Source organism: Gopherus evgoodei, chromosome 6, assembly GCF_007399415.2.
Source record: "Gopherus evgoodei ecotype Sinaloan lineage chromosome 6, rGopEvg1_v1.p, whole genome shotgun sequence".
In the NCBI taxonomy this organism is placed as follows: Eukaryota; Metazoa; Chordata; order Testudines; family Testudinidae; genus Gopherus; species Gopherus evgoodei.
Genome location: NC_044327.1, coordinates 61579892 through 61868249, shown reverse-complemented (window position 1 = coordinate 61868249; position 288358 = coordinate 61579892). Strand labels below are relative to the sequence as shown.

At 42.4% G+C, this 288358-nt stretch overlaps 1 protein-coding gene and 1 long non-coding RNA gene across 2 annotated transcripts; one reads left to right on the top strand and one right to left on the bottom strand.

Moving 5' to 3' along the window:
- Positions 1 to 93531: 93531 nt before the first annotated feature.
- LOC115653554 lies at positions 93532 to 106008 on the top strand. Its single transcript, XR_004000946.1, has 3 exons — positions 93532 to 93542; positions 95691 to 95699; positions 105913 to 106008. It is a non-coding gene; the product is annotated as an uncharacterized LOC115653554 (long non-coding RNA).
- A 1941-nt stretch (positions 106009 to 107949) lies between these two features.
- DTWD2 (DTW domain containing 2) lies at positions 107950 to 278277 on the bottom strand. Its single transcript, XM_030566858.1, has 6 exons — positions 278050 to 278277; positions 212197 to 212287; positions 208608 to 208702; positions 182266 to 182455; positions 115763 to 115891; positions 107950 to 111863 (listed from the first exon to the last, which is right to left on the bottom strand). The coding sequence occupies exons 1-6, from the start codon at positions 278196 to 278198 to the stop codon at positions 111693 to 111695; spliced, it is 825 nt and encodes a 274-aa protein (XP_030422718.1). The 5' UTR covers positions 278199 to 278277; the 3' UTR covers positions 107950 to 111692.
- Positions 278278 to 288358: the final 10081 nt, after the last annotated feature.

The following is a 288358-nucleotide window of genomic DNA, read 5'->3' as shown; positions in this document are numbered from 1 at the left end:
ATGTTTTGTTTCAGAGAATGCTTCGGTTCATTTTCTTGCTGCCTATGTATACTGCAAATGAGAAAGTACCCAGCTGGCAACTTTGCTTCTGATTTATAGAAAAGGTCAGTTAATCCCAAAGAGGCATTTTGCTAAATATCAAGATATCGCCCCATGTGGAAACTGAAGCATTAGCAAGGCTAATCACTATCACTCAAAGTAATTTTGGTTCACAAAGTTGAATACTGTACTTTGTGGATTGTAATTAAGAATATAAATTTACATTGTTTCCCTATTTGTCTCAGTACCCCACAGCTTGACAGAATGAGCATGCAATCTTTATTTACAGTGTGACTGCTACACTCCCAGGCAGATGACATTAGGACAGGTGAAGTACATTACAATACCAATCCTATAGCTCCTATTCACACAAAACTCCAATTGAAGTCAATGGGAGAGTTGTGTGAGTAAGGACCCCATGTGGGAAATGCAGGTCCTTTTCAGTTATGTTTACTACTGCTAAAATAGCATAGCTTTTGTTCAATTCCTCATCTTTGGGCTTTAGAAACTTCAAACAAGATGATTTTAAATTCAAGCAACAGGCACAGTTTCTTCCATGACTATTCAGATACTTAAAGGAGACAAGGTAGGCAAGGTAATATCTTATATTGGTCCAGTTTATGTTGGTAAAAGGGACAAGCTTTCAAGCTTCACAGAGCTCTTCTTCAGGTCTGGGGAAGGTAACCAGAGTGTCTGAACTAAATACAAGTTGAAAAGGTTGTTGAGTATAAGGTGTTCACAAATGCTGTAGGCCATAATGAGCTCCCAAAATGCTAAGAACCAGTTCCCTACCGGGGCCTCGGCAGCACTTCGGCGGTGGGAGGGGTCTTCACTCTCTCTGGGTTTTTCGCAGCATTTCGGCAGCTGGTCCTTCACCCAGAGCAAGTGAAGACACCCACCCACCCACCTCCACTGCCAAAGTGCTGCCGAAGACCTGGTAGGGAACCACACGGTGAGTACAGTACAAGCCCCACGTGCCTGTCTCCCTCCCCAACCATCCAACCCCAACCCACATCCTGCCCCCCTCAGAACCCGTAAGTTTCTCCTCCCTCCCTCCCCCACTGGGGTAGCAGCAGCAGCCCTGGGCTCTGGGGACTATTTAAAGGGCCCGCGGCTCCCCTGATTCTACCACCCCAGCCCTTCAAATAGCCGCCAGAGCCTTGGGGAAGCAGCGGGGCTCCCACGGCTATTTAAAGGACCTGGGCAGCAAAGACAGTTGGAGCCCCGGCCCTTTAAATAGCCCCTGGAGTCCCTCACTACCCCTGGGCTCTGGGGGCTATTTAAAGGGCCCGCTTCACCCATGCTTCCACTGCCCCGGCCCTTTAAATAGCCACCGGAGCCCTGGAGTAGTAGCAGGGCTCTGGCAGCTATTTAAAGGGCTGGGGTGGTAGACGCAGCGGGAGCCCCGGACTTTTTAAATAGCCCCCAGATCCCCGCAGCCCTACCCAGGGCTCCAGCAGTGGGGCTCTGGTGGCAATTTAAAGGGTCTGGGGCTCCAATCCCTGCTGGGATCCCTAGGCCCTTTAAATTGCCCCCTGGGGAAGCTGGGCCACCCCTTTAGCAACCAGTTCTATATCGGCTTCTGAATTTAACAACCGGTTCTTGCAAACTGGCGTGAACCAGCTCCAGCTCACCACTGGCTGTAGGAGACCACTTCAAATGAAGTGGGCAGTTAAGGGATAGCAGGCCATAGGGGTGTGTGACAATTGTTGTAATGAGCTGTAAAACTATGGTCTCTATTTAGTGCACAGTTTTTAGTGTCTAGCAGAATCATGAATTTAAGTTCCCAAGCTTGTCTTTTGAAGGTGTTGTGCAGGTTTCCTTTGAGAGTGAGGACTTGGAAGTTAGATATAGAGTGATCACTTTGTGAAAAGTGTTCACCCACAGTTGACAGAGTGTTTTTGTCTTATCTTTTTTCTGTGTAAGTTCATTCAAGAGCATAGTGATTATCTATGGAGCTTGTATGCTTGTCCCTTCTACCAATGGATTATGGTCCAATAAATTATATTACCTCACATACCACGTCTTTCTTATATCCTGGGACCAATACAGCTACAACAACCCTGCAAAAAAATATTTAAAACCACAACCTGAAATCACAGGCTGCACGCAAAAGAGGCAATTAACTAAATTAACATCAGCACATGAGGAAACCTGCATGTAACCTCCAATGCTGTTCAATAAATGGACCAGAAGTATCACATTTACATTTGCTTAAGTAAATATGTTTCAATAGGAAGGCAGAGTATTAATAAAATCAGATAAAAGCTTTGTAGAAAAAGCTTTGAAAAAACTGCTGAAGTGTCCAGAACCTAACACTCCATAATGCTTCCTATATTAAAATAGTATATCACCCCTAGCAAGAGACCAAACTGAAAGAGACAAGGTCACCAAAGATCTTTATAATTTTGTTTGATTTTCTGCCAGAGAGAAAAATTACCTGTGACATTTGGGTAACTCTTCCTGCAGAAAATTGGATTCTGAAAGGTGTATAGTGGTGAAGTGAGGTTCAACGTGCAATGCTGAATTCTGGGGGACAGTTGAGGATATTATGAATATTCATATTATAAAACTGCAATGACTTATGCCAGATATACCATGTAAGATATCTGCAAAAATGTTATAATTTGCCAGATATGATAATCTCATTTATGTGTTTGTATCACCTTTGTATTTTGGGTTATATATATATATATGTCTGTCTGTATTTCAAACATAGGCTATGCTTCTGAGTGACACTCCCAAACAGTTTGGCATCAGCACTACCTAGACTGCTCAATAACCTATTAAGGACCATCAGCTATACAAATGAGCCATTGAGAGAAGGCAGATACGCCTTATGACTCAACAAGGTATGACTATGGACAGAACTCTAAGGGCATGGCTACATTTGAAACTTCAAAGTGTTGCCAGGGCAGCGCTTTGAAGTGCGAGTGTGGTCGCAGTACCAGCACTGGGAGAGAGCTCTCCCAGCCCTGCACGTACTCCACATCCTCATGGGGTTTAGCTTGCAGCGCTGGGAGCCGCGCTCCCAGTGCCGCAGCACTGTTTACACTGGCGCTTTACAGCACTGTATCTTGCAGCGCTCAGGGGGGTGTTTTTTTCACACCCCTGAGCCAGAAAGTTGCAACACTGTAAAGCGCCAGTGTAGCCCAGGCCTAAGGCTTTCAAGCCATGTACTGGGCAGCTTGATTTGAAACAAAGGAAGCACAGGCTGCATGGCAAAAGGCTATAAACAGCAGCTGCATCTTCTCCATTTTGTCTTCAGTCCTGCTTCTTACCTCTGGAGGAACTTTGCTACAAACTGAAGCTCTGAACAAAGGACTGAATGACCTATCCAAGCTGTGGATGTACTCCAGAGGGACTTTCAAGCCAGCAAACTCACCAATACTGCTAGAAATCTGATATAGGGACTTTGGAGTCTTTGAATGTATGTGACTGCTTTACCATTTAACATCTCTCTTCTTGTTTTTTTCTTGTTTCTTTACAATAAACCTTTAATTTTAGATACTAGAGCAGAGGTTCCCAAACTGTGATCCATGGACCACCAGTGGTCTGCGAGCTCCATTCAGGTGGTCCACAGATAGTTCCCGCTAAGGTGCGTGCCTGGACAGCCACACACCAAAAGAATGAAAGGCCACTCACCTAATTAGTGGAGTCGCGCAGGGATGGCTCCACTAATTAGGTGCCTGGACCCTGGAGAAGACACACATGGTAAGATAGGTGGGAGGGAGCAGTGGGGTGAGAAGAGAGAGTGGGGGGAATTTGGGATGTGTAGGGCTGCGGAGAAAGAGGCGACTTTCCTCAGCTGCCGGGAAGAGATGGCCCTCCTTCCCAGCCTCAGCTCTGTGTCTGCTGTGGTGGGGGAGAGACCCCTCTCCTTCCCAGCACCAGTGCAGGGGCTGCTGCAGTGGGTGAAGAGAGGGCACATCCATCGCATTAGAAAGGTAAGACTACTGATATTAAAATACAAGTGGTGTGCTTTTATTTGTAGAACAAAAAAAATGTTAATTATTGGGCTTTTTTATATAGCTAAGCACTTTGGATAAAAGTGCTAATGATTGTAAATGTACAAACAACATTTGGAAAGATCATTAAGTGGTCCACCAAGACCCTCAGCAATTTTCAAGTGGCCCATGAAAAAAAAAAAGTTTGAGAACCACTTACTAGAGGATTGGCTGGCAGCATGGTATTTTGGGTACGATCCAACCTATACTGACCTGGTAATGTGACTGACCCTTTGGGTTCAGAAGATTTTGTATATGTGAGCAGAGTTTAAAATAACTTCTCACTGTACTGAACCTAGGTGCTGGCTAGGAGCCAGAGAAGTGGTATGCAATAAAGGGGCTGTGTGATTTCTTTTTCAACTTCTTGATAACCAGTGTGGGGGATCAGAAGCACAGTTTGTGACTGGTTGGGGAGTTTAACTTCAGTGTTATCCACCAGTCTTGGGAGTATCTGCTCTCCCTTTTGCAGCCTGTCCTGACCTTAACATTTCCAGTGAGGGCTGCCCCAGGCACATCGGGTCACACAAGGGAACCAGGTATTTCTCGCAAAAGCCATATATGGAAAATAAAATCTTACAGCTTTGGAGCCTAGCTAATCTTTCCACAGGACTTCTTTTTAAACTTAAAAGCTAGAAGTCTATCTCAGAGCTCTAGTAACAGTATAACTGTCATAACACACACTGCCATGTGATTGGCCAGAGCTTGTATCCTAAGTTCACAGGACAGCAGGCACTAGGGATATTTGTAAGCAGTTTGTTCAGTATCTCCCCATCACATCTTAGGCTAAATGGCATTGACTCATTGCAAACAGCCACAGACAGCTCTACTCTGTTGAAGAGAGGGTAACAGCAACATAGGGTACACAAGGAGGGAAGGAGACTTAAGATGGGCTAGGTGGATCCTGAGATAGAGGGTGGGCAGAGGAATGGAAAATAGAAAGAAAAGCAAAGGGGCCAGATCTTGACTGCACCCACAGAGAGGCTAAAAGGAAGCCTATCTCCCAATGTGGTAGAATCCCTGGATAACTATGGTACACCCTCTCAGAGCCTCTGGCATAGGAGTGTGTATTAGGCATAACTAGGGGCAGAAGGCATGGCTAGAGAGGCATGGCATGTAGTCTGGTGATCCCCAGCTGGTGTAACGGCACCTAGCAAACCATTACCAGCCAGCATAGTTTAGAGCATGCTGAGGCTTCTCTAATCCAGGGGTCTAACTGGCCACCAGCTGCCTCCAGGATTAGAGTAGTGTAATGTGGCTTAAAGCCACTTTTGCTTCCATCTCTGGGACCCTGCACTAAGCATTATTGTTATTCCAGCTACTTGCTTACACAATTACTTACTAGTCTGTATTGAAAATGTACATCAGCATAGCTATCTCAGTCAGGGATATGAAAAAACCGCACCCCCTAGTGACATAGCTATGATGACAAAAACTCCAGTGTCAACACAGCTATGTTGTCATTTGGGAAGGTGGTCTTCCGAGATTAGCAGAAAGAATCCCTCTCTCAAAGTATACTGTGTCCACATGAAGGGCACAGGTGCCAACTTTCATGTGGTAAATAAGCACCCGGTCTTTCACAATAAGCAAAACAATCAAGCTAATCCCATTTCAGAACAAGGCCAAAACAAGCCAATCCCTAAGAATCCCAACACTCTGTGTGACTAGATCCCCCCGGCGTGCGGTCTGGGGCTGTGGTGGGCCCACTGTGCACTCCTGACTCTCTCCCCCCCTTGCCCCTGCTTGCTGGGAGCCAATAAAAAAAAGGAACAACAAGTTACAACAAGCAGCAAGCTACAAGCCAAACAAGCTTGTAAAAAAACTAGCCAATAAGCAACTCACAAGCCAATTAAGCCCAAAACAAGCCCAATTTCTGCATTGTTTTTCTTCCTCCCATGGGTTTGGCATGTCTGACAAGGGGGCTCTGCCAGCATAGGCTCTGTAGTGTAAATGTAGCCTTGGTGAGAACACTACATAACTTTAACCTCATCTAATAAAATCTCAATAGTTTTACTCATTTCTAGGTATTATCTTGAGTGTTTAGACAGATGGAGACTAAATAAAACTTGGAGGCAAAGAAATTCTAAGTACAATACAACAGATATATATTAAAGTTTCCTTTCTGTTTTTCCTCTTTAAAGGAAAATCCAAAAAGAAATGCCTCTAAAGCTGCTATGTCTAAAAATGATATGACCATGTCATCCAGTCAGTTCCAAAACTGAGATCACAAAAAAATGCTCATCCTAAGTTACACAAGTAAGCAAACATCCATCTTATGTATATGTGGATAGATCTCTCCATGTTCTGAACTATCCAATGTTTTCTACACAGGGTAAACAAAACTCTGTTCAGTATCCTTCGGTCTATGCTTTTGTTATCAAGTCAGTGGACATTTTGTATTTTGAAGCCTGGTAAAACATTCAAAAATTATTTAACCAAAAAACTTTGCATCTCCCTATTACTGGGCACATTTAGTATCAGCATATTGGGTCTAAAAAGATTCTTGCTCTCCTGCTTTTATTAAAATCTCTTCCCCTGAATCCTCACTCCAGACACAGCCATGGAATGTGGCTCATTGAGAGCCAATTTCCTTCTCTTAATGCCACTCCCCTCCCTCAAAAAAGAAACTATTTCACTAAATTTGATAAGTAGCAGAATTCTTACTATCCTCTACTTGAATTGTAACAAAATCAGATGACAAATCCAAAAAAACAAAAAGGTCTCAAAAATGCAGCAAAGATATTATTTCATTTGCAAGTGGCTTTTCTTTTGCATCTTGAGATATCAGGACTGGCTCCCCATCTGAGATATGATGGCCGTTACTGTCATAGGTGGCAAAGCATCCAGGCAAAGCATCCAAAGCATCTGAACTGTATGCCCATGCCCCTTCCCACTTTCCCACCTTTATTTTTCTGCTATCCAAATTAACAGCAGGTACTCATGATGAGACACCTCTGACCAGAAATCTGCAGTCATAAAAATCACCATGTCATGCATTTAAGAACAAATGTCACTTGTCCCCTAACTGAGTTATGAGACCTGGCAGAGTTGCATTTTACAGTGTTTGATGGTTTCCATAATCTTCAAGCATCAGACTCTTTTTAAGTTAATTCAAACTGGCCAGCTGTAAATTTGCCGTGAGTAACTTTTAGCATTATGTAGTTGTCAGGGAGAAAAAGATGAAGAGAAAGGTTCAGTTTGAGGTAACCCTTAGAGCATATTTCAGTTGAGGGTCTGAACAACTATGAGAGATTCCAGCACAAAACTATTCTCAGGCCCTGATTTTTTCACAGCTCCTTCAAAAAGTTTGAGGCACGTCAACCCAGGCCGCTCTAAATCCCCGCTTATTTAAAACAACAGTTCATACAGTGGACGAAGAAGAGCATTCTAAAAATGTGCATCTCTGCTTAGCCTCTACTATGATTACACCCAATACTAATTAAGTAAAAAATTTGGGTCAGTAGTTCACTGCCCAAGTTAATTGACTCACTGACAAAAGGTCTTATTCATGAATCAAATAATTGTTGCCATGAATAAATGAAAAAGTCTAGAACAGAGATGTTTGCAATAATGTTTCCCAGCAGTTTCATCAACCCTTTCCCTCACTGACACCCAGTACTTTTCACTCCCAGGCTCACACACAGAGTAACATATTACTTCTCATCTATAGCTTTTACAGCACAGTGGAGCAAAACTCCATGGGGGAAAGGAACAGATGAGACAAGTTATACACTAAAAGTTGTATGCATCCCTATGTCTGAACTAAAAAAACCCCAAATTACAAAACATTCTGGTCCAAAGTAAGGGGATTTAACTTTAAAAGCAATAAGCCAGCAAAAGAAAGCAAGCTGCATGGAACAGGAAGGCTAATAATGGGCCCCAAAGATTCATTATTCCTTTGGGAAACTGGTCTCCCTTCATGGAATGTGATGATATTGTGACGATTATTCCGTGCCAAGGACCTGTCTCTTTGTTTTCTGAAGGCAACAGATCACTAGATTTGAAAGTTTGCTACAGCACCTTTTGGTAAAATCCATTGGTTGAGTTATGAGACCTAGCAGAGTTAGATTTTTCTCAACTGTATTCCCTGTGCAAGACATGGAAGACAGAAATGATGTGCCCAGCATCAGCAGGAGTCCGCCTAGCAGAGTAGGAATTAACAAAAGCAGAAACCTTAGCAGAGTGAAGAGGGAGAAATGAGGGTGTGTTTTAACACAGGATCAACTTACTTGGAGTTAACATAGTTACAAACTTCCTAAACAGCATCCCAGCTTTATAAAATATTCCTCACTTACTGCCCAAAAAACTGACCATCATGCAAAAATGTGGAATTTAGCAGTTGCTAATGTTATAGCCTGTCAGCAGTTAGGTGTTGAGAACCATAAAATTGTACCACAGTCTCTCTCTCTCGGGAAATATGTAGGTAAAAAGTACATGTATGGATCCCTACCAACTTGGGTATCCACACAGTACACATGACATTTTTAGCATACATGCAGTAGGATCACACTCAGATGTGGGATGCTTACAGAGTGTCATAGTACCCACAAAGTAGCTTTTCCAGTGTCACGATGCCATTGCCAGTAGTACCATCTTCCAGAGATGATGCTTCTGAGAATGATGGTGGGGAACACGGGACCAGACAGGTAAATCAAAGGTTGTCACAAAGCCATATTCTTTGTGTCAGAGAATGGCTAGTCCCCTGTTTGGGGAATTACTCAAAACTTGTTTATAGTCCCAAACAGCTTTGTTAAGATTCATTTTAAGGGAGACGATGGGATTGATATGTCTATCATTGGATTGATTTTTCAGACCATGGTAAAGCTACTATAGCACAAAATATATTGTTCAAGGAAAATATGACGCTTGATGGTGATATGGGAAAGAAATAGCAAATTTCACAAATGGCTGTCATTCAGTTCCAAGGTTAAAAGATCCGTCCCTTTTCATACAGATTTACAATAAAGCGTACAAGACATTAGCCAACTCCAATCTTTGTTTAATTCCTTAAAAAAAAATAACTTCTTTGCACTTCCACAAATTACACTAGCTCTTGCTCAGTAAGGTGAGGTCTACACTTGGAGCTCAAGATGTAACTCCTGGCTCAAGAAGACATACTCATGGTGGTAGTTCTCATCAAGTTAGCACTAAAAATAGTTGGGTAGCCACAGTAGCAATGGCAGCAAGTGGAGATTCAAGTTGCTCGCTCCAAGTACATGTTTGTATTCAGTGCAGCTAGCCCATGCTGCTGCTCACCCCTGCCCATGCTACCATGGCTGCACTATTATTTTGAGCTCACTTGTTCGATGACAGCTAGTACAAGCATGTCTAGCCAAGATGGAAATCATACCCCTAGCTTCAATCATAGACATAGCCTAACTCTGTAATTTTATTGACGTTACCCTGTCCTACCTCTCCCAATCCCTCCTACTGTGTTTTTATCTGCTACTTATATCACATCTGATATTTCCAGTAGCTTGATCTTTTCCTTTTATTTGTATTGCTGTGACCTAGCACATTTATGGAAGCTGTGAGACATACATTAATAAGTCTAATGCTTCTACGTAGGAACTCCACCCACTTGCCTCTGGCCAAGGACCCTGTCTTCTCGGTGGTTGTGGTCAGGCTTCCAACAAGAGACCTTTGTTTATTGGTATTCTGTGTGGGTCGTCCGAAGAAAAGGCCAGTTCCAGATTAAAGAAAGTGTGATGTTTCCACACCCCAAATGAGGTCGTTGGTCACCCCAGCAATGTTTATGGACTAAAGGAATCAATGAACACGTGGCAATTCATCAACAAAAAAACTTCAAAAACAGACTCCAACAAGAAACTGCAGAACTGGAATTAATTTGCAAACTGGACACCATCAAATTAGGCCAGAATAAAGACTGGGAATGGATGAGTCACTACAAAAAACTAAATTTCCCCCTACTGTTACTCACACCTTCTTGTCAACGTTTTGAAATGGGCCACCCTGATTACATTGGCCTCATTACCACTACAAAAGTGATTTTTCTCCCTTGGTATTCTACTGTTGAGAATAGCCCACTTCTACCTTAATTGAATTGTCTCGTTAGCACTGAGCCCCACACACACTTGGTAAGGCAACTCCCATCTTTTCATGTACTGTGTATTTATACTTGCCTACTGTATTTTTCACTCCATGCATCTGATGAAGTGGGCTCTAGCCCATGAAAGCTTATGCCCAAATAAATTTATTAGTCTCTAAGGTGCTGCAAGGACTCCTCATTGTTTTTGCTGATATAGACTAACACAGCTACCACTCAACATACACCAGTGGTTCTCAACCTATTTACCATTGTGGGACGCATGGGCAGCTCTCTATGTGTTATGTGGGCAGCATCCACACAATACATATACTATCTGTATGGCCCTGAGGATGTCTCATGGGCCACTGCTGGGTGCTGATTGGGCCGCAAGTGGCTGAGAACCATTGATGAACACAATGGACAGAAGGAGGGCAGGTGACCTGAGTGTCTTTATTTAAACTAAGAAGGGGATAGAAAAGTGAAAAAGAATTGCAAGTAGACTAGTACAATATAAAAAAAAACAAATAAATCCATATATTTTCTCCTCTCTGTTCCCCCAAATGGATCCCACTTTTGCAAGGTCCAATTTCTAACACACACTAAGGGTACTCAGAAGTCATTGAAACATGTCTAAAGTGCATAACTGTTGGCCAATATAAAGACAGTTGGAGCCATTCCCAAAAATAAGGAGTTCAAGTGATGGGGCATGCCAATATGCAGAGATGGAGGGCATGAAAAATTGGTAGAGCAGAGCCATTACAACCACTGTGTCTACGTGCACATGTGCGGTTGTGGACCTTGATTTAGTTAAATTGTTATCAACCCTTAACTAGTTCACTCAGTGTTTCCTAGTTGTAATGAAGGTGCAGTGCCAGGCAGTCCCTCACTTCTGAGAAGGGTCTCTCCTCTCTTGCTTCAGGTTGTGCATCTGGATCAGGGAGATGCTCTGCCCTGGAGTTTTGCCTGTGGTCCTTACTGGCACCACCAGATAGGATTTGGCCCTTAATTTCTTGAGCAACTTATGAAGCACAATTGTCAATCATGGGTGCTTAAAGTCAGGCACCTAAAGCCCCATTTAGGCACCAAAGTGCAAAGTGTTTTGATCTAAGGTGCTGATACCCACTGCTCCCATAGGCTGCAAAAGCAGGGCATGTTCTTACCAGAGATGCCTAAAAATCTGGATTTAATTGCCTGATCTCAGGCACCCAATTCAACAATTTTGGTGAAAACATCAAACCAAACATCTGGAGTGGCCAGTGGAGGGAAGTCTATCCCTTGCTTTAAGGAACCATTATTTTAAGGAACTTTACTTTTTTTCCATATCTGATCTTTGGCTCAGATAAAGGTTGATATGCAAATATTTACTGCCCTTCTCCTCATTCCCACCAAATCCCTGATAGCTTTGTCTTTCTCCTCACTACTACCTCTAGTTTATCTGTGGTTTAGAAAATAAAAGATACCATTTCTCTATTCTTGTGTCAGCTTCTTCCTTGTACTTCTCCCACGGGCAATCACACCAAGGTTTCCCTTGAAACTGAGGACAGAGGTACAGAGGGACAAAGGAGCCAATGGAGGCTGCCTCCTCCTCCTGCAACAGCAATGGGTTGTTGTAGGCCTTAAGCAGCACTAAGGGGGACGTATAAAACCCGTTCTTGTAAAATCAACTTTTTATAAACATGTTTCTGAAAATGCAATGGGGAGTGAGTTTCCATAGTGATGTTGTGTGAGATAGCAAAGGGAATAAGGGAGCTGCCTGCAGGAGACTTGAAGCCTGGAGCAGGCTTGGTAAATGAGATAACTAGACACTCCTGGCATAAGAAGGGAACCTCAAGCAGCTAGAGTCTTATATGACAGCTAAAGCAATTGTTGGACAGGGCTGATTCTGAGAAGTCTACAAAGGAGTCATATCTAAGCAGGACAGCTGCAAGCCAAACCTGAGGCCAGCCCCCTAAGAACTGAACAAAAAGGACTCTGAAGGAACCCTTTCACTCACCCAGGCTCTGAGGTAAAAGCCAGGCCTTGGGACAGATTTTTGGGACCAAATTTTATTTTTCAGTTATTTGTCTAAATAAACCCAGACCCCAATAATGGTGGTTGGTGACTGGATGAACAAGTATGTGCAGTTTCTGTAAAAGGGCCTGGAAGAGAAAGAATAAAGGGCAGGGCAGTGCAGAGGTACCCCAACTCCAAGATAGCACATGGGGGCAGCCAACTTGTTTACATGTTGTCATGAGGTCAATGGGTTCTCTCCTGTATCTGGGGAAAACAAGGGAAACGAATAGGAAAGCAAACACACAAACTCTATTCCAGCTTATTTGATCCTACCTGGAACACAGCAGACACTGCAAGGACTAGCCTACTATTTTCTTATTGGCACAACCCAAGACATTCTTCCAACCTGCATCTGTCAATGCTATGCATGCCTCAAACATTCCCTGTAGGCGCAGCACACATTTCCAATGTCCATCCACCTGTAAAACAAAGTCTGTTCAGAGCCTCAAGGCACAAGTGCACTTAGAAGGATAGAGCTATCACTTGCCTTCAAGGAAAAAGAGAGAGGAGCATCCAGAGGGAATCTTTTTTTTTTCCCAGCCTGATTTGAAAAGAGAGGATTAGAAGAGATATCTAGGTCCAGGAGTGACATTAGCATTCCTGCTATCCATGCTGGTGGAGTTCCAGTGAACTACAGAAACAATATTTTTAGGACACAATTCTACAATGTGTTGAGGGATTCACATGACAGCTCCCAATGACTCCCATTAGCTAGTGTTAAGAGGATCTTACTGGTATCATTCTTGCCAATGCAAAAATATGATCAGGACTACTCAGAGTTTCCCATCCACCTCAATTTTCACTTTGCTAGATCAGGCTCTTATGTCCCAACTGCATTAATTCACCCCCTGAGTGACTACCCCATCAACCACTCAGCACTCACAAACATTTCAGAGCAGGACCTAGGCCACAAAGGTTAAAGAAGAAAGATGACATCCATTATGAAAAGAGGTTCCAGATAAGGAGCTACAAATGGAATAAAGGGTGGTCATATAATAAATAGACAAAAGCCATACTCAGATTCTAGGGTGGATGTGAATCTGCCAGAAGAAAAAAAAATGACCTGGGGGGGAAAAAATCTAAAAGGGGACACTAACATAAAGTGAAATGAGCAATTAACATCTCATCTTCATTCTGAGACATGTCATCTAGTCTGACAGGAAATTCTGAGTTAGCTTAATCACTTTTTTTGCATACGTAAAAATTATATTTGCACAATTCCTTTGTCCTTTCCTCTTACACTTATGGAACTAGAGGTGGCTACAGCCAACTGACTTGCAAAGATGTGCTTGTAAATTTGATATGGTGTTGTGTCAGTGTTACTTTACATGACTGAGCATCATATTGTGAAGGTTGATTAAGGTGGAACAGAGACAAATTGATCACAATTATGTTGGGCAGCAAGCAAAGCTCTACTGACATTAATGAAAAACAATTACTTTGATATCATTTTTTTAAATAATAGTGTACTGAAGCATACAAATCCCTACTGATTTCTTTACTAAGCTTCTCACTGTGATGGAAGCAAAATTGTCCCAATAGGGGAACTGAACACAGAAATTAAAAAATTAATGTACAGATTAAAAGAGAGAGTTATGCAACCTGTTTTAAAAGTGAGTAAATTAAGACTGACATTCCTTTGAATGAAAAAAACATTTTACAATAGTCTTTCCTTGAATCACAAGCTTGTTACAACATTGTGTCATGATCATGGAGTCCATGATATAGATTCACATGTTCATAGATTATAAACCATAAAATTTCCCTAAATTAATTCTTGTTCAAACTAAAGCATATTTTTTACTAAAATGCCCAATCTTGATTTTAAAATTGCCAGTGATGAAGAATCCACTTTGTCCCTTTGCAAATTGTTCCAATGGTTAATTACCTCCACTGTTAAAAATTTACACTTTATTTCCAGTCTGAATTTATCTAGCTTCAATCTCCAGCCATTAGATCTTGTTATACCCTTTCCTCCTAGATTATCAATTTTTTCTTCCCCATGTTGGTAGTAACAGATTGTTTCCACGTCACCCCTCAACCTCCCTTTGTTAAGCTAAATAGACTGAGCTCTTTGAGTCTCTCATAAGGCACGTTTTTGGGTCATTTAATCATTCTCATGTCTCTTCTGTGAAGGCTCTCCAATTTATCAATATCCTTCTTGAATTGTGGGCACCAGAACTGAACACAATATTCCAGCAATGGTCACACCAGTACCAAATACAAAGGTAATATAACTTCGCTACTCCTACTCTAGATTCCCATTTATACATCCAAAGATTGCTTTTGGCCACAGCATCACATTGAGAGTTTGAAAAAGATGTGGGGTTAATTGGGGGTAATCAGCTGAATACAGCGTCACTACTTCCCAGGACAGAATCCCTCATCCTGTATGGCCTATATTCTTTGTTCATTGATATATAATTTTACATTTGGATGTATTAAAACACACATTGTTTGCTTGCTCCCTGCTTACCAAGAGATCCAGATGATTCTGCATCAGTGACATAGGTGAACAATTTTTATAGATTATGGGGTTGAAAACAGTTATTGGCTGCAGTGGCAACAAAATTAGGCACAAAGAGTAACATTTTCTAAATTATGTAAGTGATTTAGAAGCATTAACCCTATTTTCAAGAGTGACTTAAAAGTCTAATGGGATCCCATTGATGTTCAGTCGTATTGAACCTGGGCTTACCTAAATCATTTAGGTACTTTGAAACCTGTACCATATATGAATTACTTAATTCATGTTGGATTTAAAATTGTACAGTAAGCTAATTTGGATAGTATTGTAGTAATTTTAACATTTGCATACATTCACCATGTTCTTGGGTCTTTTACTGATAATACACCAACTCAGAGGTAGTGGACACAGCTCCATTAGGGTATTAAGAGTTTCTGATATGCAGGTAATGCTCAATAATATAATTTCACTCTATTTGTCCTTTGAGTGACAGGTCTACCAATAGAGCAATTCATAACAAATATTGTATTTCATGAATTTAACTTTTTTCTGTTTGCAGATTGTCCTCTAGCAATGTATTCTTTATTCAATTAAATGTTTAGCATATTTCATTTACTCTCTGACTTGCTCTTTGAAAACTGAAATGTAAATTGTGCTGTTTCACTGTAATGGGCATTACTCAAATGATACAGTTTCTGATTCCTGATCAAATCAATGAAACACTTATAAAAAAATTCTGGTGTAAATATTCACAGAGAGCAAATTTAAATTTCACATTTTGCAAGTATTCAAACACATAAGCTTAAAATTCACTTTGCACAAGCTTTTGTGGTAGTAAAATGCAATCACATGAACATTCAGACAGCAAACAATAAAAGGGCATATACACAGTTACTATGGTGATGAGAGCCATTATAAGAACCTGAATTAACTAGAACACAGCTAAACTGAACTCATTTTAAAATTCACATGAATGTTCACATAATATTTTTTGCAGTGTTCACTCAGCATCCTCAGCTGATGTATCTTGGCATAGCTTCATTGACTTCAGTGGAGCTGTGCCAATTTACACCGGGTGAGGGGCTGACCCATCAAGTTTTTTAAAAAGTAACTGAATTTCCATCTAATTATTTCAAACTCCAGAATAACTTTATTTTCATGACCATCCACTCATTTTACTAGATTGCACCCATTGAACATTGGGGACAACAGAAAACTGCTGACTGTTAACCAAAACTGTTGTGAACAAATGTCCAGGACAAAAGAGTGAGGACAAACACCTGCTCACATCTAGGTCCTTTAAACTGCCTGCTAACCAAACATAAAAGGGCTAAAATGGGATCTTATCTGCTTGGTTATCATTTACATCCAAAAAATAGCAGAGTTTGCATTATAATAATGTCCTGTCTCAATGGAAAAGAACGTGCCTACTTCTCTGAACAACATACACATAGTATTCTTCTAATCAAGATACTCAGTTGTAGAGTAATGAGATTCAGAGTCAGAAGTTCTCCAAAGCAAGAAAGCAGTGCTAGCCTGAGCAGTTTTTCATAATCCAAGACAAAAAATGTGATATAGTTACAGAAATCATAAACCCAAACCCATCCCGAAGTGAAAAAATGTCTTCACTTCTTCGGACTATATTTTCCTTTGCACAGATTAAAGCAATTCAGGAGAGTTTGGTTCATCCAATCAAACTTTTTCACATTTTCAGAAGAAAATAAAGTGCCATTTATATAAGGCCAAAAAATTAATCATAATTTGCACAATGCCTATTGACTACAGATAGACAGATATGCAACCAAATGACAGTCTGCCACCCAATTACATTTATGATGAGAAAAATATTGATTTAAATATGAACACTTGACATTAGAAGCACTAATAGGTTCTTAAAATGGATTAATTTTTGCTCTTCTATAATCTAACCACTGTAAAAAACATCAATCATCATTAATATTTGATTCATGTCTCCAAACTATCCTATTACAGTTACATGTGTGCATGCCACCTACTCCTCAAATCCTCCAGCAGTATTTGATATAAAGTGCAAGGCAGTCACTAAATTCACTATAATCAAGGAAAAGATAGAGTTTATTTACCACTCTCCACTCAGAGCTTTCCTGTGGTTTGTAAACAGCAGCCCAGATATGGGGAATCAAAAGTGAACCACCACAGGAGAAGCTTCTGGAGGCCAATCAGTAGGATTGGTCAAAACTTTTTTTAAAATAGAAAATAGGGTTTTTGGAAAAAAATGAAATTTTTCTATGAGAAAAGTATCTGCTTTCCATGGAAAATTTTGACTTTTAATGCAATAAATGAAAATTAAAACTGTCAATTCAGAAATGTTGTAACATTTAGTTTTGACTATTTTTGTCTGAAACAAAATATTTTGCTATTCCCGAATATGGGAGAGGTCTTGACCTGTACTTGCAAAACTTGTACTTGCATATGTTCACCCACATTTGTTCATGTAAATCTGTTAATTATGAAAACAGGGTATTTAGTGATGCAAATATCATGGGAGACAAACAATTACCAAATTATATATATTTATGTATTTTTATATATAGTATATTTTTGCAGGCACCAGAAGCCATCTTCTGACATACTGACCATAAAGACAGCACACTGATTTTCAGAATGTAAAGACCAAGTTCTATGCAGACCTACATTACTGAAAATGCACAAGTCAGCTGATTGCATATAAAAAGGGTTCTTGCTGCCTAAATATCCATATGCTCGTGATGTGACATATAGCTGCCTAATTTGCATGCATAATCATTGCATACACAATTGCACAGTATATTTGTATGTGTGGACTTTGACCTTCAAATTTTAAAATGTGGCCCTGTATGTGCACTATCATCTGTGCTGTCTTCATAAACCAGTTTAATTAAGATGAAACAAATAAGTATGATTTTGAAGGAGTGCATGTTCCAAGCAAAGTATTTTTGAAATAAATAGTTTATGAAGCCTATATATTGTGCATAGCATACAGTTTGACCGTTATCAGTTAGAACTCTGGCAGCACTGAAAATTTTTCACTGTTCCATTCTATTCTTTATTAGTTTCTTATACTACTCTCATCCATCATCAGATTATCTTCCAGAAGTGCATTAAGTCATATGACTAGGATTTGTCCCACGTGGAACTCTTTGTTCCTTTTCTCCCTTGGCTTTTCTGGGGGAAAACTGTGATTTTTAAAATTTGTTTGGATTTTTTAACGTTACTTTTCTATATTGTTCTATGTGTGTGAATGTATTAAAGGTGAGGTCACAGAAATGCATGAAATGGTGAGTGATGCCTGTTGAGGTGATTCTTGTACGCTATGGGATTTTGTTCCACGGCCTCAGCTGAACCCCTGAGAAAGCTCAGATTCTTGAAGTCGCATGTTACCTTTGTAGCTCCATTGTGTCTGAGGTGCAGAGTAGCCAGTCATGGCCCTCATCCTGGAGCGCAGGGCAGTGGGCATTTGGAAGAACAGAGATGCTGAATATGTCTGGATATTGTATAGGAAGTTAGTGTAGAGAGTGGACGACAGGTCTGATGAATTTACAGTGAATCTATGTTGCTGAATAGACTTGCTCATTGGCTTTCAGTGGTCAAATATGCTTTACCCATGTCCATAATCCACAGGCATGACTCTTTTTCCTCCTTTTGTTCATTCCCATTTTGTAATAGCAATAACTTGCTGCCTGTAACACTCATTTCTGGATTATTGTCCTTCTTGGTTTCATGCCTCAGCCCAAACCCAAAGCATGCAATAATCCTTTAGAAATGCACTGTTGGTTGTGTTTTATAGTCTGAAAGGAGCATCTTCATTCTCACATTTACAATCCCCCATGTAAATTTCATGCATGCCTAAATTCCACACACAACCTGTTACAACTCTCTTAAATATGCATTTTTCTTTTCAAGACACAGATGAAATGTGCATCCCAATTTTCACAATTTACTGTTTTTATTGATAGAGTTATTACCACTCATCTGTAAAGTTACTCAGAAAAGTAATGATCCTTAATGTAAGTGTGTGTGTCTGTGTAATTTGGGATAAACATGTATTAGGGAAAAATTTTATCTGCCCACCATATATCTTTCCAAGTCTATTAATTGTAACATTTTTAAAGAATACTGTACTATGATTTTATAGACTTCATGTACTAGTACAATAGCTAAACACTTCCTGAACAGATAGCATTTTTAGCCTCTCCCATTATAATTTCTCAGTCTTTAGTCTAAGGTTAAGTGCAGTCAGTTTAACGTCCGTCTACTATGTATGATCTATATCCTGCAAACAAGGGGTATGGACAAAGCAATCTAATATGCTTTTACCTCTAATGTCTACATTTTAAAGTGGTCTGGGGGGAAAGCGAGGGGGAAAAGGGGGTTGCTACATTTTGAACTTTTAATGATAAGCCAGCAGTCAATTACCTGACACATATTGATGTCCAATATATGTATGGGAAGCTAGCCAAAGAGCCAGTCAATCAAAAAAATCAGCATTTCTGAGCCAGCCTTATCATTTATTGAAATATAGGAACAGTACATTCTTAAATAAGGTATTCACAAAAATAGTATAATTCCCAATGAACCTAAATAAGATAGCAACTGGGTAACCTCAAAAGATTTGAAAGTTTGTCTCAGATTCACATGAGTGCAGATGGTCTTAATCTCTTTAGAGCCTAAAGCTAATATTAGTTTTAGTAAAATCCATACCTTCGCCTTTAGGGCCTGCTCCTAACCCCAGTCAATGGGCACCTAGCCCATAGCCGACTGACTTCAATGGAAAGACTCTCATTGACTTCACTGGGCTTTGGAGCAGGTCCAAAATGCAGACATGTGGAACTATTTGGCCCCATTGAAGGCAATGGGAGTGTCGTTACAGACTTCAGTGGAGTTGAGATTTCACACTTTAAAAACAAACTGCACATGGATTGCTTTGGAAACTGCAAAGGTTCTAATTTCAGTTCTGGCCACAAGTGTAGATTGCGTAGTATTCTAGGGGAAGAAGGGGTCAGAACCAGCACTACGTGAAATAACAGCTTGAACAATGGACTAAATATCCCCATATTGAGACAGAGAAAGCATGGCCTAAACAATAGCTCAGGGTAGTGCACAACCAGTCTGGGGATTAATAATTTATAAGAAACTCTTCCAGTTTGTTTGGAATATAAATGAACATAGCCTTGTCATATTTAAGGCAATTTCTCTCACTTGCAATAAAATAATGGGAGTCCGTCTTTCTTGTTTATGCTACTACCTATGGTAATAGAGTCATGCAGAGTTCTTGGTGAGTCAATCCCTTTTCAGCTATCCATCATCCAAAATAATTTTCTATCATATTAAATCAAAGGGCTAGAGCAGATTCCTTCTATTTGAGAGATAGCATCAGTCAATAAAGGAGTCCACTCTGCATATGAGATTTATAGCTGTCAGGCTTTTCATACCATCTACTTCAAGTTTCCAAATGCAATATTCATGTTGGTATCAAGCATTCAACAGCCACCTGTAGCAACATCTAATGGGATTTGCTGATCATAACAAAGGTCTGAATCCTGTCCAGCTGTCTGTTAATTGACCTAGAGAGGAAGCATTTCATTGTGTGCAGCCAGCTGGCCTTCTTTAGATAAATTAATGCAGAAGAGTGAGTTTGGGGGGTTCAAGCAGAGATCAGGGTTAATCTGCAAATGTGTTTTAGTCTTTGAAGGATTTATATTAATCCAGTTTTGTCTCTGATGCCATTGATTTGAAGCAATCATTATGACAAAGCTTTTTGTGTATGCAATACAGTTCAAGCCATTTAACAGCATATTATTTATGATCAATAAAACTGTGGGAATATTTCCAAATTCAAATAATGCCAAACATCTTTTAACAACAGAGTGGTTTTGTTGCAGGGAGTTGATGAAGAAGGTGACATTTAATAATATAACCCTATTTCCTTTTCAGTTTTTTAATTTCTGCTTGTAATCTTGCTTAGTACGCCCCAGAAGAAAAAAAAGTGAAAGATGCATTGATAGAAGGATATAGACAGGGAACACCATCCACAAAAGAAATTCAAAACCACCTTCAAATCTTCAAGATTAAGACAAAAATTAGGTTTACCTTCAAAATCTCAGACATAATGGAGATGATGGGATTATAGTTTCAAGGTAAACTCTACAAAGAATGCCATTTTATGAAACTTTAGGGACAAACTCACACAAGTCCACCTACCCCAAAAGTTAGATTCAAAGGACCAATATTCTGGAGAAAACTCAGAGATTTTGGCTTCTGATCCTTGGCTGTGCTAATACACTTTTGCAGTCTCCCAGTGACATTGTCCATCCTAAACCAGTGTAGGCAGACACAGCAGGTGTAGTCTGTTCCAAAATAGAACTACCCTCATTATAAAGAAACATCATCTAGAGAGGCTGGACCTTTCTGAGTTTCAGTTCATGCTTTCTTGTTGTTGAGATTCACACACTCTCAAGCAAACAATTTTAATGCAGCCATGCATATCTTCAGTTATCTCCCTTCATATTGTAAACCTCTTTTCAAAAAAAGCCAGGTATTTTAAACTCCTGAAATCCTTTATCGTTCCCCTTGGCCCTTTCGTACTTCATCCATTATATTATATTGTAGCGCTCAATCAGGATTGGGGCTGAATTGTACTGCACTCTGCACAAACACAGATGAGGAGATGGTCCCTGCCCCTGACAGCTTAGACGTTTACTATTTCCTTCAGTAGCCTTCCTGCAGCATAGCTTCCAAAATTAGGCATGGTACTCCAAATGCCATCTTATCAATAGCACTGGGCAACATTTTTGTTTTTCACTGTGGATGTTTTTCACAGTGAAACAGTTTGAGATATTTTCCATCACCCATTTTTTTGGGGCCATTTTAGGATCAATTCTGAGCTCTGATTCTCCAACTGGATCTCTACAGGTGGATCCTCCTCCTGCCTGAAGCCCTATGCAGATCATCTTGCAAGATCAGGGTCAAAGTTTGAGCTCTGTTCCCACACTAATACATTTGTTCTTTTATGATAACCAGTTTGGGGGCGGGGGGAATATGACATTCCTGCTAGCAGCTTTCACAATCTGTTCAATTAGAGCTACCTACAGCATATTACCCAGAGAAAGAGGAGTCTCTCATAATGCTATTGCACTAATGAAGCATTTGCTGGCAAACACCAGTGTGCTCTCCGGAAACATGACACTGCAAGATAAGACTTACACACGCCGAGAGACATAAACACAGCCCACTTGTATTAATCCTGTAAAAGCACATTTTTATAACAGCAGCATGCTGTGTTATGGCATGCTGCAGTCTATATTTCTCTGCTTCAGTCTCTCATGCTCAAAGTGATGATAACATGAATGCAGGTCTGTCTTCCTTTCCTAATCTCCATCCTCTGTATGAGGTATCACTTCTTTGTTTATTAACATTCATACTAATTAGGTTGTGTAAGACTCACTTTCAGTGTATACAGAAAACAACATATCCATTATGTTAGCAATCAAAGCTATACAAGATTGGAGACTGTTCCAGAGATCAAAGATGATCTGTCAGATTTCATTATAAGGGAGGAGGGGAAGGAGCTCTAACTTCAAAAGATACTGTATTGTCCTTTGTTTCCTCTTGAAAAAATAATTTCTGAAGGTGGTGAGCCACCTCAGAGGAATCTAAATGAATAAACCTTTTGACAGTATCTTCTAGCTTTGACTGCAGATTGACCTTCTCTCCTGTTCATCATTTCTTCCTTCTCTTTTTCTTCTACCATAAGTGAAAGTTAAATTGTGTCACTTGCCAGCTTGGTCTCAAGGGATGTGAAGAAATAAATGCTTAAGTGGTTCTTCAATCAGCAAATTATCTAATGCCCCTCTTCCTTTCCTTTGGTCACTGCAGGATCAAGAGCATCTGCAAGAAGGCCAGCTGACAATCTCCTGTTGGATTTCATATTGCTCTTACTGAACTGGTATTTTAAGTCATACCTTCATACAACAGAATTACACAAATATAAGCATAGAATTTTTACTCTGATCAATCTTACATTATATTTATTTTGTTTGTGCAAAGCAACTGCAACATTCAAAGACTTTGATCTTACGTTTGTTTCTCTAATTCAAGAGTCCTGGGCCAAAATTTCACCCCTATGGAAGAGCTCAAATTGCCTTGACTGCAGTTTAAATTATTTAAAACCATTAGTCAATGAAACTGGTATATATGCTAAGCACAATGGCCCAAAATCTGAGTCTGTTTACAAGGCCTGTGAGGACCAGAAACAGTACAAATACATTTCTACTTTAAGGGAGGCCTAAGCTACTCTTAACCCATGGAGTGGGGTGCTGTATTGCCCCATGAGCCTCAAGGAGATCTCAACAGAAAGGCAGTCACACAGTTTAAGGCCATAAGGGACCATTAGATCATCTAGTCTGACCTGAATATCAGAAGGCACTAACATCATCCGGCACCCGCACACTAAGTCCAACAACCAAAATGAAACTAAGTGTCACAGCCCGTAGGAGAGTACAGTATTATGTGCCACAGGCAGAGAATAGTAAGAACTGAGGTGCACCAGGGCTCGAGGCCTCTACAATGGCATGGAAATGATTAATCAGACAATGTTGACAAGTGACCCGCATCCACACACTACTGGGGCATAGCTAGCAAGCTAATACGCAGCATGGACCTGCCTGGCCCCAGTTCAACACTGAAGGAAGCAGTGGGCTTCATCCACTCTGTTTGTCTGTCTCTGACCAACAGCATAGAGACACCATTAATGTGCACTGGGCCTTATTTTCATTTGGAACTTAAGTTTCCACCTCCCAGTAACTTCAGAGCTGCACATAAGCATACTCTTGCACAGTTAGATGTTGTGTTTTGGATAAGGCATTGCAGCATGTTCTCTTTGCACCTTCACAGTGGCTGTTGGTGATTCAGTTTCATTTTTCCGAAAGAAATAGGGGATCATCCACTGTCCTGAGCAACATACCCACTGTCAGTATTACAGGGTTAATGTCCCATGCTTTCTCTGAACTATAAACTATAGATACACAACTACTTCTCAGTCTGCCTACACATACAGGGCATTGTAAAGTATCAAAGTCATCACTCTGAAAGTACTTTCAATTAAATACCTGGAATATAAAGGTGATATATAAATCTAAATTCTATTGTAGTTGAGAACCTGCATGCTACAAAGGATGCTAAAAATATAAAACAAGAAAGTACACCCAATGTGAAGTGTGTCACAAATACAGGCTGTAAATGGACACCTCATAAGCACCCATGACCAATGTAAGAAACTGGATTAGAATGCAGTAAAGAGGCATCTACTAATAAAGCAATAAATTAAGGGTCATCAAACTGGGGGTTGGGACCCCCCAGGGGGTCACAAGATTATTACATGGTGGGGTCACTAGCTGCCAGCCTCCACTCCAAACCCTGCTTTGCCTACAGCATTTATAATGGTGTTAAATATATTTAAAAGTGTTTTTAATCTATAAGGGAGGTTGCACTCAGAGGCTTGCTATGTGAAAGGGGCCACCAGTGTAAAAGTTTGAGAACCACTGCAATAAACCAACAAATCTGCCGTATCTATACTGCACATTAGGAGAACATTCAGCCAGGCTGCTTTGAGCTGCTTCTTTCTGCCCTTCTTCCCTAATGTTGCCTTTGCATTCTGCGCTTAAAACACATGTTCTTGCAAAGAAATATAAACTGATTTCTCCTTAAATCATAAAAGTAAACACCCTTCTTAATGAGAATATTTTGTTGCATGCTACTGCAGCCCACACAGGTCAGATTTAAATCTGGTTCACAGACAGTGATTCTACACTCTGTTCTTTAACTGTTTCTCCACCACGAGGAACTGAGGCAGCATTTGGAACTTAACAGCAAAGCCAATAATAAAGAGGCAAAATGGAAAAAAAACACACACGCTGAACATGGAGCTTTGGACTTTGGCTGATTCTTGCTTCCTTGCCTCCCCTCAGGTCTGCTCTGTCTCAAATGTTTAAACAGAGATATAAAACAAATCTGCACCCTTAAACTTTTTTTTTTTAATCCTTTCTGTCTTAAAAATGCATCTCTTGTTCGCACTCCAGGATGGCTGGATCTTTTCCAAAGTTCTGGACTGTTGATTGTATGCCATGTTAAAAAAAATACTCACAATTTCTCCCCCAATCCATCTGAAGTACTCATTGAGACTAGAAAATTTATTAGCTAGAAATGTGCCCTTGGAGCCCTCATGCATGCTGGAAAGGACATGACGTGGCAGAGCCGCAGCTTGTGTCCTTGGGTGGAATTCTGGGTCACTCAGCTAGAATTCCTCCTTGGCCCAGATTCACAAAGGGGATTTAGACATTGCAGCACCTAACTTTTAGGCACCATGCTGCCTAGTGAAAATTCAAAGGCTTGACTTATGTGCCCAGTTTCCCCATACAATGAATGGGGAGAGTTAGGCACCTAAACAAGGGATTCACAGAAGCCAGCACATTGAGCAGGAAGCTGCCTAAGCTAGCCAGTAGGAATGGCCAAAGAGAAGAGGGAGGAATAATGCTGACCCCCATTTATACTCATTAGCCCAGTAGTCAGAGCACTTACATGGAATGTGGGAGACCTAGTTCAAATCCCTCCTCTGCCTCCGTCTCCCATATCTCAAGAGAGTGCCCTAACCACTGGGCTATGAGGTTTTTGGGGACGAGGGGTCTCTCTCAACCTCTCTTATTGGAGCTATTCTAATTTGTATAAGTCGGGGGTTCTCAAACTTCATTGCAACATGACCCCTTTCTGACAACAAAAATTACTACATGACCCTAGGACAGGGGACCAAAGCCTGAGCCCGCCTAAGCCTCACTGCCCCAGGCTGGGGGTGAAAACCCAAGGGCTTTAGCCCCACGTGGGGAGCCTGTAACCTGAGTCCCGGCACCCAAGGCTGAAGCCCTCAGGCTTTGTCCCAAGCTGGTGGGGCTTGTGCTTTGGCATCAGTCCTAGGTCCCAGCAAGTCTAATGCCAGCCCTGGCGAACCCACTAAAACGGGGTGGCGACTCACTTTGGCATCCTTTCTTACAGTCTGAGAACCGCTGGTATAAATAATTAAATATTCATTGGAGGGACTGGAATCTGCATCTTGCCCCTTCCAAGTGAGTGACCTAACCACCAGGCTCCAGAGTCAGTCTCACTCCCTCCACCCCAAATGAATATTTAAGGATTAATGCAAAATGGAACAGTTTCTCCTCCTCCTCTTTCTCCCACCCAATTTTTTTTGTAAGAGTTTAGAGCATTTGAGCATACTTACAGGATCAGACCCTGAAGGCAAGAAAGGCAAGGGAATGTGGAGTTTGTGAATCCTGAAGTCTTTATCCACTTTTTGCCCAATCTTTACTTATGCATTCCCAATGAAGTCATTTGCAGAATAAGTAAGAACCATTCAAAAAGAGGGTAAGGATTTCAGAATGTGGTCCACTATTTGTAAACGTTTATTCTGTATGATATTTATTTGATTTAACTCTTTGCTAGCAGGATGCTAAACAAGGATATAATCATTTACTTCCATGTGCAACTACAATCAATCTTATTATTTAGCCTTGAAAATAAGTAACAATGTTTTTTCTGTCTCAAAACAGACACCACCCAGTTCGTGTCACCCACACTAGAGTTGTCTCACTTTATATATTTGTTCAGACAACAGCAGAGAAGCAGCACCCTCTCTTATGAGGCTGATATTAAGTTATTTGATGTCAGTGGCCATTCAAATCTGGAGCTTAGCATCCAGAAATTCTCACTGGCACCAAAACCATCAAGGTGTAGCAAAGTTTTGTGAAATGTGAAACATTTGAGACTTTTTGCTATTTTTCAAAAAGCAAAAGGCAGATTGCTTTCTTACGAGTGGAACTAGCTTTGCGTCTTGCCTTGGGCATAATTCTGGCATTTTCACTGAAAATGATGAAAAAGCAAACTAAAAAATTGTCACCATTTTGTTGCACAACTAGGGCCAAGCCCCTATTTAGGAAAGCAGTTATATACATGCTTAATGACATACCCATTCCAGACACCAGTTAAGCTTACTTACTTACTTAATTTACTTACTTAAGCTTACTTACTTAACTTTAAGCAGGTGCTTAAATCTCATTGAAGTTTTTAAGCAGGTGCTTAAGTGGTATCCTGATTAGGATGTTTTCCTCTTTTGGGACCTAGTTTTTGCCATTGGCTGCACTGCATATTATATTCACATGGTCTACAGGTGGTTCACAAAATTATTCCTGCCTTAAAAGAAAGCAGCTAGTTTGTCCTGGCTTCTCTTCATGCTTCTGCTCATTCTCCCTTCCATGCAGCCTGCTCTTGAGCTAGTCTTACTGTTAAGAAATTAATTATGGAATTTATCTCCAGATTTCAAAACTGTTCTTTATGTCAACAGTACTCAATTCCTAAATAATTGCAACATTCCTGAGAAATGAAGGCAGTTTGTATTCATCAACACAGAGCCATGAGCAGAATCCAAGCCAAATGGCTAGCTTGTTCCTTAGGCACAAGCTGGTTGAATGGAACATCCTCTTGAGAACAAACCTGATTTTGCTGCCTGTTAGATAATACACTAACACATGATTCTGGTTACTATAGGACATCCTGGTACCACACCATGAATATCCAACAGCTGGACCTGTTCAATGGGCTCCAAAAAGACAGAGCTTCCAGATTTTTTTAAAAACTCTGCTGAATCGAGACAATTAACAACAATGAAGGCTGAAGCTTTAGTGAAAGTGCTTTTCTGTGGGAATCCTTATGAGTTCTAGAGCAGAACTTTAGCTCTAATGCAGTTACAGCCCCATGGATCCTTGGTGGGGCCTAGCAGACATTTTGTTACTTCAGTCTTCATGCCAGAAAAGCAAAAGGTGTTTTCCCTCCATTATCCATTTCCCAACATGGCTCAGATCTATCTCCTCCTAGCAAACAATAATACTGGAAAACTCTTCAATCCTTCTTGGCTTTTGGGCATGGAAAAAAAGAGAGCCACTTGCCTCCAGAAATATCTTGAAAACACCAGATGTTTGAATAGGGAATTTCATAAACAAGGAGCCCTGTCTATGTAGAGAGGCTATTTGTAGGCAGCTCATCACAGATGCGTTTTGTACAGCAAACAACAGAGTTACTGCTCTTTGCAAAACGCCTTTTTAAAGTATTCTAATGAGTCTTTGACTGGAACTCGTAATCAGTAGAACAATTTTTTTCTTTTCATATAAGTAAACACTATTCTCTCATGTAATGAGCATGAATTGTTTGACACTTTTTAAAAATATGAACTTTGAAATGAAAAGGATGTTGAAAATATTTTTAGAGGGAAGACAGCTGGAACTACACAATCATCAAAAACTCGTGAATATCTGCAAATACTTCTGTGATTGCTCTGGGAAAGATGTCTCGTTACTAGCCAGTCGCTGCTGCTGCACTGTCATTCCTGTTTGTGACTGAAACCAAAACAGTGGGGCTCACTAAATCCTGAGAGATGATACAAAAAGAGCAACCTGGGAACAAATTCCAGGGGTGGCTATAGACATTTCACCGCCCCAAGCACGGCGGCATGCTGCAGGGGGTGCTCTGCTGGTCGCTGGTCCCGCGGCTCCAGTGGACCTCCCTCAGGGGTGCCTGCGGAGGGTCCGCTGGTCCCACGGCTCCACTGAGGCCACGGGACCAGTGGACCCTCCGCAGGCAAGCCACCGAAGGCTGCCTGCCTGCCGCCTTCCCGGTGACTGGCAGAGCGCCCCCGCAGCATGCCACCCCAAGCACACACGTGGCGTACTGGGGCTGGAGCTGCCCCTGACAAATTCCCACACCATTCACCAGTCCTGTCTGCAACTTCAACTTGAGGGTCAGTCCTAAAATAATATATCAGCAGAAAACATGCAATAGATAAAGGACTTCAGTTCCTAAGGGACATAGAAACTTTTAAAATTTGTACCCACTATCTTGTTTCAATTGCCCTTTTAAAAGGTAACCCATAATGTTCTCAGTGTAGGTTTTACATACTTCAGATATGCTGAAAGTTAAAGTTACCTTTTCCTCAAAGAGCGTGTTTAATTAATGCTCCTTTTCACTTTAAAACCTAGCTGAAGGTCAGCACATTCTGGTTCCTTGATTCAAAGTCAAGGGCTTTCCATTGGGAATTGTTTGTCTTTTGTCCCTAAGGTATGTAGATACTCAGATGATACAGTGATGGATGCTGTAGAAGTACCTGGAGATACATATATATACACACGAGTCTCAGTGTATGAGCAAGACAATCCCAATTGGTTTCAACTAGAGAGACAATCTTTCATTTCTCAGGGAATTCTGCACCAAAAAATTAAAAATTCTGCACACAATATTTTACAATTCTGCAAAATTCTACAAATTTTATTTGTCAAAATTACAGTACATGATCATGCCAACTTCAATTATTTTGCTAATTTATTTCAAAATATCCATCAGCAAGTATGTCTGTAACAATACAGACATAAAAAAAAAATTCCTCCATGAGTAGAGAGTTAAAAAAAACCCTATGGCAACTCAGTTCCTGTTTCTCTGCCCCCTCCCTCTCCTAGAGCCCAGACGGCAGGGGCAGATACCCACACTGCCTCCCCTCCCAGAGCTCAGCAACGGGGACTGCCTACCCTACACCTCCTCCCCAGCCCAGACACCTGCCCCGCTACTCCTCAGAGCCCAGGGATCAAGAGAGAGAGAAACAGCCTGATGCTGGGTCCCAGGTTTTTGTGGAGTTTCACGCACACCGTTGTTTCCTTCCCTCAGGGTGTGCAGGGAACTGCAGCTGCCGGGAACTCTCTAGCTCCCTCCCCCGGCAGTGTCTTCTATGTGTGAGTTGCACTCTGCCGGGTCCAGCAGCCCCCAGTGGTGGCCAGCATCACTGCAGCCAATTTCTGTGGAGGAAAGGAAATTCTGCACACACATTAATTTCTGCAAAATTCTGCATTGTGCAGTAGCGCAGAATTCCCCCAGGAGTAATCTTTAACATAGTCAAGATTCAAACCATAACGGGCTTTATAGATGAAAACCAGTACCATGAACTTCACACAAACCAAGGCAGTCTATTGAACACAGATGTAACATGCTTCCGGTTATACATGGTGGCATACAATAGGTGAACTGGGGCAAATAAGTAGTAAGTCCTTGCACCAAAAAACTTACAGTTTCAAGGTAAGAAATAGTGTACACAAGATAATACAGGACAACCAGTGAATCCACATGGGGTGAAATCTTGGTGCCAATGAAGTTAATGGAAATGGTATTTTCCCTGAAGAGCTGCATGGAAAAGGCAGGTTTTAAAGGAAAACTCTAATGTTTGAGGACTGAAGATGGAAAGCAGCACCAACATCAGAAGCGAGCTCCTATTGGCTTTGTAATGGTAACCACTATTTACACAGAGTTCCACATTCATTCCCATTTTAAATATAAGGAAATGCTGTGATATTTCAGATACTGTTTGCAAATGCTGACTTTTAAAACTGTGGCTGCTGTAGTTGTCCTGATTTTAGTTTTAACATTTTTTCTATATTGTAATAAACAAATAATCCAGTGGAAACATAAGAGAGCATCACTACAGGAATATCCATATAGGGTCTAAACCAGCAGAGGTTGGCATCACTCTGGACTTTGTTGTAGGCAGGCATTATAGGCAGGGCTTCTAGTATAGTCTATTATTATGGGTTCTCAACATTTTCCACTATATGACCCTGTTCTCAGTTTCTTATAACTTTGCCAAATTTTAACCAGAATTTCCCATGACGAATGTCTTCCTCAGGCTTTCGGGGCACGGGGGCAAGGGGAAGAGATGCTATAATGCTCAGCCACTTCTGAGAAGGAAATTAGAGAGAAATACATTGTTTTACTCATATCAAAAACATTCTTAGGCTTTTTTCTTTGAGAAGTTCTAGCACTCCCATGCTTTGGAGCAGGGATTTGAAATTTGGCAGCAGGCTGGCCTTTGTTTCAGTGTGGAAAAAATAGTGTGTGATCCCATAACTAAAGCCTGTAGCATAATCTGTATGCACAAGGCTGCCACATTAAGGATGCACAGGCAACTTTAATTCTGGCATTTCCTAACTTTTGAAACCTTTTTGAGATTTTTGCTTGAATTTGAAACCTTACTCTGTGCGTGTGTGTGTGTGTGTGCGTAAAAGTGTAAAATACAATATATATGCCACATCATACACTATTTTCACTTTCCTTGGAGCAATGTTTATTATTATGGTTACTGGGGGTATGTGGATGAGTCCTTTTATGAACTCATTGCTAAATGTCTCTAACTGCATATGAACACTTAATATCTGTACTGTATGCAATGCAGGTATGCAGAGACCATTTGAAATTAATAGCTACAGACTTGCCTGGGAAGGTGGCATGTACTGCTTCAGGAATGGGGGAAGGAGCAACTTCTCCCCCGGGCTTTTTCTCCCACGGGGGAAAATGGAAGATATTCACATACCCCAGAACTCAAAGTCATTTCCTTCTTCCAGAATTTGTACAAGGTTTTTGTTAGTTAGTTTTGAGGATAATAATATTAGATATTAAATTAAATGAGCAAGAAACAGCTCTTAAAATTATTTTGAATATTAAGGTGGGGAAAGAGCTTAACAAGTAGAAAAAGAAGGTTGGTTCAGGGCCGGTGCTACCATTAAGGCAAACTAGGCGGTTGCCTAGGGTGCCAAGATTTGGGGGCGCCAAAAAGCTGTGCCCCCAATTTTTTTTTTTTTTACAGTGTTCCTCCCCGAGCGCGCAGTCGCTGCGCCACTTCCCCCGCCTCCCAGGCTTGCAGTACCAATCAGCTGTTTGGTGCCACAAGCCTGGGAGGAGAATTAGAGCAAGGGCGGCATGCTCGGGGAGGAGGCGGAGCAGAGGTGAGCTGGTGTGGGGAGGTGCCGCATGGCTCCGGGAGTGGGGGGAAGCTGCTGCAGGGGGGTGCTTCAGGGCAGGGGGGGAGCTGCCACGGGTGGGCGCCTCAGGAGGGGGAGACGGGGAGCTGCCGCAGGGCTGGGGCGGGGGGCAGGGTGGAAGTTTTGCCTAGGGCGCGAAACTTCCTTGCACTGGCCCTGGGTTGGTTACACCAGCATTTGACTTGTTCTCAGAAAATGGCACAAAAGAAAACTGAACACAAGAAAACCCAGGGTCACTCCCCTTGTAGAGAGAAGTGTGTGACTTCACAACACTTCACCACTTATTAGATTTGATTGAAAGGAAGTCAGAGACAGACAGAAAAAGGTAAAAAGAAACAAAACCTTTGATCTGAAACTTTAATTAAGTAAGCTTCCCCTGGCAAGTAAACATGACAGAGTTCTTTCCTGATCACATTGCTTTTATTTACTATATGGACGGTTCAATTTAAGAAAGCCCTTAGCCATCAGTTATATGATCTGTCCAATTGCTCACACAAAGAGGGGAAAGGGAGTCTTTATCTTTAAATTATAACACCACATTACTTCTGGAGAAAGCCTGAGCTGACCTTGAGAATCCTTCTTACAAACATGAGCCACTGTGGAGGGGGATGGCTGTCAAGCACCATCACCATTTGGCAGCACAGGTGCTGTTTACAGCACTGAGACTTTGGCAGCTCTTTGGCATGCTCTTCACACTACAAGTCTGTGCATGTGCGCTGGGCTACATTTACAATCGGAGCAAGATGCTAAATCTGTCATTGTCTGTCTCTAACACGACTGCAACTGCTGTCTGCTGGCAAATGCTGATACCCAATGCCTGAATGGGGTCCCTGTAAAGTGGGCACTTGTTACTGCCTGCTCCGCCCCGCTCATATTTCACGCACTGATGAGATGTGGAACAGTCTTTCAGGAGCTATCAGCATTATATTAGAGGTGGCAGGCCTCACCAAGTGCAGCTGGGCAGGCTCCATTTAAGGATCCATAGACAAATGATCAGCCAGCAACTCTTCAGAATTTCCTGTAAACACAGTGTACCCAGTCCATCCCCACCACACACACACTGAATCCATGGACATGTGCATACATATCCCACTACCTCTACTCGTCTCCTAAAAATATCCCAAAAATACAAGGAAGGGGAAAGCTTTTACAATAGATTCATTGTTACTGATGTGCTACTAAAACCATAGCAGACTGAAACTGCATGGCATGTTGTGCCATTATGTTTGTGTCTGGATTATTCTCACTTTCAGTACCTATCAAATATGGTTTTATCTTTTTTAAAGTGTTTTTTGCTGAGTAGAAGTAATGCAGTCCCTTTGAGGCTTCTGAGGCTTATAAAAAGGTATTTTATTTTTTCATCTGTGTACACGCTCAGGGTTCCTAGATGATGTGCTCAACAAGTAAAATTGAATGGGAATAAAAATGAAAAAGGGAAAATGTAAAGCTAGCAGATTTACTTTTGTCTTGAGAATCTTCATGTAGTAAGATATTTCAGCTTCTAATCTTAATGATACAGCAGTCAGGAGGAGTGATTATCTCTCTGAGTCTGATACGTTAATCCAGATGCACTGTATATTCTTGGTATGAAGTATACTCCTTGGGACTGGTGCCCGTGAATGCTTCCTTCAGAAAATAAAAATCCTAGTTACAAAAGCAGGCTCCCATTAAACAAGCAAATGAGAAAAGGCTGCAACGCATTAGCACAGCTGATTTTACAATGGATTCAAGCACAAAATCTATTACAGAAAATGCCTGATCAATATATATTTAAGGCCATGGGGCCTTTATTTCACCCAGATTCATGTGGCAACACAGCTTTGGGAGAAACCCTGAGAGCCCATTTTCATCATCTCTCTCTAGGTGTCCCTCTGACTTGGCAGGTTTTCCTCTGGGAAAGGATCCAGCTAGCTTTTACTACCCATCTTACCCATGAGCAGCAGTAGGAGTTGGGCCCAAGAACTCCAGTAACCTAGCAACCTGGACCACCCGCCTGCTGAATATAAATGCCATATAGTTTGTATCTATATTCTCCAGAACACACTGCATATTTCAGAACATGAGCAATGTATATTTAAGAGCAGTCAGAGCTCAGTAGAGAGACAGAGAAAGGAAGGAGATGGGCTTTCTTAACCACACTTTTCAAATCTTACAGAATACTTCACTTGAACAATAAGCAAAAGGTTCAGCCATCTCTAGTGCAATTTATTAAAGTGCACAACAAGGAAATGGTTACAAATGCAATCCTAGCTGCTCTAGGTTTTAGGGACACCAGTGGAAGGGGAAATGGGGCTTCTTTATTATTTCTACAATTTTTAAGTTTCTGCCATATCTTCAACCCAGCAATTCCATTAAGAACATTTTCAGCTGGATATCCTGCAAGAAGAGATGAATCCAAAATGTCACATTTGATGTAACTCCAACAAAATGGGGCACCTTACATAGCTACAAACTAGCATGTTTAACCACCAGTGAAGAACATGTTACTGAAGTACAACACACACCATTGGTTAGCCATTCTTATGTGATACAGAGAATTATCTTTACAACTGCAATGGGCTGTGATTGATCTAAAGGACCTTTTCAGTCTGTCAGTCCCATATAATCACAACCGGCTCACAACATTTTGGCACCTGAGGCGGCGAGCTCAAATGACGCCCCCATGCCTCCTCTCTTGGGCCAAAACATTGTAAGATCTCAATTCTGCCTTCTTCCTGTTCTACTTCTCTCATGGTACTGCTTTGCTACCTACCCCAATAAAGGAGAACTAACAATTTAAAATGCTTTGTTCAAAAATTTTAAGTAACACTTAACTTTCAACCACCTGAACAGCAAATGTAACTTTTCTTGTCTGCATAGAAAACACTGGCATTTTTATCTGTTTCAATAATCAAAGTGGTGCTTTCCGTGCCTTCTTGGTTGCAAAGATTTGAACTGCTTCCTGCTGAAGGTCCACAGTCTGGGCCAGCTCATGCTCTATTGAGATGGTTGCAAGGCTGACCAGCTTCTCCTGTGTCATTGTGGAGCGTAGATGTGTTTTTATTAACTTCAGCTTGGAGAAGCTGCATTCTTCTCCAAGCTGAAGAATGTTAGAAGTATGCACAAAGCAACAAAAGCATTTGGAAAGAGGGTGGTCATCTTATTTGTGCGCATATATTCCAGAACAGCCTTTGGAGTTGATCCTGCTGAAATGTATCTTGAAAGGGCTTTCAGTTCACCACCTAAATCACTCACATCAATATCACGCATGTCATCATGTGTCAACAATGTCTCTAATGCCCTGCATTGCTTTTGTAGGTCTTCTTCAGGTATAGTGAGGAGTTTTGGAATATCATACAACACCAAAATATACTGTTGTGTTCCTTGAGCTTCATGAAACGTTCTTCAACTGACTGTATTGCACAATCTAGCACCTGGTTAAAGAATTCAACTTTGAATTGTTGTTTGGGGTCTCTTATGGGATTATCCCATGCCTCATAATCAAAATGTCTTCTTCTTCGGTGACTCTTGTATTCTTGAATGGGTGGGAAAATAGCTTCAGTGTGAAGTTCCTTTGACAACTTCTGTGCACTCTTCACAACATTTTGAAATCCCTCATCTGATGGGTAAAACTGTAGGTATGACTTTGCTTTGTCCAGTTGTTCCATTGCTCCAGATATATCAAGGTCAACACCTTGGAGTCTCTTGTTTACAACATTTATTTCAAACAACCACAACACTAAGCCATACAGAAATTTGAAGTTATGTATGTTTCTGGTGATTCCATTTCCCTTTGCCACTGTTCTCTCACAAACAGTTCCTGTCATAGCATTATCCTCCATAAGGGCAACTATGGCATCATCTATCTTCCCAATTTGGTATTTGATAGGCTTTATCACCTCCACTCAATCTTCCCATCATGTGGCACTCAGTGATTTTAGTGTTAGAGAGGATGTTCTCAGATGTTGATTCAAAATTTGCCATCAATGAGTTGATGCAGAGAAAAACACATAGATGCTTTGAATTACATTTAAAAATTCAACAGTCTCACTAGAAGCTGATGCTGCATCACTGACCACCCAGTTCAATGAATGAAAATTGTATGGGACAAAAAAAGTTTAAGGGTTTAACTCTCGGATACGTGTCTACACTCCTCTGTTCTTTCCTCTCATGTTGGCACCATTATCGTTGCTCTGACCTCTCATGTCAGCTATCACAATTTCCCATATCTTCCAGCTTTTTAAGAAGCATATTTGTCATACCAGCTCCTGTAGTATCATCAATATCAATAAGTTCTAGAAAATGCTCTCTGACAGTCATCATTGCGGGAACATTTTCACTAGGTTCTGTTGTTGTTACAAAAAAGACAGTTACTCACCTTTGTAACTGTTGTTTTTCGAGATATGTTGCTCATATCCATTCCAGGTAGGTGTACGCACCGCGCGTGCACGTCTGCCAGAAACTTTTTTACCCTAGCAACTCCAGTGGGCCGGCAGGTCGCCCCCTAGAGTGGCGCCACTATGGCACTTGATATATACCCCTGCCGGCCAGCCCGCTCCTCAGTTCCTTCTTGCTGGCTACTCCGACAGTGGGGAAGGAGGGCGGGTGTGGAATGGATATGAGCAACACATCTCGAAGAACAACAGTTACAAAGGTGAGTAACCGTCTTTTCTTCTTCGAGTGATTGCTCATATCCATTCCAGGTAGGTGATTCCCAAGCCTTACCTAGGCGGTGGGTTCGGAATGAGAGGTCGTGGCCTGGAGTACTGCAGAGCCAAAGGCCGCATCATCTCTGGACTGCTGTACCAGGGCATAATGGGAAGAGAATGTATGGATTGATGACCAGGTCGCCGCCCTACAAATCTCTTGTATTGGCACGCGGGCGAGGAAAGCCAGCGATGACGCCTGCGCTCTGGTGGAGTGAGCAGTCACACGGCCCGTCGGAACTTGGGCCAGGTCGTAGCAGGTCCTGATACAGGACGTAACCCATGAAGATAACCTCTGGGAGGAAATCGGTAGCCCCCTGACCCGGTCTGCAACTGCCACAAATAACTGAGGGGACTTGCGGAAGGGTTTGGTTCTATCCACATAAAATGCTAGAGCCCGTCGGACATCTAGCGAATGTAGCTGCTGCTCCCTGCGGGACGAATGGGGCTTGGCGAAGAAGACTGGGAGGAAAATCTCTTGGTTGACATGGAAAGCTGAGACCACCTTGGGAAGAAAGGCAGGGTGAGGCCTCAGCTGTACCTTGTCTCTGTGGAAGACGGTATACGGTGGGTCCACCGTGAGGGCCCTCAGCTCTGACACTCGTCTAGCTGAGGTAATGGCCACCAGGAAGGCGGTCTTCCACGAGAGGTAGAGCAGGGAGCAGGAAGCTAATGGCTCGAATGGAGGACCCATGAGTCGAGTTAGGACCAGGTTGAGGTCCCATGAAGGGGCCGGAGGGCGAATTTGTGGATAAAGCCACTCCAGCCCCTTCAGGAATCTCGCCACCATAGGGTGAGAGAAGACGGAACATCCGTCTACTCCGGGATGAAACGCGGAGATGGCGGCTAGGTGGACTCGGAGGGATGACAATGCCAGACCCTGGGCCTTAAGGGACCAGATATAGTCCAAGAGAGTGGTGACGGAAGTCTCCATAGGGCGAAAAGCTTTCTCTGAACACCAGCAGCAGAAACGCTTCCACTTGGCTGTGTAAGTCGCTCTGGTGGAAGGCTTTCTGCTGCCCAAGAGAACCTCGCGAACCGGGGCGGAACATCACAACTCGACGTCTGTCAACCACGCAGGAGCCATGCTGTAAGGTGCAGAGACTGAAGGTCCGGGTGACAGAGCCTGCCGTGGTCCTGAGTGATCAGGTCCCGATGCAGGGGCAGGGTAACTGGGTTGGTCACCGAGAGGTCCAGCAGCATGGGGTACCAGTGCTGCCTGGCCCATGCTGGAGCTATGAGAATCACCCGGGCTCTGTCCCTGCGGACCTTGATGAGAACTCTGTGAATCAGTGGAATGGGAGGGAAAGCATAACACAGGTGGGCTGTCCATGGGATCAGGAATGCATCCGCTAGAGACCCCGGCTCCCGACCCTGGAAGGAGCAGAATGTTCGACACTTCCTGTTCACCCTGGACGCAAAGAGGTCCATCCGGGGATGACTCCACCTCTGGAAGAGTGAGAGGGCGACGTCCGGACGGAGGGACCACTCGTGTGAACGGAAGGATCTGCTCAGCCGATCCGCTAGGGTGTTCCGCACTCTCGGGAGATAGGAGGCGGAAAGGTGAATAGAATGGGCTATGCAAAACTCCCAGAGACGTATTGCCTCGAGACAGAGGGGAGAGGACCTGGTGCCGCCCTGCTTGTTGATGTAAAACATAGTCGTTGTGTTGTCAGTGAACACCGCGACACAACGACCTTGAAGGAGGTGGACGAATGCTTGACAAGCAAGGCGGACCTCTCTCAGCTCTCGCACATTGATGTGGAGTTTGATCTCCTCTGGAGTCCATAAGCCCTGAGTTCTCTGGGTGCCGCAGTGAGCCCCCCAGCCCAGATCGGAGGCGTCCGAGGTCAGGGATGCCGAAGGTTGGGGCGGATGGAACGGGAGCCCCGCACAGACTACGGATTGGTCCAGCCACCAGCGAAGAGAGTCTAGTACCCTCTGAGGGACGGTGACGACTGTGTCCAACGACTGTCTGGCCGGCCGATACTGTGCAAGGAGCCAGGATTGAAGAGGCCTCATGCGGAGTCGGGCATGTGCCGTTACAAACGTGCAGGCTGCCATGTGGCCTAGGAGGGCCAGACATGTCCGTATTGAGGTCAGCGGGGCCGCTCGCAACCATAGAATGATGCCCGACAACGACTGGAACCTGGGCAAGGGCAACAAGGCCCTGGCTAGGGCAGAGTCTAGAACGGCCCCGATAAACTCTATCCGCTGCGTGGGGAGTAGAGTAGACTTGTCCATGTTGATTACGAGGCCCAAGGCCGCAAAGAGGGTGCTGATCCTGTCTACATGGTCGTGGACCTGCAAGTCCGACGTGCCTCGGATCAGCCAGTCGTCCAAGTAGGGGAAGACGTGAATGCGGCAACGCCGAAGGTGTGCGACGACGACTGCCATGCATTTTGTAAATACTCTTGGGGCCATGGAGAGGCCAAACGGAAGGACCGTGAATTGGAAATGTCGGCGGTCGGCTACAAAGCGGAGGAAACGCCTGTGTTGGGGGGCAATAGAGATGTGAAAGTAGGCGTCCTGCATATCGAGGGCGGCGTACCAGTCTCCGGGATCCAGAGATAGGATAATGGTTCCAAGGGATACCATGCGGAACTTCAACTTCACGATATACTTGTTGAGTTCCCGCAGGTCGAGGATGGGCCTGAGGCCACCCTTGGATTTGGGGATTAGAAAGTAGCGGGAATAAAACCCCTTGCCCTTCTCGTTGTCCGGCACCGCCTCTATGGCTCCCTTGGCAAGGAGCTCGTGCACTTCCTGACGGAGGAATTGCTCGTGAGAGGGGTCCCTGAAGAGGGACGGGGATGGTGGATGGGAAGGAGGGGACGAAGAAAACTGCAGGCGATAACCAGCCTGCACCGTACGCAAGACCCAACGGTCCGACGTTATACGGGTCCACGCCAGGAGGAAAAAGGAAAGGCGGTTGGAAAACTGCGGGGAGGGATCCGGAGGGGAAACTGGTACTGCACCCTCGGGCGCACCTTCAAAATGAAGGCTTAGGCCCTGGAGGGGCCTTGGTGGAGCCTTGGTTCTGCCCCGTTTGTCCACCGGACTGTCTGCGGCGGTTGTTCCTGCCACGGCGCCTCAAAGGGTCCTGTCTCGGGCGGAACGGAGGATATGGCCGCCGTTGCTGCTGATGATTTTGCTGCCTGAATGGCCTGCGTTGCGTCGCCGGCGTATGCATGCCCAGCGACCTTATGATGACTCTATTATCCTTCAGATTTTTGAGTCTAGGGTCTGTTTTATCTGAGAACAGCCCCTGGCCTTCGAAGGGGAGGTCCTGGATCATGTGCTGGAGCTCCGACGAAAATTCCTGGCGTGCCTCCTGGGGCAAGAGCTCCGTAAACTTTTCAGCCGCTACCCAGGTATTGAAGGAGTATCGGCTGAGGAGGGCCTGCTGGTTGGATACCCGGAGCTGCAGCGCCCCAGCTGAATAGACTTTTCTGCCCAGGAGGTCTATCCGCCTCGCCTCCTTTGACTTGGGCGCTGGGGCCTCTTGCCCGTGGCGCTCCCTATCATTCACTGACTGGACCACCAACGATCAGGGGGTCGGGTGAACGTACAAGTATTCGTATCCCTTAGAGGGGGCCATGTACTTACGCTCCACCCCTCGAGCGGTCGGAGGGATGGAGGCCGGTGACTGCCAGATGTTAGTGGCATTAGTCTGGATGGTTTTAATGAAAGGTAGGGCCACTCTGGTGGGTGCATCTGCTGAAAGGATGCTCACCACCGGGTCCTCAACTTCCGACATCTCCTCCACCTGTAAGTTTAGGTTCTGTGCCACTCGGCGGAGGAGGTCTTGGTGCGCCCTCAAATCCAGTGGAGGGGGACTGGAGGACGAGGTACCCACCACTGCCTCATCCGGAGACGAGGACGAGGACACCCCTGGCACCAAAGCGTCCACGGGGGGATCCATGAGGGGCTGCTCCTCTACCTCCGGAGGGAGCTCTGGGTCCCGGTGAGTCCCCTCTGTTTCCGGGGAGGGAGGAGGTCGAGACACCGTCGCCTCCGGAGGTCTGCGCTCCGCTACAGGGCGGGGGTAACATATTGCGGACCTTGGGTCTGGGAGTATGCCCATGGGGTCCAGAACCCCCACTGTGGAGGCCCTCGTTCTTGTGATGGATCTTGGAACAGGGCCTCGTGTCTGCCCTGTGCCAGGGCATAGACACTATCCGCGTGGGACGAGACTGACGGCTCCCTAGAAGGCCAGGGAGGCGCTGAGCTTGGATAGTATACAGCTCCATGCGCTGTGACTGACGTTCCCCTTGGTGCCGAGGCTCGGTGCCGTGACTGACCTCGGTACCGGGATCGGGACCGAGAACGGCGTGATGCTCTGTGCCTCGAGTCCGACCGGGATTGGGAGCGATGTCGGTGCCGGAAGCGGGACCGTGATCTTCGTAGAGTACGGTGCCGGGACGGCAGCGGAGACCGGGACCTACCACCAGCGCGGTGCCGGGAGGTCGACCGGGTTCGGGACCTGCCACCAGTTCGGTGCCGGGAGGTCGACCGTGGAGCCGAACGCCGAGGCGATCGGCTCCTGGAATCTCGGTGCCGGTGGTGAGATGAGCCCGACCGGGACCGTGCGGATGGTGATTCGTGCCGCGAGTACGACCGGTACTGTCTGGGCGACAGGTGCCGGGACTCCGAGCGGCGCACCGAGCGAGAGCGTTCACGTCTCCGGGGTGATCGGTGCCGGGACTCGGGAGACGGCGCTCGGAGCATCGGCTTGCCCCTGGAAGTTAAGCGTCCCAGGGGTGCCGGCTGAGGCTGAGCTGGCTCCGTCAGCGCGATTAAGTCCCGAGCCGAAGCGAAAGTCTCCAGCGTCGATGGGACCCAGAGCTCAACCACCGATCTCATGGGGGAGCTAGGTGGGGCTGGACTCGACGGACCTTCCGGGCCCGGAGTCGACAGCGGTCCTGCAGGCGGTGCCGCGGCTAAGGTAGGAGCCGGGCGGTCCCCTTGGGCCTGCCTTGATGGTGTCACAGACGCCGAGGGACATAGATCTGCTCCCGGTGCCGGAGATGGTCGGTGCCGGGGAGTCTTGCTGGTGCCGGCGCGGTCCGGTGCCGGTGTAGAGCCGGCCGACTGCGCCGCCGGTGCTGGAGACAAAGTCGCTTCCATCAGGAGAGCGAGGAGTCTTTGGTCTCTCTCCTTTTTAGTGCGAGGTTTAAAGGCCTTGCAAATGCGGCACTTGTCGCTAATATGCGATTCCCCTAGGCATTTGAGGCACGCGTTGTGGGGATCGCTCGTGGGCATCGGCTTCTTGCACGCCAAGCACTGCTTGAAACCCGGCGAGCCAGGCATGGGCCCAGCCGGGTGCCGGGGAGGGCAACGGCCCACCCGCCAGACTACCTACACTTAACTATTAACTATTAACAACACTTAACTAAGAACTATCTACAAGTTAAACGACGATCAGGAGAGCTAGGGATGTGGAGGTCAGCAAGCCTCACTCCACAGTTCCAGCAACCAACACGGCGGTAAGAAGGAACTGAGGAGCGGGCGGGCCGGCAGGGGTATATATCAAGTGCCATAGTGGCGCCACTCTAGGGGGCGACCTGCCGGCCCACTGGAGTTGCTAGGGTAAAAAAGTTTCCGGCAGACGTGCACACGCGGCACGTACACTTACCTGGAATGGATATGAGCAATCACTCGAAGAAGAACTCACCATTAAAGTAATTTGTTCTGTATGGCTGATGTCAGGTGTACAATCCAGAATAACAGAGTAATATCTTGCTGACTTCAGATCAGCCACAATCTTCTGTTTGACTTTTGTTGCCAGTAACTGTATGATCTCATTTTGAATTGTTTTTCCAAGGGAGTGGTGTGTATACATTTCTTGGGTGGTGACTCTTCTTAGATGCTCCTGGAGTACAGCATCTAACTCAGCTATCAGCTCCACAATTTTAAGGAAGTTTCCATTGTTTGGCACATACAGCTGATCTAAAGTGCCACACAGTGCTAGGTTTTGGGTAGCAAGCATTCTCACAATGGCAGTGAGCCTTTTCAGAACATTTTGCCAATAAAGAGACTCTGATGCAATCTTCTCTTGATGCTGATCATCTATGGTGGCCTTTAACCTTAGTCTCATCTCAAGCTCTTTCCACCTATGGAATGCTCTCTGATTATTTGCTGCCTTCTCATGGCATGCCAGATTTCTAGCCAGATAATTCCAGTCCTTTGTTCCTGTAGAGCCCAAGGTGGCTGGAACATTAGACTGAAAGAGTTTGCAACAAAAACAGTATGCAGCATTCTGGGTTTCTGAGTACATAAGCCATGGCCTCTCCATTTTGTCACCATTGGGGATTTCACACCAATAATGTGTTGGATGGAAACTTCTGTTTTCATTGTCTTTAGGGAACATGAAGTTTTTCATTTGCTGTGGCTCATGCAGTACAAGGAAGTCCCTCAGGTTACTGCTCAAGTGGATCATCTAGACTTAAGAAACTAAACTCAGCAGCAGCTGTTTCTATCTCCTCCGCCACACTCTTCTCTGATCTACACTTTTCTTCAGGAATGTGCATGGTTACATCCATCTGAGATGGAGATATGGATGCTGCAGTAGCTGCCAGGTCACCTGCACTCTAATCAACTGGAAGATCAGGCATCTCCTCACCACTCCCATCCTCACTGGGACCAGAAGGCTCACGGTGAACATTTGTGTCTATGTATCTCAGGAGAGCTCCTTCCTGCTTAGATAGAAAAGCTTCCTTTGCTTTCTTTCTTTTTCTGAATGCTGCCCCAGAGGGGCCTTTTCTTCTTTCACTCATGACTGCAGTTCTGTGCCAGCTATAGTGGCTCTTAACACTCAGTTGAAGGGTAGCAGGGCCTGAGTGAGGGAAGATATCAGATAAGGGCCTAACTGGCTCCTACTACTTCAGTTGACGGTCTGTTCTCCCCAAGTGGGTTCAGGGAAGCAGCAGGAACAGGAAGCTCCCTGAGAAGCAGGAGTTAATCAGTTCAGGCTCCTGGGGGTGCTAGAGAGGTACATAAGAGCCTCCTCCTGCTCTCTCTTCCTGCTGCTTTTTATTATTCCCTCTCATATTTTCTCCTGCCTGCCTATTATGTCTCTTGTGCCCTCCTTCTTCCAGCACAGCACTACACCATCTCTGTGCATCTAGAACAGAGAGAATATATATACATCAGCAGCACACACAATTTTCTACACTCTGGGTCCTAGTGGTCCCTCTCTGCCCAGTCTGGGACCTGAGGCAGCCGCCTCAGTTCGCCTCATGGTAAGGCCAGCCCTGGCTCTTGGCTTCTCAGAAGTGACCTAAACTGATAAGTGAGGCATGAAATACTGACTCAGCCAAACAGAAAGGAAGTCAAAGTAATAACAAAATGCCCAGAGTACTCTCCGTGATTTGACTGCTTTCTGATCAGTTCCAGAGCCCTTCAGAGACATTTCTTCCCACCACCATCACCCACTTTCTTTTCGGTTCCCACTGACTACGTACCCATATTGTACTGATGTCAGACTGAGTTTAGAAATAGGCCAATTATCTTTTTCCCATCCCACCCGCAACCATGGACAGTCTTTTACCATACCCCTGACCAGAACACTTTCCTTAGTCAAATCCTCCCAGGCCTCTTTTGCCAGGATGCCTAAAGAAGTGAGCCAAATATAATTATTTATTTAATTTAAAAAAATATTGAACTAACAAGACATCAGCCAATTGTCCCTCTGATCACTTTGCTTCTATAGCATACCCCTCTCTCACACTCTGTTTTCTTGGGTTTTGTTTGGGGTGGTTTTGGAGGGGAGGGACGATGGGACGGACACATTTAAAATGTATACGTTCTTTGGGCAGGGACAGTGTCTTCCTATATGTTTAGTACAGCGCATCGCCCATTTTGAGGATGTCATAATATAAGTCATAGATAATAATAAATGTGTTAATTCTTCTCCCACTTTAAAACCAGTGTAACTGTATCAACTTTGCTAAGTTATTCCTGATTTTCACCAGCGTAGGAGTCAAACTCAATATCTGCTTTTAACTTTAGTATTTAGCAAAGATGGGCACTCACAAGTTCCTGAGTATTTTACCACACACATATCTCTGCTAGCCCATAGAAAGTCGCAAAATCTTTTCATTACTTTTGCAAATTGATTGGGGAAACAGGTCAGTCTTACAAGAAAGAGGAAAATATTTCTCATTAACTCTAGGTAGTTTGAATTGGCAGATGTTTTTCTACATTCTTGTCTCCAGTTAAAATACATCCAAATTCTATCACTGCCCTATCATGCTCTGAATTTCCACACTCTTATTATTACATGAAATATTTCATTTTCCTGTCTTCCACAGATGATATTGTACATTCTGTATCTGGTAGAGGATTAAGATAATTCAAGGAATATTATAACCATTACTTCTTCCTCCTGCTACATGGAACAATAAATATAATGTGAACCAAGTTCTTATTTCTTTTTATTATTTTAATCAGGGCAGATATGCAATTTTCTTTTCTCTTCTTTTTCAATGGGAGACAAGAAAACTATTTTGAAAGTTCTGGTTTTACCTTCTGGTTAAAATGTAACATCTTTACATTTTAGACATTGCCAATCAAGTTAACACAGGCTAAAATTGGAGTGTCTTACTGTTTTAGAATGCTTTGTGTTCATGTTGTTTTGCTACAAGCAGAATATAAGGAAGAAATCATCTCAAATACATTTAGCACTTATTATGTGTAAGACATTAAACTACAATCAAGCAGAAGGAAGTGACAGGAAGGAAGGAAGAAATCACCCCAAATATATTTAGCACTTATTATGTGTAAGACATTAAACTACGATCAAGCAGAAGGAAGTGACAGCCATACTCAGAAAAAAGTATGTGCATTTAATAGTGGACTCTCAAGCTGGCTTGTGACCTGTATAATGCTGACGATAGCACACAAGCTTCAGAAACCACTGGTAATGATGACAGAGGATTATATTTAGTGGGAGTTCAATAAAATGAGTGATGCTCAGCCTCTTCTCAACTAGCTATTTTCAATGATCCATGCAGAGCCATATCTAGTGTACTTAGAAACAGACCAGAATGTGAGTACGGTGTAGCGTTCCTCCTTAACAGAAACAGTACAAACTGACAAAGAGTCCTGTGGCACCTTATAGACTAACAGACGTTTTGGAGCATGAGCTTTTGTGGGTGAATACCCACTTCGTCAGATGCAACACAGCTACCCCTCTGATACAGTACAAACTGATTAGTGCTAGAATCATTACACTATTGCTTATATACTGTATATATAAATGAGCTCCATGCATTTGACCATCATTATATTGACATAGCAGAAGTTAACAGCAGTGAAGGTTTTAGTCAACAGTCTCAGAAAGTGTCTTGAAAAAACAAGATCTACTTATGGGATTGTATAAGGCAGGATCCTTCTGTCATTAGTATCTGGGATGCCTGGTCAGTGATGAACGTTGCCAGCTAGTTTTCTGGGGTGAATTTTGACTGCCTCACTTTGGTGGATGATCAAGAACTCAAGGCAGGAAACAAGAAGTTAGAGAATGTAGAGATGAAGAGGTCTAGTGGATATTCTAGTCCATCTTCCTGCGATTGCACTCCTTGCTTTGGAGGAAAAGAATGGTGGGCTGGGAGTAACAATCTGTCTGGGAGAAGAAAGGAAGACTCAGCTAGGGTGAAGAGAGTCCAGTTTTGGTGTCTCATTTAGACAAACTCTGGGGGCTTGAATATAAAAGTTGATGCTGGCTGAAAGAAAAATAAATATTGACATCTATGGAATATAGGCTAGAAGAATTACATATGCTTATTTCTATCATTTGTTTCAGAGAAGCAATATTTAGGGATATTTTTCCCCACTACCAAACATTAATCAAAATATTGACTCTCCCTTGAAGGATTTTCAGAAGATCAGATGGCTATCTGCTAGCAAAACAAATGTCAAGAGCTAATAGGAACCTTAATTGAAGAACCAATATGAAATATCAAGTGACATTTCACATTATTCCAGTCATGAAGAAATAACCATAAAAATATCCACTAATTGAGGGACAGACTAAACTTGCAGTGAACAAAAGAGAAAGAAAAAGAAAGAAAGAAAACTAACTTCAGGTCCATTGTCCTTGGAGTGGCTGAGCCTCGACTCCAATTAACTGAGTCACCATTTCATTCCTTCTCTGCTCTGGGACAGTGTAGCTACGCACTGTCCCTTCCTCAGGCCAGATTAGAAAGTGCCAGTCCACCACGAAGAGAAGAGGGCCTGATTTTGATCTTTCACTAGCATATATCAGGAGTAACTTTTCTGTTGTCAGTGAAGTTTCACTGGTTATATACCAGTCTGTGACCTGAATTGGGCTTATTACCTTCGCAATGCTTCTACCTAGCCCTAGCCCAGGAAATTAGAATAGCAAGTTCACTGTCAATCTCATGTAATAACTACCTGTGCTACTAGCTGAGTATCTGAACTGAGACTGGCCATTTTCTAAATGGGATCATGCTAGTGGATTTGACCTTTTTCCCAACATTTGTCACCTTTCTAGAGTTTTATAGAATTATTCCTTGTTACATACTTTCTATTTTTTAAGGTTTCTATGTACATGTTTGGAAAAGTCTGTTAAGCAAACAGAACGTGCCTAACATACTTTGTATTTTTGCAATTAACTGTAAAATATTGATGATAATTTCCTGTGTGGAAACACATGCTTAAAGACATGCCATTAAATGAAATAAAACCATGCACATTGGGCTTGTTTGCCACTGCCTTAGCACCTTGCTTAAGCATGGATGTAATGAAATGGATGTAAAATGTTATCAATTCTCAAATGGTAGCTATTACACAAGGTAAAGACAGTTAAGACAAGGTTTTGGAAATGGCACCTTGCATATCATCTGGAGTTCTACAAGGGAATGCAATTTCCCATTCCTTTTAAACTCCTTCTGAAGAGTTATATAATCAAGATCATTCTGATGTCTCTACTGATCAATGTCACTCCCTTTGATGACTTCAGCATGTCACCAATGGTTACATTCATTTCCTTTCCATAAAAACATTAAAGAGGATAAACTTCCCTATTGCTATAGACACACCAACACACATTTCCCTAACATTTTTACTGTTGCTTCTCCCCTCCCCCACATCCCATCTTTTCTCCCTTCCTCTTCACATCTCAGCAGTTTTCAGCAAATGTGAAATGCATTTGTCTCCTTGTAAGAGGTTTTCCCTTCTTCCATGGCAGAAGCAAGTTTTAACCTGGGAAAAATGTTAAATAAAGATTCATTTTATTACCCTTTGTTGTTAGAGGAATGAAAGCTGACATGCCTAAGGGACTATGCAGTGTAGTCATGTTATGTCAGTCCCAGGATATTAGACAGACAAGGTGGGTGAGGTAATATCTTTTATTGGACCAGCTTCTGTTGGTCAGAGAGATAAGCTTTCGAGCCACACAGAGTTCTTACCCAAACCTGAAGAAGAGCTGTGTGTGGCTTGAAATCTTGTTTCTTTCTCCAGCAGAAATCCAATAAAAGATATTACCTCACCCACCTTGTCTCTTTAATGTCTAAGGTATAGCTTTTTCTGACACATTTTAACGGTACACAATACTACTATGAAATGTGTGAGTCTTAGGGAAGATGTCCCACCTTCAGTAGAAAAGCAAAACCCAAAGATTTGCCAGGTGTCAAGTGTGAAGTAGGTAATCTATGTTTCTTTATGTAGGAAAATTCTGAAAAAGTTGAACTTCAAATTGACACAAAAATAGTTCTGGATTATAAGAAGGAACTGACGGGTTATTAGCCACAGAACACTTTGGCCTGCAGATTCATATTTTTTTATTTCTTGTGTTTTATATGTGCATCCGTCTCTCTCAAATCAAATTCAATTGTGTAAGAGTTTCCCTCCATGTATACTTAGATAATGAATTCTTCCTGTTACAAAGTGACCTCTAGAGTCTGAGAAGTACTTTCATTTCAATTTGTGTCAATGAAATACTTGACAAATTGCTCTTTTCAGGGCCACATATAACTCTGGATTTCAGTACTGAGCATTGTTACCATTTTGACAAAGATAAATCATGCTGGAGGGTTTGTTCTGTATCTTCACGTCATGACTACAATTACAGATATAAGCCTGTAGTGCCGTCTGTGTGCGATCAAAGTAGGATGCCTCATAGGGGCATAATTTACTTTCAGAACTATTTTAGGTGTCATGCAACATCTAGAGTGTGAAAAGTGCTTAAAAGTTGAACAGAGCATGAGCCTTCATTTAAAAAAATGTAAACACACTAAATAGTTAAATACATACCTGTTTAAACAACAGAAAAAAAGAATTTGTATCAGTAACTGACAGCAGTAAGTCAGCTAGCAACTAGTCTATTGCTATAGCTCTATAAGGATTATTATTGGAGTGAAGCCACATCTTGGCTTCTTTTGCAACTCCCTGGGATTCTCCTGGTGAAGCATTAACCTAATGTTCTTCATTAACCAAAACAGTAACAAAATTTGTGTGCTGCTCATCTGAAAGCAAACCCTTTATCACAGAGATGATGCAATCATGTGCACATGAATTGCCCTTCCAAATGTTGCATTGATACAAGCCAATGTTTCTTGGAGCAGCTGCCACTTGTTCTTTTTCTCCTTGATCCTAAATTATGTGAGCTTCACCTGTTCACATCTCAAATTAGTCTAAAATTGTTTTTCATTTCTAGGCTTATGCCAGCAGCAGCAACTGTACCAACTGGTACCCAGTTTTCAGGGGCCAAAGATCAGCTAATCACTCATTTCTGACAGCATGCTCTAAACTCTGTTGAATGGAGTCTAAGGTCAGAGAGTTAGCTAAGGGATTTCTTCTTTGTTCTAGATGTGATTTCCCAGCCAGGTAACTCACACACACATTAAAAAATATGAGTAATGATCATCAGAGTATAGAGTTCCACTTCTGGGAATTACAACAGTTATCGTTGGTTTTTAAAAACAAAAAACATTTTCTTCAAAATAGAGTGGGAACTGAACAGATCTCTTTTTAGAAACTCAAGAATCCTAACTAGAGCTACTCACAACTTTTAATAGTTTCAGAATCCACAGACATTCCTCTATTATGTACAGCCAGTTGGAACCTGACACAGTATAAAGCAGAGCTTTTGCAAGCACCTTAAGCAGCGAGTGATCACTGAACACCACCCCTGGCTCTAATTCTAAAGTCTTTAGTGATAGAAAGCGCTCACTGTCTCTAAAGCTGGCAATAAATTTTCTTAGGCCTTGCTGGAAAGATCGACTTATCGTCACACTGTTATTAAGCTTTTACAGTCAGAATTGAATTTATAATTTAAAATGATAGCCTTTTTCTTCCATTGAGATAAAGGTTTCAATACATGTAGAAATTTGCACACACATGGTTTCATGTATAAAGAATACATGTATGTAGTAGAATTAGAATCAGAATCACAGATACATTTGTTTTCCTATTTGAGAAGATGAACGCATGTAAAATCGGTAATGTAATGAGAACTAGTCCAGCTATACTGTTATATCTTCCGGTATATTTACAATGTATCGGTTAATTAATAAATAGAAGTGTTAAGGAAGCATAGCATTTATTTTCTTTAAATAACACTGGTTTCTCCCTATAAAACTGAACTCCTCTCTGCCCCAATCTGAAGAATGTCAGATGTAGGCTTCTAGTGTTGTACAATAAGGAGCCCCGATGCAAATAATTAAAAGAATGGAAAAACTCCCATTGAGTTTAATGGGAGTTGGATGAGCTGCTAGTCCCTGAAGTAAATCTTGTAGCTTAAAGGCTGGGGGAAAAAAACCCACCACCACTCCACACCCTGTCTCTATCATTTAAGACCCAGCATACTTATAATACCATCAGCCTAGATTCAGGCTCCCTATGATATCTTCACCCATATCATCAAGCAGACACTCTATTTGGCCCTAGAAATAATCCTTAACTGGCTAGGGGGATAAGACTGTGCTGTATATATATGGTTAAGTATTTTAGTAGTAAGGTGCTATTAGCAGAGCCTTGTGTGTGTTTAATTTTAGGCCGTGGCATACAGTTAATAATTAAAAAAAGATCTCTACTAGCTTTTCCCTTAGGAACTGTGAAATCCATGTCTTATTCATTTTAAAGACTGCATGCAAGAATACATAGCAAAACTTCAATATATTTCAAACCACTGCCCATATGGACTTACTGGAAAACACAAGATTCATTATAAGCAGTGCTGCTAGTATTATTGTAAAGAGGGAAAGAACAGAAACCAACCTTACAGAAAACATGGCTCTGTAAATGTCCAGCTTTTAACCATATGGCCATGTTAAATCAAAGCTCACTGGGTAATCTTTAGAAAGGAAAAGATTGAGCTTTTTAATAAATTTGTGAATGCTGTTAAGAATTCAGCTCTTACAGTTGATATTTGTTTTATTTATTTATTTGGGGTTCACATTAAGGAGTTTTAAAATTATATTAAAGTAAAAATTGAGCAAAGGGCCAGATGCTGTAAGCAGGATCACTAATCAAACACAGCTTGGGTAATGTGTTCCATGCCTTGGTCGATGGAAAGTAATTACTATAACATTAGATTTACAGTGTTTAAACAACCATTTCATTATATTTTTTCTACACTGATTAAATTTTCCCAGCGTTTATAATGCATCATTACATCTGCTTTGTGCACAGATAACATACAGCATAATGACTCATTAAAAATTCCCTGTTCTCTTTCATCATTTTTAATAAATCTAATTTGACTGTATTTGCATAAAGTTTTATAAAGAGTGATTAGTTCTTTTATTACCACCATCCTCAGGTATGAAGCTACTAAGTTACTTCCTGCCAAAAGAAGTAGTTTGTTGTGTCAAGACTAGACTTAAATGCTTAGGGAATCTTATGCCCTGGAGATAATTAAGAGTACAAAATTCCAAATTAAGACAATTGACCATTTGCTAATTTTAACCATAACAAATATGATCACATGATTCAAGCCACCTTACTTCCTGTTCCTATAATATATTATATAATATAATATGAGTACAAGCATATCATGCCTTCTGCTTTAATACTAACATTTAGCTTCACAGAGGCGAAGGACATTTTAGAGTTTATCAAAGTAACTAGACTGTTAAGTAATCTCAGAAAGAGTCTGGATTAACTAAAATGAACACAACACTAGGACTATCAGATTAATACTGTGCCAGGAAATGTGTCTCACGAGCTGACAACGCATACAGCTCTCCTTAACTCTACAGCTAAATGGATTATTTCCTAGAAACACAGCAAGTTGATTCCTTATTCTTAATTGTTGGTTTGGGTAAGTGAAATTCACCCTCATTAGACAAGTGTCTTTCGGGTTAAACCATAGAGCTGAGAGTGTGGTGCAAAAATCGTCCTGGGTAATGTTAGTTTGAACCCAGACTACTACATTATGGATTTAAAGATACTGATACTGAAGATGGCATGAGATATTCTTTTCTTATCTTATTTACCACTAAAAGTAAAAAATAAACATTCACAAATAGGATATCAGTTAAGCACCTGTTGATGGACAACAACATATTGTATATGAAAATGGAGGGTATATAAAATGGCCTATAGATAAATATTGTATTGAAAACCTTGAATTAGAAATGACCTCTAAATGACTCCTCTTTACCAATGGCCTTACCCAACTCACATTAATGTCAATGGGAGCATCACAGTGTGGCTGACCCTTTATGGGAAGTTGTGACTAATCAGCAGCATCCCAGATGATGCTATGAAGCCAAGGATCAGGTGATAGCTTGAATATCACCTGGTCTTCCATAAAAACCAGCAAGCATGCAGGCAGGAGTCACTGGGTTATGAGAAAGAACCCAGTTTTTATCTGACACTCAGGTGAACGACCTACAGAGTGTAATTCTTCAGGAAGCAGGCTAGGAAAGAGAAGGGGGCACAAAGGTTTGCACTGATTCCAGGCAAACCTGTGGAGTTTAAGAGCTGCCGTGAGTAGGTAGGCTCCTGCAAAAGACCCTGGGTCCGGTGAAAAGGACATGACAGAAGCTAAACTTCTGTTAAATAGCTTTATTATGAAGAAATAGGGATGAAATCCAGTGGCTGGAGATTGTTCTTTGGTACAGGAGCTGATGAGTTAGCCCATAAGGTTAAAGTGCGTCTTCTCATTGACCTTGATGGACTTTGTATCAGGTACTAAATGCATTATGGGAAAAATTATAGGAATTGCTCTACCAAAGCAGACCTTTTGTCTACATTCATTGGCAGTATCTCCTCAAGGAAGACAAGAAATGGTTAACAGATGAGGTAAAGAGTCACTTGCCCACTCTAAGGCAGATGAATAAACAAACATGTCATGTAGCTCAGTCAGATCTATTACTAGGATTGTAAAAATAGGAAAGTTGAAAAGTGACAGCAACTTAAGAACAATTTTTCATAAATATGAGTTAAAAGATGGCTAATTATGATAAACAATCATATACTACTATATCTGTAAGTTCAGAGATATCCTAATTATCAGTAGGTACTGCCACAAAACTTCACGTTATAAAAGCATTTGTTCGACTGAAGCTAGCACCTTCTAAAAAGTCTCTTATCCCAACCTGTTTTCTTCTGACAGATTGTGAGTAAACTAAAATGTGCTAAAATTGCTCTGCTACTGTCGAGGCAATTTACAGTAATAAAAAAAAAAGCTTGTCCTGGTCCTGTTAGTCTCTGCATCTTTTCTCTTAGCTCTGAATTCTCCTTGTATCCACCCAATAAATTATATCCTGTCCCTCTGTGCACACTGATCTGAGATTTCTCTCCTTTGATGGGAATTAAAAGAAAAACAAATATTGCATTAGACATACTTGATCTATACTAACTAGATAGCAGTGGAGTTTTAGACCCAGATATTAAGGCCTAACATCAGTTTCAGCCTTTATGGGCATGCTGCCAATAATTACTCCTCAGCAATCTTTGTCTCAAGAAAGATCAGTCTTCCATCCTCCCTCGTCTCTGGAAGCCAAAGTTCCTGCAGACCTTTAGTGTATTTATACAACACTATCATTTCAGAAGAAAGTGCTGGCCTGCGATCAAAGAGAATAAATACCCCCACTCCTTGAAAGGCCCACAATATTTGAAGTTTCCTAAATAAGAATCAAAGATTGTAATGAGGGAACTGTGTTCAATGACAGGATACAGTAAATGTGAAAAAGTGGGAGGAGATGGGAAACACACTGGTGAATAGCATCTAAGTGACTGTCTTAAACATCAGAGGGGTAGCTGTGTTAGTCTGGATCTGTAAAAAGTGACAAAGAGTCCTGTGGCCCCTTATAGACTAACAGAAGTATTGGAGCATAAGCTTTCATGGGTGAATACCCACTTTGTCAGACGCATGTCTTAAACATGGAACAGCTATTCAGTCCTGCACAGAAATAAAATTTTCAAATGTTTTCATTGGCTACAATTGTAAGTTTACTTTTTAATGCCAGAAGACCTTGCTTCTTCAGAAATATTTTATTCCTTCTAATCTCAGACACCAGAAAATAATCTGAGACAGGAAGCAAGTAAAGGATTTAAGAGCTCCCAAGTAATATCAAATCAAGGCCAGATCCTCAGCTGGCATAAATCACACCTTCTTATCAGAAACTATGCATGCTCAAGTAATTAGAACTCTATTTGGAACTCAGAAGGGAAGTAGTTCCTCAGTCTCACATGAACCCCAACAAAGCCAGTCTGCCAGCTGTATTTTTCTTTTCAGTTTGTGTGTGAATTTTCCGACCTGGCACCAAACCACTGTCCTAAACAGATAATGGACATTATTTCCACACCATAGGTGTGCTGATATATTCCTAGAGTTCACTATGTAATACACATTCCTATAAAGAAGTAAAATCAGTGTGATGGGTGTGTATTTTTGTTCTTCTTTTCTTTCTCTCACTCTCTTTTTGCAAAAACCAATGAATAAGAATCAAGACTACTACTCCTCCACTGCCCTGACACATACCCAGAGTTTGCTGGTTGAAGCTATGAGGATATTTGTATATGGATGTTCTGATGCTATCAGTACTGGTAAACCAGCCTCTGATACTCACTCAGTCAGACGCCTGTAAATCTAAAAAGTGAATGTCAGAGTCTCTCTGGTTTTCACTTTTAGCAGAGCAAATTACTTTTGTGTTTAATTCTTTGTTTAGTCTTTACAAGCAAATGCATGTGGACCAATTATCTTGTCCTCTTACAAAAGTTACAGAAACAAAAGAGAACGAAAGCCATCCAACCCTGAAATAAAGAATGGGAAGACATGGTCAGCTAACAAAGAAAATGGCTCATTAAAATCAATAAACGTGCTAGATCATGGGTAGGCAACCTATGGCACGCGTGCTGAAGGCGGCACGTGAGCTGATTTTCAGTGGCACTCACACTGCCCGGGTCCTGGCCACTGGTTGGGGGGCTCTGCATTTTAATTTAATTTTAAATGAAGCTTCTTAACATTTCAAAAATCTTATTTACTTTATATACAACAATAGTTTAGTTGTATATATAGACTTATAGAAAGAGACCTTCTAAAACGTTAAAATGTATTACTGGCAAGCAAAACCTTAAATTAGAGAGAATAAATGAAGACTCGGCCCACCACTTCTGAAAGGTTGCCGACCCCTGTGCTAGATAGTACAATGAACCACTAGGAGCCTTGCTGTTTAAACCTAGGGTGCTAGAATTTTTTTCTATTATGTTTTTTTCCAGTGGGGCTTCTTTCTTTTTCCATATCTGATGTTTTACTGGAAGGGTGATTAAGCTCAGCACTGGTAGTCAGGTGACTGGTATCCTGGATGCAACTCTGCCACAGATTTGATGTGTGACCTCAGGCAAGACACAAACTGTCTGGGCATCACTTTACCCATTTGTAAAATGGAAATAATAGCTGGCTTCTCTACAGAGGTATAGAAAGGCTTCATTCATTCATATTTCTAAGATACTTTGAGATCCTTGATTGATGGGGCAACAAATTATCATTCTGCAACTTTGCAGAAATCCTGTTGCAATGACATTGATATGGAGAATGGAACAAAATAATAGATTCAAGTGTAGCTATATCAGTGAATGTAAACCGCTAAAATTTCAAAGCAGATAAGGCAAATGGGACCAATAATGGCGATAACTTGGAGTTCAGTGATACTTCTTCACTCTGCAAAACCAACACAAACATTAACACTATCTAGTGAAGATTAGTCAAGAGATCAGATACCTAGTCAAATGTAGAATGTCCCCCAGCTTATTATGGCAGCATTGATTCCAGCTTAGCCCTAAGTGTTCCCACATGAACAAATATATTATCTTCAGAATAGAATTATCCTATCAATTCTATATGTCCTTACTGAATTCACATCCTCAGCTCATTAAATACCTGACCCAACTGGATGCTTTATTGTTTCCAAAAATATATCTGTTCTGTCCTGGTTTGCACTATTACACACAGAGCCATTATTCATCACATATCAACTGTGGAAGTGTGACCTCTTCTCTTCCTGCCCTTCCCCACTTAAGCTGCACCCTCTGCATTCCCCAATGCTGGGTTCAAAGTATTTTCATGATAAGAGACACCAGTACAACCTAACTAGTACAACTAACTAGGCATCTTGCAGGCAACACTACAAATACAGTTAAAGATGACTTTTTGCAATACTTACTATCAAGAGTTCATGAAACACTTACCAGAATTTAACAAGATAACCTTTCCAGTGTAACATCTCATTCTGGACATACAAACCAGAGAGAAGTCTATGACTGAGCATATTCTTGATCAGAAAGTGTCCATAATGAAACACATCATTTACAATGACAGCAGGGAGGACATTTTTCTACAGTAGTATATTCCTTTCTGATCCTGAAACGCTGGGATTACCACCATCAACTTTGACAAAGTATTCTGATGCCAAGTTATGCCACTTATCCAACTGTTGAAAAAACTAGAAAAAAGATGTAAAAACATTAGACATCTGCCAACATATATCTGCAGAAATGTCAATTCCTCTTCACCTGGTCCTAGACAGATACTGAATTGTTGATTTCTTTATGTCAACATATTAACTTTCAGTTGTATTCTGGCCTCTTTAATGCATGTAAGCCCAAAAGGTTTGGATACTTTGCATGAGTATCTGAACTTGATGTCTTTTAGCTGAGCAGAACCATCAGAGTTGGCCTATCGCTACACGACACACTCTTTTTATGGGACTGGATGCAGGTTTGGAGAGAGCCCACAATTAGACGGATAAAAGAATACCTTTACTGTTAACAACTCCGGCTTTGTTTAAAGGAACAGATTTCATAGTGTGTTACTGTTTAGAACATTCAAACTAAACAAAAGAGCTTACAAAAGAAAAGCTTCCCACAGTCCATTTTCTTCCCCTGACATGCAAGCAGCACTGGGTTGCCATGATTCAAATCCAACTGCAAATATATCACCCTTTTGTTATTGCCAGGATTTTGTGTCATTCTGTAGAAGGCTGCACAGACAGATCCAGGAGGCTCAGGCTGACATGAGATTGTCTTTAGCAGATCAGAGGCTGCTATTCTCTGAAGAACTCATCTTTCCTTTTTGGTCTGGTTTAGCAGCCGTGGTATTTGATCAGGTTGGAAAGTTGCTAATATGTTTTATTATTGTTCTGTTCCCTTTGCAGAACAGAACAGAAGAAAAATAGAATTGGGGGCAGGGATAACAGTACTCGCTAGCAGCAAGGACACTAATTTCTTTTTGAAGGATAATAGTAATCTGTCAAGATCTTCCCACAAGGGCCTGGAGCTTCATGTATTCCTGTTCCTCTTCCCCACATTTAAGTGGAAAGGATCAGAGATTTTTATAGGACTGAGCTAAAAATGTGCTCTCTATCCTGGTTTTTTTGAGAATGAAAAAGGGGAACAAACCTAACAAGACAAAAAGAGGAGATAAAGAGTAAAGGAGAAACAGGAGAACAGTCCACAGTGCAGACTCAGGGTATGGTTACACTTATAATGCTGTGCTGCTGCAGCTGTGCCACTGTAGCACTTTAGTGCAGCACTGCAGTGGAGATTCTCCCATCAGCGTAGGTAATCCCTCTTCGAGAGGCAGCAGCTAGGTCAATGGAAAAATTCTTCTTCAAGGGGACTTAGCTCAGTTTCTGAGGGCGTGTGGAATTTTCACACCCCTGAGCAACGTAGTCATGCCGACATAATTTTCCAGTGTAGAGCAGGCCTCGGGGTACCTTACTGAAGGACCTCTGCAGGCAGGAAGGAAGGCAGGCTAGTATAACAAGCTGAGTTTATTACAGTTCCTCTATGTGTATGTCAGGAAAAGCAACAAAATGCAGAGCAAAAGGTAGCTACTGTGATTACACCATTTTAAATTATTACAATTTTAAAAGCAAGTCTGTATTAAAAAATCCAAACTGATCTTAGGTGTTGCTAGTAAAAAGCAAAGCTATCCAGAGGGAGAGCTCTTACCAAGAGCAGTAAATCACTCTGTCAATTAGTTCTTTTATTCCTCAAACCACTCCACATCTCTGCAGTAGAATGCTGCATTCACTAGAGTTTGTTAAGCTGCACCTCCGGAACAGCAGTATATGCTTTGTTTTAGCTTATAGGTGTGTGTGGGAATTACATAGCAAACATTGACTGCAGATTGACAAAGTGAGGAAGGATCATCTTGTGGTTAAGACCATCAAATGGGGCTTCTAGGGACTACCACAATACAAATCAACATGAAACCTGAGTATTGTGTCAAAGACTTGTTATGAGACCTTGGCCCAATCACTTAAATTCTCTGCCTCCATCTTCTCAGCTGTAAAATGGGGATGTTTATTTATTTACAATTATTACACATTTATAGGGAACTCACCTTTGCTGAAGTCTGTGTGACTTTGGCTGCAGGACTAAGATATAAATATGTATTTCTTTGCTGTAAGTGTATTTGCAGTTTCAGTCATCTGCCAAGGCTTCTCTACGTTAGAGTCATGTGAGATCCTTTCCATCAGCCAAAGGTTTCCAGCACCAGCACAAACAAAGACCTGGTCTCTAACTCAATCTCTGAGCTAAAAACTGTCCACCTTTCCCCAAACACTTTCCCAGCTCCCCCACCCCTCTCTGCATCTCTCCAATGGCTCTTCTGTCTTCCTTCTACATCAGTATATGCTAGATCTGCTGGATCACCGAGGATAATGAAAGGTTGGGGAGAGAAGGCAGAATAGGAGTGTTAAGGAGAGCAGAGAAATGATGCTAAAAAAATGCAAATGTTAAATAACTATAGAAATTAATTATTTATATGAGAGACAATCACAGGCTTGCAAATCTCGCCACTTTTCCATAACCTCAAGTAACACAGCACATCCTTGCATGTCCCTGTAGAAATTATTTGCTTCTTGTGGAGGCAGCTCTCTTTATGAGCCACAAAATGTTTTGGATCAGATGTTTACTGCTCAAATCTGTTACTTTGGGCAAAATTTTTCAGTGATACCTAAGGGGGCAGTTTTAGACAAGGAAAAGAAAAAAAAATTACAAGGGGTCATTCTTTTCACATAGCCTATGTGACACTTTATCATTTTGTACATTTTCACAAATACAGGACTCCCGCTCTATTGGCCTCGTGCAGCCAAAACTCTGTCAGGTCTCTATGCTACACTGCCATTTTTTAGTTGATCAACCCTGGTAAATTTGGTGCTGTGAGCATCAGGTGTTATGGACATCAGAATGGGAAACCCTTTGGGGGTTTGAATCTCTTTTCCCACTCTGGCTCCTTGACACCATTCTGAAACGTAGAGATGCCTTTCTGTTGGTGTAGATTACATTTATGCGCACTTTAAGGTCCCTTTACACTGCAAGACTAATATAAAAGGGACTAAGAGTAACTGGGAATTAAATCCCATAAGTAGACGGTTACTCGGATTCTATTAATGTGGGAAATGAGCTAGGTCAGTTGACTACAGAATTAGTGAAGTGTCCAAGCAATCAGAGAAGTCATGGTTTTCTATCTATACATTTCTAATGTGCCCATCTGCTTTTCAAATCCTAGATTCTCTATCTTTTCCAAACAGGAATCTTCAGGAGGAAGTAAGAAGAATCATTATGGTACTCAACTGAGACATCTTGACACTGAGCAGTCACCTTCATTGAACTTTCAGAGAATGCAATGATATTAAGCACGTAGATAGGGAGGAGGATTTTATACACGGGGAAAAAATTAAAGCTTTATGAAGGCTCAAGTTTAATCTGAATTCCCTCACTGCTCACATCCTGGATTTCACAACCACATGACGTATTACATCCTTTGAGACAAGCTCCTGCCCTGGAAAGGCTCCAGGCTCTAAAACAGGTGTTCATGTAGTGACTGAGTCACAGTGGAAAACTAAGTGCTGCAGGGTAGCCAGAAAACAGAATCAGAAAAAACAAGTTATAGAGTAAAAACAATGGCCTTACAATATCAGAAATAACTGTGTGACAAGGAGCCTTAAAAACAAAACACTTTACAAATCTCATTATATTAGAAATTACCACCCATTATAATGAAAGGAATTTATGAAGTATGATATTTTTCTTTCTTACTACTTTATATACAGTCAATGAATTCTGACATATTCTTGTCATTTTCATATGCCTTCAGGGTGTAATTTTGCGTTCTTTGCATATTCAGGTCTCCCGGTGACTTTGCCGAAAGTTTTGAAAGTATAAGCAGTACCAGGATGGTGTCAGGATTGCAATATATGAATTTATACGTGTAAGAGTTCTGGTTGGTTTGTATAGTAAGAATTACATTTGCAGAAATACTTTAAGGGTTACACAGTACACAGATGTGATACAACGCCCTACATTTCAGAAGCATAAGAATTTTCGTGCTCGATCAGAGAAGTGGCCCATCTTGGCCCTCAATCAATGGGATTTTTGCCACTGACTTCAATGGATGCAGGGTTAACTCTTCAGTTCATTATTTTGCCTGTGACAATGGCTAGCACCAAATGCTTCAGAAATGCGAAGAAACCCCATAGTGGAGTATTACAGAATAATTTTAATAACAAGTAGATCAATATATCTTTGCAGTGTAATGCGCTACGTGAATATCAAATACACACACTCTTTGCTTGAGCTCTACAAAGAAAATTCTCATTGCCAGTGCAATTGTGTAAAGACCACAGCATTGTAGAAAAAAAGCTAAACAATTTTTCCACAAAACCAAAAGACAATTTTTATTGGTATAAAACAGATCATCATCAAAATATATTATAACCTCCAAAATGGAAGGTTTCCCCCAAAGTCAAAAATCATAATGTTACCTGAAAGCTAACATTTTTCCTCTAATTTCACAAGTTTTCCCTGGGCAACATACTCAAGAATATACATTTTTTTCTACAAACACTTGCACAGCAAAGTTCTGTTCTGCACCCTTATACTGAAACTTTCTTCTAGCACTGTTGCCTTATCAAATTTCTTGTTTTGACATTCAATTTGGGTTTAAATCTTTTAATTAGTCTTATTATGACAAGTGACTTATGCATTACACTTAGAAGGCAAAGCTCCAAAACCTGAAGTCTTAATACATGAGAGTTTCTGCTTTAAAGATAAATTGAAACTGTTTCAAAACTACACTGATCAAAACCTGCTTCTGAAATAGTCTTACTGCAATCAGACAGTCCTCCCAACGTCTGTTTTTCTATCTCTGTATCATTATTTTCCCATAGGCTTGTGCTGTTTCATATGCTGAGAAGGTGAGATCATGGAGCAGTAGCTAACAGAATACTACAAAGACCAGAAGTAATAATTCATGCAAGAAAAATTTACTTGCTAGATTTTAGGAATCTTACAATCCTTCCTTTGCAGAAAGGCACAAATTGTGTGCTGGAACACAGAATGCTTCTTTAAGGCTAATACTTGCAGTACCTTCCTTAGTACTGCCTACTCCTGAAATGTACAGTTGGGATGTGGTATTTTTATCCCTTCATTGGTAAGTTTGGGCTCTTGTAAATACAGAAAAAGATAATTTGCATAAGTTGTTCATGCAGGTCCATTTCAACATGATAATTCCTTGGCTTTTCCAAGCACAAAATATGCGTGAAGGTTTCAAAATGTAAGTCTGTCACTAATTTCCAGTGACTCTGACAACCTTCTCAGCATAAGGGATATCACAAATAATATGACTTTTGTTCTGTCAACAGATTTAAATCATTCATTTAGTATTCCATTGCAAACTTTTTACAGAACATGCAATGCTACAAGCAAGACTGAAGCAGCCTATTTTTCTACATTTTTCTTCTGTTCAGTTGCTAAAAACTAAAACAGATAAACAGAGGGAAACCAGTCTGGGACAGAAATTAATTCCAAAAATGAGTTCAAGAAATACACTTAGAGCATTTGTTGTCCCTTGCAGCAAGAGGGGAGCATTGGAAACTCCACCGTTAATATGGACAGTCTCTCTGCTATGGAAAGCATTTCTAGAGAACGAAATAGATGGTGTGACGAACTGGGAAAGTTCTTAATGTTTTCTCTAAGTACTGTGTTGGTGCCTCAGTGTCCCCATGGCAGTTCTTAAGTATCTGGCAGAGCAAAGGGCCAGTGCACCTAAATGCCTGGCACTCTGTCTCCTAGCAACTGATGGCCTGGGCCCCTCCTCTGCAAAGGTGCCAGCTGAAGGTGTTGGAGACAAAGGGATCAGGTGACCTCCTGGCCCGGGAAAGGAGCGGAGGAGAGAGGAGGGGCTGGGAGGGGTTGTTAGTCTGGAGCTGGCTGGAGTCAAAGGGTGGAGGGCAGACCTGGGGGTCTGGCTCACTGCCCCCCAGAATGGACGCAGCCGAGGGGTCTGGTTCGCTGTATCTACAAGCTCTGTTTTAGACCCTGTTCCTGTCATCGAATAAACCTCTGTTTTACTGGCTGGCTGAGAGTCACGTCTGACTGCAAAGTGGGGGTGCAGAACCCGGTGGCTTCCCCAGGACCCCGCTGGGGTGGACTCGCTGTGGGAAGCGCACGGAGGGGCAGAGGATGCTGAATGCTCTAAGGAGAGACCCAGGAGGTGAAGCTGTGTGAGCTTCTTGCCCTGAACAAGTCTGCTCCAAGGGAGGGGAGGCTCCCCAAAGTCCTGACTGGCTTGGTGGGGAGCAGTTCCAGAGCATCGCCCGGTGACTCTGTGACAGATGGAACATCAACTTAAGTCACACGATAAAGTGATGGGAATATTTGTTTTGGCAGAATTTATAGGAAAATTATTACTGTTTTGTAGGAAATTTAGATAGATTAAAAAAAGAGAATTAGCTCATAAATAAAGTAAACTTTTAACAGGAAGCGACCCAGGAAGGTAAGCTTCCTTTATTAGCCATTTTTTGGTGTTGGTTTTCCACTCAGTGGTACTGATCTTTTAAAACTGATAAGCAATAGCTTAGGAAAACAGAAAAGCTCCTGATAAACAGCAGTACAGGAGGGCAGGACATTTTATCAGAAATTGATTCTGATATTATAAATCTTTAAATGCAAATGTTACTAAGTTTGAATATATGTCTACAATAGTGCTCCAAAATGATATAGGGGGTTTAATATTGTGACATAAATGAACACAAATATTACTGATGCTATTATTTTGTTTGCTAATATTACAGCAGCATTTAAAAAGAAGTTAGATTTTTGGTGTCTAAGGCTCACACTCCTGATGGTTTGCATCTGCAAATCATCCTCTACAAAATCTCCAATCTGCACATATGAACATCAATGCTCAATCTTACTTAAGCACTTGATAAGGAAAGAGTGGGTGGTCAGGGAAAGATACTAAAGAACAATTTCCATTTGTGTTTTTGATAAACAGTCCAAAGCTCCTATGTAAGAAGAAATCTGTTTAGTATACTGCATAAGGCAGATTTATTAAACTTCATACAGGGGCCTAATCCTGCCAATGCTAACAGTGCAGGTTTAATAGTTTGGCAATACTGGAGTTCGTTTATTTTTATCCTTGACAAAGCAAGAGTGCTTAACCAGTAGAGTGGATGAAAGGAGGGAAGAAAACATTAGGAAATATTTATTTGAATGTTTTCATGAATTTGCTACAATCCAGCATGTGTACCTTTTCGTGTTCACTTTCAACAAATAGTCTAGTAAATGAGTTTACACTGGTTGAATATTTGCCAAAAGGGAAAATATTAACCAAGTATTGCAAAAAAAAAAATTTTCCCTGTGACTATTTGTGACAGAAACCCGACCTGAAGAGTTCTGTTCATTCAGTCAGACAACAGAAACGTACCAGCCCTGGTTCTCAGTTCCTCTATTCCTACACTTGGAGCATGGACTCAGTGGAGACTCAGAGGTCTGCTCAACTCCAGAGGAAACCTCAGGGCTGGTCTGATTTATGTTTTGCTTCCCATGGCTACTAGGAAGCAGGGAACAGCCATAATCCAATGCACTTCAGCCACTCCTCCCTGCACTGGCCTGCCAGCTCTGACATGACTTCATATCTTGGGGTCCTGGAAACTAGGTTAGTCTAGAGCTCTTATAGCAGCTCTACACTGCAGGGGGCCACACGTGATCACCGAGAGCAATTTATTCTGCAAAAGTGGCATGAAGGGGTCTATGCGTGAGAATCAGGGTCACCTTGTACTCCTTGCGAAGAAGTGCAAGATAATGTAATAGGGATTAATCCAAAAAAGTTCTACTGAAGATGAAGAAAGATTTACAGAAATTACACTAAATCTTCAAAATGTAATGAAAATTATATTCTTTTTATAGCTAACCCACAGAATGCTATAAGTAGGGATATCATTCTCTACTAAACTCTATAGGGCTTTCTGTGAATCTATGTAAATAACAAATGAAGTAAAAAAAAAGATGGTCTGCTTACGATTGGTTCAGAAACACAAAAAATTCTTGATTAACATATTTGTTATGAATTATTCATCCTTCTCTGCATAGCAAGCAGTGAATGGAATCCTAACAGTAACAACATTATTACTTAGCAGTTACATTGCACTTCAAGGGCCTGATCCACCAGTGCATAACTCCAGCTTTATGTACGCGTAATCTCATTGGTTTCAGTGGCCTCACAATGGCATAAAACATCAGCAACACAGAGGTTAATCAGTCCCTGCATTTTCAGAGTGCTGTACAAATATTCTAATAAGGATCAATCCTGCAAGGTGCTGGGAGCATGCTGGTCTTGAACCAACAAAGTACTTAAAGACATAAAATCACAGAAATGTAGGACTGGAAGGTACCTCAATAGGTCATCTAATCCAATCCCCTGAATTGAGGCAGGACAACGTATTATCTAGAGCAGTGGTTCTCAAACTTTTGTCCTGGTGACCCCTTTCACATAGCATGCATCTGAGTGTGATCCCCCTTTATAAATTAAAAACACTTTTTTGTATATTTAACACTATTATAAAGCAGGGTTTAGGGTGGAGGTTGGTAGCTTGTGACCCCATGAGGGGCCCCAACCCGCAGTTTGAGAACCCAAAATCTAGACCACCCCTAACAGGTGTTTGTCTAACCTGTTCTTAAAAATCTCCACAGATGGAGATTCCACAGCCTCCTTAGATTTGTTCCGGTGATTAACTACCCTTACTGTTAGGAAGCTTTTTCCTAATGTCAAATCTAAATCTCCCTTGCTGCAATTTAAGCCCATTACTTCTTGTCCTGTCCTCCATCGTTAAGAACAATTTACCACCTTCCTATTTATAAGAACCCCTTATGTGCTTGAAAACTATTATGTCTCCTTTCAATCGTCTCTTCTCCAGACTAGACAACCCAATTTTTTTAATTTTTCTTTGTAGGTCATGTTTTCTAGAACTTATATCATTTTTGTTTCTCTTCTCTGGACTTTCTTCAGTTTGTTCACATCTTTCCTGAAATGTGGTACCCAGAACTGGACACAATATTCTACCTGAGGCCTTATCAGCATGGAGTATAGTGGAAGAATTAATTACTTTTCATGTCTTGCTAACAATACTCCTGCTATTCCCAGAGAGATGTTCACTTTTTTTGCAACAGTATTACATTATTGATTCATATTTAGTTTGTGATACACTGTAACCCCTAGATCCTTTTCTATGGTACTCCTTCCTAGGCAGTCATTTCCTATTTTTGTATTTGTGCAATTGATTACTCCTTTCTAAGTGTAGTACTTGGCATTTGTCCTTATTGAATTTCATCCTGTTTATTTCAGATCATTTCATTAGCTTGTCAAAACCATTTTGAATTCTAATCCAGTGGGTCCCCGGTATATGTCAGGGTTGTGTGCTTGAAAAGAGCGACACATACCAAAACGACGTATACCAGGGATCTGCTGGAACAGCAGTGGCACAGGCAGGAAGGGACACTCGGAGGGGCCCCGGGGGGTGGGCAGTGATGGGGAGCAAAGGGTAGGGGCAATCCTGCTGCCTCTTCCCCTCTCCAGCTGGCCTTGCAGGGTAGGGGGGAAGTGCTAGATGGTCTGGCCAAGCGCTCCCAGAAAAATGGGAGGCCCCAGAAAAATTTGCACACACACACCTCCATCTGCTCTGCCCCCCTGCCCAGCAATCAGGGCTTGTCCCGCTCCACCCATCCAGTGCTCCTGTCGGGGAGCAGAATCAGGGCGTGGGGCCTTGACCCACTCTGCCCAGCAGGGAAGCGGGGGCTTGGAATCCCCCCCTCATCTCAACCCCATTCCCCAGCAGGAGGGCCAAGCCCTCAATCCTGCTCCCCAGCTGGAGTGCCAGGCAGGTGGTGTGGGGTAGCCAAGGGGGCAGAAGTAGAGCCAGGACTGGGGGGGTGCGCCTGGATGTTAAGTGGCAATGTTGACAGTTAATTATCACTTTACTATCTTCTAGGTGCTTACAAATTGATTGCTCTATTATCTTTCCAGGTACCAAAGTTAAGCTGACTGCTCTACAATTCCCTGCATAGTCCTTATTCCCTTTTTTATAGATTGCCAAATATAGTACCTTTTTCCAGTCCTTGGGTATATCTCCCATCCTCCACAAGTTCTCAAAGGTAATCACTAATGGCTCAGAGATTTCTTCAGCCAGTTCCCTAAGTATTCTAGGATGTATTTCATCAGACCCTGCCAACTTGAAGACATCTAACTTGCCCAACTAATTTTTAACTTGTTCTTTCCCTATTTTAGCATCAGATCCCATTCAATTACATTAATGTTCACTATGTTAGTCTTTCAATCACTGCTAACCTTTCTCGTGAAAACTGAGACACTTTTCAGTTGTTGTCTCTCTCTTGTCATTGAGTAATAGACCTATCCTGTCCTTGGTATTTCTCCTGCTTCTAATGTATTTGTAAAATGTTTTCTTGTTACACTTTATGTCCCTAGCTAACTTAATCTCATTTTGTGCCTTGGTCTTTCTAATTGTTTTCCTTCATTCTTGTTTTTTTTCATCTTTGACCTAGTTGAGTTTCAGGTTGTTGAAGATCTCCTGGTTAAGCTAAGGTGGTCTCCTACCACACTTCCTAACTTTCTTACGTACTGTAATAGTTTGCTCTTGTGCCCTTAATATCCCTTTAAATAACTGCCAATTCTCATGCACTTTTTCCTTCTTCAATTTGTTCCCATGCGATCTTACTTGCCAATTCTATGAGTTTGCTAAAGTCTGCCTTCTTGAAGTCAATTGTCTTTATTCTGCTGTTTCCCTCTCCCCACACACTATTCCTTAGAATCATGAACTCTATCATTCCATGATCACTTTCACCCAAACTTTCTTCCACCTTCAACTTCTCAACCAGTTTGTCCCCATTTGTCAGACTCAAATCTAGAACAGCCTCTCCCCTACTTGCTTTCTCCACCTTCTGTAACAAAAAAATTGTTTCCTACACATTCCAATAACTTGTTGGATAATCTGTGCCTTACTGTATTATTTTCCCATCAGATATCTGGGTAGCTAAATTCCCTATCATCAAGTCCTGTGCTTTGGATGATTTTGTGTTAGTTGTTTAAAAAAGCCCCATCCGCCCTTTTTCCAGGTTAAGTAGTCTACCATGACATCACCCTTTTTTGTTTTGGGGTTTTTTTTTAACCCGTTAACCGTACCTAGAAACTTTCAACTGGTCTGCCTCCTGCTTCTATCTCAATTTCATTGAAAGCGTATACATCTTTGATACAGAAAACAACAGTGTTTTCCTTTTTGACTCTGTCTATTCAGGAAGGACAAGCTGTACCCGTCTATAGCAATATTCCAGTCATGTGTATTATTCCACCAAATCTCTGTGATGACAATTATGTAATAGCCACTAGTATTTCTAGTTGTTCTGTTTATTCCCCATACTTCTTGCATTAGTATACAGGCATCTAAGATGTTCAATTTCCCCTCATATCTCCTTTACCCCTGCTACAATTGCCCATGTTCCCCTCAGATTCTGACCCTTCACCAACATCTCCATGTTTTGGACTTATCTGGGGGCTTTTGTCCCCTGTCCCCACTGAACCTAGTTTAAAGCCCACCTCACTAGGTTAGCCAGTCTGTATCCCAATATACACTTCCCTATCCTGGATAGGTATACCCCATCTCTGTTCAGCAGTCCTTCTCAGAACAGCATCCCATAGTCAAGGAAACCGAATCCTTCTGCTGACACTATCCACACAGCCATGCAGTCACTTCCAGGATGTGAATGTCTCTATGGTGAACAGATGTCCTGATTTTATAGGGACAGTCCTGATATTTGGGATTTTTTCTTATATAGATGCCAGTTACCCCCGACCCTCTGTCCCGATTTTCACACTTGCTATCTAATCACCCTAAATGTCTCTGCCTATGCCACTAACCCTGACCAGAAGGATTGATGATTAACAATAAGCACATGGGCTGTCCCATTGGTTTCAGGTGCTTAGCATTTTACAGGATTGAGCCCATATTTCTTCCATTGACTCATTCTGGGATCTGCATTGCATAACATGTGAATCCAAGTATGGGGAGCTGTGGGTACAATTTCATGAAGGAGAATTTTATATATATATAAACTTGCAAACAAAAAAATTAAGACTTTTTTACCCACTGCAAGAGGAAGGAAAATTTACAAAAGTCATTTTTTAAAGATTTGAAAGATTAGCCGCTTAAAGTAATTTTTCATGACCTAAGATTAGGTCTTATATTTTATCTTATAAAAGGCTAAAAAAAAAAAATAATTATTTAATTATTTAAAAACATACTTATATTGGGGGGGGGCGGGAGGCATATATTATTCTGGTTCATTATAAGACAGGTCAGACTGCCTGGCTATAGCTTCTTGTTCTCAAACAGCTAAATGCGTGTGAGTGAAACAGCAGGTTTCTGTGTGGGCATTAACAGAATTGCTGACTGTCTTTCTGCTGAGCTTTTTACTCAGTAAAAGAAAATCTCAGTTAGAGGCTACAAACAGAGTTCTGATCAATTTTTCATTCCTACTGACACTGGTTCACACCAAAAAAAAACAACCAAAAAAAACAGTCAGATCTATTTACAGATCAGATTGTTAGTCAGGTGGAAGCTGTGTTGACACCATTTAAACCAACCTGTTAGTCACATTTTAAAAGAGCTATCAAGACAAAAAGTATGATTGCTTGATAGCATCATCAGAACTCCCAGAATGATAGGTCAATGCTCAAGTCTGGGAAAAAATACAGAAGGGAGGTAAAATTTTTGCAAAAGCATGCCCAGGATATCTTCTTTTCCAGCAAGTTTTAAACACTATTCTTCAAAACCTCAAAGAAAAGATGGTACCCATGATAGGCATCAAATCTCAAAAAAATGAGAGCTTGCAACCTTTGAATTCATTCTGGTTAACACTGCAGTATTAGAGTAATGGGTGCTTCACGTGGTTTGGGCAAAAGCACACAGCCAATAAGACTTTTCCTTTTAGCACAGTGTTAACAATGTACAGCTGTCTCATTTCTATAACAAGTTCCAGGGAGGCAAAGCTGTATTATTTACCTAATGTTTCCTGCTATCATCACAGTGGAAATACTTCAAGTGCCACCTTCTGGATATTTGAATCTATTGCAGTACACAGGCTCTATTTCAAGTCTTACTTCCAAAATCTTGTAAATATGTATTATGGAACTAAATTATGTTTTGCCCGAACAGTATTTTTATTCTATAGCTAGAATATTTCATTTAAGTTTTAAAAAGAATCCAGTGAGATGGCCTAGCTCTTCATTACAAACATGAGGGTTACAGCTGAGTAGTTTGATTCCTGGGTACCCCAAGCCTGGAGCCAGAAAGGGCAGGAAGCAATACAGAAGCAGTATGCTTAGGCTGGGTGAGGATGGGTGCAGAACCCTGAATCAGTCAGTAGTGACTCATCCAAAGAACTTGGAAACTATCAAAAGTGCATCCCTAATGCACACAGGTAGAGAAGTAGGGTCTGCAGAAAAGCAGATGGAGCCTCGATCCCCAAATGTGGGAGGGTACCTAGGATAAAGTGGGCCTACCTAAATCTTTGGGGAAAATGCTAAGCCTCAAGTAAGACAATATGCATATAAGCCTTTTGTTGTTTTGATCCTTTTCTCTCTAATTACTATCTTCCTGTGGATAAATAAATGCATTGTTTTGAACAAGTTGTTCTAAGTCACCACTGATCACAGTGCCCTAAGGAAAAGCAATAGCTGGGGACAAATGCAGCTGGATCTGCTGAAAAACAGGGGTTCTGTAACCTGTAAAGCCAGTCTAAAAGTGGGGAGAAGTACTGAGCCTGTCATTTGAAAGCTGTAGCACTAAGTGAGGGGTCACAGATACAGCTAACCCTACAATCATGACAAATGATTCAACTTAATTTCCCTTTCACACACACACAGCTGATGTTCCAGTTTTGAGATTCAATCTCTTTATTCAGAATTAGTGTTATTGCTAAGGTAACCAGATGTCCCAATTTTATTGGGACAGTCCCAATATTTGGGGTTTTGCCTTATATAGGCACCTGTTACTCCCCACCCTCTTTTCCAATTTTTCACACTTGCTATTTGGGCACTCTAGTTATTGCTTGGAGGCTCTTTGTCTCTCCATAAGAGTAATCCAAATTTTTGGATACCCTGGCATTAAGGAGGGAGTGCAGGCTCCCAGGAAATCTGAATTCTTTAGGCAAGCCATGCCAGGATGCACTACTCAAAACTCCACATTCCTGGACCACAAGGACAGATAAGCAGAGCAGTTGACTCAGTTTTAGGGCTGACATAGAAGCACTAATGTTTGATTGCATTACAACGTATTGCATTTACTTGCACTCAAGCAAGACAACAGTTTCTGACATTAAAAAGTGCTAATGTAACAAAGTAAACTATGATAAAAATTGCTCATCCACTAGCAAGTTGTTTTCAGCCCTTTTGACATACCCTTTTCTGTATGTTATCAATAACTTCATCTTCCTTTCCAAGCATGGAGAGGATTGAGTCAGCCAGGGGGAAGGCTACTGGCTGAACAATCTTAGTGTACAAAGGAGAATGATTCTTGGCCATGGGAGTATAAAGTGATGAGGATCCTCCACAAAAGCCAATCCACACCCCTTAACCCCCTGCCAGGTGTTATCAAAAATATTTCATGAACTAGATAAGCACATAAGAGGCATGGGGTAGGAAGTGGTCAATAAAAGTGATAATAATCAGAAAGGTAAGATTAGAAGGATAGTTTATTGTTACAGATTCAACAAGAATTTGCATCTAGCTGCTATTATACGGTGAGTATTTTCCCTTCTATTTAGGTTGCTTAACATTTTCATCATAAAAGATTCTTGCAACTTCTTTTTAAGAGGTCCAACACGTCCACTACTGAGTTTCAAAGGCCTGCTACAAACAGAGAGAGCTCTAGGGCCAGGGAGGTGCCTTTTAGTGACCCCATGTAAATTCTTCAGATTTGGCAGCGTTTAGCCACACCGCACCTTTAAGCGGGGGGTGGGGATTTCGTCTATCTCACAGAATGAAAGGAACAGTTTTTTATGGCTGGAGAGAGGTCAAAATGCTGCAAAAGGGGACAAACACTGATTCGTCCCTGGAATCCAGATAGGTGAGAGGGCTTAAAAGGGTCAGCCTGTGCGACGAAGCCCCATTTCACATGGAGCAGGCTGAGGCAGCAGCACGGAATAGAGGAATTCGGCATATCTCAGCATGGCTCCGTGTGGACAAAGGACAGTGAGAACAGGGCAGGACGGGGGAAATGGTTGATTCCCCGCTTCCCCTGGTCTGGGTAGGGCAAAGCAGGCAGAGGAAAGTAGTTCCAGAAAGGAGGGGGAGTGGAAAGGCAGCCCCAAGTCAGATTCTGTCCTCAAATATAGAGACAAGGAGGGGAAGGAGAGGGAGTGTGGCCCCTCTTGTAGAAGCTATGCTGTGGGTACAGATGTAGGGAATCAGGTTTCAGGTTTTCCTGCTGTGGGCAGAAGACACTGGGGGGTGGGGGAGATTTTGCTTCTCCCTCCAGGTTGGTCTCGCTGGGACAGGGAGGGGGGCAATCAAACCCTGCTCAGGGCAGACAGAGTGGAGTTGTGGGGCCAGTGGGGAGCCAGGGGCAGGATCCTCACAACAAGGGTGAGGGACTGGTGGAGCCCAGGGTAATGTGTTTAATTACCAAGGGCAGCCTCCCAGGTTTATGGAAGTGGGGGTGGGGCTCCAGATGAAGCCGAGACCCATGCAAGTGAACTGGCTGCATTTGCTGAGGATTTGATACAAGTTGTCAGGGCAACTGCATCTGAGGTCAATTCCTCACCATTACAGGGCGTACAGAGTATAAAGGGTCAGCCAGAACCGAGATGTTCAACTCAGACAATTGCAGGAGACTGAGGGCTGAGGTGAGTTGAATCAATAACAGATAAAGGTTCCTGATTGCAGGGGTACTTGGATCTGCATCAGGCAGAGGCTGCAAGGACAGGTGGGCCCCTACCACACGATGTGGCAATAGTTGCAGACTGAGGTACAGAGTCCATGCACTATTGGTTCCTCTGAGGCTTTACATGAGGGAAATGTGGATGGACCAGATGGAGTACTGAATGGACCACCGGGGCAAGGATTGGGAGTCTTAGAAGCTGTATCAGCTCATCTGGGGAACACACCCCTGTAAGGAGGCTCATAGTATTACACAGCTGCTACAAGCTAACTTGAAATAGTTGCAATGCTTTGGGACACTCACAGGAGAGGTACCTTGCCAGGGTGGTGACGAAGGCATAGGGAGGGCACGAGTTGTGGAAACAGACAATAGGCAGGTGGGGCAGACTCCCTGCACTGGTGTGGGAGCCCTAGCAGGGGTGGGGAAGAGCACCGGGAAGCTTTCTGCTCTTCCACTACCAAGGACTTTAACTTCATGGGATAGAGTTGCTGTTCTGGGCATAGCCAAGGGGTAACAGGACAATGAGGGTGCCACAACGCTCAGTCCTGAATATGGTTATGTCAGGGTCACTGACCCTATGGGAGTTCATCTTCTCAATACTACTAGGGATAAAATCCCAAGAGGTGAATACATTGCTATATTATCACTGTTGCAGGGAGATGATGGTGGTCAGTAATTAGGGATTGAGTAAACAGAAGAGAGAAATGCCCAAGCAGCCAAGGGTCTATAGAATGAGGGAAAATTGCGAGGCTACTGTCCTTATCAATGCAGGTGTTATAGCTGAAGCTTACTCACAGAGATGTTCAGCCTAGTTTAGATATATGAATATAATCAGGCAGGCATGCAATACATTAAAGGCATGTCTTGGTCCCATTACGATGAGTAATTTAGATTGAGAGAGACAAAAACTGGGATGCAGTGGGACATACCAGATCATATGTCATGGTTGGAATGGCTGACTCCACAGTGAGCTGGTGCCCACATGGATAGTGGTCTGTTTATTCTACAGCAAGCCCGGCATGGGTCTGGGTTCCATATTTGCTGAGCATTTGATGATAGTGGTTGTTTTTGCAGCATCTGTAAGTTCAGGTATGCTTGCGAAATATGTGTTGGAAGCTCATAAAGCACATTCATGCCAGAATGGTGAGGGGAGGTCCCAAGGGGGAAACAGGATGAAGGTTTGGCTTGGCAGGAATGGGGCGTGGGGACAGAACGCAAGCGGGCACAGGAGGTGAGTTGAAAACAGTGGGATAGGCAAGGGCACAGAGGTGTTTAGGGTGCTCTTGTGGGACTACTCCAGCTAAGCCAATGAGGCAGATTTGTGGAGCACGGTTTAATGGAAGTTTCTGATCCATTTTATGTTTAAACTAAAAAATAAATAAATAAAATAATAATTGAAGTCAGGGGCTGGGTTTGGTTATATTGTCAGGACAATGATTCCACAGGAATGAATTGAGGGTAGAATGACAGGGCCATTCAAGCAGTTGCCTGTGGAAAACTTGTGGGTTCCCCCCCTGTCATAAACAGATAGCTAAGGGTTAATGTCTCTTTCACCTGAAGCACCTGACCAGAGGACCAATCAGGAAACCGGATTTTTTCAACTTTGGGTGGAGGGAATTTTGTGTCCGAGGTCTTTGTTTTCTGTCTGCCTGCTTTCTCTGAGCTTTGGAGAAGTAGTTTTTACTTTTTAATTTTTTGTTTCTAAGTGTAAGGACAAAGAGATCAGATAGTAAGTTATATGGTTTCTTTTCTTTGGTAGTTGCATGAATATAAGTGCTGGAGTGCTTTGATTTGTATTCTTTTTGAATAAGGCTGTTTATTCAATATTCTTTTAAGCAATTGACCCTGTATTTCGTCACCTTAATACAGAGAGACCATTTGTATGTATTTTTTCTTTCTTTTTTATATAAAGCTTTCTTTTAAGACCTGTTGGAGTTTTTCTTTACTTCAGGGAAATTGAGTCTATACTCACCAGGGAATTGGTGGGAGGAAGAAATCAGGGGGAAATCTGTGTGTGTGTTGAATTTGCTAGCCTGATTTTGCATTTCCTCTGGGTGAAGAGGAAAGTGCTTTTTGTTTCCAGGACTGGGAACGGAGAGGGGGAGTCACTCTGTTTGGATTCACAGAGCTTGTGTCTGTGTATCTCTCCAGGAGCACCTGGAGGGGGGAAGGGGAAAAGGATTATTTCCCTTTGTTGTGAGACTCAAGGGATTTGGGTCTTGGGGTCCCCAGGGAAGGCTTTTCAGGGGGACCAGAGTGCCCCAAAACACTCTAATTTTTTGGGTGGTGGCAGCAAGTACCAGGTCCAAGCTGGTAGCTAAGCTTGGAGGTTTTCATGCTAACCCCCATATTTTGGACGCTAAGGTCCAAATCTGGGACTAAGGTTATGATATGGTGGCAGCGGTTGGGATATAGACAGAATCCAGAAGCCAGTAGGAATATTATATTTTTCTTTTCTCTGCTAAGGGCTTTTTAGCAGAGAGTAACAGTTGGTTTTAAAAGGGAACCAGAGAGAATTTTTTTTTCTGCTCTCTCTGGCAGTTTGTAGCTTGCATCTTAAGCAAGAAACCATTAAGGTGCTATTAAGAGTCTTTTGTCACACAATAGCACTCCCATTGAGAGTCATACCAGCACTATATACATGCAAAAAAGTGGTTTTTCAGGTTTACTTAACATTGAAGATTAGCTAAAGGCACTGTTGCTAGGCAGACTTCAGGAGGCAACAGAGAACCTGCAGTTCAGAGGATAAACACCGGAGGGCACCCCAACACAAGAAAACAGGAATCATGACTTCTAAGGCAAAAATTAAGGCCGAAGAGCAATTCAAAGAAGCTGAACACAGGCGACAAATGGAGATGAAAGAAAGAGAAGAACAAATCAAAGAGGCAGCACACAAAAGGAAACTAGAAGAAGAAGAGGCAGCCCACAGAAGACAGATAGAACTCCAGAGGGAAGCCCACCAACAGGCCATGGAATTAGAAAAGGCTAAGCAACAGACTCCAACCAACCCTAACAACCCGGCGCCAATTATTGCTCCACAGCACAGGAAATTTCCCACTTACAAGGCAGGGGATGACACCGAGGCCTTCTTGGAAAATTTTGAAAGAGCCTGTCTTGGGTACAACATCCCCGAAGACCAGTACATGGTAGAATTAAGGTCACAGCTCAGTGGACCTTTAGCAGAGGTGGCAGCTGAAATGCCTAAGCAGCAAATGAATGACTATAAACTTTTTCAAACTAAGGCCAGATACAGAATGGGGATAACCCCAGATCATGCCCGTCGGCACTTCAGAACCCAAAGGTGGAAACCAGAGGTGTCATTTCCCAAAAACGCCTACTACATTGCAAAAAACTATGAGGCCTGGATAACAGGAAACAACGTTCAAACCTTGGAAGAACTGCACCTCCTCATACAAATGGAGCAGTTCTTGGATGGTGTTCCTGAAGACATCACACGGTACATACAAGATGGAAAACCCAAAGATCTCGCTGAGGCGGGGGAGATTGGAGCCAAATGGATGGAATTGGCAGAAAGCAAGAAAGCTACTGTCAAGGGGAACGATTACCCCAGGGGGCACACAGACCATAAACCCTACAACCGAGGACAGCCAAAGACCCCACATACCACCCAAGTAAAGCCACAGACACCCTACCCTTCCACCTCACCAGTCTCTAGTAACTCACCTCGGCACCGTGACCCATCAGATGGAAGATGCTTTAAGTGTAATAAACTGGGACATATCAAGGCCAACTGTCCAAAGAACACCATGCGAGTGCAATTCATTACACCACCATCACACCAAAGATCCCCGGGCCCAGATGCCTCTCAAATACCCTTGGAGCGAAGGGAAAATTTGAGAGTGGGCAGAAAGAAGGTTACTGCGTGGAGAGACACGGGGGCACAAGTGTCAGCTATCCACCAATCCTTCGTTGACCCCAAATTCATCAACCCAAAGGCCAAAGTTACAATTTACCCCTTCATGTCACAAGCTGTAGACTTGCCTACAGCTCAACTGCCTGTCCAGTACAAAGGCTGGTCAGGAATGTGGACTTTTGCAGTCTATGACAATTATCCTATCCCCATGCTACTGGGGGAAGACTTGGCCAAAAAGGTGAGGCGGGCCAAGAGAGTGGGAATGGTTACACATAGCCAAACCAGGCAAGCTTCCAGACCCATTCCTGTTCCTGAGCCATCCACAGAGGCCCCGTCTGTGTTACCAGAGACCCAGACAGAGGTAGTGGATCCAGATTCCATGCCTACCACTGAAACAGCCACAGCATCTCCAGTCCCAGGCCCGGAACTGGAACAGCACCCAGCACCAGCGATTGCAACCCCATCTTCAAACTCAACGCCAGTGGGCGCCAGCGAGCCACAACTGGCAGAAACAACAGACAGCCATACCCAAAAGGCTCAGCCAGAGCCTGAAATACCCTCAGGTGCACCAGCGGAGAGCGGTTCACCAGCAACGGAAACAACCCCATCACCTACATCGCTTCCAGAGGGACCAAGCCCAAGTTCACAGTCTGAGGAAGAACTGGTGACCCCCGCCTCAAGGGAACAGTTCCAGACTGAGCAGGAAGCAGATGACAGCCTTCAGAAAGCGTGGGCGGCGGCACGGAGCACCTCACCGCCTCTCAGCTCTTCTAATCGATCCCGGTTTGTTATAGACCAAGGACTTTTATACAAGAAAATTCTTTCTGGTGGACACCGGGAAGAATGGCAGCCGCAAAAACAGTTGGTGGTTCCAACTAAGTACCGGGGGAAGCTCTTAAGCTTAGCCCATGATCATCCCAGTGGCCATGCTGGGGTGAACAGAACCAAGGACCGGTTGGGGAAGTCCTTCCACTGGGAGGGGATGGGCAAGGATGTTGCCAAGTATGTCCGGTCTTGTGAGGTATGCCAAAGAGTGGAAAAGCCTCAAGACCAGGTCAAGGCCCCTCTCCAGCCACTCCCCATAATTAAGGTCCCATTTCAGCAAGTAGCTGTGGATATTCTGGGCCCTTTCCCAAAAAAGACGCCCAGAGGAAAGCAGTACGTACTTACTTTAGTGGACTTTGCTACCCGATGGCCGGAAGCAGTAGCTCTAGGCAACACCAGGGCTAACACTGTGTGCCTGGCCCTAACAGACATCTTTGCCAGGGTAGGTTGGCCCTCCGACATCCTTACAGATTCAGGGTCTAATTTCCTGGCAGGGACCATGGAAAAACTGTGGGAAACTCATGGGGTGAATCACTTAGTTGCCACCCCGTACCACCATCAAACCAATGGCCTGGTGGAAAGGTTCAATGGAACTTTGGGGGCCATGATACGAAAATTCATCAACGAATTCTCCAATAATTGGGACCTAGTGTTGCAGCAGTTGCTGTTTGCCTACAGGGCTGTACCACATCCCAGTTTAGGGTTTTCACCATTTGAACTTGTGTATGGTCACGAGGTTAAGGGGCCATTACAGTTGGTGAAGCAGCAATGGGAGGGGTTTACGCCTTCTCCAGGAACTAACATTCTGGACTTTGTAAGCAACCTACAAAGCACCCTCCGACACTCTTTAGCCCTTGCTAGAGAGAACCTAAAGGATGCTCAAAAAGAGCAAAAGGCCTGGTATAACAGACATGCCAGAGAACGTTCCTTCAAGGTAGGAGACCAGGTTATGGTCTTGAAGGCGCGACAGGCCCATAAGATGGAAGCATCATGGGAAGGGCCATTCACGGTCCAAGAGCGCCTGGCAACTGTAAACTACCTCATAGCATTTCCCAATTCCTCACTAAAGCCTAAAGTGTACCATGTTAATTCTCTCAAGCCTTTCTATTCCAGCGATTTACAGGTTTGTCAGTTTACAGTCCAGGGAGATGATGCTGAGTGGCCTGACGGTGTCTACTACGACGGGAAAAAAGACGATGGCGTGGAAGAGGTCAACCTCTCAACCACCCTGGAACGTCTGCAGCGGCAACAAATCAAGGAGCTGTGCACTAGCTTCGCCCCATTGTTCTCAGCCATCCCAGGACGGACTAAACGGGCATACCACTCCATTGATACAGGTAATGCTCACCCAATCAGAACCCCACCCTACCGGGTGTCTCCTCATGCCCAAGCTGCTATAGAACGGGAGATCCAGAACATGCTACAGATGGGTATAATCCGCTCATCTACCAGTGCATGGGCATCTCCAGTGGTTCTGGTACCCAAACCAGATGGGGAAATACGCTTTTGCGTGGACTACCGTAAGCTAAATGCGGTAACTCGTCCGGACAACTATCCAATGCCACGCACCGATGAGCTATTGGAGAAGTTGGGACGTGCCCAGTTCATCTCTACAATAGACTTAACCAAGGGGTACTGGCAAGTACCACTAGATGAACCTGCCAAGGAAAGGTCAGCATTCGTCACCCATGCGGGGGTGTATGAATTCAATGTCCTTCCTTTCGGCCTTCGAAATGCACCCGCCACCTTCCAGAGGCTGGTAGATGGTCTACTAGCTGGACTGGGAGAATTTGCAGTTGCCTACCTCGATGATGTGGCCATTTTTTCAGACTCCTGGCCCGAACACCTACTACACCTGGAAAAGATCTTTGAGCGCATCAGGCAGGCAGGACTAACTGTTAAGGCCAAAAAGTGTCAAATAGGCCAAAACAGAGTGACTTACCTGGGGCACCAGGTGGGTCGAGGAACCATAAACCCCCTACAGGCCAAGGTGGATGCTATCCAAAAGTGGCCTGTCCCAAGGTCAAAGAAACAGGTCCAATCCTTCTTAGGCTTGGCCGGATACTACAGGCGATTTGTACCACACTACAGCCAAATCGCTGCCCCATTGACCGACCTGACCAAAAAGACCCAGCCAAATGCAGTTAAGTGGACTGATATGTGTCAAAAGGCCTTTACCCAACTTAAGGCAACGCTCATGTCTGACCCTGTGCTCAGGGCCCCGGATTTTGACAAACCATTCCTAGTAACCACAGATGCATCTGAGCGTGGTATAGGAGCAGTGCTCATGCAGGAAGCAACAGATCACAACTTCCATCCTGTCGTGTTTCTCAGCAAAAAACTGTCTGAGAGGGAAAGTCACTGGTCAGTCAGTGAAAAGGAATGCTATGCCATTGTGTACGCCCTGGAAAAGCTACACCCATATGTTTGGGGACGGCGGTTCCAAATACAAACTGACCGTGCTGCACTAAAGTGACTTCATACTGCCAAGGGGAACAACAAGAAACTTCTTCGTTGGAGTTTAGCTCTCCAAGATTTTGATTTTGAAATTCAACACATCACAGGAGCTTCTAACCAAGTTGCTGATGCACTCTCCCGTGAAAGTTTCCCAGAATTCAGTAGTTAAAAAGTGTTCTTAAAATGCAGAAGTCTGTTAGTTATATATTTAGTAGTATATGTAAAGGTGCATGTGTTGTAGTAATCTGTTTATTTTAAAGTTCTAGAAGGAAATCGCCGCCAGTGAGCTTCCCCACTGTCTGCAATTTGGGGGGCGTGTCATAAACAGATAGCTAAGGGTTAATGTCTCTTTCACCTGAAGCACCTGACCAGAGGACCAATCAGGAAACCGGATTTTTTCAACTTTGGGTGGAGGGAATTTTGTGTCCGAGGTCTTTGTTTTCTGTCTGCCTGCTTTCTCTGAGCTTTGGAGAAGTAGTTTCTACTTTTTAATCTTCTGTTTCTAAGTGTAAGGACAAAGAGATCAGATAGTAAGTTATATGGTTTCTTTTCTTTGGTAGTTGCATGAATATAAGTGCTGGAGTGCTTTGATTTGTATTCTTTTTGAATAAGGCTGTTTATTCAATATTCTTTTAAGCAATTGACCCTGTATTTCGTCACCTTAATACAGAGAGACCATTTGTATGTATTTTTTCTTTCTTTTTTATATAAAGCTTTCTTTTAAGACCTGTTGGAGTTTTTCTTTACTTCAGGGAAATTGAGTCTATACTCACCAGGGAATTGGTGGGAGGAAGAAATCAGGGGGAAATCTGTGTGTGTGTTGAATTTGCTAGCCTGATTTTGCATTTCCTCTGGGTGAAGAGGAAAGTGCTTTTTGTTTCCAGGACTGGGAACGGAGAGGGGGAGTCACTCTGTTTGGATTCACAGAGCTTGTGTCTGTGTATCTCTCCAGGAGCACCTGGAGGGGGGAAGGGAAAAAGGATTATTTCCCTTTGTTGTGAGACTCAAGGGATTTGGGTCTTGGGGTCCCCAGGGAAGGCTTTTCAGGGGGACCAGAGTGCCCCAAAACACTCTAATTTTTTGGGTGGTAGCAGCAAGTACCAGGTCCAAGCTGGTAGCTAAGCTTAGAGGTTTTCATGCTAACCCCCATATTTTGGACGCTAAGGTCCAAATCTGGGACTAAGGTTATGATACCCCCCACCAAGGCTTGGCCCCCAAGAAGGCTCCAGAAAATACAGATTACTTCATCACCTCATTGGAGTTGATAAGGGCATAGCTTATGTCTGGTCTCATGTTCAGATGTACAGATTTATGGAGCTGGCACCAGGAGCCAGCCAGGAACCCAGGCAGATGCCGCTAGCACTATGAATGGCTGTAGAATAGCTGTCAGTGTAGTGCAGAGATCAGTTGCTCCACGCATGTAGCAGAGCTATGAGAGAAGTTTTAATGATTTCATGGAATTTCAGAATCGGGAAGGCCAGACAAAACTATGATTTATTACAGAGGAATAGGTGTTGTGGTACATGGTGTCATTGGCAACCCATCACCTGACATCCTCACCAATCTCGAATCATCTTTCTGCCATTACGCTCATCATTAGGCTTAATGGTTATCCAGATCCTTGTGGTGGTTTTTAGCTTGAATGTTGTTGGTGGGGTGGTGCATCCCGGTGGCCCCACGGAAGATTCACATCATCCTATCATAGTTTACACTCTCAGTGATGTTGTGCAGATCACTGGCGTCGTATGTCATGGTGGACAAGAGGCAGCCTTGTTCAGGGCAGCGTTCTTGATATCATTGTTTGGTGCTTTCAGGATCAGCAAGCTAGTACCTGGGTCTGGTAGGGACTGGATGGAAAGAGCTTTGGAACTGCGTGATGTACAATGACACGAGCATTCAGTGATATTACACTTGTGAAGGTCAAAGGAGGATCAAGTAGGCTGGAGTGAATCTGTTACCCTATGGGAGGTCACTGAGCCTAGAGTCCGCCCCAAGCAGGCTTTGAAGGCCTATATGGAGATACGGTTGGGGGCCAGGGAAGGGCCCCTTTTTATCCATGGTGATGGGAGTCCCCTCACAACATATCATTCATTACACTATTGAGACAGGGACTGACAAGTCTGAGGCTGTTAGCCCACAAATTTGGTTCCCACTCATTCAGAATTGGGGTAGCAACAGCCGCAGCACAGCTAGATATAGGAGCAGAGGCAATTCAGGCAACCAGGCATTGGCATTAGTAAGTGTACCGAACATATGTGAAACCTCAGGTGGTAAGTCACATTAAATTTGTTGTAACCTCATTCCAGATGTTGAATGATCAGCCATGCAGACAGTGGTGTGGATCTGCAGGCACAGTATTGTGTTTTGGGTGCATAGGAGTGCGTCCAAGTTGTCTGAGGGTTTGCAGTTGGGGTTCAGCGGTGAAGCAATACTGAGTTGGCATGGAAAGAGAGGCATGTTATGGGATCAGCTGATACCATTGCCGAATGCTATGGGGGACCCATCAGCAGCCACCAGATATAACTGTGGTACATCTTGGGGAAAACGATTTAGGAATGTGTAAAGGGGTGGAACAAGGAGGGACTTGATGCTGATCCTTGAATTTTTCCCATGAGTTAAAATTGTATGGTCAGAGATACTTCAGCGCAGGGTTTGGCATGGAGCCATGAGGCCCTCCCTCCCACGGTGGACAAGGCAAGGAGGTATGTGAATGTAGAGGTGACCAGATTTCTTGGGACCATAGGAAAGTCAGTAATTTCACATCTTGGCATAGTATATGGGGCACCAGAGTTATTTCGGGAGGATGAGGTTCACCTCTCAGACATGTTTTTGGCTGATATAAAAGAGGGCATTGGCAGATGTCTGGGAACCCAATTGGGTTTGTGGAGGAGGCAGCTAAGCTAATGGCTGGCGCCTCCTTGTGGCAGATGTACAGTGCAGGTACTCCAGAGGAAAGGTATATAGTGACCGGATAAATGGCTTGGAAAAGGACTTAAAAAGGAGATGTTAGTTAAAGGAACGAAACTGGGGGGGGAGATGATTGGGGCTCTTATGATTAGTACAGTAGGGTGTCAACCCCCCTTTCTTATTGCTCACCTTAATCCTCCTAAAATGGGGAGGGTGGATAGTAAGGTCCCAGCAATGGGTTGGCTGGGGACCTGGATGAAAAAAGGGAGAGGGACTGGCAGAAGCCCCCTGGGAAGTTATTGAATGAACATGGGGTTACCTGCATTGCACACTTTTATCTGCTGGGTAGTCCCTGACATCTAATAATAAAGTTGCAACCTGATTACAGACAAACAAACTGTTGGAAATTACCATTGCCTATCTGTTTTGTGTATCTGGCAACACACAAAAATCCCTCCACTTTCTACAAGCACTGTGCATGCACCTACGCCTGCATTTACCAAGCAGAAACACTTCATCCTCCTTTGCTAATGGGACTAGGCTCTTGGAAAATTCTAGCCTATCTCCTTACAGCCATAATTCTCTGAACTGGTGACCCTTGAATTTACCATGGCTCCCTTTTCCAAGTTCTTTGCTATGGCACAATGTAGATTATCACTGCACTGATCATTTTCAGCATCAACAGAAACATTCACAAATGCAGTGTATGTACATTGGTCAAATAATTTTAGTAATAACTAATCCTCCTAGGAGGACCAAGGCTTGCTGTTTGGTCTTCCATACAGTCTGCCATTCTGTCAAGTTCTTTCTTTCACACCAGATTGCCTCCCCCCAGACTCTTTCCTCCCTACTCTTGAGCCCAATCTCTCTGCAACGCCCTCACTGCCCACAAGCTTTACTCTCTGTCTCCCCTTGGCTGCTGCTAAATAGCTCCCTCCAGTACTGCTGGCTGACTTCCACAAGAGAGTGTTCTTAGCAGTCAACCCTGTTTCTACTCCCTTTCCTCTCCTACCAGCTGTTATAAATATGTGCCACTCTAACTACAGATGTTGATTAGATCAGACAGCATCGCCTGTTTTATTCAGATAACTGGTCTGTTCTTGCTAAGTAAACTATTCTGCATGCAGACTAGTTTTCTGAAGCAAGGCAATGTATACATAGATGCACAATTTTAGAGAGAAAATTACACACATATAGAGCATGGACTAGCAATTGTGGTGCCTCCGCTTTTGGTTCCAGCTTTTCACAGGACTGATTTTCAGGAAGTGATAAGCACCAACCCTCTGAAAACCACTCTTAAAATATTTCGAGTTGGGGGACTAAATATCATTAGGCACTTTTGAAAATGTAGGCCTACATACATAATACATACATGCACACACAGAGCACAGCAATTTGCAAACTGGTTTGGAATCATTTCTGATTAAATGTTTCATATAAATACATTAATGTAATGTACAACACATCCCAGTGTTATAGCTCCCTAAATCTCATACATATTTGTGAAATTTAGGATGGTATGATAATTTTCTTGTAAGTTGTAAATCAATTTTCATTTAAAACTCCCCCCAATTTAAGTCACCAGCCTCGGACTGAATCTTGAGAGTTTGGCAAATTTTCATTAACCCACCTCCCCACACCCCATACTGCAGCCATTCACATAGCACTGAGATGAGGCATTGTTGGATGGGAGAAAGTTGTCAAGGCTTTCCTTTTGATTGGACATAAAGCATCTATTGAAACTGAAAATGCTTTTTCATTTTTAGGGCTGACCTTGCCTTCATTTTCTCTTGCTCTTTGCCTGCACTCCACTGAGGTATGTCACTGAAGCAGGGGAAGAGCCATTCAGCAGTTTTATGAAACTGAAATCCAAGAAATATGCATGTTATTTATATGCAGTTCATTGCTAGCACGCAAAATTCACAAGATTTTTCCCCCCTTCCAACTACACAGGATGCACAAAAATAAGAGAATAAAGCCTGGTATGGCTGATCTCACACTAGTCTCCTCAGTCCACAGCAAACAGTTGGAGGCTCAGAGCAGTATTTTAGTGCAGCCTTCCAAGAAGATGTATTCTCATCATTCTGACCTCAGCCGGAGTTAAAGATTTCCTGGCCTAGTTAACCTTAATATCAGTTTCTCATTCTACTAGCTTCTTGTTTTCATCTATGCTGTCCTAATAGGCAGTAGTGATGCTTTGTCATATAACAATGGAAATATTAGCATTAGACCCTGACATTACCCATAAATAGTATTGTTCTCCTCCAGAAATCACTATAAGGGATAAACAGGTGGGATGAGTTAAGGAAAACATAGTGTAACAACAGAGTTGCAGGATTCAATATATACACAACTTATTTTACTGGCTCATCATCCAGATCTTTAGGTAAGACTGTTGAGAATTTAAGTCCTATGACCTTGAAGAATTCATAGCTATACAACATCAATCAAAGCAAGATCAAAGTTATAAGGCTAGAGGCAATAACTTTCTTGTCTCAGCTTGACTGGCTTCAGAAATGCAGTTGCTTTGCATGAGCCAAAGTACTGGACTTGAAAATTCACCATGCTGTTTCTTCTAGTTAGTCATCAGAATGCACAGAATTCATTTTAGTAGTTTCCAGGATTCAGTATGAGTTAAAGCCATTGGTATCTTAAGATCTTTGTTAGACAGTGAGGCTGCAGGGAGGAGATGGTGGGTAATTGTCAATAAAAAAGGATTTCATTGGCTTCTAATTGTCAAAGTAAACTCCGCTGGTTGCTCATTAATTCCACACACCATCTTTTTATACATTAAAGACTGGAAGAATTAACAAAGAAAAGTAGGGTTCTCTATGCTAAGTGTTTAAAAATCAAATCAGTAACATAATTTTCTCCCTGCACTTTTGTATTTTTTCTCACTTATTAGAGTATGCAAAGCACACACAAATATTTCTGTCCTCCTTAATGACCTAGAATAGGGGGTAAATGGTGTGTTAATTACATTTGCTGATACTATATCTGTAGGTGTTGTAAACACTAGGGAGAACACAGAAATGACAGAAGGGGATTGAAAGTGGTTAGAAGTGTTAGCAGGAAAAGCAAAAATTAGATTCATATTTGAGAACAGCAGGCTAGACTGGATTGGAAATAATCTGAAATACAATATTCAATGACAAATATTAAGACTTGATGGTGAATGTTGGTCAACAAATTTATGGGTGCCAAGTGTATATAATTTTTGGTGGTGCAGAATGGGTCCAGGCAGAGACATCCTGTCTACAGGATGGACTTGGGCAACCAACCTGGGCCTTGCACTTTGGGGAGTCCTGCGTTTCAGGGGGACACGGAGTCCAGGGCAGCCTGGAGGGTTAGCGAGGGGCCTGGTGCCAGCAGCAGCAAGCGACCCAGCCCGAGCCCGCCCCAGGTCTGTTCTCTCCCTGCCCCCATTCCACCCCTTCCCCCAAGCCCCCGCCTTGCCTCTTTCCACCCTCCACCCCCTCCCCCAAGTGACATCGGGAGCCAACGGGGCAGGCTGGGGTCGGGTCACTCACTGTTGCTGGCGCCAGGCCCCCCCCCCCCGAACCTCCCAGGATGCCCTGGACCCCACATCCCCCTGAAGCGCAGGGCCCCCAAAAGTGAAGAAAGCTCAAATATTGGTGGAGCCGGGCCCACGTTTCTAAGTATTGTTGGAGCATGGGCACCATGGGCCCATATAACTCGTTGCCTATGAACTAACTAGGATACGGTATGACAGCAAAGTGAAAAAGTGTGTTTTGGGGCCTGCACGAGAAGAAGGATCACATGAAGGAGCACAGAGGCCATAGTCATTCACTACTTGCTATTAAAGTGACAGTACCTACTGGGTACTTGTCTGGGCATTTTTGAGAAAATTTCAGACAAGTTGGAGAGAGATGAGAGAAAGGCAACAACAGCAATAAAGGGCTACAGGAACTGATTTATGAGGAACACTTATATATATATATAAAACTTAGCCAAATGTAAATTCAGGGCATGTAAGATAACTGTGTACAAATATTGGAAGGACAGACACACCAAGGAAGGAGAAGAATTGTTTGTTGTAGTCCATGAGGTTACTCTAGGAGTCATGATATGAAATTAAGCCCAGGAAATTTAAACGGAATATTAGGACAAGTAATCAGCAGTCAAATCTATTAGACCACAGAAAGATTCCCAAGATATGAAAACTTCATCACTTCAGTCATTTCAAAGTGGACAAAATAGTAACAACTTAACTGTTTGGAACAATCCTCCAGTGACAGGGATTAACCAACACCAGTAGATTCTTATATCAGTAATTTCTATGATCCTATGAACTTTTTGACAGTACTTGGATCTAATTCCACTTCCAAAACAACAGCTGGCTCTGGCCATAACACTTCTCAAAATGCAGGATGCTTGGCTTGCTCATGTTCATGTTGATCCCCAGAATGCTCTTCCACCTTAAGGTAGCAGCATCAAAACACTGGGAAAAAACAAAATGTAAGATATGCTTGTGTATAGAGTGTTCTTTTATATGCTTTACAAGCAAAAATGTGGAAGGTTTCTCCCAGTATGAGCCTCCATACTGACTGTAGGTTGAACTCATCAGAAAAATAGGATAAATCCTTTACTACCCTACATAAATTCACAGAGAGCAAAACCAAAAAGGAAATCTGCTCTGAAGCTCCGACTAACTTTGTGTGTGATACGAAAGATCAAACTGAATATCTGGCAAAGCAGACACACCAGCTAGCCTCTCTGTTTCTCTGTGACCCACGGGGTTTTGAGGTAAGAATATGATCCAGACCTTAAGATCCAAAGTCATTTTCAATGGCATTTTACTATGCTTAAAATAGAGACTGTGACAAATACTGCAGCTTTTCAGACAGATCTGTGGAATAAAGCAGACAGAGAGCTTGCAGCCTGATTCTGCACATGGTTAAAAAGAGCAAGCCACAGAGGACATATCAAGTCCCCTCTGACCTTAATGCTGTTGATGTTTACGCATGAGCCTCTCCATTCAGCTGAAGATAAGGAATGACAGACAGTGCAACAAATTAGTGAAGGTCAATAGAACGGGAGGCAGCAGTTAATCAATTAACAAAGCAAACCCTCTGTTACAGTATCCAGTCCTGTGTTTTGTCAGTTTAATCAACTGCCTGACTCATGTAGTCTCACCAAACTTGGCCTGTTTTTGCTTTGTCTAATTGACTGATGCCTTGAATTTCATGAACTTTTGGTGTTCTAGAATTTAAAACTTACTATCATGCCACCAAAAGGCAGACATCTAATTAGCCTGTCTCCAGATACCTCAGTAAAGTGGAATTCCATCCAACCATGACAAAACCCTTGCTTTGAAGAAGGGTGTTTACAAGCTATTTATTAACTCTATTGGGTGCTAGTAAAGTCACTGTGGTGAGAGGATTCTCCATGCGTGAACAGCAAGGACTAAATTACAACCGAACTGCAGAACCCTTAAGACATCCTTGATTTGCTCTTTTTTTTTTTTTTTTTTTTTTTGCCAGAGAGATGAAGGAAACCATGAAATTAATTTTTCTCAAGTAGCAAAAAGTTTTTCCTTCCTTGATTCTGGCCCCACTGAGATTCTAAATAACATGACTCACACCTTCTTCTCTTAAAGACTTTACACATCTAGTGAGGTAACTGTGAGGAGGACACTCACTCTTGAGTACTCCGCAGCTGGGGGTTGTACTGCAATTCTTTTCTCACTGCAGTATCCCATACAGGTTGCCAGCTAAACTTGGTGGGTCTTCCATGGCTTAGCCCTCCTGCAAAGTCACTACCCTGCTGGGGTAGTAAAGATTCCAATAAATTAACAATCCCACTGCCCTCAATAGGGTCTTCAGCCCTTGGTTCATGTTCTCAAATAAATCCTGCCTCCTTCTTGGGGTTTATGTTGCTGTGCCTGGTAGGTGAACTACTCTGGGTTCCAACCGAGGGATCCAATAAACAACAGCGACACCACTGCTTAATTTCAGTTCATTGTTGCTTCTTCCCTGGGCCTTTGCCCACCTAGCCCCTTTTAGCTTCTTACCTCAGGGCCAAGGTTCTTAAAATCTTTCTATCCCTGCACACCCATCTTAAGTAAATGCAGCCAGAAACAAGCTCTGTCTTAGGTGCTGGAACTCAGGGTGCTGGGGGGCCTGCCACAACCCCTGGCTTGAAGTGGTTTCTATTATATACAGGGTTTAAAGTGTGGTTTAATGGCTCTCAGCACCCTCACTATAAAAATTGTTTCAGCACCCCTGAGCTCTGGTTATCCCTCATGCTCCTTTGGTCAGAGAGGCACACCCTTCTTACTCCTTGGCTAAACTCTGACTGGTTGCTCACATGAGGCCTCTCTAGGCAGGCCTGGAGAACCCACCTTCACTGCTCCTTTCTTGTCACTTCACTGCTTCCTGATGCAGGACGTAGTAAGACCAGGATTCTCCTATAGGGAGCTGCAAAGAACAGGTACACCCTGTAACAGTAAACAATTTATCAGGGGATGAGGGAAGAGAAAAAGAGAAAAAAAAGAATTTAGTTTCACTTAGGTCCCTTTAAAAAGTTATGCACTTACTCATTTTTCAGACAGGAAAGAAGTATGATGGAACTAATAATTTTGGCTCAAACTTTCAGGAATAGCCTGCTGCAATAATTGAGGTCCAGCAAGCCTACTCCAACTGCAAGCTCAGTTGTTGAAAGGCAGGTTAATGTTAATACAATGTTAAAGTAACTTGTACCAATAAATTCTGGTAGAGAAAGGTACAAAAAGGAGACAGACTAAATTAGTCCGAACAAAAAGATCTACTGATATCGCCCAAGGACTCTCTTGAGATCACGACTGGTAAACAAGGATAATAGAACCGGTAATTAATGAACCAAAGTTGGTGTGTCAGAAATTAGGCCTAACTGGTGGACAAAATAATGAGGGGATGGGTTACTCCACTCATAACATGCTTTTGGGGTCCTTAAAGAGACCGAGAGGGGGAGTAGAAGAATCAAAAGGATGCAGACAGATGAACCAAAAGGAGTGAGCTTCACCATCATAGCTGCCACTAATACCTTCTGGGACGCCAGGATGCACCATGACACTATTGGACCTTCATCATCCTTATCCTAAAAAACATCTCGACTAGATCAGGTCAGCGAGTGAGGACTCAGATGATGTCATCAACTCCATCAGCTCCAGCTAAACCTCAACCACCACCTAGATATGAGTCGATTTGCTGCTGTCACCCCCTCCCTCATGTTTTTTCCTTCCTCACCTTATTTCCCCTCTCTCTCTCTCTCTCTCTCTCTCTGTCTTCTGTTTAATAAAAGTCTAGCTTAACTTGCTAAGGCTGTCTCTTTTGCAACACTGCTGTAAGCCTGTGACCAGAAAAGCAGCTAAAGCTATGTCTTGAACAGCCCTATGCTGGTACAAGTTTTCTAGGTCTCAGAATGGCTGATAAGACAATGTGGTGGGCCTGTGTTTCTCTAGCAGTGAGGTTGCAAGTGAAAGTCAGCACCAAAGACAGAAGCAGTATTTTCTATCTTCGCTGGTTTTTTCACTTCCCTTTTATGTATGTTTGTCTTGTTTTGTCTTCTAGGAAATGGGATCTGACTTTAACAACAACATTTCCAGACCATGTCAACTAACTTCTTTTCTTTTCCATGGAAGGAGAGTTATTACCATCTAAAAGACTGTCTGATGGGGGTGGTGTTTTCCTTATAAAAACTCTCTGAAGGGAAAAGGAATAAGATATATTATTAAAATGAAAGCTTTTGCTTAATATTTTACATTTCAAATGCTTTAACTGTTTTTCCTTTTCTCACTCTGTATCTTCAATAAAAGGTTAAAAAGTTTATTAAGGGTGTGTTTGCCCTAGGAATAAGCAGGTTGAGGGCCCTATGCTCAAAACCCTGGACCATGTTTAACTGTTTAGTGTTGTACAGTGACAGGGTCATGTTAACATATTCAGCTCTCTGCACCCATTTATTCCAGCCAAACAGCCCCTAATTTGGGTGCCTCCATTTTTTTGTACCCAAGTTCGGATATCTAGGACTTACTATCAGAGCATCCACAACTTCATCTGTAGTCAATGAGAGCTACAGGCACTCAGCACCTCTGAAAGCTATGACACTTACCTAGGTGTCTGGAGTATAAATGCATGTGCCTAACATTGGCTATCTGTGTTCAGAAATGATGGTCAATAGTCTCAGTTATTATAGCAAAACTGGGATTTTCAAAGGAGCCTAAGGGAATATCCAACTGAAAGTAAACATAAGACCTCTTGAACCTTAGACCTCTTGAAAATCTCAGCACAAACCGAGCATTTATTATGCCATTGTTGTCCACGTCTCTGTGAGTGAAACATTGCTAGATGCAAAATGTCTAATGAATTGATTTGGATGCACTATTGCTATGTCTAACTCACACTTCTGAAATGCACTCTGAGAAGTTGTGCCCATTCTAAATTATTAGAAATGGAACAGTAACTGCAGAACTCATGCATCTGACAAAGTGAGTATTCACCCACAAAAGCTTATGCTCGAATACATTAGTTAGTCTATAAGGTGCCACAGGACTCTTTGTTGCTTTTTGCAGAACTCAGTTTACCCAAGTCTTCTTTCAGTATCCCAGGTCAACGATCATCCCAGAATAGAAAGTAATACAATAATATAAAAAGAAATTACCAAAGATGAGTTTAGGAATACATTTGCTAGAATTTCATCACCGTTCACTCTTCATAATGCTACATATATTCCTTACAGTTATATTATGCAGTTTTTTGTTTGGACAAGACAAATAGTGTTGATGATATTAAACACTAATTACTTCTGGTTAAAAGTTAATATTAATGATATTACAATATATTCTATTACAAATAGGATACCTCCAGCTGTACACCAAGTAACTGCAATTCCATGAGAGGGATTCATGTGTCATCAGTAACTATAACAGTGAAGCACAAGTTATGTATTCTTGTCACCAGAAACTCCAGATGGAATTATAGCTTTAATCTATGCATACTTTGGTGGGGAGGGTATGCTAGTTAGTTCATTATAATATACAGTTTAAGATAGCTCCTTTCTTAATCTGCCTAATCTCCCATTTTGCACAGTGCATCTCTCTGCTGCAAGAACCCCCCAACTATGTTTTTCTATAGACCTTCTCTTCTGGGCTGGGGGAATAGTCAGCTTCTTTCCTCTCTTCAGCTGCACTCCCATTGAGGATTTACCAATGAACTTGTGACTCCTCTAACTCCCACTGTTTTTCACTTTCCTGTGACTCTGTTCCAAACCCTACCTCAAATACACCTTCCTCCCCTTCTGCCTCCATGCCATAAAGCCATTCCCTGATTGTAAGACACCTATTAACATCGTGCAAGATTCATCCTCCCTCTGAGGGGAAACTTGAACTCATTTCTAATCACCTCCAACTCCCTTTTACCACTAGCTTATTAGAAAAAAAAAATGGTTAAATTCTTAAGAACTAGTGCACTTTGTAAAAATGTGCATTGTGGAAGAGGAGGTTACTTACTTTAACTGGAGGTCTTTGAGATGTGTGGTTCCTATCTGGAACCACACATCTCATTTGCCATGTGCTGGAACCAGAACTATTTATAGTAGTGTCCGTTGACCTGCATGTGGGTCATGTGTCAGCCACATGGTGTGCCCGAGGCTTTAAGAGGTTGTGCAGGTTGATGCCACTTCAGGTTCCTCTTACCAGCAAGCAATGGAGTCCACAGAAGAGGGGATGGAGGACGAGTATTGGAATCCAAATAAGAGGAATGGGGAGACATTGGACTGTAAAAGGTGGAGAAAGTAGTCCAGGTGGATGGAAATGGAGATGGAGTCCAGAGGGTAGCGGTGGCAGCACCCCCAGGCAGTGAAGCAGCCCCATTTAGCTTGGTAGCAGGCTCTAGTTCTAGTAGATGGTTTTCTGTGCATGGGGGGGAAGAGCACACCCTGTCTACACGCAAGCTCCATCCAAATACCAGGTTTGTGAGGTGGAGCAGGCCCAGGTTGGGACACTGCAGGTGGCCGTGTGCCTATGTGAGGAGATTCAGGAAGGTGGGAATGCGGATCAAGGGGTAAGCAGAGAGGTGGAGGAGATTGGTGATTACTGGCAAGATTAAGGTGGGGCTATGAGAATAACTGTTGCGTGAGCCTGCCGCACCTTGCACAGGACTTGCTGGAGCAAGGAATGGGCAGGAAGGCACAGCAGAGTTCGATGGTCCAGGGAAGGAGAAGGAAGTTGTCTTGTGAGCCCAGCCCATGGGCTTCTCTGGAGCAGAAGAGGGCAAGTTTGTGGCCATTGCAAAGAGGCCCCAGCATGATGTGCCCCACTGGTGAAAGACTGACAGAAGAGGGGGGTCACGGGGTTCCCACTCATGATTTGCATAGAGGGCCCTGCTGAGCACCTCCGCCAGACAGTTGCTAGTGCCCAGGAGGTGCACACCATGGAGGGTGACCCCGTGCCTGCGGCACCAGTTCCAGAGGAGGATGGCCTTCATGCAGAGGGAGGGGGACCGGGCGCCACCCTGCTTGTTGATATATACAATCACCGTCTTGTTATCGGACAGCAGTTGAATGTGGCAGGATCTGATGAGGGGCAGGAATGCCCAACAGGCAAGGGTGGACAGCTCACAATTCCAGTATATTGATGTGCATCCGCGCCTCTCATGGGGTCCAAACGCCATGGGCAGCAGAAGAAAAGCTGATTGAGATATGCAACAAAAGGCACCTCAGCACCGAGGATTGGACCAAAATACAGCTAGTAGATTTGATGTGTTCTAATGATCAGAAGAGGAATAATGGTTCAAGTTTGCAGGGAACTTCCAGTCCACTGGCAGAGTCCAGCAGACGAGAAAAATCTTAGAACCAACTCCCTGAAAAATAACAGGGAATAAGCTGACAGAGATAGCAACCATGTTCAGTCCAGACTGAATGCACCACTGCAACAGGAGTTGTGGACAGATCTATAGCTAGAGCAAGAGAAGTTGCAGCGGTACAGAGAGACAGTGCATGTGGAAATCCAGCAGCTTGCAGTCCAGGAGCAAGAGAGAACAGACCAGAAGCATCAGTATGAGAGACAAACATCTCCATCCAAGAGAGATGGCAGATGAAGAGCTGGAAGCCTGAGACTGGGTGACTTTTGATAGACCATAGAGGGGAATCACAAGTGAAGTTGCTCAGAACTGTGACACTCCTCTACATGAGAGAGACATGTCTTGAGCATCCTTCAAGATTTGCAGTATATAAGTGCCGGTGGAAGTTAGGTTCTGTTAATATATCAATTACACGCCATAGAGGTTCTAAATGGACTTGGGCTTCGCTCAACACCTCTGTTGTGGTAGCTCCTTGAGTGAGGAGATATAGAACCTGAATGGGGAGGAACTGTACTCCTGAATGGCCTACGTAGCAACACATGACTCCTTTGAATTCAGGAGGAGAGCAGCAACATTCAAATGTATTCTAATGGCAAGAGCGAGGGACCAGGAGCCAGGATAGCTGATTTCCCCATGCAATCTGTGAAATTGGGACATTACATTTTAAAAAACTTGTAAATCTTTGGATGAAAAGCTCTGTGTAGTGCAAAGTGTTATTCTATTTTAACAACTAAGGCATATATGGGGCTGGATTGTACGTGCCCTACACAGACAGCAGGATAGATATAGAAGGAGTTGGTTGGGGCAATAAATATAGGATATTTGATATAAAAACCAGAAAAATAAAAGCCAACACTGGTCTCTCAACTTCTGAAATACTTCTTTGTTCTATTTTTGCATTTCCTGCATCTTACCTTAACATTGATTTTGTAATTAATTTAATTTAAAAAGTAAAAAGGAAAAGAGAACCCCTATCACTAACTAAGGCCAGGTCCACACTACAGCGTTAAATCGATTTAAACAGCGTTAAATCGATTTAATGCTGTACCCGTCCACACTACAAGGCACTTAAAATCGATTTTAAGGGGTCTTAAAATCGATTTCTGTACTCCAGCTAAACGAAAGGAGTAACCCTAAAATTGATTTTACAAAATCGATTTAGGGCTAGTGTGGACGGAAATCAAAGTTAATGGCCTCCGGGAGGTATCCCCCAGTGCACCAGTGGCCACTCTGGACAGGTAAAGGAACTCTACTGCACTGGCCAGGTACACAGGAAAAGCCCCGGGAACTTTTGAATTGCATTTCCTGTTTGGCCAGCGTGGAGCTCTCAGCAGCACAGGTAACAATGCAGTCTCCTGAGAATAGGAAAAGAGCTCCAGCGTGGAACACACAGGAGTTATTGGATCTGATCGCTGTATGGGGAGAAGATTCTGTGCTATCAGAACTGCATTCCAGTAGACGAAATGAAAAAACTTTTGAAAAAATTTCTAATGCCATGAGGCAGAGAGGCCATAGCAGGGACTCGGTGCAGTGCAGAGTTAAAGTGAAGGAGCTCAGACAAGCGTACCAGAAAGCCAAAGCAGCAAATGGCAGATCAGGATCTGGGCCAAAAACATGCCGCTTCTACGCGGAGCTGCATGCAATTTTAGGGGTCTGTGCCACGACAAGCCCCCCTTGTCTGTGGATTCAGAGGTGGGGGTAGTAATCTCAGCCATTGCTGAGATTCTGCGGAGGGTGAAGATGAGGAGGAGGAAGAGGAGGACGAGATGGCAGAGACCACACAGCACTCCATTCTCCCCAACAGCCAGGAGCTTTTTCTCACCCAGACAGAAGTACCCTCCCAGCCCTCCCAAGCCACTAGCCCAGACAATGAAGCCATGGAAGCGACCTCTGGTGAGTGTACTTTTTAAAATAAAAAACATAGTTTAAAAGCAAGTGTTTTTTAATGATTGATTTGCCAGGAGGGCTTGCATGCATTAGCTGGCATTAAAGTTACTGGAAAAGTCTGTTAACATGTCTGGGGATGGAGCGGAAATCCTCCAGGGACATCTCTATGAAGCACTCCTGTAGGTACCCCAAAAGCCTTTTCAGAAGGTTTCTGGGCAGGGCAGCCTTATTCCGTCCACCATGGTACGAAACTTTACCACGCCATGCCTGGAGCATGTAATCGGGTATCATTGCATGACAAAGCCTAGCTGTGTATGGTCCCGGGGATTGCTGGCATTCAAGAAGCATAATTTCTTTTTCTCTGTCTGTAATCCTCAGGAGAGTGATATCGTTCATGGTCACCTGGTAAAAAGTAATGTATTTTATTAAGGGGACAGAGATGACCATTCCTTCGTTGCTGCTTTCCTGCGCCTTAAAAAAAATCCTTCCCTTGCAGTTAGCCATGGGGGGAGGGGAAGGTAAAAAGCAGCCCATTCCTACGGGGAGGTGTCTCTAATGGCGCTGACCTTTTTAGCATTTGGGCAGCAGGAATTTTCGCTGCTAATTGCCAAGGGAGGGGGGGGGAGGTGGTAAGGTTTCAGTGACCTGCCATTACAGCACACATGCAGAGTGGGGGGGGAAACCATTCACAATTTTCCTCTAGTGCTTAACCTTTCTGATGGCATAAGGAAAGAAGCAAAAGATGTGCTTTTTAGCAGTTTGGCTGCCCAGCATGAATTTTACCTGCTAATAGCCACGGGTAGGGGGGAAAGGAGGAGGTTGTACCGTTAACTGCCATTAGATGTATGCCTTACCATGTCCGCCTGCAAGCTGATTTGTAATCCCCGGACCTGCGTCTGTGTTGATCTCTGACAACACAGCCGCAAGCACTAAATACTAAAAGAATCCAAAGGTGACCTTGTAGTGAAGTGACGTGCTACGTACGGTGAATAGTGTAGTTCACTGTGAAAGAGTATAACCATTGTTCTGTGAAATGTATCTCTTATGATCCTTCTATCACTCTTTTCCCCCACTCATGCAGCTGCACATTTTTCAAGCCTCCCTACTCCAGTCCGAAGGATAGGTCAGATAAGAATAAGGAAGAAGAGGACATGGGAGGAGATGTTCACAGAAATAATGGCAGTAACCCGCAGTGAAAGAGCTCATCTGGGGGAGTGGAAAGACGTGGTAGCAAAGTATAGGAAAGCTGCCAGTGAACATGAGGACAGGAGGGACGCTCGAGATGAGATGTGGCGGCAGGAAGATCAGTGGTGGCGGAATGGAACGCTGGAGCTGCTGCGCGACCAAATTGACATCCTCCGAAGTCTGGTGGAAGAGCTGTGGGGTCACAGAGTGCCACTTCAGCCCATGTTTACCCTCCCTCAGTACTCACCATGTCCCATATCTTCCACACCCAGACGTGTAAGAACGCGTGGGGGAAGGCTTTCTGCATCTGCCCACTCCACCCCCGTGGACAGTCCAACCAAAAGGCTGTCATTACATTGAAATGTCCTTAATGGCCTTTTTCTTCCCTCCTATACTCCTCCCAAACCACTCCCGGGGTACCTTTTTATTTCTCTTACTCTTCTTATAATGACATGCTATTCAAAGCAAGTGGGAGGGTGGGTTGGTTAACAGGGAATGACTTTATTTCCATAAGCAAGCTGTTAGGGAAGGGTGGAGGGTAGCTTGCTTGCAGCAGGAGTCAATACATGGCGGGGGGAGGTTCATGAAAGGGAAAGAAACACAGCAGTCACACTGTACCCTGGCCCATGATGACACTCGTTTTCAAGGCCTCCTTAATTGCCTTTTTCTTCCCTCCCATCCTCCTCCAAAACCCCTACCGGTGTATTTTTAATTACATGCTTTTTAAAGCAAGAGGGAGAGTGGGTTGCTTAAAGGAACTGAGTTTTAATAAAGAATACAAAGGTTTTTAAAAGATAGTAACTTTATTTCCATAAGCAAGCCGTTAGGGAAGGGTGGAGGGTAGCTTGCTTGCAGCAGGAGTCAATACATGGGGGGGGGAGGTTCATGAAGGGGAAAGAAACATAGCAGTCACACAGTACCCTGGCCCATGATGAAACTCGTTTTCAAGGCTTCCTTAATTGCCTTTTTCTTCCCTCCCATCCTCCTCCAAAACCCCTACCGGTGTATTTTTAATTACATGCTTTTTAAAGCAAGAGGGAGGGTGGGTTGCTTACAGGAACTGAGTTTTAATAAAGAATAAAAGGTTTTTAAACGATAGTAACTTTATTTCCATAAGCAAGCTGTTAGGGAAGGGTGCAGGGTAGGTTGCTTGCAGCAGGAGTCAATACGGGGGGGGAGGTTCAGGAAGGGGAAAGAAACACAGCAGTCACACCGTACCCTGGCCCATGATGAAACTCGTTTTCAAGGCTTCTCTGATGCGCACCGCTTCCTGGTGTGAACTTCTAATTGCCCTGGTGTCTGGCTGCGCGTAATCAGCGGCCAGGTGATTTGCCTCAGCCTCCCACCCCGCCATAAAGGTCTCCCCCTTACTCTCACAGAGATTGTGGAGCACACAGCAAGCAGCAATAACAAAGGGGACATTGGTTTGGCTGAGGTCTGAGCGAGTAAGTAAAGTTCTCCAGCGAGCTTTGAGACGCCCAAATGCACATTCTACCACCATTCTGCACTTGCTCAGCCTGCAGTTAAACAACTCCTGACCACTGTCCAGGCTGCCTGTGTATGGCTTCATGAGCCATGGCATCAAGGGGTAGGCTGGGTCCCCCAGGATAACTACAGGCATTTCAACATCCCCAACTGTAATTTTCTGGTCTGGGAAGTAAGTCCCTTGCTGCAGCCGTTTAAACAGAGTAGTGCTTCTGAAGACACGAGCATCATGAACCCTTCCTGGCCATCCCACGTGGATGTTAGTGAAACGTCCCTTGTGATCCACCAGTGCTTGCAGCACCATTGAAAAGTACCCCTTGCGGTTTATGTATTGGGTTCCCTGGTGCTCCGGTGCCAAGATAGGGATATGGATTCCATCTATGGCCCCCCCCACAGTTAGGGAATCCCATTGCAGCAAAGCCATCCACTATGACCTGCACGTTTCCCAGAGTCACAACCTTTCGTAGCAGCAGCTTAATGATTGCTTTGGCTACTTCCAGCACAGCAGCCCCCACAGTAGATTTGCCCACTCCAAATTGATTCCCGACTAACCGGCGTTGCAAGCTTCCAGAGGGCTATTGCCACTCGCTTCTCCACTGTGAGGGCTGCTCTCATCCTGGTATTATGGCGTTTCAGGACAGGGGAAAGCAAGTCACAAAGTTCAAAGAAAGTGCTCTTACGCATGCGAAAGTTCCGCAGCCACTGCGAATCGTCCCACACCTGCAAAACTATGTGGTCCCACCAGTCTGTGCTTGTTTCCCGGGCCCAAAATCAGCGAGCAATGGGTAGAACCTCCCGCATTACCATCAGGAGCTCCAAAGCGCGGGGGCCCGCGGTTTCGGAGAAATCAGTCTCCAGGTCCTCATCACTCTCGTTGCCGCGCTGCCGTAGCTGCAGCCTCCTCTCCTGCATTTGCTGTTCATGGTTCAGCATAGACAGCACGAGAATGCGTGAACTGTTTACAATGTCCACGATCAAGGTACTGATCAGACCAGGGTCCATGCTTGCTGTAAAATGGCGTTTGCTCACTTCACCCAGTAAAAAACACGCGAAATGGCTGTCTGCTGCTTTCAGGAAGGGAGGGGGTGAGGCTGTACCCAGAACCACCCACGACAGTGATTTTTGCCCCATCAAGCACTGGGGTAGTAACCCATAATTCCAAGGGTCAGGGAACACTGCAGGAACTATGGGATAGGTACCCACAGTGCAACGCTCCGGAAATCGATGGACGCCTGGGACCATGGACGCACACCACCGACGTAATGTGCCCTAGTGTGGATGCGTAAAATCGATTTTATAAACCCTGTTTTATAAAATCAATTTTACTAATATCGATTTTAAGCTGTAGTGTGGACGTACCCATAGTATATAAGACATTATCACCAGAACTGTAATTTCATTGCAGTGGGATCATTACATCTACTTCTCTGAGATCATTCCATACTGTATATTACAATCTCAAGGATCTTTGGTCTACAGATCACTGACAAAACACTGTCTCACTGTTGTATCATTTTTACAATCAGGGACTCTTGATCCAAGAAGTATTGACATAGACACATCACCTCTTTGACTGCGTCAATGTGCTCTGAGTGTCCTTAACTGGGAAATTATTGACACTGCAGAGCATCATTAGAATCATTTGTGTCAAATTGAGTTTGTGTAATTAAGAAATGTTACCTTCTGCAATACATATGTGGCAGCAGGCAAGAGCAGTAAGTATTGTAATCAGACTACTGTAATTCCTAATGACTCAAATTACTAAGCAAACAAAGATGCCTCAATCTTGACAGCTTCAATTTAAAATAATAATTAAGAACACCCAAATGCTAGACTATAATATGGATGTCAAGTAAAATTATTAAATTAGATCAATTACATTTTGATGTATAGGAATTTCTTTTTATAAAGCTGAAATCCTAAACTAATTTCAACCAAATTATTTCAATTCATGTTTTACTAAAAACACACACACACACAATTTTTTCTACCTGTAGAACATAAACTAATTGTACACATGCATGCTGTTGATGATATTGTTTCTCTGCTTTAGTTATGATCTTAGGCTGTGCTGCATTTGCTTTACACTGCACTGCTGGCACAAACCCACCCTAAAGTTGTCATATAGGAGATCCTCTGATCACCCCTACAAGAACTCCTCTCTCTGCAGCCAGATTATAAGGTTTAGCAGGGGAAAAAAGAGGGAGTAGCTAATGCTTGCCCGCACCCCAGCTACCTCTGGAAGCTGTATCAATTTTTTGAACCCCTAGCAAATCAGAATATTTTGGCTCCATACCGTCCACTCCACTGCTACTCCTGACTGGTGATTGGCTGCAAAGGGTGCCCAGCCAACCTTTGCATGCTGCTACAACCTTCGCTACCCCTGTGTCCAGGCTGATTCCCCACTCTGGCACCTTGACTGCAGAAGGTGGGGGCCTGCAAGGATTCTAAAAATGAATACTAGCCACTCCAGGCTGGTATCAAACTCCCAAGGTTACAGCTTTTCTCTGATCTTGGATGGGTAGATGCTGCCACCACCCAAATGAAAACCCCTTGGAACCCAGGAAGGCGCACTTGGGAATTCCTTCCTGAGGCTTCCTCAAGCCCTTTTACCCCACCTCCAGGGAAGAGCTGAGAAAGGAAAACAAATAATTATTTATTATATTATTTATTATTAATTATTAGTAATTATTATTATAGCTGTTGCCACCAGCTAACTAAAAAACATGTGCACAAACCTCGTAACACACACACACGCACAAAACATAAAACAAAAAACAAATCCTGTTCTTAAAAAAGGTAAATTTTATTAAAAACAAAAAGAAAGAAAATACATCTGAACACTCAGGCTATTGTTAGATTTTTAAGACAGCAATTCCAAAAATTAAGCACCCAAAAGTTTTCTGGGGGTTCATCTTAAAGGTTATAAGCAACAAGAGCATCTGGGGTTAGCAGAGAGGAATCCACAAGCCATAAGAAATAAACAAAATAAACCTAATCACGTCTTTCTACACATTTTCTGATCTATTTACATACCTGGGTTTCCAAATAAGCAATTTCTAAGTATGATTCTGATTATTTTTATACCTTCCCTTTAGCTTCTCACAGCATAACTGCTGCTGTTCCCCTCTCCCCTGGAGAACAACAGACAAACAAAGGGGGTCTGATTTCAATTTTTAAAAGTTCTAGCCATCCCATTGGCTCTTTTGGTCAGGTGCCCACTTCCTCTCTTTCACCTATGCAGGTAGACTTTATTAACCCTTTATAGATAAAACAAGCAGAGAGCAGCCACCAAGACAGACTTTATAGCTAACTGGCTGGCTGGGTGTCCAAAAAAGGGAGCTACCCTCCTCCCCCTTCATTTATCACACCCTGCCAGCATAAAAGGCCACAGTGAGGTAAAGCCTATGTAAATGCTCTTCTGACTCTCAGGTGTGCTAGGAGGCATAAGCAATATTTGTAAACTGCTTGGAGATCCTGGGATGAAAGGCACTATTATTATTAATCATTTACATTATTTGGCACCCAAAGACCACAGACAGAACAGGCCTTATATGGTCTGGCTAAGTGCAATGGAGTCTGTTTTCTAGGACTAGAGCAAATGACTTTTTGACTATATTTAACATGTTTTATAGATCAGAAAAATAACACATTTTCCCACTTCCTGTGTTACTTTTGCATAAGCTTCCATAATTCATTTCAGCTTTTAAAAGATATTTGATGTCTATGAATCTCTCACATTCCTATCTGTTCACACTTAACAGTAGTGACACCACAAAGCCCACGTCTGCAGAGGAACATGTGAAGAGAGTTGGAAATGGAGGGTTGCTTTTTTTATTTTGATGCAATTCCAATCACTGGAACAGTTATGCCCAAGTTTCACTTCACCAGGCAATTCTGTTTTCATGTCAAGAAGCATTTTCTGCCACTTAAGGCTAAGCAGCCCATCTCCTTTTGGTTCTATTCTAAAACAGACTATTTATGACAGCTCTAATAATGGGTCACAAAATTACTGTTCAAGAAACTAAGCCTGCTGTACCTCTGACTATTCTACAGGATCAAAAACTTATTAAAATTTAAACATGAGCATTAACACTGTCATGCATTTTACATAGGATGTTTTGGTTCCAACATGATTTCCTCATTGGAGTCACCGGCCAGTCAAGTACTTGCTTCTGTCTTGCCTGAATTATTCATTAGACATTTTCATATAGAAATCATCAACTTAACTGGAACAACCACTCTGCAGAAAAATCTGTCAACATATTTTATTTCCTCTCCTGAATTAAATTCTGATGTTAATCAAGTGTACTAAGTGAAGAAAAAGAAAATTAATTTCTTCATAAACTATGACAGGCATTTATTCATGGATGTCTATTATCTGCCACACATGAGACACAGCATCCTGAATTAAAGAAGGGAAAAAAATAAAAAAAATAGATTTCTCCCCAAAGTGGCTGCTGTATAAGTGACAAGGTTCCTAAAGAAATGAATGAATAAACGGAAGCAAAAATGGCAGTCCAAATCTTTCAATATATTGTAGATAGAATACAACTACCTGCAGAATCCTTAATTCCAGTGACCGGTGATTATCACAAAGAAAATACTATACTTGTGAAATTTAAGAGAATGAATACCAGATATTATGGCTGAATATACACAAAACAGTCTACATTATTTTCACAGGTTGAACTTTCATGGTGAAAGCCTACACAATATGAACAGTATAGTACAGGTACCGGTTTCTCTTTCTCCCATGGATGCGGCTGGCTAAAAAGGTGACAGACCAGACTCGAAGTGTTACAGACAGAGTGAAATCCTGGCGCTGTTGAAGTTACTCACATTGAATTCAATGGGTCAAGATTTCACCCAGAGCTTCAGAGGACAAAATCCACATTTGTGCTAAGTGCCAGCACAAGGGCCTGTTTGGAGTTTCAGCATGACTAAAATGACTGACTTTGTGCTGGTCCTCCGCATGGGGGTGACTTTCATCCAGAGCACTAATTTTCTTTTTAACTTTAGATACCAAAGACAACAGGATGTAAAGATATGAGAATCACATTCACATCACACCTTTAACAATGAAAATGCCAAGAACCCAAGCAGATGAAGAGCAACAGGCACAAATTATCTTGGCCTAGACTCTGAGTTTCTGTAACTTGAGTCAGTTCTCTTCTCAGGTCTTAGACCCAATGTTCAAAAGGAGTTGGGCACTTATGACATTCCCCAGGGTGCAATCTGAACTGCTGGACTGCTGTGTCCTCTCAGCTCTCCACCCTAGGATGCCTTTTACACTGTTTTGGGATGGACAGCACCCCTCTCCCCCTCGCTGGCTCTGCTCACTCACAACCACCAGCATGCAAAGTCACTCCCAGCTAAAACATGAATGCTATGCCCAGTCATCCACTAATTACATATAGGGTGACACACGCATATCCCTCAGCCCCAGCCTTACTCCACAGAAATGTGTGTCTTGTACTGCTCAGTAGCCCACTACACTGTACAAACTCAGAGATAGTTCATCATTCCAACAACAGGTAATGATTCCGCACCAGGCTTGTTGACCTAAGTACAAATTCCCAAGCACTTCAACCAAAACACACTCATTTAGATAAAACAACAAAACAAGTTTATTAATTAGAGAAACATAGATTTTAAGCGATTACAAGGATAGATGCATATAAATCAGGATTGGTTATAAAAGAAATAACAGGACAAACACACACATTAATTTCTAAACTTTACCGAGGCTAATAGATTTAAAAGTGAAAAAGGAGTTTTTCCTTACCAAAGCTTACTGCAGTCTGTTCTGGCTAAAAAAGCTCCAGGCCAAGACCATACCTCTAGTTCAATTATGCTTTTGTCTTCCAAGTGATCTAGTTGCTGTAAATAGAGTTGGAGTGGGAAAGCTGGCTAGAGACATTTTTCCTCCCTTCTTATATTCCAACCCTTTGTGCTGGAAAAATCCTTGCTGGGTCATGGGAACAGGCAGTTCCAATGCATAAGTGACCTCCAAATTATCTTTATTTACAACTCCCTCCCTGCTGGAGAATCTCTGCTGATCCCAGAAGCCAGTGCCCAGCCTGGGCAGTTCCTCCGGCATGGCTGTACCATTCCCATCCCTGCCCACTGGGGTGGGCACCAGGCTCACCAGGAGCTGTCCCTGGTCACCCTAATGTGTGCAAGTGGCTGGACGATGCATGGTAGGGACTCTGGGAGCCGCTTGCACACACTAGCGTGACCAGGGACAGCTCCCAGTGAGCCTCGTGTCCACCCGAGTGGATGGGGCTGAGGGTGGTACAGCCACACTGGAGGAGCTGCTGGCATGGGGTGCTGGCTCCCAGGAGCAGTGGCCCAATGTACTACTTTCACCTCGGCGGTTCTCAGCAGAGCTCTGCAGCTCCGCAGATACAATTTATATCTGCAGATATCTGCATTCATGGATACACATTTTGTATCCGCGCAGGGCTTAGGTAGCTGCCTGCCTGGCCTGTTAACTTTTGTGATTCACAGTCAAAGGCACTGGACTCTCCCCTTTCATTGAATAGGAGCTTAGGTGTCTAAACTCAAGCTTTGTGAGTCGCAGTGATTTTTCCAGATACCAAAAAGTTAGGCATTATGACATGTCTATATCCTTTTGAGATTCAGCCCTAGTCCTCAGAGTAATTTCCTTCCTGGCCCTTTATGTAGTCACAAATTAGAGTCTACTACTGATCACGTTGTTTTGTTCCCTGTAAATTAGTAGCCAAACTTTGCAATACAGGAGCATTCTTTAGCTATTTAATCCATACTTGAATTACATATCCTAATTCCAGTAACATGCAGATATATGTGGGCTAGAGCTGCACCTATCAACTGGGCCACAAGAGAGAATTTTGCCCTTTTAAAAAAAAAAAACCCAAAAACCAGTATATTTTAAAAACATTAACAATGTAAAGCAAAACAGGACAAGAATCCAAAAAAGGTTTCTGCATTATATAATGACAATTTTAACGTTAACTACCAATTGTTGTCCCTTTAAAAATAGGTAAAGAAATTATATTTGGGAGCTGAATCCTTTGCACAGGAAAAAAAAATCAGTATTATGAATTACAAATGTTCAATTTTTAGCTAATCACTGACTACCACTGCCTTCCATTAGCAAATCCATTAATGTGTTCTAATTAAAAATTATGACAACAATGCTTTTGTGCTGTGTAATTACAGCCAAGTGAAAAACCAAAAATCACAAGCTGCTTTACCTACTCCCAGTACAAACATACAAACTCTTCTGTGAGAAAAAAAAATATTTATTTAATTGGATTCTTTCATTTATATTTAGTATTCCCCACAAGACTGCTTTATCTGAGCAATGATGATTACTGCTTCCTATCTGACCCCTTTTCTCAATTGATTTGTCTATTGTCCAGGTTAAAATATGTAAATTTAGATGAAAAAAGATATGCTGTTAATTAGTTATGTAGCATACATTTAAATCCTATCCTTATCCCCAGCTCTGAACAGAACAAGGAAGTGGTTATCATGTAAAATTTAAATCCCTTCGAGGATTACTGTTTTCCAGAATCATGAGGTATCATAACTTGATAAACTTACATGGCATGGCATCACTTCTTCTCTTCTTATTAAAGAGTATTAAGAACAACTGTGGAGCTGGAGCAGATTTAAATTTAGCTATCTAAAAATCACATGGAAACTTACCTTTTCTTTAATCCAGAGAGACATGAAACTAAAAGAAGAAAACTATTTTTAGAAATACAAAAAGTAATGTTAGCACTTGATATTTAAACACTGGTAATGTAATGATAATGACTGTCACTCATATTCAAGTATGACTATGACTGCAAATAAGTTTCCACATTTAGGGTTCAGGAAACTTGCCAGGGCATGCTGGTGTCTACATTTCCTCTGCACGGTCAGCTGAGGTGGCACGATGATATTCTGTTGCACGTTCTGCTTCCTTCACAGAGAGCGCCAAGCTCACCTGTCATAGGTCATATCCTCCCAGATCATTACATTACATGTTCTTTTTCAAAAGACCTGTATGTATTTTTATAGCATTTTTTGCTTCGTTAAAAAAAAATCCATATCAAGGACCTAATCCTTCAAACACTTGTGCATGTGAGTTATTTCACTCAGGTATATAGCCCCCCACATGCTTGTTTGCAGGATAGGGCCCTGAATTTGGTTTGGTTATTATGGTCACAACTGTCACCTGCTCCACACAGTTGCACTGGACCACAGAAGAGCACATGGTTTATGGGGACGGGTGGTAAGGACTCTGAATTGCTGCTTACATGGTCAAAGGGACTTGTGCAATCCTGCAAGTGGCCTGCATACCCTGCCCAGTCACTATAAACCAGGGCTGGGTGACAGGCTGTCAGTTCCTCTGCTCCCCGCACTCATGGTAACCAGACTTTTAGTGTCTGGTCAGTACATCTTTCAATCACACTTCCCAGTCAAAAACCAGACACCCTGGCAACTTTACGCTGTAACAGTTTGCCAGTTGTTCAATGAAGAACAGTGGACGTGTTATTTCTTGGCTTTAGCAAAGCTTTTGATACGGTCTCCCACTGTATTCTTGCAAGCAAGTTAAAGAAGTATGGGCTGGATGAATGGACTATAAGATGGATAGAAAGCTAGCTAGATCATCACAGGGCAGTGACCAATGGCTCCATGTCTAGTTGGCAGAGCGCCCCAAGAGTTGGTCCTGGAGCCTGTTTTGCTCAGTATCTTCATTAATGATATGAAGGATGGTGTGGACTGCATCCTCAGCAAGTTTGCAGATGACACTAAACTGGAAGGAGTGGTAGATATGCTGGAGGGTAGGGATAGGATACAGAGGGACCTAGACAAATTAGGTGATTGGGCCAAAAGAAATCCAATGAGGTTCAACAAGGACAAGTACAGACTCCTGCACTTAGGACTGAAGAACCCCAGGCACTGCTACAGACTAGGGACTGAGTGGCTAGGCAGCAGTTCTGCAGAAAAGGGCCTAGGGGGTACACTGGACAAGAAGCTGGATATGAGTCAAGAGTGTGCCCTTGTTGCCAAGAAGGCTAACAGCATTTTGGGCTGTATAAATAGGAGCATTGCCAGAGATCGAGGGACATGATAATTCCCCTCTATTTGGCATTGGTGAGGCCTCATCGGGAATACTGCGTCCAGTTTTGGTCCCCACACAACAAGAAGGATGTGGAAAAATTGGAAAGACTCCAGCGGAGGGCAACAAAAATGTTTAGGGGGCTGGAGCACATAACTTATGAGGAGAGGCTGAGGGAAGTGGGATTATTTAGTCTGCAGAAGAGAAGAATGAGGGGGGATTTGAAAGCTCTTTCAACTACCTGAAAGAGGGTTCCAAAGAGGATGGATCTAGACTCTTCTCAGTGGTAGCAGGTGACAGAACAAGGAGTAATGGTCTCAAGTTGCAGTGGAGGAGGTTTAGGTTGGATATTAGGAGAAACTTTTTCACTAGGAGGTTGGTGAAGCACTGGAATGGGTTACCTAGGGAGGTAGTGGAATCTCCTTCCTTAGAGGTTTTTAAGGTCAGACTTGACAAAGCCCTGGCTGGGATGATTTAGTTGGGGATTGGTCCTGCTTTGAGCTGGGAGTTGGACTAGATGACCTCCTGAGGTCTCTTCCAACCCTGATATTCTATGAATACAGCTGCCCATATATGGGACACTGGTCAGCTGACCCTTAGCATCCACCTAGAAATACAGAAGTTGGTCCAAAAAAGCATTAATGGATCCTAAGCCACACTAGTGAGACAAAGCAGTCATGTAGGCCTGCGCTGTTCAAATAAAACAAAGATGCCAGGGCAAGCCTAATGCTGAAGAAACTATTCAGTAAGGGCCATAGCGGTACGGGTCAGGCTTTCCACCAACTACAGCCCAGTAGTGGAAGGAGCACTCCACAACTCTCCAATAACTTATATACATGTACCCTTGGTGACTAACTCTCCTCTATTCCAAGGGGTTCCAGAGTCCCAACACTGTCCTACTGAACAGTATTGAGCAGTTGCTGACACGACTCCAATTTTTAAGATTCCTGTCACCATACTATGACTCAATCACTCATCCCCACAAAAATCTTACCATAACCTGATTGCAGGCTGCACAAGCAGAAGGCACAGAAATTATTTTGCTCCATCTCTGACATACAGGGATCCACGTAGCCCTCAATGGGTCACAATACCAATGTGTTCATGTAGCCCTCAATGGGTCACTACCCCTTTTATTTCTTAAGGAGGTGCAGGAATAGATACTCATCCTCCTAAGACACAAGACATACTGCAGGGGCATGACTTAGGATTTGTCTTACACTGCACTATGGGTGCAGCCTATGTGATGTGTGCTGTGTAGGACCAATGACACAGTCATGATAATCTTGTTTTATCATGTGTAAACCGAAAGTATTTTTTTATGTGAATGCACGGATATAGATATTAAAGAATCCCACATGCTACTCAAGAAGAAAATTACTGAACCCAGATACCTTTTTAAAGAATTCAGTTACCTTTCTAAACAAACAAACAAAAATAGAAAACAATACAGCATGAACATCTTTTTAATCCATTTTAGCAATACAGAAGAAAATCCGTTAGTCTAAAAATAAATTTTGTCTTTTATCAAATCATTTGAACATTTTTTAAAATAGAAAACTAAAGAAACACTAACTGCTTTCTAATATTTTGGCAACAGCTGGAATTTGTAAGATGTTAGAATGCAAATGGTATAAAGTCCTGCAGGTAACAAATCATGTCATACTCTTCCTGGACCAACTTTATCTCAAAATTTGAAAGCTTTCTAGAATACATTCTTCTACGAAGAGAAAATAAAAATAAGAGGGTTCAGAAATACCTTTTTTTTTTTAAAAAAAAGGGTAAATATGTAGTTTACGCAATCACATACAACTTTCGTATCCAACATCTTGTACTGGAAACTTTGTCAGTTTACAATATTTTATGGAATTACAATCATTTTCACCAAAGTTTGATATCAATGTCATCAGCACATGTACTGCAATGTCACCAATTCCCCATGATATGATTCAATGGAATGTAGAGGGCAGACAGTATTTATACAGCAACATTTAAAAGTGCAAAGCTGACAAATGAAGAAAAACAAACATTAAAAGAAAATACACTGTATTAAATATGTTTTTAGAAGTTCACTTCTCTGCTAGACTGCTGCTTTAAACTCCCAAGAATCTTTTGGTAATGGACAAATGACGAGTGGATGACCATGAAAGTAAATAATAAAAATGCAAAATAAACTTACTTTAATTAAAATTTCTTACAGGAAGTAGGTGACAGCTCTTCAAGCTCTCTCACAATAAAAAGAGTTAAGATTTGGATATTATCTTTTCTTGAGAGAACTGTCATATATTAAATTATAACTTCCAAGTTTGATCCCCGTTGGCCTGAAGACAAGATTGCTAAATTCTGAAAATGTTTGTTAATGCACATAATTTTGTTTAAAGAGCTATACACTATCACCAAAAATATAAAAATCTGAAAATAAACTTACAACTGATTAACCTGCATGACACTGTCATGTAACATAAAATACTGAAATTATACTGTAACATTTTAGTATATAGAACCAATCAAAATTCTGTTTACAAGAATAATAGATTAAGGGCCAGGTTTTCAAGAGTGGCCTCCATCTTTACATGCACAATGTTATATCTGCAAATAATTCTGCTTTAATTTTGGGGTCCATTATAAATTGGAGGCAAAAGTGATAGTTATACCACTTTTCACACATACAAATCAGATATTTAGACATTTATTATTTGCACCTGTAATTAATTTAAAACCCAATTATTTGAGGGTGCAAAATTAGGCCTACCTATATATATATTGAAGCCTACCGGAAAATTTGGCCCTAAATGTCTTTGTGCAAAGACTTTTCATTGTGCCCAGAACAGATTAATGGAAAAGGTGTTCAGAAGGAATAGAAGGGTGAAGAACTATTATTTGAGAATATATTCTGCTTGGTTTTCAACAAAGGACTGCAGTAACAGAATTGGATTTTAACATAGAGGAAGAAGATAAAACAGCTTTAATCAAATTAAGGTTTAATTATTTGTAAAATGGCAATGAACAAAAAAATGTAATCAGCTTTGATGTAACTTCATTTGACAACTGTGTAGCAACTAGATGCTCATCCCAGTTAAACTAAAAATGACAAAATCCTCAAAGAAAGTAAAATCTTAGGATTTTAGTAACTGAAGCATAACAAATAACTTCATCTTTTTTCATTTTTAAAATAACTACTAGTATGGTACAGACAGTACTGCAGACTTGACTGCAACAGACATGCACTTGTCCAACATTAGGTCTTGATCCTAAAAACATTACTCACGGGAGTAGGCCCACATCAATGAGATTATTCACATCAATAAAAATCTCTCATATAAACATTGGAAAATTTGACCCTTATGCAGAATTGAAAAAAACCTTCAATTCACACACTTTACTGTACTGAAGTACTTCATGTAGGATTATAACTCAATTAAGTAGACTATTTCTTTGATCCATTAAGACTTCAATTGTTCGTGAATTTGGAGTATTAACACAGATTTTCCTCTGTTCTCCAAAATTTGAATTTACATTTTATGAACAGAAATATTTAACCCTTCTGTTAGGGAAAATAACCTTCACAGTGTAAACTGGAGGATGCACTGCTGTCCCACTGAATCTGAAACAAGGTAAACTGAAACAAGAGCAGCAAGTGGGAACATCCTCCATTCTAGTCAATGTGGTATTAACCCACAGAGCTTAATTACCACTTAAACAGGAATTCTTGTCTGTTTCACTAGAGAATGTGCTTCTACAGTAAGGGTGTCTACCTTAGTCTTTCTGCTCCTAATGTCTCATTGTCGCTATTACCAGTTCAGCTGTACCAGTGTTAGCCACAGACATGGGATTTATCTACATAGCATCTAGACTAAAGAAAAGGTCATGGTTAGCCAACATCTTAGCTAGTCCTGACATAAACTTGATCTCTTTTCCTAATATAGACAAATCCACAGTTGTTAAAACACTGGTGACCACTTAAGAGTCCACTGGTAGCAGCAGTCATAAATTATGGGAATAATACCCTAGAGTAGGCAAGGCCTAAGAATAATTACTATCCAGTATAGCTGCACCAGTCAGGATAGGGATCAGGCACTTTTACTACCACAGTTTCATAAAGCAGGTTTTCACTGTGGTGAAGTCCTAATATCACTAGTTTTTGTCATGAAAACCTGCTTCATGATGCAAATAAAAATATCTGATCCTTGTCTTCACAAGTGCTTTCACTGCTGGCAGCAACACTGCAGTGCCACAATTGCTGAAAAAAAGAGAATCGTTTCGCCGCAAGATTTGATGCATCTGCAAACATATTTTTACAGTCTGGCTAGACTACTCAATTCTGAAAGGGTTTCAATAGACACTTCTGCAGGAATACATGTAAATTCCAAAATCAAAGGGATTAAATAAGATGTGGTATACTGCATATGCTCTTTGGGCCAAATTCTACAGGTTTTACACAGACAAGGGGAGTTTCGCCCAAGTATAAAGTGCAGAACCTGGTCTACAGTTCAGATAAAAGCTTAGCTTCATCTCCATTTCCATATTTTCTTTTTATTAAAATCTGAACAAAATATATTGGCCTATCTCAGCCAAGCAAAACCCTTGAAAACTGCAGACAGTAAGTATGACTGCACAATAACACGGATATAAATCTATAACAAGTTAACAGACTAGTAAAATAAGACAAACGCCTCACAAAACTAAAACAAAAATGCTCACATCACATGTTCACATTAAAACTAACTAATATAGGCATTTATAGTTATACTCTATTGTAATTACCGATTAAAATTTAAATGCTGAGAAGTAATTCAATATTCTTCCAAATACTGGATCCTTACCCTTACCACCACCTACTTAAACAGACTTCCTGTTCTTCAGTACTGAGAAAAAACTTCCCCAAACTAAATCTATCCAGTCTTAATGGGGATCAAACACTGACTATGGAGACAACATAGCTCTAAATTATTCACTGCAGTTTTCCTCCCCTCTACAGGGGGTAATCAGTTGACCAAAGATATCTGGCCTAGTATAACAACAAAACTAAACATGCTGCCTATTACTGTAGTTGGCATTATTGACAGGAAGCCTCCAGAATATAAAGGGTTTAAAAGGTCTATTACCATATGGATGGTTATTTGGAACAATCCAATATCAAATTGTGTTTGTTAGCTATAAAAAAATTAATTCCATAGTACTGTGTGTGCAGTCTTTCTAGATTTTAACATTATTCACTAAGAGTTCCATTCTCCTGAGCTTGCGTTTATTTTTTGGCATGGGCTTGTCATATAAACCGTTTTTAAGAAGATGCTCCTTGCTGTGATGGATCTGGGCACCATGCTGAAGTTGGAAAGAGCACAAAGCTTGAAGAGGGCGGAGTATAGTCTGTGAAAAACAAAAGAAAAACAAAACAAAAAAGCTTTTAAATATGTCTAGAACATACCATTTCATCCAGGCTTTGTGTGTAGAGATCATCATTAAAATGTAAAATTTTACCAAGTTTTATCGTGCAGTGGAATGTGAGATATTAAAGGGCCTAAATATATCCCTGTGATTTGTATATAGAAGTCGCCCTCCACACGCAGTTCTGCCCACATACAGAAAGTGGAAGATAGATGTCTCTGGGCATTGTGAGCCCTATCCTTGGGTCCCATGATACATCTGGGAAAAGGGACAAGCCAAGGAAGGCATGGGCAGGCCATGAGGGATGCACTTGTCCCCCTTCTCTGGAGATTCCTCTGGATATATAATAGAGCTACAGCCAGCCCAGATATAACGGAGCATGACTGGTAATCTACTGCACTACGCCAATCCTACCAGCAGATTTGGGGCCATAAATTTTGTGTCTTTAGTGTCCCTAATTTGTTACAGAGGGACCAGAATAGCTCTGCATAGAGTGGGCACCAGGATGCAAAGATGGGCTTTAAAGCCACCTTTACAAAAGCCTCCTGAACCACATTTGGCTCAGTACTGCTCGCTGCCTCTTAGATCTATCTTGAAATGCTGGTTACCATTAATATTTTACCGTGCCAGCAACAAAAGACTGAGAACATTGAGGACATTTTAGTGTCTTGACAGAGTCTTCCATCATAGCCCAGTGGGATCAAAACTTGCAAAGCTAAGGCTAATGTCTGATTGGTATTCTTTGACCTAATAGAATAAACAAACTCAAGAAATGTCATGACCCAAATTTCTCCAAGGGCAATTGACAGTTTTAAGTTGATTAGTAGAAAGAAGCAACCCAGTGGGTCACATTTTCTGGCTAAAGGACTATTCCAGGTCAGTGGGGCAGGCTTAGAAAAGCATTTTATCTTCCAGCTAGCTCTGAGGGCAGCTCAGGTCATCTCTGCATTTTTGCAAAAGCTAGACTGATTTCCATGCAGGACTATTAATTGTTTGTCAGCAATTGGATCAGCACTGTCTTCTGAGAGTTAAAGTTCACCAGTGCTGTGCTCTGACTGTAGGAAAACATTTTAAGCCTGTTTAAAAATATTTATCTATTTAAAAATAAAACAAAGATGATTGCTTAGTTTGACTCCAATAACCTTTCTGTAGCTACTAAATGTTACTACATATAAGAACATGGGAAAAGAGTCCCATCTGACCAGTTGGAAAACTTCTAGTGTCTACTTCACCCCAACAGTTTTAACAGGACATATTGTCATGAGGATGACTTAATTCAGGCCCCAGGTCAGCAATATACATAAGCATGTTTTCCATGTACTTAAAGCAAGTCACATGTTTAAATATCTTGGCTGAATGACGGCTTATGATAGATAGATACCCTATTTCCTTCCATCTAGCTAAGTGTCATGGAAATATTTCTCTCTCCTAGCTGGTAAATATAACAAACTTTTTTTAACAAATTCTATTTGATATACTTTATTTTTCTTCTATTGACTCAGTCTTGATGTCAGATACAGAAAACTAGCATTAACACACATTTTTAAAAATGAATTACAGTGCTTCCACAGTCGATGGTTTTACAAGATAAAGGGCAATGCATGTCTGATAATCTGAGACCAGGCTTCAGTTGTGTGTGTTTCACAGTGTGTAAGCCCATCAACAATAAGTTGTTAAGTTTTCTGACTCTGAAAGTTGTTTCAAGACAATGAAACCATGCATGCTTTGGGAGTAAAAATAAACAAAAATCCCCTGACCATTCAACTGAAGGTAAATTGAAGTTGTGTTCCTCCTATTATGTAGAGAACTATGCAGTATATGTGCAGGTCAATTCAGTAAAATACCCCAATTTTAATATTTCTGTTACAGATTTGCTCTCCAAGGGACACACCTTTATTTTCTGAAATATATTTAAGGCATAAGGTTTACAAGATCAAAAGATCCTGTCAACGTCAACTGTTTTCAGCTATCATTAAGAAAGGAAACAGAGTGCAAAGCACAAAGCTTTGAAGATTCAGCTTAAAATTTTGGATCCACATGCTGATTGACATGTCATTCACTGCTGATGAATCACTGATTATCTAAATAATCATCAAGCTTTTTGGATCCATGAAAATTAGATGAAAGACTGAAATCTCTGCAAATTTTACTAGCATTTTCATTTGCTACAAAGTATAAAATCTTAATCATCTAGACTGAAAGCAGCATGGATGAGACAGAATAAATATGTAAATTCTACACATAAAAAACCTCAGTGCAATGGATTGTTATCTTCCTGGCAGTTTGACCCAGTACTTAGAATCTAGTAGATTTTGATAAATTACAGAATTAAGAAATATCTGAAGAAAAGTATTTACAAAAATTCAATGCAACATGCTATATCAGTGTAAATTAGCACACTACAAATGCTGTTTGTACAGCTTAGGGGGAATATTTAAGTATTGCAATCAGGAATGCCAAGTGAGTTATCTCAAACAGCAAGGTAGTTGGAGAAGTGCATACATTTCTAAAACACACGTTCTGTTTGCCACGCTATATTTAAAAACGCAATACATGTTCTATTTCTTAATTCTGGGCAAATTCTGAATCCTTATCTATTTTGATATTTGTTTTATACTCAAAACTGAAGCATCTGAGTACCTTACAAACGGATATAAATTCAAGTGATGGAGAGACAGATGTAGATTTACTCTTCTCATCTTGTTTCAGAAAAGAGGGAGGAAAAAAAAAGGAGTGAGAAACAGAAGTATAGGATGAGGGATGAGAAAGTGAATGTAAGGGGAATGAGGAAGAGAGGGAATAGGAGCTGATGAGAATAAAAGGACAGTCTGAGGACATGGCTACACTTGAAACTTCAAAGCACTGCCGTGCGAGTGTGGTCGCAACGCCAGAGCTGGGAGAGAGTTCTCCTAGCACTGCACGTACTCCACATCCTCATGGGGTTTAGCTTGCAGCGCTGGGAGCCGCATTCCCAGCGCTGCAGCACTTTTTACACTGGCGCTTTACAGCGCTGTATCTTGCAGTGCTCAGGGGGGTGTGTTTTTCACACTCCTGAGTGAGAAAGTTGCAGTGCTGTAAAGTGCCAGTGTAGCCGAGGCCTGAGTGAATGAGCAAGGAGGAGTACACAAGAGAAGTGGACAAGCAAAAAAAATATAGAAGGGATTGAGAGAAGAGAGAGAATGAGGACTGTTAGCTGAATTTAGGGGAGATCCCAGGATGATGGGCTTGGTACAAAAAAACAGAAGACAGCAGAACAGAAGAGAAGTGAGAGTCAAAAAGAGAGAGAGTAGATGTGAGGGAGGGTGAGTTCATAAGGAGTGTGCTAATAATAATTAAGCTTGTGTTAAGTCAGTCAATCTGTTACTACAGAGCGAGAGAGAGAGAAGAATGATCCAAAAGTCTTGCCCAGGTTTATCTTCAGTCAACTCCACACTGTAAAAGAGCTGATCTAATTCAATTATGGTGATAACTGGAAAATAGTGTAGTTAGCATTCAGTGCAAAGAATGTAAGTATCATGAACAAACTGTTAGTATTTAAGACTGTGGTGTTTGACAGGGATGTTCTATAAGATGAGGGAGAGAATGGAACCTTGTAGAAGTCCACAGTAGACAGCTGCAGTAATGGATATGCAAGTGTTAGTTAGTAAAACTTGGGTATGGTCTGCAAAGAAGGAACAGAATAATATCAGCAGACAGCTGCTTGCTTACCCCTGCTGGGTCTCTGAAGTGAACCAACTAGTAGCATCTCAAGATCTCATTCAGCTCTTTGAGTAACAAATGTGTAAAGTGCTCAAGATAAATATGGTATTATTATCTAACTAACTTGGCTTTCACACTACTGTTCCATTAACAAAGTCAATTATTTAAAATTCATTACATACCTCTCGAATACCATCATTTTTTTCCATGATGGCAAGGGCAATAGCTGCACATTCAAGTGTAGAAAGGCAGGTGTTTGTTGGCTGGGTACGAATTACATATTGACTTGAAATGCTTGTTTTCAGTTGCACCTGCAAAAACAAACAAATGAACCAACATCCAACTTAAAGAAATCAATTACTATGATACAGCAAGTTCTTTTTGCTTTTCTATTTTTTTAATCATCACCTGTCTTCTTACCTCTCTACTGTCTTGTTCCCTGTTACCCAATTGTCATAGACTATACATATCTTTGCATATGAATGAACCTGATGAAGAATATCCATAGACATTAGCCATGTCAATAACCATAGACTTTAGGGCCAGATCCTAAACTTCTCACAAAACTAGCCCGTGACATCAGTGGGTTTATAAATAGAGGAGGATTTGGACTCAATTGGAGTAAACATGTGAGCACTATGTATGGTTGATCCTATAAGCCCTTTTTTCTTCATTTCTTTCATTGATGTTTCATTTGAATTTGTAGTGACCTGGCTTTTTATGCCAACAAAATGTTATTGATGAAAATGTGATTGCCATGAATCACGGAAGGAAGTACACTCAGAAGTCATATACATGTTGATAATGCCAACACATATTCTTGAAGTTTGCCTTAGAATTTGATATATTTACATATTTTGGAACTTACATTAAATTGCACAAGTAACAGTTTCCCAGAAACCATTCACAAAACTCAAAACATATATTCTATTTATCTGATTTCTTAGATTAATATAATAGGTTCCCATCCAGTACTTTGGGTGTCTATTCCATGAATTAAAAATCATAACATGAATGTTAACAAAGTATCTCTTAAATGTAGCTATCTCAACCCATGCCTTCCTCAAGAAGTAAGAAAAAAGATGAACTCTATAGCATGCTCAGAAGGTTAACAAATCTGGACTCTGGCGGATCAAAGGAGAGAAGCAAATTCCAAAAATTAGGGTCCCTCACAAAGGAAGAAGTGCAGCTAGAGTGCCTCTGCCAAGCTCAATTGTGGCACCATGTAATGGTGAGAGAGGTGATCGTGACTTGGTAAAACATGTTGTACCTTATGGGCCTACTGAAGGCTTAGTGATGGGCAAGCTTCTCTGAGCCTTTTGACTGTTGACCTCTGAACTAATCTTATGACTTATGACTTTGTCTCGTGGGTGATTTTACGCTAACTAGAGCTAAAATTACATGATAAGAGTATAAGATGATAGTGATATATTGCTTTTTAGCTTGGAATATGCAACAGGTGCAAATAGTTGAACATAAGTAAATTGGTCATTAAGCTTGCTGTTGTAAAGATCTGGTATAGTAGATTAAGGCTTTGTTGGAGTAGTTATGTTAAAAGCTGGGATTTAGTAGAACACTGCAGTTCTAAGGAGATAACTCCAGGTCAGATATTTTGCACTCTCAATTTGAGAGACAAGTGAGTCACCTCAAACAAGTACAGTACACCACAGGATTCCGCAAGAAGGGAGTTTTGGGGGGCTTCAGCAATTAGGTTGCTATGCAGTATCTAAGCAGTTAGAGCGCATGTTCATATAGGAATTATTAAGAAATAAGTGATGTAACTCATGAATATTAATATTTGATACATAATAATGGTACCCAAAGGCCACATATGGATGGGGCAGCTATTGACCCTATTATAATCAGTGTAAAAGATCAAATTTGGTATATATTCATATTATTACCATAAGAAAGGGCATAAATACTATATCCTGTTCCCATTTCTTCATGTTCACTGGGTCCCCGAGACACATAAACATAAATCAGGACCTCTCTTGTGATGGGCTCCACTTACTTTCCCTTCCATCTGTTTGCAATGGTCTCCATAAGTTGTAAGTATGCTTGATGTAAGATTGTGAGAAGGAACGCAGGAAACCACTTTAATGTACTTATCTTTTTCTAACCATTTTGTATATTGATGCTTGCCTATGATTTCAGTTACAATTGTTTATCAATACATTAGAAACAAGAGGAAAACCAAGGACAGGGTAGGCCCACTGCTCAGTGAGGAGGGAGAAACAGTAACAGGAAACTTGGAAATGGCAGAGATGCCTAATGACTTCTTTGTTTCAGTCTTCACTGAGAAGTCTGAAGGAATGTCTAACAAAGTGAATGCTTATGGGAAGGGGGGAGGTTTAGAAGATAAAATAAAAAAAGAGCAAGTTAAAAATCACTTAGAAAAGTTAGATGCCTGCAAGTCACCAGGGCCTGATGAAATGCATCCTAGAATACTCAAGGAGTTAATAGAGGAGGTATCTGAGCCTCTAGCTATTATCTTTGGAAAATCATGGGAGACGGGGAGAGATTCCAGAAGACTGGAAAAGGGCAAATATAGTGCCCATCTATAAAAAGGGAAATAAAAACAACACAGGAAACTACAGACCAGTTAGTTTAACTTCTGTGCCAGGAAAGATAATGGAGCAAGTAATTAAAGAAATCATCTGCAAACACTTGGAAGGTGGTAAGGTGATAGGGAATAGCCAGCATGGATTTGTACAGAACGAATCGTGTCAAACCAATCTGATAGCTTTCTTTGATAGGATAACAAGTCTTGTGGATAAGGGAGAAGCGGTGGATGTGGCATACCTAGACTTTAGTAAGGCATTTGATACGGTCTCGCATGATATCCTTATCGATAAACTACGCAAACACAATTTAGATGAGGCTACTATAAGGTGGGTGCATAACTGGCTGGATAACCGTACTCAGAGAGTAGTTATTAATGGCTCCCAATCCTGATGGAAAGGTATAACAAGTGGGGTTCCGCAGGGGTCTGTTTTGGGACAGGCTCTGTTCAATATCTTCATCAACGACTTAGATGTTGGCATAGAAAGTACGCTTATTAAGTTTGCCGACGATACCAAACTGGGAGGGATTGCAACTGCTTTGGAGGACAGGGTCAAAATTCAAAATGATCTGGACAAATTAGAGAAATGGTCTGAGGTAAACCGGATGAAGTTCAATAAAGACAAATGCAAAGTGCTCCTCTTAGGCAGGAACAATCAGTTTCACACATACCAAATGGGAAGAGACTGTCTAAGAAGGAGTATGGCAGAAAGAGATCTAGGGGTCATAGTGGACCACAAGCTAAATATGAGTCAACAGTGTGATACTGTTGCAAAGAAAGCAAACGTGATTCTGGGACGCATTAACAGGTGTATTGTAAAGAAGACACGAGAAGTATCAGAGGGGTAGCCGTGTTAGTCTGGATCTGTAAAAGCAGCAAAGAGTCCTGTGGCACCTTATAGACTAACAGATGTTTTGGAGCATGAGCTTTCGTGGGTGAATACCCACTTCGTCAGATGCATGTAGTGGAAATTTCCAGGGGCAGGTATATATATGCAGGCAAGCTAGAGATAATGAGGTAGTTCAATCAGGGAGGATGAGGCCCTGTTCTAGCAGTTGAGGTGTGAAAACCAAGGGAGGAGAAACTGGTTTTGTAATTGGCAAGCCATTCACAGTCTTTATTTAATCCTGAGTTGATGGTGTCAAATTTGCAGATGAACTGAAGCTCAGCAGTTTCTCTTTGAAGTCTGGTCCTGAAGTTTTTTTGCTGCAGGATGGCCACCTTAAGGTCTGCTATAGTGTGGCCAGGGAGGTTGAAGAGTTCTCCTACAGGTTTTTGTATATTGCCATTCCTAATATCTGATTTGTGTCCGTTTATCCTTTTCCGTAGAGACTGTCCAGTTTGACCGATGTACATAGCAGAGGGGCATTGCTGGCATATGATGGCGGTGGACATGCAGGTGAATGAACCGGTGATGGTGTGGCTGATCTGGTTAGGTCCTGTGATGGTGTCGCTGCAGATATGAGGGCAGAGTTGGCATCGAGGTTTGTTGCATGGATTGGTTCCTGACCTAGAGTTACTATGGTGTGGTGTGCAGTTACTGGTGAGAATGTGTTTCAGGTTGGCAGGTTGTCTGTGGGCGAGGACTGGCCTGCCACCCAAGGCCTGTGAAAGTGTGGGATCATTGTCCAGGATGGGTTGTAGGTCCCTGATGATGCGTTGGAGAGGTTTTAGCTGGGGACTGTATGTGATGGCCAATGGAGTCCTGTTGGTTTCTTTCTTGGGTTTGTCTTGCAGTAGGAGGCTTCTGGGTACACGTCTGGCTCTGTTGATCTGTTTCTTATTTCCTCATGCGGGTATTGTAGTTTTGAGAATGCTTGGTGGAGATTTTGTAGGTGGTGGTCTCTGTCTGAGGGGTTAGAGCAGATGCAGTTGTACCTCAGTGCTTGGCTGTAGACAATGGATCGTGTGATGTGCCCGGGATGGAAGCTGGAGGCATGAAGGTAGGCATAGCGGTCGGTAGATTTTCGGTACAGGGTGGTGGTAATGTGACAATCACTTATTTGCACCGTGGTGTCTAGGAAGTGGACCTCCCGTGTAGATTGGTCCAGGCTGAGGTTGATGGTGGGGTGGTAGCTGTTGAAATCGTGGTGGAATTTTTCCAGAGACTCCTTCCCATGGGTCCAGATGATGAAGATGTCATCAATGTAGCGTAGGTAGAGAAGGGGCGTGAGTGGACGAGAGCTGAGGAAGCGAAGTTCCAGGTAGGCCATAAAAATATTGGCATACTGTGGGGCCATGCGGGTGCCCATAGCTTTGCCACTGATCTGGAGATATATATTGTCATCAAATTTGAAATAGTTGTGTGTGAGGATAAAGGCACAGAGCTCAGCAGCCAGTTGTGCTGTAGCATCTTCAGGGATACTGTTCCTCACAGCTTGTATTCCATCTGTGTGTGGGATGTTCGTGTAGAGAGCCTCTACATCCATGGTGGCTAGGATGGTGTTTTCTGGAAGGTCACCAATGCATTGTAGTTTCCTCAGGAAATCAGTGGTGTCACGGAAATAGCTGGGAGTGCTGGTGGCATAGGGTCTGAGTAGAGAGTCCACATATCCAGACAGTCCTTCAGTGAGAGTGCCAATGCCCGAGATGATGGGGCGTCCAGGATTTCCGGGTTTGTGGATCTTGGGTAGTAGATAGAGCCCCGACCAGGGTTATTCTAAGGGTATGTTGATATGTTCCGGTGTTAGTGTAGGGAGTGTCCTGAGTAGATGTTGCAGTTTCTTAGTGTATTCCTCAGTGGGATCTGAGGGAAGTAGCCTGTAGAATTTGGTGTTGGAGAGTTGTCTGGCAGCCTCCTTGTGGTAGTCAGACCTGTTCACGATGACAACAGTACCTCCTTTATCAGCCTCTTTGATGATAATGCCTGCGTGGTTTCTGAGGCTGTGGATGGCATTGCGTTCTGCAAAACTTAGGTTATGAGGCAAGCGATGTTGTTTTTCCACAATTTCTGCCTGTGCACGTCGGCGGAAGCATTCAATGTAGAGGTCCAGACTGTCATTTCGACCCTCAGGAGGAGTCCATGTGGAGTTCTTCTTCTTGTGCTGTTGGTGGGAGGGTACCTGTGTATCAGTGTGCCGTTCAGTGTTGTCCTGAAAGTATTCTTTGAGTCGGAAATGGCGGAAGTAGGCTTCCAGATAGCTGCAGAACTGTATCATGTTGGTGGGGGTGGCAGGGCAGAAAGAGAGTCCCCAAGATAGGACAGACTTTTCTAATGGGCTGAGTGTGTAGTTGGATAGATTGACAATATTGCTGGGTGGGTTGGGGGTACCACGGTTGTGGCCCCATGAGGTAGGTAGAAGTTTAGACAGCTTACAGTCCTTTTTCCTTTGTAGAGAGCTGAAGTAATTAATGTAGATCTCCTGTCTTATTTTAGTGAAGTCCGTTTGTATGGAAGTTTGGTTATTAATTAGAGTCTCCAGGTTGGAGAGCTCTTTTTTGATGTTTTCCTGTTTGCTGTATAGGATGCTGATCAGGTGGTTCCTCAGTTTCTTTGATAGAGTATGGCATAATCTCTCACTGTGGTCTGTGTAGTATGTAGATAGCAGTGGATTTTTTACCTTTAGTCCAATCTCCACCAAGCATTCTCAAAACTACAATACCCGCATGAGGAAATAAGGAAACAGATCAACAGAGCCAGACGTGTACCCAGAAGCCTCCTACTGCAAGACAAACCCAAGAAAGAAACCAACAGGACTCCACTGGCCATCACATACAGTCCCCAGCTAAAACCTCTCCAACGCATCATCAGGGACCTACAACCCATCCTGGACAATGATCCCACACTTTCACAGGCCTTGGGTGGCAGGCCAGTCCTTGCCCACAGACAACCTGCCAACCTGAAACACATTCTCACCAGTAACTGCACACCACACCATAGTAACTCTAGGTCAGGAACCAATCCATGCAACAAACCTCGATGCCAACTCTGCCCTCATATCTGCAGCAACACCATCACAGGACCTAACCAGATCAGCCACACCATCACCGGTTCATTCACCTGCATGTCCACCGCCATCATATGCCAGCAATGCCCCTCTGCTATGTACGTCGGTCAAACTGGACAGTCTCTACGGAAAAGGATAAACGGACACAAATCAGATATTAGGAATGGCAATATACAAAAACCTGTAGGAGAACACTTCAACCTCCCTGGCCACACTATAGCAGACCTTAAGGTGGCCATCCTGCAGCAAAAAAACTTCAGGACCAGACTTCAAAGAGAAACTGCTGAGCTTCAGTTCATCTGCAAATTTGACACCATCAACTCAGGATTAAACAAAGACTGTGAATGGCTTGCCAATTACAAAACCAGTTTCTCCTCCCTTGGTTTTCACACCTCAACTGCTAGAACAGGGCCTCATCCTCCCTGACTGAACTACCTCATTATCTCTAGCTTGCCTGCATATATATACCTGCCCCTGGAAATTTCCACTACATGAATCTGACGAAGTGGGTATTCACCCACGAAAGCTCATGCTCCAAAACGTCTGTTACTCTATAAGGTGCCACAGAAGACATGAGAAGTCATTCTTCTACTCTACTCTGTGCTGGTTAGGCCTCAGCTGGAGTATTGTGTCCAGTTCTGGGCACTGCATTTCAAGAAAGATGTGGAGAAAATGGAGAGGGTCTAGAAAAGAGCAACAAGAATGATTAAAGGTCTTGAGAACATAACCTATGAAGGAAGGCTGAAAGAATTGGGTTTATTTAGTTTGGAAGAGAGAAGACTGAGAGGGGACATGATAGCAGTTTTCAGGTATCTAAAAGGGTGTCATCAGGAGGATGGAGAAAACTTGTTCACCTTAGCCTCTAATGATAGAACAAGAAGCAATGGGCTTAAACTGCAGCAAGGGAGATTTAGGTTAGACATTAGGAAAAAGTTCCTAACTGTCAGGGTAGTTAAACACTGGAATAAATTGCCTAGGGAGGTTGTGGAATCTCCATCTCTGGAGATATTTAAGAGTAGGTTAGATAAATGTCCATCAGGGATGGTCTAGACAGTATTTGGTCCTGCCATGAGGGCAGGGGACTGGACCCTTCCAGTCCTAGAGTCTATAAATCTATGAATAAACAAAGATAGCATATATAATATACAGATTGTAAAACAGCATTTCTCAGCATCCCATTTTGTTCTTTTTCCTTTTGAAAAAAAATGCTAACAGGCAATTTCCATTTCCACAGTTTTTTTCACAAAACAAGAACAGAGTACTGAGAAAGTCTAAGTCCTATATTACATTCTATATATAATCACATATTCTTTCTTTAAAAATTAAATGCAACACATGCATATGAGACTTATTCCACATATGGGAATGTTGTACTCCATCATTAAGACTGCATTTACCCTGTTTAAGTATTATTTGTCATGTTTTAGAAAGACAAATTAGAAACAAAATTAATTCACATAATTTATAATTCATATAATTTATTAGGCTACTTTGGTTAAAAACTGATTTACTGACAAAGTATATTTGAAACTGATTTATTGGTTCTGCTTAAAGTGATAACCACTTTATACTATCACACAAGTAAAACATTTTCTAAGAAAGATAAATGTCTTTCAGCCATTAGACCGTCTGTTTTATCAGCTCCAAAAGCTTTTATTGCTTTTATAAACAGCTGTTGAGAAATGATAGATTTCGTAGCATTAGCCTCTGTGTGAGAATTCAGACATTATTCATTTACTCTTATAATTTCCATATATTTTCTCTTATGAGTTAACTTGTTTCGTAACCTCAGTTGTAGGGTTTAAACATAAATAATCTGTTCTTTTCCCAAATCCTTGAGGAAACACTGTGTTCATTTTCTTAGTACAATAAACCCTACAAAATGACTAGGCATGGGAGGTCAATTCCTATTATTTCCTAATTCCTACTTTCTGGTTAAGGAACCCATTTCTTAGCTCACTTCAGAATATCACTAGATTGAAATTCCTATTCAGTATATTGGTTGCCAATGGCTTCTTACCCACTTCTCCTGGTCCCTTCCTCTTCGTCATCATCATGTCCATTCCCTTCCCTTGCCCTCCTAACCTGGGGTTTCTATCCTCTTCCTTACCCTGTTCTTTATTCTAGTCCCTTCTCCAAAGTACTTCCAGCGTCCTCATTTATGAGGGATCTGTAAGAAAGGAAGCTCTAAACGGTTCTGGAGTTTTGGTGACTGAGGCCATCAGCTCTTGATGTGCTAATAAGTGCTATCACCTCAAGAGCCAGATTGAGGCAAGGAGAATGAATGAATATGCTGGTAGGAACAAAAAATAATTATATTCTTCAATATAATTTGAGGAACCTACAAAATACTGAGTTGATTTGGATTGGGGGGGAAGGTAGAGGTTTAAGAAATTAAGTTATTTTAGAAGAGTCCGGCTGGTTTCCCTAAGGAACATGGATTTTGGAATTATCTGCTACATTTCAAAGACAAAAACATATATTTTTCAGAAATGTCTTTAAGCTCCTGGCTATGGTGGTCTAGCAAGATCCAGAGAGAAATCCATCCCCAAAAGGCAAGGAAATCCAAACACCCATTCCAATTCAGACAAAGGTATTTTGCATTATGTAAATAGTGTAGGTCTATCCTTATCTCATAGTAACAATTGACATCAGTTTTCTATTACATTCTTTTAAAATGAAATTTCTTCAATCTGTATTTTGCTCCTTCTCTTCTCCTGGTTTATATATATTAGTGCACTTTTCTTTTGTCATTTTCAGTGTCTGTCTGTCTCTTTCCACTGTGGATGATCTCTTTTTTCCTTCCTCCTCACGCCCCACTATATTTGCCATTCACTCTCCCTCTAGAACCTGTCCATACACCAAAATCCTCCTCCTTCCCTCTTCCTAGCCTCTTCCTCATTCTTCATTCCTGGAGGCCTTGGTCCATGACTAGGGTTCCTATAAGCTATGGTAACACAAATAAAATAAGAACTCTCTCCACATCTCCCCTAGTCTCCTCATATTTTACCCACTCACCCCACAAATTCAACGAGAGAGCCCTGCAAGTCCATTCAGCACCCCAACTTTTCACCAAGGCTCTCAAAATACAAACCTCCACTTATATTAACTTTCCAAGATATATACAACTCCCACATTCACGCCCCAAATACACTCCTATGACAACCAGTCAATTCCATAATGTATTCAATCCCCATCCAATGCACCTTCTCTCAGCAAAAGCTGGGATTGAAGAAAGGACTCAGTAGGATGGCACACCACCGGGACCCTTCTCATCTCCTGGGGGGAATGACAGAGGCTTCAGTTGTAGATTTTTCTTTCTCAGAAAGCTTGGCCTTCCCTTTGGAGACTTATCTCCCTCTCTCTCCTCTAAGCTATCTATATATTCCTTACTCAATGTCCACAGTGGCTTCTTGGGCCAGAAAATTAAGAATGAAATATGTGCTTCTGTTTTTGGAGAAAATCAGGGTTGGGCACTAAGATCCTTTCTTGTCTTCCACCAGGCAAGAATTATTGACCAGTGTGCCTCCTAGGACCAGCGCTAGAGTTTTTCGTGCCCTAGGTGCATGGCCATTTCGCCACCCTGCGCGCCGCTCCCGCGGCTCCGGTGCAGCTGCCGCAGCCATTTCTGTGGAGGGTCCGTTGGTCCATGGCTCTGGTGGAGCTGCCGCAGCCATGTCTGCGGGAGGTCCACCGGAGCTGCGCGAGACCAGCGGACCGTCCGCAGGCACGACTGCGGCAGGTCCACTGGAGCCGCCTGCCGCCCCTCCCGGCAAAATGCCGCCCCCCCCCGAAAATCCTGGCGCCCTAAGCAATTGCCTAGTTCACCTCAATGGAAGCGCCGGCCCTGGTGCCTCCCCCATTTAGCCTTGTGCGGAATCTGATGTGGAAGTGACTCACGTACTACAAGGTATTTCTGCACAACAGTGGCTTCTAAAGAGCCACCTACTGCTTTCCCAGCCAGTAGCATAAACCCACTCACAAGAGTGTTTTTTGCAAAGCACTTCTGCATATGGGTGGTGGAGCTTCATCATGGTAATAAATGCTTATGTTATTTCTAAGGATGATTACTGCAGCCATTTTAGTGGGATGTTTTATATATTTAAACAGGTCTGGAATCAACAATTGTTAATGGAACATTAGGACATACAGTAGAATATAAATCTAAAGAGACACAAAAATGGACCTCTCAAATATGTACTTTATATGCTTATATATTTGCAGAGGAGGAATGTGGGGAGGAGAAGGTTTATAGTTATTTTCTGCAAATTTAATGTCATCTTTACTTGAAACATCTTCATTTTCTGTTACTATTCATCACATTTTTGCAAATGGATCAGCCCAACGTATGACTGATTCCTTAACTAATGCATACATATTACAATTTCATAGTTAGCCAGAAAGTGATATTTTACATTTAGTGGCTGATTATCCCAAAAAGCTGATTATTTCACGTCTGCAAAATCAGACCTAAGTGCCAGTCTCTGTCTTCGTATTTCATCTGTCTTCACAAAAGGAGCTCCTGCCTAATGGCTCATTAACAGATTATGTTTTCTATTACACTATACCAGTAGCTCATTATCATACATTAAACAAGAATTCTATATAGTATGACAACCAGATTTACAATGGGGTGAAGGACATAAAAATGAACTGCATATTCTAGGGCAAATGCAGACCTTCCATTCCTACTCCCATAGCAGTAGATCCTGGTGAGATTTTAGAGGAACACTTTACCTGTCTGGTTTCAGTGGGAACACTTCACCTGCCTGGTCTAGAGATGAATTGCTACTGTTTATTCCTCGAGCCCACAGTAAGGCCATGCTAAGGGCATGCAAGGCTACTTTAGCCATGGGTATGAAACAGCCTCTGCAGAACTGCTCCACTAGCTTGAAGAAATGGTGCTTCCACACTTTTCCCTTTGCACATCTCATAAAAGATTAGCCCAGCTACACACGCTAAGTGCTGAGCTGAGAGTTAGTAGTCTTTGTGCATTATCTGTCCCAAATGAGAATATTCTTTTGAAATCTAGAAAGGAACATATGAAAGCACCCACCAATAGGACATTTCACAACAGAAGTCATGACATTTTGCATCCAATTCTCCATAAAATAGTGAAGATATAGTGATACAGTAATTGCTATATCATATCTTTAACTTTCAAGAGTCTCAAAACAATTTAGAAACCAGACATATATATTGGAATATCTTCAGTCATCACTAAAATACAAAAGTCTCTGAATTGAAAAAACAAAAAGAAGTCATTTAACAGCACTCAGCAAAAGTTTAAGGAAGGAAATTAAGAATACCTCAACCAGTTCAAGCTGGAGGGGAAAGTTAGATAAGCCAAATGCAATTACTCATTGCAAACTGGCTGGGACACTGGAGTTAGCATTTCTTCTCCTACATTAAGTGCTACCAAAAAGTTTGGACTTGAGTTTCAAGACATCAGAAGTCTAGGGCTGCATGCAATCAAGTATCTAATTTCCATGCACAACTGTGCAGAAGGCCTAGGGCTTCCAAGGTCTTGAAAGCCATAACAACAAGTTTTATGTTGGTTTAACGTCTCATATGTAAGCTGGCTCCTCTACGAACACAGTGCCCTCCTGGTACATTGTGAAGCACTGGCTCATTGCTCCACTTACTGAGGACTTGAGTGGGAGTTATGGGTATGGTTCGGCATCTCTCAGGACCAGGCCCCTCAGGCAGTAACACCACCTCTTGCAATAACCTAGGTTTTCATTGAGTATCTCCCATTCAAACAGCACCCCAGGCCATTCGGTTTAGCTTTTGAAAACTGATGGGAGTACAAATTTGGCATAATATGACTATAGGCCAATCATACTACAATAACACAATGTGACTGAAATTCATCCTAGTTATGAATAGTAGAATTTATTAGGACTCATAGACTCATATACTGTCCCCATCCCTCCCTTCCACCTTAATGTCCCATCTCTTCTCAACCTCTTCTGTTCTCATGAAACTCTTTTCCTTCCTCACTGGTCTTGAAGGCTCAGCAAAATTCTTCAACCAAAACTATTTTTTCACCTAAAAATGCAGGTTTGGATTGATCAAAACATTTTGTGAATTTGTGTTGATTCTGGTGAATTGTTTTGGTCAAAATGAAAATGAGAAAACGTCTAAATGAATAGTTTCAACATTAATGAAATGAGACATTTTGATTTTTTAATGTTCAAAACTGCCTGGCCTTGCCTGACTTCCAGCAGCTGATGTCCCCACTGAGCCTGCAGGACTCGCTCAGCAGCAGACTTAAGACCTGCTGCAAGGAGAGGGAGGTGAGCTGTGGTGAGTGCCCGCATGGAGGAGGCAGCCAGGATAGGGGTGGCAGGCACGAGGTGTTGTGTGTGCACCATGTGAAACATTTCTGGGGGCACCCCAGAACCTGGTAGTTAGAGCACTTCCTTATGGGTGGGCAAGCCTGGGTTCCATCTCCTGCTCAAGAGCAGGGATTTGAACCTGGATCGTTCACATCCTAAGAGAATGACCTAACCACTGGTCTAAAGTTTACAAGGGGGATCCAGCACTAGTGGCTGTTCCTCTGGCTATGAATTGTGAATCTAGCCCTTCACTTACTTTTTTTTTTAATTAAAATACCTGAAACAATTTCCCCAACTTTATTGATTTGCCCAAAATTCTGAAAAAAATGGTTTTGTTCAACTTTAACTTTTTTTTATTTTTCAGAACTGAAAAATTATTTATGCATCCATCTCTTCTCCTCTCTCATTAGTTCTAACCTCAAAACAAAATGTAAGCTCATCCAAAAATATATTTAGAAATACAGTGCACCCTTCAAGATAAGAACACAGCATGACCATCTGGTTAGTAACCTTGTCCCATTGTATACAGATCTTTCACACTGTTTGTGCCTCATGCTTGTTTTGGTTTTGCTATATTTGGATTGTAAGCTTCTCAGAGCAGGGAAAGTGCCTTTGATAGGTTCTGTGAGGACATCTCTGAATGTTCATTTTTTACAAAGAATAGCAACCCAAAAAAGATAAGTCCAGTTTGCGACAAGGTATCTCTTCATCTGCGTTGGGCTATGTCTACACTGCGCACCTTACAGTGGCACAGCTGTGCTGCTACAGCTATGCCGCTCTAAGGTATGCAGTGTAGCCACTCTGTTAGGAGGAGAGAGTTCTTCTTTGAGTGATTGCTCATATCCATTCCAGGTAGGTGTACGCGCCGCGTGTGCACGTCTGCCGGAAACTTTTTTACCCTAGCAACTCCAGTGGGCCGGCAGGTCGCCCCCTAGAGTGGCGCCACTATGGCACTTGATATATAACCCTGCCGGCCCGCCCACTCCTCAGTTCCTTCTTACCGCCGTGTCGGTTGCTGGAACTGTGGAGTGCGGCTTGCTGACCTCCACGTCCCTAGCTCTCCTGATCGTCGTTTAACTTGTAGATAGTTCTTAGTTAAGTATTGTTAATAGTTAATAGTTAAGTGTAGATAGTCCGGCGGGTGGGCCGTTGCCCTCCCCGGCACCCGGCCGGGCCCATGCCTGGCTCGCCGGGTTTCAAGCAGTGCTCGGTGTGCAAGAAGCCGATGCCCACGAGTGATCCCCACGACGCGTGCCTCAAATGCCTAGGGGAATCGCATATTAGCGACAAGTGCCGCATTTGCAAGGCCTTTAAGCCTCGCACTAAAAAGGAGAGAGACCAAAGACTCCGCGCTCTCCTGATGCAAGCGGCTCTGTCTCCGGCACCGGCGGCGCAGTCGGCCGGCTCTACACCGGCACCGGACCGCGCCGGCTCCGGCAAGACTCCCCGGCACCGACCATCTCCGGCACCGGGAGCAGATCTATGTCCCTCGGCGTCTGCGACACCATCAAGGCAGGCCCGAGGGGACCGCCCGGCTCCTACCTTAGCCGCGGCACCGCCTGCAGGACCGCTGTCGACTCCGGGCCCGGAAGGTCCGTCGAGTCCAGCCCCACCTAGCTCCCCCATGAGATCGGTGGTTGAGCTCAGGGTCCCATCGACGCTGGAGACTTTCACTTCGGCTTGGGACTTAATCGCGCTGACGGAGCCAGTTCAGCCTCAGCCGGCACCCCTGGGACGCTTAACTTCCAGGGGCAAGCCGATGCTCCGAGCGCCGTCTCCCGAGTCCCGGCACCGATCACCCCGGAGACGTGAACGCTCTCGCTCGGTGCGCCGCTCGGAGTCCCGGCACCTGTCGCCCAGACGGTACCGGTCGTACTCGCGGCACCGATCACCATCCGCACGGTCCCGGTCGGGCTCATCTCACCACTGGCACCGAGATTCCAGGAGCCAATCGCCTCGGCATTCGGCTCCACAGTCGACCTCCTGGCACCGAACCGGTGGCAGGTCCCGAACCCGGTCGACCTCCCGGCACCGCGCTGGTGGTAGGTCCCGGTCTCCGCTGCCGTCCCGGCACCGTACTCTACGAAGATCACGGTCCCGCTCCCGGCACCGACATCGCTCCCGATCCCGGTCGGGCTCGAGGCACAGAGCATCACGCCGTTCTCGGTCCCGATCCCGGTACCGAGGTCAGTCACGGCACCGAGTCTCAGCACCGAGGGGAACGTCAGTCACGGCGCATGGAGCTGTATACTATCCAAGCTCAGCTCCTCCCTGGCCTTCTAGGGAGCCGTCAGTCTCGTCCCACGCGGATAGTGCCTATGCCCTGGCACAGGGCAGACACGAGGCCCTGTTCCAAGATCCATCACAAGAACGGGGGCCTCCACAGTGGGGGTTCTGGACCCCATGGGCATACTCCCAGACCCAAGGTCCGCAACATGTTACCCCCCGCCCTGTAGCGGAGCGCAGACCTCCGGAGGCGACGGTGTCTCGACCTCCTCCCTCCCCGGAAACAGAGGGGACTCACCGGGACCCAGAGCTCCCTCCGGAAGTAGAGGAGCAGCCCCTCACGGATCCCCCCGTGGACACTTTGGTGCCGGGGGTGTCCTCGTCCTCGTCTCCGGATGAGGCAGTGGCGGGTACCTCGTCCTCCAGTCCCCCTCCACTGGATTTGAGGGCACACCAAGACCTCCTCCGCTGAGTGGCACAGAACCTAAACTTACAGGCGGAGGAGGTGTCGGAAGTTGAGGACCCAGTGGTGAGCATCCGTTCAGCAGATGCACCCACCAGAGTGGCCCTACCTTTCATTAAAACCATCCAGACTAATGCCACTAACATCTGGCAGTCACCGGCCTCCATCCCTCCGACCGCTCAAGGGGTGGAGCGTAAGTACATGGCCCCCTCTAAGGGATACGAGTACTTGTACGTTCACCCGACCCCCTGCTCGTTGGTGGTCCAGTCAGTGAACGATAGGGAGCACCACGGGCAAGAGGCCCCAGCGCCCAAGTCAAAGGAGGCGAGGCGGATAGACCTCCTGGGCAGAAAAGTCTATTCAGCTGGGGCGCTGCAGCTCCGGGTATCCAACCAGCAGGCCCTCCTCAGCCGATACTCCTTCAATACCTGGGTAGTGGCTGAAAAGTTTACGGAGCTCTTGCCCCAGGAGGCATGCCAGGAACTTTCCACCATCCTGATCGAGAGCAAGAAAGTAGCTAGAACATCGCTACAGGCCTCCCTTGATGCTGCCAACTCGGCCGCTCGGACCCTAGCTTCGGGGCTCACGATGCGCCGGATCTCTTGGCTGCAGGTCTCTGGCCTTCCGTTGGAGCTCCAGCACACGATCCAGGACCTCCCCTTCGAAGGCCAGGGGCTGTTCTCAGATAAAACAGACCCTAGACTCAAAAATCTGAAGGATAATAGAGTCATCATAAGGTCGCTGGGCATGCATACGCCGGCGACGCAACGCAGGCCATTCAGGCAGCAAAATCATCAGCAGCAACGGCGGCCATATCCTCCGTTCCGCCCGAGACAGGACCCTTCGAGGCGCCGTGGCAGGAACAACCGCCGCAGACAGTCCGGTGGACAAACGGGGCAGAACCAAGGCTCCACCAAGGCCCCTCCAGGGCCTAAGCCTTCATTTTGAAGGTGCGCCCGAGGGCGCAGTACCAGTTTCCCCTCCGGAACCCTCCCCGCAGTTTTCCAACCGCCTTTCCTTTTTCCTCCCGGTGTGGACCCGTATAACGTCGGACCGTTGGGTCTTGCGTACGGTGCAGGCCGGTTATCGCCTGCAGTTTTCTTCGCCCCCTCCATCCCATCCACCATCCCCGTCCCTCTTCAGGGACCCCTCTCACGAGCAATTCCTCCGTCAGGAAGTGCACGAGCTCCTTGCCAAGGGAGCCATAGAGGCGATGCCGGACAACGAGAAGGGCAAGGGGTTTTATTCCCGCTACTTTCTAATCCCCAAATCCAAGGGCGGCCTCAGGCCCATCCTCGACCTGCGGGAACTCAACAAGTATATCGTGAAGTTGAAGTTCCGCATGGTATCCCTTGGAACCATTATCCCATCTCTGGATCCCGGAGACTGGTACGCTGCCCTCGATATGCAGGACGCCTACTTTCACATCTCTATTGCCCCCCAACACAGGCGTTTCCTCCGCTTTGTAGCCGACCGCCGACATTTCCAATTCGCGGTCCTTCCGTTTGGCCTCTCCACGGCCCTAAGAGTATTTACAAAATGCATGGCAGTCGTCGTCGCACACCTTCGGCGTTGCCGCATTCACGTCTTCCCCTACTTGGACGACTGGCTGATCCGAGGCACGTCGGACTTGCAGGTCTGCGACCATGTAGACAGGATCAGCACCTTCTTTGCGGCCTTGGGCCTCGTAATCAACATGGACAAGTCTACTCTACTCCCTACGCAGCGGATAGAGTTTAACGGGGCCGTTCTAGACTCTGCCCTAGCCAGGGCCTTGTTGCCCTTGCCCAGGTTCCAGTCGTTGTCGGGCATCATTCTACGGTTGCGAGCGGCCCCGCTGACCTCAATACGGACATGTCTGGCCCTCCTAGGCCACATGGCAGCCTGCACGTTTGTAACGGCACATGCCCGACTCTGCATGAGGCCTCTTCAATCCTGGCTCATTGCACAGTATCGGCCGGCCAGACAGTCATTGGACACAGTCGTCACCGTCCCTCAGAGGGTACTAGACTCTCTTCGCTGGTGGCTGGACCAATCCGTAGTCTGTGCGGGGCTCCCGTTCCATCCGCCCCAACCTTCGGCATCCCTGACCTCGGACGCCTCCGATCTGGGCTGGGGGGCTCACTGCGGCACCCAGAGAACTCAGGGCTTATGGACTCCAGAGGAGATCAACCTCCACATCAATGTGCGAGAGCTGAGAGCGGTCCGCCTTGCTTGTCAAGCATTCGTCCACCTCCTTCAAGGTCGTTGTGTCGCGGTGTTCACCGACAACACGACGACTATGTTTTACATCAACAAGCAGGGCGGCACCAGGTCCTCTCCCCTCTGTCTCGAGGCAATACGTCTCTGGGAGTTTTGCATAGCCCATTCGATTCACCTTTCCGCCTCCTATCTCCCGGGAGCGCGGAACACCCTAGCGGATCGGCTGAGCAGATCCTTCCGTTCACACGAGTGGTCCCTCCATCCGGACGTCGCCCTCTCACTCTTCCAGAGGTGGGGTCGTCCCCGGATGGACCTCTTCGCGTCCAGGGTGAACAGGAAGTGTCGAACATTCTGCTCCTTCCAGGGTCAGGAGCCGGGGTCTCTAGCGGATGCATTCCTGATCCCATGGACAGCCCACCTGTGTTATGCTTTCCCGCCCATTCTGCTGATTCACAGAGTTCTCATCAAGGTCCGCAGGGACAGAGCCCGGGTGATTCTCATAGCTCCAGCATGGGCCAGGCAGCACTGGTACCCCATGCTGCTGGACCTCTCGGTGACCAACCCAGTTACCCTGCCCCTGCATCGGGACCTGATCACTCAGGACCACGGCAGGCTCTGTCACTTGGACCTTCAGTCTCTGCACCTTACAGCATGGCTCCTGCGTGGTTGATAGACGCCGAGTTGCGATGTTCCACCCCGGCTCACGAGGTTCTCTTGGGCAGCAGAAAGCCTTCCACCAGAGCGACTTACACAGCCAAGTGGAAGCGTTTCTGCTGCTGGTGTTCAGAGAAAGCTTTTCGCCCTATGGAGACTTCCGTCACCACTCTCTTGGACTATATCTGGTCCCTTAAGGCCCAGGGTCTGGCATTGTCATCCCTCCGAGTCCACCTAGCCGCCATCTCCGCGTTTCATCCCGGAGTAGACGGATGTTCCGTCTTCTCTCACCCTATGGTGGCGAGATTCCTGAAGGGGCTGGAGTGGCTTTATCCACAAATTCGCCCTCCGGCCCCTTCATGGGACTCCAACCTGGTCCTAACTCGACTCATGGGTCCTCCATTCGAGCCATTAGCTTCCTGCTCCCTGCTCTACCTCTCGTGGAAGACCGCCTTCCTGGTGGCCATTACCTCAGCTAGACGAGTGTCAGAGCTGAGAGCCCTCACGGTGGACCCACCGTATACCGTCTTCCACAGAGACAAGGTACAGCTGAGGCCTCACCCTGCCTTTCTTCCCAAGGTGGTCTCAGCTTTCCATGTCAACCAAGAGATTTTCCTCCCAGTCTTCTTCGCCAAGCCCCATTCGTCCCGCAGGGAGCAGCAGCTACATTCGCTAGATGTCCGACGGGCTCTAGCATTTTATGTGGATAGAACCAAACCCTTCCGCAAGTCCCCTCAGTTATTTGTGGCAGTTGCGGACCGGGTCAAGGGGCTACCGATTTCCTCCCAGAGGTTATCTTCATGGGTTACGTCCTGTATCAGGACCTGCTACGACCTGGCCCAAGTTCCGACGGGCCGTGTGACTGCTCACTCCACCAGAGCGCAGGCGTCATCGCTGGCTTTCCTCGCCCGCGTGCCAATACAAGAGATTTGTAGGGCGGCGACCTGGTCATCGATCCATACATTCGCTTCCCATTACGCCCTGGTACAGCAGTCCAGAGACGATGCGGCCTTTGGCTCTGCAGTACTCCAGGCCGCGACCTCTCACTCCGAACCCACCGCCTAGGTAAGGCTTGGGAATCACCTACCTGGAATGGATATGAGCAATCACTCGAAGAAGAAAAGATGGTTACTCACCTTTGTAACTGTTGTTCTTCAAGATGTGTTGCTCATATCCATTCCACACCCGCCCTCCTTCCCCACTGTCGGAGTAGCCGGCAAGAAGGAACTGAGGAGCGGGCGGGCCGGCAGGGTATATATCAAGTGCCATAGTGGCGCCACTCTAGGGGGCGACCTGCCGGCCCACTGGAGTTGCTAGGGTAAAAAAGTTTCCGGCAGACGTGCACGCGCAGCGCGTACACCTACCTGGAATGGATATGAGCAACATATCTCGAAGAACAACAGTTACAAAGGTGAGTAACCGTCTTTTCTCCTGCTGACAAAATAAAACCACCACCACCACTGAGGGGCAGTAGCTTTGTTGGTAGAAAAGCGTCTCCTGCCGACAAAGCGCTGTCCACACTGGCACTTTTCGTCTGTAAAACTTTTGTCAGTCAGGCGGTTGTTTTTTTCACACGCCTGACTGACAAAAGTGCAGTGCAGGCATACATTTAGAGTGATTCAAGGCTGAGAACCTTTAGTAGTCACTCTTTTTACCTGCAGCAATGGTTGGGATCATTTATAGGTTTAATTATTGAACTAGTATTAAATGTTGAATTAATATTAAAACCAGGAAAATACGAGCTAGATTATTCCTTGTCCTTGGAAGGGTGTGCAAGGGAGAGGAAATAGCAGGGAATTTAAACACACAAACCCTTTGCAGATTTATCTCAAAGGCTAGGAACAATTGCAGTTTATGTGCTTGGAGGGAAATGCAAGAAATACTTTTTTTCTACCACTGGCGCAAAAATCATCCCCAAAAGAGGAGAGTCTGTCAGACAGGGAACTGGAATATATGGCTCATAATATTAAGAGTTTACACATTTACCTTTTGCCTAAAAGGCTAACAGTGACTGTTTTCAACTATATTTCTTTTCATATTCTAAAATCCAAAAATCTCATAACCTTGCAGCTAAATAAAGTTCCATGAGCTACCTTCGTGACAGAGAAAAAAACCAGAGCAAAGTAAACCCCAGCACGCTACTGTAACTTACATCAAGAACATAAATAAGTTAGCTCTCTCAGACATCCTGACTTTAATTTAAAGTGACATTTTAAGAGCTCTCTGTTTTCAAATTCTGCAGGGAATAACTGTCACGCAACTGTCATAAATGTAAAGTCAAAAAACGAAATGGATGTCACAAAAACCTTTCTCCTTCTCTTCATATTTTGCTTATTGCATGTATGTATGTATCCATGCTACCTTTGTGCATTCTGCCATATGTAAATTGCTGGCACAAATTTACTATAAATTGTAGCCTGCACATTCTGAAGCCACACTAACAACTCTCAGGTAAACCTCAGGGAAAACATCTCATTCAATTTCCATTTAGCTGACATCCTTTTTCTGTATTTTTCCCACACAATTTCTTTTACTACAAGATGCCTCTCTGTTTTGTAGTCTCCTTTTTTCCCTCTTTCTAAGCTACCTATTGCTTTAGGCCTACACAATGGCATTCAGCCACAGGTCTGAGCTGAGTAGGATGCAGAGCTGCACCACCCAGGTGGAGTATAGGGAGGTATTCTATCTCAGAGCTGCACTGGAGAATAGGGAGGGAGAGTCATCTGTGGAAACCTTTTAAAGGGTGAAGCCTACTATTCTCTTCCCAACAGGATCAACCATCTCTGAAGACCTGTGTATGGTAGTGGCAAGACATACTACTCACTGCTCTTTTTCATCCCTGTGTAACTGGGAAGCAACTCCATAATAACTCCCATGTTTCCCTGGGCAAAGGGCGGGCAACTCTCACTAGCTCTTGCAGAGATCATCCGAGAGCAGGGAGGCTCCTTACTCACTCTCATAGCTATGTAAATGGGACGCCCAGGATACGTGTTAAGTGATCAGATTTATGGCATCACAGTTTGCTAGCAATGACTGTGATATCGTTAACAATCAGATTTATTAGAATGCATTCTCAAATGATTTTCCAGGTATTTTCAGGAGTACCCTTGTCCATAATCAACAATTAATGAAACAGATTTTACCATCCACATTAACGTAGAATATTTTTTACTCCACAATTGAAATCAATTGGCTACTCACAGATAAGGTATTGCTCAACATGAGCAAGGGTGGCAGAATATAACCCTAAGCAACCATATAGTCTCTTTCTTTCATTACCGTGCACAATGGTTTGTTTTAAAAGCTTCATCTCTTATGTTTAGTTCCCTCTCTACAATGACGGCACAAGAGAGAATTTGAATGAAGGTAAAATGAACTATCCTATAATTTCATGGATTCACATATGAAGGCTATTACTTTTTCTAAACCAACAGCTTGCTATGTTTTCTGAAAAAAGTGCTTTTGAATATTTTAGAAAATTTTGGTCTTGCTTTTAGATTATTTTCTGTGTGAGAATAACTAAAGATGCACTATGGTGATGTGCACATGTTTTGTCTGCTCCATGTCACTGGGGCCCAACTGTATCTGAAAATAAGACATATGGCAAAGTGGAACTACAGTATACAGACCCTCCCTACTTACGTAGTCAGACTCAGAAGCTGTTCAAAAGTTTAAGTTTGATGATCCCTGAAAATATAGTGTGGATGCAAACACACATGCATACCCCAAACTGTGAGGCTTCTAAGTACTACGATGTTCTTTCAAACTATTAGTCCTTTTTCAACCTGACTACCCTATTCTGTTGAATACAAGTTCTTATCTGAGTGTTGGACAAGTGAATATGGGTCTACGGAAAGTCAGTTCCTTTAAAGAAATCATACAGGCAAAAAACTTTTCTGTTCTTAAAATGCGTTCTCTATTGCTCTACATTCCCAGAGACTGCAATGTTATATGACTGTCTCTGTCCATTCAAGACAAAATTGTGGTAAAATAAAAATCTATTTTAAACTAAATAATCACACATTGGGTTTTATTTACACTGGTAGAAATACTTAGTCAGGCAAAACTCCCATTTATTTTCAACAATAGTTTTGCCTGTGTAAAGACAGCAGAATTTGGACCATAAACAGGAATCCTGTATTTTGTAAGATAAACTATATTAGAAAACCTGCTTACAGAAAAAGAGATATATCCAGATTTAAAATAACTATTAAAGCAAAAATCAACACACCCCAAATGAAAACAAGTTTGCTATTTTTAGATACTAAAAGATATGAATGTTGGTAAGATTTGAGGTTCCTGAACAGGAGCATGCTATACTATTAGGTGTACTGCTTACTACCAAGTGTACTGCTTACTTCTATGACGAGGGCCATTGACATCAAAGAGATTCCTCATAGTAGTAAATACTACTCTTAGTAGAAAGTGTTCGCAGGATTAGGCCCTAGTAACTATCCTAGTCCAAATGTGACCCTCTCTTTCATACAGTACAGGATGAAGGATATATATTAAAGAGTTCTTAGTGACTCCCTACATGCTTCTTCTGCATGTAAATGCAATTTGCTGCTGTCTACTATTCTACGTATCTAGGCATTTATAGAGAACTCATCACCACCACTGTCATCATAGTTCTTATCAAGAATTAAATCTTGTGAAGTATTGAGTGCCCTTAATGCCTTTTGGTTTTATCACAAGCTGAGGGTACCCAGCACCTCAGAAGAGGCTCTCAATACCTTCTAAGATCAGGCACGAAACACTTTACTTTCTCAATTCTTCTTTCTCCCAATAATGGTGATACTCACACATCACAATTTCAGCCATTTAGCGTTTTATGAATATACGGAAAGGTTACTTTTTTCCCTCCAGAATAATAAAAAGGCCTTATAAAGGCTGAGCTTGTACAACGGTCTCTTACTGAGAAAAGAGTAAAGCAACCTAATGGAAGAAAACTAACATCGCCTTCACAATGAATTCAGAATCTACAACTGATATCCTTATTTGTCATATCAGTAAGTAGACTTCATTGACTCTGTAGAGCAGAGTTATGACATTCAAAATTAAATTTATCTGGAAGGTGATTTAAGAATAGAAGAACTGAGTATCTCAAAGGCAGACTCTACCATCTTAGACAGCATCATGATAAATATTCTATGATAACCTTATTTAAAATTGGAACATTTGGTCATATTTTCCTAACATGTCTAAAGTCTGTAGAGAGTTTACTTGACTTGGAGTAATTATTCATGATAAACTATATTGCTTTTGATAGTATTTTGTGTGTTGGCTCCCCTGCCTCCCCAACCCCATCAACATATTTTTCATTCTCACAGTTGCATGTAATGGGTGAGGGTGGAAGGGAAGGAACCCAACACTTCAGCATGAGCACTTTCCCTTAATATTTGCCATAAATATATTAAGATATTTGCATGGTGCTATGAAAATGTAAGAATTAGTTAGGTGTTCAGGCTAGTGACCTAGGAAAATTTATGCATGCTTACCAGGAAATTTCTTTTGGCCAATTAGTAAGGCCCACTGAACTGGCCCACCTTGAGCAAATTATACGAGAAGAATAAGTATGTACAAAAAGAATATAATTGTTTCTTGATGCCTTAGATTTACAGCAGGCATATGTTCAACTTACTATAGAATTATTTCAAGTTTCTGGAGTTAAACTGGCTGAAAATCCAGATCTGTGGTTGTAACCTAAAATGGTAGCCTCTTCAGTGGCAGAAGCCTAGGCTGCTGACAGAAACTGATAAGTCTGCATCTGCCTCCAATGCCTCAAACAGGCTGAAGATTAAGTGCTAGAATCTATGGACATTGCTTCACTGAAGAAAGGAACAGGGACATAGCTATGGAGGGGAGGGGAGAGGCTGGGTGGGCCATGGCCCACCCACTTAGCATTCAGGCCCACCTAAATCTGAGCAGAGGTATAGTGTTGCCACAGTGGCCCACAGCATCACTTGGGCACCTGAAATCCAGGACAGGGCTATGCGCCCGCCCTTCAGAAAGCTACATTCTGGGAGCTCTGCCTTGCCATTTTCTGAGCTGCCCCATGCACATGCCCAGCTTGGCAGATGAAGCCCTTTGTCTGGGGGCACCAGGGCTAGGAAGAGGGCATAGAGTCGGGGGAGAAATTGAGCTAGCACACTTGGTCATTGCCCATCCGCCTGAAAGTCAGGGCCCACCCAAAATTTCCACTTCCAGCTCTGCCACTGGAAAGGACCCTGCATTATGAATCAGCAGATGACTCGAATTCACTGTGTGACTTTAGATAAGTCACATTGCTTCTGTGAGCCCCAACTTTTTCATCTGTAAAACAGGGATAATAATATTTATCCCATTTTGTGAGGTGCTTTAAGAGCTATGGAAGAAAAACACTACATAGAGCAAGTACTGTTATTAAAGATGGAAGGACGAAATGATTATAAGAAAGCTAGAGACGGACTAATAAGGAAGAAAACAAAAACTATGAATGGAAAATGCAGTAGTTACACAGTTATGTAACAAAATGTAACAAAATTTACTTGCTTGTTTTTTATCCACTGATTTTTTTCTTGCTCTTCTGTATGAAGATTATTACAAAAAGGAGAAACAATAGAAAATTAAGGCCTTGTCTTCACTACAACAAAAAAGGTGTATTCTTAATTCAAGCTAGCTAACTTCAAGTAAAATCCTAGTGAAGACAAGGTAGGCTGCAGTATTCATAAGAGTTAGCAGGTCTAGTTTATGTCATCAGGGAGGCCCTAAGCTTGAACTTGACATGTTAACTAATATGAAAACTGCAGTTTGCCTCATCTTCACTAGGATTTTACCTCAAGTTAGTTACCTTGAGATAAGAATGCCTCATTCCCCTTTTTTTTAAAGTAAAGACAACACCTAAGAGTAGACCAGATTTTATTGTGCTTAGACTCAGTTACAAACCCAGGCATAGACAATCTGAAATTCAGCTAGAGTATAGTCTCAGTCTTGAACAGATTTTGTTGGTTTTTGACTACAATGGTGGAAGAAGTTAATAAAAGACAGCATGTTGTGGAAAAAATAATTATATTTTAAAGTTTGTTATGGAATGCATACTTAACACCTAGTAAAATAAAATTAACATAAGATTAACATCAGTTAAATCTCTTTTCATGAATCACAGTTTACGTATTAAAAGAAAGAAAAGCTCTTGAAATGGCTCCTGTATTACCTCTTGCTCCACTTACATTTCAAAAATGAATGTCAGGCAACAAATCAATATTTTATGTAGCTCTATTCTTTTAATAATTAATGCAGGAGGAAAGTGCTGCAAGAAAATTCAGTAAGCAGAATAAGGATCTAGAGAACAGGGTCATGAAATGAAGAAAGAAAATTTAATTATACATATTCTCACAGCTATTTAACTTTAATTTAATTACCTGTAAATATGAGAAGCCTGGAAAACACCAGAAGGAAAATTAAAGAGCTCAGTGTCAAAAAGTAGTATCTGTGCATAGAGATTGTTCTTCGGAACACACAAATTACTTTTGCTTTCACTAGTTTTCATTATTTGTTATTGCTAGTAAGTATGTCCTTTGAAAATGGAAAAAGAATTGGAAGGAGCTCTAGAGGGGAACATTCAGAAAAAAATATGTATAATGCGATTTTAAATACCTTCATTTAACTGGATAATTTAAAATGTGAAGTATTTGCTTATTATGGACACAAACTCAAGTAGACCTTCAGAAATCCAAGAGCAGCATGGACATACTACCATTAACCTTGTTATTGTTATTGGATCCACTGTCCATAATAAGCTCTGGACCCTCCCCTCAAACTCCTCCCTTTCCATCTCACCTCTGACCCCTGAAGCATTCCTTTGGGCATAGCCTAGTTACTCAGGCAGTACAGAGAATTTGGTCCACTGTATTTTGATACTTCTAGCAGAAACAAGAAACTTCACAGGTATATGAAAATGGAAAAAAATAAAAAATAAAACTGCACTATTTTGAACCTCAGGAAAGATTTGTATCAGATAGGATTTAAGTTTTGGTTGAACTTTGGGTCAGATCTTATTTAATCCTCACTGATCCTCACGTAGTCTGCCTGCCGGTTTAGCTCGTCACCATGCATGCTCACCTCCAGTTGTGCGGGAGGAAGGGAAGACAAAACCAGCAGAACTAGGTAGGGAGGTGGAGGAGGAGGTGGCATGCAATACTGGCACTGCTTTCCACACAGTCTTAGATCACTAATCTACATATGAACAGAGAAAGGCATAAACCATGTATTCTACTTATGAATGTGTAACCCAGACACCTTCTGGGTATGGCGTTCTGTCGCATCTAGTGGCACCGAGACCACTTATAGAGCAATTAATGAGGCTGCTCTACAGCCTTAGCTAACAAGCAATTGGCCTTCAGCTCTGTCATGGTATAATTCCCCACTCTGAACCTTAGTGTCCAAAAGATGGGGTACCAGCATGAATTCCTCTAAGCTCAATTACCAGTTTAGTACTTGTAGCGCTGCCATCAACCAGGAATTCCAGTGCCTGGTACACTCCGGTCTCCTCAAAACCTTGCCCGGGGACCCCCCAAGACCCAGTCCCTCTGGATCTTAACACAAGGAAAGTAAACCCTTTCCCTCACCGTTGCCTCTCCCAGGCTTCACCTCCCTGGGTTACCCTAGAAGATTACTGTGATTTAAACTCCTTGAATCTTGAAACAGAGAGGAAAATCCACCTTCCCCCCTCCTTCTCTCTTCCCCTGCCAGACTCTCCCTGAGAAAGTAATCCTAACACAGAGAGAAAATAACCTCTCTCCCCCCCTTCCCTCCTTTCTCCCCACCAATTCCCTGGTGGATCCAGATCCCATTCCCTGGGTCTCACAGAATAAAAAAAACAATCAGGTTTTTAAACAAGAAAAGCTTTTAATTAAAGAGAGAAAAAACAGTAAAAATTATCTTTGTAAATTTAAGATGGAATATGTTACAGGGTCTTTCAGCTATAGACACTGGGAATACCCTCCCAGCCTAAGTATACAAGTACAACGTAAAATCCTTTCAGCAAAATACAAATTTGAACTCCTTCCAGCCAAATACACATTTGCAAATAAAGAAAACAAACATAAGCCTAATTCGCCTTATCTACCTAGTACTCACTATTCTGGACATATAAGAGCCTGTATCAGAGAGATTAGAGAGAAACCTGGTTGCACGTGTGGTCCCTCTGATCCCCCAGAGTGAACAACAACCAAACACTAAACAGCACACACAAAAACTTCCCTCCCTCAAGATCTGAAAGTACCCTGTCCCCTGACTGGTCCTCTGGTCAGGTGACAGCCAGGCTCACTGAACTTGTTAACCCTTTACAGGCAAAAGAGACATGAAGTACTCCTGTTCTATTAACCCTTAACTATCTGTTTATGACAAGCTCATAGAATCATAAAGTATCAGGGTTGGAAGGGAACTCAGGAGGTCATCTAGTCCAACCCCCTGCTCAAAGCAGGACCAATTCCCAACTAAATCATCCCAGCCAGGGTTTTGTCAAGCCTGACCTTAAAAACCTCTAAGGAAGGAGATTCCATCACCTCCCTAGGTAACCCATTCCAGTGCTTCCCCACCCTTCCAGTGAAAAAGTTTGTCCTAATATTCAACCTAAGCAGCAGATGCTCATGCACCAAGCTCCAGAAGTCCCAGGGGTCCCAGAATCGGGTCTGTTGGTGTTAGATATGCTGATGTGCTGCTCCTTTGCAAAGGATCAACATCAGAAAGGAGACTATGCTACTACATACTAATGAGGGTTCTGGATCTCACTATCTTGCTCACTATAGTTTTTTTGGGGGGAAGGGGGAGTGGAGAGGGTTGCAACAACTACCATGACTTTCTAGAGTGTCCTTCCATGTGTGCCCAACTAGCACTTTGCAACATGCTCATCATTATGCCATCTCTGTCTGTTAAAAGAGAGGGAGGTATCGAGGTGTCTTGAGCAGTTATCAGAAGAATGAATGTAGACAATGTAGTTGGAGAAACTGCTGTGCCAGAAAAGACATTCTTGTAATCTTCAGTTAATTCTTCCAGAAAACTTCATTACAGTTTCTCTTAGTACTATAAGCCTGAAAATGACAATTGTCCAAATAAAGCTTCATTATAGTAAATCTCTTGAAGTAATAATAATCTTATAATACCCAGTGCTTTTACTTATGGGGATCAGTCCTGTACTTTAAGGCAAAATGAAACTGGACTCCAATGCAGGTTTTGTCTGTGTATGAATGGCAGTACTGGATTTGAAGATACACTTCATCAATATATAAAGAAAAGATAATGAAAATGTACACCTTGGATGAATACATTGTGGATACTAAACCATTACTGCACTCCCCACAGTGATATTTCAGTCACCCCTTTACAACAAAATCCACGCCCCTGAGCGAAACCAGAGTAAAAAGGCTTTTGTGCAAGGTGATTCACTGGGAGAAAAAAGAGGGAATGAAACACTATCCTTCCAGCTCACCTCTCTTCATCTGTAGACCAGCAGTCAAGTCTGACTGGTGGATTCGAGCTCAAGGCACTACTGATCTTATCTTCATACTTCCAGTGGCACATCTCCTCAACATTCCTTTGTGCTGGGGTAGATGATACACATCTATGTATTTTAACAGTAAATTTCTACAGCATGACAGGACTGAACACCACCTATGAGCAGGGTGACCAGACGTCCCGATAAAATCAGGACCATCCTGATATTTAGGTGTTTGTCCCACGTCCCGACCGATCTTTGGTCAGGAAGCAATTTGTCCCGATATTTCATTCCGCCGGCAGCACTCACCTTTTTTATTTGCTTATTTATGCTGCTCCGCCGGTAGAGTTCTGTCATTAACAGGAGCATGCTGATTCTCATTGTGTCCTGATATTTTCTCCCTCTCTTCTGGTCACCCTACCCATAAGCGCTCTTTAAAATCTATGCCCTTTCTCTGCAATGGAGCCACACTGATTCTACTGGGTTCAGGGCCTTTTATGGACTTTAATTAGTCAATAACAGGTCCTTGTGTCATGTTGCTATGGGCCTGGAGACAAGGTCCCTGTGTTTGCACGTAGCTGTTGAAAAGAAGAAACAGAGGCAGCTGGAGCAGATCAATCCCTTTATAACTTTGTCTCCAAATGTTCAGTGCTGAAGGAAGGCATTTGCATAGTACCAATGGGAACTGCTGTCCAAAAGGCTGCTGAAACTCAGTGGCACTGAGGAACATCCCCACAAGTGGCAGTCTGAAGAAACTAACAAAGGTTTCTCTTTTTGTCATTGATATCAAAGGTTTCTCAGAGCATTATGCTTACAAGACCAACATGCAAGCCCTACTTTTCTGCATTAGACAAGGTCAGATGACCAGATTATCTGCAAGTGTTTTGCTAGCACAGGAGGTGGGTAGTTAGGGATTTTATATATTTGCCAAATTTCTTGTTTTAATGACAATCAATTATCCTTACATTTATAAAGAACCTTTCATCTATTCTAGAAATACCCTGAAATATCTATGAAGTGGAGTAAGTGACTGTACTAAAAACCTGGTTATACAAATATTGTATATGGTACAGGATTGGATTCAACTTCATCCATTAGTAAAGTACATCCACATCTGGAGAATGTGCTATTAAACAGCTGCTATGTGGTCCTACAGAACCATGTAAATGAAGAATACCATATACAACTGCAACTAAAGGACAAATTTAGTTTAGCAAAATGTAATCACCCAAGATGGAATTTGGCCAGGACCCTGGAGTAAACGCTCCATCTCTTATGGAAAAGGATCGTGCAAGTTTTTAAAACGACAAGTGGTGAGCAGTTCAGTGTAACACTATACCTCCAGTAGTAGAGAGTAGAAATTGGTTCTGTTGCAACTCAGAGAGAAGAAGAGTATGACTCACTGAAATACCAGATCAGTTCTTAAAGAAGCTTAGGATGTGTGAAAGACAAAGAGAATCAAGTACTGAACCAGAGCAAACCTGCTTAGTTTGTGATACCTGCCACCATTACAACTTGAGGGTATATGGCAGTGAAGTGGAGCACAATGTAAATGCTATAACAACCTAAGCCTTCATGACAAAAAAATTACAACCCTCCCCAAGAATATTTGATATTATTAATTACATTGTTACTATATTTCTATTAACTATAGCTAAAAATTTTACGATGGTATGATGTTTTAAATTATCAAAATATAGAACATATTCTGGATATACATTTAAATACGTAATTACATATTGTGCACTTAGCGTAATATTAATTGCATATAATGCAACAGATCAGCTCCAATGTATAAGCTTCAATATCTTTTGTAACCGTAATCTAGTTCAGTTCCCAGCACTGAAAGTGTCATTTATAGTTGATGAGATACTATAATCACATGGGGTGAAGTTCAGCCTCTCAGTTAAACCAGAGCAGGAATTCGCAATGGATTGTACCTTTCTGGTGCATTGTAAAACTATCTGGGGTCACATTAAGTTTACATTAAAGAGATTCAAAATAAAAGACAAAGAAAATGTTAAAACGAGGAGCAGATTAAAAATGAAAAGACCAGGCCCTATATATCATTTTTGAAGGCTCTCTTATATTTGAAGGGTTAAAATCCATGTGCATTTTATATAACAACCTGGTATATGGATTGTGCCAGCTCTTTCTCAGATCCAAAGTCCAGAGCTTGATTAAGAGACCAGAGGCCTAGCAAATAGTGATTAGTTAAGAGAAAGCTGAGGTAAACAAATAATCTTGTTTTGCTAAAATAGGCCTGGTCAGCAAATTTCCAGGTGTTGGAGCTAAGAACTAAATAATTGTGTCTTATTCAGAGTTGCAAATTGAACAAAGGATCTCTGTTCCTATTGTGTCAGTCTCTTCTGTAGGGAACGTTCTTCCCACAGATCCATCCTTGAGTTTATGAAAAGTTGGCACATGTCAGTATAAGATATAGTATCCTCCCACCTCCTTTCCCAGGGACCAATGCCTGCCTTAAGACATAAAGGGGACAATCTTTATTGCCATATACTTTCACTGTTTCTTTGCTTTAACCCCTAGGAATGTACCTGCTGGACAATCCAAGGAGTTGCTCCATTCCTATGGACCCCAAATCAGAATTCAACATATATATTTTATACTAATATTTTATCAAAGTATTAATTGTTAACTTGCTAACTTGAGACCATGGGCAGACACATTATGTAACCTGTTAACCATTGGCTAATGCGCTATCTTGTCTTGCTGCAAAACCTATTCCGGGGTGTGGAACTGCCTACCTCGTCACTTTCCCCCGCCCATGAAAAATCTATATATTCTATTGTAATCAATTGATTGACAGTGTCTCTGAGCCTAATAAGCCAGGTGACACTCTGCCAGCGCTGTGTGTAATAAACTCCTATGTTTGGCCTCTACACGGTGTGGATTTATGTCCTTCAATATTAATAAAAGCTACAATGCATCAGCAAAATGTGCAATTATTTTTCAGGTGCAATAAGGTCTGTGCACAAGGAACATGATTTTTGTTCCCCGTGCATCAGTAATTAGGGCACGTGAAAATCTGTTGCAATACAAAAAAACACATTTCAGATGTCATATGAAAGTTGAGTTTATAAGGAGTAAGGTTCAGACTTACAACTGTTAGTAATCTCTGGAAATGAACATGATTTATCAAACATCAGTAACCAAAAGCAGAAAATAAATCTTTCCATCTAGTGACCAGCAGGATGACATCAAACTTTTGTTTCCTCTTAGAAGCCCATAACCAGGTTTTGTATAGAAAATCTATCACTGCCAGTCTGAGGAGATAAAATCCCTTCCAATGGTAAAAAAAAGAGGCAAAAAATAAATAAAACTAAGAAATGACGACACCTGCAAGTGATGGTACTGTGAATTTTACAATTATTTATGGTTTTGTTAGTAATGAGTAAGAAAAATTGAGAATAGTGGAGGTAAGAGTTACAAATCTGTAGTTTGCAAATTTATACAAGTGTATTCTCCATATACGATTTTGCAGTAAACCACAAGAATATGAACTACAGGAAGGAAAGCAGAGAGACAAGCAATAAACATTCCCCACTCCTCCTTATTCAAAGCTACAAGAACATTAATGATTTTTGTTTCCTGTAGAACCTCTAGGATTTTAAACAAAGTACATTTCCTGCTTCCTTGATGGACTTATTTTTGTCTATTTGGTGTCAGTGCAATTCAAAACTAGTTTTTGTTCCCCACAACACCCTTAACACATTCCAACTGTTAGCAATCCACAGAATGATTGAAATCAAAACAGGACCAACACAATTTTTGTTTCAATCAGAAGCAATTGGTAAAATTCCTAACTATGAGGGATATATTTGTTAAGCCTCTACCTTCTCCTCCCCCCTCTTTTTTTAAATTGCAAATACTACATCAGTAACCTCCAACAGATACACCTTTTGACTACAGATGGATGAACTGAACCTAGTTCACATTGCAAACCTAATCCCAATCTGAATTCAAATCTTTTTTAAATGTTTGCATCAGGAGCCCTTTATTCCAGGTCCCTTCCACTGACTCCTCCTGTTGGCCAGCCTTGGCCTCCTCTACATACAATTCCAGATCTGCACTAAGTTGTCTCCTCACAACCAGCCTGATTTCTCCTGATGCTTCTAGTGGATATATTCAGTCAAGTGACTATTTAAATTACACTGTCCTACTCTACAGTTCAGTTCCTTGTGTAAATTCAGAGTAATATCTGTTCAGTTCTTCAAAATAAGCTTCTACTCCTGTTAGTGCTAGAGAGGCAGTATAAAGAGAGGAGTGTCAGCAAGATTCTTTTGTAGCTCATGCACCATGAATAGATTTCAACTAAGTTCCACTAAAAGAATCCTGATGAAGTACTGTGTTCAAAATTAATTGCTTCACCTTAAAAAGATAGCTGAAATATCAGAGAAGGGCAATGAAGATGGTCATAATGGAGCTTCTGATGAGATGTAAAAAACTAGGATTATTAACTCTTGAAAAGAGAAGATAAAGGTAGAAATGAATTTAGGTATGAGGTTTTAAAGGATAAGGTTAAAGCTGACCAGTCTCGTATTTTAATGTTGTGGTATGATATGAGAACATAGCATCACTTTCAGTTAATATTTCTGTTGACATTAATTCTAGTTGGGGCTGTTCTGGGTTGTCATATCAGGACCAGTGCAGTCATCCATTGTTGCATAAAGAAGGCAGGCCATGAAGGACCCAGGGTGTTTGTGAAGCCAAATGTTCCTAAGCCCAGGACTTGGCCTACTAGCTATAGTTATGCATACATAATCAATCTTGTGGTTTAGTGCATAAGCTGTTTGCCACAGGGCTCAAAAGGAAAACTTACCCTCACCCATGTACGGCACTGTAGAACTGGCCATTGATTTACAGTCTCTCTCACCCTTCTCTCCTGCCCTCCCCCCGTTCCAAGCCACTCTCAAGGCAGGATACCAGATGTGATAGCTTGATCTGACATGATAATGTTCCAATATGTTTAGTGAAAACAGAAGCTCAGGAAGAGCGGGTCACAGGTGGAAAAATGTTGATTGCAGACAGGTAGGAGTCACAGTGGGGCACAGACCGAAGATCATCCAGCTGCTGGTTGGAGCTTGGAAAGTAAATGGCAGTAGGACAGAGTGCTGTGTCACATGCATATGAAACTAAGTCTCCCACTGGATCTGGATTTTCAGTAGGAGTCTTAAATGAGGTTAACCCCTAAGCCTTTTGAGATTCACTCATCATCACTTTTAGTTCATTAGTTCCAGCAGATTCAGAATTAAGTGAAAACACTTGTCTGATGGGAAAACCCAAGCTTCAGGTGTTAGAAAGTATTTTACATAGATAAAATTTTAGAACATAATTTTATTTTTCTCTTCCTTTAAATCATAGCAGGCAACTGCTCCAGATTTAGAGGCTTATTCCTAATTAATGCACAAAGGTCTCTATAGCTTAGTCTGGCATTCTTGCTCATTAATTGAAGGGATTTACAGAGCAGAAAATAAATCTCTTATTTACTATGAATGAAAATTCTTGTTTACCCATTGACTTCAGTCAGTTTTCCCTAAGACCAATATGGAATTCAGGATTTGGACCTGCATTTTACTTTTTAAACTATTTGTGTAAAACAAGAAATGGGGTTTTAAAACTAGAATTTAAAATTAAGGGTGAGATTTGACCAGCTTTTACTAAGATTACGTAAAATAATGCAAGTAATTCAATTGACTCACTAATCAAAATGAATGAGAGGAACAGACTCTGGCCATAAGTTTTTAGATGTTGAAATGCATCTACAAAGTTTTGCTCGAAACAATAAAATAAACCATCAGCTACCAGTCCCCCAATACGCTGCAGAAGTTTGCCGTGTGGGTGTACTAAACTTTTGAAGGGATAGTATCAAAATTATTACCAACAGCAACAACTTTTGTAAACATTGTCAAATAAAATACATCATTTATATCAAAGTTTCCCACCCTGTGAACTTTCAGGTGGCTGGGCAAAATGGGTGCAACTTTTTCATAGGTTGAAAAATCGAAAAGGGAAATGCAGGTACTCTACAAGAAAAATTATACTGGGAGACTGGCGACATCTAACTTGTGCTAGATGGTGAAGTGATCAACAAAAGAATCTTGGGAATAGAAGAAATGATTTCACAAGCCAGAAACTAAAGTTCATTAGTCAAAGCAACATAAAAGAGCACTGAAAAAGATACAACACAGTGGAGGTTAGATGCAAGAAGCTCAGGAATATCATGGAGATTAGGAAATGCAGAAGAAAAATATTGCCTGGAGACTATTTTACTGAGAATTAGCATTACCAAGAGACATATGAAGGAAAAATAAGGTAGGAGTGTCAGGTAAATAAATTAATTTACAAAGTAGGGAAGAGGCAGTCAGTACTGTTCAGGAAAGTACTATTTCAACAGTAGACTAACACAGAAATGTGGCAGAGAAATAGCAAATATAGGGTCAAATAAAGGCTCCTACAAGGCAAGATGTACTAGGATGGCAGGAAGAAGTGGAGCACCTGAGTGCTGCTGAAGGGTTACATCTGTTGTAACCAGGAGCATATATAATATTTCAAGGGACACTGGGGGAAAAGTGTGCTCACTTGCTTAACAGACATAGTTTGCACTTTCCCCAGTAAAGCCTTTTAGCTGATGACTGACACAGAGCTGGGGAATTTCCAATCCCTCCCAGCCATTATTTGTATTACTACAGTACTTAGAAGCCCTAGTCATGGACCAGGATGCCATTGCTCTAGATGCTGTACAAAATGTGCTTGTCTCTTGGACAGTATGTACTGCTGAGGTAGTGCTGACTCCCTCTTACGTTCCTGAAGCACAAGTAGCCAAAATTATAGCTGCTTCCTGTTCAGCTATGAATGTAAAAAGAGTCTGCCTGCATCCATTGTGCACCAATGATGGAGTGGACATAATTTGTCCCATAATTACTACTGAAATGTCACAGATCAGGAATTGTTCATGCCTATGAGGCACTTGTAAAACAGCAATGACTGCTAGATCACAGAAGAATTATATACCCATAATACAGTGAAAGGAAGATCTGTGGAATGACCTGGGAACAGTGGATATTTTTTCCAAATGTAATAAAGGACTATTACCTTACACAGTCTGTTGAACAGCAGTTGGTATATGAAGTATAGCAAATACCTGGTAATAAGTTTAAATTGCTAAACATTAAAAGGTAAATAATCTTACAATCACATTTCCAATGTTTGTGAAGGCAATTAATGGACTAGTGAACAATTAAACTTATAAAACGAAAAGGTTGAGTTCAAATGCATGTAAAATGAGAGAAAGAAAAATGAAAAAGTGAAAACTTCTTTTATACAGAAGTGCATTAATTATGAACAATCCCTGCTTGTTCTACTGAGGCCCCTATCACAAATGATTAATTCTCTAAAATTACAATTCTTTGCATCAGGCGTATTAAAAAATTCTGTAATATGTCTGTTGCGTAATTTACACAGGATTCAGGGCAGGTTCTGCCACCTTTACTCACAATGACTAGCACCTTACTCTGTTATCTTGATTTCAATAGATTACATGAGGTACAGCTCCATGTGGGTTAAGGTGGCAGAATCTCAACTTTTGTATTCATCTAATGCCTGATTCTGCCACAATTTCTCATACTGAATAGGTTCACTGAAATCAACAACACTACTTACATGTAAGGCACTACTTTACACGAGCTGGAGTGTGAAAGTCTGTCCTCAAATGACTTTCTTTCTGAATATTTGTCTCATCTGAGATGGAACAAGTGAAACTTATTTCTGAGCTGTTTTAACTTGTATTTCAAGTATTTTCTCAATATAAACACAAAATCCCAAACTCTAATCTTAGCAGGGAAAAAGTGTCAGATATGCTCTGCCAGCTTCTCTCTCACAATAGCCTAGTTCAAAAAATTAAATAAAAAAAAAGTATGTGTGTCTGTGTGAGAGAGAGTGAGTGAGACAGACAGACAGACACACCCCCCCCCCTTCTACTGCATCCTTAGGATATAAAAAAGTTATTTTCTGCTGGGTTTTTGCCCCTGTTGAAATTTTAGTCTCACATCCCTCTTTGCTCAAGAGATCCTTGGCAAGCTCTTTGGGGGACCTGAATAGTAGAGTCATGTGAGGCTGTTTCTTCTTTCTGCATGAAGTGAGAGTGAAGAATGATTCTTTGTCTGCAGGAAACAACAGATTTTTGATATTTCATGTTAAAAAGAAAATCAAGCTCCTCTACCCCAAAAATGTATAATGCTTTTCTTCTGCTCCACCTTCTCTGAAAACCTGGAGCTTATTCGCAGCATGCTCCCCAAAATTCTCTAGCTAGCTCTGTCTGAGAATGTAGTACATGACTTTAAAGTCAATTAAAAAAAAATCACAAAAAAAGCCATTATTATTGCCCTTTTGACAAGCAGTAGCAAAATGTGAGCCTTGCAGGTCAGTTTCCCACTTGAAGCAGAAATCAGTGACATTCCCCTAAAAAAAACTTGAGTCCATTTGTTTATTTGTAAAATGTACACAAGCCCTCTTTTCTTAAAACAAAGGTGGTCACAAACTACATAAAGACAACTGTCTCTTGCAGAAATAATAGCTGAAGCACCACTGCCCTGTTACAGAGGCCTGGTCTACACTACCAACTTAAGTTGGTATAACTATGTTGCTCAGGGGTGTAAGCTACTGAGCAACATATTTATTCTAACCAAATTCCCTCCCCCTCACTTTGTGTAGACAGCACTATGTTGATGGGATGGCTTTTCCCGTTGACCTATCTACAGTGGAGAAATTCTTCTGTTGGGGTAGGTAGTGTTTTCACGAAGCACTGCAGCGGCACTATAAGTATAGACTAAGCCCATAGAAGCAGCTGTTTTAGTGCCTGCCCTACTTGGACTTTCAACTATCTATTTGCTTAACATATATTTTTCTATTCCTGCCTCTGCCCCACAGAGCAGATGAATCAACAATCCTGATTATATTGATTGCTCCAGAAAAAAAATTGACTGCATAGAAGTTGATGTAATAAAACATATTACCTCAACCAACGTAGACTTTGTGTTTCAATCCACACAGCCTCCTTAACAAGCGCCTGTGTGTGCTTATATGTATCTATGATCCTAATGTGCCATTAGCATCTTTTGCTGCAACATTATTTTAACTGGTATGCCAAGCTTCTGATGAATATAATCTTAATTGTTTGTTGACCAAAAAAATTAAGAGAGATCTATATTAACAAGAGATTTTGAAACTGCACACATGGATAATCTTGCCTGTTATTACATCAAACATCAAATCGGTGCACCAATGTACACTGAGGTGCTGGTGTTTTCTTTATACAATAGTTTGGACCATTAAAGCTTATACAGATGTTCTTAAGACTCATCCAGCAAACTTCAGACTGAAATCTTCAAGCAGCGCCTAAAATTAACATGGAGGATACCTATAAAAATAATCTACGAGCAACAATCCAGCTAGGTATTTATTATGATGCACTCATCACCATGGTATTCAAGTGCATAACATAATTACAGGGTGCTACCACATGGGCTAAAGTTGGTCTTTGTTTCTCTTACTTTTTCCTTCAGACTGAAGATAAAATGTAAAATATTATTATTGGTAATATTTTGATCAAGAGAAAGCTATGATTAAGAGATGAGTCTCATCCTGAAGACCTTGAGATTTGTTGTTTTCCTAGTCTCTTGTGAAAGGACATTCTAAAGCCTAAGCAAGTCACTGCATAAGGTTTGTTTCATGCTTCCACAAGTCCCCGCCCTTGTCACTGAGGAACCTGGCTGTTGTAGAAGTCATGGTTGCAAAGAAACGGAGGCAGGATCTGAGGTAGCACAGTGTAGGCGCGGTCAATTTGAGGACTTTGAAGATGAGGACTGGAATCAAACTGAGGACAGCATCTGGACAAACTGGGTGATATGCTCACACCTGGCAGACTGCTGCATTCAGTGGGCAAAGGTAAAGCTGAAATCTTGTAAACTTGCTGTGGTAAATCATATTTAAGCTGAAGACCCCAACAAACATATAAAGACAATAATGTCAAACTTGGACATAAAAGCATTAAGAAATGGTTGTGACAGAAGTTGCTGAAAAACCCAGTGGAGAAAAGAAAATTAGGTATTGTATGTCTGAATAAGTAGCAAACAGGAGCTCCAGTGAAGCATTAGAGAGTGACTGTGAAGGTCACTTCAAACTGTGCCTATTTATGCACAAGCAAGCATCACACTCAGAGTAAAAAAAAAGCTAGAAGCAAAAACTGATATAACCTATGCAAATGGTGACAACATTACAACAGCTGGAATACTTTGACTTCAGGAAAACATATGGTGCCTCAAATGTTAATTTTTTTAGGGGGAAGGGTGCAAATTGCCAAAGAATAAAAAATGATATGTATAGATTCTTTAAAAAAAACTTAAACTATGTAAAAGAAAAAAATTGCAAAATATAAAAGGAATTATACACACAAGTGATATCCTTGTATGACCCCAATTGTCTTAACTTTTATGTCTCTCAACAAAATCAGCTACATTACAATGTTATAATTATAGAACTAGTTCCTATAGCTCCAGTTGAAGTCAGCTGAGGATCTAGCCCACAATCTTTAGGTTAAGATTTCAACAACATTTAAAGACTTGTTTTATAATTGTTAATGTACCAGTGTTTTCTAAGCTATCATTTAAAAGAAAAGGTTCAACAACTCAATGCAGCTATTAGAACTGCTGTGCTGTAATGTCGGCAATGTTTTAGTTTTATTATATACACAGATTTTTGTGTTGGGTAGGGCAAATTGACACAGTGGATGCACTACTGATTTGTCAGCATCAGTTGTGCATTGCTTTGTAAAGTTCCATGTCTTAAGTGGGCAACTTTTTTTTCTAAGATATGCAACACAAATAGGAGCATAACTATCATATAGAGTCCTCTTCCAGTTAATTCACCAAACAGAACATGAAAACAGGTTACAGCTGGAGTCATCACAGGTACTCCCTCAGCAGGTTCTTAGATTAAAAATAAAACTAGACCAACAGTACACTTAACACACAACTAAGACTCATTTTACTTATTTACCAAAAGTAGCCAGCAGCTAGCAACAATAGTAATATAATTTTATCCAACAGTATTGTGAGCCTCAATTGCCATTTGTAGTTATGATTATCCCAACCTATTAAAAAACCCTTTATTTTATTTTATTTTATTTTTAGTTGGGTGAAGTATTAGAAAGTGAAATGTTTCTTATCCATCTGTTACCAATATGCCATTCATATCACTTCATAACCAGAGGCAGTTTCACCCACAGTGCTCTGTGATTGCTTCATAAAATATACCAGCTTCCTAACTGTGCCAAGCAAGACTGCTGTGCAAACCAACTTGTTCTTCTCTCTGAACTAATTGTGTCCACTGGGCCAAGTTAATGTAATGATTCTTTCATATCACCTTTGCCAACTGTGACAGCTGTTGCAGGGAAGCCTGCAGCGTATAATCTGATGCTTATGGACTCAGCCTCAGTTGTGGCTATGCAAGACATATCAGGGTAATGTGCTCCTCTAAAAGGGTGCCAGCACATGGAATAGTAAACACAATCAATAAAATCATATGGCTCACTACAAAAGTCACTGTATAAGCCATGCCTGGCATACATATGTGTTTTTACTTTTGAGTCTCTCAACCCGCCCCCCCCCCATTTACTTATTTACTGCCTATATTGGTGGAGCTAAACATAAATGATTCTGCACCAAAGCATTACCATTCAGTATGACCTGAAACTACATTAACCCTCCAATTCAAAAATTTTGGTAAAAAGTTAAATCTGCTGCAGTCACAGGGAAAAGAGTATTGAATGCAAAACTTATGCAGAAACTCCTTGAGCTTAAAGAATAGAACTTCTCCTTTAGTAAGTGTATCTCGCTGTTTTTTCAACACACTTAGGTAACTGAATGCACTAGCTTTTAATGTTTACTCTATTAAAAAAAAGGTTATAAAAAATCCTGCTTTAGCTTAAAAAAAAAAAAAAGGAGAAAGTGCAGCTGTACATGTTGCCCATGGCTTTAGTGGTGAAGGAATGACAAGGTGGGTGAGGTAAATATCTTTTACTAGACCAACTTCCGTTGGCCAACTTCTCACCAACAAAAGTTGATCCAATAAAACATATTATCTCATCCACTTTGTCTCTCTAATATCCTCGGACCAATGCATCTGCAACATTGTGAAGGAATGTCCTTTTGACAGCTGAAATTGACCTTTCAATGTATGCAACATATATTAGCTTTACGCTACAGTTAGTTATCCAATTAAAAATAATATCAATCAATTTTTGGGTAAAACTCTTATCTGCCTTTCAAACGTTGTGTGTGGTAGAAATCTCAATCATGACAGTTTAGATACTTTTACAATTTTCCATTTTTAATATTTTTTTTTATTCAGCCATCTCACTTTCTTTTCCTATAATACCGCTTTTTCAGCTGCTGTCACATCTGCTTCAGTCTCCCTTTCTGGCACTAAAACTGGTTTCCTATATTTCAAAAGTGAAGTTACTGTGTTAGTGTTGATGACCATGTCAAGGGTGGTCTGTCCTAGTGATTGAAGCAAGAATCTGGCCTACCAGTCAGAGATGAATCCAGAGAGAGCAGGACTTGGGCAAAGTCAAGGGCAGTAGCCTGATTCAAGAAACCAAAGCCTAAGCCGAAGGGTTCACTGGAGTCACAGACAGAAGGCGGGGCCAATAGGCTAAGCCAGGAGTCAGGTACAGGCTGGGGCAGAAGCAAGGCCAGAGACAGCATAGGTAGGGACCGAACCGAGCACAGCTGCAGGCTAGGAATGCATTGAGCAGCCACTGCCAGCTGCTGTTGCTGAGCTTAAGTATCAGCCTGCTAACTCCTTCAATAATTAGGTGATGCAGTAAGACAACTTCTATCAGGACCAGCTGCGCTCATCAGGTTGCTAAGAGACTGACTTTGCTGCAGGCTAGGCCAATAACTGTTAGCTTATACTTGGGACCAAAGCCACTTCCAACACATTTAAGCCTCTATTAAGCATCAAAAATTTGCAATATAACAGTTCTTCATCTCTGATCTTGTCTGACCTCCAATACTTGGACTGTAACTATTATGTGTATCTGGTATGTGAATGAATTGTCTACAGCTGTTCTCTTTCATACTTCTAATATCAAATATATTTTATTCTAGACCAGTGGTTCTCAAACCTTTTTTTTTTTTTTTTTTTTGGCAGACCACTTGAAAATTGCTGAGGGCCTCAGCGGACCACTTAACGATCTTTCCAAATGTTGTTTGTACAGTTAGCTAAGTATTGTAAAGTACTTTGGAAAAAAGCGTTATATTAAAAAAACCCTTAAAAATAGTTAATGTTTTGCTCTACAAATAAAAGCACACAACTCATTTTACTATCAATAGTCATACCTTTCTAGTTGGGGCTGGGAAAGAAGGGGGTCTCTCCAGGTGTCGCCCAGGCGCGCACCTTAGAGAGACCTGTCCGCAGACCACCTAAATGGAGTTCGTGGACCACTGGTGGTCCATGGACCATACTTTGAGAACCTCTGCTCTAGACCTTCCATAAGACCATGGCAATTGGAAATTAATCATAGAATCACAGACTATTAGGGTTGGAAGAGACCTCAGGAGGTCATGTAGTCCAATCCCCTTCTCAAAGCAGGACCAACGCCAATTAAATCATCTTAGCCATGGCTTTGTCAAGCCAGGCCTTAAAAATCTCTAAGGATGGAGATTCCACCACCTCCCTAGGTAACCCATTCCAGTGTTTCACTATCCTCCCAGCGAAATAGTGTTTCCTAGACCTCTCCCCCTGCAACTTGAGATCATTGCTTCTTGTTCTGTCATCTGACAGCACTGCGTAGTTCCAACCTCTTTGGAACCTCCCTTGAGGTGGTTGAAGGCTGCTATCAAATCCCCTTTCACTCTTATCCAGATTAAATAACCCCAGTTCCCTCAGCCTCTCTTCACAAATCATGTGCCACAACCCCCTAACAATTTTCATTGTCCTCCACTGGGCTCTCTCCAATTTGTCCACATCCCTTCTGTAGTGGGGGGACCAAAACTGGATGCAATACTCCAGGTGTGGCCTCACCAGTGTTGAACACAGAGGGGAATAATCACTCACCTCGATCTGCAGGTAATGCTCCTACTAATACAGACCAATATGTCATTGGCCTTCTTGGCAATGAGGGCACACTGTTGACTCATATTCATCTTCTCATCCACTGCAATCCCTAGGTCCTTTTCTGCAGAACTGCTGCTTAGCCAGTCAGTCCCTAGTCTATAGCAGTGCATGGGATTCTTTCTTCCTAAGTGAAGGACTCTGCACTTGTCCTTGTTGAGCCTCATCAGATTTCTTTTGGCCCAATCACCCAACTGGTCTATGTCACTCTGGACCCTATCCTTATCCTCCAGTGTATCTACCTCTCCCTCCAATTTATGTAATCTGTGAACTTGCTGAGGGTGCAATTAATCCCATCATCCAGATCATTAATAAAGATGTTGAACAAAACTGGCCCCAGGACCAACTGATGGGGCACTCCGCTTGATACTGCCTGCCAACTAGACACTGAGCCGTTGATCATTACCTGTTGAGCCCGACAATCTAGCCAGATTTCTATCCACTTTATAGTCCATTCATCCAATCCATACTTCTTTAACTTACTGACAAGAATACTGTGGGAGACTGTATCAAAAGCTTTGCTAAAGTCAAGATATAATATATGATATATATTAAGATATATCACATCCAATGCTTTCACCATATCCACAGAGCCAGTTATCTCATCACAGAAAGCAATCAGGTTGGTCAGGCATGACTTGCCGTTGGTGAATCCACACTGACTGTTCCTGACAACCTTCCTCTCCTCCAAGTGCTTGAAAACGGATTCCTTGAGTACCTGCTCCATGATTTTGCAGGGGACTGAAGTGAGGCTGACCAGTCTGTAGTTCCCCAGGTTCTCTTTCTTCCTTTTTTAAAATATGGACATTATATTTGCCTTTTTCCAATTGTCCAGGACCTCCCCCGAATGGCACAAATTTTCAGAGATAATGGCCAATGGCACTCCCTCAGCACCCTTGGATGCATTAGATCTGGGCCCATGGACTTGTGCACATCCAGCTTTTCTAAATAGCCCTTAATCTGTTCTTTCATTACTAAGAGGTGCTCACCTCCTCCCCATACTGTGTTGCCCAGTGCAGCAGTCTGGGAACTGACCTTGTCTGTGAAGACCAAGGCAAAAAAAACCATTGAGTACTTCCTTTTTTTCCCACATCATCTGTCATGAAGGTGCAGAACTTGCTACTTACCAAGTTCACCCAAAGGGAAAGCTATTAAGAACCAAAACGACATAATTATTAAGGTTAAGATAAAGGTTAAGATTAAGATAGTGTGAAAGTAGAGAAAGAACTGACAGAGATTTGAAGGGGATTTCGTAGTTAAATAGTCCCCTTATGTGAGCAAGAGTCAGGCTAGCTGTAACCCTAATAACACGAGATTTGTAGAAGCGAGGATTGTGTGAGGCGAGTGGGAAAGAACTATGTGAGAAGTTGTTGAGACCTTGTGTTAGATAAGTATGGAATGTAGACTATAGTCTAAATAGGTGAGAAAAGTAAGATATCAGGATGACATACGTATAAACAAAATGCAGCTCATTATTGTACGTAACAAAGGTATAAATGCTTGCTGTAATTGTTTACCTGTGAGAGACCTGTTTTGCTCTCTCCCTCCATGCAACTGGGAGGTATGCTGCCTGCTGAAGGCCCATATCCAAGACCTTACGGAGGCATTGTCAAGGATTATCCAGTCCTCTGACTACTACCCCCATGCTACTCATCCATGTGAGCACAAATGATACTGCGAGGTGTGACACTGAGCTGATCAAGAGTGACTACAGGGCTCTGGGATTACGGGTGAAGGAATTTGGAGCACAGGTGGCATTCTCTTTGATTCTTCCTGTCAAAGGTAGGGGCACGGGCAGAGACAGGTGCATCGTGGAGGTGAATGCCTGGCTGAGAAGATGGTGTCGCCAGGAGGCCTTTGGCTTCCTCGACCATGGGATGCTATTCCAGGAAGGATTGCTAGGCAGAGATGGTGTTCACCTTTTGAGGAGGGGAAAGACTTTATTTGCGCACAGACTGGCTAACCTAATGAGGAGGGCTTTAAACTAGGTTCGATGAGGACATGTGAGCAAAGCCCACAGGTAAGTGGGGAACATGGAGACCTGGGAGATGGGCCGAAAATAGGAGGGAGCGTGGGCCATAATGGCCGAGAGAAAGGAGGGTCAGGGTAAAACTGAGAGGCAAGATCAAATCAGTATCTTAGATGCCTATATACAAATGCAAGAAGTATGGGTAATAAGTAGGAAGAACTGGAAGTGCTAATAAATAAATACAACTATGACATTGTTGGCATCACTGAAACTTGGTGGGATAATACACGATTGGAATGTCGGTGTGGATGGGTACAGCTTGCTCAGGAAGGATAGACGGGGAAAAAGGGAGGAGGTGTTGGCCTTATATATTAAAAATGTACACACTTGGACTGAGGTGGAGATGGACATAGGAGACGAAAGTGTTGAGAGTCTCTGGGTTAGGCTAAAAGGGGTAAAAAACAAGGGTGATGTCATGCAAGGAGTCTACTACAGGCTACCTAACCAGGTGAAAGAGGTGGATGAGGCTTTTTTTAAACAACTAACAAAATCATCCAAAGCCCAAGATTTGGTGGTGATGAGGGACTTCAACTATCCAGATATATGTTGGGAAAATAACACAGCAGGGCACAGACCATCCAATAGGTCCTTGGATTGTACTGCAGACAACTTTTTATTTCAGAAGGTTGAAAAAGCTACTGGGGGGAAGTTGTTCTAGACTTGATTTTAACAAATAGGGAGGAACTCATTGAGAATTTGAAAGTAGAAGGAAGCTTGGGTGAAAGTGATCATGAAATCATTGAGTTCACAATTCTAAGGAAGGGTAGAAGGGACTACAGCAAAATAGAGACAATGGATTTCAGATAGATTTCAGATAAGTTTAGAAGATAAAATAAAAAAAGAGCAAGTAAAAACTCACTTAGAAAAGTTAGATGCCTGCAAGTCACCAGGGCCTGATGAAACACATCCTAGAATACTCAAGGAGCTAATAGAGGAGATATCTGAGCCTCTAGCTATTATCTTTGGAAAATCATGGGAGACATGAGAGATTCCAGAAGACTGGAAAAGGGCAAATATAATGCCCATCTATAAAAAGGGAAATAAAAACAACACAGGAAACTACAGACCAGTTAGTTTAACTTCTGTGCCAGGGAAGATAATGGAGCAAGTAATTAAGGAAATCATATGCTAACACTGGAAGGTGGTAAGGTGATAGGGAATAGGCAGCATGGATTTGTACAGAACAAATCGTGTCAAACCAATCTGATAGCTTTCTTTGATAGGATAACGAGTCTAGTGGATAAGGGAGAAGCGGTGGATGTGGTATACCTAGACTTTAGTGAGGCATTTGATACGGTCTCACATGATATTCTTATTAATAAACTAGGCAAATACATCTTAGATGGGGCTACTATAAAGTGGGTGCATAACTGGCTGGATAACCATACTCAAAGAGTAGTTATTAATGGTTCCCAATCCTGCTGGAAAGGTATAACAAGTGGGGTTCTGCAGGGGTCTGTTTTGGGACTGGCTCTGTTCAATATCTTCATCGACTTAGATATTGGCATAGAAAGTATGCTTATTAAGTTTGCAGATGATACCAAACTGGGAGGGATTGCAACTGCTTTGGAGGATAGGGTCATACTTCAAAATGATCTGGACAAACTGGAGAAATGGTCTGAGGTAAACAGGATGAAGTTTAACAAAGACAAATGCATAGCACTCCACTTAGGAAGGAACAATCAGTTTCACACATACAGAATGGAAAGAGACTGTCTAGGAAGGAGTACAGCAGAAAGGGATCTAGGGTTTATAGTGGAGCACAAGCTAAATATGAGTCAATAGTGTGATGCTGTTGCAAAAAAAGCAAACATGATTCTGGGATGCATTAACAGGGGTGTTGTGAGCAAGACACGAGAAATCATTCTTCTGCTCTACTCTGCGCTGGTTAGGCCTCAACTGGAGTATTGTGTCCAGTTCTGGGCACCGCATTTCAAGAAAGATGTGGAGAAATTGGAGAGGGTCCAGAGAAGAGCAACAAGAATGAATAAAGGTCTTGAGAACATGACCTATTAAGGAAGGCTGAAAGAATTGGGCTTGTTTAGTTTGAAAAAGAGAAGACTGAGAGGGTACATGGTAGCAGTTTTCAGGTATCTAAAAGGGTGCCATAAGGAGGTGGGAGAAAACTTGTTCACCTTAGCCTCTAAGGATAGAACAAGAAGCAATGGGCTTAAACTGCAGGAAGGGAGGTTTAGGCTGGACATTAGGAAAAAGTTCCTAACTGTCAGGGTGGTTAAACACTGGAATAAACTGCCTAGGGAGGCTGTGGAATCTCCATCTCTGGAGATATTTAAGAGTAAGTTAGATACATGTCTATCCAGGATGGTCTAGACAGTATTTGGCCCTGCCACGAGGGCAGGAGACTGGACTCGATGACCTCTCGAGGTCCCTTCCAGTCCTAGAATCTATGAATTGTTAGAGAGAATAAAGTATCTGACTTGCTGCACCCAACCTTAGAGTGAGGACTCATAGACTTTAAAGGTCAGAAAGGACCATTATGATCATCTAGTCTGACCTCCTGCATTTGCAGGCCACAGAATCTCACCCATCCACTTCAATAACAACCCCCTAACCTATGTCTGAGTTATTGAAGTACTCAAATTGTGGTTTGAAGACCTCAAGCCACAGAGAATCCTCCAGCAAGTGACCTGTGCCCCACGCTGCAGAGGAAGGCAAAAAACTTCCAGGGCCTTTGCCAATCTGCCCTGGAGGAAAATTCCTTCCTGACCCCAAATATGGCGATCAGTTAAAGCCTGAGCATGTGGGCAAGACTCACCAGCCAGCACCCAGGAAAGAATTTTCTGTAGTAACTCAGATCCCATCCCATCAAATGGTGATATCTGACATCACCATTTTTTACTATGGCTAATAGGCATCTGGTACAGTCAGGGCCGGCTCCAGGCGCCAGCATGCCAAGCTCGTACTTGGGGTGGCACGCCGCGGGAGGCGCTCTGCCGGTTGCTGGGAGGGTGGCAGGCGGCTCCAGTGGACCTCCTGCAGGCGTGCCTGAGGAGGGTCCACTGGTCCCACAGTTCCGGTGGAGCATCCGCAGGCACACCTGTGGGAGGTCCACCGGAGCCGTGGGACCAGCAGACCCTCCACAGCCACATCTGCGGGAGATCCACCGGAGACGTGGGACCAGTGAGCGGCAGAGCGCTCCCCACGCATGCTGCCGTGCTTGGGGCGACGAAATGGCTAGAGCTGGCGCTGGGTACAGTCAGCATTCTCCTCATCTTTTTTAAATGGAAATTAGTTGGAGATGATTAGGCGGCCTTGTAGAGAAAGATATTCCCCTACCACAGATGAGTTCTCTTTCCTTAACGTTATATTTAAGGCCCTTGGTTTTCAGTTTATTGACTTTTAAAAAACTCCTACATTTTATAAAAGCTGGAACTCAGTAAAAACTGAATTGGCCCAAAATTTGGGCATATCTCAAATACAAGAAAACACAGATTATGTTAAGAAAATCCAGTACATCAGGTAGATGTGTTTATATTAATAATAAGTTGCCTTGCATTTACACTTCTACATTTAAAGTAAAATCATGTAGTGGAATCTACACACTTGCATGTATCGACTGTTAGTGTACACTTTCATGAAACTAACTGTATTAAACTACTTCTAATTTCAATACTCTTAGTTTTCCTTATTAGTTGCTTTCTTCCTGTCCTACCATTCCCCATTATTAATTCTGATGTTTATCCAGAAAACTGGTGCTAGTTTTTGCACTGATTTTCACTTGTTTAATTTTTGTAATAAAAACACTGATAAATTCAGGGAAATTTTAAGCAAAATGAAATGAAAACAAGAGGGCCTTTGTTAAATTTGCTGTTTTATCACTTGTCGTCCTCCTTCTCTCCCTCCTATTTAAATAGTTTCTTTTCTCGTATTCGCTGCTCTCTCCCATACATCCTCTCTCTGTTTTTCTCTGACAATAGTCACATTAAAAAAGTAGAAAAACAACTGAACATATACAAATTTGAACAACTGGAAGCCAGAGGGGTCACCTCCACAACATACTTGTCATAAACAGATAGCTAAGGGTTAATGTCTCTTTCACCTGAAGCACCTGACCAGAGGACCAATCAGGAAACCGGATTTTTTCAACTCTGGGTGGAGGGAAGTTTGTGTCTAAGTCTTTGTTGTCTGTCTGCCTGCTTTCTCTGAGCTTTGGAGAAGTAGTTTCTACTTTCTAGTCTTCTGTTTCTAAGTGTATGGACAAAGGGATCAGATAGTAAGTTATATGGTTTCTTTTCTTTGGTATTTGCATGAATATAAGTGCTGGAGTGCTTTGATTTGTATTCTTTTTGAATAAGGCTGTTTATTCAATATTCTTTTAAGCAATTGACCCTGTATTTCGTCACCTTAATACAGAGAGACCATTTGTATGTATTTTTTCTTTCTTTTTTATATAAAGCTTTCTTTTAAGACCTGTTGGAGTTTTTCTTTACTTCAGGGAAATTGAGTCTATACTCACCAGGGAATTGGTGGGAGGAAGAAATCAAGGGGAGATCTGTGTGTGTTGAATTTGCTAGCCTGATTTTGCATTTCCTCTGGGTGAAGAGGAAAGTGCTTTTTGTTTCCAGGACTGGGAACGGAGACGGGGAGTCACTCTGTTTGGATTCACAGAGCTTGTGTCTGTGTATCTCTCCAGGAGCACCTGGAGGGGGGAAGAGAAAAAGGATTATTTCCCTTTGTTGTGAGACTCAAGGGATTTGGGTCTTGGGGTCCCCAGGGAAGGTTTTTCAGGGGGACCAGAGTGCCCCAAAACACTCTAATTTTTTGGGTGGTGGCAGCAAGTACCAGGTCCAAGCTGGTAACTAAGCTTGGAGGTTTTCATGCTAACCCCCATATTTTGGACGCTAAGGTCCAAATCTGGGACTAAGGTTATGACAATACTGCTCTCAGTGGGATGGGAATCAAACTGGAAAAATCAATGAAGGAAGCTTTAGTTGGTAGGAAAATCTTGGACAGCAATTGGTTGCCACGCTGTCTGGCAAAGGGGGGAGGAATTCTGTGTCTGCATTTCTGCAGACCAAGCCACAGAATCAACCCAAACATCATTAAACTATGTATTTTAAAGTAGTTACTTTGTCTGTAAACTTGATCAAATGGGAGAGATTGAAGTCAGATTTAATTCCATTTTAAAAAGTAAATAGGAATTGATGGCTTTACAGAAAAGTTTACTTCTGCCTCTTGCAACCTGTAGAGAACCCATTAAATCTCTGGTTGGTACTACCTGAATTAATAATCAGAACATCTCAATCTTGAAATGCACCTCTCAGTGATTGTATAATATAGGTAGTGTTCCACATTTTCAGCTTTTACCAATTTTCACTTATATATTACCAGGTTTCTTTTAGTAAAGGAGTTCAGTTTTTACTGATTTATACACATTTATCAATCCACTTGGTACTTTTGGGGGTACTTATTTTTGTTAAACACTAAACTTTAAGAACACAAGAATGGCCATACTGGCTCAGACTAATGATCCATCTAGTCCAGTATTCTGTCTTCCGATAGTGGCCAATGCAGGTGCCCCTGAGGAAATGAACTGAACAGGTAAATAACAAGTGATCCATTCCCAGCTTCTGGCAAACAAAGGCTAGGGATAGCATCTCTGCCCGTCCTGGATAATAGCCATTGATGGATCTTTCGTCCATGAACTTCTCTAGTTCTTTTTTAAACCCCATTATAGTCTTGACCTTCACAACATCCTCTGGCAAAGAGTTCCACAGGTTGACTGTGCATTGTGTGAAGAAATACTTCCTTTTGTTTGTTTTAAGCCCACTGTCTATTAATTTCATTTTGTGACTCCTAGTTCTTGTGTTATGATGAGTAAATAACACTTCCTTATTTACTTTCTCCACACCAGATATGATTTTATAAACCTCTATCATATCCCCCCTTAGTCATTTCTTTTCCAAGCTGAAAAGTTCAAGTTTTATTAATCTCTCCTCATACAGAAGCCGTTTCATACCCCTAATCATTTTTGTGGCCCTTTTTGAGATGGGGGGACCACATCTGTATGCAATATCCAAGATGTGGGTGTACTATGGATTTAGATAGAGGCAATATGATATTTTCTGTTTTATTATCTATCCCTTTCTTAATAATTCCCAACATTCTGTTTGCTTTTTTGACTGTCGCTGCACATTGAGTGGATGTTTTCAGTGAACTATCCATAATGACTCCAAGATCTCTTTCTTGGATGGTAATAGCTAATTTAGACCACATCATTTAATATGTATAGTTGGGATTATGTTTTTCAATGTGCACTACTTTGCATTTATCAACATTGAATTTAATCTGCCATTTTGTTGCCCAGTCACCCAGTTTTGTGAGATCGTTTTGTAGCTCTTCGTTGTCTCCCTGGGACTTAACTATCCTGAGTAGTTTTGTATCATCTGCAAATTTTATATATTATAGACTTATAGAAAGAGACCTTCTAAAAAGACTAAAATGTATTACTGGCACGCAAAACCTTAAATTAGAGAGAATAAATGAAGACTCGGCACACCACTTCTGAAAGCTTGCCAGCCCCTGATCTAGACCATCACTGACAGGTGTTTGTCACACCTGATGTTAAAAATCCCCAATGACAAATTCCACAACCTCCCTAGGCAATTTATTCCATTGCTAAGCCACTCTGACAATTAGGAAGTTTTTCCTCATGTCCAATCTCAACTGCCCTTGCTGCAATTTAAGCCCATTGCTTCTTGTCCTATCCTCAGAGGTTAAGAACAACAATTTTTCTCCCTCCTCCTTTTATGTACTTGAAAATTATCATCATGTCCCCTCTCATCTTCTCTCCTCCAGAGTAAACAAACCCAGTTTTTTGAATCTTCCCGCAAAGTCATGATTTCTAGACCTTTAATCATTTTTGTCTCTCTTCTCTGGACTTTCTCCAATTTGTCCACATCTTTCCTGAAATGTGGTGCCCAGAACTGGACACAATACTCCAGCTGAGGCCTAATCAGCAGGAAGGAGAGCGGAAGAATTACTTCTCCTGCCTTGCTTACAATACTCCTGCTAAAACATCCCAGAATGATGTTTGCTTTTTTTTGCAACAATGTTACACTGTTGACTCATATTTAGCTTGTGATCCACTATGAGCCCCAGATATCTTTCCACAGTACTCCATCCTAGGCATTCATTTCCCATTTTGTATGCATGCAATTGACTGTTCCTTCCCAAGTGGAGTACTTTGCATTTGTCCTTATTGAATTTCATTCTATTTACTTCAGTCCATTTCTCTAGTTTGTCCAGATCATTTTGAATTTTAATCCTATCCTCCAAAGCATTTTCAACCTCTCCCAGCTTGGTATCGTCCATAAACTTTGTAAGTGTACTCTCTATGCCATTATCTAAATCACTGATGAAGATATTGACCAAAACTGGACCCAGAACCGATCCCTGTGGGACCCCACTCATTTTGATGCCCTTTCAGCATGACTGTGAACCACTGATAACTACTCTCTGGAAATGATTTTCCAACCTTATAGTACCTCCATCTAGGTCAGGGGTGGGCTAACTTTTTGGCCCAAGAGCCTCATCTGGGTACAGAAATTGTATGGCGGGCCATGAATGCTCAAGAAATTGGGAGTTGGGTTGCAGGAGGGGGGTGAGGGTTCTGGCTTGGGGTGCGGGTTCTGGAGTGGGATCAGAAATGAGGAGTTCAGGGTGTGGGAGGGGGCTCCAGGCTGGGGCAGGGGGTTGGGGGGTGAGGGCTCGGGGTGCAGGCTGGGTATGAGAAGTTGGGTGTGCAGGAGGATGTTCCGGGCTGGGACCGAGGAGGTCGGAGGGTGAGAGGGGGATCAGGGCTGCAACAGAGGGTTGGGGAGGGGGTCAGGGATGCAGGCTCCAGGCAGCGCTTACCTCAAGCAGCTCCTGGAAGCAGCGGCATGTGCTCCCTCCGGCTCCTACGTGGAGGTGTGCTGCCTCATCCATAGGTGTGGTCTCTGCAGCTCCCATTGGCCTTGGTTCCCATACAATGGGAGCTGTGGGGGTGGCGCTTGGGGCAGGGGCAGCATGCAAAGCCCCCTGGCTGCCCCTCCATGTAGGAGCCAGAGTGGAGACATGGTACTGTTTCTGGGAGGTGCATCGAGCTGGTGCGCTGGAGCAGGGCAAGCCTCAGACACTGTTCCCCATCTGGAGCTCGAGGGCCAGATTAAAACATCTGAAGGGGCAGATGCAGCCCCCAGGCCGTAGTTTCCCCAGCCCTGATCTAGGTTGTATCTCCCTAGTTAGTTTATGAGAAGGTCATATGAGACAGTATCAAAAGCTTTACTAAAGTAAAGATATACCACATTTATCACTTCCTCCCCAACCACAAGGCTTGTTATCCTTTCAAAGATAGCTATCAGGTTGGTTTGACACAATTTGTTCTTGACAAATCCATGCTGACTGTTATTTATCACCTTATTATCTTCTAGGTGTTTGCAAATTGATTGCTTAATTATTTGCTCCTGTACCCAGAAAAGATAATGAAGTTAAGCTGACTGGTCAGTAATTCCCCAGATTGTCCTTATTTCATTTTTTATAGTTGGACACTACATTTGCCCTTTTCCCATCTTCTGAAATGTCCCTCATCTTCCATGACTTTTCAAATGTTCATTACTGACAACCTGACACACAGAAAACACTGGAGTTTTCTCTGACTACTGCCAACATGTTTGCCAATAGATGTTTACTGGATTCTGACAACCATAATGTCAGCTGAATCGAGAACAAAAGCTGCAAGGAAAAAACCAGATGTTTCTGGAAATCTTTCCAACTCTGAAACACGAGAAAACCAAAAGGTCATTCAAAACCTTCAGCCGTGAACCCCGAAGTGTTTGGTGTCAAAGATTCTTTTTGGACTTTCATCCAGGTGTTGCACCCTTTTCTCAAGGTGAATTTTGCAGCTGACTATGACCATTATGCTAGAGTGTTTCAACCATTTGCCACCAAAGATGAACTTTCAAATCTGAAAGGGGAATTTAATACCTTAACTTTCCTAACCCTGATAATGTGAAACGGGAAATGCTGGCTTTTTGAAACAGCTATCAAGACACACTACCCAACTTCAGCAAAGTGGCATGGTGAGTTATGAGCGTACCCCTAAATCTACTGATGCAGAGTGTATATTTTCAAAGTTGGACTACCTCCAAGAAAGAAAGAGGCTCAACATGAGTGAGGATATTTTAAAGAATATTATGTGAGTGTATGCAAACCAGGCTTTCTGGAAAAAACTACTAGCTCCAAGAGAGGCAAAATATATCTTTGTACTTTAAAAAAAAAGTTTCAAATATGCTGTAGTAAAATGTGTATATTACTAAAGTTTTTTTGTTTTTCTTTCTCCCCCCAATTTTATTTTTAACCTGAGTTCATCCTGGTTTTCATGTTTATTTTCCAAACTCTGAAAAATTCCCAGATTTTTTTTAAAGAAATAAAAACAGAAAATACAGACCATGTCTCAGTTACTTTAACAGCTCCTATGAGTAAAAAGTTCTTGCCACAGCACCGTCTTTGATTGCCATCTGCTATGGATAATTCTATTAACCAATGGTTTTTATAATGTGCACAGTTAACACACCTACATCCCTTGAACAGTAACAAGTGAGACCCCATAATCACATTTTAGAATGTGGTAACAGTCATCTTTCCAAAATTTTGTGTCAATTAATCAGTGATGAGTTGCCTGCAAATGATCATGCTGTGAATGATGAGGCTGTTATCTCTCATACAGAAGTTGCATTGAAATTATGATGATCACAGTACATGCTCCTCAGGGGTCTGATCCAAAGTCCACTGAAGTCTCCATTGATTTCAGTGAGCTTTGGATAAGTTTCTAGTTAAGGCAACATGATGCTCAAATGCATAGAATGGGTAGACTAATAATCTCTCCCAGTTTCTTTCTCTCTCTCTCTTTTTTCAACCTATACACATGCTTTCCATTTATGTAAGTCTATTGTTCTTTATGTTTTCAGTTAGTCACAAATATATGTTCAATCCTGTTTTCAGGAGAGTTTACAAGCTATTTTTTTTAAAAATGAAAAGGCTGAATTTTTCAACCTACGAGAGTAAAATCTTCAGTCAGTGGGTATAAGAAATACATGGCTGTCATTTATCTGAAATTATAACGTGGAGGGAAGGTTTGTGGACTTCTACTCCAATTACTGAGGGGATTTTATCCATTCTTTGCCCAAGGGGTTTGCAACTTCAGGGTATTTTTGGACCTCTGCTTGTTTTGGGCATCTCAGAAAGAGCTAGTAGCCAAATTTGCCCCGCCCTCAAATCTTCATCTCTCTCTCAGTTCTACCTTTTGTGACAAACATTGGATTGCTATAACATGCTCTCCACAGGGTTTCCCATGAAGACCACTGGGAGACTACAGTGGAGGTAAAATGCAGCTGCTTCTCTGAAGTGAGGTTAGCCAGAGGCAACATATCACCTCAGCTCTCCAAGATTTGCATTGTCTCATTATTCATTTCTGACTGAAATTCAGAGTGTTGACTGCAATCTAAAGTCCTATTCAGTCTGAGTCCTGGATATTAGCGGTATTGCCAAATGTACTACGAAAGCCATTGAGACCAGCTGTAGTGCTTCAACTAATAATCCACAGCTTTAAAATATCCAGGGGCTGGAGGAAGTGTTCCTCAATGGACGATTTTTCAACTCTGGAATTTCCTTCCATGGCTAGTCGAAGACCCAGAGTTTGCTGACCTATAACAAAGCATGCAAGAAATCTCCCAGGCGGTTGCTTGAGGGGGTAAGTTAGTAGGTCAGTTATCAGTTGGTTTTTGGGGAAATCATGTGTTTCTATTAATTATAATACAATTAAAATGATAGAAATAATGTTTTTTAAAGGTTTTGTTTGTTTTTACACACCCACTCATGTCCCTTCAGTTTTGGTAACATTTTATAAATTAAAGAACAAACATATAACACATATCCTTTGCCATTCATTGTCTGCTTCCCTATTACATCCATTCAGTAGAAGCTTTACTTGCTTCTAATACTTCCTGTGGTCCAGTACACCAATAAATATTTTATTTGGAGGATATTTTTCCCTTATGACTACAAAGAGGAGTTAAAGGCCATGATCCCCATCAATATTTATTTTAGTAAAACAAAGATGCTATTTGCATTACTGACATTGAAAATATGTAAACAGAAGTAACAAAATGAAGAGTTAAAATTAAGTCAAGATTGTGGCTGCTCCTAAAATGGTGCACAAATAGGAGTGAATGCACCAGCTCAGGAGTACCAAAATCCTGGTCTTTGTGGTTAGGAGGACCAGGGCAGAGACTCCCTACATACACTGGTGGATAGCAGCTAGCACTGAGTAGGAGGAAGTCCACCAACAAACTCCTTCTGGCACCAATAATGCCATTTTCTGTATGTTCTGCTGAAAAACTGGCTCCTATGGGCCATGTTAGGATAGGATCCTAGATTTGTAATCAGAACATCACAGTTTAATACAGGACATTTAAGCAACAGTTCCTAAATAGCAATCATCCATACTCCACCCAAAAAGAGCATCTCCAGGTCATGGAGTCCCATAACAAGTTTGACTGAAAACACAGGCACAGAATGCATCCCTCCATGGACTATAAAGAATGAGAGATGGCCAAAGGGCAAAGTAGAGAAAGATTGTCTTCTGGTTACAGGACTGGACTGGGATTCAGAAGATCTGAGCTCACCTCTGGCTCTCTCAAACTTGTGGGCAAAAACTTGTTCCCTTTATTGCTTCTTGATTATGATGCACTCTTATAAAAAGTCATTTTTTCTTCTATTTGTTTTATCTTAGCTTGCTTGCTTTTACTGGAAGACTCTCTAAAGGTGTGGGAACTTCCACCCTCAATTGAAATAAAAAAAAATTAACAACAGGTTTGAATATTTCATAGAGCTTCAAGGGTCTGTCAGGTGTTTTAAGTAAGTCATTATCATCATAAAACTTGTAATAAGTCTTAGAGGGACTGTGTTGTAATTGAAATAAATATATTTGAAAATGTCGAAAACATCCAAAAATATTGAAAAAAAATGGTATTCTATTATTTTTAGCAGTGTGATTAATCGTGATTAATTTTTTAATTGCTTGACAGCCCTAATTTTAATGATCAGCAACAATACTTAAAAGCAAACATCACAGACAAACTTTCAGTAAAGGAGAACTACTATAACTTTAAAATAGATTTAGTTATGCGACGTCTTTTGTTTGTCATAGCCTCTAAGAAGTAGTTTAAAATAATTAATGCATGGTTCCAATGAAGGTGTCCAGGAATCTATTAGGACTGGCAGAGACATGGTAAGAGGTATTTTAAAAGACAAAACTTTTACTGACCAAATGCTTACCACAGCAAGGAATTCATTGCTTACATATCGGAAATTAAGTTCCAGAGAAAGAGGATTAACTAATTTTACTGGTAGGGAATGTGGACTAACTCACCAGCCTCTGGATTTCAAGTCCCCTTTCTTCAGGGCTTCAGAGTTTTATTTCTTCAAAATAAAGCTCTTTTAACATTAGCTCTGCATCTCTATCCTATCCTTCTCACTCCCTGCAGCTCTTAAACTCCACAGGCCTTCTCTCTGGAAGTCAACATGAGCCTTTCTGCTGCCTTCTCTTTTTTAGCCTGCAGGATTACACTCTGCAGGCTATCCTGAGTCATATATAAACTGGGTTCTTTCACTTGACCCTGCAGAAGCCTTCCTACTCCCTGCAGCACTCATTTGCTCACTGTTACGGGAGAGCCTCCCTGTAGATCTCACCTGTTTCCAGCTTCCCTTGCTGAGCTGGGAGCACTCCTTCAGCTACTCCCCAGGAAACAAGCAGTCAGGAGACTCACTCTCCTGATCCCTTCCTTGCTGGGGCTGATAAATACAACCTGTAACTTATCAGTCCCAAACACTGGTTCTTAAAGGGGTTCTGCCTCAGAACAAGACTGGCTGGTTCTAGCTCCTACAGCCCTTAAAGAAACAAACCATCCTAGGGCCAAATTCTCTGCTAGTGTAAAATGAGTGTAGGACCATAGAGTTAAATAAAGTTTTGCATATTTACACCAGAGAATTTGGCTCATAATCTTGGAGCAATAAACAATGGTATGATTTTCTGATTGTGAAACAGATGACAGATTAAGTAACATATATGAATAAATCAAGAACTGTCCGAGGTACCAGACCATTGTTTGTAAGTTCATTGATTTACCTACCACACTGAAATTCTTTACTCTTCTTGTTACTCATTTTTCAAAATTTTTCCATTTTTGGTTCCTATCCTGATCACACACAAATGTTAAACTTTACTATTCAGACAGTCCCTAATAAGCAGGCACACCTTTCATTATGAAAGTATTTTAAAAGATATGAGTATGAGAATACAAATCCACACAGATGCTTAACCTAACATGTATATTTTAAGCAAATACACATCTATATTTTGGAATATACAGGATAGAAGCATAGAATACCAATCAGTTTGATAGTACATGAACAGTCTGATATTGGAATAATAAATAAGCATCATTCTATGCATGCTTTGCAAAAGGCACATAGCCCCAGAGGCAATTTATGAGCATGCACAGGCCACATGGAGAGAATGACTAGTAGGAGATACCACTTGGGGTATATAGGTGGATGTGGTCTGAAAGGAACAGAAGAGAGAAAGCCACATGGGGTATATGTGGTCCTATATGGGGAGCAGGAGGGAAGAAGTCAAATACAAAGGAAAGAGCTGTGTGAGAAAAAAATGGGATACATTCTTGAATGCCTTGCAAGATCCGAGGCTTAGAATCTCGATGCAGCTTTCAAGAAGTCTCCTGGGATTTCTTTCCCTGAATAATTCTGAAATCTTTTATATAAACTAAAAGAAATTCCCAGGCAAGCTAAACACTTCACTAATCAGGAGTTAAGACTGAAAGAATCTATCCATCACTTACTTCAGCCAAAATGCCCAGGAGAACATTGTATTTTTCTGAAAGCACACACAAATTAAAATTCCTTGAAATTGGAAATAAAGATACACTTTCCTTTTGAATGTTCTGAGCTTTTCCATTATGGTGATGCAGTTAATATTCACTCAATAACAGTCTCTCTGTCCCCACAGAAGGTCATTACAATTAAGAATAAGGTCTAGCAGTTTGATTGTTGTAAGGGTGGTACTACGGGTGCAGACTTAATGTTGCCTGAGTAGTATCCTCAGCTAAACTATCAGGCTAGTGTTTGCACTTTGTCTCTTTGGAGGCAGCAAACTTAACTTGTGTGAGGGTCCAGTGAGAAGGACTGGAAACTGCAGGGAAATGGTCTGGGGGAGCCTCGGGACTGGAAAAGCTGTTGGTGTCATTCTACAAGAAGTAACCAGGAAGTCAGGGTGAGGCCATTGTGCTGTGAGCAGGATGCTGGTGTCAGGGCTATGAGAAAAAGCTTCACAGCACAGCAGCACCCAGGGTCAGAGGACAGGAAGAGATACAAACCCTTTGTTGTTTGTTTGTGATTTTATATGAAAAATCTTGAGGACGTTTCAAATTTGTTTTGAGAGCTTAAGTCGCGTGACTAAAGAACTACGATTTTCAGCTATTTGACAAAACTTTCTACCTGTTACTGAACCTTTCTAGTATATGCAGGGTCATCTGTGCTAACCAAGTACCTTCCAACAACTGCATTTTCCTCAGTGGAACACAGAAGCATGACAGTGGCAATTAAATTCCAGTTTGGAAGCTGTTAAAATATAGTTTCAAAATTGTTTCCCTAACCCTCAATTTCACTTCCATTTGAAGAAAAGACTTTCCTTTAAACGACCTATTAGAGCTCCATAATTGTCTTAATTATTCTTAACAACACTTGACAGCAACAGATTATTGATGGTGCTCAACAATTGTTTGGGGAACTCTCTAATGAAGATTCTTGTTAATAATAATAAGTACTTATTTATAAATAGGAGCATTGAGAAATTAGTGCACAGCAGACATATGATTAAAAATGCTGCAAAATTTGATTACACATAATAAATATTTGAGTGCTTTATGGACGTTCTGATCTGAAGAGCTGTACTAGTTCTTTTCTAAATGGCAATCGCTTACAACGCTGTATAATACTTTAAAATGAAGAGATATTAGTTTCTTTTCATCCAAGTTAAGAATAAAAGAAATATTTTTAGACCAACCAGGCATTTGTGTATTAAATATAGTTTGTATCTTTAAAACTAATGGTTAAATAAAAGTAAAATTGAATACATTATAATACAGAATAATGAAAGGGCGATACCAGGAAATTTGGTTTGTCATTTATCTCTGTTATTTCATCCTATACGGCAATAACCCTGATTATCAACATTATAGTTCCACCAAACAGAAAATGGAAGACAAGACAAGATCCGTCAGCCAACTCCCCTAGTCCTGCTCTTCAGAGAAACTTCCAACTCAAGAAATAGGCTACAGAATAAGTAAAGAGAAGAACAAATTGGCTACTCTAAGAAACGTTGCTTCAGGGTATGACAGAGAATGAAGGCTAGAAGAGAACCACAATAAACTGGATAATCTGAGAGTCTCCCTTGTCACATGGCCCTTTCCTCCCATGTGGCTGGCTGAAAGCACTGACTATCAGAAGAGTGACTATTCATAAATGCTCTAGAAAAGCAGCTTCAGTGTCGCTTGCATGACAGTTCTGAATTCAGTCAACTACAGGTCCAACTGACGATGGCAAATAAATGTGTAGGGGGAGGAACAGGTGGTTACTTTACAGATCAGGGAGGCCAGTGCCTCATCCCTCCAAGCACAAGGTTGACATGTTGCTGTATACAAGGAGTAACATTTGTCAGGATGCAGATGCAACCTTTGGGTAGCTTTAAACCAACTGTATGCAATCCTTTATTTAGCAGGCAATGGCAGCACTGCATGCTGATTTCTCTTGTTGGAAGCAGATGAAAAGCAGCACAGGTTCTCTTACTGGTTGTGCATGAGGGGGTAAAATTTAATCAGTCACATTATGTACAGAACAGAAAATGTTTCCCCCTGTGAGGGAGAAGGCACTAGGCCTAGGGTCAGTAGAATAATCGTTTAATTAATACAAAAAAGTCTATTGCCCTTTGGAATAAACTTCGGGGGGGTGGGGCGGGAAATGAAATATTGTTTGATCCAGAAAAAAATCTGAAAACAGGGAGGTGGTATAAAGGACAGAACTCAAGCCAAAGTCCTGGCAACTAAACACACATCTTTGAAAGTGAGATTCTTGAAGGGGAATTTTTCCCTTATGTTCAAATATGGGATACATAACCATATAGAAAACTTACAAAAGGCATCACTGTGGAATAGTTTGCTGGTGTTTTACTGAATATAATCATTGATTTGTGAAAGAATGAGATCCAATGTCTCTAACCTAGATACGAAAAATTGAGAAACTGCCAAAGTGTATAGATAATTCACCTTGCAGCCTCTCTTACACTTTGCCAGTATCACTCCAGGATATGTTTAAGGGAGCAGGACAAAATGTCAATCTTCTTCTCTTGTCCCACACTGAAAGAAGATATCCCACATCTTGGAGAAAGTATTGGATGCAGACTACTTCCTACTCTTCCCAACAAATGGCTGGCCTACACTGCGAACTTAAATCAGCATAGCTACATTTCTCTCAGGCATGAAAAATCCACACCCCTGAGAGATGTAGCTATATTAACCTAGCCCCCGGTGCAGACAGCGATATGTCAACAGAAGAACCCCCTCCCAGGAGTGTAGGTAGTATCTACACTGAAACACCATAGCTGTGCCACTGTAGTATTCCAAGTGTAGACAAGCCCCCTGTAATCATGTTTGGTATTGAAAACAATCAACATCTAGGCCATTAACACATTCATAGCGCCCTGGTTTAGGAGATCATGATTAAGAAACCATTTTCATGGTCAGGAGATGGTCATGCTTCAGTAGTTGGACATTACAGCCTTTGATAAATCTCCTGAAGTGCATGAAGATATAGACTCCATTCCCACAGAAGTAGATTCAGTTAGACTCTCTGATCTGCTACAGTCTTCTCTTTGACATTGTGGTAGATCACTCTGAGACACATATTTGGATATCACATAACAGCCCCTAATATAAACGTCTCCTGGATTGCGGACTAGAGAATGAAACATTGTCTCTCCATTCTTTTGGATTATGAAAGCAGTTTTGCTCACATACCAAGAGAGGTCTAGTAGATGACATAACTTTTATATTGCATGGAAGTGCATACTAAGGAACTGTACAATAATTTCCTACCTTCAGATAGTGACTACATGCTACCCCGCAGCAAATACCACTGGAATTCCTGGGATATGCTTTAGAGATGAAATAGAACTAAGGCCTGACTGTCATTTATTCAAACAATCACCAGAGTATCTCCAGGACTTATTTCCAAAAGAGAAAACTTGATTTTTTTTTAAACTTTACCTAATAAGAAAACACTCTGCACAAGTATTTTGGGCAAGGATTTACCAAGTTACCGAAAACCATGCCCAACTTCGAGCATGTGAGGGGTCGCACTGATATCAACGAGACTTTTAACATATTTAAAGTTCAGCATATGCTTAAATACTTGCTCATTTGAGACCTTAATTAAGAGGTATTTGAACTATACTTCAGACAGTTAAAACAATTGGAATTACTTCTGGAATAATGTAAATAAAGGGGAGGTTTCCCTAGCTGCCTTTTTTGCATTGATGGACTGAATTAACATCTACTATGAGCTTTCTAAACTGGTCCAGCATGAAGAGAATAACTTGTATATTTTAATGGTTAAATATTTGTGACATATCTAATTTTTCCAATTAAAAAATTAAAAAAAACTTTACTCCTAATTCATGATAATAGACAAGACCTCTTTTAATAGCTCACTAACAACATAAAAAGGTTTTGGCTGTACAAGTGAAGCAATATCATTCCACAAATACATAAAATATGTTAATTTTTAAAATATATTATCTGAATGCAAAGACTTTAATAACTCATAACACTGAGCACTTAAAAGCATTTTAAAAATGTAAAGTTCCATACAAACATTAATAAATAAGAAAAAAAGCAATGATAATCTAAAACTGATCTTCAAAACTGATTAACATTTTTCTAGTCTCATGTAAATATTCCTTTGACCAGCACTTGTGGACTCAGAAATACGTATAATGTTTTCTCATCTGATTTAAACCAAAAGAATGGACTTTTTGAAAATGTATAACAAACTCTTTTGATAAAGTAAGCCAAACTATTTGTACTCAGCACAAAAAAAATCATTCACATTTAGTTTAATCTATATAAATATATCTAAACATATTGAATATCTGTGATGTAAAAGATGGAATCAGGTAAGAACAGGTCTGCTAATGCTGCCAACAACACTAGCAGCCCTGGTGGAGGCATGATCGAGCAGATTCACACCATCACATATCACATTCACATCCTTTCCTGTGCTGAGTGCATAATTTTGACTATAAGGGTTAAACAAGTATACTAGTAGGCAATTCCCAGGATGCTCTTCCCCAGTGTTCAGGGGCACTATGTCTTAAAAAGTGATTATGCCTCCAGCTACTTATTGTAAGACACATCACCTGAGTGCCTAGGAAGCATCCACTGCTATAACCGGTGACTGACACAGTTAAAGGGGATTGGTTATGGGAGTGTCCGCTCATAATAATAAGCATGGCAGTCACAATCTGGCCCATAAAATATTAAAACATACTGAAATGTGATGACTGTAACACTATAAAATATCCGTTCAGTAGCAGACAGCCATGAATGACCATCTTTTTGAAAGGCCTTTGCTGTGCACAGAAGTATCAGAATATCTGAATTTTGTAAATCAGATTTTATTCTACAGTTTTATCAACTTCAGTAAACTAGCTGTACAGAAAAATTTTGTTATAATCTATTTTTAGTGTATTTCAATGAATTAAAGACCTGTCTACTCTATTCTCCTGTAAAAGGGTTTGTTTCTTATTCTTCACACTGTCTCAGAATAGAATAGCATTTCTTTTCTGCCCTGATATTAAAAATATTTCTGTTGGAATTAAAAGCTTAAGGCAGTAAATGTTTTAAGCATTACGATTATGGGAATTGCCTGTAGTTTACATTTTTACTCAGAACGTAGGGGAGTATAGTTTTCTAATATACAGTTAGAGTAACTACAACAAACAGTAATCTTAAAACTACGCTGATTAAGCAAAATGCCAACTACAAATAATGGATTTAAAACAAAACAAAAAAAAACAAAAATGAAATTAAGTGTTCCAGTGCTGTAAAAGATTGCCCTGTCATTGCACATAACTCATGGAATAGGATTCAGAAGAAAAGGAAATGGTTTAAGGTTCTCTTTGTGAAGTTTGTGAAGCGAAGAGGCAGGAAGTCCATGATGTTTGCCCCCAGATATGGAAACAGCCCCTGAAAACAGCCTCCAAGCCTCACAGATCCATGGTGGGGATCAACAAGAGGCCAAATGCCCTCTTCCTCTGCAGAAGCTCTGTGCCCCAGTGTACCCCTGGCTCCAATGGCGCTGTGATACCAGGGCTTCCCTGACCAGGAGATTGATAGAAAAGATAATACAGTCCCTTGCATTAATTTATGTGTTATTGGGATGCCCCCAGGTGAAAGACCACCATGCCCATCACCAAATCTAGAGTATCCTATGGGATATGTTAGAGGCCAGAAGCCACTATATGAGCTCTAGTCCACGGTAACCTACTACTGCAGCTTTATTGGAACCCCACTACTAACTATTTCCAGTAACCATTTGGAAAGAAAAAAAAAAGATACAAACAATGACATTTATTTAAACAAGGTTTTCCCTCCTCTTTGGCCTGTGTGGCCAGCATGTGCTTTGTCAGTTGTTTACCAAATTAATACAGAAGACCAATCATACCTGGCTTTGACAAAATCACTTATCTCTTTCTGTACGTAAGAATGAAACAGCCATCTCTTACTGCAGGTCTGATTTATTTAAAAATATCCACTTGCTGTATAATTTAATAGGAACCATAAACGACTTGTGAGAGGATTGCATTAAGATTTCAAGTTTTATATTTCTACCCCCAAAGATATTGCTTATGGCTATTTATAAAGTTTTAAGGTATTTATAGGAGAACACTTTTAAAAACCTCATAGGCTCTGGGTTTAGGATAAAATACAGATGTTTGTGGTAGATCAAAACACCACTTTGTTAAATCCACAGCTAAACTGACTAACTCATAGAAGGCATTTTTAGGAGAAAATATACACAACTTGTCAGCCTGTGTTAACAAATAACCTGTGTTAGACTGAAACGTTTTATACAAAGGATGGAATAACTGCCTAAATAAGAGTGGTTAATCACATAACCACAATGAATTAAGTCTTCCATCCTGCACTGAGAATCATGTGTATGCATCCTACACAGCACCACGGACTTACACAATTTTTTTTCAGGGCTGTGCTTATACAGTCCTCAGAGCAGGACTAGAACCTACATGTTAATTTTTTTAGCACTAACTGTTAGTGCTAGATTCAAAAATTATAATCTAGAGTACTTGGATGAGAAAAACCTATTTTTGTTAATGATAATATCTGGAGAAAATGTGATGTTATTAATATGTTTCTTCATAAGCTCCCTCCATATTAAATACCTGTGATTTGACAACCGTTCTGGATTCTTACAAACTTTCCCTTGGACATGAGTAGAAAAGTTGAGAATTTGAACTGAAGGACCACAATATCCTACTTTCACACTCAGGTTCATACACTTATCTGGAAATAGGATAAGGATAAAAAAAAAAGTAGACTTCACAACTGTGAACATTTTATTAAGAGGCCTTACCACTACCACTTACCTTTTGGAAGTCCTGAGTTCAGCAGAAAATTCCAAACCATCTCTAGCTCGAAGCTTTTTTTGGACAGAAAAATCCGCTTCCATACAATGGAAAACCTCCCTGACATTTTTCAAATTTTCCATTGGAACATGCCAAGTCAAACTAAAAATATTTCAATTTGTCTGGCTAACCTGATTTTTTTTTTCAGGTCAGCTTGACATCGTGTGTGTTTGCTGGAGCTGCCACAATGCCTCATGGGAGCTACGGTTTTAATATCTCATGACTGCATTATTTCTTCTATGGGAAAGTCTTCCTGGCAGAACTACTACATTTCCCAGGATGCACTAGAGTCCCCACTTTAGTTGAACCCGTATGGTGACTCATGGGATTCATCTGACCACTGTGCATCATGAAAAAAGTACTCTGGCCTGCGAACTCAGCTCACAGAAAAGGATGGGAGCATGTGGCACCCAAATTATAGCAACCGTGAGGCACTAAAGCAGCTCAAGTTGATGTGGATTAGTGCTGAACCAAACTGAAATTAAATGTTTTGAGTTCATTCAACAAACTAAAATGAAACATTTCAATTAAGCAACATCAACACGAAAATTCTGACATTTCAAAATCCAAATTTTTTGAACTTAATGTTCTGTGAAAAACGTCAGTATTTTGACTTTTTGTCCCAATTGGGACAAACAAAATTTGAAACATACAAATTTTATACAGGATAAAGTTCTAGTTTTTGACCAGTTCTAGTTCAAATACTTGCAGTGAAAAAAGAAAACTCTCAAGTCAAAGCATTACATCTTACCTGCTTAGGAAGCCGGAAAAGAGAGTTTTTGTAGAATATATCTTTAGCCTGACTCCATGTTCCATCAATGATGATGATTGTGGATGGACTTGGAAAGATCAAAGCCACGTCTTCCAAATTAGCTGCTTCAGCTCCAGGATACAGAATTAGAGTACTAGAATTTCGACACACAGCTGCTAATTCAGGATACCTACATGAACAGAGAGAGGACTTCTTTGTTTGTTTTTCTGAAAGGGAAAATATATGTAACGTGTATCATGCCTCATTCCCATAGCTCTGCCAATTTACTGACTCTTCAAATTCATCTTCTCCCAACTCACTGTACTCCCATCTATAGCCTTCAATTCTGCTCCTTAGTCAGGCAGAGGAATCTGTAAAGTACTAAGAGGTGCTACTTTACCACAAGCTTACAAAAGACCTAGGGGCTAAATTTTCAGAAGCGGCTACTAACTTTGGGTGTCCAACTTGAGAATTTTAGTTCTGATTTGTAGAGAAGCTAAGCACCCAAAACTCTAATTGAAGTCAATGGAACTTAAGTACATAGCATCTCTTTAAAAAATATCAGAGTGGTCTTGGCATCTCAAACTGGGCACTAACAGAGACTGGAAAATTTAATGGATGCTTGAAAATAATGACGGAAAGATACTGACTTTGCAATACTCCCAGCTCCTGCCAGCCCGGTGAACAAGACACAAGGACCAGGAACAGAGCTTTAATCTCCCATATGACAGTATATAATTTTCACTAGATACAGAACTAAATTCAGTTTCAGAGGGTAGCCATGTTAGTCTGGATCTGTAAAAGCAGCAAAGAATCCTGTGGCACCTTATAGACTAACAGACGTTTTGGAGCATGAGCTTTCGTGGGTGAATACCCACTTCCTCAGATGCATGTAATGGAAATATCCAGGGGCAGGTATATATATGTGTGCTAGCAAGCAAGCTAGAGATAATGAGGTCAGTTCAATCAGGGAGGATGAGGCCCTGTTCTAGCAGTTGAGGTGTGAAAACCAAGAGAGGAGAAACTGGTTCTGTAGTTGGCAAGCCATTCACAGTCTTTGTTCAATCCTGAGCTGATGGTGTCAAATTTGCAGATGAACTGAAGCTCAGCAGTTTCTCTTTGAAGTCTGGTCCTGAAGTTTTTTTGCTGCAGGATGGCCACCTTAAGGTCTGCTATAGTGTGGCCAAGGAGTTTGAAGTGCTCTCCTACAGGTTTTTGTATATTGCCATTCCTAATGTCTGATTTGTGTCCATTTATCCTTTTCCGTAGAGACTGTCCAGTTTGGCCGATGTACATAGCAGAGGGGCATTGCTGGCATATGATGGCGTATATTACATTGGTGGATGTGCAGGTGAATGAACCAGTGATGGTGTGGCTGATCTGGTTAGGTCCTGTGATGGTGTCGCTGGTGTAGATATGTGGGCAGAGTTGGCATCAAGGTTTGTTGCATGGATTGGTTCCTGAGCAAGAGTTATTATGGTGTGGTGTGCAGTTACTGGTGAGAATATGTTTCAGGTTGGCAGGTTGTCTGTGGGCAAGGATTGGCCTGCCACCCAAGGCCTGTGAAAGTGTGGGATCATTGTCCAGGATGGGTTGTAGATCCTTGATGATGCGTTGGAGGGGTTTTAGCTGAGGGCTGTATGTGATGGCCAGTGGAGTCCTGTTGGTTTTTCTCTTGGGTTTGTCTTGCAGTAGGAGGCTTCTGGGTACACGCCTGGCTCTGTTGATCTGTTTCCTTATTTCCTCGTGCGGGTATTGTAGTTTTGAGAATGCTTGGTGGAGATTTTGTAGGTGTTGGTCTCTGTCTGAGGGGTTAGAGCAGATGCGGTTGTACCTCAGTGCTTGGCTGTAGACAATGGATCGTGTGATGTGCCCGGGATGGAAGCTGGAGGCATGAAGGTAGGCATAGCGGTCGGTGGGTTTTCGATATAGGGTGGTGTTAATGTGACCATCACTTATTTGCACCGTGGTGTCAAGAAAGTGGACCTCCCGTGTAGATTGGTCCAGGTTGAGGTTGATGGTGGGGTGGAAGCTGTTGAAATCATGGTGGAATTTTTCCAAAGTCTCCTTCCCATGGGTCCAGATGATGAAGATGTCATCAATGTAGCGTAGATAGAGAAGGGGTGTGAGTGGACGAGAGCTGAGGAAGCGTTGTTCCAGGTCGGCCATGAAGATATTGGCATATTGTGGGGCCACGTGGGTGCCCATAGCAGTGCCACTGATCTGGAGATATATATTGTCATCAAATTTGAAATAGTTGTGTGTAAATATAAAGGCACAGAGCTCAGCAGCCAGTTGTGCTGTGGCATCATCAGGGATAGTGTTCCTGACAGCTTGTATTCCATCTGTGTGTGGGATGTTTGTGTAGAGAGCCTCTACATCCATGGTGGCTAGGATGGTGTTTTCTGGGAGGTCACCAATGCATTGTAGTTTCCTCAGGAAATCAGTGGTGTCGCGGAGGTAGCTGGGAGTGCTGGTGGCATAGGGTCTGAGTAGAGAGTCCATATATCCAGATAGTCCTTCAGTGAGAGTGCCAATGCCCGAGATGATGGGGCGTCCAGGATTTCCGGGTTTGTGGATCTTGGGTAGTAGATAGAATAACCCTGGTCGGGGCTCTAGGGGTATGTTGATTTCTTCTGGTGTTAGTGTAGGGAGTGTCCTGAGTAGATGCTGTAGTTTCTTAGTGTATTCCTCAGTGGGATCTGAGGGAAGTGGCCTGTAGAATTTGGTATTGGAGAGTTGTCTGGCTGCCTCCTTTTGATAGTCAGACCTGTTCATGATGACAACGGCACCTCCTTTATCAGCCTCTTTGATGATAATGTCAGAGTGGTTTCTGAGGCTGTGGATGGCATTGCGTTCTGCACGACTTAGGTTGTGAGGCAAGCGATGTTGTTGTTCCACGATTTCTGCCACGATTTCTAAGAAACTACAGGATCTACTCACTAGCATCTCACTTTTTTTCAGAACCCTTTTGCAAAGATTACCAATGGAGCATCTACACTAAGCTTACAATGTAGATGACGACTGTATATCCATAGTTTATATAAATACCAGTTTTATATTTTCCCATTTTGGAATCTGAGAAAAATGATGATGCTTTATAACTGATATAAGCTATGCCTATTTGAAAGGGCCCATTAACTATATGATGGTGTTGTTTGCTAGGCACAGCTCTATGTCCACACATTGCATCCAGTTTCAAATGACTACAGGCCCATTTACTCTAATGTAAACGTTGACTTCAGTGTCATCAATTTAAAAGTGCCACATTTACAAATATCAACATTCTTTGCTAAGTAGCATCCTATGTCTTCATACATGACAAGGTTTGTCAAGTTGCAAAGGCTGTTTGTAGACTGTCAATATTTCTCTACTCTGACCCCTCACTGCAGTTGCTGCATTCACCATATTGTTGCCATTCTTTGTAAGGCAGCATATTGTTTGCTTGCAATTTTTCATCTTCAATTTCAACAGTTTAAAAACTAGGAAAATCCATTTAATATTAGCTAAGGTTGCTCTGCTCTGCTTACAAGGTTTTCCTCACATAATGAAAAGCAAGTAAATTGTGGAGGCCAATAACCATATTTCTGTTTATCTTCACAAATATAAAGTGCATCAACTGTTAACTATTACCTTCCTTCCTGAACACATTGTTAACACCCATGGCTTTATCAACTACTACATAGTCTTAAATCTGACATATGTACAAGAAGAATACATATGGTTATTAACGTATTAACTTCCTTTTTTAAGTGTATAAAATTCATACTCAGTTGTAACGAACAGGACAATTTGGCTTCCTGCACCACTCAGTGAATTTCATGCTTTTTGATTATTATATACACTCTCATATACAGACCTTCCCGACACATTACTAGGGGAGGGAAAGTTACAAACCAACAGACCAAGAGCTCAAATCATAGTTGTACTGGCTGTTCTTAATATTTCTGGGTCCTTTACAATCCTTATTAACCACGGATTCATACGCTTAGGAGATGCAATGGTCATTTTACAAATAAGGGCATGTCTACATAGGGACATCCAAGAAAATTAATCCAAATTAAAGGAATGTGAGAATTTAAAGTGGATTAGTTAAATGACATTAAACCCCTGTGGTGGACGCTTTTATTTAGAATTAAAATGGCATTAGTTTAGGTTAGTTTAATTCACTTTTGAATTAAGATAAGACAAATTAAGGCCACTTTAATTCTGAATAAGAGCATCCATAGTGGAGTTTAATGCAGTCAACTAATCCATTTTAAAAATTAGTCTACATTAACTTTCCTGAGTGTCCCGATATAGAGGAGCCCTAACATAACTGAAAGGTTGCACAATGTCACTACAGGCAGAGCTAGGCATAGAATCTGTTTCTACAATGACAGATCCAAGTCTTATCCACTTTGACACACAACCTTTCAGAAGAAGTGGGTCAAATTGTATGCCTGGGTGACCCTCTCTAACATAGGGTAGATCTTCATCCCTCTAGTGGCCAAACCACCTATGAAAGTTTGACAGTAGTGCCTTTGTGCTAACAGACGTGGTCCTTTAACTCAAATGGTGCTAGTTCCTGCTTTTAGATTCAGAGTTCACAAATTCAGTTCTAACAGCTAACCCAAACAAGAGAGTTATTAGATTTGGCTATGCTGCCTCTAACCACTAGACAACACTCAGCTCCCACAGACAGGAAAAGAGCCCAGGCTAGTTCATAGTAGCTGTGCAATCCAGTGGCAAAGTGCGTGCTTTGTCATGTTCTATGCACTGCTCTTAACACGAAGAACAGCATGCTTTCCCCATCAGTTATTCGTACAACTGAAATGGAAGAGATCGAATGCTGTGGGTCTGAAGGTTGCAGGTTTAAATACATCTGGTAATCCAGGGGGAGAAGAATTGTCTAAATTAGCATGAGGACAAACTATTTGATATTGGAAAACACTGAATTTAATGCAAATGTGAATGTTGTGTCAATATTTGTTTTGCTGCATTTGCAGTGTTTACATTTTGGTTAATGAGAACCAAAAGAGGATTGGGTGCTTATTGGTAACTAGTAACTTAAAGCCCATGAGATGTAAAGTCATGTGCATCAAAAAGCTGAAAATAGCCAAGAACTTAGAACCTGGACAGTGACAGATTGTGAATCCCAGTCATGACTGAACACTGTGATACTGTAAACAAAAAGAGCTCTCAGCTATGTTTGTAGCTGTTTTTTCACTTCACACTGACTCAACAGACATTCTAGGCTTCAGAGTGATGTTTGGGGTTACTGTGTATGCTGGCTGTGTTGTTGTGTGCTGGCTACTTTGTGTGGGGGTTGTGTTGTGTTGTGAGAGTGGTATGGATTTGGGTAGGTGGTGAATAAGGAGTGTGTGCTGAGGCGAAGGGCTGTCTGTGTTTGGGGTTATTGTGCATGCTGACTCTTGTATGAGTGGTTTTGAAGAACTGTGGCAGTAAGGCCAAGTAATCTGCCATCTCTGCAGTCTCCTTCGTACAACCAACGAATTGTTGCACAGAAATTAGCTACAGAGTAAGGATGTAGAGTAAATTAGAGTTGTGCCTAGTTCAGTTACCTGATATCACAATGGTCTAGGACTCTTGCCATGGCATATAAACACGCCTTGTCATGGCACAGTTGTAATTCATAAAGTCAAATGGCTGAGAAATTAAAAATTGGATAGTAACAAGACCACGAATCCCAGTGATGATTCAACCTTGTGATATTCTGAACAAAAAGCTTTCACCTATGCTTGCACCTGTTTCCATTACTTTACATTGGATAAAACGTTTCCAGCTTCAGAGTGACACATAGACAGGTGAAAATCCTGGAATGTTATTATATAGCTTTATAAAGTTTACTTGAAGACTGAAAGTTTCTCTATAATTTTTTTATACCTATTTAAATAAAACAGTAGAAAAATACCTTTAGTTAGCTGAAGATAGTCCACTCTGAGGTTACACCAGACTGGTATGAAGGGTTTTACACCAGTATCACTCGGCTGGCATTTTCCAAACACTCCCCCCAAAACATAAGAAGAGGGAGAGATAGGGGGAGGGGGGCAAAGTAGCAAACCATGTTTAAAATAGTAGAACAATGGAGAAAACATTATCTTTTGGGCAGTCCACATTATCTTATCCTTGTAGAATACCTGGATACTATCACAATAGGCATTTCAGAACTGCTAACAGATACACTGCTACCTCGATATAACATGAATATGGATATAATGCGGTAAAGCAGTGCTCCGGGAGGGCTGCGCACTCCGATGGATCAAAGCAAGTTCAATATTACACGGTTTCACCTATAACGCAGTAAGATTTTTTGGCTCCCAAGGACAGTGTTGTATCAAAGTAGAGGTGTATACGGATTGACAGACAATGATGGATAAATAGGCGCATATTAGTTTTAAATATATAACAGAACTGCAATCTGTGAAAGCAGAGCCAATGCTAGGCATAAGCCAGAGGTGGGCAAACCACAGCCCGTGGGACACATCCAGCCCACAGGACTGTCCTGCCCAGCCCCTGAGCTCCTGGCCCAGGAGGCTATGATCAGCCTCTCCCCTGTTGTCCCCCCACTCCTGCAGCCTCAGCTTGCTTGCTCTGCCACTGGCGCAATGCTCTGGGCGGCGCAGCTGCAGACCATGCCCTGACCCGGTGCTCTGTGCTGTGTGGTGGCACAGCCCGGCTCCAGCCAGGTGGCATAGCTGTAGCGCTGCCAGCCATCGGTGCTTCAAGCAGCGTGGTAAGGGGGCATGGAGCCAGGGGGTTTGGATAGAGGGCAGGGGAGTTCAGGGTGGTGGTCAGAGGGCATGGATGCAGATAGGGATCAGAGCAGTCAGGGGGATAGAAATAGGGGGTTGAATGGGGACAGGGGTCCATCAGGGACAGGGGTCCTGGGGGCAGTCAGGGGACAGGGAGAAGGGGTGGTTGGATAGCTCAGGGGTCCTGGGGGGGCCATCAGGAATGAGAGGAGGGGTTGGATGGGGCAGCGGAGGTCCGGGAGCAGTTGGGGGACAGGGAGTGGGGGTGTGTGGATGGGGTAGGGGTCCGGGGGGGGGGCATCAGGGAACGGGAGGGTTGGATGGGGCAGGAGTCTAAGGTTGGGCGCAGATAGGAGGTGGGGGCTGGGCCACAACACCGTCCCCTAAACGTCCCTCCATACAATTTTCAAAACCCAATGCGGCCCTCAGGCCAAAAAGTTTGCCTGCCCCTGGCATAAGCAGACTAAGCAATTGCTTACGGCTCCAAGCAGCAAAATGGTGCCTTCTATTAATTACTAGTGTGAGCTGTGGAGGTGGGCGGGCAAAAATATACCTGCTAAGGGTTCCCGAATGGGATAGCACTGGCACAATGTGAAAAGAGTCAAGTGACTTAGAGCGTTGGTGGTACACTATATTGGGAACAAGTAAACTCGTTTACAGTAGTTAATATAAGAAAAAAAAAATTTGTTTGGGAGCAACCAGAAGAAAAGCTCACAGTTCAAGCAAGTAATTAGTGAAAATATTTTCATATAAATGATAGCAGAAGTAAGTTGCACTCAACTTTCTAAAAGATATTGAAGTCATTATTGAGTTGCCCAAACCTTCTAATGCATTTTTGAGGTAACTGATTTACCCACTGACCTGTAGCAGAGCTGGTATTTTGACTGTATGGAATTTATTGTACTGATTCTGAAACCTAACTTGTGATGAATTTTGGAGATTTATGCATATATTGTCCACCTGATTAATTTTTGAAGACAAACCAAGTTAAATGTTTTTTTTTTCCTAGTCTTTAAGACAGTCTCCTGCCCCAAATAAAAGGGTGCAAGTCAAATGGGTATTTGGATGAATAGCTCTATTACAGCTTAATCATTCGTGTCCATAACAGGCAGAATTTACTAGTAGATCACAGAAACTTGAAGATCTATGGCTAGAAAGTAAAGAACTACTAGAACTTAAGTAAGCAGCTATTTCATATTAAAAAAAACAGAAGGCCAAAGCAAAGTAGCTTTGGTGTGTTTTTTCCCTTTCTTTGCAGCTGTCACAGTTAAAAAGTTGATATTTAAAAACCATGAGTGCCAAGATTTCTCATATAACTCTGAAAGTATGAAATGAAGATTATTCAGATTGTTGACAAGTCAGATTACAACAAGCAACTTCATCTAAAATGTGTTTACTTTTCAACACCCAAGAATTTCCTATTGAGCTGAGCAAACAGTATTTATTAGGATTTTAAAAATTGCTTGCAAAATATTTATTAGCATCCTAAAAAAAGAAAATAAACCCCAGAAATTATGGTATTTTATTCATAAATATAGGCACACTTTTTTCTTAGCACTTCCCTCATGAATAATAAACCTAGTGCTTGGCCAAAGAATTTACAATGATTATTATCTAAGGCACTATACATGGCAGGACATGACTATTTATTTTAGAGCATACTTTAAACTTAGCATGTCTGTAAATAGATAAAACCATAAGTCTTTGTTGTTTCTTTTAAGTGTATTTTTCCTTCCACAAGCCATATCAGTTTCAAAGACGATATACTGAGCAACAGCCAAAATGTTTGACGGCTGAAATACGACAACTGGATAGAGTTCTTCGTGCCCATCAAGTCTATCTTCACTAAAACATATGTCCAAAATTGTACACTGTCTTAGATCCCTATTCAGGAAAGCATGTGCTTGAATGCTTTCCTGAATTGGAGCCTTACTGAGTAACCATGCAATTTTCTGATCCATGTCATTATTACCATAACTATTATTGCAGCTTTTGTCATACCTCTCTCTTTTTCCTTCTTTTTTATTATATGATATTTTTATTGTTTCAAGTATAAATTTACATTATCAGATCTTCTGGGCAGGGCTTGTGACAGTCATTGTGTAACACCTAGCATGCTTCTGGGTGCTGAAGATAATCAATTTTTTCTTGATTTAAGACATTTTCTTGTTCAATTTTTACTGACACCGCTCAATATGCTCAGCGCTGTGTGAAAATGGGTACTGTGTTCCCCATTTCTATTCCTGTCTATACCAAAGTCACTCAGTAGTGCTACCACACCTTCATAATCCTCCAGAAGTTCAGTCATATTATTCTAGAATACTTCTGGCGCAGAGGATTCCATATGGAATCTGCCCATAAAAAAAAAAATGTCTCCCAAAAGAGCATTGCAATTTTAGCACTGTCAACGTTCAGTGAACTTTAATCGAACATGGACATATCAAAAAGTGACCTCACATTATTTAATATTGAATACCTTGCCTGTATACTTTCTGAACAGGAACATAAATCATGGAAAAACTCATCATATGCACAAAAACGAGGAGTCTGCTGGCACCTTAGACTAATAAATTTATTTGGGCATAATCTTTCATGGGTAGAAAACCCATTTCTTCAGATGCCTGGAGTGAAAATTACAGATATAGGCATAAATATGTATTGGTCCATGAAGAGAAGGGAATTACTTTACAAGTGGAGAACCAATGTTGAAGGCCAATTTAGTCAGGGTGGATATGGCCCGCTTCCAGTAATTGGGATGAGGAGGTGTCAATATCAAGAGAGGCAAAATCGCTATTGTAGTGAGCTAACCACTCCCAGTCCCTATTCAAGCCCAAATTGATGGTGTTAAGTTTGCAAATGAATTGAAGCTCTGCTGTTTCTCTTTGAAGTCTGTTTTGGAAGTTTTTGTTGAAGAATGGCTACTTTTAAATCTATTACTGAGTGTCCAGGGAGACTGAAGTGCTCTCCTACTGGCTTGTATATGTTACCATTTGTATGTTACCATTTGATTTGTGTCCATTTATCCTTTTACATTGACACTGTTTGGTTTGGCCAATGTACATGGCAGAGGGCACTGCTAGCACATGATGGCATATATCACATTAGCAGATGTGCAGATGAATGAGCCTCTGATGGTGTGGCTGGTTTGGCTGGGTCCTATGATGGTGTCGCTAGAGTAGATAGGAGGACTGAGAAGGCAATGAGGTTTGTTACAGGGATTGGTTCCTGGGTTAGTGTTTCTGTGATGTAGTGTGTAGTTGCTGGTGAGTATTTGCTTCAAGTTGGGGGGGCTGTCTGTAAGCGAGGATTAGCCTCCCTCCCAAGGCCTATGAGAGGGGGATCATTTTCCAGGATAGGCTGTAGATCATTGATGCGTTCGAGAGGTTTTAGCTGGGGGCTGTAGATGATGGCCAGTAATGTTGTGTTATTTTCCTGGTTGGGCCTGTGCTGTAGTAGGTGACTTCTCATGATATGCACAAACTAAACACAGATAGATTGTATGAAAAATATCATGTGTGTTCACAATAGTGCAAATATTACACATACAAGTTATATTATTTATTTCTAGTACTGAAGTGCCTAGTAAACACAATCAGGGACATTTCTCCATCTGAGAAGAAAACAAAGTAAAACTTGAAAATGAAACCAATACAAAAAGATATACCTCAGAAAATTACATCAAGGTGCTAGTCACTGTAGAATTTTCATAAAGTACTAAAAAGGTTTACAGGTCAACTGAGCAAATGTCCTTTTAACTCAGTTATGGGATCAGATCACTTGGACTAGTTCATGACATTAAATTGTAATCTATTCTCATACGAGCTGTGATTGCAGATTTGCGTCAAAATAAGAACTCCACACTTGTGGAACTGATAAACAGAAGAAAACTGTCACCTTTCTTTAAAAAGTTTGCTTTAAGGGGAAAAAAAAAAAAAGATTTGGAGGTTGTGGTAGATAATCAGATGAACGGTACAATACTGTGACCAAAAGGGTTAACACTATCTATGGATGAATACAGAGGGGAATCTTGAGTAGGAATAGAGAGATTATTTTACCTCTTCATTTGGAAAAATGGTTACTAATCTTTCACAAATGTTGTTCTTTGAGATGTGCCTGAGATTTCTTTTTCCCCTTAGTGGTATTCAGAGGACTGGCCCTAAAGTCTCTTGGAGCCCTGTGCACATGAGCCTGTATAAAGGGTGCTGCCAGCTCAGCACTCCCTCAGTTCTTTCTTGCTGGTAACTCCGACAGATAGGTAGGAGTGTGGGTCACGGAATGGACATGAGCAACACATCTTGAAGAACAAACAGTTACGAAAGGTAAGTAACCATTTTTTTCCTTCTTCAAATGGTTGCTCATGTCCATTCCATGCTAGGTGACTCATAAGCAGTACCCCTGAAGGTGGGCTTAGAGTTCCTGGATGGGCGGATTGCAATACTGCTCTCCTGAAACTTGCATCATCGTGGGCCTGCTGGGTGATGGAATAGTAGGACACAGAAGGTATGAAATGACGACCATATTGAGGCTGTCCAGATGTCCTGGATTGGCATGTCAGTGAGGAACTCTGCTGACAAAGCCTGGCTCTCGTTGAATGAGCTGTCACAATGGCCAGAAGCAGAACCCTTGCCTGCTCTTGGCAAACTCAGATGCAGGCAGTTGTTCAGGATGAGATGCTTTGGGATGACATTGGAAGTCCTTTCATCCTTTCTGCTACTGTTACAAAAAGTTGCATAGTCTTTCAGAAGGGCTTAGTCTTCTCGATATAGAAGGCCAGGGCCCACCTCACGTCTAACATTCCTCATCAGTGCTGTGAGGAAAAATAAGCAGAAAAATATCCTGGTTGCTATGGAATTCCGACACTACATTTGGTAGGAAGTTCGGGCTGGGGCAGAGCTGGACCTTGTCCTTGAAGAATACCATATAAGGGGGTTTTGATGTCAGGGCTTTGATCTCGTAGACCCTTCTGGCCAAAGTGATCACCACCAGAAAGGTGACCTTCCAAGACAGTAGCAAGAAGAAACAAGATGCCAATGGCTCCAAGGGGGGCTCCCATGAGCTTTGACAGGACCAGGTTTAAGTCCCATGGGGGAACTGGGCTACGAACCTGCAGGCAGAGTCTTTCCAAACCTTTGAGGAACCTGACTGTCATCTCATGGGAGAAGACTAATCTGCACTATACTGGAGGATGGAAGGCCGAGATGGCTGCCAAATGAACCTTAGCAGACAATACAGCCAGACCATGCTGTTTCAGGTGGAGCAGGTAGTCCAAGATGGACTGCTGGGAAGACTGGAGATAGAAAAAGATTCTGTTTGCAAGACCCAATAAGTGAAACATTTCTACTTAGCCCAGTAGGTCGCTACTTGGTGGAATGTTTTCTGCTACTTAGCAAGACTGATTTGAGTTGGCCCACTTCTCAGGGTTCAGCCATGCAGCAGCCATGCCACAGGTGTAGGGAGATGAGGTCTGGGTGAAGCAACCAACTATGGTTTTGCAAAACCAAGTCCAGACAGGGTGGGAGCACTAGTGCAGCTGCCACTGAGAGGTCCAGGAGCATGCCAAACCAATGCTGGCACAGCCATGCCAGAGTTATCATGATAACCTTCACCTTGTACCTCTTGATCTTTAGGAGGACTTTGCGAACCAAAAGGATCAGTGGTAAGGCGCACAACAGGCCATCTGTCCAGGAGAGCAGAAAGGCATGGGAAAGGGAGCCCTTGCTGAGCTCGCACATAGAAGAGAAAGTTACTCACCTTGCGGTTCTTCGAGATGTGTGTCCCTGTGGGTGCTCCACTCTAGGTGATGGTGCGTCCCGGCGCTGTCGATCAGAGATTTTCGGTAGCAGTGCCTGGTTGGGGCGCACGCACCCAGATGGTATCTCCCGTCTAGTTGGAATTTTCCTGAGTGCGTGCGCCCCACACCCTCCTCAGTTCCTTCTCTACTGTGGAGCATCCGATTAGTACTCCGAAGTTGAGGGGAGGAGGGCGGGGAGTGGAGCACTCACAGGGACACACATCTCGAAGAACCTCAGTTACTGCTGAGATCTACCTACTGCAAGATCTTCTTCTTCGAGGGCTGTCCCTGTGGGTGTTCCACTCTAGGTAAATGTGTAGCAGTACCCACTATAGTTAGTGGGACTTTGGAGATGCGGCAGTGAGTACTGAAGATAGTACTGTATGGCCCACTATTGCATCTGCCGAGGTGTCTTGTGTGAGAGCATAGTGTTTTGCAAATGTGCGTTCAGATGACCATGTAGCCACCTTGCAGCTATCAGGAATGGGAACGTTGTGTAAGAAGGCAATGGATGCCAACATGGCTCTAGTGGAATGAGTTCTAATGTTGTCGGGCGGTTGAAGATTCTTCACCCGTTAACAGGATCTGATGGAGTCAGAGATCCACTTGGATAGACGTTGTTTAGAGATGGCCGTGCCCTTTGATCTTTTGGCAATGAAAACGAAGAGTCGTGGAGACTTGCGAAATGGTTTAGTCTGTTCTAAATAAAAGGCAATTGCTCTCCTCATGTCGAGAGTATGCAGGGTTGCATCCTGTGGAGTTTTGTGAGGTTTGGGATAGAAAGTAGGTAGGTATATAGGCTGGTTGAGGTGGAAGGCTGACACCACCTTAGGAAGAAATTTAGGATGTGGTCTCAAAGTGACTTTATTCTTGGAGAAGATTGTGTAGGGAGGGTGGACCATGAGGGCACTCATTTCACCAGCTCTCCTCGCTGATGTTATGGCAACTAGGAAAGCCACCTTGATGGACATATGGAGGTGAGAGGAGGTAGCCAATGGCTCATATGAAGGTTTCATGAGAGCATGAAGAACGAGGTTAAGATTCCATGTAGCCACTGTTGGATGAATTTCAGGGTAAAGATTTTACAGGCCAGAGAAAGCGTTTAATGGTGGGGTGTGTAAAGAGTGAGTACCCATCCAATAGGTCATGGAAGGTGGTAAGTGCTGCCAGGTGCACTTTGATGGAGCTGAGCGAGAGTCCGTCCTGTTTTAGTTTCAGGAGGTAGTCTAGAATGTTAGGGAGGGTCACATTATGGGGTGAGAAATGTTTATGCAAGCACCAAAGAGCGAAATGTCTCCACTTCTGAAGGTAGGTTTTACAAGTGGAGTCTCTCCGGCTGTGCAGAAGGACGTATTGGACCTGCTCGGAACAGGCTAGTTCACGGGTTTGGAACCATGAAGGAACCAGGCTGTGAGGTGGAGCCTTTGGAGCTGGGGGTGAAGGACTCGTCCGTTGTCCTAGTAAAGGAGGTCTGGCCTGTTGGGGAGAGCCCATGGGTGATGGGAGGACATGCGGAGAAGGTAGGGGTACCACGTCTGTCTTGGCCAAGCTGGGGCAATAAGGATGACCTGGGCCTTGTCGTCCACGATCTTCCTAAGAACCCTGTGTATTAGAGGGCTAGGTGGGAAGGCGTACAGGAAATAGTTGTCCCATGGGATGAGGAATGCATCCCCTAAGGATGCATTCCCGAGTCCCGCCCTGGAGCAAAAAAGGGGGCATTTTCTCTTTCGGGTCATGGCAAAGAGGTCTATTGACGGCGTGCCCCAGTGGGAGAAAAGCTGTTGGAGTACTGCAGGGTGCAGTTCCCATTCATGTTCCGTCGAGATGTGTCTGCTGAGTGCGTCGGTAGTAGTGTTGTGACAGTCTGGTAGGTAGGAAGCAATGATCTGTATTCGATGTCGTATGCACCAATTCCATGGTCGAATGGCTTCCATGCAGAGGGAATGTGATCGTGCTCCCCCTTGTCTGTTTATGTAATACATACATGCTATGTTGTCTGTTAAGACTCACAGGTATTTGTTTTTTATGAGGGGAAGAAAGTGAAGGCATGCTCTCCTCACTGCTCTGAGCTCTAAGAGATTTATGTGTAGATGTGTCTCTGATGCAGACCACCGGCCTTGCGCCCTGTGTTCCCCTAGATGCTCTCCCCAGCCAATCAGGGAAGCGTCTGTGGTGAGCACGAGCGTTGGGGATCGTTGCTGGAAGGAAACTCCTGTGCAGAGGTTTTCTGGACTTGTCCACCATTTTAGAGAACTTATAACATGAGGTGGAGGAGTTAGAAGCATCCCTAAGGGATGTCTGCTGGGTTTGAAACTGGAGTTGAGCCAACCTTGGAGGCATCTCATATATAGCCTGGCGTGTTGGACCACGAAGGTGGTAGCTGTCATGTGACCAAGGAGCTGTAGGCAGATTCTTGCTTGCGTCCTGGGACGAATAGAGAGCGTACGTATGAGCTGCGTGATAGTGAGGAATCTGTTGTACAGGAGCGAAGCCCTGCTCTGGTTTGAGTTGAGACGAGCTCCAATGAATTTGATCTGTTGTGTGGGTATCACGGTAGATTTTTGGATGTTTATTTGGAGGCCTAGGCTGTGAAAAATGGAGATAGCGAAGAGTGTGGCTTGAAGTGTCTCGCCATAGGAGTCGCCCCTGATGAGGCAATCGTCCAGGTAGGGGAAAGTGTGGCTAGGGTCTTGGAAAAAAACTCTTGGAGCTGTGGAGAGTCCGAAAGGGAGAACTCTGTATTGGAAATGATCCTGACCGATTGTGAATCGTAGGAAGCGTCTATGAGCTGGATGTATTGATATATGGAAGTAAGCATCTTGTAGGTCGAGGGCTGTGAACCAGTCCCCTTGATCCAATGCAGGTATTATTGTGCCCAGTGTGACCATCTTGAATCGTTGTGTCCTCACAAATTTGTTCAGTCGGCATAGGTCTAGTATAAACCTCCGTCCCCCGGTTTTCTTCTACGTTAGAAAGTAATGGGAGTAGAACCCTGTCCCTTGGTGTTGCGTCGGCACAGGTTCCACTGCGCCTAGTTGCAGAAGGTGTGCCACTTCTGTGCGAAGTAACTGTTCGTGAAAGGGGTCCCTGAAAAGGGACGGGGAAGGGGAAAGGGTAGGAGGGTAGGATATGAACGGGATGGAGTAACCAGTCTGAACTATTTCAAGGACCCAGCGGTCCTGTGTAATCCGCTGCCAAGCATGTTGGAAATACTGGAGGCGGTGACCAAATGGACAAGTGGTGGAATCAAGAGGTGGTCGTGCAGACCCTCGACTACAGCTTCAAAACTGTTGTTTATTGCCTGGTGGCCGGAAGGTGGTGGGTTGATTTTGATTTTGTCTGCGTTTGGGAGGTCTAGTATGATTTCTAGTTATGTTGTATGGTCTGGATTGAGGGCAATAGTACTGATGTATGCGTGGTCTTTGGTAGGGTTGGTATCGTTGTCTTCTGAGAAGTGATGGGTGAATGCCCAGGGTGCGGAGTGTCGCTCTCGAGTCTTTCATGGTGTGGAGGAGTTCATCAGTTTTTTTCGAGAAGTTTTTCCTTATCAAAGGAGAGATCCTCCACTTTGGTCTGGAGCTCTTTAGGAATGCCTGACGCAGAGAGCCAGGAGGATCTGCGCATAACCACAGCACTTGCAGTGGTACGGGCTGCTGTGTCTGCGGACACCTGTAGGACCATTCTGGAGATCAGTTGTCCCTCAGACAGGATTGATTTGAAGTCTGCTCTTCTGTCCTCTGGGATGAGGCAAATTCGAAAAGCTTATTCTAATTATCAAACTCATAGCTGGCGAGGAGAGCATAATAGTTTGCAATCCTGAATTGTAGTGTAGAGGATGTATAAACCTTGCAGCCCAGGACATCAAGGCATCTAAGGTCCTTGTCTTGCGGGGTGGGTCAATATTGTGACTGTTTGGTGCGCTGTGCAACTGCGTCAATGACAAGAGAGTTCGGTGGTGGATGAGAAAAAAGGAAGTCTGCGTCCTTTGCAGGAATGTCGTATTTACATTTGACCTTCTTACAAGTTGGTACCAGGGAAGCTGGGGTTTGCCAGAGAGTGTCAGCAGGTTCCATGAGTGCTTCGTTTATAGGGAGCGCGATTTTCGAGGGCGCAGACGGTTGAAGGATTTTCAAGAGTTTGTGCTGAGTCTCCTGAACCTCTTCTAAGGGGATATCCTGACTAAGTGTAACCCTCCTAAAAAGATCTTGAAATTGTTTGCAGTCGTCCACGGTCTGTGGAGGTGGAGGGAGGATGGCTTCATCTGAGGCTAATGGAGAGTTAGGGGTCGGTGAGTCAGGATATGGTGCATAGCTCCCAGGCTGAGGAGGGGGCTCAGGCACCCTGGAAGTGGATGGAGCAGGAGATTGAGGCACCGATGGAAGATGATTGGTAGGAGGATTCTGCCACGGGTACCACTGCAGCAAAGGCATGGGGTAGGAGAACCCAGGCATCGCCGACGGGGGGGGGGGGGGGGGGACATAGAGAAACTGAGGCTGCTGAGCTTGAGCCATGACCGGAGGTGGTAAAGGTGCCTGTGAAGGTGAAGCAGGAGGGGAGAACTCCGCTTACTGCCGTAGCTCAAGGTCACCATCGATGAAAGCCAGTTCAGGTGGAGAAAGTGGCAGGTCAAGAAAGGAGTCTTCTGTATCTAGGAGCGGAGAATGTGGCTCAGGTGGCACTAAAAGGTCACTTGGAGTGAGAAGCTGTTGCTCCTGCTCCCTAGGCTGAGCTAAGCCTGCTCTCTGCTCTAGCTCTTTAGTCGGCGACAGTGAGAGTGTCCTGCTGTGTTTTGCCTAGAGGTGCCCTGCAGGGGGTCTGCTGCTGGTGCGCAGGCAGATGAGTGGCTGGGTGCCGACCCTCTTCGCGGTGCCGAGGCTGATTGCGCTGTCGGCACCGCAGCTATTTTCGTTGTTGAGGCAGAGCGTGCTGGCGGGACCGCAGCCGCTTTTAGCGCTGAAACTGATCAGGCTGTAAATGCTGTGGCAGTTCTGGGTGTCGGAGACGAACGCGCTGCCGGCACCGCGGCCGTTGCCGGTGCCGAGAAGGAACGTGGTGCCGGTGCCGTAGCCTTCCTCGGTGCCGAAGAGGAGTGAGTTGTCCGCGCCGCAGTCGTTTGCGGCGCTGAGGGGACTGAGTCAGTAGGTGCCTTCCCCGCGCGGGAGGTCTGGTCCCTGCCTCTAAGCTCTGTCAGAGCGGTTCCTGAGGCATTAGGAGAGGTTGAAACAGCTGTCTTTCGGGCTGTCAGCACAAGGGGTAGGGATCTCGCCGGAGACCCCCTACCCTTGTTAGAGTCTCGTCTGTGAGACTGTTGAGCTTCTTGCCTCCGCTCCAGGGAGGGTGAAGCAACGCTCCCCACCGGTTCCGATCTGGCTGGGGAGCGTGTGGGAGCGGGTTCTACCTTTCCCATCTCTGACAGCGGCTGCAGGGATTTTTCCATCATGATGATCTTGAGGCGCAGATCCCTGTCACTAGGAGCTCTTGATTTGAGGCTCGCACAATGGAGGCACTTTGCGGGGATGTGGGTGTCCCCGAGGCACTTCACACAATGAGAGTGGTCATCTGAGCGTGGCATGGAGTCCTGACAGGAGATGCATCTTTTGAAACCTGAAGGTCCTGGCATTATGAGTTAGAGAAGAGTGTCTCAATGGGGGACAAGCCTGAGGGTTTTTTTAAACAAAGTAACTAACTATGTAACTATACTAAAGGAAGGGAAACAACTGGGAAGTAATTAATAATTATTTCTATGTTCTTTGTTACTGTTTCCTATAGATATCAGGGAAGAGAAAGTAGCACTGCCCCAAGTCCCGTCTTCAGCCGAGGACGGTTGAGAAGGAACTGAGGAGGGTGTGGGGCGCACGCACTCAGGAAGATTCCAACTAGACGGGAGATACCATCTGGGTGCGTGCGCCCCAACCAGGCACTGCTACCGAAAATCTCCAATCGACAGCACCGGGATGCACCGTCACCTAGAGTGGAGCACCCACAGGGACAGCACTCGAAGAAGAACAGAACTGATGGCATTTCCTGTTCCGTCTGGTGGCAAAACAGGTCCACCTAGGGAGTCCCCCATTTCTGGAAAATAACAGTGGTGACCTTCGTGTGAAGAGACCACTCATGGCAAGAGTAAAAGGACCTGCTGAGGTGATCCACCAATGCATTCCGGTCTCCTGGGAGGTGTGAAGCCTCAAGGTGAATGGCATGCTTCATGCAAAAGTGCCACAGTCAGACAGCCTCCTGACACAGGTCTTAGGCTCAAGCTCCCCCTTGCTTGTTGACATAAAACATTAAGGCCATATTGTCTATCAAGACCTGCATGACCTTGCCTAAGAGCTGGGGGAGAAACGCCCAGCAGGCCAAGCATATTGTCCTAAGTTCTGTGACATTTATGTGCAGGGAGAGTTCTTCCTGGGACCAGAGTCTGCCGAGATGGGATTACCACCCCATGTCTGACGCATCCAAAACCAAAGTACCTGTTGCATATGGGGCAGCAAAAGACACCCCTTCATCACAGAACACGGGTCTCTCCACCAAGTCAGAGAAGCTAAGACAGGTGATGGAATCATGAGAACCGAGTGCAAGTGGCATCTACCCAGGGAGTAAACTGACTCCAGCCACATTTGTAGGGTTCTGAGGCGCAGCTGCACATACTGCACCAGGCAGGTACATGCTACCATGTGACCTAACAATTTGAGGCACACCTGGTTGGTCATAAGCAGGTGAGCTGTGACCCGGGTGACTAGATCCAACATAGTTCGGAACTTGGCCCCAGTAGGTAGGCCCTGGCATGGGCGGAGTTGAGCACTGCCCCAATAAACTCTATTCTCTGCACTGGGACCAATGTTGATTTCTGTTAGTTTATTAACAGATCCAGCGCCCAAAGGATGGCACGTACTATGCCAATGCTGTGCTGAACCTGAGAGTGGCCTTTGATCAGCTAATCAGCAAAGTATGGGTAGACTTGTAGGCTTCGACATCTGAGGTAGGCTGCAACTACCACCATACACTTAGCAGAAACCTGAAGGCTGCAGATAGACCAGTGGTTCTCAAACTTTTGCAGTGGTGACCCCTTTCACACAAACCTATGAGTGTGACCGCCCCTTATAAATGTAAAACACTTTTAAAAATATTTATTATTATAAATGGAAGTGAAGCTGGGTTTAGGGGTGTAATAACCTTGCAATTCTCTGAGGGGTCACAATCCCCAGTTTGAGAACCCCTGTGATAGACTGAAGGAAAGCGTGGTGAATTGGTAGTGGCATTGGCCCACCACAAACCTGAGTAATCTCTCGTGACTATGGATGGAGATGCGGAAATAAGCATTCTTTAAATTGAGGGCAGCGTATCAGTCTCCTGGATCTAGGGAGGGAACGATGAAGGCCGGAGAGACTATGTGGAACCTCACTTTCTTGAGCTATTTGTTGAGGTGATGCAGTTCCAAGATGTGCTGTAGACCCCCTTTGGCCTTAAGGATTAGAAAATCTTGGGAGTAAAACCTTTTCCGTCTCAAGTCTCGAGGAACTTTCTCTATTGTCCCCACACGTAGGAGGACTTATACCAAGAATATGCTCATGAGAAGGTTCCATGAAGAGGGATGGGGTTGCAGGGGTAGGAAAGAGTAAGACTGCAGGGTATAACCAACCGTTACAGTATTGAGCACCCAACAGTACAATGTTACATAGGTAGTCCAAAAGCCAAAAGGGGGTATGGATCCTGAATTGAGTCTGGTATGTCATCCTCAGGTGTGCCTTCAAAAGGCCAGCCTGGTCCCACTGGGGTACCTACTTGAGCCTGACTGGGAAGCTGAGGTAGAAGGTAGGGGCTGAGAATATTAATAGCCCTTTCTTTTTAGGGTTCCTGCTTGGGAGGCCCCAAAAACCTGAGAGGCTGATGAGGCCTGAAATGCTTCCTGGAGGCCGGGGCGTAAACAGGCCTAGGGAGCGAAGTATGGTCCTTGAGTCTGAGAATAGAGAGGTACCCTTGAGGCAGAGTTCCTGGATGGACTACTGAACCTCATGCGAGAGACCTGATGATTGGAACCACAAACAGCGCCTCATGGGGAGCGCTGACACCATCGTTGTGGCTGCTGAGTCAGCAACATACAGAGCTGCCTGGACAGAGGCCCTGGCCACCGTCTTGCCTTCCTCCAAGATGGACATGAACTCCTACTTCAACTCCTGTGGCCGGGAGATCTTTAACTTGACCATTGAGTCCCACAGGTTAAAATTATACTTTCCCAGCAAAACTCTGCTGGTTAGATACACAAAACTGGCGGCTGCCCGTGGAATAAACCTTTCACCCAAACAGATCCAGCCTCTTAATTCTTCAAAGTGGTGCTCAACTGCCCTTGTCTGTCCTGCTAGTTTGCAGCAGACACTACCAAGGGATCCTGATGAGGGAATATGAGTACAGGTATTCAAACTCACTGGCCAGTACATAGTACTTCTTCTCTGTCCTTTTTGAGGTAGTCAGCAGAGACCAAGGGGTCTGCCATAGCACCCTGACTAAACCCAACACTGACAGTGGCCCTGCCAGTCAATGAGGCAATCAGGCTCTGCGTGGACTCCTTTACTCCTAGGTTTCCAGCCACAAATTTGTGGTGACATGTTTCAGGAGTTCTTAACAGGCCCTGAAGTCATCTGGCAGAAGCGGGTTATTAGGACGTGCAACTGCCTCATCCGGAGATGATGAGAAAGAAGGCTAACACCATAAGAGGGGCTGGTCCTTTCTTCTCCACCTGGACTACTTTCATTGGGGCTACTTCAGTGACCTGCGTGCCAGGGTCAGTACTGGAGTCAGAGTCCAGTGCTGGGGTCAGCGGCTTGTTTCTTGGACACCACCAAATATGAATGCTGGAAAGGGAGTCTCGGTACCAGGGGAAACCACCATATGTTCCAATATTGCCACTGCATTGGCCAATGGCCGATGGCCAAGCTCCAGCTGCAGGACTGGTACCGAAGTCCAGTGCGTAAGTTGGGTATCAGTACTTTTCTGGCAGGGCGAAGGATTGCCCCTCTGACTCCAAAGAGGACTCTTCCCTCGGAGACCATGGCAGAGCCGTACCCGTTTCTGCCTCCAGGCAGTGCCGGGAAAGTGCTGACTGATGCCAGTTTGGGGACTGCTGTGGTGAGGCCATGGAGGGGCTTCCTCTGGAAGGTGCCACAATGGTCGGAGCTCCCCACCCCTTGAATCCTTCTATCCCCGGAAGTTCTGGCTGGCAAGGGGCTTTGGAGATGGGCGGTACCGGGAGGCACATCAAATCATTTGCAGCCTGGAAAGCCTCTGGAGTTGAGGTTGTCCACAGGCGTGAGGTGCCACAACCACTCTCAGGAGTCAGAGGTGGGCCCCAGACCGGGCTCCATGCCTTACGCAGAGTTGTCAGAGTCGACTATGGATCTGGGAAGGATGAGTGGCCCAGCACTGGTCTCACTTTGTCAGCTACTCCCCACTTGTCCCTCTTCAGCATCAGAGAGTGCCCTCTCTTGGTACGCTGTTTCTTATGATTCTTCCTGTATGGAGAACGATGCCAGGAAGAGCACAGTGCCAGTGGAGCACTTCATACGGAGGCCAACATTCTGATTCGGATCGCTGATTCAGAGCAGCAAAGCTCTGCAGATTATCTGAGGGCTACCTCCATGAGCAGTCTTAAGATGAATGTCCCTGCCTTTCTGAGTGCGCAGTCTGAAGTTCCTGCAGAACTTGCACTTCTCCTTTATGTAAGCTTCCCCAAGGCACTTTAGAAAGCTCAAATTCAGATCATTCACTGGCATGGCCTCCACTCACTGCAGGAGGTAGCCTGAGATGATGCCCCTTGTTGACTGGGACCACTATTTACACTACCTACACTAATACTAACTCATAACTAAATACGCCAACTACAAAAACTGTATACAATGGACTACAGAGTCCAGACCACTGGGAAAGACTTTAAAGAGCAAGAAGGTCATTCCAAGTGGTTTGAGTATTGGCCTGCTAAACCCAGGGTTGTGAGCTCAGTCCTTGAGGGGGCCATTTAGGAATCTGGGGCAAAAATGTGTCTGGGGATTGGTCCTGCCTTGAGCAGGGGGTTAGGCTAGATGACCTCTTGAGGTCCCTTCCAAGCCTGATATTCTATAATTAAAACTCACTATTACTTTGTTTTAGGAATCACTCTTTTAAATGCTCAAAATATTTAGCTCCAGAGAAAAGTATTATGAAGTGAGTAGACTGTTTGTATTGGTGACTAGTATCATTTAAACACTATTTATATAGGTAGAAAATGCTGTCAGAGATTAACCTTATACACCTCTACCCCGATATAACACGACCCGATATAACACAAATTCGGATAAAACGCGGTAAAGCAGTGCTCCAGGTGGCTGGGGCTGCACACTCTGGCGGATCAAAGCAAGTTCGATATAACGCGGTTTCACCTATAACGCGGTAAGATTTTTTGGCTCCCGAGGACAGCATTATATCGAGGTAGAGGTGTACTCACCTTCCTTTACCATTTGTCTTCACCTCCCACAATCAGCTGGGTACAACTCTGTCACCTTTACCTTGTGTATCTCTTTTGAGACTTTTTGCAACGATGTGGGTGTTTTACTGCTGACAATGTATTTTACAGCACAAAATGCTCATCCATTTGCATATGGATCAAATAACTATAGAGGTAACATGTAATATAATGTAGCCAATTAGATCACTTTATTATTGAATTGTGATATATTGTTGGGATTAACATGTATGCTATTTCATGTGTAATCAGTGTGTGATGAATAGATTTAAGTTGCAAGTATAGGTATAGATAGAAGTAGGATAGGATCATAGGAGTATTAGACATATAAGAAAGATAAGGTTGTAATGCACGGCCTACAGGCTGAGACCTGTACGATTTCAGCTTAGCCATACTAGGCCTTAGGCCTAAGAAGAGTTGACATAAGTAGCTTACCCAGAAATAACCCTGTAAAAGTAAAGTTATAAGATTATTATAAAGAAAATGCCAGTAGGTGATGTTTGGGAAAATATATTGCAAATGTACCCATCTAGACTGCAAGACACCTGACTCTAACATCAGTGTGGGAAGTTTTGCTCTCCCCACAGGTTACCATGGGAACATGTTTACATAGATACTAATGAGATTAAGGGGAACTAAGAGAACCACCTATGAAAAGCAGGGCATCCCAAAATGTATGAGATATGGAAGGACCGAAATAAAAGAGGGTTGGAACCATCACGCATATACATAGGATGGTAGATGTGGTCATAACACAGGATAAAAAGGGTTTGCTGCTATGGACAGGGTACTAAGACCCCATCAGAAAAAAACCCATCTGTCAGGATCCCACCAATGGCAGTAAGGGCCACGGGTCAGAGCAGGAGGAAAACCTGAGGCTGGGAGTAGGAGAGGAGTTTTTAGTCAGGTTCCAGGCCAGGGTCAATACAAAGGGTCAGAGTCCAAGTCAGGTTTTAGGTTCGAGTCAGGAAGCAAAGTCCAAATCAAGCCAAGGTCAATGCCAGGAATGGCCATGGCAGGTACAGGAGATCCACACTGTTACCTGGAAACTTTCTGGAACACTCAGTGGGTTTATAAAGGGCAGGGAGCCAATAAGGATCTATGAGGCTGCTCTCTGTCAAATCCATGAGGTGGAACTTCCCATGGGCTGTGTCTACAGCAGGTCTTGGGAAGGGACAGCAAGCTGGTTACATTTGCTGCTGGGTGGCAGTCTGGAGATATCAGCTGACTGGTAGCTTCACAGCTCTCAGTTCTAGACTGTGGTTCTTATACCATCAGGGAAGAACGAAGTCAGGAAGACTCTCTCCCCCTCCACTGATGACGACCTGTTGAGAGATGAACCTGACTCTCTGTAATAGGTGAGTATGAATACAGCATTGGCTATTGCATGGTTTTGTACATGTATGTGTGAATGTAACATAATACAGACAAAATTACTTGTGACTGCCTGTGTAGTCACTGTATTCCCTCTTCCCAACCTAAGAGAATCACTAAGGGTGACTTTTATCCTGTTGATCTTACAACTCTAGCAACACAGGAGATGGACTGACTTACTAGGAACAGTGTTTTAGCATAGAACTACAATTCAACTGAAATAAAGGCTACAACAGTTATGAGTGCTAAACAGTTCTATTCTTTTGTTTTAAAATGTTCCTAAATTTTCAAAACCTTTCACTTTTGGGGCTAAAGTTTTCCATGTTTTGTCTCTACCAAAAAGTTTTTTTTATTATTATTATTATTTGTTTTAAATTAGAGCAAAATGCTGGTTTTTGAACTGAGAAAGGGTGAAAAATTGCACTTGGGACACAAAGAAATTTGCTTTACCAAAAGCAGACTGCATTGGAAACAATACATCCAGTGCACGTCACCATGAAAAGTGATTGCATTTTCTGCTTTAACTGGAGGAAAGTGCAGTTTTCCCATACACTGAAAGTTCTTAGGTAATTTAAATGCTTATTACCCTACAAGACTAATAAAAACATTCTGAATTGACTTATAGCATCTCTGCTCAGTAGACCTCAGTGAATTCTGCAAAAAGCTTCCCCAAATATTCATTTGAATTTTAAATGAATTTGTTTCATCAGTATTCATACCCTTTTTTGCTGCCTTCCAGGGAACATTTATGCAACAAAATCTCACAAGCATTTGCACCAGAAGTTTGTTGATAAAAAATTAGCTTCATCCAATGAGGATGAAAGACAATACTAATGTGACAATCTTGTCCAAAATTTCAGAGTATCAAAAAATAAACGTGAAAAAACTGCCATGTGTTAACACACAGCTAACAGAAAGAATGTTACCAAAAATACGCACTCACTTTTAATTTCAGGACTCCCTCTTCTCAGATTGTAAAGCAGCTACAGCCTGATTTACATCTAAAAGCTATACTGGCATAGTTACGCTGGTCAGGGATGTGAAAAAATATACCCCTGACTGAAAAACCCCCCAGTGCAGATGCAGCTATGTCGACATGACGATACTTCTGTCAATGTAGTTAAATTTGTCTGGGCAGGTGATATTCGTAAACTGACAGAAAAACTCCTTCCGTCAGTGTAGGTTACGTCTACATGAGGGGGCTATTCCAGCATATCTATTCCAACATAGGCTCTGTAGCGCAGACTTAGCTTAAATCAATCAATGCAGATTATTATTTGTACTGCAGTAACACTTATTAGACATCAGTCTTTGTGTTAAGAACTGAACAAGCTTATAAAATTAAGATAGATTTTAAGCTTTTCAGGGAATGAACTAAGTATAAAGAGGAGACACAAAAGGTGTGTGTATTCAGATAACAGAGGTAGTACAAAGTAACAACAAGACTATTAGGATACCGTGATAAGCAATGGTCACTGCATACCAGCTGCCTAAGCATTTCAGATTTTTGTAGGCATCATGACTGATAAGAATGATGCAGGGCATTGGCTGCACTGCCATTTACTGGCTTTAGAAAAGACCAGGACATCTTGCCTTTTCACCTGAAATAAAGGGGCACAGTACCAGGCTTCTGAAAAGAGGACAAGAATGAACATACAGAATACAACAGCATCCCATATAAAGAGGTAACAATTTTTGACCCCTGAGGGCTTTTTAAAAAAAAAGAAAGTGGATTTGATGCTAATTAAAAGGAAACAAACCAAAAAGGAGTTTACAAAATGCAGTACTGTATTTCAACTTCATTGTGAGCCTTAGCACTGCACAGCAGTGAACACTTAGAAATGCAAAAATATTCAGCGTATCTTTTAAAAGCAGAATCATCAATAGTACACAACAGCGAACCAGAAGTTGAATCAGCAATTCTGCTTACCTATCTTCACCAAAACGTCGGCCAATCAAGACTTTACACTTGTCTCCAGGGAGGCAAGCAGCTAGAAGAGGCACTGTCCGTAATACTCGACTTTCCTTTAAATCAAAAAGGAAAAAAAAATTTTTAAAAGAGTAAAGGATGCTTTCTTAAATTCTTAAGATGTAGTAGTCTCTTTTGTAGTTCTTACTACCACAAAATAGGCATCACACAGGCCCTCTCAGTGACAGAAAAAGCATACATTAGGAAAAAATTCCAGATTCTAATTTTAATTTATTCTATTTTGTGTAACACTAACCTGTAATTATTGCTCTCTGAAAATATACATCTCAGTGAAAACATGTAGTCTTGCCTCCATTCACCTGTTCAGACCTGGTAGGAATTCCCATAAACCAAACTGTATGAAGTTTGGCATGATGAAGACTTCTCATCCTACCACTGCTTAAGTATTTAACATGCCACCCAATACTTTACCAGTTAATTTCAAGCTGGAAGTTAGAATACTTCCATATACATATTAGCCAATTAAAACATGAAAAAAATTAATGAGGTCAGTCTCTTCACCTCTGTATATCTCCAGAGAAGCATTTTTACAGGTATGCAATTATTTCTTTTTTAGAGCTACCCATCTCAATAGAGTCTCACGCTGGGCTTTTATCCTGCTCTCTCAAAGTCAATGAAAAAATTCCAATTGACTTCAGTGGTGCCAGGTCAGACTTTCAGTGACTTAAAAAAAAGCTCAAGGTTGCTTGTAAAAGAAAACTGTAAACAGAAACTTAAACAAAAAATGAGAAACAATGAACAAGGAAACCATGGAGAACATGTCTTGATCAATACCATTAACAGTAATGCAGATTACATAAACAGCATGCTATATGACAAAAGGTATTATACACAAATATACGTGTATGAGACAGGGAGAGAGGGAGACTGATTTCAAATTGCAGAGCCACCAAGCACTTGCTATTAATTCATCAGGCACAATGGAAGCCACCAACCAGATGGAAAAAAAAAATAGTATGATATAAACTTAACAGGCTTCTTCACCTATAGTCGTCCTGCAATTTTGCCAAAAGGGCTTATTTTGTGATTCAAGAAATTGATAAATTCATGGCTTTAAAAAAAATCTAAAAAGTTAAAAAACAAACAATTTTATTCTTATTTTCAGAGTGAAGAAGCAAGAATGTACAAAAAGCAGAAACCTGATCAAAGACTGAAAAAACCATGATGGCAAGACGGATACTGCATCCAATGTCCTGGGTTACCACTATCCAAACAAAGCATTTAAACAGACTAGTCTAATTCAAGCACAGAATACATTAGTTTTCATACTTGTGGGGTCCCCCTCCTCCCGTCTCTCTCTCTCACACACAGACACACGCACACAAATGAAGTTGACTTTACTTTCACAAACAGATGCCAAAAATAATAATCTTAGATGTGTCAGAAGATTCATTTTTTGGCAAGTGGTTAAAGAAGGCCAACAAAGAACTGAAATAACAGCTATTATTTGTCTCTCATAAGAAAAAGAATACTAATAGCCAGCAGGAGGAAGACATTCAAAAATTGTTACTTTCAATGTTTTTCTCTAATTTGGCCCCACTGCCCAATCCAAATAACCTAACTTTTAGACAAATGCTTGCTGCTAACTGTATGGAAGTGTATTTTTTTAACTGAATTTTTCCATACAAGAGAAAAGTATGTTTGGAAGTGTAGACAGTATATGAAAGATGGACTACACAAAGTAGAGAAGAAATTGTTTGAGAATTCAGACATGAGCTTGTAGATAATCAAGACCTTAGTAAAGGTTAAGGCTAAATATATACTTATTTCCTTCTTTTGCGGTCTTCCATGTTCCTCCTGGCAGCAGTTTGCAATGTTTTGTTTTGTGGAAATACCGAATATTTGACCACTGAAGTACCATAGATACAGCACCATAGGGGTTATTCTTCTTTTCTGAGAGTTAATGGTGTTGGTTACGATCTTATATTTTCTGTGTAGTGAACTGGTTTTTTCATGATTCATGACTAATAATGAAACATCTACTAAAAGAAAATTTATTAAAAATAAACAAACAAAAACCAATACCCTTTTGGTTTCTCTCAGTTGAAATATCATCTTGATTTTCTCTGGAATGGGTAAAATGTACCAATAAAAAAATCCCACAATCCTCAGGATTCAACTGGGGATGCTATAAGAAATAAGTGAAGGTGAGGATATTAAACCCAGAAGATTATTGGTCTTAAATTTCTTTCACAGAAGTTAGACATAGTGATCACTAGCTTTGCAGGAAGCATTGTTTGGAACCGAGACATGTACAATATGGCTTACATTCTTTTAACTCCATTAAGGGCTCAGACTTGAGCCATGCTGCATTCCTTTGCTTCTGACCAGGAAGCAGACTGTCCTACACCGCGGGAGATTCCTCTAGTGAGGCTACGGAAAAGGGGTAGTAAAACAAATAGGTGTACGTTCAGCACAGATAACTGTATGCCACATCCCCAAGTCCCCAGCACAGGCTTCTGTGCTGAAGAGCTGAAAATCTAAATAGACAAGATAGACAGAAGGTGTGAGGGAAAAGAGACAGAGTGAGGTAAAGTGACATCTCCAAGGTCACACAATAGGTCAGCAGCCAAACCAGGACTAGAACCCAGGCCTCCTAACTTCTAGTCCAGTGCCCCAACCATTAGACCACAATGCCTCTCCAAATTGGGTGCAACTAAGGTAATTCCATCATTTAGATGGCCAGGAAAATGTATCATCCGCAATTCAGGAGACACATGAAATTGTTATTAGAAATCTTGCTATTAGGTTTACACATTTATTAGGGCCCATGATTTTTTTGAAGGCATGAAAGAAGCAAAAATGTAGAAAAATATGATCAGCACTTGGGAGGATCCTTACAAAACACAGATCACTTGGAATTCTTGAGGAGCTAAGTACAGGTTATCAGAAAACATTAAGAATACCCAAGAGAACAAATAGGTAGTCTGTTTCTTTTAGGATTCACTTATGTGCTTCATTAAATACTTTATTTATTTTTGAAATAGTAACTCTAGTAGACTGGATAAGTAACTGTGCTCTCCTGTAGACTTCTCCTTGCTACAACATTTAAGGCCATTATCTCAGGCTGATTATTTGATTTATATTGTTAAATATTAATAGATTAATACGGAATAATAAAAGCTAAACACAGATCTCCCGACTAAAATATATATATGCTTCAACTGTCTCCAGGCCAGTAGGCACATACTATATACAGGCTCACTCCTAAATCCTTACTTACACAGTTAGCCCCATTGACATGAATAAGACTGCTTATGTGAAGAAGGATTCTTACACATAAGGATTTCAAGAATGGGCCATGATTCAAGAGGATGGGGGAAAACTAGGAAGATAATGACAGACTTTAAAAATTAAAGAATAAATGACGTTAACAAATCATGTGAACTAGTTGTTCAGCTTTATAGCTATTTTCAAAGATGAAGTTGTTGCACATGTCTGAAAAAGATTGTTTCCTCTTGCCCTCTCTCACACCCTTTGCTGTTGAAGCTTCTAGCTGAACTCTGACAATTCCCATAGCCTTACTCACCTCCGCTGGATGCTGAATTATATACAAGCAGGTGGAGACTTTTAGAGGATGTACAGGGAAGAATGGACACAAACACACTTTCCGAGGACGGCTACAGGATGGAAAGGGGAAAAAAAACATTGGAGATTAGTCATACACACTATAAATTTTATTACATAAAACATGTATCCCTTCCCAAGAGTTGTGTTAGTACCTTCCTGTACAACAAACTGCACCTATACAAACCTGCTGACATAAACTTTCTGTTGCTGCTATTGCTATTATTTGTAAAAGCAAACAAGATTGTATTTAAATAGACTTTGAAGAGCAGTGTTCAGAAACATGCTCAAGAAAATTCAGTTGGGATTAAGGCACTTCAAAGAATTCATTTTCAACCTATTCAAGAGAAACAATTTATAAGTGGCTATGCTTTGACGAAGTGAGAAATCAACCACTGTCTTCCATCCAAAATAAAGGATTCAATAATATAATACAAAGCACAGAGATGAAGGCATATTTGTATACACAAAAAACCATAGATATCCCAAATATATTGTTGTAATTATTTACTATCCCACACTATATTCATCAGAAGACTTGGAAATGTAGAAACAAAGGAAGACATGGTCACTGTTTCAGAAATGTACAGTCTAAAAGACACAAACAGTACAAAACAAATTAGCTGTTTAAAACTGTTCTGTACTCAGCAAAAGGTCTTGTAGAAAACTTGAATATAAAAAGACAGTGATTTGAACATTATTATTGTTATTTGGTATACAAAAAGAGCTGGTTGGAGGTCCAGGCACTGGAAGTAGCACAGAATGGTACACAGTGTAATATAGTGGAGCAGAGATAATATCAGAGGATAAGAATGATGTCAATAAATTGAGTCATATAACTCAGTTAAACAGCAATAAATAAATAAAAATAAATATTGCTATTAGCATATTACAATTGGTGACAAAAAACAAAAAAAGACCCAAAATATTTTCTTTGTAATAACAAGATTACAAAACACAGGATCATCTAAATAAATGTCTTTCCCTTAGGCAAAATACACAAATAAATAAAATAAAAAAAACTAAAAGTCATTATTTCCATTGTAAACCTAAGGTCATTTCCAACTACTCCTTGTGGTCAACGTGTTTTTCCCCTGTAACATTTACTGACCAAACCCGCATACTTTCATCGTATGTTTTTATATTGATATGTCTTCACTGAGACATTAACTTGAGTTATTCTCCTGAGTTAGCTTAGATCAGTGGTTCTCAACTTATTTATCACTGTGTTTTACCTGGGCTGCATGGGCCAGGTGTCAGGGCAGCGGCAGCATGGACCCCGACTCTGGACCCCTGCTGCACGGGGCCAGCTGCCTGCGCCAGACTCCACCACACAGGGTTGACTGTTTTCCCAGACCCCACCACGCTGGGTGCCAGGGTAACCCGGACCCCACCGTGCCAGGCAGATGGGAACCTGGACCCCGCCATGGGGGCCAGCCTTTAGCACACACCTGAGCTGGACTGAAGCTATGTACTAATTGGGCCGTATGCGGCCCAGGGGTTTAGAACTGCTGGGTTAGATTCAGAGAGCAGCTGCATTGCAAAAAAACTCTGGTGGTTGTGTCTGCACTGGCACTGCACTCACAAGAGAGTGGCACTAAGACTTCTGGGGGTAAAGCTGATAGCCCTTTGCACTGTAGTAACCTGCAATGCTCCACAAATTTTCAGTGAGTTGTGAGAATACTTTACTGTCCTTTTCCAGCGCACAAGAGGAATTGTCAGAAGGCGCTAGAAGAGGACTAGCAGCCTTCAAGTGGAGTTAGCCTACATCCATGCAACAGCGTGGTAGTATTAACAGCTGATGAGTTGTGCTAACTTGACCTTTAGTCTATACATCCTAACAGGCCAGCAAATTTGAGTTAAAAGCACCATCAGACTAAATTAAGGGTTTTTGTGTCTGGACAGGACTCAAATTAAAGGCAATCCTGATTATGCATTGAAGGCCTTTGGCCCTTCAGGGCCTGAAGTGTTTCAATTCAGTTACATCTTGCCCCAACTTCAGACTGCCTCTCACCAGAGATCTTAAGTTTATGTTAATCTAGGAAAAGCAAAAATAAAAGCTTACATAGTATAAATAATAGACTTACAAAGTAACTAGTGAGAACATTTTATCCTAAGTTAACCAAGCATATGTTTCCGCTTTCTTTGCGATCAGACTCTATCAGCCTTTTTTCATCAGTGAAATCTCTGTTACTCTATTAGCTGTGGTATTTAGCTGTAATATAGCCCACATTACCATTAAAGCCATTCAGGGTTTTTTTAGTATTAGTGCACAGACATTACCAAATTTGAAAGAGAGACCGTTAAGTTTGGTGCTCAACTTGAGACACCGTGGGCCTGATTTAAACCGGTTGAACACCTATTGCTCATTTTCAGATGTGCTGAGACTAAGTATCTCAAGATGGGAACGTATGAACAGGGAAATGGTTTTGATGATTTAGCTTATTTCTTCATTTCAACACTTAAGAGTAAGTTTATGGAAGTTGCTCCAGCATAATGTATCGTTGCTGTGTGTTTCATAAGAAGAAATATGAAAGATAAGACATTTCAGAAGGGACCCTAGATAGGTGTTAAGCACAGATTAAAAACTTCTGAATACTACTTGCTTATAACTGAGTATAACCGCAAATAGGTGCAACCCCCAACAGTTTTTTTTGCTGTCTTTGCCTTGAATGTTTAGACAGAAGTTCACTTTTCTTATTGGTCGTAACTTTGAAGTTCTTGTACTTCCCTGCAATTAAACTTTCCATTAAATACATGATTTCTCTCAGATATTACCCAGCTCACTACATTAAGAAAAGAAGTTGATAGTTAAGGTTTTCCAGTTACAGCATTTTCTGTAGAAAATAGATTTAATAGAGAATACCCACTGAATAAATCAGTTTCAAAACAATAAATTCTTAACTCCCAAACTCTAATTCAAAGAGCTATATTTCCCCCCAGCTTCTATAAACTGAAGTAAATGGCATCCAGTGAATCCTGACCTGTATTTGTTATAATTAAGTTTCTTAGACACAATTTACTTTGTTTCTTGGTCTCCATTTCATATAAAACCCCCTCCTTTCTGTTGCTTTTTGTATTTTTCACACTTGGTTGTATTTTTGGTTGGTGACTTTTCAACTTTGTTAAAATTTAATAAAAAGGAAATTCTAAACATAAAGAAAGCAAGTATTTTCATATTATAAAATTAACCCGGTCCATCTGTAATTTGATTTGAAGGAAATGGAGCACAAAGTATTGCAAAGTATTTTTTCAACAAAAAACTTACTTACTTACATGTGTATATACACATCATTTAAGTTTAGGCACCCAATTAGACACCAAATTATATTGACTATGTCTTTGTACAACCCCACTCTGGGGGCACCACACTTATTTCTGTGCTCTCATTTTGATGTCTCATGGTCACTGTGCTTTTAGGGGCAATTCCCTACATACAGCCCACATTACTGTCCTGCAAACTGTGGGGCTCCTAAGGAGTAGCAGTGGGAAAGGAAAGAAACTTTTCATTAGACTACAGAATGGCAGAAATCCTGTTCCACAACCACAAATGTAGCCTCAAGGTTACAGAAGCCTACACTCTGAAGGCCATCTAGGCAAAAGAAGTATTTTGTATCTTTTTGTTTGTTTTTTTTAAGTTTGTGGGCACAATCCTGCAATGCACAGCAGGCTGAAGTCAAAACTGACTAGGAGTTGCAGCCTTGGATCCAAAAAGAAAAACACGAGAAGAGTGGTCTGTGCCTAGTCCAGAGGGAAGAGGTCTCTCCAGGGGACTCCTTCTGCCCAAGTGTGCCCTGTGGCAATGGCTCTCTTCAGGGAGAATAAAGATAGGTGGTAAAGGAACATTAGTTTGCCCTTGTTGATGCAGACACTAAAGGTTTACTTCAAGATCTGGACAGTTTTACTTGTGTATCTGTTTATCTGTAATTTCACTATGGTTCAGAATTCTTTGAAGACGTTGTTTCCTCCATTTTCCCTTGTAGCATTCCAGTATCTGGAAAATTATTATAAGGCAATGCCAGGCAGTGATACCAATCCCAGGCCACACCAAAGTAAGTACAATACCTTACTGATTTAAGTCTAGTAAAAGTGTTAAATGTTCTGAAATTGTCTAATGATGTCACTCCCAATTTTCTTCACATGCTGAAGCAGAAGGCCACTCCCATGGCTTTTTAATCTAGTTTATTTTAAAAATGTAAAAAAAGTTTTTTAAAAACTAATGTTGAAATTGAAAGATACATTTTGTTTATTCATAATACGTTGTGTGCAGTTTATCGTTTACAGTGTTTCCCAACATGGCTAAGACCAGCCAAGCACTGCTTCCCTTTCCTGGTGTCAGGTCTGCTGTGAATCATGGGCACAGGGCAGGAATGCTATAAAGGTGAAGATGCAGAAGGCCATAAAATAGCCTGGCACATTAAAACCTCTTCTCACAATCTTCTTCTAATCTCCCTTCTCACACAAATAAAATCTACATATATCCAGGCCACAGATGTGCTCTTCTGAGGCCTAATTTTCAACTTGTCAGAACATTCCCACAGGGCTGTTGAAATCAGACACCATTCTGAGGATGCAAATAAGTACATACCTTCAGGTCGCAGTATCTCCCCTCAAGTGATTCTTTGGAAGTGTAGACAGTTAGCTTTATTCTGAATATATGCATTTAACAAGTTGTAATATTTACAATGAACTCATGAAGTTCATCCCATGATAAAGAGCAACCTAAGAACAAGTTAATTGCGTTTTTATATTCTGAATTTGTAAACTTTCCTGGCCAAAAACCCATGTGAAGGTAAGTGTGTCACAACATGTTTTAAAAACAGTATTTGCAATGTTAAAAGGAAGCTGATGTTTCTGAACTATCATCACCAGTGGGAACATCATCATGTTCTAAAGCATATGGCCAAGGTCAGGCCACAGACTCAATATTTTCAAGGAAATGCAACTGGCCAAATGTAGATGAATGCTTCAAATTCAGGTTAAACAAATTTCTTCCCCATCCAAGTCAAAACACTACAGACCTTAAGGTCAATCCACACCTGATGAAGCTGGACAGCATCCATACAGTTACCCCTTTCCATTTTACATACTTTATACTAATACAAACTCATTAAATGCACATTAAAACAGTATTCAGGGATTATGTTATGCTGGGACTTGGCATGGAGAGTTTAAAACAGTGAGCAAATATATTTTGGAAAATCTGAACAAAAATTTACTTTTGCTACTTTTATGTTTAGAAGGCAAATAGCATTATGGCTTCAGCACTTTTTCACAAACAAATAAAAATATTTTGTTTTTAAATTAAATTTTGCAGGCTACAACTGCAGTTTTCCAACATTAACTACTACATTCATTTTTCAAGATTTAAAAAAAAAATGAATACAATGGCAACAATTGGCACCAAGAATTTACTACTCACCAAATTTCTTTCCACTTTTATTTTAGCTATAAACTCTTTGGGGTGCTAGATATGTTGGGGGGCTTTTCTCTCACACTCCCAGTGTTGACTCCTTACAACTACAACCAGCTAGCTCAGAGACAGAAGGTGCTATACCTCTTCCTTCAACCAAAAGTGTAGAGGCCCTTTAAAATGGTGGGGACTGGATCCCCAGTGCACACAAGAGTTAGCTTAATCTGCTACAGCTTTCCCCCTCCATTCTCTTGAGCAATACTGTTAGAAACTATTTCTGGATAAGTAAATAGAGATGATAAAAGCCAGACATTTAACCACTTTTTTTCCTAAATAATCATCGCCTTAAGGCTGATGGACAACCTGTATGCCATATTTCAACTCCATACAATCTGAGGTACAAGAGGGAAAACTACTGCAAGAAGAGTTATAACAGAAGATGATGGGACCCAAGACAATTAAACCTGTGAAAAAAAAATTGTCCATATTAGGCAACCTGTTCTCCCCAAAAGATCTGCCCTACCTTTGGTAGAAGACTACTTTTCTATAACAACCCATTACTGATACCTTAAACTAGGTCTACAAGTCTGGCAAATGGTTATGCCCTATCTGCCAACAGTCCCCAATTTTGCTATGACAATTTCACATTTAACAAACCATTATTGATATTCTTGTGTCCCAGCACAGTTGGCAGCTGGCATATGAGGCAGGCCCTTCTCAATGCCCCATGGGCTGCTGTGCTGAATGACTGTTTCACCTTCACCTTGTCTGATGCTGTATTACCTAGTCCTCTTTCCATGGTAGGCAACCCTGAGAAGCCCAGGGCATCTGTATTCTGAAGGAGTGCCTGGTAGTGTGTATGACAACTTCGGAGCTATACTGACAAGGAGCAGTATCCTTGTCAGTGCCTCTGCACAGATGGCCTTGGCCTTCTGTGGATCTGTGTGGCTGAGATGCGGCCTGCTGCTCATTCTGTGGGTTAGTATAACCATGCCCTCATGAACTGATGACAATAATTCCCTCAGAGGATTTGTCATTGGAGTTATTCCTCTTGCCAGTTTTGCCACATACAGTTGCTCTTCACTTCCTTCAAATGCAGGCAGTACCCTATAAGAATATTTTATACCTCAAAACACTGCTGTGTGTGTGTAATACTAGGATATCACCATTTCTCAGGATGCAGCAATAGTCCAGTAAAGTACAACTCTGACACATCTTATTGCTTAACTAAATTATGAATATAGGTAGGTTGGGAGTTTTGTTGGGTTTTTTTTTGTTCATTTTTTTTTAATTGCCTTGTTTGAAGCAATTATTGTGGCTTTAGTTTTTTCAAGGCATCTCTTGTTCCCCTCAAATTTACTCACACCAATTGATTTAAAGAAGCTGAATTCCCAGATAACATCAGAAGTGATAAAATGTGGTTTAAAGCCATAAATAAAGAACATACACAATTTTTTTACTCTTGGAATAGCCTTCCAATTAAGTCTATGCCAAAAGCCCTCCCTTTCCTCCTTTGAATAGCTTCTAAAAATCCTTCTGTTCTGAAAAGCATTACAGCTCTAATGATCACAAGTACCTTTCTGTATTTTTGCTGCACTGCATGGTCTCTGCTTATGCTGATTTTGCGCTAGATACAACACTCTGCTCAGGTAAAAAACTCACTAAAGTTTATTTGGTTTAAAAATGGAAAGCACCATTTAATCCTTGAATTGCAAGATCTTTAGGTCTTGATCTTACGCTCTCTGAAAACAATGACAAAACTCCCACAAACTGCAGCAGTTCAGGATCAGGCTGTCTACGCAGGGTTTCTATTAACTATTTGAAACACTATTATAATATTTACGATTTGATACAAAACCATTTGAAGTTAAAGGAAAGACACCTATTGACTTCAATGAGTTTTGTATTATATCCTTAAATGACTGTGAAGATACATATCTCTAGTAAGAAACTCATTATCTGTGTAAACCAAGCACCATATCTATTTTGCAATATGATTACCAGTTTCTTCCTGGCCTTTCAGTATAAAAATCTAACGTTGTAATCTAAATATTTGCAATACCCATTATTTAAGTGTTATTTTTAGATGACCCAACTAATTGGACTACTTATATATTTTGGGCCAGATTCTCTGGTCTATGAAACTCACTTTGTATATTATATAAAGAGACCAGAGCATTGCCTTTGAAAATTCCTCCTTTTCCCTCTGTAGAGTGACTCTCCACCAGCTGCTATCACCACCTCCTGTCTCAGAACTCTGACAACCAGGGCAGGGAGATTCAGGGGACCTCAATGTGCAGAAGAGAGGGCAGAGAGCATGGTAGAGACAGAGGGAGGCTCTGCAATGGCCCCATTTCCCACGGGTGATAGATCCCAGGCTGAGGGATGTTTAATCAGAAGCACAAGCTAAAGCTGCCCGCTGCCCTTGTCAGCCCTTCTCTCCGCTACACCCAAACTCTGTTTGGGTGCAGTGGAGAATCAAACTCTTTAGCTGATATGGCAAAGGCACAGTTAATATCAATAGAAATATTAAAACAGAAATGTTACCTATTACCTCCTTGTAAATAATTTTCCAGATATATATAATTATGTTAAAGACACTTTTCTGTATCATGTAAACCTTTGTAGTGATTACAAGTTTCTTTTTAAAGCTGACTGTAGAGTTTATGTAGGGACAGATGTATAGCATACTGAGTACAATTTTCAAAACATTTCCTATTATACTTGGTTCCAAACATAACGTCTGCCATGGAAAATCAGAAGCAAGTTGAGTTTTGCTTCCTATGAAAAGTTAAATAATACTGAAGCAGAAGCATTCAATCTTTCTATATTGTAGCCTGTGGAATATATCATAGATATTGTTCTGAAGAAAGTGACATTACAGAATGTTTTCTCTTTAAATGCAGTAATATATGAAAAATGTTATTTGCAAATAAATGATATGTAATTGAGCTGCAAAACAATCATATTTAAAAGATATTTTAAGTATTGCTAATGATGTTTTTATATTTATTGATACAATTAGTGAATTAATTAATCCACGATCATAAGCTATACATTGCTATAATAAGATGTAGCAGACATTTGCTGCCCCCTACTGGAGGCCCTCCTTCATACACTGCACTCAAAGTAGTCTTTTTAGAAGAGGCCTCCCGGGATCTGGTGCTAGCAAGAAGTAGCGAGACTTGGAACTAGATGGCCAGGAGAAGGCAGAGACCAGTCAGGTCCCAGTAGACTAGATAAAAACTGCTAGTTGCTTCTTTCGAAGGCCTTGTCTGGGTAAGGCTGCAACAAGGGAGGAAGGCTCTCCCTGTCTAAAATCAAACAAACTGGTCAGGGGACCTAACACTGACAATATTTTGGCTGGATCAACAAATGACTGTTTTATGTTATGAAGGCTTGGAATCTGAGAGGAGCATGGGCCGTTATAGCAGGATAAGGGAGAGACAAGAGAGAACAGGGCGGGGGAGGGGGAGAGAAATCAGATCAGTATCTTAGATGTGAGAAGTATGGGTAATAAGCAGGAAGAACTTGAAATGCTAGTTAATAAACATAATTATGACACAGTTGGCATCACAGAGACTTGGTTGGATGACTAGAATATTGGTACAGAAGGATACAGCTTGCTCAGAAAGGACAGGCAGGGGCAAAAGGGAGGAGGTGTTACCTTATATATTAAAATATATACATTTGGACTGAGGTTGGGATGGAATTAGGGGACAGACTTGTGGAATGTCTTTTGGTAAGGACAAAAGGGGTAAAAAACAAGGGTGGTCACGTAGGGGTCTACTACAGACCACCTAATCATGCAGAAGAGGCGGATGAGACTTTTTAAAACTAATGAAGTCATCCAAAGCACAGCACTTGACAGTAATGCGGTAATTCAGCTACCTAGATATCTGTTGGGAACATAACCCAGTAGGACACTGTAGTGGGGCTGACTGCCCCACTCCCTGGGAGGATAGGCTATGGCAGGCCAGGGAGCCTGCGCAGCCCAGGAGCCATTCAGAAAAGGGCTAATGGGGAGCCAATCAGGGCCAGGCTCACCAATATATAAAGGCTGTCCAGAGCAGGAGCAGTCAGTCTGCCCCTGGCCTTTGACAGGGAAAGGTCAGTCTCCAAGGGGGAGACTAGCACCGTGGACAGCGCAGTGCTGGGCAGGCTCAGGGAGGCTAGAAGGCTCTAGCCCATAGCCGCCAGGCTGCAGGCCCTGAGGGGAAGGGCCTAGCGGGTGCAAGGGGGCGTAGGGGAAGCGGCCCAGGGAAACAGACAGAGGAGGGGAAGAAAGAGGACAGCGAGGCTGATGCCAGAGGGTCCCTGGGCCGGGACCCAGAGTAGAGGGCGGGACTGGGTCCCCCCCACCTTCCTCCTTGCAGTACATCCAGCCATAGGCCGTAGGGAGCGGCCACTATAGACCACGCCAGATCCCTGCCAAGAGGGATTAGACTGTAGGGTGTGTGATTGCACATGACGGCTGGAATGGAGGACTGCTGATGATTGATCCCCGGAAGGGGGTGCAGATGGACTAAGGGGCACTGCCGGAGGGCAGTGGCCTCGAAGAGGACGCCACCGAGCAGGGAGCAACATGGGTCTAGAAACGCCAACTGAGGGCAGAAAAACGGACAGGACACCACCAGGAGGGGGCGCTCCACTGGAATCGAGCTAATTCCCAGAGTTACCAGCAGGAGGCGCCGGGTGGTGAGTCCCAACCCGTTTACAGACACATATTAAGCAACAAGTTCTTGGAATGCATTGGAGACAGTTCTTTATTTCCGAAGGTGGAGAAAGTTAATAGGGGAGAGACTGTTCTAGCTTTGATTTTGACAAATAGGGAAGAACTAGCTGAGAATCTGAAAGTGGAAGGCAGCTTAAGTGAAAGTGATTATGAAATGGTAGAGTTCATGATTCTGATGATGTTTGTCCATCATTGTCGATGAAGACCTCAACAACTCATTCATTCGATGACCGGGCTCTGTGCGTCCGAAGATGACTGATCAGTCCGATTCGGGCGTGGAACGTCCTGTCACACGTCGGGCAGACGTGATGGCACTGTCGATGATGTGCGGGCAGCCCTGTACTTGCGTAACTCACGCTTTCTTTCAGCCTCAGCAGTACGCCTCGCCTCAGAGATATTACTGCCTGTGTGAATGAGGCTGCACCATGCTGGACTGTTCAGTGCGAGGGTTTCCCATGTGGCGGTGTTGATCTCGAGGGATTTCAAAGAGGTCTTCAGCATGTCCTTGAACCGCTTCTTTTGTCCTCCATGGGAGCGCTTTCCCTGGCTGAGTTCTCTGTAGAAGAGCTGTTTAGGAATGCGCTCTTCTGACATTCTCACGACATGTCTGGCCCATCTGGTCTGGGCTCCCATCAGCAGTGTGTGAACTGACAGCAGACTGGCTCTGGTAAGGACTTCAGTATCAGGCACTTGGTCCTGCCATCTGATTTTTAGAAGCTCTCACAGACAGGAAATGTGGAAGTGATTGAGCCTTCGTGCAGGACTCCGATAGACAGTCCACATCTCCCAGGCGTACAGCAGAGTTGGACCGCACCGCTGCTCGGTAGACCTTCAGTGTCATTGGTAGGCTGATCCCTCGACGTCCCCAGATGTTGGAGCGCAATCGGCCAAATGCAGAGCTGGCTTTAGCAATTCGGTAGTTTACTTCATCATCGATTGACACTGCTCGGGAAAGGGTACTGCCCAGGTACGTGAAATGGTCCACTGCCTGAAGTGGTCCACTGCCTGAAGTCTCTGTCCAACGGTGTCAAGCAAGGGTGTGTTTTAGTACCCACTTTGTTCAGCATGATATTCTCTGCCACTCTGACTGATGCCTTTCAACACTGTACTGAAGGACTAGGCCTGAAGTACAGAACTGACGGGAAACTATTCAATCTGAGGCGACTGCGTGCCATTACCAAGGTGAAGGAAATTGTACTTCAAGACTTTCTCTTTGCCGATGATTGTGCTCTGAATGCTAGTACAGAGCCAGAAATGCAAGCCAGTATGGACAAGTTTTCATCTGCACGCAACAACTTCGGTCTCACCATTAACATCAAGAAGACTGAGGTCATGTACCAGCCAGCTCCCCACGCTCCGCACTCAGAACCGTCCATCACAGTAAATGGACAGAGACTTCAGGCAGTGGACCACTTCATGATTCTAAGGAATGGTAGGAAGAAAAACAGCACAATCAAGATAATGGATTTCAAGCAGGCAGACTTTAGCAAACTCAGGGAACTGGTAGGTAAGATCCCATGGGAAGCATGTGAAGCCTGGTCTACACTGCCACTTAAGACTTAAGTTGATGAAAATTATGTCACTCATGGATGTGAAAAAAATCACCCCCTGAGCGACATAGCTTACATCGCCTTAATGCGGTGTCTAAACCATGCTATGTTGGCGAGAGAGACTCTCCCACCAACTTACCTTCCGCCTCTTGGGGAGGTGGAGTACTGAAGTCGACAGGAGAGCACTTTCCCCATCAACTCATCACGTCTTCACCAGACCCACTAGCGTGAAGTATAGACAAGCCCTAAAGGGAAGAACAGTTGAAGGGGGTTGGCAGTTTTTCAATGAGACATAGGCACAAGAGCAAACTATCCCACTGCACAGGAAAGATGGGAAGTACTGCAAGAGATCGCCCTGACTTAACCAGAAGATCTTCAATTATCTGAAACTGAAAAATGAGTTCTACAAAAAATGGAAACTTGGTCAAATTACAAAGGATGAATATAAATATATAACACAAATATGTAGGGACAAAATTAGAAAGGCCAAGGCACAAAATGAGATTCAACTAGATAGAGACATAAAGGGTAACAAGAAAACATTCTACAACTACATTAGAAGCAAGAGGAAAACCAAGGACAAGGAAGACCCTTTACTCAATGGAGGGGGGAAAAACAATAAAAGAGAATGTGGAAATGGCAGAAGTGCTAAATGACTTTGTTTCCATTTTCACCAAAAAGTTTAGTAGAGATTAGACATCTAACAGAGAGAATACCAGTGAAACTGAGGTAGGATGAGAGGCTAAAAGAGGGAAAGAACAAGTTAATAATTACTTAGACAAGTTAGAGGTCTTCAAGTCAGCAGGGCCTGATGAAACACATCCTAGAATACTCAAGGAGATGACTGAGGAGTATTTAAGGCATTAGCAATTATCTTTGAAAAGTTATGGAAGATGGGAGAAATTCCAGACAACTGGAAAAGGGCAAATATAGTGTCAATCTATAAAAAGGGAAATAAGGACAACCTGAGGAATTATAGACTAGTCAGCTTAACTTCTGTACCCGGAAAACAAATAATGGAGCAAATAAATTAAGCAATAAATTTTCAAAACACCTAGAAAACAATAGGGTGATAAATAACAGTGAGTATGGATTTGTCAAGAACAAATTGTGTCAAACCAACCTAATAGCTTTCTTTGACAGGGTAACAAGCCTTGTGGATAAGGGGGAAGCAGCAGATGAAGTATATCTTGACTTTAGTATGGTTTCTGATATTGTCTTGCATAACCATCTCATAAACAAACTAGGGAAATACAACCTAGATGGAGCTACTATAAGGTGGCCCTCTTCGCTTTCCATGCGTGGCTGGGCCTCCGGGATGGACCCAACTCTCCTGGTACTTGACACCATATCTTCCTGAAGCAACACGTTGGCGGGGGACATGTAGGGTCACATCTCTCCCCCTTCCCCGTTGATTTCTGTCAGGGTTCACAACATAATGTGGCCGCCAACAGCAGCCTTTCAGCACTGTGTAGGAGGGAAGGGACAGGAGCTGCTTCCAGTCACAGGGGAGGAGAGGGAAGGAGAGACGACCTGGCCTGTATTTTTTCAGAGCTCCTCTTTTCCACCCTCCACTCCCAAGTGGCTAGAAGCAGGTTGTCCTTTCCTGCCCGCACAGTGTCGAAAGGCAGCTAACACCTCCAGGCTGCTGCTGGCCATGGATATAACCCAGCCTCCTCCTGTCCCGGGCAGGAAGGGGTTAAGCCCTAATGATGCATCGTGCACCACAGCCCAGTGAACCTACCTGCAGGGGCTTCAGCAAACATGGCCAGACGTGGTTCAGCAGAGGAGAGTGCCTAGGGGTTGGAGCAGCCCTGCGCTCCTGCAGGCAGGACCCGGGGAGGGGAGGGGAAGGCAGTGGCTGCTGTGGAGACTGCAGGGTCAGGGCATGAATATGTTGAAAATTGCTTTCCCCTCCACCACTCCAAAGTTTAGCTGAGGGGGAAGAGAAAAAAAAGAGGCTTCCCGTGCCAGCTCTTGCGGGAGTTTGGCACCTGCAGGGCCCAGGCTCCTCCTAGCCAGTGCCCTGGGCTTTCCTGGGGTGCTGGCCCAGCCAGAGGCAGTGGAGGAAGGAAGGAGCCTACCAGCCAAGCTGTTGGTGAACTCAGCACTTTGACCAGGAGCTGGAAAAGGGATGTGCCCTGCCTGGGGGGGAAATGGACCCATACTCACCAGCCACCGCAGCTCACAGCCAGTGCTAGCCGGAAACATGACAAGGCCCTGCTGGACAAGAGCTGACCCGCAGCAGGGCAGCGCTGACAGACCAGCATGGGAAGTGGTCTGCCCTGCGTGCTGCATCTTTGCCCCGCCACCTGCCTTGCACACCCACCCCCATCGTCGGCCACTGGACCCTCCCCACTCACTGATGGCAGGTGGGTGGCTGGTGAGCAGGGATCTGGCCAACAGCAGGAACTGCCAGTACTGATTGGAGAGGAAGACAGAAAATACAGGACAATTTTTAAAAAAAGCTGGGACACCTGCCAGAGGGCTTAAATACGGGACTGTCCCTCAAAAAACGGGATGTCTGGTCACCGGACAGAAAGGTCAAGTTCTGATTATTAAGCTGGTACTATCTACATGCCCTACACAGAGACAAACCACTAGGCTATCAATAGAGGCTTAATTTTTGCATATTCCAGCTCATTTGAAGTGTCCTGAATCAGAACACACAGACCTGATATTGAGATAAGGAAGAAACCTGATAATTATGTAATTGCTCCAAAGTCCTGGTCAGAAGTCTGGATGGCATCTTCTTATAGCATCACATTTGGAACTATATCAACCCAGTACATTTGAATCAGTGACTAGCATTTAAGTGTTGTATTAACTTTAAACACACATCTTGAGCCACACAGTTCCAGGCAAAGGCATGGTGAAATAATTTAAATAAGTCATCAAAATCTTGGACAAAATTTTGTGTTTAGTTATATCAGTGAAAATCAGAGTAACTCCATAGACTTCAATAAAGTTAATTCTGAATCAATGCCAGCGTAATGAAAATAAAATTGGCCAATTAAGTAGATTGACATTACACATCAAGGAAAGAATCAGTACGTCAAGTAAAAAATGTTGCTACATTTCTGCTATAGAACAATTTACCTGTGCAACCATTCTAATACAAAGGGCCAGATTTGCAAATGCTCAGGACCCACAATTGGAACCAGATTTTCAAAAGCACTCAGCGCACAACAGTTTCCTGTAGGATACGGCTAGATTTTCAAAGTAATTCAGCACATTTGAAATAAGCTCCGCCCCAATGTACTGAGCTCTTCCAAAAATCTAGCCTAAAATGTCCAAATCTAAAACATAAAAGGACTGTTCATTCAGATTCTGTGTGCATTCATACTTATGGCCTCTGAAGACTACAAACAAGGGTGTCAATTAGTGCCAATTTTGATCTTGGATTTTCTGTTGACCTCTGTCCAATAGAAAGTGGAGTGACAAGGCAAATTCATTTCCCAGATAGCACCAAATAGCCATCAGATGTTAATATTTTCAGTCTCAACTGAACTAATCTCAATATGAACTACTGTAGCAAAACATCTGAAAGTATTACTTACAAATATTATTAAAAGGCAATAGAGTCCTGTGGCACCTTATAGACTAACAGAAGTATTAGAGCATAAGCTTTCATGGGTGAATACATGCATATGATGAAGTGGGTGTTCACCCACGAAAGCTTATGCTCCAATACTTCTGTTAGTCTATAGGGTGCCACAGGACTCTGCCACTTTTTACAGATCCAGACTAACACGGCTACCCCTCTGAAAGATTATTAAGTATCAATGTTTTCAGATTTAAGCCCAAACAGGACAAGAAAGATCACATATTTGTGCATGAAGGCCTGGAAGAAGTAATTTTATTTCCTGACAAACGCAGAGTTCTGTTTAAGGACAGCAATACTCTTTTCTCCACCCTCCCCGCCTTTTGGGAAATCCAAGGAAACAATGTGATAGCAATTTCCAATATTTAGGAAACATTTTTATTTGTAGAATTAAAGTTTTGCAGTGGACTGGGTTGGATTTTATTTAGGAATTGATAATTTCTCCAAAGAGACGTCCAGTCACATGGAAAAATGTTTAAAGAAATTGGAGGAGAGAAGAGGTGAGAAGATGACAGTCTGAATTTTGACATTAGGATGTTTGGTAGGAGGCTGTTAAATTTAGCCCTAAAAACTCTTAATATTTTCACATATGTGAGAACCTAAAAGCAAGGGCCTAAATAACACATAATGTAGAGTTGCAGCTAGATATGGTAGATTAATCACATATTTAATACACTGTAACTTATGCAAGGAGACCCTATTTTAGACTTTGCATAGTGCCCATTACCCTAGCATCCGTATTAATTGGGGCCTCCAAAATTCTACTCTAATTCTCCAGGGTAAATAACTGTTCTTACAGGCAAGTAAAATAAGTAATCATTACAATAAAGGGAGGCCAGTAGATTTGCCTGTAATGGTTCATGACAATTTTACAAGACTGATCTAAATATGTTTGTTTTAAAGCATCTCACTTCCACTACCCAGATTAGCGGTAGACAGAAAAAAGGCAATAAGGAGAAAAGGATACTGAACATAAAGAATGGACTTCTGGATTGTATTAACCCATTGAAGAGGACAGGCTTTGTGTGTATAACTCCCATTAATAATGGAAATTAACAACATAAAGTCCATACAAATCAATAGGAGACCAGACTTCCAAAATTTTGGATTACGTTCATATTATAATGAAAGTTGGGAAAATGCAGCCAATTTTAACTAATAAGAAAGAATAAAACACTGGAGTTTAGCTTATGTACCACTAGAGTCGTTACAGAGACCTGGACTCAGAAAAATAAAATTGGCAGTGAAGCCAAGAACTAATGAGCCTGATATTTTTGACATTTTCATGCATCTACAGCCTGGCAAGATAGTTGGCTTATTGACAAGCCTGATGCCAGAGAGTTAACGGAGCCTTAAACTTGCTGAATAAAGGGTAGTAGTCTTCTTCGTAGCATATGCGTAACATGCCTCGAGTGGCACATGACAGGATTCATACTGTAATTTTATCCGCTGGTTGGATCATTAGCTTCCCAAGCTTGGGCAAGATATTGATAGGGAGTGCGACAAACACTGATCCATGCCCTCCCAGGGGCGGTAGCAATGGTTTTTAAGCTCAGCCATTAAGATCAAACCATTAAGATTGAGACATTAAATTGACGTTTTACCTTGCCAGTGTTATAGTTCCTCATCTGTGCCTCAGAAGCTTAAAAGTAGGCACAAGCAAGATAAATACACTGGATTATTTTTATCACAGATCTCATGAGAGATGTTAAGAGTCCAGTGGGGATAATAAAATAGAATACACTATGATTCAAGTTAAGGAAAAAAAGCTCAACAATTGACAACACCACCAAATCAGTGGCAAAGATTCCATGGGTATTTCAACCATTTGTGCAATCACAAGTACAGTGCTTGGTTTTGCAACATAATGTAGCAATGCAGATACATTTATTTCAGGCCTTCTGTTCTGAAGTAATTACTTCATTGAGCTGAACACGGGAGTACAGACTTAAAACCTTTTTCTGAGGCTATCATGTAATTGGAGACAGTTTTCTGCAACGGTGCTTTAAAGGGGCAACAGTAGACAAAGCTAGGCAAAAACACCTGATTTTTCAGCTTCATGAAAATCTGATCAAAACTGACAATTATTTGGTTGCTCAGCAAAATAAAAAAAATGTTGCTTCACTTTCAGCCTGTTATGGGTTTTTTGTTGCTGCTGCTAAGTATATCTAAATTTTGAAACAAAACATTATTTCAAAACAAAAAACCCACACTTAATTTTGAAGGTGTCAAAATGAAATATTTTCATTTTTTCACGTCTCCATTTTTAATTGGCCAAAATTATTCACAAAATTCAACCCAAAAATGCATTTTTGGCAAATAAACTAATCTGCTAAAAAAAAATTCACACAGCTCTAACAGTACATTGACATATACAAAGGTTATCTTCAAACCCAAGAACCGAAGACTTCAGTTTCTCAAATGGATGTCTATATTCTGAAGAAAGTCAGCCTACTCTATAATTTTTAACTTTTTAACCAGTAAGCAACACATCCAAGTCTAAACATGTTAATATGGTAGCTAACCCCATCATCCTTAGCAGTGAATTAGGGTCTGTCTTCACTACCAACATTAAAAGGCTATCACGGCTGTGTAGTCCTGGCACCAGCGCCAGGAGAGCTCTCCCAAACCCTGTAAAAAAAAAAACCACCACACCCACAGGGGAGTAGCTCCCAGTACTGAGAACATGGCTTCCAGCGCTGGTACATTTCTACACTGCCATTTTATAGCACTGAAACTTGCATTGCTTCAGGAGAGGGAGTGTTTTTCACACCTCGAGTGAGAAAGTTTCAGCGCTGTAATGTGGCAATGTAGACAAGGCCTTAGACTGCTACATGGCTGTCTTCCTATAACGAAGCCATAACAATTATTTTGTTGGTCAGACAGGCCCTTCTCTAACCATATTTGCATATTAGGTTAGCCGATCCACCTTCCTCTCAGCTTTCAGTTCAGCGGGATGTCCTAGAGTCCATTGCCCAACATGCATCTGGTGCCACTCTGTGCACTCCCCGAGACTCTCTTCCTCTGCTGAAGCAGCTACCAAGATTTTCCCAGAATCCATTGATATAAAGGCATTTAAGTGTGGATGCAGAAACATAGATGACATATAACTGTATTGTGAAAATAACTCCTGTGTGGACGCAACTCAGCAGTATTTGTTATACCCAGGTCTAATGAAGATGGTGCAACCATGTTATAAAACTAGAGCTGTACTTACAAAGTTATCTTCTCACCCCTCACCCATTTTTAATCTGCGTAACTCCATTAATTTAAGTGGAATTAGTCCTAATTTATACCATTGAGACAGAATTAGGCCCATAGCTTAGACAGAGCCTGTAACGTACTGGGGTTCAACCAAGACCAGTGAGAGATTGGGTCACCACCTGCCTGTAACCCTGGGTGACTGAAATGCTCTGCACAACTCTGGCTCGCAGCCCAGACACCAAGAGCCAGCAGACAAAAACAGTGTTCTGAGCGTCTGTGTGCTCTGCAGCCATGGTTCGGCACTCTGATACAACAGCTCGCCCCCCCTCTCCCCACCCAAGTCATCACCAGCATTGGTTACTACTCCCAGGGCAACCCCATCACAGTCTCTGTCTGCCTTGAAGTGTCCAGCCCTCTCCTGGAACACTCAGAGAAATAATAAAGTTCGTTGCTCCTTTAAAGAGACAAAAGCAATGATTATTTTAAGTAGAGTTAACAGTCACTTCCAACCCATTACTGTGTTTGAATTGTTTAGATTAAAAGTAAAAGAAACAAACAAACCTGATTTAATCAAAAAGATATCTGTTTTAAGTGAGTTCATGTACAAGGAATAAAGACAAGCAAGTAAGACCAAAATACAGTTCTGAAACAAACCAAAAAAACCTTAAATTTCAACAAGCTACAATCACAGCCTCAGCATGTTTCTTACCTAAACATAGTTCCGAGAGACTTCAAAGCTCTTTGCTTAAGAGTCCAACATTCTGCGATTTCAAAAGCTCCATCCACTTGACCCCCCCTCCCCAAGTAATGGAGCATTCAACTGTCTTTTTGCCCACCTTATATCACCGCAACATTCAACAGTCTGTTTCAAGAGCCAGGAAGGCTTCCTGCTGTTCTTCCCCTCCTGCTGACTTCCCATTTCCCTGCTAATTTGTCTGTAAACAGGGTTTCCATTGTTTTGATTCCATTTTGTGTCATTTACATTGGAGACAGGTAGATCGCTGTCTAGGATAAGACCTGTTTCTTCCTGTGTTTGTTCACAGTCTTTAAAGCATAATATCAGTAAGTATCCATAATTCCTCATACAATGTTAATGCACAGATTTCACTTTATTATTAATCACCAGTGTGTCACAGGCTTTCATAAAAGACTTTACCTTATACACTTCTATAATACAGTAACATTGTACGCAATCAGTTGATTCAATTACTTTAGGTTCAGACTCCTGTCTTTATATGTTAGAGGCTATCTCCCCCACTCACTAGTTGGATTGCTTTACCTTGCATAGAAAAGTACCTTCATTGTCTCTGCCTGATGACCAGGCTGGTCAAACAAATATATACCCATTCCTTTATCTAAGGCAAACTGCTTAATTTTAAGAACTTGATTCTAGAACACACCTATGACTTTGTACGCACCCCGTACAAACATCACGCCATCATATTAGCAGATATTATTACTTTTCCCAATATCTATTACATGCCACCTTTGGGGTATATATTATGACAGTAGTATGTTAGGTATAGTGAGTATGTCAGGCCTGACAAGAGTTGCTTACAGAGTAGTGAACCACTGTCATAAACAGATAGCTAAGGGTTAATGTCTGTTTCACCTGGAAAGGGGTAACAAAGAACACCTGACCAGAGGACCAATCAGAAATACAAGACTTTTTCAAATCTGGGTGGAGGGAAGTTTTGGGTGTAATTTCTTTGTTCTTTGTCTTGGTCTGTTCTCTTTCTCGGCTCTGAGAGTGATCTTTCTATCTCCAGGCTTTCTAATCTTCTGTTTCCAAGTTGTAAGTACAAGGATAGTAAGACAATAGGTTTATATTGTTTTTTTGTTTTTACATGTGTGTAGTTGCTGGAATGTGTTAAATTGTATTCTTTTTGGATAAGGCTGTTTATTCATTTTTTCTTTTAAGCAATTGACCCTGTATATTGTCACCTTGATACAGAGACCATTTTGTGTCTTTTTCTTTCTTTTTATATAAAGCTTTCTTTTTAAGACCTATGGATTTTTTTTTTGGTGGGGGTTCAAGGGGATTGAGTCTGCAGCTCACCAGAGAATTGGTGGGAGGAAGAAGACAGGGGGGAAGAGAGAATCTCTTTGTGTTAGATTTACTAAGCCTGACTTTGCATACCCTCTGGGTGAGGGGAGAGAGAGAGATTGATCTCTCGGTACTTGTGTTTCAAGGACTTGAAGCAAGGGATTTCCTAGAGTACCCAGGGTGGGGAAATCTGGGAGGAGGTAAAGAGGGAGAAGGGAAGTGGGTTATTTCCCTTTGTGGTGAGACTCAGGGCATCTGAGTCTTGGGGTTCCCCAGGGAAGGTTTTGGGGAGACCAGAGTGAGCCAGACACTGATCTTCTGGCTGGTGGCAGCGATATCAGATCCAAGCTGGTAATTAAGTTTGGAGGTTTCATGCTAGCTTCTCATGTTCTGAACTCTAAGGTTCAGATCTGAGTAGGAAAGTTATGACAACCACCAATGGGCCTCTGTGTCACAGGTCCTTATGGACTAATTAACATTACAGAATTTGCTATTTTTCATTTCCTATGAGCTTCCATAGGACTGAATAAATGTTGGGAACATCTGTTTGACTAACTAGACTTTCAGTATCCTCTGTTGTGTATTTCTCCTGAATTAGAGGAATGAATGCCTCTACTCCTCTAAGATTAGGTCTACGCTCACCCAGTAGGGTGTGACATATATTTCCCTTATCGTATTATCGTCACGTGAAACTGATGTAGTGAGAATGACAATGAAAAGCAGAAAATTACTTTTTCCGAGGGCATGAACTGAAACTAATCAGAGGCTGATAAATTATACAACAGAAAAGACAAGTAAAAATGCTTTTATCCATACTGCATAATATGGGGAATATCCACACAGCAGCTATTTCCTAATGTAGGCTCTTCCATTAGCAGACATCTAATCTGCATTTTTCATTATGTTTGTATATGTTTACATAGAAAGCCTGTGTGTTCAAAGGGCATGCTTTGTTATGACTTGATAAGATGGCTTGTTACAGTAGCACCCCCTAGTGCTAAATTGAGGGACTTTCAGCACATTTGCTCATAAACCTGATTTTCAGCAAGTTTGCCACTTGTCCCAGATGGAAACTTCACATACCAAGTCTCTGTCAGGGAACAATATATACTAATTCATTTTGTGCTCCCATCAAGTTCAGTTTAGATTAGTTCAGTGATATGTACTATCAAATTCTCTTTGTACTCATACAAGTCAACATGTCTTTCAATTAACATGTGGCATTTTGTAGTCTGTATTGTTACTCCACAATATGGAACTGAGTTTTTTTAAGTGAGTGTGGTTTGTGTGTAGAAAGATATTCACAAGCAGTTAATATACATTCACTTCAGTACTTTTCAAAAGATTCTTAGTAAACATACTTACTGCACATGTGCAATTATTTGTGAATGATAATACATTTTAAAAAACAGTTTCTTTCAATGCAATGCATTTGTAACATTTTTATGTCTCTATATCCTCTAGAGTCAAGAGCACTGATATTAAAAAATTTTAGATTATAAAAGTTTCCATAAACATGGAAAGACAGTTAACATGGCCTAATTAGGAAAAAGCTTGATTACTTTCTTACTCAGTCTCTGTTTTAAGCAAACAGTGGGTTTCCCTGCAGGAACTGTGTTACTGTGGAACCACTTGACATAGAAGAGAGGCCATTATAAGAGGAGAGAGATCTATTGTACAGGGGACAGAAGTGACACAGGAAACGGGGAGCAGAGTTATATTTTATGAGGGCTATTGGAAGTCTCCAGAAGAAGTGCATAGTGTCCCAGGAAACATTATGAAACAGATTGGAATCCAAAAAACCTGTTAACGCAAATTATTTTCTATGCAGTTTAACCAAAAGCCCAAAACATACAAAACAGGTAATTCATGTCCAGTTGATGTGGAATTCATTACACTGTCACTGATAAAAGTCCTCACGGCCATTTACTCTTCCTGTTTAGAGTTGCCAGGTGTCTGGTTTACGACCAGAATGTCCGATCGAAAAAGGACCCTGGCGGCTCCAGTCAGCATCACTGACCGGGCCACTGGAAGTCCAGTTTGCAGCAAAGTGCGGCTAAGGCAGGCTCCCTGCCTGTCCTGGCTCTGTGTGGCTCCCGGAAGCAGCTGGCATGTCTGGCTCCTAAATCCAGGGGTGGCCATGGGGATTCTGTGTGCTGCCCCTACCCTGAGAGTCAGCTCTGCAGCTCCTATTGGCCGGGAACCACGGCCAATGGGAACTGCAGGGGCTGCACCTGTGGGTAGATCTCCCTGGCCGCCCCTCTGCCTAGGAGCCAGACATTGCTGTCTGCTTCCAGGAGTCGCCTAAAATAAGCATCACCCGGAGCCGACACCACTAACCCCATCCTGTGCCCTAACCTCCTGCCCCAGCTCTGAGCTCCTTCTCACACCAAAACTCTCTCCAAAAGTCTGCACCTTCCAGCCCCTCCTGTACTCCGAATGTCTCAGCCCCAACCCGGAGCTCACCTCCCCCCACAGTCCAACCACCTGCCCCAGCCAGGAGCTCCCTCCAATACTCCAAATTCATGAATTCTGGTGCCACCTCGGAGCCTGCACCCTCAGCCCAGAGCCTCTCCCACAGCCCAACCCCCTGCCTAAGCTCCCTCCCACACTCCGAACGGCTCAGCCCCACCTGAAGCCCCCTGCTGCACCCCAAATTCCTCATCCCCAGCCCCACCTCAGAGCCCACACCCCCAGCCAGAACCCTCATCCTCTCCTGCCCCCCAACCTCCTGCCCCAGGCCAGTGAAAATGAGCGAGTGAGTGAGGGTTAGGGAGAGCGAGCGACAGGGGGTGTCATGGATGGAGTTAGGGGGCCCTCAGAGAAGGATAGGGGCAGGGTTGGGTCTTTAGGGAAGAGGCAGGGTAGGTGGCAGTGCCAGGGTGTTCAGTTTTCTGTTATTAGAAAGTTGGCAACCCTATTCCTGTTATTAATCTTTACCATTTTTTATATAATTACCAACATATCGCAGCATAACAAAATAAAAAGAAAAACTTCAAGACCTTCAGAAATGTATTTGGATAACAAAAATTGACTCTTTTCAGCAACAGAACCCAACAAATCCAACTGCAAATAAATTTGCTACAAAACCCATCACCCCCAAGAGGCTTTCATGTTTAGAATCAACAGAAGCCACTCCAAAGCTCTGATTGAAAACTTCTGGAACACTCTGCTATGAAGAGTAAACATATCCACTTCCCAAACGAGTGCAGAAGAAAAATGATGTACAATAATGAAGTAATGTGTATTCATCTGAATATGGTAAGAGAGAGTGCAAAAATATGGACTCTTGAAAGAGAGGACAAAGGGTTAGTCAGAGGATGACTAACATCAGGGTCGAACTGTGCTGGCTCACAATTCATTGGCAAGTCAGTGCTTTTGTTGTTGGCTACTATCTTGTGTTCCCAGTGACTCTAAACTTTTTATTAATTAATTAAAAGGCTGTAGCCCTTATAGTTTTGAAGAAAAGCTTCAAACTGTGAACTAAACATAACCAATGCTGCCAGAAATATCTGTCTGAGTCAGAGTAACACTGGAAAATCTCCACTGTTAACTATAAAGCCTAGAATCATGTTTTCAGTGTCAATATTGTTAACCATTTTACCATTGATCAAAATATGCAAAGAGAGAGATGACCATAATATAAATATAGTCACAATCTATTGGAAATATCAATTTGCTCTGGTGTCTTCAGTGCATGGAGCTTGAGAATACTACCACTATTTTTTCCTCACATTTGATGCCTGATTGACAGTATCCTCAGAGCTAGTAAGCTTCTAACAACATTTAGAGAACATGGCTGGCAGAATTTTTATTTATTTATTTTTAAAGTCCCATTTCCAAGACAGAAAGATCTGGGTGATCACATAGCACTTGTGGAGGATTTAGTGCCCCCAAACCTACATATAATTTTGGCTTGGTTTGACAAATTTATAACAACTTGCTCATGGTCTAGAGAAACCTTGCAGTGGTCTATACGGAGGTAAAACATTTTAACTTCATGGACACATTGTGAGCTTTAATGTCAAGTTCTGTGAAAGTTTGTTTAAAATAAAATCACATTTGATATCTAGAATATATCCTTTAAGGCCATTGTTACAAAAAAGTGCAAGGTAAAGGGCAATGTAAGTGGACGTTCATAAGTAAATGTTTCTATCTTTATATAAAAAAACAACAATTTCTAGAATAAGGATTTTATGTGGCAGCTCAACTATTCTGAGGTTAGCCTCATACAGTCAAAATAATCCATTATTTTCAATATACAGTTTATTCATATGTAGATCATATTTTTTCTACCATGGCTTCATAATAATATTTTGCTCTTACACAGCACCTTCCATACATAATTATCAAAGCCTTTTTACAAAGGACTGCATCAGTAACAAATTATTGAACATTTCACTTGTAAGCAGCTAAAGGAACCTCATCTGGAATACTGTGTGCAGTTCTGGTCTCCTATGTTTAAGACGGATGAATTCAAACTTGGGGAACAGGTACAAAGAAAGGCTACTAGGATGATCCGAGGAATGGAGACTCAAAGAGCTTGGCTTGTTTAGCCTAACCAAAAGAAGGTTGAGGGGGGATATGATTGCTCTTTATAAAAATATATCAGAGGGATAAATATTAGGGAGGGAGAGGAATTATTTAAGCTTAGTACCAATGTGGACACAAGAACAAATGGATCTAAACTGGACACTAGGAAGTTTAGACTTGAAATTAGATGAAGGTTTCTAACCATTAGAGGAGTGAAGTTCTGGAACAGCCTTGCAAGGGGAGTAGTGGGGGCAAAAGACATACCTGGCTTCAAGACTAAGTTTGATAAGTTTATAGAGGGGATGGTATGATGAGATAGCCCAATTTTGGCAATTAATTTGGCAATTGATCTTTGACTATCAGCAGGTAAGTATGCCCAGTGGTCTGTGATGAGATGTTAGATGGGGAGGGGGGGATCTGAGTTACTACAGAGAATTCTTTCCTGGGTGAGGGCTGGTGAGTCCTGACCACATGCTCAGGGTTTAACTGATCGCCATATTTGGGGTCGGGAAGGAATTTTCCTCCAGGGCAGATTGGCAGAGGCCCTGGAGGTTTTTCGCCTTCCTCTGCAGCATGGGGCACGGGTCACTTGCTGGAGGATTCTCTGCACCTTGAGGTCTTCAAACCACAATTAGAAGACTTCAATAACTCAGACATAGGTTAGGGGTTTGTTACAGGAGTGGGTGGGCGAGATTCTGTGGCCTGCACTGTGCAGAAGCTCAGACTAGACGATCATAATGGTCCCTTCTGACCTTAAAGTATATGCGTCTATAATAAGGATATTATAAGGAATAGCAAGCATGAATTTATCAAGAACAAATCATGTCACACCAACCTAATTTCTATTTTTGACAGGGTTACTGGCCTAGTGGATTGGGAGAAAACAGTAGATGTGATATACCTGATTTTAGTAAGGCTTTTGACATAGTGCCACGTGACATTCTCAGAAGCCAACTAATAAAATTTGTTCTAGATGAAATTGCTGTAAAATGGGTGCAAAACTGGTTGAAAGACCACTCTCAAGGAATACGTATCTGTGGTTGGCTGTCAAACTGGGAGGGCGTATCTAGTGAAGTCCCACTAAGGTGACCAGATGTCTCGATTTTATAGGGACAGTCCCAATATTTGGGACTTTGTCTTATATAGGCTATTACCCCCCACTCCCTGTCCTGATTTTTCACACTTCCTGTCTGGTCACCCTAGGTCCCACAGGGTCAGTCCTAGGCCTGGTACTATTAAATATTTTCATTAATGACTTGGATAACAGTGTGGAGAGTATGCTGATAAAATTCTGCAGATTACATGAAGTTAGAAGGAGCAGCACGAGCTCTGGAGGACAGGATTAGAATTCAAAACAATCTTGACAAATTGGAGAATAGGTCTGTATTCAATGAGGTGAAATTCAGTGAAGACAAATGCAGAGTATTTCACGTAAGAAGGAATAATCAAATACACAACTACAAAATGGGAAATAACTGGTTCAAAAGGATCTGAGGGTTATAGTGGATCACAAACTGAACATGAGTCAATGTGATGAGTTGCCAAAAAAAAAAAAAGGCTAATATTCAGAGATGTATTAACAGGAGTGTCGTATGTAAGTGTAGAAGGTACACAACCATCAACACTGCTGCCCTGCGGTCAGAAGGGAGTTAGCAGATTGCCTCCCCATTGAAACACAGTCCTGTCCTTCAGTGCCCCACTCCCCGAGTTTCCAGTCCTCTCCTTTAACACAAGGACCTGGGGGACTGGGTCCTTGAACAGTCCGAGTCTTTTCCAGCCAACATCTCTAGTTGTTGTAATATCCTCTTGGAGTGAGTAGGAAGGCTCGGTCTAGGGTCCAATGGTGGGCAGCTCTAGTCAACACCTGGGGATGCTAAGCAGCTGTCTCCATGCACCCTAGACAATTCCTACCCCAGTCTCCTTTAGCTTCCTGAAGTAAATCACTTCAATCAAGTCTTTGACCTGCACTCTCAGTCACCTGCCTCTCCTTTGTAAGTTTGCACAATTCTGTGTTGTCAGGTCTCAGAAAAAGAACTCCTGGGCATTATTTTCCCCTAAGGAGTTCAGAGCAGCTGTCTTCTCCCTTTCATTGCCTCCCTCCAAGATGCTCCTTTTTAAAGCCCTGCCTCCAGTTTGCAGGTGTGTCTGGCTAGGGCTGCTTTAGCTCAGAACTGTTCCTAAACTCTTGCTCTCCAGTTTGGGGTTTGGACCATCACAGAAAGACATGTGAGGTAACTGTCCTGCGCTACTCAGCGCTGGTGAGGCCTTAGCTGGAGTACTGTGCCCAGTTCTGGGTGCCACACTTTAGGAGAGATGCGGATACACTAGAGAGAGTCCAGAGGAGAGCAACAAAAATGATTAAAAGTTTAGAAAGCCTGACCGCTGACGAAAAGTTAAATAACTGGGCATGTTTAATCTTGAGAAAACAGATGGGACCTGATGATAATTGTCCCATAAGTTAAGGGCTGTCACAAGGAGGACTGATCAATTGTTCTCTGTGCCCACTGAAGGCAGGACAAGAAGTAATGGGCTTTATCTGCCACAAAGAAATTTTGGTTTGATATTAGGAAAAACTTTCTAACTATAAAGGTGACTTCAGCTGTGGAATAGGCTTCCAAGGGAGGATGCAGAAACCCCATTATCAGAGGTTCTTAGGAACAGATTGCACAAACATCTATCAGGGATGGTCTAGGTTTACTTGATCCTATATTCGAACAAGGGACTGGACTTTTGAATTCTCAAGGTCCCTGCCAGCCCTATATTTCTAAGGTTATATAATTCTATGATTGTTATCCTAATATTTTTTCCTAAATAAAAAAAAAGAGGAAAGCAAGTCAAAGATTAAAGGCTCATGTACATCAGTGAAGCCAATGGAAGCAATGCCACTGACTTCAGTGAGAATAGGATCAGGACCAAAGTGGCTTTCAAAGTCCAGTGGCAGAATGAAGCTCCCTGATTCCTAGTTGTGTGGTCTATCAGCCAGGCCACGCTGCATCCCATCTAAGCAAACCACAAGCTTATCATTAAAATTCTATATAATACATTCATTTTAAGCTACATTTGAAGAGGAAAGTTAACATTTTGATAGACATTACCTGGGAGAAGTCGCTTTCTCTGCTATGGAAGTTTGCTTATTCTAATGCACAGTTTATCAGAAGAATAAATATGGATACTTTCTAAATGACTAAAATTTACTAAGTTAATGGAAGGTGCTGTTAAATAGGCAAGGAGAGGCTGCTGAGAAGGACAGTTTCCCCTTCTTATCTCAGCATGTAAGCAATCAAAATTATATCTGACATAAGTCTAGACATGATGGAACAACAAATAGGAAAACATTTAAAAATTAAATAGGCACCTTAACTCACTGAGCTCTCAGTTATGCACAGCTCTTCCAGAGACACTTTATGTAGCCCAACAAAAGACTAAAATGTTATCTTTATTTTATGAGAGATGATAGGATTTAAAATTCACCTAGTCATTGTAAATTTTGTCTGTTCTGCAAATTATTTTTTTTCAACATATACTAAGTTATAATCAGCAAAAAAGGGAACAAATTGTTTTTAAAATGGCAGAAGAAAGGACTTTTGTCCATTATGTTTAAAGTATGCAGCATTTTTTAAAGCCCTAATACTGTATAAACAGGTAAAGAAGTAGTTTTACAGGATTGTATAGAGCTGTATGAACCATCATGTTGAAAGACATTAAAATGTCAAAATGCTGACTAAGGAAACTACAGTACTATAACTAGATGTTACACTACCATCTACTGTCCTTTCTGAAAAATGCAGGCACTTATTTGATATTCCATGCTTTAGTTTCTTTGAGATCTAATATTCTAGTCTTCCTCCAAGGTCCAAAAGAGAAATTAAATATTTTTTATTAGCCTAGTGAACTGTATCATCCAACTCTGAATATTACAAAAAAAAAAAATATAAATAAAATTAAGCTACATTAGCCACAATCAATTTTTTTTTTTTTTTTTTTTTTTTTTTAAGAGCAGTGTATTGACTATTCCATTTCTCTTTAATTTTCCCAGTGGAATCCCCAGTCTTGCAAGTGATTCAATAAATCTTTGGTTGCAGAGGCCTGTGTGGTAAGCTCTAGTGTAATGAAAGGAGTTTCCTCAGAAAAAATTTCCTTTTTGCTTCAAGTGAAAGTTGTATGAAGAAAAAAGTAACAATGCTTCCTTTTGGGTGTTTGTGAAAGACTGAAAAGTCAAATTTGCTTTGTATGTGAAATTTCTTGCAAGACTAGTTTTATAATTAACATAGTGGAAGCTGAGGCATTTGTAGTATTGGTTATCTCAAGTGTCAATCTAAATACTTAGGGCTAGCTTTCCATTTACATATATTTTGCTTATAACCTACAATGCAGATGGCACTGGATGTCTCAAACTCTTGTTAAATCTAGTTACATTTTAATCATTGTAAAATGAAAAAGGAAATTAAGGCACTGTGATTCAGATAGGCAGAAATTAGACATTAAATATAATATGTAACCAACTCCCAAATCCATATCCTGGACACTCTTCAGAACTCCACCCATAACACAGTCTATAACATTGTGACAATGACCTCTCCTACTTCAAGTATCTGGGACATACAAGGCTTATGCTCAATGTCTGGAAATAAACACCAAACTTCATTCAGGAGCTCTAATACAATGGGACATTTTTTAAACACCTGAGCAGGCAAATATGCTCATAAATACGGCCCTTGTGGCTACAAGGAATTGCAAGTACACAGTCTAAAGAAACAAAAGTAAGACAGTTGTGATCGCCTAGTACAACTCCATCACTCCTGTAATGAAAGCTTAGCCAATCTGTGGGTCAAAATACTCAGAGACCTCTTCACACCTGCAGTATACCTACCTTTTTGCTCTATATATGCCACATACCATCTCCCGCACTATGATTAGGATTATTTCCCAAACATACATTCAGAAAACAAACTTTCAACTGCATTTGTAGAGGCACACAGTGCACCTACAACACGACTATACAAGTCCCTGCAAAGAACAGAAAAAAAAAAAAGCCCACAAAAAACACAGCAACAAGCTATACTACAACAGATCTTAGTTTGCTGGTGTGATTGTTCAGTACAATCTCATTACAAAGCAACAGAGAGTCCTGTGGCACAGATCCAGACTAACAAGGCTACCCCTCTGATACTATCTCATGACAGTTAACCCTCCTAATATTGTGGTATCTATCTGACCTCAACATTCACAATAATGAAAATTTTATTTACATGACAAACCTCTGCCGCTTCACACATTAAGTATTCTAAAACTTGGATTAAGTTAATCTTTCCACATTGGTTTTAATATCCGACCTACCTATTCTTGTTTGAGCAGCAAAGAAGTCACTAAAAAGCTAATAGGATCAGTCAGATCCATTAATGTTAGTCAATGAGGAAAGTGATAATACTACACTTCCAACGTTTTTGGCAGTCTCTTGAACCCCAACACATACAAAAAATTAAATAAAACTTGAGACACAAACCGTTGCTGCTTCTTTAAGTGTTCTCAAACTACAGTGAGGATAACCTATTAGCATTGGTTTTATCTGCATATCCATTGTGGTTTCAGTTTATCAGTTTAGTGAAAAAAATCACACAAAAAGTAATGGGATCAGTTGCCCCCCCCCCGCCCAATTAATTATGCAGGTATTCTAGCATGAGAACGTTATTATTTTGAAGCAGCAGTTATGATATGGTTAAATGAATTTTTCAGCATTGTTTATATCATCATCAGTGTCAATGTTTTTTGTATTTCAAGAATGGACCTGGGGATCTGAGATAGCAGATAACATTTGCCTCATGTATCATAACTGTCCAGCAAATTGAGTTTCTTTGTAGATAGCATTGTCAGTGATTTTCTGGGAAGCCTATGCTTGCTAGGAAGAGTTTCTGGGGAAAGCCACAATTATCAGACAGATTTTCTGGCAAGTTCACACTTCACAGATTCTGTTGCTGGGGCAAATGCTCCCTGTTGCACTGCACATTCACACTGCATGTGTGACTGCACATACTGTTTGGATTTTGTTGACTTGCATGTGGAATAATAAATCTTTGAGTAAGAGACGGATGTTCCTCAGGGAGCTGGGTATAGAAATGGTGCCGAAAAGGAACAATAAAGCCTTGGCTTAGGTTTCTAAGGAAGAGCATCTAGTATGCTGGGTATTAATCCAGAGCCTAAGAAATGGAGAAGATACTACATCTGTTCCAGAGAACAAGACAAAAACACATCAAAAATGTGCAAAGTGTAAAAACTTTACATATTAAAAACATCACCTATTTGTGCCATTTCTTCAAAGTAGTAAGCTATTTACTGCCACTTTATTGTGTTTATATTGTTGCTACTGCTGTCTATTTTCATAGGTCACTTAGATCCTGACACCTGTATAGTGTGTAGCATATTTTTTAAAAACGTTTTTGATCAAAGGGTCAGTTAGCAGGTGTCTAAACACCAATAAAACATCTGCGGGTGGCCTGTGTAAGCTGACTAGTGTAGGCATGCCCTTAGATTCCAACACAAGTACTGTACAGCATGCGCCTGAATCTAGGAAAGTTTTAATTTATCCACAGTTTTATTGTTCACTAGTTACAATAAATTCAGTTTTAAATGTATCCCAGGTGTCTTTTCCCAATTCTAACATACTAGGGATCTCCAAGACCTCAATACAGAAATAGCTGGGTGATTTTTGGTCGCATGCAAGTGTTAAATATGGAAAACTAAGACAAAAACTCACCAAATATAAAATCAGAGAGTTTAACCATACACTAGTGGTGGAAATTAGGAGCCAAAAAGCAGAGTCCAACCCTCTAAAAGAATGATTGTGCAACCAATCTGACAGAAAAATGCTTCCCACTTCAATGCCCCAAAAGATATTTGATCAGATTACCAGGCATCACAAGAGGCTTTTTGTTAAATAGCAATGAGGAAAAAAGTGATGGAAGAAAGGGGAGAGAGAGAGAGAGCATCGTACTAAGTAGCATCGTACTAAGTAGCAACCTACCACTGGATCAGGAATGAACATTATGGCATACAGACAAAAGATCAAACCCAAAACCACACTATATAGCCATATTCTGGGTGGATCAGATATCTCTGACCAATACCAGAGGCATTTCTTTTTTACATTTTTGAAAGAGTTGTGCAGTTTATCAAAAGAATCAAGTCTCTTTGAATTGAGTTGAGCTGAGCCCTTGCGCACTGGATGGAGTGACAGCACTGGAAACTGAAATCTCCCATTCAACTGCAGAAGAGGAACAGCAGGAACAGTGGCAAAGCAAGTTTTTCCATACAACCTCATCCATATGCCTCATACTTGCCTTCAAGGAGGAAAAGGTAGTTCACTCTTCAGAGTCATAACATCCTTGTTTTCTCCACTACCAACAAAGGATACTGATTAGTATCAGAGTTGACAGTGTGTGTCACATGGACACTTGTTCCAGAAGAACTTGACAGAGACCAACAATTCCTTTCACTTCAAGTCAGCAAACAAACAGTCAGATATACAATCAGCTGTTCTATTTAAGTATTAGAAGCACATTTAGGGGAGTAACATATAACAAATTTAATAAGACAAAATACCTTAGAAGATTTATGCAGAGTTCTCCAAAAATATATCTTTCATTAGATGAATGCTGTATGGTGGCCCCTCCTTTGTCTTAGTTGCCACTAGATTCTGCAACTGAAATCAAGTCAGGGAGTTGCAGTATAAAGAGCTCCCATCATGCTCCAGGATTTACAAGTAGATTTTCCCAGCCTCATGCAGAAAAGAAAGTTCAATTATACCTAGAGCACCGTGTCTACCATTTCCAACTCTAGAATCCTGCAGAAGGTTCTCTGTGGGAGGCAGGATCTGTGCAGGTGTAGGGATGGGAATTTGGAAAGTGGTAGCTGTCATGGGGCAGGATCTCATTAGGTGGATAAATCAACAAGACTGTACTACTGATGTAAATATTTAAATAAAAAACAAGCACATCTTTGAAGGTATCTGGAGTTGTAGCAGTATTTCCATTCTGCTGCACCAGACAGCAATACAAACCAGGGTCAAGATTTAGGTCAGGCTTAACATGGAGCCTTGCCCACGAGGCAGCCCATAAAAGCAGAGACAACAATTTCAGTGAATTGTCATTCTTCATAACTTTGGCAAAGCTATGAGCAGCAGCAGAGACATTTGAGTTCTAAGAAAATTTGGCAAATACAGCATTGCATGGGTTACACAGAGTTCACATTCTGAGTGGTTTTGTTTGTTTAATTTTTATTGGGGAGCTGCACAGTTGCAAAGGCTAGAAACTTTCATTTTTCCTAACAAAAGCTTAGATTCAACAGAAGTTCATGGCATTTCCCAGGAATGCTTCCTAATAATCATTAGTGATAGGCTCTGTTAATACTGATGTGTCTAGATGTAAAATTTGTGGCAATTATATACAGCTCTAGAAATCAGAGAACGTGGCTCACTAATTGTGAATTTCTATATGGACAGGAATTACTTTGTTTTGTTACCAGTTGAAGCAATATTCTATCCAGGAAAACAGATTTTTACTTCACAGCAATTGTACTATGTGAAATGAATGATGTACACTAGACTGATGAAAGAGAGTAATATCTATTTCAGTCATCAATCTGCAAACACATCAGGTTCAGTTATATATGCATTGCCAGCAGATCGTCTAGCCTTTTTAGCACAGCTGGTTCATAATCCCACTCAGGTCAGTTCAACAATTTACTCAAAATGTATCCATTAAAGAAGCTATAACAAATGAAAAATTCTAAGTATTTTGGCACTTTCTAGTTTACTTGGTATAATTTATTTTGCAATTTATTCAAATCAAATAGAGGCAGGGAAATTTGCTTTGGATTACATTCCCATGACCGAATGGTTCTGAAAAACCTGTCAGGTTTCCTGTTAGCTCACCTGCACAGTCCCTCAGCAGTCTGGGCTCCCAGGGTCCATAGCTCCAGGATAGCCCCAGAGCTAGGGCTCCATTCCCTTTTACAGAGAGGGAGAGAGCCTTCCAAAATATTTAGTTTTCATTTGAAATTTGTATGTAGCAAAATTTCAGAAGAGTAAAATTCTTTGTCAAAGTGAATTACCTTTCTTCACTCAGCTCTCATAATTCCAGTATTTTGTCAAGAAAGTTTGCAAAAGGAACAGTGTAATGTTCTGAACACTAAGTCTCCCATATGCTAATTTTACACTCACAACTGTGCTTCCAGTGAAGTTACTTCCATTCCATCAACAACAAAGCAGAATAAGACTCCTTGCATCCAGCAGATCCAAGCCCTTAATAAGTGCTGTTATCTTGGTAACATCTGTTCAGTTCACTTCTTTATCATTTCCTCACCAATCAGCAGTGTGAAATAATTCAAGTGACTCAATATCATGGCTACTGGAAAACGAACATGGGAGAGATGGTAAAGCTCCTTTATCACTGAAGCATCATCTACACTACGGGCATTTTGAAGTGGAGTATGTCAATAACCTCTTTCAGCCTGTCTGTTATAGCTATCCCCCTACTCCATTTTGTTTCTTACAGCTGTCCCCATACTCCACTTTGTTTTTGTTCTCCTCCTGTGGCCGCCCCTCTCTGGCTGTTAAGTTGTTTACCAGGGCCACTGCCCTTCTCAAAGGGAGGGCCCCTTAAGTTGTTTACCAAGAGCCACTGCCCTTCTCAAAGGGATGGCCACTTGTGCTGCGTGCTAAGTGGGACCACTGCCCTGTTCAAAGGGTTGGTCTTGTTATCATCTTGTTAAACCTGGGCATTGTGTAGGGTAGGCAATGTCCAGAGCTGTAAGACCTAATGTGTTTTTAAGATCCTGGGCATGAGTCATAGGCTTCATGTGCTTTTGAGTCCTGAGGTGTGAACTCACACCTATTGTTCAGGACTCTGCCCAGGCACGTCTCTGTGCTCACCTGCAGTTTTTTCCTGTGTCTTCTCACCTGTGACAGAGGGAGCCTATCAGGATTACTAGCGGGAAACTGCCTGAGTCTGCCTTTAAAAACAGGAATTTTTAAAACAAACATCGGAAAGGTTCCTGCATTGCTGCCTGGTCTGATCAGCCAGGGGTTCTGGGGGGTCCTTTCTCCACTCTCGTTTTATTTTTGAGCGTACCCCCGTTTTTAAACACCCCCCCCACAAAGAACGAATTGCTGCCTGAGAGATCGCCTGATTATCAAGACCGTACCAAGCCCTCCTTGCTTCTTCTGATGTTGTTGCTGCTTCTGCCTTTGCTGCTACCTTGGCGACTGGTAAGAATCCCTCTGTGAAACTTTCTATACTTTTATTTTATTATTTTAGCTGCTGGCTCTGTTTCCCCAGCACACAGACTCAAGCTAAACCTTGGTCTGTGTCTTAAAACCTCTCTTAAACTCCACGGCGCTTTGCTGCTAAAAATAAGTTTGTGCCGCCGCTAAGCTCTGCTCCTGTGGGCTTTGCTTCGGGGCTCATTGCTTTCAGCCATTCCACGGCTGCAGCCACCACCCCTTGGCTTCCTTGGGGGGCTGCCTTGGGAGCTGTATCCTGGGCACATACTACTCTGCCCTCTATGACTTCCCCATAGCATAAGGTGCACCATAGGTTTTGCTTTTTAGTTTAATAAGTCATAGTTTGCTAAGATTGTAGCGCTTGTAAGTTTCACCTGCCTTGCTATAGTTGCTGTTTTGTTGCTCCGTATAGTTGCTTGTTATAGTTTGCTTAGAATTGTGATATTTGTTGTTTTGCCTAGTCGTTGGTTAAGATAGATTTTAAAAAGCCATTGCCTGGTCGTATTCTGTACCTGTTTTGTTACTTTGTATAAGCTGCTTGTCATTTTATATAAATTTGATTAAGTTAGACGATAGATAAGTTTTTTGCTGTTTGAATTCGTCTTCCCACTGTCCCAATCTCTCCCTGAACTTTCCCGTGTCTGTTTTTCCCCCGCTCCAATCTCCCCCTCTATGTACTTCCCCATGTCTCCCTGTTGTAACCCCTTGCTGCTTCTCCCCCTGTGTAACCTCCCAAACCCTTTGCCGCTTCTCTCCCTTTTTTTTGGGTGTCCCTCCAGCCCTTCCTTACACCTCTCTGCTGCCTCTCCCTGTATCCCCTGTGTTCGTGCTCCCGCTTCTCCGCTGCCCTTCCCCTCCCGAAGATCACCATCACACTGCTCCGTTTGTCTTCACCCCGCTGCTCCGCAACTTCCCTGAAGTGCTCTCCGCTGCTGCAACCTGTTTCTTCCCTCAGCCGTCTCCCCCATTCTCCACGTGCCTTCCCATCGCTTGCACGTTCAGCGCCCTCCCCTCTTGCTGCTCCCAGACTCCCCTTAAGTGCGCTCCAGCTGCTCTTGTCTCCCGTACGTCCAGCCCGCAGGCTTCTGAAGACTGCTGCTCTGGGCTTCACCCCGCAGGGCTTCAGAGTCTCTCGCTGCTTGCTGCTGCACTCTCCTCTCATCAGTTGCCACTGATCATTCACTCCTCTCCCCACTCCTGTTTCTTGACTCAGCCTTTAGGTACACTCTTGCAGATTATCTGCTATTACAACCTCACAAATTAAGTCATTAATTTTCTTCTATGCTGTTACATTGCATAATTTCACTTATCACCCATGCTGAACCCCACTTACTGCACCCCACTGTTAGAACTCCTTACACTGTTCAATAAGAAGAATCCCCCCCCATCATTGTCTATTGTAAACACCCTATACACCCCATCCCATCGTATTTCATTGTTAAATTCCCACCACTTCCCTTTTCCTTTAATAAAGAAATTAATTGGCACCCCACCTGTGTGGTAATTGCTCCCCAAGATCCCATATACCTGGGGGCAGGGACACAGCCATTACCAAAAACATCAATTTTCACAATGATCTCCTTCTCAGAAGTCTAATAGCTATCAGTTTGCTAAACTATTTTACAAGTTTAGCAGGCTTCTCTTAGAGTATGTGCAAAGATCTCCCTTCATTTTTTCTGAAACACAATTACTTATGAGGAGTTCTAACATGGCTACCATTCTGACAACTACTTAATGTGTTTGTAGCTCTCCTATCACTCCTCTATAATCTACACAGAAGTATATGCAACTTAAGGGAAGATATACACTTCACCATATGAAAAGCTGAGTTTAGTTTATCACCACAGTTCTCCTAGGAGGTCCAAAAAAGTGACTTCCCCACCCCCAACTTCAAGTTTCTCTCAGAAAGATAGGAAAATTTCCAAGAAGATAATTCAACAAATGCGGTATTTCAGACTAAACATATCTGGTGTCCTCTTCTTCAGTTACAGGCATGAAGATCGGTACAATGGAGTTCATTTTAAAAGGGCACTACCTGTGGATGGGGTCCAACCCAGAGTAATGATTCTGGGCTGGAGGTAGCCCTGCAGGAATCCTGCCCTCCATTCCCTCTTAGTTCTTTGCAGTGAACTAGTGTGACCTTCTCTTTTAACCCTTAACTATAGAGATGTCAGGTCAATGCAGAGACAAAAACAGGGACACAGTTCGCACTGCTTCTGTCCATGCTGTAACTTTTCTATACTAAATTAAAGAATTCAGTCTCATGTTGTCACACCTACACCTGTCATGAGCATTAACTAAAACAAAGCTTTAACTTGCCTTTGTACTGTTCTCTTTTCCCCCACTCTTTGGGTCTCTCTCACCAATCCAGCTCTCCTCACCTCCTTTCCTTCCCTAATCTATATTCATAAACCTATCTTTTTCCCACCTTGCTTTAGTTTTTGGTTGTCCTCCCATCACACTCATTTTCTCCTACTGCCTCTCCCCCTTCGTAACATTTGTTTTGAAGCTGCTATTTAACCTGCATTCCAAACATTAAACCAATGTCTCCAAAAACCAAAACAAACAGTGGCCAGAAGGGTCATTCATTCATAAATAAATAAGCAAGCAAGCCACACCCAGCACCACTAACTTTAGTGTGGTTTGACAGTGTAATTGAGCACAAAATTTGGATTACTGCATTTAAATTTTGTAGATGTGTTAGTTGTTACAAAGATGTCATGAAATAGCACGTTACACAATGCATAAGAGGGTTGCATGGTATCAGACTTCATTTCAACTGAAGAAAAAATATCCAAAATATTTCATATTTTACACTATTGGGGAATATTTTATAAGACACCTAAAATCAACTTGATGACTTGCTTTAACTGTCTGGAGGAGCCTCAGTATTTCATACATTAATGATTTCAATATGACTTCAAAGTTCACATAATAAAAAATTTCTTATACAATTTTAGCAAAAAGAACACATCTGACCTTCAATATACAATCTATTTTGCTATTCTAATGAAGAATTTAGCTATTAGAGTGTGTAATTAACCTGTTCTTCTATCAAGAAAGTAACAAGGCAAAGTTCACTTTTCAAGTATACATATTTAAACCTAAATAACCTTATGGATTCAAAAACACATTCCAAGTCTCTCAATAAAGTTCTCTTTAATCTTAGTTTCTTCACTATCTATTTAAAAATACCCACAAAATTCCCAGTGATGACCTATTCGATTATGAAAGGTCAAAAAACAGATTCAGCAAGCATATCCTCAACATTCATAACTGATACCAAATTCACACAATTGAGACAAACGGGCTTCATAGATTGTAAATCCAGAAAGAACAATAGTGTTCATCTAGTCTGATTTCCTGCATAGCGCAGTCATAGGGCTTCCCTGAAATAATTTGTGTTTGAACCAGAGCACAGCTTTTAGAAAAATTAAAAATTTTCAGTGACAGAGAAACCACAACCACCCTTGCTAAGTTGTTCCAATGGGTAATTACCTTCACCGTTAAAAATTTGCACCTTATTGTCCGAATTTCACTGGCTTCAACTTCCAACCAATGGATCTTGTTATACCTTTCTCTGCTAGACTGAAGAGCTTTCTATTTTGTTCTCTACAGGGACTGATCAAGGCATCCTTTAACTACTTCTTTGATAAGCTACAAAGATTAAGTGCCTTGCTTTTACTATAAAAGCTTGAATTTTTTGACTCAGAGTCAGTACCAATACCGTTCTAAAAGCACATCTTACAAATACAATTCAGCATAAAAACACAACTTGAAATATGTAAGATACAAAAAATTTAGAAAATACTAAGTTATTCAATAAAGAAAATGTCTAGAACTATTTAATCTATAAATTAGATTCCAAATACAGTATTGTACCTCTGTTTCATATAATAAAGTTATTAATATATCTTTTATCTTCTGTAAAAACAGCAACCCAAGAGAGTGACAAACCTGATTATCTGATTCCAAGTAAAGCTACTGAGAGTTCCAGGTCCCGGTAAATAAAATAGAAGAAAAATAAAAAACCAGATTATTTTAAATTATAAAAATAAATAAATAAAATAAGACAGCCCATCCCCACAATTCTCAATGTTTTTGCAAGGAAAATCTAGAACAGCAGTTCTCAAACTGTAGGTCAAGACCCCATTTTAATGGGGTCACCAGGGCTGGCTTAGAGTTGCTGGGGCCCAGAGCCAAAGCCAAAGGCCAAGCCCCACTGCCCAGAGTCTGAAGCCAAAGGGCTTCAACCCTGGGCGGCAGGGCTAGGTTACAAGCCCCCTGCCTGGGGCTAAAGTCTTTGGGCTTTGGCTTTGTCCTCCCCACCCCAGCCTTGGGCCATGAGGCTCAGGCTTCAGTCCCCCATTCTGGGGTCATGTAGTCATTTTGTGTTATCAGAAGGGGGTCAAGATGCAATGAAGTTTGAGAACCCCGATCTAGAAAATTCCAATGTATTTATAAATCTATATATTTCAATTATGCTACAGAAAGGTTTGGCATATCTTGGATCCCCTATTCAAACATTTTGTTACCAATATTTTAGCTTGGACATGTTTGTTAAATAGGTAAAACCGCATATAAATTAAGGAACAATGATATCTACTGTCGCAAAATGACAAACGTATTCATAAGTCATATTTAAAGTGGAAAGAATAAGGGGTTAACTACTTCAAATCAACTCAGCAAAGTACTGAGATAATGAAATTCTTAAATTGGAACAATGGGTGCTGTCAAACTAGATGAGCTGAGATTGACTTTGGATGTCATTAAGGCCAATTACTGTGCAACAAATGCCAGCTAAAGGATCCTGCAAATTCTGCCTAGGAAAATACTTTGGTGAAGAGCTGTATTTACAATTCCTGTGTATGCCCCAGGAACCAAAGATTAAGTTATTTGAGAAAATGAGTTTTTGAGGGAGTTCAAAAGTCAGATACAAAAGACTCCTACCTCAAATTTCATATCCTTCTGTGGGTCTTTTAAAGAGCAGATATATTGAGTATGGGGGGGGGACTACTTCCTGTGCAAGAGAATCAGCACACCCAGCTGTGTGATCTGTCTTTGTGAGAAGCTATGTGGGACTCTTGGCTGTTCTCAGCTTCTCACGGCTGGACAGAATGGGTACCATCACACTTGTGTACTCTGCCAGGAAATTCTGCATTTGGAGCATAAGCAGGTTGTCTTCTCTGCATCAATCCTGTATGCCATATTGGAAGTGGCTCCCTTGCCAGGACAAAGGGAAGAAAGAGTAAAGGGCACTGGAAGAGAGGAGGGGGAAATATTTCCAATCCCCCCCCCCCAAAAAAAAAAATCAAACATGTGACAGTGATGGCTTGATGTGATGTCTGGTGTAGGCCCTGCCACCTCTTTAATCTCTTCCATCATCATCCAACAGAGAAATCTCTTTTCTGGTATTATTAAGAGGCCTGTATTCGAGAGTATGTGCCAATATTCCTGTTTTTTTTGTAACTTTAAAGTTCTGCTAGATAGGAATCCTCTGTGTTTTGAATCTGATTACCCTGTAAAGTTACCTTCCATCCTGATTTTACAGAGTTGCTCCTTTTACTTTTTCTTTATTATAAAGTTCTGCTTTTAAGAACCTGATGGGTTTTTAGTGTCCTAAAAACCCAAGGGGATGGTCTATGCTCACCTTGTTTGCTCTCAAGCCTCCCAGGAAAGGGGGTGAAGGGGCTTGGGGGAGATATTTTGGGGGAAACAAGAACTCCAAGTAGTCCTTTTCCTAAATCTTTGTCTAACTCACTTGGTGGTGGTAGCGATATCGTTCCAAACACAAAGAAGGATTTGTGCCTTGGGGAAGTTTTTAACCTAAGCTGGTAGAGATAAGCTTAGGGGGTCTTTCATGTGGGTCCCCACATCTGTACCCTAGAGTTCAGAGTGGGGAGGGAACCCTGACATAGGCCTACTTTATTCAACAGCTGACAAAAGAATTTTCCCTCCCCGTATTGCAAAAGCTCTTGTTCCTAATCCTAGGCCTCAATCTTCCATTACTGTAGCCATATGTATCTCCTGGAGACAAAATGAAACAGCCTTTCCTGAGGGACTTCAGTGATGATTCATCCAGGGTAATAACCATAGGAAATTTTAGAGGGGGAGGGGGGAGAAAGGCAATCTAGCAGTCAAAAGGATTGGGACAGAGAAGGTAAACTAATGTAATCTTTCAGGTTCCATATGTAGGTTGTCAGAAAGACCAACTCTGCACAGATTCATAGAGTTTACAGCCAGAAGGGATCACTTGTTCATCTAGCGTGACTTCCTGTATATGACACACCATTAAATTTCACCTACTTATCCTGTATTGAGCCCAATAAATTGTGTCTGACTAAAGTACAACTTCTAGAAAGACATCCGTTCTTGATTTGAAGACATCAAGACACAGATAATCTGCTACTTCCCTCGGTAGCTGGTTGCAATGATTAATTAACCTCACTGTTAAAAATAAAATAATAAAATAATAAATAATAATAATAATCTGACTTGGGCTTCCAGCCATTGGTTCTGTCTCTGATAGTTATTATTTCATCTAATCTACCTTTTTGATAAAATACACTGATTTACCTGTAACGCTTTGTCTATACTGGCAAGTTTCTGCCCAGTAAAGCAGCTTTCTGCGGTATAATTCCCGAAGTGTACAAACTGCCAGGCCATTCAGTGCACAGAAAGTGTGCAGTTGCAGCGCTTTAAAAAAAAAACCACTCCGATGAGAGGCATACAACCTTCCGTGCTGGGGCTACAGTGCCGCGGTGCCAGTGCAGACACCCTGGTCGATTACGGCGCTGCAACTGGCCTCTGGGAGGTGTCCCACAATGCCCGTTCTTGCCTCTCTGGTCATCGATTTGAACTCTATTGCCCTGTCCTCAGGTGACCAACCATAAGCCTCACCCTTTGAATTTCTTGGGAATTTTTAAAGTCCCCTTCCTGTTTGCTTGGTGATGCCTGCAGTGGTCTCAGTGCATTTTTACAAGTGAGCATGCCTGCTCCATGCACCAGGCGATCCCCCGCTTGGAACAATGCCAAGTTGCTGGATCTCATCAGCATTTGGGGAGAGGAGGCTGTCCAGTCCTTGCTGCGCTCCAGCTGTAGGAATTATGATACCTCCAGACAGATTTCATGATACATGACAGAAAGGATGCATGACTGGGACACAGTGCAGTACAGGGTCAAAGTAAAGGAGCTGCAGAATGCCTAACATAAGGCACAGCAGGCAAACCATCACTCTGGCGCTGCATCCACGAGCTGCCGATTCTATAAAAAGCTGGACGTGTTACTCAGTGGTGATCCCACCTCCACTGCGAAGGTAACCACGGATACTTTGGTGGCTCGCATACCAGTCGAGAGTGGACCGAGCCAGGAGAAGGAAATCTTTGACCAGGATGTGGAGAGGGAGGGGGACCCAGAGGCAGAGGACGACCCGGAGGTCAGAGATGCATGCATCCAGGAGCTCTTCTCTACCCTGGAGGAGGCTAGCCAGTTACAGCTGTCGGAGCTTGGCGAAGCGCAAAACAGAAGAGGAGGACCCTGGTAAGTGGATTGGAATTTGGGATTTGCTGAACAGGGTGTTGATTCACTCCCTCACTTCATAGGCGGGAATCTACCTCAGCGATCTCCACGAAACTCTCATGGAGATACTGGGCAATTCGCTGCCACAGGTTCTTTGCCAGAGCTGCTTTGTTTCTTGCCCCATTAAGGATAACTTTCCTGCACCCCTCTGCTGTCACTGGGGCGAGGGGACCATTGCTGCACACAGACGAACCGCAAAAGGACCAGGACAGAAGCCGTAGTCTTGGAGAAGACCCTCCCTTGATTCCCTGCTTACCCTCAGCAGTGAGATATCTTCCATAATGAACATAGCCTGTGGAAAACGTGGGGACAGTAATGATTAGAAGGCCTCGCCTATAGTGCTGACTCTCCCCAAGAGCCTCGTGCCCAGTGTACGGTATGGTCCTGAAACACTGATTTCCCCTGACCCTGCGGTTACTCACCGTTTTGGGGGTCTTTTGTCTCATGTGTGCTTGCCTGGGGTCAGACAGTTAGTGACAGGTATGTGAATACTGTTTGTATTTTAAACCACTGAATCAGTGGTCTGTGCGTTGCGAACAATATTGCGCCTATAAAATGTTGCATTTTGGCTTCGCAGATATGAGCTTGGGAGTCCAGCCTCCCTCTTTGTTATCGCTGACTGAACAGCTGCGCAGAATTAGAAAGTGTGTGTGATGTCATGATGCACTCCGCAGCCAAAAAACAAGAACTGAAGGAGTGGCAGCACAGCAAGAAGAGGGACCGAAAGGAGAACACGATGCACCAGAACGAATCCACAGAGTTGCTCTTTAAAGTTATGAAGTGCCAAGCAAACATGCTCCAGGAATGCTACTAGCACTGCAAACCCTGTGGACTCCCAGTACCCACTGCACTCAACACCAGTCCCTCTGCAATTTAGCCCTGCTGAGGTACAGTACCTACTGCACTGTACTCCCAAAGATGAGGCTACCTGGACATACACAAATCTTTAACCGTTCAGGGACTCCACCTTCTCCTGGACACTCCCTTCCCTTATCCCCCACAGTGCTGATGTGTTTTTTTATTTGTCTCTCTCCTCTGGCTGTTGATTTTTAATAAAAGAATTGTTTTGGTTTGTATAAATAGTATACACCCCCATAGTATAAAACCCCATTCTGAACCTTAGCATCCAAAAGATGGGGTACCAGCATGAATTCCTCTAAGCTCAATTACCAACTTAGTACTTGTAGCGCTGCCAACCAGGAATTCCAGTGCCTGGTACACTCTGGTCCCCCCAAAACCTTGCCCGGGGACCCCCAAGACCCAGTCCCTCTGGATCTTAACACAAGGAAAGTAAACCCTTTCCCTCGCCGTTGCCTCTCCCAGGCTTCCCCTCCCTGGGTTATCCTGGAAGACCACTGTGATTCAAACTCCTTGAATCTCAAAACAGACAGGAAAATTCACCTTCCCCCCCATCCTTCTCTCTCCCTCTCCCAGACACTCCCTGAGAGAGAAAGTAATCCTAACACAGAGAGAAATTAACCTTTCTCTCCCCCTTCCCTTCTTTCTCCCCACCAATTCCCTGGTGGATCCAGACCCAGTCCCCTGGGGTCTCACCAGAATAAAAAAACAATCAGGTTCTTAAACAAGAAAAGCTTTTAATTAAAGAGAGAAAAAACAGTAAAAATTATCTTTGTAGATTTAAGATGGAATATGTTACAGGGTCTTTCAGCTATAGACACTGGGAATACCCTCCCAGCCTAAGTATACAAGTACAAATTAAAATCCTTTCAGCAAAATACAAATTTGAACTCCTCCCAGGCAAATACACATTTGCAAATAAAGAAAACATACATAACCTAACTCGCTTTATCTACCTAGTACTCACTATTCTGAACTTATAAGAGCCTGTATCGGAGAGATTGGAGAGAAACCTGGTTGCACGTCTAGTCCCTCTGAGCCCCCAGAGGGGAACAACCACCAAAATCTAACAGCACACACAAAAACTTCCCTCCTTCAAGATTTGAAAGTATCCTGTCCCCTGACTGGTCCTCTGGTCAGGTGACAGCCAGGCTCACAGATCTTGTTAACCCTTTATAGGCAAAAGAGATATGAAGTACTTCTGTTCTATTAACTCTTACTTATCTGTTTATGACAGTTTGAAAGCCATCTTTATTCCATTAACTGAAAGCAAATAGAACCCTGCAAAGCAACAGGCAATTTTCTTAAACCTTCATAGTGCATCATCTGCCTCAATCATAATTACCTCCTAGCAATACAAGCACTGCATTCCTGAGCACAGAAACAAATATCAGTGGATTTCCACTTCAAATTGCTGCCTGAACACATCCCTGATTGTTATGGCCCTGCACTGTGCCCCTCTAATAGCCCTGGCCTCTGGCTGTTCAAATGCAGCCTCCAGGCGCTGAGCCACAGCAGTCCAGCCTTCAGTGAAGTTTTCACCCTTCCCTTCACAGATATTATGGAGTGTACAGCACGTGGCTATAAGCATTAGAATATTGTCATCAGCCAAGTCCAGCCTCCCATATAGGCAGTGCCAGCAGGCTTTTAAACAGCCAAACACACTCTCAACAGTCATTCTACACTTGCTCAGCCTGTTGAACTATTCCTTGCTACTGTCAAGGTGCCCCATGTATAGCTTCATAAGCCACTGCATTAAGGGGTAGGCAAGGTCTCCCAGGATCATAATGGGCAATTCGACTTCCCCTACAGTGATCTTCTGGTCCGAGAAGCAAGTCCCTGCTTGCAGCTTCCTGAATAGGCCAGTGTTCTGAAAGGTGCATGCATCATGCACCTTTCTAGACCAGCTTGTGTTAATGGCCATGAAACACCCACAGTGATCCACAAGCACCTGATATTCTGTGTGGTTTTCCATAGAACTAATCATGATCCTTAACAAGTCAACAGCTTCAAAACTATGGCATGACAGTAGCCGTAATAAATTTGTCTCTCTATAGAACAATAAAGAAAACCTACTGCTGACCTGCAGCTGGTAAACATGATTTTGAGAATGAAAACTCCAAGTTTATTAATAATACCCCCACATAGAAAAATACTCCTTCCAATTAATGTACTTGGTGGGTAGGTGGTCTGGTGGCAGAACTGCAATGTGTGTGCCACCTATTGCCCCTCCGCAGTTAGGGATGCCTATTTGTGCAAAGCCATATTCCACAGTGCAATCGCTACGCACTTCTACAAAGGAAGGGCAGCTCTCATTCTCGTGTCCTTGCACCGCAGTGCTGAAGCGAGCTCATCACACAGTCCCATGAATGGGGCTTTCCTCATCTGAAAATTCTGCAGCCACTGCTCATCATCCCAGATGTGCATGATGATGTGATCACACCACTCAGCGCTTGTTTCCCCAAGCTCAAAAGTGGCGATCCATTGTGGTCAGCACCTCCATCAATGCCACAAGCAATCCTGTGCTGTATCTACTACGCGCGGTGAGATCAACGTCCAACTCCTCTTGCCTTTGTGGTTAAAGGAATAACTCCACTGCCACTCGTAACATATTAGCGAGAGTGAGCAGAATATTGGTCAACAGTGCAGGATCCATTCCTGCAGACCAAAGAGGCAGAGCACACAGTACACAAACCATTGAAAGATGGCGCCAAATACAGACGGAAGCACAGGAATTGCTGAGATGTGAAGCAACACATCACAGGGCATTGAGACAGGAGCCCCACGACCCCCTCTGCCTTCCCACAACTCTTAGTGGCAGAAAAGGAAGAGATGCTCTGTGGGACAGCTGCCCAGAGTGCACTGCTCCGAATATCGCTGCAAGTGCCGCAAGTGCAAACACGCTATTGCGCAGGCAGCTGACAGTGACAACACACAATAGCAGTTTCCCTTCAGTGCTCTCTGAGTGGTGCTGTAACTGCTGGCAATGTAACTCTGCCAGGGTAGACATACCCTACATCTCTCACTGTATGGCATTTTCTCTCACTCTTCAATCATCTTATGGCACTTTTCCACACCATCTCTAATTTTCCAACATTCTTTTTAAATACTGACAACAGTACTGGCTGCAGTATTCTAGTATTAATTCCATACTAAAGTTGTCTGACCCTAAACAAACAGATGGAGTGAGAGTCCCAACATTCAGGGCAGGTCTACACTACAGCCAGGATTGACGCTCTGAGATCGATCCACCAGCAGTCAATTTAGCAGGTCTAGTAAAGACCACCAAATCGACTGCAGCTCGCTCTCCACTTGACCCTTGTACTCTACCCCTGAAGAGAAGAGTAAGGTAAGTCATTGGGAGAGTTTCTCCCGTCAGCCCCCCGTGGCGTAGACCCCATGGTAACTTGACCTAAGATACGTCAATTCCAGCTACATTATTCACGTAGCTGGAGTTGCGTAGTGTAGGTCGACTTACCACAGTAGTGTAGACATAGCCATAGTTTCTTCTTGAAGAGGCCACTATTCTTTAATCAGTAAGCTCTTCATTTCAGAAATCCCCTCCTGAACAATGGACATTGTAGTTTGTATGTATGTAAAAAACAATGTTAATTAGAATGCATTACAAAAAATACTAGAAATTATTTGCAATTAAACAAAGATTACCATTTGAATATATGGATATAGGTCTCTGATTTGCTTTTTCATTACCATTACATAAAATAAAAAGTAAAATATGAAACCTATTTGTGTGTGTTATATTTATAAAAGTCAATAGTGGTTCTTTTATATGAACCATTTTCCTTTCTTTGAACCATTTCTTATGAACATGCCTTTCACATTTAATCTCCATTGAAATATCCTTTCTGTCTGTCTCTCAATAAACTACACTCCCCAAGGCAAGGTTGCATTTAATGTAATTACAGAAGAAGCTGATCAAAGGGTATTGACATTACTTTAATTAACAAGATAAGTCACTGCTGCAGTCCTTGCCTGCTGCTGTGATGTTACTCGCCAGTAGTTATTCACAGCCAAGGGATGTGGCTATCCAATGGCCTGATAACATTTTTTATGCCAGCAGATCAAAACAGTTACTAGCCAAATTGATGAGGCACAGAATGAGTGGCCTAAAAAAGTCACAACTCATAAATCTAATCATGCTGTAACAGAAATAAATGAATTCCTTAGAAACTTAGCTCAGCAACAATAATGGCTCCTGGGATTTCCAGTTAATCTAAACTAATACTCCAAACTACTAACTCCATAAGCTACTAACATACTTTGTTAGTGTTAATATAGGCTAAAGCAGGTGTCAGCAACCTTTCACAAATGGTGTGCCGAGTCTTCATTTATTCACTCTGATTTAAGGTTTTGCGTGCCAGTAATACATTTGAACGTTTTTAGAAAGTCTCTTTCTATAAAAGTCTATAATATATAACTAAACTATTGTTGTATATAAAGTAAACAAGGTTTTTAAAATGTTTAAGAAGCTTCATTTAAAATTAAATTAAAATGCAGAGCCCCCTGGACTGGTGGCCAGGACCCAGGCAGTGTGAGTGCCACTGAAAATCAGCTTGCGTGCCACCTTTGGCACGGGTGCCATAGGTTGCCTACCCCTGGGCTAAAGAAACAAAGGCATCTGTGAAATTAACTATTACAGATACTATTATCACAAGCTAAAGACGACAAACAACCTGACACTAATTTACCCATATTTGCACTGAACCTTGCCTGTTTTCATGCCAAAGTGGGCTACCAGGGGGTGGGGGTAGGGGGATGGAGGAGATTAACTATTTTCAAAACAGTCTGAACTTTAAAGGGGATGGGAAGGACACCATGGCTTTCAGTCACAGTTAGTCCTGGGCAGCGCACACACACCAAACAAAGCGCCAGCATAGCTTGCGGTCTTATCCTTGGAAAACAAGGAGAACTATGACTATATGTTCAATGACCTGCGATTATTATAGGATCAGTCAGCAAGCACCTTGCACTTCGTTTATTACCTTATAAAGGTTTTATTTTCAGATTTTGTCAATGTTGATACCCTCAAAATTGACTGTTAAGAATGGTCATTGTTTCTTTGCACTCCATAAATTTGTTTTTTTGAAAATTGTAGTATATTTATTGTGTGTCACCAAACAAATATCAGAGACCAAAGTAAAATCCCTCCCACCAAATTTATATCAGGAGTTTATAAATCCATGTTCAAGCCAAGTACTGAGAACAGTACACAAAAGCAGCACACTGCAATACTATAGCACACTGTCAGTGATTTTTTAAGATCTGATTCAGCCACAGGGCTCCTTGATGGGCTCTCGTAATGTCCCTGGTGTCTGGCTGCTCAAGATCGGCAGTTTGTCCATTTTATCACTCCATCCTACTAGTAATGCTTCCACTTTAGCTTCACAAATATTACTTGATACATAAGAAGCAGCAATACAAGGAACATTTGCCTCACAGATATCCAGTGTAGTCATGAGGCATTGCTAGAGTTCTTTCAACCTACCAAAAACACATTCAACAGTCATCCTGTACCAGTTTGGATGGTAGTTAAATCTTTCCATGGTGCTGTTCAGGTGTCATGTACAGTTTCATGATCCAAGCAAGCAAGCAGCCACATTCCCCCAAATCACTACTGGCATTTCAACCGCACTAATGTGAGCGTGCCAGTCCAGGAAGAATGTCTTTCGGAAGTCCTGTATTCCTAAAGTTGCACACATCAGGCATCTTCCCTGACCAGCACAGTTAGTGAAACAGTCTGGTGATCTCCCAGTGTTTGCATAACCATGGAAAAGTACCCTTCCTGTTTAGGTACTCAGACACAAGGTGAGCGTGGGAGAAGGATCTGCTTATGCAACCTATTGACCCATCACAGTTTGAAAAGCTCACTTTTTTTCAAACCTTCTGTTATTTGCTGAACGTTATCCAAAGTCACAATCATTTGAAGCAGGACACACTTAATGGCCGTGCACTCCTGGATGACAGCCACTCTCCATACGTAATTTTTCCAACTCTGAATTGACTGCCCACCAACCACTAGCAGTCTCCAGTTGCAAGCTTTCAGGTTGTGATTGCCACCTGTTTTTCTATTGTCCAGCAGCTCTCATTCTGGTATCACTGTACTGAAGGGAAAAGATCCAGGAACTTGGCATTCTGCATGCAAAAGTTCTGAAGCCACTGCTGATCGTCCCAGCTGCAAGCCCATCATGCCACAGGCTGAAAAACACCATTCCACCCTGTGGAGCTGGTCAATATATGCCTGTAACACTCTGTAATTTTTATTCACTATCTGCATCATCCATTCTTTCTCCTCCTCAGTTGTCTCAGCTGCTTCGTTACAGCACCACCATAATCCTTGAAGTGGTAGTCACTGAAGTTCTGCAAATACAGAAAAAGTGTGCACCTTGTCTCTAAAACAGCCACCAGTGCTGCACTTAGCTGTGCTAGATTTCTTAGTCCAATGGATAGAACAAAAAGGCAGCATGAGTGGCTACAGGCATTTTAAAAAACGGCACAAAAGTTATGGAATGGAGGAAAGTGAATTTGTGGAAACTAGATCCTGAGCTCCCATAATTTGCTGGGTACAGTCTAGTTCCCACAATGCACTACAAAAGTCTCCCACATGTTGCATCACATCTTTCGCCAACACATCATCTCACTATGAGGACATGCAGCATGACAAGAGCAGCCAAGTGTGCACTCTCTCTAGCAACACTGGCAGCTGTAAGTAGACAAAAGTTCAGTTGGCAAATCTTGCTAATGTAGACATGGCCCCAGAAGAGCTACCCTGGTAGTAGAAACAATAGGGAATTTTAGGGAAAAAGTAGCATAGAAAACAGTCTACAAAGCAAATAGAATGCCAGTGGTTCCATAGCAGTTGAAGGACAATTGGCCAGAAATAAGAGCGAAAGCAGCATGTGTAACACATGTGGTGCTCATCCATTAATAAGTGCTGATGTTGGAAGGGATCAGAAATGAGAACCATTTGGGAAGTGTTACCTTCTGACACAGGGGTAAAAAAGGGTGAATACCCCCCAATATTCTGTAGAAACCAGTCACTGTCAACAGAAGAAAGAGACTGAGTGCACTCCTCTGATGAGAATTAAAATTGGTGAGCAGAACCAAAGATGAAGAGGGGAGGGATAGCTCTGTGGTTTGAGCACTGGCCTGCTAAACCCAGGGTTGTGAATTCAATTCTTGAGGCGGCCACTTAGAGATCTAGGTCAAAAATCAGTACTTGGTCTTGCTAGTGAAGGCAGGAGGCTAGACTCAATGACCTTTCAGGGTCCCGTCCAGTTCTATGATCTAAATAGGTAGATAAGCAGTTTTGCTCCTGGATATAAAGAGCTTCACAATAATTTACAGACAGGGATTACAGGAGTTTATATATATAGGAAAAATATAGATAAGAGGAATATTTTAATGATTTTTAACATCTGGCAGTGGAAGGACTTTGAAATAAAAGATACTTGGGAAAATTAAGATTTAGATACTATTGCAAGAGCAAATGGACATTTTAAGGTTTTAAAACATGGATTATTGAATAGAAATATCAATAAAAAGAATAAAGGGGCTTTCCACAAAATTTACAAATTCCTATATGATATTTTCCTAACCATAGGATGTATGTAAGCATGCCCTGTGGTATAGTAGGAAAGACCAAGATTACACAGAGGTCTTACTCTGTAATCATCCCTATTTTCCTCCAAAAAGTTTCTTAGCAAAATATTGCAAAGCACTGACAAGAATTTGTAAACTGGCCCTATTCATTAGGGACTTAATTAGGAAACAGAAAATAACATTTACCTCATGCCATGCAGAAGTCTACTCCCACTACCTAACATATGATTTGCCACTACATTAATTCTCTACGGCAAATTGGCTTTCTCTCATGAATTATGAATTAGCTACTTCAAAGAATAAACTCTTTTTCCTTTTTAAAACTGACAAAAATCTTGCAGAACAAATTTAATAATTTTCTCTTGGTGCTATAATGATCTTGATTTACCTGAAAACAAACTTTAAGATCATCTAACACTTTTAAAGTCACAGTTATGAGTCAGTACTAGATGAGCTGAGACACCACTGGTCCAAACTAGTTTTGGGCCTTCTCTGGTTTATCAAATTAAAATCCCACACTGCCCATATGAACTGTGTACCTTGCATATACAATATTCTGTCATTCCTGGAAGCTCAAAACTAATGAGACAGACTCAAAAAGTCATGAGGGTTTGGTTTTTTTTTAAAGCTTAAATTATGTTTAGGTCTGTTTTCCAATTTTTCCCTCTCCCTACCCCCAATGCATATGTGACAGAAACAATGCTTCAAACGTTTGTAAATTTATACTAAGTAAGGCAATTTCAGCCCCCCGTGGCAGAAGCTCTCACTACAAGACTCAGTGAAAACCAGGACATCACTGTGCTAGTCCCTGTCTGGAAGAGTTTACAATCTACAGCAAAACACAGTGGTGCATTTAATGTGGTCATTGAACTTGTTTCGTATAGGGCTACCAAACATTCATTAGATGGGAACAACTATTAATCCCTGTTGAGCAGGACTTGATTCAAAATGATGATCTACATGTCAGAGGCAACCTAGCTGATTAGCGTACCCCAGGCATCCATCCATACAATTGCCAGTATTACACCTTCTACTATAAGGGTCCAAAAAAAAAACCCCAAAAAAGTCTCTCCCATTTGGAGGATTTCCAAAAAGAACTGCTTCAAATGTGTATTTTTTTTTTTAAGCTAGCATTACGGTGACAGTGAAGTTTACCTGGAAAACTGAAGTTTGCCTTTTTATTGGCAAGGTAGATTTTGGGTAATGATCAGGTTCAGGTTGCATGTTGTTCTTATGCTGCTTTTATGTGGAAAAAGCAACTCAAATTTAATTATGGTGCTTCTAAGGTGCATCTCTCACATATTCACCAGGGCCTTACTCCTGTAATTGGAGCCAAGTGCGTGAAAAAATCCACATCACATACAACCACAGGATCAAAGCATTAAGATCTTAATTCTCTGCATGCTGTAAAGTCCTTCCCATCATTATATTAGGAAAGTCAGCCAAAAACTCAAATGTACTTTTAAAATATATCTACTCTGTCAGCTGCTTATGTGCAGATTACTCTCTGGTTAGCACAGTATTGAGACCTTCTTGGGCTACATTCACTGGAGAACTACTGTAACAAGTACAAGATGGACACTGCCCAGTGATATCTGAAGGGAATTGGAAAACTGGCTCAATAATGCCAAGGTTAAGTACTTCTAAAAGCAGCTGAGTTTCCCCCCCACACACCATTTTATTATTGTCACCAGACTAACTTATCACATAATTAGTATGTGCTCCATCTGCAGACCTCAGGTGCGCCAATGTCTCATTATTAGTCTACAATTTTGCCAAGCTGAATTCCTTTTTATTATGCTTAACTCTTTCCTACTGCTTTTGAACTGAGGCCCAGGAATGACAGCATTAAAGACCATCTCATCAATAATTAGATGTTGATGTTTATTTATCTCACAAAAGAGGTTTATTAGAATTTAGTTGAATTTATTTTCTACTGTAACTGTTGCATAATATAACAATGCCTTTATTTCACAAGATGCAAGTGTTTTAGTATCAATATTAAAAGTTCAGAAAATACTAAATACATTTCCAGCTCACATTTTAAACATATGGACTCCTCCAAATCCCACCAATTGCAACTAAGTATTTCTATTGCATTCCTGCTATAATTATTGTGCAGATGTTCCTATTATGAGAAGGAATTGTATAATTCTGTAATAAAAGCACACAAGCTTTTTTTTTTTTTTTTTTTTTTGGTCTAAAACCCTCTACTGGCCACAGACTCTAGCTTTAAAGCAATCTGAAAATTTTGCTAGGGTTAAAAAGAGGCCTGACATGCACAAACACAAATGATAAGGCAAAAACGTAACCCAATTGCAGAGTTCTATTTCTCATTGACTATGTTGGCAAGGGAAGGCAGCAGTGATATGGTTATGTGATCAAATTGAGGGTACAAATGACTAACTTTACAGAACCCTAGCTGATACTGAGATACCAAGGGAAACCCATCAAAGCTTTCTCACATAGATGTAAAGTTATCAAGGCCATTTTACAAAAAAGATTTCTCTAGCTTCAAAAAGGAAAAGAAAATAGTCTCTTTCCAAGATTCAGATGTTAAGTGACAGGGTGCATAACAAGGGAAGAAAGAGTGTTCCTCCTTTTAATCACCACCTGGAATACAGGCCACCACAGACGGAGGCAGGATCATAGCCCTATTCTCACCTCTGTACTAGCCATCAGAGCTAACTATCCAGAGAAACAGATGCACTTGCCCCTCATCATGACTGACAGGGAGCTCTAGGAAGCATCATGGAATAGAGATTCCCAGTGCTCCTAATAGGCCAATCCAGATCCGCACCTCCCTGAAATGGGGAAGGAATTACTGCAACAATCCGATTATAAGGTTTTTTGTTCGCTGCTCCAGAACTTGTTAAAATTCTAATGAACAAATTTATTTATGTTACACCTGCTCAGCCTCTTCCTTGATTATTGTTTCTTGGTGCTGCTGAAAATCTACTCTGCCTTTTTAAAGGCTTTTGAACTTTTTGCAACTATCAAAATTGACATATATGACCAGACACATATAATGTTTGACATTTGGCAGCTCCGGTGTGTATATGAAAACTTACTTTTAACATCTGGCTGAAATCATGAGGGCACTTTAACAAAAAATATTGCTGTCACATGAAAAATAATTCAAAATTTATAAATAATTTGTTTTTAAAAGGTTTTTCTTTTTGCTGCACCATCAAAAATCAAAGACAACAAAAACTTTTTCTTCAGGGCTAGAGTAGCTCAACTAGTCATCCTGCTTCTATTTCTTTTTTAATATTTTGAATGAGAACATAATGCTAAAGAAGTGTGCAAGATGTTATTTAAAATATTATACTCTACAGCAGAGGTGGGCAAACTACAGCCCATGGGTCACATCCTGCCCTCCAGCCTGTTTAATCTGGCCCTTGAGCTCCCACTGGAGAGTGGGGTCTGGGCTTTCCTTGCTCCAGCTGGGGAACAGGGTCGGAGACTGCTCCTGTCATAAACAGATGGTTAAGGGTTAATGTCTCTTTTACCTGTAAAGGGTTAAGAAGCTCAGTAAACCTGGCTGACACCTGACCAGAGGACCAATAGGGGGACAAGATACTTTCAAATCTTGGTGGAGGGAAGTCTTTGTTTGTGCTTTTTTTATGTTTGTTGTTCGCTCTCGGGACTGAGAGGGACGGGACATCATTCCAGGTTCTCCAAATCTTTCTGAATCAATCTTTCATGTTTCAAAATTGTAAGTAAGTAGCCAGGCAAGGCGGATTAGTCTTATGTTTTTTTTCTCAACTTGTAAATGTTCCTTTTGCTGGAAGGATTTTTACCTCTGTTTGCAGTAACTCTGAACCTGAGGCTAGAGGGGATTTCCTCTGGGCTATATAAATCTAAGTACCCTGTAAAGCATTTTCCATCCTGATTTTACAGAGAATTTCTACCTTTTCTTTCTTTAATTAAAAGCTTTCTTATTAAGAACCTGATTGATTTTTCCTTGTTTTAAGATCCAAGGGATTTCTCCAAGTCTGAACTCACCAGGGACTGGTGGGGGGAAAGGAGGAGGGATGGTTAAATCCTCCTTGTTTTAAGATCCAAGGGGTTTGGATCTGTGTTCCCCAGGGAAGGTTTTGGGGGAACAGGAAGTGTGCCAGACACTAAATTCTGGCTGGTGGCAGCGTACCAGATCTAAGCTAGTAATTAAGCTTAGAAGTGTTCATGCAGGTCCCCACTTTTTGTATTCTAAAGTTCAAACTGGGGAAAGAAACCTTGACAAACTACAGCCTGTGGGTCACATCCTGCCCTCCAGCCTGTTTAATCTGGCTCTTGAGCTCCCACTGGAGAGCGGGGTCTGGGGCTTTCCCTGCTTCCATGCTCCAGCTGGGAAACAGGGTCAGAGACTGCTTCACAAATGCATGCCAAGGCTCCTGGAAGCAGCAGCATGTCCCACCTCCAGCTCCTATGCTTATAGGTAGCAAGGGGGCTCCACATGCTGCCCCCACCCCAAGTGCCACCCCTGCATCTCCCATTGGCTAGGAACTGCGGTTAATGGGAACTGCAGGGGCGGTGTCTGTGGACAGGGCGGCACACCTGGCCATACCTCCACACAGGCGCTGAATGGGGAAGGGAGACATGCCGCTGCTTCCAAGAGCTGCTTGAGGTAAGCACCTCCCGGAGCCTGCACTCCTGATCCCCTCCTGTGCCCCAACCTCTTTCCCCAGCCCAGAGCCCACTCCACTCCCCATTTCTGGCCCAACCCCAGATCCTACATACCCAGCCAGTGCCCTCTCCAACCCAATTTTGTAAGCATTCATGGCCCACCATACAATTTCCATACCCAGATGTGGCCCTCGAGCCAAAAAGTTTGCCCACACCTGCTCAACAGGCTAGTAAGTCATTTGTTTAAAATTATGAACCACAGAGGAGTCTCTGTATCAATAGCTGCGTGTGCACACACACAAAACTTAAAAACTGGAGTCACTGATACAGAAGTATTACTTTCAGTGACGGCAGAATTGTTGTGAATTTAGAAGTAGGACGAGTACCTACATCTCACATTTTAAGAAGAAGAAAAAAAAATCAGTGGTTCTGAAGCAATTTGGATACTTAAGATTTTTTTCTAAATAATTAAAGCAAATTTGTTAAAATTCATGTTTAAGTTAAGTATTTATTGGAATCAAGTTCATAAAGTTCAGTAACGTGCCATCAGGAAACTGCAGACATCTTTGTGCTCAGGAAAAGTCTGCTGCCTTTCCACACTTAGTTTTTCATCAAAGAACTTGCAGAAGATGTCATATTCATTATCGATACTATTTGAGCACACTACATTCTTCACAAGCTATACAGCATGCAGGGGTTTTGTGTATTATCTTTCTTCACCAATAGGTCAGTTATCTTCATCAAGCACATGGATAAAGTATAGTACGCCAAAACACTGTTGTATACTTACGATCATACCATAGATTGATCATTTCAGATTTAGTTTTTCTTACACCCACCATCCTTTAAAGTATAAAATGTTTTATCACAACTACGACTCTCGATTAACCATAAACTCACGCAATAAACTTAAATTGCAAATTAAAAAATAACAATTAATTACACTGCTAATAAATTTCAATTGGTATTCTATTGTTTAACTATTTTGCAGCATGTTTTTTCTACATTTTCAAACATATTGATTTCAATTACAAAGATACAAAGTGTACAGTGCTCACTTTATATTTAAATATTTTCACTGTAAAAATGATAAACAGTATTTTTCAGTTCATCTCATACAAGTACTGTAGTGCAATCTCTATCATGAAAGTGCAATTTACAAACGTAGTTTTTTAATTAAATAACTGCACTCAAAAACAGAGTGGATAAAAATTAATGATTTTTAAAAAATAAAAAAAATCAGATTTTTTGATAACATGCTTTTTGAGGAAAAAACCTATCTAAAGATAATTAAAATTAAGATGGATTATAGCTCAAATATATCTCATCATGGAATAGGGACTATAAATTCTAATTCTATACTATGAGACAATATATTCATGTAATGTTTAAGAAAAGTTTTGTAAATGAGTTCCAATAGTTCATGGATTAGGGACCCAATCTTTTGAGGCTCCAGGGGCTTTTGCATAGATTATTTAGGTCAATCTTTCTATCTACCCAATGGGACTCAGTGCTCAGTCTAGAAGATACCATCAGAGATGCTTCGTTTTGCAGTTCTCAAATTGTGGATTTGTGTCTCCAGAGATAATATGCTTGTTAACAGCAAACATCTAAGTAAATACATAAATACAATAAAATATAGAGGTGAGGAATAACAGACCTCCACTCTATTGTCCCTCTGCAAATTTGTGTACACCGAGACAATCCCCTACCTCTCTCAAAGTGAAAAGTTTCAAAAAGCTCAGTGAATAGAAGATTGTTGGGGGCGGAATAGATCTGGACAAGGAGAAGAAGTCTAGAGATAAATGTGAGAAGGGAGGGACAGGCAGTAGAAACAAAAGTGAAATTGTTTGAGCAGCATATTCCAGAAGTCTTGAGGTCTTTCTGGGTGTAGCCTTCATTGATTTGAGATCTACTATACCATTCTCTCACTAGAAGGGAAAACCTATAATGGCAGCAAGAGATGAAAGAGACCCAGCTTGGGAATATTTTAATGAAGGTCCTCTATCTGTGGGTAAGATAGATATGCATGCAAAATGCAAACAGTGCAACAAATAAATGCAAGGCCTGGTTGCCCAGATGAAACATCATGAGAAGTGTTCCTTCTCAGGAAGAAGCTGCTTGAAGATGATAAAAGGAACATGTCTTAACATGCAGGATCTTCAGATTGGTAAACCTTTTTATTTCATACCTCTTTCTTAAGGATTGCCTGTCTTCCTTCTGGACTAGTCTTGAATTCTCATGTTTGAGCAAGAAATATAGTTGTTACTCTATGGTACTATCATTTTAGATGCAGTTGTGATAAAAAATAAGTAGCTGAAATAGGCAGATCTTCCTTTTACAATTTCACCTTTAAAGTAGTACTGAGTGTCAGTGAATGCAATGAGTAATACTAAATGAGCAGTATGGTATAATAATTAAATAACTGCATTGACTTAACATATGGGATTCTGAAGACTATACACCTTCAAGATCACCATCATCACTACGAATGATAGTGTTTCAGTCACATCATGTATGTCACATAGCCACAGTATATCACCTGCAGCAAAAAGAAAAAAAAAAAAAAAAAGAATCTCCATCATCCAGAAACAACCACAGATAAATTTGTGATAAGAACCAGCAGATTACAAAAAGAAGTAATTGATTAAAAAATTGCCCGATTTGTTTATGCAACAAACTCTCCTTTCCATATGATTGAGAACGCACACTTCATTAACAGGGTTCAGTCATTGAGACCAGGATACAGTCCACCTAACAGAGCAGATGTCATGGGCAAATTGCTGCGAAAAGTGTATGAAAGAGAAATTCCGCAGTGTGCAAAAGGTAGATAATGCTGTTTTATTTTTGAATGCAGGTTTTTGTGTACATAATTCTACATTTGTTAGTTAAACTTTCATGATAAAAAGATTGTACTATAGTACTTATATTAGGTGACTTGAAAAGTACTATTTCATTTGTTTTTTTACAGTGCAAATATTTGTAATAAAAAATAAATATAAAGTGACCACTGTACATTTTGTAAGCTGTGTTGTAACTGAAATCGATATATTTGAAAATGTAGAAAACGTCCAAAAATATTTAAATAAATGGTATTATCACAACTTAACCACTTGGCAGCCCTAATCACAACACACAGTATGACAATTATAAAAAGTAGCAATGGCTGTCTTAAAAATATCTTTCACAACAGCAAGAATTATTACTCCTAATCTCGCAAACATAAAAAGATACCTAGGACTGCTTTCACAGATTGCTAGACCTCAATTCACAAGCACACAATTAACACATGAACACAGATCTATTATACATGATATTCCAGACAATTTAAGTTTTTCTTGGTTAAAATCATAGGGCCTGTCCCTGCAAATACTTCTCATGCACAATTCCCTTTGAAGTTTATGGAAGAATTGTGCACATAGCATTTACAGACTTTTAACCAAGATCTGTAACAACAAATTGCTAGATATTGCTTTATGTCATCCTCTTTTATATGACCAACAGCCTTTTTTAAAGCAGCATACTACATTTAGGGAACAGTGATGCACTAGTGTACATAAGAGCACCATTTCCTAACCCTAATGTTGCTCAAAGATTATAATGTTAAAATATCTACATGGTCTCATTTAGAAGATTAGGGTTGAAAGAGACCTCAGGAGGTCTCAAATTGAAATTGTGCTTAAATATAAATATTCAAAGGGGAATATTGTTTGTTTCTTTTATTATAGCTATCAAGATGACATAGAAATTAAATTGGATCTACATTTCCTGATTACAATTAAAAAAAAAAAAAACACCACAGAAAACCAAAAACTTTTGCTAAGCGGGTTGTTTAAATCTTCGGGGAAAAAAATCTTTAAAAATGACAAAGCAATTGCTACTCAGCAATCACCAAAAATTTCAAAATATATGTGAGGAAATCACATCTAAATGTTAAACTCTTTCAAGTTGATGAAACAAAGGGGCCGGATGGTAGGGGTGGTGAGGGAAATCAATAGCTGTCTGTTACTTTCCATTTTGTTAGAGTTAGCAGTCAGTTCTATTAAGTATCAGAGGGGTAGCCGTGTTAGTCCGGATCCGTAAAAGCAGCAAAGAATCCTGTGACACTTTATAGACTAACAGATGTTTTGGAGCATGAGCTTTCGTGGGTGAATACCCACTTCGTCAGATGCATGTAGTGGAAATTTCCAGGGGCAGATATATATCCACTTCCACTATATGCATCTAACAAAGTGGGTATTCACCCACGAAAGCTCATGCTCCAAAACGTCTGTTAGTCTATAAGGTGCCACAGGATTCTTTGCTGCTTTTACAGTTCTATTAAGTATTTTTTGAGACACTTGCTAGACTTACTGACAGCACTTTATATTAATACAAAATAGATAACTTGTATTTTTAAAAAGAGACAGGCTTCAGAGAGCAGCACTCATGTCAATTACGATCATCTGGCTGCTCACTGGACTAGAACTGGCAGAGGGGTGGCATGACAGGCAAGTTCACATTGTATTAACCATGCATCCATGATCCCAGCTAATCCACTATTCTAGTTTAATTGATGGTTTACCCAGCCAGAACCCCACAGGCATGTTTTAAAACAAGGCATACATGTTTTCAACTGAGTTATATTTTGAGCCTATAACAAGCTTAGATAGCTTCTCTGACCAAAACATGTGTTTGGTTGAGTGGGGATTGTAAAAATCAGATTGTGAACTGGCATCAAAACAACATACAAGAAACCAATAATCCATTAACCTAGAACAGACTTTAATCGTCATCTCATAATAAGATCATAAAGATCTCTGATGTCCACTGACATAGACTATATCTATTATTAATATACCAGTATTCTCTGCAGTTTACACATATATATCTTATATTTTCATTTTTTAATGAAAGTACATATCTAGCCCTGTTTGTGAAGATGGTATTCTCTATGTAAACTGATTGTAGGTTGTCTTCCTGAATCTAAAGCCAAGTAGCTCCATTGATTACTCCTGCTTTTCGCTTAGATTTCAATTATTGTGTATTTTATTTCTGCAGATGTTCTTAGCTATGGCCTTGTCTATACACAAACATTGGAGTGTTTTAACTAAGTCTGTTTCTGAATGGTTTAGTGAAAACACCTCGCCTAAAAATGCTTAAATAGGCTTGAGCAATGTATAGTTTACTTTTAAATTAGTGTAACTGGTTTGTAAATAAGGCCTATGTTTGATAAGCACATTTTATTAATCTAAACAAATTTATTTGTACAAAAAATACACCATGAGGCATTAGATGGCAGTATTACATCATTATTCACAACACCACCAGGAATAATTGAAGATTTCTCCCCAATCAATGGATTAAAGTGATTCAAAAGATTCTATTAACTAAGTGGTATTGGAAGTGATTTTGAAGAGTTACTCCTGAGGGCATTCTGCACCAACAAATTAAAAATTCTGTGCACAATATTTTAAAATCCTGAAAATGTTGTCATATAAATATGGAGGCTCCAGCATGGCATTGGGGAGCACAGGCAACTGCCTGCACAGAGGTAGATCACTCTGCAGCTTTTCCTCCCTCCCCCACCCCCCAGACATGGCTCAGCAGTGAGGCTGCACCCAACTCTGACACAGCACAAGGATCAAGTCTCCCCCAAACAGCACCCCAAGGCCCTGCCCCTACATGCTAGGTGCACCAGGTGTGGGCAGGCAGGCTCAGCCTGACAGGATCCAAGTGAGAAGGGACTTAGTGTAGGGGGATCCAGGTGTGCATTGAGAAGCTTCTGTGTGGGGCAATCTGGGTACGGGAGGTGATCTGCATGCACAGGGGCTTGTTGAGTGGTTCTGGGTGCAATGGTAATGAGGCTCTGCAGAGGGGGCCCAAGTGGGAGGGTCTGGTATGAGGGCCTCTGGATGCATGGAGGTTGGGTGGATGGGGGAGAAGTTCCCCGTACAGTGATCCCTTCACCTGCAGCTAAGGAGCGATGGGTGGGGAGTTTACAGAGCTTCCTGTAACCTGGGGAGAAATCTGGGGGTGAGTCTGGCCCAGCCCGATGCCGTGCAGAGGAAGTCTCATCCTCCCCAGCCCAGTCAGACCTAGTAGCTGAGCCCAGTGCAGGGTAGGAGCCACCAGCTGGGTCTTCCCCAGTCCCGCGCCTTGCCCCACATTGATTTACTTCTCAGCCAGTTGCCCTAGGCACCCAAAACTTACTGCTGGGGAGGGTGGCATGACTGCTCTTGTGACTTCCCTTAGCTTCCCTGTCAGAGAGTCATTTTTCTGCGGGGAAGCAAAGAAATCTGCAGAGGACATGAATTCTGCACATGTGCAGTGGTGCAGAATTCTCCCAGGAGTAAAGAGTACACTATAGTTCAAAAGCATACAGAACACAAGACAAACTGACTTCTGACTACAGAAAGATTTTCCAATACTGCTGATATAAGGACGAGTGCTTATAACTCAAACCACGGAATAAATATTAACTATCATTTCACCACCAAGAGTTATATTTTTAATCATGCTCATCTCACAATTGTAAAATCTGCTGTGAAAGTGTTCTTAAAACAAATATGTGCTCATTCACCATCCAAGACTGCTATAACATGAAATATATAGCAGAATGCAGGTAAAACAGAACAAGAGACATAATTCTCCCCCAAGGAGTTCAGTTGCAAATTTAATTAAGGCATTTTTTTTAAAAGAGTATCATCAGCATGGAAGTATGGCCTCTGGAATGGTGGCCAAAGCATGAAAGGGCATACAAATGTTTAGCATATCTGGCATGTAAATTCCTTGCAACACCAGCTACTAAAGTGCAATGTGAATGCCTGTTCTCACTTTCAGGTGACACTGTAAATAAGAAGCAGTCAGCAGTATCTCCCATAAAGGTAAACAAACTTGTCTGTCTTAGCAATTAGCTGAACAAGAAGTAGGACTGAGTGGACTTGTAGGCTCTGAAGTTTTCCCTTTTTTTTTTTGTTACTCAAAAACAAAATAAAAAAAAATCTATATTTGTAAGTATCAAAGGGGTAGCCGTGTTAGTCTGTATTTGTAAGTTACACTTTCATGATAAAGAGATTGTACTACAGAACTTGTCTGAGGTGAAATGAAAAATACTATTTCTTTTGTTTATCCATTCTTACAGTGCAAATGTTTGTAATAAAAATAATAATATAAAGTGAGCATGGTACACTTAGTATTCTGTGTTGTAACAGAAATCAATATATTTGAAAATGTAGGAAAAAAATCCAAAAATATTTAATAAATTGCAGTTGATATTTTATTAACCGTGTGATTAATAGAGTTGTTAAGCCAACTTAAGTCTCCTTGTAGACAGCCCAAGGTCAACAGAAGAAATCTTCCATCAACCTACCTCCTGCCTCTTGGGGAAGTGGACTGCCTATACCAATAGGAGAACGCCTCCCATCACAATAGTGCAGCCATGCTGCTGTAGCGTATTAATCAGACATACCCTGTGATATGAACTGAACAGAGAGCAAGCAGGTGTGAAGAGAGAGAGAGAGAGAAAGAGGGAAAAGTGTTGGGTGGGAGCTCAAGCAAGTTTGGCAGTATTGGCCGGAATCAACCCTTAATCAGTTCACATTAAGAAAACAAGTTACCATATATACTCGTTCATTAGCCCATTCATTTATAAGCCGAGCCCCCCAAGATGATTAGGTAAAAATAGCAAAAACTGTATGACCCTTGAGGTGTAAGGACAGGCTTGACAAAGCCCTGGCTGGGATGATTTAGTTGGGATTGATCTTGCTTTGAGCAGGGGGTTGGACTAGATGACCTCATGAGTTCCCTTCCAACCCTGTTAGTCTATGATTCTATATTTCAGGGGTTGGCAAACTTTGACTCCTGGACGTCAGAGTAAGCAGCTGGCGGGTTGGGACATTTTGTTTACTTGGAGCATCTGCAGGCCCCTCAGCTGGAACCCCTCAGCTCCCTGTGGTCGCAGTTCGCCATTCCCAGCCAATGGGAGCTGCGGGAATGGTGAACCGCGGCCACAGGGAGCCAAGTGGCTCCATGCCTACAGATGCTCCAAGTAAACAAAATGACAATGTATTAGATATTCAATTCAATGATTCCATAGAGTTTAAAATAATCAAATTTTAGTGCAGATCTGTTTATAAGCCGACCCCGCTCTTCGATGCGTCACTTTTTTACCAAAAATATACAGCTTATGAACGAGTAGTATACACAGTAATTAAAAATATCAGTGTTTCTTTAAAGGGAAATACAAGTAAAGGACACTGAGACAGGAGTAACAAGATAATGCAAGAACAAGACAAAGTGATAACAGCAAGAACTACTAAATAGAAGAATCAAGGTTCACTGCACTAATCCAGACTTCACACAAACTAAGTTCTCCCAAGTCTTTTTTTTTTTTTTAATGTCATTCCCTGTTATTTTTCTACTGACACCATGTTATTTTCTGACTTTACTATATGATCCACCAATTTAGATCTTAACGGCTTTGGGGCAATCCTGCATATTAACATACACTGAATATTAAGCATGCACATAAGTGCATGCAGGATTAGGGCTTTAAGGTCCTAGTCACAGCTGTTCAGGATCTGCTGGATTACTACTTGGGTAAACTGATCAAAATCAGGAGAGCACAGGCTGGCAGAAATGACCACTCAAGGTAACTCAACTGTTTTTCCTAGGAATATGTACATAAACTTAAAACCCAAGTTGTGGAGCTAGAATACTGCGCTTTGTTGCCACTTGATGATTACCTCTTCTGGTCATTCCCTCTGGGGCTCCTGGCATTGGCCACTGCAGGAAGACAGGTTATTGGACTAGATAGGCCTTTGGTCTGACCCAGTATGGCTGTTCTTATGTACTATTTGGTACTGAGCTTTCTGGCTCATAGTTACCAGCAGGACTGTAACAGGTGGAGGTTATAATGCTATTGCTGTAATTTCAACTATATATGCACGTATAAGAGTTGGGCCTGTAATACTGACTAATACTGTCTCATTATTTCCTTATACCTGCCCATCCATCTGTATCCACACATCTCCCTCTGTGGAAAGGCTAAGGCAGGGAGTCTCAAACTGGGGGTCAGGACCCCTCAAGGCATCACAAGGTTATTACGTGGGGTGGTCACAAGCTGACAGCCTCCACCCCACTTTACCTCTAACATTTATAATGGTTTTAAACATATAATTTGATTCGTAAGGAGGGATCACACTCAGAGGCTTGCTATGTGAAAGGGGTCACCAGTACAAAAGTTTGGGAACCACTTGGCTAAAGGAACATACATAACAAAAATGCAGCCCCCTCCCCTACTGCACCAGTGAAACGCGTAGAAATGCTTAGGTGAATCCTGTGCTGTACAACCTGTACAGCTCAATGTGCTTTACAAAGGAGATAAGCACATCATCCCCCCCCTCTTTTTTTAGAGAGGGGAAAAGTGAGGCAGGGAGAGGGGAAGTGACTTGGTCAAGGTCAGGCACTGGCAGAGCTGCAGCCCCCCTCCCCAGCAGCTGAAGTCCGCGCCCTAAGCGAACACAAGCATGTGGCTGGTAGCTCAGCAGAGACACTTGCACCTGCAACCCCCACCCTGGCTCGGCTCGGCTCCCCTCGCCTCAGGACTCCCGAAGGCACGTCTCGCCCCACGCCGAAGCCGGACCCGGCGGAGCCCCACGCTGCGGCCCGTGCGCGATGCGACAGACAGCGGCTTGTGTCCTCGCGCTTCCCCCTCCACAACGGCAGGGGGCGCAGCCGCCAGGCCCCGCTGCCCGCCTCGGGCTGACCCCGCGCCCCGCTCCTCACCGGCAGCGGCCGCACTCCGCCCGCCTCACGCAGCGCTCCACGGGCAGCTCCCACAGACCCTCGCAGCCGCCATCTTCCCGCCCCATTGCTGCCTCCGCGGGCCCTTCCGCCGCGCCCGCCTCCTCGCTCCCAGTCGCTGGCGTCTCCATTTCGCCGCCGGCTGGGAGAGCTGCTGCGATGTGGGAGGCAGCCGCCAGGTGGCGCTAAGAGGCCGCGAAAGGCGGCGGTCGGTTGGGAGCCTGGGTAAGGCCGCGGAGGCCCGTCACATGGGGGGGGCAAGCTCTATCGCGGGTCCGCCCCCCGGGCTGTTCAACCAATCACAAGGCCAGATAGGGTCACTATTCCCGCCTTGTGTGGGGGTGGGTGCGGTAGCCGGTGATCCCGGTGCGGAGGTGTCAGCGGAGAGAGGAGGTGGGCGCTGCGCAGCCTTCTCCACTTGCGCCAGAGGCAAGTCCGGGGGAAGGTTCCCGGCAGCGTCTGCGAGGCCAGGATACGCTGCTAGCGAGCCGCTTGTGATAGCCGGGCGTTGCTGTCGCGTCCCCTACAGTGAAACTGACCAGACCTCCTGGGCAGGTGTGCGTATCTGCATTGGCCCGGAGTTATTCCGGATTAACTCCCACGGGTGGCTGTGCTGCTTCTGGAAGCAGGCTGCGTTATTCTGCAGTAGTTTAATTCGCTTTGTTATTCATTTGTATTAGCGTAATCTACAACTGGAGCTAATTCAAAGCTGACTTTATTCCATTTTAGCATTTATATATAGGCAAACATACACACGTCTGCCTCTGTGCTATAGCATATTCTGGTAGAGCCTGCAGTGTAGGCATACCCTATGTGAAAATCTTTGCACGATCAGGCATTAGTGAAAAGTAGATTGGGGGGGGAATTAATTTTTTATACGTTTAGTTTATTGTTAAAAGTTAAGGAACTTTATAATAGTCATAAAATGATGAAAGACAAACACCCAGTGGGCAAACTCTTTTAATAAAACAACACCTTCAAAAGATGAGCCTTGGAACTTAAATCATAACTGATAGACGCTAAAAGTCATGGATTTTAAAAAAAGATACTGGCTTTTTGGCTCATTACAACAATCTAACCCACTACCCTTCTTATTCCTATGACTGCAGACCTGGACTGTTTGCTTGCAATGTGTGTTAACTTATATACGCCTATCTGTTCCACCCTTGTATTTTTCTGAGACACCCTGAATACCTTTCCCAGATCTGAAGAAGAGCTCTTTCTCTTTCTCTTGTCTCTTTCACCAACAGAAGTCCAAAAAAAAAATTACCTCATTCACCTTGTCTCTAATTATAATATGACATTTAATTTGATAGTGCCCCCTTTAAAGTGCCTCATAAAGCTTTTATGGCATCAAGTGTCATTCCCCAGGTGCCATTCTTTGGCTGTAAATACATTCAGATTTTTTCAGTGGTAGTAGCTGTACCTAATTATTAAATATGAACTAAAATGCTTTTTTACCTGCAAGACAAAACTCAGGGATGTGTGTTTCTAAGATTGGCACTAGTCCAGAATGGTTAATATTTTTACACTAAAGCTGACACACAAAATCCACAGGGCAAACATGGGTATTTGTTTAGTAGAAAAATGCTAAATATTTCTTTTTAAATTATAAATTAAAATGAAGCAGTCTTTTATGATTGCATAAAGTGGTTAGATTATGGATGCTTAGGGAACCATAACATTGAATTTCCTGAGTTCTGTGCATTTACGATTAGTTTAACAGTTACATTTATTAAGGCCCTGATCCTGCAAATACCTTTTGAGTGCCTTTATTCATGTATAGGGTGACCAAATGTTCTGTTTTTAAAGGGACAGTCCCATTTTTGGGGACTTTTTCTTATATAGGCGCTTATTACCCCCCATGCCCTGTCCCGTTTTTTTCACAGTTGCTATCTGGTAACCCTACTCATGTAAGAAGGCCGGTGTGTGAAGTTACTTAAACAGTTGTTTTAGAATTGGAGGCTCCTGTTTTGCATTTCATTTTCACTAAAAGAACTCTCTGATATACTGCATTGTTAACTTTCATTTGCATCTTTTTGCAGCTGAGCAATTTGTTGATAGCAGTTTTTCATGCGAGACTTCCCTTTTCTAAGGTTTTGCATTATCACATGTTTAGTGACTAGCCAGAATATCATTCTCACATGGAAAGTCCACTAACTGTGCTGGAAACTACCCTTTTTCTCTTCTGCATTTATCTCTAAACCCTCTCTTTCTCTGTGTGCTTATCAACAACTACTAAGCCTGCAGTTACTGAAAAACCCCTTTTGTTACCACTGGTACTCAAAAGGGAGGTGCCAAATGAGACATTCAGAGTAAATATGCATTTAAGAGGTGGAGAGTAGCATTTAGGAGGATAACCACATATATAATATCAGAGTGAAGTGGGAAATGATCCAGCATTATGTTTTATCAGCCTGACTGAATAGTTGTTTTCCTGACTCATTGCCCAAGCCACAGGTTAACAGCAGCTGATTGGATACTCACCAATGTACGCCACTTGGTTAATAAAACAAATATCTGCATAGTTTCCTTTATTTCTTCTTCTTCTTTTTTTTTTTTTTAACAGATATGTGTATGTCAGAACACAACTGGCTTCAGATTTATAGTTCCATGACCTACAGAAATGTTTAGCAAAAGAGAGCAGTGGTTCTCAAACTTTTGTACTGGTGACCCCTTTCACATAACAAGATTCTGAGTGCGATTTCCCCCCCCCCCCATATCAATTAAAAACACTTTTTAATATATTTAACACCATTATAAATGCTGGAGACAAAGCAGGGTTTGGGGTCCCAACTTCCAGTTTGAGAACCCCTGAGTTAGAGTTTTCTGCTCCAGTGATCAGCTAATGAAGGAGAGGTTATGGGTAATCTAGAGCCTCCCAGGCATCCCTTCCTCAACTACTTGTCAGAAACTTTTGCTGTACAATTGTTGCCTCCAGGACTGACTTTAGGCCTATTCTACCAATTCCCTGAAACGGGCCCTGCGCCAAAGAGGTCCCAGGCCCAGTGAGAATCCCTTCGGTGTCTAGAGGCGCCTTTTTAATTTTTACTCACCTGGCAGCGCTTCGGGTCTCCGACAGCACTTCAGCGGCGAATCCTTCACTCGCTCCGGGTTTTTGGCGACACTTCAGCGGCAGCGGGTCCTTCGCTTGCTCTGGGTCTTCAGCAGCGGGTCCTTCAGTGCCGCCTGGAGTCAGTGAAGGACCCACCTGTCATAACCTTAGTCCCAGATTTGGACCTTAGCGTCCAAAATATGGGGGTTAGCATGAAAACCTCCAAGCTTAGCTACCAGCTTGGACCTGGTACTTGCTGCCACCACCCAAAAAATTAGAGTGTTTTGGGGCACTCTGGTCCCCCTGAAAAACCTTCCCTGGGGACCCCAAGACCCAAATCCCTTGAGTCTCACAACAAAGGGAAATAATCCTTGTTCCCTTCCCCCCTCCAGGTGCTCCTGGAGAGATACACAGACACAAGCTCTGTGAATCCAAACAGAGTGACTCCCCCTCTCCATTTCCAGTCCTGGAAACAAAAGCACTTTCCTCTTCACCCAGAGGGAATGCAAAATCAGGCTAGCAAATCCAACACACACAGATCTCCCCCCTGATTTCTTCCTCCCACCAATTCCCTGGTGAGTACAGACTCAATTTCCCTGAAGTAAAGAAAAACTCCAACAGGTCTTAAAAGAAAGCTTTATATAAAAAAGAAAGAAAAATACATACAAATGGTCTCTCTGTATTAAGGTGACAAAATACAGGGTCAATTGCTTAAAAGAATATTGAATAAACAGCCTTATTCAAAAAGAATACAAATCAAAGCACTCCAGCACTTATATTCATGCAACTACCAAAGAAAAGAAACCATATAACTTACTATCTGATCTCTTTGTCCTTACACTTAGAAACAGAAGATTAGAAAACAGAACTACTTCTCCAAAGCTCAGAGAAAGCAGGCAGACAGAAAACAAAGACTCAGACACAAACTTCCCTCCACCCAGAGTTGAAAAAATCCGGTTTCCTGATTGGTCCTCTGGTCAGGTGCTTCAGGTGAAAGAGACATTAACCCTTAGCTATCTGTTTATGACACCAATTCCCCGAAATGGGCCCTGTGCCAAAGAGGTCCCAGGCCCAGTGAGAATCCCTTCGGTGTCTAGAGGCGCCTTTTTAATTTTTACTCACCTGGCAGCGCTTCGGGTCTCCGACAGCACTTCAGCGGCGAGTCCTTCACTCGCTCCGGGTTTTTGGCGACACTTCAGCGGCAGCGGGTCCTTCGCTTGCTCTGGGTCTTCGGCAGCGGGTCCTTCAGTGCCGCCTGGAGTGAGTGAAGGACCCACCACCAAAGTGCCGCCGAAGACTCGGAGCGCCGCCCGGTGAGTACAAGCCCCACATGTTTTTTTACATGTGTGTTTGATTTTTTTTTAGTCCTCCCTGCTGGGGCCCGTCGAAACTGTTTGAATTGGGCCCCGCCTTCCTAAAGCCGGCCCTGGTTGCCACCCCACCCTTACTGTGGGCTCCCATAATCTATTTTTATTGTATTTTTAATTTTATATATTGCTTCTCTTGTAGATGACATATAGAAGCTTTATAGGAAAACAGTCAGAAAATCAGTCATAGTAATTCTGGCAACGATGCTCATAAGGTAATAATTAACCTCCTTGACTCAATCCAGTTTTTGGGTTTTGGTTTTATATATATATATATATAAATATATATATATAAATATATATATATATATATATATATAAATAGATCAACAAATTTAATTTAACATCATTCTAAGTAGACAGTATTTCTGTGTCTGTGAGATATAGTTACAGATTCTTTTTGTGTTACTTGTGTTACTTGTCAGTGCTACTTGTCAGAAGAGTTCCCATGAGAGTTGAGAAATAAAAACCCTAGATTTAAAGAGCCCGCTTCACTTTTAAATGATTGGACAGACTGACATAGCATTTAACTGTGAGTGCAGTTACTACTTTTCCTTAAAGTGAGCCAATGAGGCTCCTGTACAAAGTTACAGTCAATCTCTTTCTTCTCTTCCCTGCCACAAAAAAAGACTAAGGGCTTGGCTACACTACAGAGTTGCAGCGCTGGTGAGGGGGTTACAGCGCTGCAACTTAGGATGTGGCCACACTTGCAAAGCACGGCCAGCGCTGCAACTCCCTGGTTGCAGCGCTGGCTGTACACCCGGTTGAGCCTCGGGTGTAGGGGATCCAGCGCTGGTCAGCAAATGTGGACACCCACCAGCGCTTTTATTGACCTCCGTGGTATAAGGAGGTATCCCAGCATACCTTAGAAGCCTCTCTGGTAATCATGCACACTCCACTGCCCTGGGCTCAGCTGACCCCTCCTTTAAATGCCCTGGGAATTTTAAAAATCCCCTTCCTGTTTGCTCAGCCAGGTGTGGAGTGCAATCAATCATTCAATCAATCAGCGACCATGCCTCCACGCCCCAAACGAGCCCCAACATGGAACAATTCCGAGCTGCAGGACCTCATCAGTGTTTGGGGTGAGGAGGCTGTGCAAGCACAGCTGCGCTCCAGAAGGAGAAATTATGATACCTATGGGCAGATATCACAGTCCTTGATGAGAAGGGGCCATGAACAGGATACATTGCAGTGCAGGGTCAAAATAAAAGAGCTGAGGAGTGCTTACTGCAAAGCCCGTGAGGGAAAACGCCGCTCAGGAGCTGCCCCCATGACCTGCCATTTTTACCAGGAGCTGGATGCCATACTTGGGTGTGACACCACTGCCAATCCGAGGACCACGATGGAGAGTTCAGAGCAGGGAGAAGTGGGGGAGGATGTAGAGGAAGCCGACAGTGAGGCTACTGGCGTGGAGGGAGACAGCCCGAAGTCCCAGGACACATGCAGCCAGGAGCTCTTCTCAAGCCAGGAGGAGGCTAGCCAGTCACAGCAGCAGGAAGTTGCTGGTGAGGAAGAAGCTGCGGAGCATGCTCGGGGTAAGCAGATTTTTATGTTTTGGGAGAGGAGGGTTTGGGTTATGGCTGCCTGCATGCATGCCTAAACGTGGAATAGCCCATTGATTTGCTCTATCATGTCTCTGTAATCTGCCTCGGTAATCTCTTGAAAAGTTGCAGCCAGAGCGTGGGCAATGTGCTTTTGCAAGTTTATAGGGAGAGCCACCGTAGTCCTTGTCCCGGTCAGGCTAACTCATCCGATCCACTGTGCAGCGAGGGGTGGGGGGACCATGGCTGCACACAGGCAAGCTGCATGGGGCCAGGGCGGAATCCACATTTCTGTAGAAGACCCTCCCTCTCTTCCCAGGTAACACGCAGCAGTGATATATCTGGCAGTAGGAAACCTTGTTGAGAATTTAGGGATACTTGAGTGCAGGGCGCCAGGTACGCGGTCCCCCCCACAGCCCCGCGGTGCGTTCCGGTCTCCCCACCCCCTTCCCAGCAGGCAGCCAGCCCCGCGATGCGCTCCATTCTTCCCCCACCCCTTCCCAGCACGTAGCTAGCCCCGCGGTGCCCTCCTGTCTCCCCTCCCGCTTCCCAGCAGGCATCCAGTCCCGCGGTGCGCTCTGGTCTTCTCCCCCCCCCATTCCCAGCACGTAGCTAGCCCCGCGGTGCGCTCCGGTCTCCCCTCCCCCTTCCCAGCAGGCATCCAGCTCCGCGGTGCGCTCCAGTGTTCCCCCACCTCCCTCCCAGCACGTAGCTAGCCCCGCGGTGCGCTCCGGTGTTCCCCCACCCCCCTCCCAGCAGGCATCCAGTTCCGCGGTGCGCTCCGGTCTCCCCTCCCCCTTCCCAGCAGGCATCCAGCCCAGCGGTGCGCTCCAGTGTTCCCCCACCCCCTTCCCAGCAGGCATCCAGCCCCGCGGTGCGCTCCGGTCTCCCCTCCCCCTTCCCAGCAGGCATCCAGCCCCGCGGTGTGCTCCAGTGTTCCCCCACCCGCCTCCCAGCAGGCATCCCGCCCCACGGTGCGCTCTGGTGTTCCCCCACCCTTCCCAGCAGGCAGCCAGCACAGCTGTGCGTTTCCCCCATTAACGCGGACCACCCTTCCCCCCGCCAGCAGCTCGCCACCTTCCTGTTCACTACTGTCCCCTGTGCAGGACACCAGCTACCTTCTGTACCCAGTGCAGATAAACCCCAGTGACCCATCGGTCAATTCCCCCTCCCAGGTGCACTCGGGGCAGAAACACTCACCCCATTGCTCGCCATGACTTAGCTTCCCTGGCCTCTCTGTGTTATGTGAGGTATGTGGGAAGGATGCTACAAAAAGTCTAAAAACTCCTTCACTGTGTGATAATAAACAATGTAGCCTCTGTGTATTACATGGTTCCATCTTTGTTTTTTCTAGTGACCTTGACTAATGCAGCCGGATCACTGGCCTCACGTCGCTTGCAGAACTTGAGAAGAAATCCCAGAAAATCAAAAGAAGAATTGATCAAAGCAGTTATGAATCACTACAACAGAGAAAGTAGGAAGACACAGGAATGGAGAGAGAAAATGTATGAATGGAGAGAGAAAATGTATGACTGGAGGCAAACAGAAAGCAGGAGAAAGGAATTGGCTATCAAAAAAACCTCAAAGCAGATGATAAGCCTCCTGGCTCGCCAAACTGACTCTTTCGAGTCTCTCATAGCCATGCAGGCAGATATGTACCGTGGTAACCTACAGCCCTCCCAAAGCTCTCTTTCTAGTTCCCCAGTATTTGCACAAAACAGCTCTCTCCAGCAGCCAGTTTCTTATTACCCCCAGCTGCCCCCAACACCTGTACGATCACCTACCAGCCCTGATAACTATAATTCTTACCCTGTGCACTCCACCCCCATTACCCTGCAGCATAGTAATCCTGAAGTGCAGCAGACATTGAACAGTAATCCAAACAGGACATATTCAAACCTCTGAATGTACAGTCCACCACCCTAAGCCCCCTGGCCTTTTATGTACTGTATTTTGAATAAAGGATTTTATGGCTTTTACAATACGTTTTATTATTGCAGGAAGTGGTAAATATTGTACACCAAGGTAGAACGAAGCACAGCAAAGGCACCAAACATTACTGTTGGCTCTCAGCATCAAATTGCTCCCTTAAAGCATCCCTAATCCTTGAAGCCCTTTCCTGGGCCTCCCTAGTAGCCCTGCTCTCTGGCTGTGCAAATTCATCCTCTAGGCGTCGAACCTCGGAGGTCCATTCCTCACTGAATCTTTCACCCTTCCCTTCACAAATATTATGGAGGGTACAGCACGCGGATATAACAGCGGAGATGCTGCTTTCCCCCAAATCTAGCTTCCCATAAAGACACCTCCAGCGCCCTTTCAAACGGCCAAAAGTACACTCCAGAGTCATTCTGCACCGGCTCAGCCTGTAGTTGAACCGGTCCTTGCTCCTGTTAAGCTTCCCTGTATACGGTTTCATGAGCCATGGCATTAAGGGGTCTCCAAGGATCACAGTGGGCATTTCGACGTCCCCTACTGTGATCTTGCGGTCTGGGAAAAAAGTCCCGGCCCTCAGCCTCCTGAACAGGGAACTGTTCCGAAAGATGCGTGTATCGTGCACCTTTCCAGGCCATCCTGAGTAAATGTCAGTGAAACGCCCACGGTGATCCACAAGCGCTTGCAGAACCACGGAGAAATACCCCTTGCGATTAACGTACTCTGATGCCAGGTGGTGTGGGGACAGAATAGGAATATGCGTCCCATCTATTGCCCCTCCACAGTTAGGGAAGCCCATTTCTGCAAAGCCATCCACAATTTCCTGCACGTTCCCAAGAGTCACAGTTCTTCTTAGCAGGGTGCGATTAATGGCTGTGCAAACTTGCATCAGCACCATTCCAACAGTGGACTTTCCCACTCCAAACTGGTTCGCCACCGATCAGTAGCTGTCTGGAGTTGCCAGCTTCCAGATTGCAATAGCCACCCTCTTCTCCACTGGCAGGGCAGCTCTCAATCTCGTGTCCCTGCGCCGCAGGGTAGGGGCGAGCTCAGCACACAGTGACATTGTCAATAAACTAGTCCCAAATTTGGACCTTAGCATCCAAAATATGGGGGTTAGCATGAAAACCTCCAAGCTTAGTTACAAGTTGGACCTGGTACTGCTGCCACCACCCAAAAAATTAGAGTGTTTTGGGGCACTCTGGTCCCCACAAAAGCCTTTCCTGGGGACCCCAAGACCCAAATCCCTTGAGTCTCACAACAAAGGGAAATAATCCTTTCCCCCCCCCCCAGGTGCTCCTGGAGAGATACACAGAGCAACCTCCATGAATCTAAGCAGAGGGAGTTCACCCTCTCTAATTCCAGTCCTGGAACAAAAAGCACTTCTCTCTTCACCCAGAGGGAATGCAAAGTCAGGCTAGTAAATTTAACACACACAGATTTTCCTCTGACTTCTTCCTCCCACCAATTCCCTGGTGAGTACAGACTCAATTTCCCTGAAGTTCCTCACTAAAGAAAAACTCCAACAGGTCTTAAAAGAAAGCTTTATATAAAAAAGAAAGAAAAATACATAAAAATGGTTTCTCTGTATTAAGGTGACAAATACAGGGTCATTTGCTTAAAAGAATATTGAATAAACAGCCTTATTCAAAAAGAATACAATTTAAAGCACTCCAGCAACTATAGACATGTAAATACAAAAGCAAACCCTTTCTGCTAAAAAGCCCCTAGCAGAGAAAAGAAAAATATAATATTTTTACTGGCTTTTGGATTTTATTTATGCCACCCCTGCCACCATGTCAATAACCTAGTCCCAGATTTGGACCTTAGCGTCCAAAACATGGGGGTTATCATGAAAACCTCCAAGCTTAGTTACCAGCTTGGACCTGGTACTGCTGCCACCACCCAAAAAATTAGAGTGTTTTGGGGCACTCTGGTCCCCACAAAAGCCTTTCCTGGGGACCCCAAGACCCAAATCCCTTGAGTCTCACAACAAAGGGAAATAATCCTTTTCCCTTCCCCCCCCCCCCTCCAGGTGCTCCTAGAGAGATACACAGAGCATCCTCTGTGAATCTAAGCAGAGGGAGTTCACCCTCTCTAATTCCAGTCCTGGAACAAAAAGCACTTCTCTCTTCACCCAGAGGGAATGCAAAGTCAGGCTAATAAATCTAACACACACAGATTTTCCTCTGACTTCTTCCTCCCACCAATTCCCTGGTGAGTACAGACTCAATTTCCCTGAAGTTCCTCACTAAAGAAAAACTCCAACAGGTCTTAAAAGAAAGCTTTATATAAAAAAGAAAGAAAAATACATAAAAATGGTTTCTCTGTATTAAGGTGACAAATACAGGGTCATTTGCTTAAAAGATTATTGAATAAACAGCCTTATTCAAAAA

Excerpts from the sequence above, each read along its gene's own strand:
- DTWD2 (XM_030566858.1), bottom strand. The coding sequence starts at position 278,198 with ATGGAGACGCCAGCGACTGGGAGCGAGGAGGCGGGCGCGGCGGAAGGG. Across the intron at positions 212,288-278,049 it reads GCGGAGTGCGGCCGCTGCCG|CCGTCCTCGGAAAGTGTGTT; the intron begins GTGAGGAGCGGG and ends TCCATCCTGTAG. Across the intron at positions 208,703-212,196 it reads TAATTCAGCATCCAGCGGAG|GAAAGTCGAGTATTACGGAC; the intron begins GTGAGTAAGGCT and ends TTTGATTTAAAG.